Raw genomic sequence first — 288358 nt, forward strand, 5'->3', positions numbered from 1 at the left:
CAATCAAGAGATAATTGCAATAATCCAGGCAAGAGGACAATGACTTGTACCAGAATGGTAATAGTACAGGTGGTGAGAAGTGGAGAGATTAGACAGATTCTGGATGTAACTGAAAATACAGCCAGGCAATGGGATTTCCTAACAGATCAGAAGTGAGGTGTGATTAAAAAAAGAGAGGCATTAAACATTACTCCAAAGTTTGAGCCTGAGCAACAGGATGAATGAAGTTTCCATTAACTGACGTGAGGATGTTTGAGGGTTTACTGTTACACATGTTAATTTTGAGATGGCTATTAAACCTACAACTGAAGATGTTGAGGAGGAAGTGTTATCAACAAGACTGGAATTCAGGATAGAGGTTCCAGCTAGAGCTATAAATCTGGGAATCATCAGCATATGGTATTTAAAACCATAAGACTGGATTAAATCACTAAAAGATTGAGTATAGATAGAAAAAACAAGGGGTCTACAGACTAAGTATTAGGTATTCTAAACTGTAGAGGTTGGTAGGGAAAGGGCATTTATATAAAATGGTGTATTATTTGCACATAACCTAGGCACATCCTTTCATATACTTTAAATAATCTGTAGATCACTTATAATACATAATACAATGTAAATGCTACATAAATAGTTGTTATACTAAATTGGTTTTATTTGTATTATTTTCATTATTGTATTGTTATTTTTTATTTTTATTTTTAAAATACTTTTTTATTTTTCTTTTTTTAAGATGAAGACTTGTTCTGTTACCCAGGCTGGAGTGCAATGGCATGATCTCGGCTCACTGCAACCTCCACCTCCCGGGTTCTAGCGATTCTCCTGCCTCAGCCTCCTGAGTAGCTGGGACTACAGGTGTGCGCTACCGTGCCCGGCTAATTTTTGTATTTTTAGTAGAGATGCGGTTTCACCATGTTGGTGAGGCTGGTTTTGAACTCTTGACCTCAAGTGATCCACACAATTCGTGCCTCCCAAAGTGCTGGGATTACAGGCGTGGGCCACCACACCTAGCCTATTTTTTAAATATTTCTGATCTGGGCTTCATTGAATCCCAGATGTATTAGATGTAGAACCCGTGGATATGGAAGGTCAACTGTAAAGAAAGCATTTTAAGGAGGAGAATGTATCTGACTGTCAAATTCCATACAGTTCAAGGAAGATGAGGTTTGAGAGCTATTAGATTTACTAATACAAATTGCACTGATGGTCTTGGTAAGAGCAGTTTTGCAAAACAGTGGTGGTGAAAGCCTAATGGATTAAGATAGAGAATGAGCGCTCTCTTGAGTAGAGAAAGTAGAGCCTGTCACTACAGAGAATTCAAGGCTTTTGTATTGAAGGGAAGAAGCAAAATGAAATGAAATTGGCACAGTAAAACTTTTCTTTTTTTTTTTTTTAAGGTGAGAGAAATGACATTAGGCTGACGGGAATGATCCAAAAGAGAATGATTCTGGTCGAAGAGAATGTTGAGAATTGCTAGAGTCATGCTTTAGTGGGTGTAAAGGGATGCCTTTATAGTGCATCAATGAGGGGTTGGTCTTAGCTAACAGTATGAACAGTTCAAGCTAATTCTTCATAGCAGGAAAGAAGGTAGAGTGAATGGACACAGATGTAGGAGTTAAGTAGATGAGGTGGGAGAGTTTATGGAAGTTCTTCCTAAAGACTTCCATTCTGACAGTCAAATAGGTATCAAGGTCATTAGCTAACAGTGATTATGGTAAAAGAGGTGTTGGAGGTTTGCAAAGAGGTTGAAAAAGTACGAAGTATCAACTAGGAGAGCATGGATTGGGGATATATAACATCATTGCAGCACAGTACTAAGGACATTGGAGGACAGTGGTCATGAGTGCAAGTGGAAGCAGTCAGCCTCATTGTGTGCTGCATAACATGCAGCTGTGTGGATGCAGGAGCCACAGAGAGTTGGATTTAACCAGGTTGTGTTTGGATAATTGATCACAGCAGCATACTCCACTCTCCTCATCCCCCTCACATTCTCATGGAAATATCTGCTTTCTCTTCCTAACAGAGGAATGTTGTTCAGAGATCTTGGTGATTCTGACTCAGCTTTCAATATTTTGCCTAAGGATGTCTTGCAAATGTTTTGTCTGTTGTCGTTCACTTTTCCTTTCCCATCCCACAGTTCATATGTTTTTCTATTTTCCATGTTATGCAATATAGTTGTACCCTGACTAATTTTCCAAAAGGGGGCAAAGACAATCATGGAAAGAGAGGTATAATTAGAGCTTCAACAGTATCTCAATAATGTTCAATATCATTTACTGAGCATTTATGTCCTGGGTATTTAACATACATTTCTAATCCTTTTAACAAGTTTTCCCACCTTAAAGGAAGGAAACCCTACAAGGTAAAATGAGTTGCTCAGCTAGTATAGGCACAAGCTAAGATCCAAACCCTTTTCTACTTGTCCCCACAGAATTGACTCTGGCCACAGCTCCACACTCTCTAGCCCTTATTTGCCAAGACCAAAATCAAGCTTTCATTGTCCCAGCTCTAACTGTTGCATATTCAAATGCTGTTATGTGGGCTTGCCCAAATATCCTTAGTCCAAGGTGTCATTTCCAGTCTTGCTTTCCAACCACTAGACCTCATCTGCTCCTGATCTTGGGACAAAAACTTTTGTTTTCATGTTCCAATCTTAACCCATTCTGCAACACTGAACTTTTACTGATGTCCTCTTGTTCAGTTTTAAACCTCTGAACACCTTTGCCTATATTTATAATATCCTGGCACTATGACATTTTGGGCCAGATAATTTTTTTTTAATAGTGGAAGCATGTCTTGTGCATTGTAGGCTGTTTAGCAGCATCCCAGACCTCCCCCTACTAGATGCCAGTGGCACCCTTACCCTAATTGTGACAAACAGAAGTAGCTCCAGACATTGCCAAATGTCCTCTGGGAGGCAAATTCTTTCCCGATTGAGAAACACTGGATATGAAGTAAAAAATTAGAGTTAATTTTAGTTTTTTGAAAATGTTTCTGTAATTTTATATTGCCACTTTATCCACAATTAAAGATAAGTTGCAGTCTAAATTCATTATAACAGTCCCTATGTTCCCATTATACTTTGAAATAAATAAATCTATAATAACATTTATCACATTTAATTATAGTGCTTTAAGAAACACAAATATAGCATACATATTTTTGGCTATAAAACTAGCATCTCTTTGGTGACAGAGATCATGTAATTTGCATCTCCAGTGCTTGCAAATATCCTAATACATAATATGTGCTCATCTTCTACTTTTAAACTGTGTTGGGAGGAATTCCACGTGTTGGCTTTTTAAATTATCTAAGAGTACAGAATACCCATGTATTGTTTTGTAACCTTTATTCACATCACGGCCCTGCCATCTAGTGGCTAATTACCCAAACTACAGGTACAATATCTAGGATGAAATAAGCTAACAAGCCGTATTTCTCAAATACAAAAATGCAAAATTACATTCACTGTCATAAGATAAAGAAACTTCAGAACTCCTTTCATATATGTGCAAATATATTTTTCAACTGCTGAAATATTCCAATTTTTGACTCTTTGCTTAGTGAAATTAATTCACCTGTATCAGGCTTTTACCTCCCATATATAATTTTTTTTTTTTTTGCAAATGAGTGAATATATACCGATGTAATGTCTAAATTATCCCCCTTTGATTTTATACAATATCCTTTCCTAATCAAGCTCAGCCTTTCCTGCTTTTTCCCTCAGTTACCTCTCTCCCTGAAGAATCTAAACCATTCAACAAAACACCTGCCAAGACACAGAACTCAGAGAAATAAGAAGACCTAAAGAAAAGCTCCCCAGAGAGCAGGATTCATTGTTGGATTCAGCCCAAAGTTGTTCCACTATTTGGATTGAAATAGGCAGTTTTGTGCAGCAGGCTATTAGTGTGGTTACAGCATTGACTGAACTGATACATCAGTTGGATAGGGGTCCAACAGAATAGAAGGAAGGTGCGAGATAAGGTTGGCAATTCAATTTCAACTTTACTATTTAGCGTTTGAGAGGTCATAAATTAATTCATATTTATGAGTTACAAAATGTATTTGCTTTAGCAGGAAGGCATAACCAAATGTCTCTAAAATATGCTGAATTGTTCTTTCACTTACCTATTTTGTTGAGATCATTAACACAGTTTGAAGTCAAATGCAGCAGATGCATAAACACTCAGATAGTTCTCTTTCTTCCTAATATTAGCTCCTGATACATTGATTTGAAAGATGAATATTTATTTTTAATACTGCAAACTTACCAGTGGCATAACCTCACTTTTTCAATGTCAGATCCTTAACATGTCTAAAGAAGTTTAGGAAATTTAGATCAGTTCCTCATTGCATAGATTAAGCAACTGGGATTTTGAAGGGTTTAGCACTTTCTCTAAGGTAATGTATCTAATTATGGCAAATTATGTAGAACTCTCCACTGTTGAGAGAGTAACTATTAGCCCAGAGGCTGCACCATAATTTAATGCCTTAGGCTGCACACACCACTAAGAGGATGACAAGATGAGACTACCAGGTTCAAGCCAATCATGCTTCACATCCCTGTGTAGCTCACTAATCTGCAGAAGTTCCAGCCTCTCTAAGTCCTTCTTTTTCTCATAAAATCATAATCCACAAACTGTTATTCTCTCCACTTCTCCCCCTCCCTAAATAAACCCTTCTAGTGTTTCATGTGACTCTCATCTGTGTTCAGCAGTCCAGTCCCCTTTCCCTCATTTTCCCATCATCTCCTTGCCTTACCTTAGTTGAAACCTATCTGGTCCCTGAGAGAATGTCAGGGCCAGGATTGGAGGTAGGTGCATTCCTTGCTCTCTCCCATTGCTACTTTCAAATTATTTCACCCCTTCCCTCCTGCAAAAATCACCGTTCTTTTGATGTTTATGTCATCTGGATATACCACCCTTTCTTAGACCTTCTCACTATCTTCTGCCAACATCCTAGTCAAATCTCTTCATTTACTGAAGTCTTCCATTCCTGGCAAAAGGTCTTCCATTCTAACCCAGTTCCTTCCTTTATCCTTGGTGATTTCCATACCTGACTGGATGATGCAAAAACTCTCAGCTTCTCAGTTTCTTTACTTCCATATTCCAATGACATTTTCATTTTTTCCACTCCAGTCATCCATTCTGTGTCACACCTTGGATCTTTTCATCTCTTAAAAAGCAGCAACCCTTTCAAAAAATTCAAATAATAACATCTAACTTTCCTTCTACAACTTCCTATGCATTCAGGTCATTGATGCAAGTACTCCATACAACCACATAGTTTCTCAATGATGTGGGGACATTCAACTCTTTCATCTCACCACTTTCTTATCCATCAGTCCCCTCCTGCCATTACTTCCCATCTTGTTCAACCCAGATCCCATAATCAATATAGTTCCCCCTTTGAAATACTTTCAACTCCCAGTCCTTTCTTTGCTTCACTTGAGCTGATCTTACAAAAAACCCAATCCATGGATGAACTCACTCTGCTTCAGACCTCTCTTTTTGCTATGTACGGAGATATTTAACTTTTTGTCTGTAGCTATATATGTAGAAACAAAAGGAAGGGCAGTTTCTTACATGACTCAGTGTTCAGCTTAATTTTTTTCTTTTGGCATAGTGAGTTGGAGTCCCGAGTATTTATTTTCCTTTCACGTTTCTCCCCCTCCTTTTTTTCTTTTTTTTTTTTAAAGTCTTTTGGAGAAAGCATTTTAGAATAAAATTAGTCTCTTGTCTCAAGTTCTGTCTGATCTCTTGTGGCTAGGGAAATTTATTCCTAGATAAATAGGTCTCATGTTATGAAAGCTCATTTTTACCATGTTGTAGTCTCACTACCACAAGAAAAAATAGGGGGAGGAAGAGAGAAACAAAACAAAGGAAAAAAAGGAGAAAATAACAAAAAAACAACAAAGGGAAAACAATCCTGGAAAAGTAATAAATAACATATTACTCTGAAGTCTATACATAAGATTGCAGGTATGAAAATGGTTTATAAATAGGTTGCTGTTATTTTCTTCCAAAATTTAACTTGCCTAGCTTCCATATTTCTAATCAGAAAAAAAGGGGCGGGGGGAGGAAAAGAAGGAAGAAAAAAATTGAAAACATGATTTTGGAGACTTTTGATCAGGAAAGATTTTAGAATTCAGTCCAAATTGTAGAAAAATAATAAAAATTAAGTAACACTAGACAAGGCTAAAATCTAATAACAAGTGTACTATAGTTTATTCTGAAACATGATTTTTTTCTCTCTAATTCCCTAATTTTGTTAAACACAAAATCATAATAGGACAAACTTATCTGTAAAATAAGTTTTAGTCGTATTATACTTGGCTTGATTATTTGCATAAGGTGCAGCAAGAATAATCATTTACTATACTGGCTCCCTCTTTTTTGAAATTGGCTTTGCTGGAAGCTTTTCCATAAGGAATCTAAGATTAGACCTTTTTAAAAGCCTCACGCCCAGCCAACAATTTATCTGTGCCTGCAGATACCTGTTTGAATTGGGTGAATTCCTCTCTTTTTGAGGTCCCAAGAAAACTTGGGGTTCCTGGGCCTATCATAAAGAGACATTCTTTACTTAAGACAAGTCAGGACCTTGTAAAGGACAATGTATGAGGTCAGTTTTTCCAAAGGGCTTTTATCAACTCTATAGGTCAGCCTGCTCTAGATTGGATCAACAATCCTCATTAATACATCAGCTCTCCATGAGAGTCCTGGAAGTTTTCTCTCTATTCCAATGGCACAATTTCTAAAGTTACCAGAAACTTATATTTAAGAGTACTTCTCAGAGTATTATTGCTGATTATAAATCACCCCATAGAAGGATCAAAGTAAAACAACAATTGTGGATGACAAAGGTCTTAGCACAGTCATGGTTAAAGACAGAATTGACAAGGAAATTGGGTTACTTTTGTGGCATACAACAATTTTACATAATAATCATAATCGCTACTGATAACATATATTAAGACATAACAGAATCACAGGAATCTCATACAATTTTGGAACACATACTAATAACCCATTTATATAAACATAATCCAAATAAGGTTAAACACCATTTTGAATTTGACAATGCTTTCTGTATGATGTTTATTATACCAAATAAGCTGAACATGTCTCTTTTGGGCTTCAGAAGACCTAATATCAAAAATTAATGAAGTCAACAGAACTGAATTTAAAATTTGATATTAGAAAGTTTGTCAAATATAAAAAGCTTAAAACACTTCATATCACATAGTAGAATCACAGGTTATTGTAAAATAAGTCATTCATTTAGCCAAAATTATAACTCAAAGATTTCCAAGAAAAGGCAAAAATCTTTATTGAGAGAGGAGGCCTTAATTTCCCAAACAACAAGCCCTTGAAAAGACAGCATGAGGCCAACTAAATCTGTCTCTCAAATCTTACAAACAAATGTATTAAATTTTAAATATCTTGACTAAAAGATATAATTTTCATATACCTTTTTATAACCTCCTATAATTTTTTATTAAATAGTTGGTTAGTGCTTCAAGAAAACCTTGTTAATCTGACACAGGGGCCTAGATGCTGGTTTGCATTAGTGTGCTTTTGATATTAATGTTTAATTTACAGAGAAACTCTGAACAAATTTTGTCTCTCAAAATTGGCCCTTACAACCTCAAATGTCCACCTGTTCTGCAATAGTCCCTGGGTCCAGAGGTATTGAATAGTTTTAATTTCTGGCTCTGTGTCTCATGAACATGGTGTATTTTGATTGTCATTTTCTCCCAGGTCTGAAAATGAGGCTTTAATTGTTGTCAGTGTTGAGATTTAGCAGGACTTAGTGTCCTTTTTAGACCCATGCATCAAAGCCCTGTAACTTGACAGCACAAGGACTTTTAAAGCAATACAGAAAGTTACATGGATGAGATAACCTTAATTTTTAAAATGTTTAAATCTCAGTTTTCCTAAGCAAATCAAAATTTAGTAACAATGACCTAGGAATTATTTTGATAAAATGTAAAATCCATTAGGCCATTTACCAAAAGGCAAAAAACAAAACAAAACAATAAAAACCAATCTTCTGCAGTGGGACTACTTTTCCCTATAAGGAGTCCACTTAGATAACCTGCAAGTCAAAACTAATGAAAATGGTACTTGAATTAGATATAGGAAGAGTATGAAGCCAAGAGCACAGAATGTTATACTGGAAGAAAATATGTCCTTTAGGCCTTTAAGGTAAAACATTTTTAGCTTTAGGCCACAAGAGTAGTTAGAAGCTGAGTGAAAAAATTACAGGAGCTGACAAAAAAGTTGAAGGAGAATGGTATTATCTCAGTCCTTCTTGAAGGAGAGAGAGAGCTGAAAACAGTGAGACATGATAAAAGTTGAACTTTTGGGTTAAAAAATTAAAATCTTGTAATTTTATTAAGCATAAATAAATACCTTAAGAAAATCTTGTTGTTCTAACCAATTCTTTAGCATATTAGTTTATTTTTAATATCAAAGCCCAATCTCTAAAAGACTATTATAAATAATTTCCTTTTAATTATAGCCAACTTAATCACAGTTTTTTTCCATAAATTCTCCTTTTACAAACCTTATTGCAACTTATACAAACCATTTCCAACATGCTTGGACTTGCTGTTTTGTCCTAAACATCCCTCATTCCTAAATAACCAGTGAGTTTACTTTAGGACAAAAATTTACCATATAAGATTCTTTCTCATATAAAATTATTCCTTTTAACCTGTCTTATCAAAAATATCTCTTTATATCTATTACTTTCTTTACTAGTTCTTTTTACTTTGTTTCAAAAATAACCTTTAAATAACTTTTGAATTAGACAAAAATTATTTTCCTTCAAATAAGATTTTTAGAAAATTCTTATAATTTAAAAAAATTGGAAATGACCTAGCTATTTAATGAGTATCTAGTATTTAATTTAATGTAAGTTTACCTTCCAAATTATATGACGTTTATTCCATTTACCTAATTTTTTTATAGTTTACCGAGATTACTTATGAAAACATTTAAAGTTATTTCCCTGTTAATCATTTTAGAGCTTGTGAATTTCCTGTGTTTACCTAAGAAAGAACCTTAAGGTTAAATAGACGTTTTGTTTGTTTGTTTTTGCCAACAATGCAGGATTTTAGCTATTTTCATTAAACCAACAATATTTAATGCCTTCTTGATTAAAAAAATTACACAAACAAAGATAATTCTCTTTTGGGATGTATTTATAGCTTTATAATCCTCATGACAAATTTTGACACCTTATAATATCTAGCAGAAATAAATATAACACTATTTGACCAATAAATCTAAACAATAATGTATGTTGACAAATCTGAAGACACATCTAATTTTATTTTACCAATAATTTAAAAACCAGCTTATCTATTAGAGGTTTACTTAAGTCATGTGAACTTGAAAAAGTGTTTGGGCTTAAGGTTTCTATTTTTCTGATAAAGTATTTGATACAAAATTTTTTTTCTTTAAGCCAATTAATTAGAGCTCTTTTATATACTTTGGTAGTGAAGCATACACAAGACACGTAAATATGCAGACGTTTTAGATACACAGGTAGTATTAGATCTTATAGATCCATAAGACCCCTTTTTCCTCCTATTTTAGACATCCAATTTCTTGATAATCTGTTTCATTACCCTAGGCAATTGTCAGACAGCCCTAAATTTGCATACTAAAGGAAAAACTCAGGTAAAAATCAGATAGTGAAATTTATGTCTCAAAGTACATATATGCACACACAAACACACACGCACACAGAGATTGAGAGAGAGAGAGAGAGACTGGTTTGTTAGAGGGAGTTAAAAATGAATGCCAAGTCACACATAAAATTCTAGAAATCTACCATAGGATTTTATAAGGAGGCCAATATTATTTAAATAGGTAGTTTTAAATTTAGTCTCTGTCTTTTAACTGGACCTTTGAGCTCTGGGCAGAGCCTACAATGAAGCCTGGGTCTCCAAAAACAGAGACATATCATGAAACTAGGCCAGGTAACGCTTTTACAGTGCACTTTGTTGCAAGGACATTTCTCTAAGTGTCTAAACCATGTCACTTCTTATCTTAAACACCCAAGAATAGCCCCTGTTGTATGTAGTAACTATTTTAGTAAAAAAAAAAAAAAAAAAAAAATCAGGTAACATAATACAAAAGCAAGCAGCTTAAGGTCTGAGAGGAACTTGACTGTTTGTAGTCTTGGAATTCCATAATGAAAAACAGAGATTTCTTGCCAGAATGGAGTCTGGGGCCTTCACTGTTTTCTTTAAGACATTCCAGGCTGTTAGAAATTATTTTAGGTCCCTTAGGTAGCAGAGGGGTAGCAAGAGGAAGGAGAGATAGACAGAAGTAAATGGAGAAAACAGAATTCAGTTGACTGAGAAGAAAAAAAACCTTTTTCCCAAAAAAACAAGATAATGGGAGAGAACAAAAGTATAAAGGCCTTTTAAATACATATATTAAACACTGCATATGTATGTACATATATATTCAGTATTATGCATATGTATACACATATACATCTTAATTAGCTTTTAATTAAGCTGACTTTTAATCATTGAGCTCTTTAAAATATCATTTAAAATCTCTTATTACCATATTTTATCTGGGACAAACTGATTTTTCAAAGGTAACACAAATACCAATCCAGAAAGGATTTGATTTACAAACCAAACTCAGGCTGCCATGGTGAAAGGGCAGAACCTTAGCTACTGAACTACAGCATGGAGTGACCACCATTGTTGCTCTTTTAGTTTGGCTTTGCTAGCAAAAGGTGGCCTTTTTACATAAATAAAGCCCTTCAGGTAGTCAAAATCTTTCTTTTTTCCTTTTCTTGGCCATTTTTTTTCCTTTTCCTTTTTTTGTACACAGCTTTGGGAATTTAGGCAATTCAAAGGCTGTGTTCCCCATAATTTGGAACTTTCCTTCAGATTTAACCAAGTCAAGCAGAGTTGGTCAAACCCAATGGGAGAAAGACTGAAATAAAACAACAAGAACAGAAACAAATAAACAAAAAACCAAGCAAAACAAATAAATGATCACACAACTTATATGATTACGGAGTGCTCTAATAGTAAAGAGAAATTAAGAACACCTGGTTGTTAATCTTAATTTTTAGTCATTAAGGAGAACTTCCAAGACAAAACCACAATTCAGCTACTTACCCAGAAATGCGGCCCAGGTTGAAACTGCTCTCTACCACCTTAGAAGCAGGGAAAAAACTCTCAACCTTGCCTTCCCTGTTGGAAGTGAGCTAAAGCTCCAGAAAGGAATTGCCTGCCTCTAACGTCATGGAAGCAGGAAAACTCTCATTCCTTGTTGTTAGTGAGTAAAGCTCCAGAAAAGGAGTTGTACAGCAAAATAAACCTCAGATCTCAACCAAATTTGGGAGATCAGAGATTCTCTGGAGTGGGGAGCTCCTATGCCTCAGAAAATTTTCCTACTGGTTTGAGCAATAAAGATAGCTCAAGCTGGTCCCAAGCACTGATGGGAAAGTTACCAAAGGTCAGGGCCACCGCTACTTAGAGTCCCTTCTGATGATCACCAATTTGTAGACCAAAAAGTACCTGAGAGAGTTCCCAGTCAGTTTAGAAGTTTATTTTTCCAAGTTTAAGGACATGTCCAGGAGAGAAGTCTGTGTCTTTCTCCAGAGATGATTTTCAGGGCTTCAATATTTAAAGGGAAAAAGCAGTCTTAGAGGAAAGAGGGAGGGTATGGTCATATTACCGAATCCACATGTTGCAAGAGGAAAGGAGCAGGTAGGAGATAGTCAATTATATATTCATCTCACACTCACTAAATTGGCACTTTACATAAGATAAGGGGAACATAGAGTAGCTACCTGTGGAGACATTTAACTTTTTGTCTGTAGTCATTTGCTTAGGAACAAAAAGAAAGGCACTTTCTTGCATGATTCAATCCATGAAAATAGGACATCATCCCATTTATTTATGTCTTTTTGAATTTGTTTTATCTTAATCCCTAAGTATTTTAGTTTTTGTTGGTGATGTAAATGGAATTGTTTTCTTTCAACCTTTCAGATCATTATTGATTTATAGAAATATCACTAATTTTTGTATGTTAATTTTGTATTCTGCAACCTTGCTGAAATATGTTTTAGTTTTAACAGTTTTCCTTGTGGAGTCTTTGGGGTTTTCTATGATTATGTCATCTGCAAACATAATTTTCTCTTCTGATTTGTATGCCTTTTATTTCTTTTTCTTGCCTGACTGCTCTGGCTAGGACTTGAAGTATTATGTTGAATACAAATGTTAACAGTGGACTTCCTTGCCCTATTCTGGATCTTAGAAGAAAAGCTTTCAGTGTTTCTCCATTGATTATGATGTTGAGGGTTTTGTTTTTTGTTTTTTGTTTTTTTTTTGAGACGGAGTCTCACTCTGTAGCCCAGGCTGGACTGCAACGGCATGGTCTCAGCTCACTGCAACCTCCGCCTCCCCAGCTCAAGTAATTCTCCTGTCTCAGCCTCCCTAGTAGCTGAGATTACAGGTGTGCACCACCATGCCTGGCTAATTTTTGTATTTTTAGTAGAGGCGGGCTTTCTCCATGTTGGTCAGGCTGGTCGCAAACTCCTGAACAAAAGTGATCCCCACGCCTTTGCCTCCCAAAGTGCTGGGATTACAGGCATGACCCACCGCACCCAGCCGATTGTGGGTTTTTATATATACCCTTATTGTGTTGAGGTTCATTTCTTCTATACTCATTTTGTTGAGAGTTTTTTAAATCATGATAGAATGTTGAATTTTGTCAAATGCTTATTCTGCATCTATTGAGATGACCATGTGGTTTTTTCTTTCATCCTGTTAATGTGTATCATATTGATGGATTTTTTGTATGTTAAACAATTCTTGTATGCCAGGGATAAATCCCACTTGATTATGGTTTATGATCCTTTTAATGTGCTGCTGAATTCTGCTTGCTAGTATTTTATTGAGGATTTTGGCATCTATGTTCATCAAGGATATTGGCCTGTAGTTTCCTCCTCTTGTGATGTGTTAGGCTCTAAAATTAGGGTGATACTAGCTGATAAAATGAGTTTGGGATTGTTCTCTCTTCTAGTTTTTAGAAGAGTTTAAGAAGAATTGGCATTAGTAAAATGAGCAAATCACAGAAGAACAAATACTATATGATTCCACTTACGTGAGGTATCTAAAATAGTCAAACTCATAGTGAATAGTCAAACTCATAGAAAATGGTGGTTGCCAGGGCTAGGCAATGGGAAAAATGGAGAGTTGTTTGATGAGTATAAAATTTCAGTTATGCAAGATGAATAAGTTCTAGAAATTTGCTGTACAATATAATGCCTCTAATTAAACATACTGTATTGTGCGCTTCAAAATTTGTTTGCAGTAGATTTCATGTTCAGTATTCTTACTACACACTCACAAAAAACAAACAAAGGAAAAACCACCACCCGGAAACTTTTGAAGTGACAGATATGTCTATTACCTTGATTGTAGTGATGATGTCACAGGTGTATGCATATTTCCAAATTCATCAAATTGTATACATTAATGATGTATAGTTTGTTGTATATCAATTATACCTCAAGAAAAATAAAGTAAGGTAGAATAAATTTTCCAACCTGGTTTTTTTTTTTTTTAGATTGTCAGCTATCTAACATCTTTTGCACTTCTATATAACTCCATTTTAGAATTTGTGTGTCAATTCCTATAAAAAATCTGCTGTGACTTTCAAATGAATTACACTGAATCTACAGATTAATTTAGGGTTTACCGATATCTTAACAATATGGAATCTTCCAGTACATTACTATACTATTCCATTTGTTTTGGTCTTCTTTGGTTTCTCTCTGCAATGTTTTGTAGTTTTAAATTTAGAGGTCTTGCATATATTTTGTTAAATTTTTCCTAGGTATTTGAAGGGTTTTGTGGCTACTGTCATTGGTATTGCTTTTTTGTTTGTTTGTTGGTTCTGGGTTTCCGTTTTAAATAAACTTTGTAATTTGGAAACATTTTAGATTTACAGAAATGTTAGAATGATAGTACAGAGTTCTGGTATACTCCTGACCCAGTTACTCTCATTGTTAGTATCTTACATTTCTGATTTATTTTTGTCAAACTAAGAAAATTTTATTGGTGTATTACTAAAAATGGTAGCTGAATTGCTTTTAAATTTTATTTTGAAATTTTTGTTGATATTATATAAAAATAAAATTGATTTTTGTATATTAAAACTTGTGTTCAGTGCTAAATGCATTTATTAGTTCTGGTAGTTTATGGTTTTCTTTGAATTTTCTACATACACAGTCATGAAACTGTTGACCAATGATATTTTTACTCCTTTATTTACAATCATTATGTTTTTTATTTCTTTATTCTGCCTTATAACACTAACTAGGAACTCCAGGCCAGGTGTGTTGCTCACGTCTGTAATCCCAGCACTTCAGGAGGCCAAGGTGGGCAGATCAGTTGAGGTCACGAGTTCGAGACCAGCCTCGCCAACATGGAGAAACCCGGTCTCTACTTAAGATACAAAAATTAGCTGGGTGCGGTGGCGTGCTCCTGTAATCCCACCCATTCAAGAGGATGAGGCAAGAGAATCACTTAACCTGGGAGGCGGATGTTGCAGTCAACCAAGATCCTGACACTGCACTACAGCCTGGGCAACAGAGTGAAGCTCTGTTTCAAAAATAGAAAAAAAAAAAAGAAGAAAGAAAGGAAAGAAAATCCTACTAGGAACTCCAGCACAGCAGACATCATGTCAGTAGGTATCTCTGCCTTGTTAGCAACCTTAGGTAGAAAATGTTCCTTTATTCTGTTTATGTGGTAAATTAGGTTGCCTGATTTTCAAATGTTAAATTAGACTTGCATTTCTGGAATAAACCCTACTTGGTCTTCTACAGAAATTTTAACACTTGTACTCTTTAATCGATCCTCTCTTGTGGGACCTTTGTTATTTTAAGGATTCTGGTATTTTATTTTATTTCTTTTTTTTTTTTTTTTTAGATGGAGTTTCGCTCTTTTGCCCAGGCTGGAGTGCAGTGGTGCAATCTCCGCCTTCCGGTTTCAAGTGATTCTCCTGCCTCAGTCTCCCGAGTAGCTGGGATTACAGGCGTGCACCACCACGCCTGGCTAATTTTTGTATTGTTAGTACAGACAGGGTTTCACCATGTTGACCAAGCTGGTCTCAATCTCCTGACCTTGTGATCCTCCCGCTGCGCCCTCCCAAATTGTTGAGATTACAGGAGTGAGCCACCGCACCCAGCTGTATTCTGGTATTTTTAAGTAGGATTGTAGTAATTATCCCTGCAGCTAAATCATTACATACTTTCATAATAATTTCTACATGAGCAATCCCTAAAAATGGAACTGCTGGGACAAGGCTTTCAATATTTGTTATAAAATTTTCCCCTAGAAATTTTGAATAAACATATCCTCTATTTCTACCAAAAGCACCTCCTCTACAGATGCTCCTCTGCTTATCATAAAGTTATGTCCCAATAAACCCATGTTACAGTTGAAAAATTGTAAGTTGAACCATTTTAAGTTGGGGACTCTTTTATAGCATTAATATATATAGTAATCAACTCTGGATGCTATCATGGTTTAAATTGCCAATTTTATAAGCAAAGATGTATCATTTTAATTTATATTCATTTATTCATTAATGAAGTTAAACTTTTTTGCAAATAGTTCTTGGGCATTTCTCTTTTTTTAGTGTAAAATGCTTATTCATACCCTTTGTCTATTTTGCCAATTAGAGTGTTAAATTTTCTCTTAATGATTTGTAAAAAAAGGTTATATTTATCTTAAGCTTTTGTATCAACTACATGATATGATAATAATAGAGTTATTAGGAACAAGTTAGAATACAGATTAGAATCTCAGAGATTAAGGCACTGACCTTAAGTGGTAAATTAAGGATGATGCCAGATTTTAAAGGATGGTGAACACTGTCTTCTGTAGAAAATAGAAAGGCTTTAATAGGGAGATACATGATCTAATTTACATTGTAGAGCAGAGGTCAGCAAACTATGGCCTTTGGGCCACATCTGGTGCATTGACATTTTTGTAAATAAACTTCTATTGGAATATATCTACAACCATTCATTTATGTATTGCCTATGAAAACTAACATGTGAAGGGGGCACTAGCTTGATCTGCCACATTATATTTCTTTTTTAAAAAGCTGCCAGTAGAAGGCACTGAGAGAAAGGTGTAAATTGTCAGGAGAAAAATTAAGAAAAGACAGGTCCTGGACATCAGGAAAGGGAGAAGGTATGTTCTCAAAAGAAGAGCATAGAACACACTATCCAACTTTGCAGACAAGTCAAGTAAAATAATGATTAAGAAGCTGTCTATTATCAGTCAGAAACCTTTAAGACAGTTTCAGCAGAATAATGGGGGTGGGAGCCAGATGGTGGGGGGTGGAGAGGAGATACTTGGCACTGAAGGAGTGGAGGCAGCAAATGGCTCGTTCAAAAAGGCTGGCAATGAAGAAGGAAAGAGAAGAGAAAGATATACAGTAGTTTAAATGAGAAATATTTAATTTATGTGATGCTTCAATTTCAGGCCAGGTAGGTACTCAAATAACTCATCTTTTTTTTCCTTTGCAAAACTTCAAGTTCTCATAGCAGCAAAATAAATATATTTTTTCATTAAGGGATTATCTCCCTATCTCATGTTAATATGACACAAAAATAACATTAAGAGCTTGGTTCATATCACATAACATTAACAGTAGTCTTGCAAAAGTTGAGAAAACCCAAGTCATGAGACGTAGGGATTTTCTAGGTGTACTGCTCACCCAGATGTAGCCCCACAAAGTGGTATGTATCTTGATGCAGCCAACCAGTCCAGGATCTGTCCTTTTAGCCTTTCAGACTTAGAAACTTAATTTCATCAATGTGAACATATTTAGCATATTCGGGAAGGTGATTCATACTAACAAAGCTCATCAGGGTCTGATATTTAAGCCATTTTATTTATTTACAATAAGGAGTTTGATTGCCAAGCAGTCTAGACATAGTGAGCCCTGACCAGTGAGCCCAATTATCCCTAGGGTATTTGGGAAGCAAGGAAGCAGGATAAGGAGTTACTTATTGGAATGTGTAATGACATCTGGCTTTGATGTGACAGTCTTTGAAATAGTTATATTCCTGTCGAGTGGATTCTTGAATCGGCCTAACAGAGCATTCTCTCTTCAGGTGAAGGCATGCTCTTACAAATTTGCTTCTTCTGCACCTTTATTTCTAAATTTCCTTTTGAAGTACATATCCATACCTTACCACTGTTAATACCTTTCTGCCTAGGAACAGACACATCTCTTTAAAATGTTCTGCTTTTCTCTGCACTGAATGCATTACGGATGTTATTGCTTAGCTTTCAAGGTTCTTTGAGAACATCTACGATCACTCCATATAGATGACAACATTTCATTTGTAATGATGACTTTTACCATTTCTGAGGACAACTATAATTTCATTGTTTATTCTACTTTTCTTCAGGTAAACTTATTTCTTTGCCTATATTTTTTAAAAGACATATTACTACCATCAATTGCCAACCCAGTTTATTTGACAAAAGTAAAAAAACCAAAAAGATAGGCACAATAAGGATGTTATATTCTTTATATTCTTTAATATACTTAAAAATAATATTCTTTAATAATTCATTTGTTTCACTACTACCTCTACACTGATATGCCATCATTTATTATCACAACTGCCCAAACATGATATTATTTTGTATTTTTTCATGCAAAGTCTGTTACAGTTCTGCAGTCCTATCCTGTTGCTGATGATTGCAAAAGTATTACCTTGTAATAACATCAGCACTGCTCTGACTTATCAAATCCTGATGTGACTGTCAGCTCAACCTTTAAAAGAAACTTAAAGAAAATATGAGTTGTTTATATGAAATGTTCCTTAGGATAGTATCATTTAAATGAGACCAACTTCCATGGAAATTATCTAGTATGTCTTTCACAAAATTCTATAAAAGGGCTCTGATGGTGCACTTAAAAGGCTATCATTAAACCATTTATTGCTGTGTAGGTGCTGATTTTAAAACTTTTTCTCAGACATAAAAGATATAGTTCTTTTGGACCTACAACATATTGTTATTTTGCACAATTCATTCTATTCAATTTGTATAATACTCTTAAGACATTGTAAATGTCTGAAAGTAACTATGAGGAAGAAAAAATAAAGAATTATGGGATTTGTTGAAAAAGGGACAAAGGGTATATTTTCAGAGGCTATTTGAGAATATATAGGGGAGCTGATTAAGTACAGACAATCCTGGAGGAAAGCCTAAGAAAAGTTTCTCTATCCTTTTAGTTAGCAGTGATTGTGGATAATGCTCTTTGTCCAGAAAGTTTGTGAGCAGAGCTTCCAGAAAGTAAATATTGTATTCTCAACCATAAGATTTTTAGGACTTTTCACTAAAAGATAGCAATTGTACCTGTCATATAGCATTAAATCTTTATTTCCAAACTTAGGTTTAGGATGATATAGAAAACCTCAACCAAATTTTAAATAAAATAATAAACATCTTAGTAATAGTTTAGGTACCATAAATATTATATATAGGAAATACAACTAAACTGATGAGCTACATACACATCTTAATCTCAGAGCTTTTTTGCATTAGTTTCAAACACATCTTAGAAAATAGTAGATATTTGTTGGCTGTTACCTCAGCATCCATTTCCATTTTTTTTTTCCAACCAAAACAAACCTGATTTCCTTAGGAGTACTTACCCAACCTCAGTATAAAGTGACCATATGGATGGAGTAGACAGACCTCATCCCCAGGTTGAGTCCTGTAGAGCGTCTTGCACTTGACCACAGTGACTGATCCAGAAATGGAGATGTATCACATTTTGGCCAATAAAACTTTACAGATGTGCTAAGGACTCCTACAAGCGAAGTTTTCTTGCTGCTGTGGGAGTTCCAGGAACTTTCCATGAATAGTGTGAGAAGAATGTGAAGTTCCTTAATGCTGCCACGAGGGGATCTAGTATGAAAACTAGTCCAGCATCTGCAGGAAGACAGAGCTACAAGAATCAGAATGGACTCAGTGTCCAGATGGCAACACAAACTGATGAATTAAGTCTCCCTTTTATAAAGCCTAAAATTAGAGCGGTGTGTACACAATTCAATTACATGAACTCATACTCTCCAAGTTTTTTCTTTCATAATCCACTTTGGTTCAGGTTTTTTGTCACTTCCAAAAGCCTCCCAGCCAATGTAGGAAGGTAATTTGGAACACTGGAGGAAGTATTGTGGTCAGGAGGTCTGAGTTCTGGTTTAGTTTTGCCATTATTTGTGTGGTCTTAGGCAAGTTCTTTATAACCACACCCTTTAACCACTGTATCCTTTTTACAAGAATATTCATTCTAGATGATTTCTATTAATACAACATAGAACAAATTGGCTAGATGTCCACCAATTCCACACATCTTTCTGAGTGTACAGGTGGACTGTATTTATTGGCCTCTCATTAGTTCAGTTGGGGAATTGTGATTCAGTACTAAAAGATGGGATGTAGACCAAAGTGACGAAAACCACACCAAGGCCTTTTACTTCATATGATTCCAAAATCCTCTCTTCCTTCTGTTCAATGACTATGGAGGCCAAATACTGAGGATCGCAGAATCAGGGATCTCTGATTTTTACTAGGATTCAATAACCTCTTCCTCCAAGTTTTCAACCTAACTTTCACAAAATATTTATAAAACATTCTGAAAACTTTCCAGTGTATTTCTGTTCTTCCAGGAAAACTTCTCCTGGATAAAATATTTGTTAATTGCACTCATGAAACTGCCTCAGAATTACTTCACTAATAAACTTAAACAGAAATTATGTATGATATACAACCTTCACCCAAATTTAAACCTCATTTACAAAATGAAAAAAAAAATCTTAGTGTAGAGTTAAACCCAAATTTGTTGTTATACAACATTTATTTCTTATTCACCTGGAGCCCAATGTGGGTAGAGTAGCTCTCCTAGAATTTTGAACAAATGGCGTAGACTAGGGAGTTATGATTCAGGATGAAATAATCGAGGCATCCTGTGCATGGACTTGAACCTGCCCCTCAGCAGATGAGAATCCACTGCAGAGCCTTGAGTGGAGGGTATGGCATATTAGGGGAGCCAGTCAAGAAGTGAAATGACCAAGAGACATCAATAAACTCTCTAAATCAATATTGGCAAGTTATTCCACTATCTCAGGCAGGAGGAGACATTAATTGATTCAACTGATTTTTAAACCAATCTAGAAATTTTGTATCAGCCTTCTAAATTGGATTTGTCTCTCCTAATTAGTCCCAGAGAGACCTTTGTCCATCACTCTACTTATTGGATACAAGGAATAATTCACTAATGCTAAAACAGGATCCTTCCAATTCTCATTTTCATCTAAGATTTTGTGCCCATTGAACGTTGAGCCAATTGTGCATAACTCCATTTCCTTGCCTGCCAACCCAAACTCAATACAGGGAGAACCACCTCAGCTAATTCTATTCATTTTAGAAAAGATATCATTACAACCTAAACTCCTCAAAAGCAGGAACAGTATCTTATTTAGCTTCAGAGAGCCAATGACTGTCTCAGTATCTGGCACTTTGCTCCACCGTTTGTAGAATTGACAATGGTCAGGAAATAAGGCTCTCTGTCTAGTAGTGACCTCTGGATACCCAATTATCTTGGGAACTGAAAGGGGCAAGAGACACCACCCACAGAGAAACTGAAAAGTTTCTGTGCAAAGAGAGATACTGTTCCCAGCAGTATCTGTGTGGCAATACATACCACTGCATATTTTCTTTCTGCTTTCCTATGGTGGTTAATGTTATATACATACAAACAGACATGTATACACACACACACATTCCATGAAAAAGGTAAAAGTCTTAAGAAAATGTGTCTTACTCGTTTCTAATATTCTCTGTGAAAATAATTGTTCTTTTTTTTTTAACATGTCAAACTTTCATTAAAGATTTCTGAATGAGTGAGTAGAAAAGGTTAAAGCCCAGTGCAACATCTAACGTTAGTGAGGTTTTCTGTGTAAGTTTCTTTGGAGAGGCATGCTGGGGGAGGAAAATTTAAGGTAAAGTTGTGTCGACTGCTGCAAATAGACTGGTAATGTCTAATGTGTTTATAGTCATCTATTTGTATGGAATGAAAAGAGACTACAAAGAAGATCTTTTTCTTCACTCAGGGTCTTCTGGTCTTCCGTCTAAACTCTGGGGAAGGCAAAGAAGGGCCAGCTACAACAGAAGCAAGAAGAGCTATTTTCACAAAGATTCTCTGAGATAAGAAATGAAAACACACTTTTAATTAATTTATTTACTTTGGAGACAGGGATTCACTCTCGCCCAGGCTAGAGTGCAATAGTGTGATCACAGCTCACTATAGCCTCGAATTTCTGCACTCAAGTGATCTCTCATCTCAGTCTACCAAGTAGCTGAGATCACAGGCTCACAGCACGATGCTCTGTGGAAACATACTTTTTAATTTTTTTTTTTTTTTTTTTTTTTTTTTTTTTTTTTTTTTTACCAAATTGGTAAGAGTGAAATTCCATAAACACCAGGCCCTTGCAAGTTCACCAGCCCATGCCCAATTACTCCGGGGAAAAGGCCTGGGTAGCTTATACCTTCATCTCCATGACTAACTAACATCTCCACACTGCGAGTTTGGCTCAGGCTTCTTGAAAGCCACAACTAGATCACTGTGGTGTTGGGAAGGAAGGTGAGATCAAATTTGTCAAATGTTTGCTTGAAGAGCCCAATATGCTTGCAGGATGTTCAGGTTTATTTGGTGGTGACCACCTATGCCAGTCCACAGAGAGAGGTTGTTATTGCTGGAGGACAGGTGAGAATGGCATCTCACATTCACCTAACAGCGCTCTCACCTTGGCTTGCTTTGAACCAGTAAGCAAGCAAGGCAAATGATATACATGAGATTAGAATATAGATTCGTGGCTGCAACAAGCGGGAGGTTCTCTCAGAGTCTGGGGATCTCAACCTCCCAGAGGAATGAATCAGTAGGTCAGAGCAGCTCTGAAATGTGGGCTCACTCTACTCTTTACATTTCCAGCTTGATGAGGTTAAGTGGCAACCCACAGTCAACAGTCGGTCCTAACACCATGAAATAAATGTTAGCTGTGCCACAATCAGATAACTAAGTTACTTCTTTGTATCATTTCTTGCTACATAAGTGGCCCAAGTTGAAGTCTGGTGCAGCAGACAGTCTATGGTCTACTAAAGACAGGAATTTTGTTTTTGAGTAAACAATCCACTTTAGACCAACTTTGGTGGTAGGAAAGACTACCCACTCAGGAATATTTAGGGAGGCTTGTGCAGATGTGTGAAGATGGGGAGAAACCCTACCCTGTCCTTTGCTTCACATAAAAGAGAATCAGGTGAAGTCAAATGATGACAAGGACTGGGGCTAGACTCCTGCTCCTAACTCAAGATAGAGACCTTTTTAAAGGAAGAGTACTTTTGATCTCTATCTTAGTTTGAGTTCTCCCAAAAGCAGATCCTGGGGCAAGAATTTAAGTGCAAGTAGATTATTTAGGGAAAACCAGTAAGGGAGTGGAGAAGGGTTATAAGGAAAGGAAGTGAGTCAATAAAATGTGCACAGTTAAGCCACTACTGTTGAATGAGCAGAGATACAGCACCTGGATTATCCCACCTTGTTGATGAAGAGGCTGTTATTTATAAACTCAGTCACTGACTGAAGACTGCTCCCTGAGGGAGTGTTAATTCCCCAGAATTCCTAGCCTGCCACACATGGAGAGGGGTGCAGAAAACGCCTTCAAACGCGGAGATGCACATATCAAAAACTGAAAGTACACTGGAGCACAGTGAAGTCATTTTGAGAGAAATGGGAAATGGATATTATTATATACTAATATACCTATACGAGACATAAAACTTGCCTAGGTAAGGAGTAGTCAGGGCTTTGCACCAGCAGCATCCCCGGAAAGAATGTGCAGTGATTTTTCAGGGCTCATGGTAGACTGACTCTCCAACAGCACTCACAGGATGCAGGGTAACATATTTATTTAAATAGAAAAATAAAGTCAGCTAATGGGTTTGATAAGGATATGGGCTCTACCATAAATATGACTTAAATTTGCAGCTACAATTTTAATGAAAATATATTTAAAGCACATAAACAAAACACTATGTGCTAGAAGTTCCATTCTTTGCAATTAATAAATTTAGTATATAAAAATTTAGCATTTTAAAGTAAACATGCATAAAAGGGTCTTGGTTTAATTTTTTTTAGTTAAAATTTAGAAGCCATATGAGCAAAAATAGCTCATAATTGTCTTACAATTATGTGAGCTACTCAATATCCTTTTAAAAAGCAGAATAATATGCAGAGGTTAGGTAGCTGGGTGGCAGGTCCCAAATGCACAGCAAAGCTGGGTCAGCCAGGACCCTTTGAACACCACTGTCAAACAATCAAACTGAAGCTTCTGACCCAATACACAGTGGCACTGCTCACTGTGCCCTGGATGTCACCACAGGCATCAATGTCATGCTCCTTTATGAATTTGCTCTTGCTACAACTGGTATGACCATCAGAGTCGTTTCTCTACAGGATTTGCTGCTTTGCAGCACCCGCCCTCAATTCAATATCTGTGGTAGTCATAAGCAGAGCCTAGGCCTCTTTCACTGCAAGAAACATCAGAAAAAAGTGGCTGATATATTGAGCTCCATCACCAAAACTTGTAAAATAGGGAACTCTCAAGAAATAAAAAGACAGTACGGAGGTTAAGCAGCCAAAAAGCAATGACTAATGTCCCCAACAAACAGCTGTCTTTAATAAGAATTATCTTTTTGTTTTCAAAAAATCTCTCTGCTGAGATTTTGTTTCAATTCACTGCATTATTTTGACAAGTTGGTGATTTTCAATTTAGTTTCTGGTGCATATGTTAAAATGCAGATCATTATTTTTGATCATGCCACATGCATGAAAAATTCCATTATGTGAGTAATTATCACATGGGGTAAAGACTTGGAAAAGTTCCTGCATATTCTTTTTGTTGTTATTTTTCATTTCTTTTCCTGCATATTCTTGACAGAAATTCTAAAAACAATAGGTAGTAGGGTAGGTAGGGAGGAAACAATACAGACTTTCTCTGAAGTCCTCTGAGGTTTTGTTATGTCTGTTTATTCTCAGTGCAAGAGGTCAAGTTCAGAAAAATGGAAGAATCATATCTCAAAGCTAGTCAAAAATGGGCATTATGAGAATACATGAGGCCGGTCAGAATGATGAATTGGTAATATAAAAGCTCTGGAAATCTCATTTGTTGACATTAGAAAACAGCGGTCTGCAAACTTTCTGTAAAGAGCCCGATAATAAATATTTTAGGTCTTGTGGGCGTCTGTTGCAATTACTCAACTCTGCTGTTGTAGCCTCAAAGCAGCCATAGATGATATACAAATTAATGATTGTGGTTGTGTGCCAATAACATTTACTAACAGAATGATTTCCCCAAGGTTTGTAGTTTGCCAACCCCTGTTAGAGAAAATAGTAATGATACAGATACTTAATATTGAAGAAATGGAAAAAATGCCACAGAGGCAGAAAAGTGTTGAATCTGTCTCTTCCTCTTTGTAAAGAGTTAGGCCCAGGAATCTGAGGAAACAGTCACAACTACTCAAATCTGAATAACCTTAAGTGATCCTCTGTCTATATATGTTGGTTATTTCTTGACACTACTGTGAATTTTTCCTGGGCAACAATCTCAATGGCAGTGCAGCACATTGGAGCTTGACTGTCTAGGTTTAAAGACTGGCTCTGTTAATTACCAACAAAATGAGTTCGGGCAAGAAACAAAACCTAGAGAAAAAAAGAGCAGAAACCACTGGAGTAACAGAGGTGTGGAACACAGTAGGTACTTGACGAAGATGACTTAAGATTTATGTAAAGACTGAACATGTACCACTACTTGTCATGACAGTGGAGCATCCACTTTATAAGAATGACAGTATAATGAGAAAAACACACAAATATATTAAATAATACTTTGAAGAAACTCACCTTTTACTTAATGTCACCACAGAGGAAATTCTGGGTAGAAGTTTAGAATTTACAAAGACTTTGTGCCACAGAAAAAGATGGCCATGAGCAATAGTACTTAAGTTGCTTAGAATGAATAAAAAATGTTCAAAACCTCCTATGTACAGTATAGACACTTTACTTTTATCCAGGAAGACAATAAATTAAGAGGTTGCATATCTGTATCACTTTGTATTCCTTCCATAACAAATCGCCACAAACTTAGTGGCTTAAAACAACAAAACTTTATTAACTTACAGTTCTGTAAGTCTGATATGGGTCTGACTGGACTTAAATCAAGGTGTTAGTAGAATGTATGCCTCCAGAAGGAGGCTGTAGGGAAGAATCCATTTCCTGCTCACTTAGATTTTGGCAGAATTCAGTTTCTTGCTGTTGTAGGACCAAGGTCCCTGTTTTCTTGCTGGCTATAAACTAAGAGCTGTTCTCAGCTTCTAAAGATAACCACATTTCTTGGCTCATGGCCCTCTTCCTCCAACTTCAAAGCCCATCAACAGCAGGACAAGTCTTTTCATGTCACATCTCTCAGACCCACTCTTCTGATTCCCTCTTCCGCATTTAAGGACTCATGATTAGAGGGGGCCAGCTGAGTAATCCAGAATAACCTCACCATCTCGAGGTCCTTACCTTCAATCACATTTGAAAAGTGCTGTTTGACATGTAAAGTAACAATCACAGTTCCCAGGGATTAGGATGTGGACATCTTTGGGGGTTGGGGGGGTAGGAGAGATTATTCTACCTTCCACAATATCTTAGTTGCCTTTCCTATTCTTCCCATTGGTAGTGACATCTGAAAAATGTCAACCTGCCTTTGAGTATTTGGACTCAAAGGTATACATATTCCTTCTGATTTCCGAAAAAGTCTACATACAATAGCAATGACGTATCCATGGATATGCGCTGATCATATGTACATATAAACTCAAAATTTTGTCCTTCAAGTAGAACAGTTACTTTTATTATTAACTATTGTAAGAAGCACTGAACTAGAATCCAGGAGGCCTTGATTGTAGGTTCTACTATGTAACCCTAAAAGAGTCAATGAACTTATTTGGGATTCAGTTTCCTAATCCACATGACACAGAATGTAAATTTGAAAATTCTTAGGTTCCCTTTTAGCTCTAAATATCTGTGATCCATAGTCTGAAAGAAAAAGGGTGGAAGTGGGAGAGTCATTCTGATTTGTTACAAAAATGAAACAAAACTTATATAATGAGAATTTATCAAAAATAAGGGAAAGCCTTGATTTTTTTCTGCCCCATATGTTTTTAATTTAAAATTTTTTTTTAATATTTAGGGGGTACAAGTGCAGCTTTCTTACATGCATATATGAAATCTGGGCTTTTAGTGCACCCATCACCTGAGTAGTGAGCATTGTACCCAATAAGTAATTTTCAACCCTTATTTGCTCCCCATGTGTTTTAATGTAATTTCAGGCATTTGCTTTCTATTGGTCACTCAAGGTTATTTATGTTTAGCTTTTGTCAATGTAATTCTTATACTTCACTCTCACTATTCCATTTACATTTCTATATACCTTCTTACATTATTCATCTCTCATTGCCTAACCTCAGTATTTTTCTCCAAAAAAAAAAAATCAATAAATTAGCATTGCTCTACCTTGCCATACAATGTCTGCAACAAGTCCAAATCAATCTGTTCCTTCTGTGTGGATTATAACATTAAGGAATGAATTCAGACTGAAGATCCTAGTGACCTAAGTAATTTCTGATATCAATATTATTTTCCAATTTTGGCATGCAAAAAATTCAATGGAAATGACAGTATAATTTTACCTGTATTGCAATCCAAGCTGCTAAAGACAATTTTTAAAAGCCAAGCAAAACAATAAAAAAGAAAGCAAATGTACTCAGCTTAAAATAAAGTTCCCTAATCTGGTTCACTATAGTGATAACACATACATGGTAATTTATTTTTTAAAAAAAGATATTGAAAAATGATCAGGTATGGGTGCTCCATTTGGATTAGTCATATGCTGTATGTGCTATTTAAATAAAGCTGCCCAAGTTATACGAATTCAAGTACCCTTCTAGGGCAAAGTCAGAGGTGGAAGAACTGCCTACCTAAAGAATTACTTGGTGCTAAAGGACAGTATGAACCACAGAAGGAGATAAGTAAAACAGGGGCAGGATGACATTATTTAAACTCCAGATTCTCAGTGGAATACTAACATAGTCTGTTATGTTACAGTATTGTCTTTTTTATTTTTTATTTTTGAGACAGGGTCTAGCTCTATCACCCAGGCTGGAGTGCAGTGAGAAGATCTTGGCTTACTGCAATCTTTGCCTCCTGGTCTCAAGGAATCCTCCCACTTCAGCCTCCTGAGTAGCTGGGACTACAGGTGCGCATCATCACGCCTGGCTAATTTTTTGTAGTGACAGGATTTCACCACATTGCCCAGGCTGGTCTGGAACTCCTGAGCTCAAGTAATCTGCCTGCCTTGGCCTTCCAAAGTGCTGGGGTTAAAGGCATGAGCCACTACACCCAGCCGAGTACTGTTTTTTATAGTACACATGAGGTCACATGAGATTGTTAAACAGGAGAGTAATGTTAGAATAATAGGGAAAGTGGGTTGGTTCATACATAATTTTTCATAGCACTTTAATGCTTTGTAGTACAAAGACACAATAGCTGAAGTACAATTATTGCACTTAGTTTTGTGATTGAACCAGGCCTGGGGGAGTATAGCACTCAAATGATGACCTTTCACGGTGTGGGACCCCATTCTTCCCTGGGCTTGGTTCAGCCATATGCTCCATTTTGATAGTGCTTATTTTGCAGCTCCCTCACATCTTTGGGCAAAAGCGACATCAGACAACGAGTCAGAGCCATCCATCTCTGGCAACTCCACATTTCCTGCAAAGTTTGCAACTGCTTCTCCATCTGCTACTTCTGATGATCTCCCGCCCTTGTTTCCATCACTCATCAGTGTCTACCCTTCTGTAAACTGTCATTCTTTAAGCAACCTTCAACTTTTTTAAAAAGGTAAAACTCTTTAAGTTAATATAACATTGCTTTATTTGTTAGGAGTTTTACACGTCCTTCTAAATGAACTACTATTTTCATTTCGGTTGTTATTGTCTGTTAATACTACAGTTCAGTGGTTGCCAGACTTTGTTGTTTATTAGTTAACTACGGATGTTTTAGAATACTGAGGCCCAGCTGAACCTCATTCTATTTAACTCAGAATGTCTTGAGTGTGGGAGCCAGCTATCAGTTTTTAAAGATCATATCAGTAAGTAGCAAAGTTTGGGAACCACCGCTCAGTTGTTCAGAGTTTGAGAGGGCTTTCCCAGACTTATTTTTTCCTTAGGCTCTTATTTTAAGTGAGCCATTTTCTTAAAATGTGAAGATTTTCAGGAATGTATTATACACAGCATATTATAGCCAGAATGTTTTGTCATTTTTTGGCTTCTGCTGTGGTCTGGATACTGGTGTCCTCCAAAATTCATATGTTGGAACCTAATATCCAATATGATAGCATTAAGAGATGGGGTCTTTTGGGAAGTAAGTCATAAGGACTCTGCCCTCATGAACAGGATTAGTGCCCTTACTGAAGAGGTTGAACGGAGCAGCCTTGCCCCCTTCTGCCATGTGAGGATGCAGCAAGAAAGTGTCATCTATAAGGAACAGGCCCTCATCAGACACAGAGTCTACTGTTGCTTTGATCTTGGATTTCTCAGCCTCCAGAACTGTAAAAAATAAATTTTTGTTGTTTATAAATTACCAAGTCTAATGTATTTTGTTATAGCAGCCCAGTTTCCAAAATAAAAATAATGTAAAGGGAGAGCAGGATTTGGGGAGTAAAAAATGGCTGGTAAAAAAAAAAAAATTTTTTTTCTTTTTTTTTTTTTGAGACCAGTCTCAGTCTGTCGCCCAGACTGGAGTGCAGTAGCATGATCACGGCTCACTGGGCTTAAGTGATCCTCCCACTGCAGACTTCCAAGTAGCTGTGAATACAGGTGTGGGCCACCATGCACAGCTAATTTTTGTATTTTTAGTAGAGATGGGTTTTTCCCCATGTTTCCCAGGTTGGTCTTAACCTCCTGGGCTCAAGCAATCTGCCCACCTTGGCCTCCCAAAGTGCTGGGAATACAGGTGTGAGCCACTGCACCTGGTCTAAAAATTTTAATAATAAAAATCAATTTTAAAAATACCATAAAGAATGCATAAAAGCATACGTAAGTATTTTATTAATATATATTGCCCCTTATGAGGTGAAACAGAGGGCCTCCTGAGATATACCGGTTCTCCAGATCTTTAAGGTAAAGTATATGCCCGTGTAAGTATCACCAGTATGTTCCGTGGCCTTGCCATTGGCTAGTGAGCAAAGTGTATCATGTTTACACAGTTCTACAGATTGGCCCCATCTACTTTGTTAACAAGCAGTCTTGCCTTTTCCTGTGTCTCCCTAATCTTGCTAACCTCTGATTCACCAACCACCATTACTATGCCACCTAGGATTTGCTGTCTGCCTCATTTCTTTTCTTTTCCATTTTTAGATAGGGTTTCACTCTATTGCTCAAGCTGGAGGGCAGTAGCTCCAACATGGCTCTCTGCAGCCTCAACCTCCCTGGCTCAAGCTATCCTCCTGCCTCAGCCTCCCAAGTAGCTGGCACTACATGTGCATGACACCATGCTCAGCTAATTTTTTTTTTTTTTGGTGGAGATGGGGTTTTGCCATTTTGCCCAGGCTAGCCTCAAACTCCTGGACTCAAGCAATCTTCCTACCTCAGGCTCCCATAGTGCTGAAATTACACGTGAGCCACTGGGTCTGGCCTCATCACCTTTCTTAAGCTCTGTCTTCAAATCACTTTTTTTCTGCCTCTCCATTCTTTTATTACTTATTAACCTCTGTGAGCACAGAATATGCCTCTCCATTCTTACTGCTACAAATCAGAAACGCATATCTGAACTCCTGCTGGCCTTTTTATCTTCAGTTTTTACCTCCGCTAAATATTAATGTCAGGACCAAGCGTGATGATTCACGCCTGTAATCCCAGCACTTTGGGAGGCCGACGTGGGCGGATCACCTGAGGTTGGGATTTTGAGACCAGCCTGGCCAACATGGTGAAACCCCGTCTCTACTAAAAATACAAAAATTAGCCAAACGTGGTGGTGCATGTCTGTAATCCCAGCTACTCGGGAGTCTGAGGCAGGAGAATCGCTTGAACCCGGGAGGCAGAGGTTGCAGTGAGCCTAGATCGCACCACTGCACTCCAGCCTGGGTAACAAAACGAGACTCCATCTCAAAAAAAAAAAAAAAAAATTAATGTCAGGTCATTTTCCTAAAGTGTATTTGCACTTCTTCTCAAGCACTGATTTAAGTCTTACCTGTTTTGTAAAACCTCCCAAGATTTGAACTCATATCCATCTTTCCCTTCCTTAAGCACTTAAAATGTGCACAGCTGAATCTATCCAATCATAAAAAATGGCCATGAACAAAACACCGTATTGGAATAAGCTTTGGGACTTTAAAAAAAAAAAAAAGGTTATTTATGGTATAGTCTATGTCCTTGAATAACAATGAGTACTCATTATATATCAGGCTCTTCAAGTATTACTTTTAGTTCCTCAACAATTAGATGTAGTTTTGTGTAGTTTTCCTCATTTTACAGATGGGGAAACAGGCACAGAAGGTTAAGTATGCTCAAAGTCAAACAAATAAAAATTCAGGCAGTTCATGAGTCAGTGTTCTTAATAATGATCCTAAACTGCTTCTCAATTAACAAATCACTTATATTTGATCTTTTCCATCCCTTAAGTAATGGAGTTAAATCTACCTGTCTTTATTACCCTAAATGAAAAAAGTAAGTAAAGCACTTTGTAATTTATAGTGTTAAATGAAGACTATCAATTACCTTTATTTGTAATTTGGAATATTCATTTTTTTCATGCAATAATTATTTCATTTTTATAAGTAAAGGTCTGTAACTATTCAGGAATTTCCTTGTAAGTAGAGACGCATGATCTACTTATGTCCTTTTCTGCCTAGGAGAACTCTAGTTAGATCTATTCAATATATATTACTGATTGGTTAACACCTTTGCAACTTGTAGGGAAGTAAAGCATAAACGCGTAAAAGGAAATAAAAGTTCTCATCACATAAGGTTAAAAATATTATTTTATTTTAAAAAACTGCTATTGTGATAGTTTTCCATAAACTATTCAGAGAAGCGCAAATTCAGTTTCCTAGGATTCTACTAGAAGTCTGATCCTTTAGGTTAAGGTTTTCTGCTCAAGATTTAGATTCAGAAGTAATGGAATAAAATTATCTATTACAAGCATACTTTGGTTGATACTTTATCAGTGATATAATGTCATTTAAATGAGCATTACTTTGAGAGGTTTCGACTTAAGGGGCAAGTTTCACTGTTAACTCTTAATTTTTTAGTAGTCAGATGTTTATGTGTATCAGTTTTCCCTTATTGGAGCTTTAATGTAATTCTTCTTTATGAGATGCTAAGGTTTCTACATTCATGTACTCCCAAGGGTACATGGCTAATATAGATAAATCACATATGTAATGTTTGCATCCAGATGTAATTCATTTTGTCTTAGTAAACCGACTTTTATTTATCCATAGGTTTTCTCGCTACATCTGTGATCCTTACAGACTACAGAAAATATAGCGATTTTAAGACACATGTAAAAAAGTTTCCAGCCAAAGAGATTTTGTGATGCTCCATAAACACTGTTCATCTGTTATTTATCTGGCATATTAATTTAATGACAACTACACAGGGCAATAGACTTACAAAAGCACACTCTAAGGGATGAAAAGCCATAGGGAGTATTCATTTTTTTTTTTTTTTTTTGAGATGGAGTATCGCTCTGTCGCCCAGGCTGGAATGCAGTGGCACAATCTTCGCTCACCGCAAACTTCACCTCCCAGGTTCTAGTGGTTCTCCTGCCTCTGCCTCCCTGGTATATGGGACTACAGGTGCCCGCCACCATGCTGGCTAATCTTTGTATTTTAGTAGAGAGGGGGTTTCACCACGTTGGCCAGGATGGTGTTGATCTCTTGACCTTGTGATCCACCCGCTTTGGCCTCCCAAAGTGCTGGGATTACAGATGTTAGCAACTGCACCCGGCCTCATTTTTATAAGATCACACAGAGGTTTTTTTGTTTGTTTGTTTTTGAAATGGAGTTTCGCTTTTGTCGCCCAGGCTGGAGTGGAATGGCGTGATCTCAGCTCACTGTAACCTCCGCCTCCCGGGTTGAAGCAATTCTCCTGCCTCACCCTCCAGAGTAGCTGGGGTTACAGGAACCCACCAACATGCCCAGCAATTTCTTTTTTTAACAAAACTCCTAACACCTCGTTAATCATTAATTAGTCTTTGGGTTTTGGTTCAACACCTAACATTTGCAAATCACACAATTATCTTTGTTCTTTCATTAGCGGAAGACACTTTCATTTGTTACCCTGAGAATATGAGACATTCACAATCTAATTCCTGACTACATTTGATTTCAAACAGATAGGAATAAGTTCCAGAATATAAAATATTAACTATTTGGGAGTATCTTGTGGGTATGCTCTAATTAAGAAATGCTTCCTTTTCCGAGGAAAACTGCTGACATTGCAAGAGTTATTACAAAGCCACAAATCTTAAGAAAATACATGTTTAACTGAAATTATAAAGATATTTTGCAAAAAAGGGAAATCGCTCCTGCTGGTGTTTTGTGTATAAATCTCTTTCTAACTTCAAGCTCTCTCAAGTTAGGGCAACAGTAAATGAAGTGGGAACAGTATCGCATTGGGAAATATCTGAAATGATACCTATGGGACTATCTAACGAAACTGAGGCCCAGAAGAATTGAAGTGACCTGTGCAATGACACCAATTTGTTAGCAGAGCCAAGATTAGAACCAAGTTTGGTGCCTTCCTGCATCCTTCCTGCATCGGTCCTTTCTCGGTGCTGCAGCAGCCTTTTACTTACTAATTTCACCCTGAAGAAAGGTAGACCATCCTGGCGTGGCAGAAGCGTGGACATTCGTTTTCTAAGGGATGGTCACACACCTTTGCCTATTTGCATTTAGTTTCTTTAAAAAGTAAAAACACCTCCATTTTGGAACACTTTTAGAGACAAAAGCAGAACATACGAAAGTGTATTTCACTGCTGAGTTCTTAAGAGGCGTACACCGTGTGGTTATAACGTGCGCAACTCTGTCCCGGGCAACTGAACTTATTTTTAGCGTTATTTTCGGCTTCTGCTGCAGAAAACTAGGGATTCAACTACCCGCACCTACGTTTCACACAACAGCACTCGTCTCTCTCCTTCACTCCTAATAAAAACACCTTACTTCGTTTATTCCTGCCTGCTCTACCTCGTCTCAACATTTTCTCTTGTTAACTTCCACCACACTGCCTTTTACTCGGATTGGAAACCCACTCTCCCCCAACTTCTGTCTCATACCCCCAACTTCTGTCTCATACCCCCAACTTCAGGAAGCGTCTTCCTTTTTTCCGCCTCTCGTTCGCTTTTGTCTTACGAGGCTTCCGGAACACGGCCCAGAATTACAGAGAAAACACACTGCGCACGCGCACTCTCTCGTCACCGCTGTGCGGCTTCTGTTTGGTTGGCCAGTTCGTCCCAATTTCCGACTCACAGGGCTGCGGAGCAGCAACTCTCACGATATTTGCTGCGACCCGCAGGCGCTATCCGCTGCCGGGTTCTGGCGCGCCCTTTCAGTTCTGCTTGCTGTCGGCACCGCTGCGTTACCCGGAACCGCCGGGCCGAACAGCATGACGTCCGCTTTGGAGAACTACATCAACCGTATCCTCAAGCTGGCCGCCGCGGGCGTGAGCCGGGGTCGCGGAGAGGCCGCGGTCGGGGATCGGTGGGAGGTTGGGAGGCCTGGCCTCGGCGGGATCCTGGGGGCGGGCGAGGAGATGAGGGCCCCGGAACGACCCAGAGTTCGCCGGCGGCGCCTCGAGCCTTCCCGCTGCTGCGGGCCCAGGGGTCCTTTCCATTTTGCCTGCAAAACCCAAATAAAAACCCAGTGTGATTATTCCGAACTTTTCTGTCTTAAAAAAAATGTACGCTCTTGATTCTTACTTACTATTTCCCTATGGCATAAGTGTTAAAGTTTGTGAATAAGATGAACAGTCGTCCTGGCGGCGACAACAGTTTTGCAAATCTTTGTACTTGTTTTATTCACATAATTTGCTCGTTCGAGGATAGCAAAAAGTTTAACGATGGTTCACAGACTGTTTCTGTCCCTTTACCACTTGAAGTCCCAACTTGTTGGTAGAATGAAAAAAAATGGTTGCTGTTGTAATGGATTATAGTGAGGAGCAAGTAACAACCCCATGGGAAGTCTTAAAATAGACTTTACAAGTGTTACCGTTTTAAAGTCTTAGGACAAAAACACTACGTTAAGCTCAGGTACAAACTGGGTGACAAAAATTAAATACCGAATGCTTTTAATGATGCGTTATTGGTACCCTGTGACACTGCTTATATAGTTTCTTTACTTTTGAATTACAGAAGCCTGTCCTGGAAGACAGTTTTTTAACATGCTGGAAAATCGTCCAACATCGATTAATTTAGTACTCATCCACTTTTCATTTTAGAAATAAACAGGCCTAAGAAACGAAATATCCTGCCTGAAATAATAGATTGGTAACCTTCCTAGTAGAAAAGTGTCAAAAATCCAGGATATTTTGAGATAAGATACACCGATCACATACAGAAAGAGGTTTTCTTTTTCTATTTTTTCCCTTTTTTAATCATGTAATTATCACAAAGACAAAAACAGAAGCTTTTTTTAAGTTTTTTTTTTTTTTTCTTTTTTTGAGTCGAGGGTCTCACTCTGTTGCCCAGGCTGGAGTGCAGTGGCTTGATCATGGCTCAATGCAACCTTGAACTCCTGAGCCCAAGCAATCCTCCTGCCTCTGCCTCTGCCTCCTGAGTAGCTGGGACTATAGGTCACCAGGCCAGGGTAATAGAGATGGGGGTATCGCTGTGTTGCCCAAGCTGGTCTCACCTCAAGTGATCCTCCTGCCTTGGCGTCTAAGAAACTTTTAACGTTTTTATGTAGTGAACTTAGTGGCTGTGTTGAATACTTATACCTAGTTGTCATATTTATTCTAAAAATTCAAATCATTCCCTTGCCAGAGTCTGTTTTCAATTTGCATTCCCTAAGAAACACTTTCTTTGATTCAGTTATCAGGAACTGTTGCCGTTATTACATCAGATGGGAGAATGATTGTGGTAAGTCTTTGGAATTTTCATTCTCTGCTTTCCTGTAGGTTTATTGGTTGCAAGTTTTATGTGAAACCTCTAATCTCTAATGCCTAGACAGCACATTACACCCGTAGTGCAATTTTATTATAATTCAGCTCTTTATCACTTTGCTGTCAATCCATGTTTTCCTCACTAATAAACATTGTGTGTTACCTACAAGGTTTCTCGGAGCTAGAATAATAGATTCTGCCCTCAGAGAGCTCCTAGTCTGTAGACCTTTATTAAACTTACTTTTCTTCTTCCATTTTTATTTCCTTCCCCATTCAGCACCACATGAATCAGAATTTTTTTGAAATTTTGCATATGCTTAGTAACTTTTTAATGATTTAGATACTATTAATATCTAGATAACATTTAAGGCTTGTATACAATCTTAATATTCTTTGTTTTTAGGTTGTGTGACATGTCTTCTGTAGGACACATTATGATGATTGACTCTCTATATATACACATATATATGTAAAATTGGCTTGTTCCTTGAAGTTGTTTCTCCCTTGCTAATTTATGTCATATAACTAAGATAAAACGTTCCTATAGTGATACTTGTATTTGGAATTTGATCTGAGGAATTCATCTCAAGATTTTTGGGTACTTGGTTATTTCTTCACTTACAATTCATACTTTGAATGCTTTCAAAAGAATTTTAAGGCTACTGAACTTTCTCTATTTTCTAACCTTACCTAGTTTCTTTAAATAATTTGATCCCTTATTTTTCCATTCTTCAGTTTTGCTTTTGTTCATTTTCTTTTTAAGCCTTGTGATTTTTTTTCACTGGGTCCTTAGTGACTATTATTAGTCAAAGTTCTAGCTTTGTCCTTTACTAAATTTATATCATGTGCCAGGTGCATATATGTTACATTATTTAATGTACAGTAAAAACTTATGAAGAATAAGTACCCCTGTATTCTAGATTAGGAAACAAGTTCAGAGAAGGTGACTCACTTTCTCAGAGTCACAAGGGTAGCAAGTGACAGAACCAAACTGGGATTTAAATTTGGTTTGACATCAAAGCCAAGGCCAGTTGCCTGGCTTCTTTCTTAAGGAAGCAATGATGTTTGCTTAGGCACCTCACATTGTATTTTTTCAAATATGGACAGTTTGACATATTTTAATTTCAACACTTCAGGAAGCCTATTGCTGTTAATAGATATTTGCATTTTTTTTTAATTTGGTGAAAACCTTAAGTTTAAATTTTCTTATTTTTGTTGACAGGGTAGATAATAAACTGAGAAATTATTTTTAATTTTAAAGAAGAATGAAAGTGATATAAAAAGCATCTTAAGTTCTAAAGTTCAGTAGTTCTGTATTTCTTTGACACATAATTTATTTGATGGGATAATGTGTAAAATGAAGTCAAGAAGTTATGAATGGATGTTTATGATAACAACCATTTGCTAACTAGTTCAATAAATACTCCATATTTTGTTTCTCTTCCAAGTTACAGATTTCATTCTCATTTTATTTCATTCTCTTTTTTATTTCATTCTCATTTTATATATTTTGACTTTCAGAAGATAAAACAGTTTAAGAACTTGAGAGGTTTAACCATCAAAACCAATGTTAGTTGATATTTCTTCAGAAACTTGAATACCATGTGAGTTACTCTGTTATGCTAGACCCATGTCTTCTTTTATTCAATACTAAGCTTTCATAAAACTCTCCCTGATTATTTCCTTCAAGTTCTGGTTTTAATTAGTATAGTCACATTTGTATCTACCTTACTGGGAGAATTAAACAATAAATCCATATGATACACATTAAACAATACATGTGAGACACACAGAACACTGGTAACTAGTATGTACTCATTAGGTGTTACATGTAACTACTAGTTAAATTTTTAGTATATTTATGGGACTGATTTGAATCTGAAAAATGGCAAATTATATTTACTTGTGTATAATAGTATAGAATGTTATGGTTTAGTGGTCTGGCTCAGGAGCTAGCCTTTTGTGGTTCATCTCCTGGCTCTGCCACTTACTACCCATGTGATCATAAGACACACCATTCTGTGCCTCAGTTTCTTCTTTGAAATGGGGCTAATTATAGTACTAAATCAAAGGGTAGAGATGAGTTGAGAAAATGTGTACAGTGTGTTTAGCACACTGCCTAGTGCTGGCATATAGCATATAGTGATACTATTACATTGCTGTAGTTGGTATGTATGGTTCTTCCTTATTTATGTATATTTGGCTATCATTTTCCCTTAAATATCCTTTGTCTTAGTTTATACCTTTAGCTGCTGGTCTACATAAGCTTTTATGCTACTTACTTGGAGATAGTCACATTAGTACATAGGTGTCCTTTGCAACTGCTGTCAACTCTACATATGAGTGAGATGTGTGGTGCAGGTCCCCCCACCCCAGCCAAATAACCAAGAGGTAAATTGTGTACCCTCGAATACTGTTGGTTATAAAAAAGGCATTTTATTTGCCGTCGTATAGGTACTTGTATTGGAATACCTGGCAACTAAAATGACTGTGAGGTTAAATTTACACTTTCAGGTAAACCAGAATATTTCTCTTTTTCTCCTGAATATTTTCTTTACAGGGAACACTGAAAGGTTTTGACCAGACCATTAATTTGATTTTGGATGAAAGCCATGAACGAGTATTCAGCTCTTCACAGGGGGTAGAACAAGTGGTACTAGGATTATACATTGTAAGAGGTGACAACGTGTAAGTAAAATATATCTGTTAAAATTATAAATGATACTGCCTTACTTTATGGAGAAGAGGCTTTCCCCAAAATACCCTACTGTATTGTCCATACATAGTTAATAGAATCTTGCATTCATTTCTTTCGTAAATATACCTTTTCTTATGTTTGTGTAAAATAAGGCATATGTATACATTTTATGTCAGCACTTCTTTAGGTTTCAACCAAAGCTGTCTCTCTACAAATTAAACTTTTACCTGAGATTTGCCCATTTTTCTACTAGTTAAGTAGCCTGGGTAGAGTCCAGAAAGGGCTCTGCCTTATATTAAATACTTCATTAGAGAGACTTCTTAAAACGTTCTTTCAAATACCCAGAATTTTAGAGGAACATATTTCTAGAGTCCAAGGCCAAAGTTTGAAAAATGTTTTGAAATCTCTGATTTGAACAATATTAATTCATGCTCAATAACATAGGTGTATTTATAAATAAGTACTTACTCGTTATTCATTTTCTTTTAATTTTTTAGTATCATTGACACACTTAAGATGTCCCTGTGGCCTCAGTTTACTTGGGACAGACAGATATAAAAGTTCAAGAGTAATTGGCCAGGCATGGTGCCTGTAATCCCAGCACTTTGGGAGTCTGAGGCAAGTGGATCAGGTCAGGAGTTCAAGACCGGCCTCGCCAACATGGCAAAACACTGTCTCTACTAAAAATACAAAAATTAGCCAGGCTTGGTGGCGTGCGCCTGTAGTTCCAGCTACTTGGGAGGCTGAGGTGGGAGAATCACTTGAACCCAGGAGGTAGAGGTTGCAGTGAGCCGAGATCACCCTACTGCACTCCAGCCTGGGTGACAGATTGAGACACCAATTCAAAAAAAAAAAGGCCGGGCACAGTGGTTCAAGCATGTAATCCCAGCACTTTGGGAGGTGGAGGCGGGTGGATCACTTGAGGTCAGGAGTTCGAGACCAACTTGGCCAATGTGGTGAAACCGCGTCTTTACTAAAAATATAAAAATTAGCCAGGCGTGGTGGCGCAAGCCTGTAATCCCAGCTACTCGGGAGGCTGAGTCAGGAGAATTCGCCTGGGAGGTGGAAGTTGCAGTGAGCCGAGATCGCAGCACTGCATTCCAGCCTGGGCAACAAGAGCAAAACTCCGTGTCAAAAAATAAAAAAGAAAAGTGGCTAATGTGGTTCACGTGCCGTGGCTCATGCCTATAATCTCAGCACTTTGAGAGGCCAAGGTGGGTGGATCACCTGAGCCCAGGAGTTCAAGACCAGCCTGGCCAGCATAGTGAAACCCCGTCTCTCCTTAAAATAGAAAAATTAGCCTGGTGTGGTGGTGCATGCCTGTAATCCCAGCTACTTGGGAGGCTGAGGCAGAAGAATTTCTTGAACCTGGTAGATGGAGGTTGCAGTGAGCCAAGGTTGCGCCTTTGCACTCCAGCCTGGGCAAAAAGAGTGAAACTCCATCTTGAAAAAAAAAAGAAAAGTGGCTGATGTGACAGAGGAACTGAATTTTAAATTTTATTTAATTGTAATTAATTTTAATAGTTACATGTGGCCAGTATTAGTATAGTTATAGAGGCTAGAAGAATGCCAAATCAGTTTTCTAGTGAGTACTACACTGAATCAAAATATAGTTGGAAAGAAGCAAAAGATACATTAGCAATTTTAAGCTAGAACATTTAACAAATTCTAGGGGACTAACTGTCCCCTGGAATAACTTAAAAAGTGCAGGAATAATTTACTCATTTAAGTTGTTTATGTTAGCATCACCTTTAGATGAATAAATAATTTGATCTGTAATCAAAAATCAAGAGTTTATAAAATATTTTAGAGATGACTTTTAGGTGGAGTTACAAGGTGAGCTGTAAGTAATGAGAGAGAGACAGAGCAGATAGGGCCCAGGTCTCTGGATCAGAACAACACTGTTTATATTGGAGCTGTGCATAGTAATTGATTTTAAGGTTTCTCCTACTTAAAACAATTTTTTTTTCTTGAACTTCAGTGAAAAAAGTCTTGTGCTAGAGCCAGCTTCTACTGGCCCATGAAAGCATATTGTTATATTTTAAGGAATTTTACAAGCTGGTTAATTGATGTCTTGTTAGTAGCTTGAAATTGGCCGTGGTGGGAGTGTTTGCACAATGGATATTAGTAAATGCAGCAAATCAGTCTCCCGCTTTTTTTCCAGAGAGCTGGTTTTTAAAAATGTATCAGCATTTCCCTGCTTACCATAGGGATTTTAAATGATACTGAATATTATCATTTAAAATTTAAGAATATTTAAGAGTGGAATTGAGGCCTTTAGTTTGAGAAAACTTAATTCATTCTGCCAGAGTTTCATATTTTTCATTTATTAGATGATTTAAGACTTTATATACTTTAAAGCAAAATTTGGCAAATCCCTTATTACTAGTATTCGTCTTTAGAATTTGGCCGGGCACAGTGGCTCACACCTGTAGTCCCAGCACTTTGGGAGGCTGAGGCTGGCGAATTACCAGAGGTCAGAGGTTCGAGACCTGCCTAGCCAACGTGGTGAAACCCTGTCTCTACTAAAAATACAAAAATTAGCCGGGTGTGGTGGCATGCGCCTGTAATCCCAGCTACTCGGGAGGCTGAAGCATGAGAATCGCTTGAACCTGGTAAGTAGAGGTTGGAGTGAGTCAAGATCGTGCCACTGCACTCCAGCCTGTGCAACAAGAGCGAAACTCTATCTCAAAAAAAAAAAAAAAGAATTTACTCTCATTAAAACCAAACAAATGTAAACCCAACCAATACTTTTTAAAAATAATATTTCATAGACATCTTGTGGTCTGAGTGATAACATTGAATATTTCCAGTTAGAGGGCTATGGGTTGGTTATCTAGCGTGGTATTAATGAATTTAAAGTTATAGATACTATGTTAGTGTTGAACAAGAAAAAATTTTCTAGCTTTTAACCTGAGCCAATCACGTCAAAAATGATTTGTTAGATACCAAAGTACTTGTTCCTACTATTATTTTTGTATATGAAGAACTGGCTTTGGATTTAACTGAAAACTTAGGAAAACAATCTAATCGCTGTTGTCTATATCATTGATTTAATTCATCAAAGTTACTCAAATGATTGATATTTTTACTTGCTAATTATTTTAGGAGTGATTTTGTGAAATTTATTTTTAATACAGTCCTAGAATTGAATTGAAATATGGTTTGGAAGTTTGAGGGTTTTTTACTGTGTCTATCCTTGTGTGTCTGTTTCCTTTAAAGATTCATGATACAATCACTGTGTACAATGTGTCCTTTAATATTGGTTCCTGTAATAATGTGCCTTCAAATTATTTCTTGAGTTTTGTGACTTAAATATGCAGTTCACTGACTCACGCCAATGTTGTTTGCTTTTTACCTTAATTCTTTTTACTGTGCTCTCTCAGTTTTATTTTTTGGAAGAATGGTACTCAGTGCTTTGATTTGATTAGTAAGATTTTTGAAACACATGTAATTTATTTCAGAAATGTGATTGTTTTAACTCTGACTTTTTTAGTGCAGTCATTGGAGAAATCGATGAAGAAACAGATTCTGCGCTTGATTTGGGGAATATTCGAGCAGAACCTTTAAATTCTGTAGCACACTGAGGAAAAACTACATACTTGGACATCTGTAAATCTTTGTACAGAAACTGATTATTCTGAGGATGATATATGGAGTTTTTATGAGTGTGTCACTGGATTTTGACTCCTTATTGATTCATTGTAATATGTAAATTAAAATATTTCTACATTTTATTGAAAAAAAAACCTTTTTTTTTGCCTAAATATAAGTTTGGTAGCTTGGTTTCTTTTTTTTATTAAATAGTGTGAAAATATAATGGGCATTTTGAAAACTTTTAGAAAAAAGTAGTACTTTTTGATACTTTAGTATTTATGGAAACTAGTGGAAAAGAGAAATTAGTGTGCTATATAAATCAGGCATTCAAGTAACAGTAATACAGGATATATGTGTTTTCTTTCCCTGATGTTTAGGAAAATCACAGGAGGGTAAATCTTTGCTGGAGTTATCTGAATCATTGGCATTTATCCGATTCCACTGGTGGTAGTTTGCTAGTGCTTCTAAAAGTTGCTCCCTAGCACTGAGAGGTGTGGGTAGGTAAAAATGTGTTTGCTTGAGAAAAGCAAAAATGCTAACAAGGTTTTGATAGATTGGCCCAAAATTCTAACTTGAATATTAAGAATGACTAGGAATGGTAGAATTGACAGAGATGATTAGTAAAGTCTCTTGATGCCCAATTGGTTAGGTATGAAAGTAATATGAACACATTAATGTTGAATTTTACAGACAGTATATTTGAAAAAAATTGATTCCATGTAGTCTTCAATTTTTAATTTTTAAGAATTGGAGAATTTCTAATGTTAAAGTTAGTTTATAAATGTGAGTAAATAAACTCTAAGTTTGTATTGAAGTAGTGCTAGCTATTATTGTCAGCAATTTTCCATGATTCATTATCCATAAACCTGATTTCAGAAGACGTCAACTCAGTTTTTTAAATAATTGAAAGAAACAATGTAAGTAGTGTTTAGATATTCAGGCTAGTCCATAAAATTTCTGATCAACTCATGTATAGGCCCAAGTGTGTGTCTTTGTGATGAGAAGAACATAGAAAAATATTTACATCCTTGTAATTGAAACAAATTTAAATAGTTTATTTGTTTTGTTTTTATGAAAGTGCTTAAAAATAGTAGTTGGCAAGCTTTTTCTATGAAGATCCAGATAGTCTTTTAGGCTTTGAAGGCCATGTGGTCTGTCACAGCTACTCACCTCTGCTATTGTGGCCTACAAATAACCATAGATAATACATAAATGAATAGTGGCTGTCTTCCAGTAAAACTTCATTTATAAAAATGGAGGTGGGGGTTGGATTGGGCTTGAAGGCATAGTTGCTGACCCTTGGCTTAATACAAGTTCAATAAGAAAAAATGAACAATTTGTATAAATTCTGGAATAGATCCTTATAGAGAGTTTAGAGGTGGGTTTCATTCATATTTTAAAATATTTTAAACTTCATACTTATTAAACATAATAGCTTTTTGGGGGAGGAAAATATCTTCACTCAAATCAGCCTTATAAGGGGAGAAGCACTATTCTCTAGAATTATTTGGTTGATGTTAAGGGCTGTCTCTGGGAGAATTAGAGAAGTTAGCTAGTATTGGCTATTCATAAGTACTTGACTTGTAGTATAATGTTTTATAATCAATTTATTAATAAAATGATGGAAAGTGGGTAAGGCAAACAGGCAAATTTAGGGACTGTGAATGAAATATTGTAGTATATGGCATTTTGAATTGGTAAAGTAATTCCAAAAATTAAATAAGAATACACATTGTTCAGTTGCTAAGAAAAATGCATTCTAACAGTACAAATGAAGTCCAGAGTCAGATCTTTTCTCAAAATACTTGGCATATCAACACATTACACATAAACAAATAAAAACCAGTCCTGTCCCTCATGATAATGGGTTTCTAATGTGATGTATTCTTGCAATCTGAAACACCTTATAAAGCTGTATTTTCCTGATTGATGTTGGAAAAAGCATTCCCAAAATGTGAATTATTGTTTTTATGAATAGTTACAGAGGATGTGATGACAATATGCCAGATAATCTATGTAATTCTTTATTCCTGGATACAAGCACATGGTGGACTGTTTTCTCACAACCGATTAAAATTGGATTTATTTTTGCATGAGAATTGTAAGGGAGCCACAACCATGAGTAGTAACATAATTAATATACAGTGTCAATATTTTATATTTAATGAGACATTTATTCTATAATCAGTTCTTATTTATAAAGAGGCGCAAATCAATTTCAACCTGTAATTACCTCTGTGCTTTGTGACTCAGGCACAATCTAAACCCAGCTTAATGAATCAAAGAGATGTTTCTTGGCAAGATATTTTCATTAAAGTTATTTGGAAAGGGCAATTAACTGCAAAAGGGACTTTTTTTTTTTTAACTGACAAGATACTATCTAAACTAATAGTTTAAAATAACATTGCTTTTATGTCAAAGCACTTTGGTAACTTGGCCTCACATGCTGACAGTTTTGGCTAAATATTACAAATCTTGATCCCAGAAGAGCAAGAGAGAAAGTTTTACTAATATTTGCTTAAACATCCTGTTTAACAACTTTATAACATCCTTCGGAATTTTTAAGGTAATAATGTGAGATATAAGTATGATAAAAACAACTTTTAAATGGTATTTAATGCAAATACAGAATAACGATGTCAACATTTTCCTCAGCCGTGTAACCTGAGATTCATCATGGGAATGAGAAAGTAAAGGCCCTTTGTAATGGCATGTGAACCAGACAATTTAGTAGCCAGGGTTGTAAGGCAACTCTTAACTGACAATATAGTTAGTATATTCTGGGCCTTCATCTTCAAAATTAGTAGGTAGTATTTATTGAGTGCATATCATGTGCCAGGCCTGGTGCTGAGTGCTTACAATGATCATTTTATATATGGGAAAATTGAGGCTCAGCAGGGTCAAGTGACTTGTAAGAGGTAGCACTAGTAAGTAACAGTGCTCAAATTCAACTAGGTCTTTCAGCTTTTTATACAATACTGCCTGTTATCAGAAAGTATAGTCTTAAAATCTGCTATCAAGCATCTATCAGAAGCCTGATGAGAAATATTCAGATGATCTAACGCAGTTCCCAAACCTGCATTGTGGGCCGTTTTCATTACAATTACCTAAGGTGCTTTAAAAATTTTCTTGGGCCCTACTCGTTGTGGTTCAGCAGCTGTGTAATGGAGCAAAAAGGAATAGTCACTAAACAGCGAAGGAAAGTGGTGGAATTATTAAAAGACCTAGCACTTACCTGCTGGGATGAGTCTCTAACCCCACAGAATTGATTTCAAACACAGGATCTTATTCAAGATAAGGATAATAACAGCTATCTTCTTGGGTTGTAAAAAGTAGCATTAGACTGCATTTTAAACATTTGGTATGATTTTGAGGACATAACCGTAAACAGCTATTTAATACTATTCCAGGTAGTCAAAGGCCAATGTATAAAAGTTAAAAATATAGGTCTTGTCAGCTTTTTAAGCGTCTGTCCCACTGACTACCATATCTCTACAAGAGAATAGATGAGGAATTGAGGTTATGTGGGAAGTACGTGTAAGTTTACAGTATTAAGAAATGTACAATAAAATTTGTTTCTATGTCAGCGAATATTCTTGACTCAAGGAGTTTGAAAGTGTAAACTCAAAGGTCTTTCACATGTAAAGAGGAACCTCTCCATTCTGTACTTGTATAGTCATTACCTCATATAGATTTAATTTTATTAAATTAAATTTTACTTATTTTGGGTTTAAAAAAACTTGGGCTGTGAATCTCAGTTTTAAGTCATGGGCAAATTTGATAAAAATTCCTTTCTGTCTACATGTAATACTGAAAAAAATGTTGATAAGGTAAAGCTATCTCCATTTAGATTGATACCCATTAAATAGCATAGTGCTCCCATTAAACTAGCGACAAATTCATTTAATTGTGAGATATCTAGTACTTATGCTCCATCCTGTTTATAGGGATTATTGATGTGAGATTTGGTCAGATGCTTTGATGTGATCTTCATTCCTCTGTATAGTGGGAAACCATGAGACGTGCTTAGTCTTCATAAATCGATGCTGCCTCCTAGTGGCCATTGCTTTCTTTTCTACCTGTCCACAAACTTCAAAAAAATAGATTTTGGAATTTTGTCAGGGACACTTATCAAGCCATTAATACATGCCAGGCAGTATGCTCAAAGCTGTGGATAGGCCAGGGAACAGTATTCTTGTGCTTGTGAAGCTTCTATCTGTCTGTATCTACCTCAACCAAATCATCTTGACTCAGATTTACTGTCGAAGGTCGTGTTATTTCATCAGATTCTTTCAGTATTCTGGGATATAATTTATGGGTTCTGGATTCATTCAAAACAACTAGAAACAGTCTTTTTAAAATAAATATAATTCAAGTCAATTATTTTCCCCATCTATTTTTTTTCTTTTAAGATTGCTAAGTCTGTAGGTTGCATAATTCTAAGGATAAAGGCGAAATAGGACTTCACCAGGAGAATTTCTTTCATTAGTTAACAGTATGCCATCTCCTACTTACTGGCATCATCTGGGGAATGAAGGAGCTGAGAATTGTTCTTCCAGATACCTTTCCGACCTCTTCTTGGTTTTGGCATTAAGTTTTTTTTTAACTCAATTTTTGTGTTAGTTTTTTGTTATGCCTTTTCATTTCCTTCTTTTTTTAATGTTTCTTTTTTTTTAAGTCCTTTAATTTTTATTTATTTATTTATTTATTTATTTATTTATTTATTTATTTATTTTTGAGACACTTCTTGCTCTTTCGCCAGGCTGGAGTGCAGTGGTGCAATCTTGGCTCACTACAACCTCCGCATCCTGGGTTCAAGCGATTCCCCTGCCTTAGCCTCCCGAGTAGCTGGGACTACAGGCACGCGCCACCACACCTGGCTAATTTTTTTGTTTTAGTAGAGACGGGGTTTCACCATGTTGGCCAGGATGGTCTTGATCTCCTGACCTCGTGATCTGCCCACTTCGGCGTCCCAAAGTGCTGGAATTACAGGCATGAACCACCACGCCCAGCCTAAGTCCTTTTATTTTACAGAGTATTACTTGTTAGAAATGGCACAGATCAAGCATTGCTACAACTGGTATCAAATTCCCATCAATGTCCCTACAAGGATATGATACGCTTTCTCTCTTCTCTTTAGGGTAATGTTCAATTACACTGCATATATTTTGCTATTATGTAGGTTTTTTTTTTTTTTCCACATATACTGGCTTTACAAATGCCATATAATTAGTATGGTACCAAATTGTTATTACATTTGAAATACGTTAAAAAGAATCCAGGAGTCAGGGTGGGTGGGGAGACAACTCCAGGGACACAATACATTGTGTCTTGTATTAAAAACTAGTGTGTGTTGGGGTGGGGAACAGGCAGGAAACTAATATGTTTCTGTTTGATATATGAAAATATGCACAAGCTATCATGTTTCATCTCATATCAACAAAATGATTATAATAAATCATACTCTAGAAAACTCATTAACTGATACAAGTTGCCAGAAAATGCTGCACTATGGCTTATTTCACATTTTAAAATAAATGCCCTGAAAGTGATCACAATGATAGTTAAAAGTTAAATTTTTTATTTTAAAATTTAAATTTTTATTTTAAAAAATAGCTCTCTGAATCTGACTTGGATAAGCTTTATTTTAATTGTGATTCTGCTAATTACAGAGACACTTCAATTCACACTCATAGGAGGTATGATTTTTAAAAGGAAATTGTTGATTAGGGTCTTGGGCTAGTCCAGTGTAGCATGGCAGTGAAAGGCACAGACTCTGGAGTCATACTTAGTTTGCAGAGCTTAGCATATTAATCTTACCATGTCTTAGTTGCTATGAAAATGAGTACCTGCTTCCTTGTACTGTCAAGATTAAGATAAGCAGTTAGCACTCCCTAGAACATACTAATTTGTCAATATTAATGATAGCTAACAATTATCCTGATATTGAATGATGGACTCCAAATTATTTATTGTGGCCTAGGAAAAGTACTAAGAAGTAATTGATAGCATTCCCTGATAATTTTGGTGAAAAGAAAAACTATGAAAATTCTGGACAGGACTGGAAATTTATTGTAAATGAAAGTATGCTTCCCTGGTGCAAAGGTAATGTGATGTTTTTAATCACATATTTTAAAATTAAAAATTTGATCAAATTTTTAAAAGTAACACGAGGCAGAGAAAGTACAGAAAGGAGCAACCAGAGTCAAAGTGATTAAGTTATAAAAAGGTTAGATTTCTTTGGTGTGAAAAGATAAATGAGAAATGAGAATATGCCAGAGATCTGAAATGAAGAATGGATAAGAGCTTGCATATTTAATTTTGTATATTAAAACCAAATATTCTATGAAGATTGGAAGGATAATTTTAGGTCAAATGAAATTCTACATTAAAGAAAGAAGAATAAACCTTAACAACTCATTAGTAATCCTTCATTTCCTGAGTATTTACTGCATGACAGTAACAGAGATGACATGCCCGGTAAACTGGTGTTTGAAGGCAATATATAAAAGCTTCCCATGCATGGCAAAGATGCATTTTCCTCTATGCATAGCAATATGGGAGAGATTGGAGGAGAATCTTCATGGAAATGGATGACTTGTGCTTGACCCTAAGGATAGTAAGGATTTCCATAGATGGTTAGGAAAACTTCAAATTGGCAGACAGGAAGGCAAGAAGGAGTAAGATGTGGTTGAGTAATAAGGAGTAGACTGACCTCTCTGTACAGTAAAGGCTCAAATCCTTTTTATTGCAAAGAAAGGACCTGTCCTTCACCAGTTCCTGGAAGAAAATCTCTTGAGTCCTTGGGATGTCTTACCTGTTAAGAGTGCTTTTGTATGCCTGAGACCATAGGCCTTGCTGTTACAGTTTAAGCTCTGGGAAACGAGATTCAGGAGCTAAGGTCAGTTATGAGGGAACTGAATATTTATGTGACTGAACCCTCATAAAAACCCTGAACACCAAGGCTCAAGAGAGCTTATTAGCAATACTTTGCATGTGTTGGTAAACACCGTTGCTGAACTAGGTGCTGTCTGTGCAGCTCCACTGGGAGAGGACATCTTGAAGTTTGTGCCTGGTTTCTCCTGATTTTCACCCTGCACACCTTTTCCATTTACTGATTTTAATCTATATCCTCTCACTATAATCTGCAACTGGGAGCATAGCAGCTTTTCTGAGTCCTATGATTCCAAGTGTATCAATGAACCTCAGTATGATCTTGGGGACCCCCAACTCACTATCTAAATAAAATTTTCATTGAAAATTAGTGAGAAGGGAAGAGATGGCCTTCAATACTAGTGCAAAGTTAATACTTTATTCTTAGAGCAGCAAGTTGATTTTAGGGGATTAAAAATCTAAGACGTTTAAGGGAACATGAATTTGGATGCATTGAACAGAATTGGTAACCTGAAGGAGAAACTGGAGGCAAATTGTTTCAAGTTAGGAAGCTATTGCAGTAATTAAACTGAGCTGACACATTTTCATGTCAGATTTTCAGATATGATAAAGGCTGGAAGTACAGAGTTTCAAAAGATGTACATAAATTTATGGAAAGGAAATTTTGGAATGGTGATTCTAACCTTTAAGGTTGGTGCCATGGAAGGAAAACAAGTAACTTTGCAACAATCTGTTCAACAATGAGAGTTACCAAATGCCAGACACTGCTAAGTGCTGGGAACTTAGATGTAACCAAAGACTTAAAAGATACTAGTCTTTAAGACAGGCTTTGAGAAATTCAAGTGTAGGGTAAGGCCACCTCCCCAGCAAGTAAATACTGACATGGTGAAGATATGTATTGGGTGATATGAGAGCCCATAGGAGAGACATCTAAAGTTTAATAGCAACACTAGGCTGGACTGAGTGGTGAATACGTTGATATAGCAATTTAATAAATGTGTTATTGTCAATGTAGGCATTTTGCTCATAGCTTAGGGCAAGTGATAAAAAACAGAGCTTAACAAAGGACTGGATGTTTTAGTTTGACAGCAGTGTCTAAATTACAGATTAGAGAACTAATGACTAGCCATACCGAAGACATTTATCTGGAAATGCCTTCCCTAAGTGCCAACAGAGAATGAAAATATAGTCAATAGCTTTAAGTGACCCCATGCATCTTAATGCCTTTCAAGCAACATGTTTTTCTGACTTCCAAATATAAACAACCTAAGCATTGTGCAGTAGCCATGAGGGACTAGGTATCCAAGTGCACATTATATTGGCTTTGTAGAGCCATTGGAGGGAGTAATAGTTTCAGAGTCATGAAACAAATCATAAGTAGCTGCTCTGGTGCTCTCTAGAGGCAGAACTTGCTGAATTTGAAGACTATTAATGATGCAGCTCTCACTGGTACAAGTGAAAAACCTCTCAGCCCTACACAGCATCTTTAAGAAAGCTTTAATTTTGGTTTTTCAGAGCAATATTCACATGACATCTTTCGGATCTGGAATCTTAATTACCATTAGGTTGGAACTCTACCTGAACTAAAAATAAGTGGTCTCTATCACGTTGAAATTACTTTAATATTTTCATTTATGTTTATACTATTTATTTAAATGCGGAGAACATGGCTAACCATTCAGGACCATTTAATTATCAAATTATTAATGATTCTTCCATAATAAACAAGCAAACTGTCATACTTGTTGACTTATATTTCATTCCATGGAATTCAAATTTAATTAATTGATAAATCACATTGTACTTTATAAGAGTTTATTCCTTAAGTGTTTGAATTTACACTTTTTTCTCCTGTGACAGCATCTATTCCCAAGGCAATCAACATTTTAATGGAACGAACTGAGGTTTGCAATTGCTAATGTTATTCTCCCATCCCAGTTTCTACTTGTTTCTTGTAAAAAAGGAGGTTTCTAAATCTTGACTGTTGATTGACAATTAATGGGCTAAATTTCCCATTAGCAAACACTTTTCACATATACACTAATATTAGTATCTAAATTATATTAAAATCTAATTTGGTAGCAATTGACTTGAAATTTGTGATACTTCAACTTGTGCTAGGTTGTAGTTTTGCTTGTATCACTCATAGTTACTAAAAATGCAAAAGGCAAATTTGAAATAACTATAAAAATAAACCTTTAATGAACTTTTTAATATGCAATACTCAATTGTAAATAACCATTATCTTTACTGAATCAGATGTTTCATTAACTGTTAGCAGTTATTTCGAGTTATTTATATATCACAGAATTTTGAACTAAAGATCATCTAGCTGAATTTCCTTTATATTAAAGAAGAGGAGAAAATCTTAATACTAAGTATGTGTGAGCCTGGAGCTGCCATGGAGCATGTAGAGAGAGTCTCCTAGTTGATACCAACTCAGGAAAGCAGAATCAAGCAATAAAGAGACATTTTGGGCCTGATGACATCATTTCAGCACCTGGATCCAGCGATGCCTAAAGATGTGACTCCTAGACTTTTCACTTACATGAGCCAAAACGGTTCCTTTGCATCAATAAATCGCTCTGTGATGCATTTTATAATGTACAACCAAGAATCTCAATATTTATTATTTTGCATTAAATATCAGTAAGTTTGATATAAAAAGCTCAGTAAAATTCATTAATTTGAGAATGTGTCTATATCATAGTAAAGTTTTAAACCTACATAATTTTCAATATTTATACCTTTTACTGCAAAAATAAAAATGAGTTTATCCTTGCCCTAAAGCTGTAAAATTAAACTCTGTACAATTCTAGTTATTTGAAATATAAAATAAAATTATTGGTCATTTCATGTATACATTTGTGGTAACACTTTAACTTTTTCCCTGTAAGGCCATCTTTTGTATGTTTCTGTTTCCATCAAGCAGGCTTTTAATGCAACTTTATCTTCTGGGTTTCCCTAGTCATAATTAAGGGTTTGGCCCTAGTTCACAAGTAATCTTCCAGCACAAATTTTATAAACAAATGCCCTGTGAATCTGCATGGCATAAATCAAGTCTCTAGATCCTGATCACTTCTATGTGAATTTGTAATATTCTGCTTTTGGACTTGTAAGACCAAGAGCAGACTCCCTAAACACAGAGGAGGCAGTAATTTAGGACAGCTTAAACATTCTGGCTGACTGCCTCATCAATGCTATTTAATAACAGAATTCTGGGGATGTCTTGAAATAGATACATTGGCAGTTTTTTTGTTTTTGTTTTTGCTTGTGTCACACATAATGCTGATGAAGAAACCATGAAGTGTCATATGAAAGGAAGTTACGATTATTATTGGTGAGTACATCAGTTAGAATGGTATTTGGCTATAAGCACTGGAAACTCTGACTGCCAGTGGCTTTAACAGGCAGGAGGAGTTCATTTATCTCGAGAGAAAAGAACAGAAAAGTGAAAAGCAAGGCAGTTCAGACTGGGGCACCTACTCAAAGAAGTGACCCAGTACCCAGGCCACTATTTTCTCTTTGCCATCCTTTTGTTCTAATAATTTGCCTGTCATCTCGTGACTCATATTTTCCATCTAATTAGAATAAAGAAAGATGAAATAGGAAAGTGAGATTATCATATGGGAAAAATAAATGCTTTCCCAACTATAACCAGCAGACTATACTGGCAAAATATACTGCTTGAATGCCATTGGCCAGATCTTTGTCATATGGTTACCCTAACTACAAGGGAGGCTAGGAAGGTGAGGGATTTTTTTCCTTTTATAGTGACATTTTGCCACTCCAAATAAAAAAAGGGTTGCTGTTAGGAAAAAGAGAAGAATGGGGATGGGGTGAACAACCAACAATGCTGCCATTGTGCTAGTATAGAAGCAAGTATCTCAGAGGCAGGTGAAAACAACTTCTATGCCCAAACAGAATTCTTTTTTATCTCTGATATAAAATGCAGAATATGAATTTTAATAAATTCCCCAGGTGAGTCATATGCACATTAAAGTTTGAGAAGCACTGATCTATACTGTCTTTCTACACACTTTTTTACCTTACTTTATCCTTCAGGATTCTGGCGTCAAGTCCCTCCCTATCAGTCTTTAAAAACTGTAGCCTTAAATCAGTAGGGATATAGAAGACATGAACAATACTTTCATCCATCTTGACCTAACTGCCATTTATAGAACGTTCTATCCCAAGACATCAGAATATATATTCTTTTTAAACATTTAATGAAAGGATTTAACTCCCAAACTCCAAAGCAAGATGTTCTAAGAAGACTCATTTAAAAAATTAATCTCAAAAAACAGATTTTAAATTGTACAGGAGAAATGCTTATATGAGAACAGAATTATGGGGCACTCTGAATACTAATTTAAGAAAGAAATATAAACCCCTTTTAAAACTCACATAATTTTCCCATTTCCCTTGAAGAAGATACTAATATTTCTGATATCATATAGGAGTAAAAATTGCGGGGAGGTCCTAATATCCAATATTAATAGAGCTGTGATTATTCAAGCTGTAGACTTAAATTTTTTAAATAGAGTAATGGTTGTTTAGTAGAGATTAATATCTAAATAAGGAAAATGAAGAAAGGGACTAAAAATCAAGTAAATAGGATAATTGAGTTTCAATGGGCAAGAATTTTTATATCATGATTTTACCACTCTGAATATCAAAGTCAGTGATGTCTCCAAAAGGCAAAGGGAAGTGTACCAATTTTTGGAGCACTATAAAAAGTGAAAAGTCATCTGCCAGATCTAACATGGTATACTCTAATGGAAAAATCATCAAGATTCTCTTCCTTTTTATGATTCTATAGTAACAGTTTAGTTGAGAAAATAAATCATAATTTGTGATTTCAAACATTTAATATGTGCACATGTATATTATAATATACTCATCCTTTATATTTATCATGCTTTTTTGAATAAATTTGCCACCTTATTGCATATGAAGAATATCTCCATATTCTTACAGCTGTTTTTCTTGGTTGCTTTCTAATTCCTTTCCTCCCTTATTGGTTACCTATGAATTGCTCAGTTCTAACAATGATTTGTAAATTTTAATACTATAGATATATTGCTGTTAATTATTACACCTAAAAATAAATTATTTTACAGAGGCTACTAAGAATGTCCATGTTTTTTTCTGAGATTCTTGCCATATTTTAAGGGTGATATGTAATTATGGGGATAACGGATGGTATGTAAAAATAGCAAGGACACACTTTTTTAAAAAAGAAAAGTTTACATTTGAAGGAAGCCCTGGACTTTGATGATTTAAGAAGAATTTTAATTATTGTCCTCAAGCAAGATTCAATTTTCTGGTTTGATGGGGCTATATTTTTCATTTACTACAGTAAAAAATAAAGCATATGAAACTATAAACAAGACACCTGCATGTGTATGCTTATCATTGCACGATTCACAGTAGCAAAGTCATAGAACCAACCTAAGTGTCCATGAGTGGTTGATTTGATAAAGGAAATATTTCATATATACATATACATATACACACACATACACACATATGTAACATTTTTGTATATATACACAATAACATTTACTGTTTACACATTGTATATAGTGTATATATAGAGTGTATATATAATGTGTGTGTATATATATACACACATTCCATGATATATAATATATAAAATATTTAAATATATATAATATATAATATTATATATATATATAATGGAATACTATGAAGCCATAAAAAAGAATTAAATCATGTCCTTTGCAGCAACATGGATGGAGCTACAGCCCATTATCCTAAGTGAACTAACTTGGAAAGAGAAAATCAACTATCACATTTTCTCACTTATCAGTGGGAGCTAAACAATGTGTACACATGGACACAAAAATGGAAATAATAGACACCTGGGACTACAATGGGGGGAGTATAAGAGGAGGCTCAGGGTTGAAAAATTACCTATTGGGTAATGTTCACTCTATGAGTGATGGGTACACTAGAAACCCCATCTCCACCTTTACACAATATACCCATGTAATAAACATGCACATGTATCCCCTGAATCTAAAATTTAAAAAAAAGGATACAAAATTTAAATTTCAAATTATTACAGAACTCAACTGACAGATTTAAAATACTTTATTTTCCTATACAGCTGAACAGTAGTTATTCATTTGTTAAACTTAGTTTTGGTATGTTCTGGAAAAATATTAAGAATAATGAGTATCAAATTGGGCCAAATAACAATAATATTCATCTATGCTATGTGATCTAATTCAAAGAGTACAGGTTTGGGGTCAGACATATTTGAGATCAATTCCACATTCTGTATATTACTAACTCATTTTTATAAGGCTAGGGTGTGGATTAAATGAGATTAAATGTACATAATCTACAAAAGATTACATTCCTTCCCCCTATTTTATGACTATACATAGAATAGGGTATTCATTAGGTTACCATATAGAGTAGTATTGACAAATATTAGTTTTTGGAAATGAATCTAATTCATTATATATTGAAATGCCAGTTTCATGCCATCCAAATGATCTTTTGTGGAAAGAATTAGTTAAACGTAATTATTAGTAGCAGGTCATTTAGATAAGTGAAATTATAAACGGTACAGGTTGCTTTGGTTTGTTTAAAAAACTAAAGAAAAATGATTGTGTAAGTTCAGGTCCTTCCGAGAAAAAGAAAAAAAAAAAATAGCACACACACACACTGTGGGGGCAATGGGAGAGTGTCTGCACTTACACATAGCTACTAAGTAGAAAGCTGTAAATAAATACAGTGACAATGGAGATGAAAAAAAGGAGATGAACTGAAAGAGTTAGACATTGAATAAATGGATTCTGTAAGGTGGACATTTTGCTTGTAATAATTATCAAAGAAAAAGAAGAGAGAGAGAAAGAGGAGCAAGAGAAGTGAGTGAAAAAGAGGAAGGAAGGAGTGGTAGAGACAGAGGTGTGACAGGACAAACCAATTAGGTATGAGCTTAAGCCAAGGAAGTAAGAGAAAAAGATAAGAATAGTAAAGTCTATGAAAAGACATATCAGAAACTTTTTTCATAGACATTTATAATTAAATTTGTGTATATTATTTTACAATTATTTATAAACACTTACTGTAATAAATATTAATAGCTTAATTTTATAACTATAAATTGTCATGCAGTTTAATATGCTTATTACTACTACCTGACAGCTGTAGATTACTGGACAGAGGAAGAGAGAGAGGTGCAAAAATAGATAAATTAATAAAATCTGATACTTCTCTCTATATACGGTTTGAAATATATATTTAATGATACATGGGCATGGGTTAAAAAATGAGAAATTATGGTCTAAAATTCCCTGTATAAGCTTACAATTAGAAGATATCAGAGAACATACTGTGTTCTTCTTTTTTATTTATAGTTCTTTAACATAACTCAATTGAACTTACACATCATAAACATCAATAGGGACTATAAATGTATGCCATACATTTAGAAATTCAAAAATACTAATTGCTAGGCATATTATGCTGATTGCATTATTGTAACATTGCATTTTAATGCCTTTTATGTGCTAGACATTATTCTAGGTGCTCCAGGAAATCTACAAATATGACTCCTGATCTCAAACAGCTTATAATACTGCAGGAGATATAAAATGTGTATAAGGATAAAAATAAAACAAAAATTCCTGAGGTTGGGAAGCTCTAGATTGTGGTTATCAAGAGCTACTGCTTCTGGAATTATTTTAGGAGAGCATGCATTCTGGGATTTGGATGAAAAATTTTTACCACACTCTTAATGAATATATTTAGGAAGTATAGCGAAATCCCTTTGTAATATTGGTCTGGGGTAGATAATTTAAATTCGTCTTACAAGATAACCAATATTTCTAAGATTTTGTTCATTCGAAGTATAGAACCAGTAATGAAGATAGAGAAAAAGTTATCTCTCTTTAGATACACAGAGTTCTTTCTATATATATGTATAATTACTAATATATATTAGCTTTATATATATTACACATGTTTATATATAATATTACATATATTATATATAATTTTTAGGTTATATATTATTACATATTATATATATATATATATATATATATATATATATATATATATATATATATATATATATATATAAGCTTTGGAGCTGAGAGGTACCAGGGAGAATTCATGATTACTGCTGTAATTAATTAATTCAAGAAAATAACATTTTATTAGGCATAACTGATATAAAAGGCTACAATTAATTTGATTTAAATTCACAGTAAGACTTCTTACCCTCGACTTATTTTCCCAAGTAGAGAAACCAATTAGAAACACTCTCTAAATAGATGCTGAATCTAATTAGTATAACATAGTCCATATGCATAGCATATTTGCATTGTACATTGTGTTGCAAAATATGTATTGTAAAGTAATTTCTAGAAGAACAGACCTGCCAGAGTAGGTACTGCTTATGTCAATTTCATGAAGATAAAGAAGCCAATCAACTCATCTATGGTCCTGGGGCCATGGTTAACTGAGATCTGCCTTCAAACACTTGATGAGGAAAACAAGTATTATTACTTCAACTAGAAGAAACTCTAGGCCTAATGAGTCTTCTCAAAAATAAATTTCAACTGGAGTGAAAACACAACTAAATCTGACTTCTTCAAGTGGATCTTATTGGATCCCATATTTTGATAGTATTGCTGTAAAAACACTATGGGGAGAGGAAAGAGAATGCGTTTGGGAGCCTGGCAGGCTTGGAGTTAAATTATGGTTTAACCACTTTTTTTAACTGTAGGATCCTGGGCCAATTAATCTCTCTGAACCATAGTTTTGTGATTAGTAAAAACAAGAAAATGACAGCATGGCAACCTTGCAGAGTCATTATAATTATGCAGAGAAGATATGCTCAGCACATAATATGGTGTCTAACCCAGAGTAAAACACTGAATAAATATTAGTTCCATCTCTCCCAACTCTCTTATTTAAAAGATAATAAAAGAATCATAAAATTCTACCAGCGTAAAGACTATTCTTCAGAATTCTCATCCATTACTAAAAAGTATAAGGAATTCAATTAAACAATAAACAAATATATAATAACATTGAAAATATAATGTTCTGAGGCTTTGCTACAAAGTACCCCTTTGGAACATAATTGAACAATATCCAGAATGAATATTCATTATACTCTTGGTAGGCAATTAATGCATTAAAATATCTCACGTGGCACATCATCATATGCAAGGGAGAATGTGATTTATGAAAATTTGATACCTAAAAGTGAATTACAGTTATCATAATCCTAACTTGACCCTATCAAACTAACAGAAAATATCATCATGAACAGAATTGGTGTCACACTTGGAGAATGACAAATTTAAATAGCATGATGTTTCTGAGTTTATTCCAGTAGGGTCAGAGAGCATACTTATTTTGCTCTTTAATTCTTTAGTCCAATGAGGGAATATTGGTAGACACCATTGAGTATAGCACAAAGCATCCATTGTAAGGCCTAGAGGCACTGTATTTTGCAAGATAGCAGATGATAGAAAACAGGTAAGAGATAACGACCCTTGCAAAAATTTTCAAGCTGCCAGGGGAGATATGTGCAAGAGAGACCAATGTACTTACTTATTCTCCCTATTCTTCTTCTCAGGAAGATGCTAATAAATTCGTTTAGCCCTAGCCATTTTATCTATCCTTTGACTGAATCCTGCAAACGTGGCCATTTCTGTTCTCTTGGAAAGAATAAATGAAAAAGTTCCATGTTAAGAATTCATCTATTCTAAACGACTTGGAGGTTATACTCCGTGAATTAAGTTGAAAAGGAACCACTGAGAAAGTGGAGGCATGTGCCAGAGTGGTACCATCTGGAGATGCAACTCATATCAACATGTTCAAGCTTCCAGAGTGTGTCATCAGTTGTCCCTTTCTCCAGTGGGATAAAAGTTTGTTCATCTCATGTAAGCAAAACTGTCTCTCTCTTTTTTTTTTTTTTTTTTTTGAGATGGAGTCCTGCTCTTGTCGCCCAGGCTGGAGTGCAATGGCGAGATCTCAGCTCACTGAAACCTCTGCCTCCAGGGTTCAAGCGATTCTCCTGCCTCAGCCTCCCGAGTAGCTGGGATTACAGACATGCACCACCATGCCCAGCTAATTTTTGCATTTTTAGTAGAGATGGGGCTTTGTCATGTTGGCCAGACTGGTCTCAAACTCCTGACCTCAGGTCATCCGCCTGCCTTGGCCTCCCAAACTGCTGGGATTACAGGTGTGAGCCACCACACCCAGCCCTGAACTCTATTTCTAATAAAGTGTTTGTGATTCTTGTTTTAAGTGGTGATCTCCTGGGATTCTCTCTTCTAGGTGGCAGAGAAGCTGTCTGGACTACTTCTTATAGCATGATGGTTCAAAGAGTTAGCATCATAGGATGTCACTTTTCTAACCCTTTCCATAATCATGCTTTATCAAGCATTATGACAAGACCTATGCCAAAAAACAAACAAACAAACTCGAATGGCTACAATCCATTAAATTGGCATTTAATTTTTTAAACTATTTAAAAAGCTATTTGCTGATTAGTCTATTATGGTATATTGTAACAAAACTTAGCTGCCTTGAAAATTGAATATAATTAAAGATTTAAGTAAGGGACCATAGATACCACCCTCAAAGTAGAAGCATATGTAACATATAAAGTAATTTTAAAAGTATATTTAGGTAAGAAAATATGTTTTATTTCCCAATATTAGGGCATACCCTAGTACCCCTGAAAGATACTCAATAATTACTTGTTGAATGAATAAGTGAATGAAATTAATATTTTCCTTAGAAAAGATTTTTGAAAAACCATTAAAACTAACTGTTCTGTATGCGTACCTTGAAGATCAGAACTACACCTATTTCATGTTTGCATTTCTGGCATCTAGCAAAATGCCTGACTCATAGAAGTTTCACTAAATGTAGACTAAACTCATGGTGGCCTCATGCAGTTGTTCAGGTCATGCACTACAAAAGTCACCACATCTAAAGGGAAACAATTTTCACTGTACTATTATATTTTTGTTTTTGTGATGCATTTTTGTACATCTATTAAAACTTTGAGTAGAGTCCAGCGATGGTCTCTTCGTATGTTTATTACACAAATGCAAATCTTCTGGCTAATGCCAATAAAGTATCTTTGTTGTAACAAAATTAGTAAATCATGACAATTAGCCAACAGATGAAATAAAAGTATTTTGTTCTAATGGGAGTCAACATATATCATTCCTTTCAACTTATGAAAGGGAAAGGATATTGGTAGACTGTTAATACAACCATGTGTAAAATAACTTGTGATTTTCAGTAAAAAAATGCTTTTAATTTCTATAAGAATCCACAAGAGTAAACTGAAAATATAATTTGGTATTAGTGTACACTGTCTAAACCTGACATGTCTTTTTTTTTTAAATCTGACATTTCTTATTGTAGTTTATATTGTCTTCTGTTTGTTTACAGTCCTAGTTTAAATAGACAAGCATTTTTATTATGAATAAATCATTATATCATATTTAATGGTTATTAGTAATAATTCAATTGTAAAAGCAGTAGATCCATTTTGTAACAAATCCAATGTTATAAGTATAGAGAAACAAATAATATACTTAATTATTTTAAAGTATATATGTACTTAAAATAATTTACTTAATTTAAGTAAAAACAAATATTATACTTAATTTGCTTTTTACTTATATAACGGTACTGTATGGGCTTCTTGAACATAGTGAACTTTAGAACTTAAAACTTTCTCCTAAATGTGGTATATATACACAACGGAATACTATCCAGGCTTCAAAAAGCAGGAAACAACACTGGAAATTAATTTTTACAACTATTTAGAAATATAAATATAATTTATAAATATAAATATAATTTTAAACTATTTATAAATATAACAAATAGTTTAAAAAATTAAATGTCATTTGCAACAACCTAGAGGGCATTTGCTAAGTGAGATAAGCTAGGCACAAAGGGACAAATATTGTATGATCTCACATATAAGTGGCATGTAAAAAATTGGAACTCACAGAAGTAGAGGGTGAATAGTGCTTACCAAATGCTCATGGTGGTTGGGAGGTAGAGAGAAAAAGGGGAGATGTTGGTCAGTGTATAAAGTTCCAGTTGGACAGGAGGAATAAATTCTGGTAATCTTTTACACAGTATGATGACCATAGTTAATAATAATGTATTTTATACTTCAAAATGGCTAAAAGAAGATTTTAAATGTTCTCACCAGAAATAAATGATAATATTTGTGGTGGCAGATATGTTAATTACTCTGATTTGAGCATTCCACATAAATACATGCATCAAAACATCACACTGTACCCCATAAATATATGTAATTATAATGTTAATTGAAAACTAAAAAATACCCTCAAAAAGCACAAAAGTTGTACCATCTTCCAAGCATACTCACTTCAACCATTACAAAAGAAAGTCTGGCTTCAGATATTATTTCATAATTTGACAAATCACTTCTTAAATAATCCAAAATTCTTGAATTTTCAGATAAACTAATAAATTTACATAATGATTTTTAAAATGCTCTTTCATTGTCAAAACTTTCATAATCTTACTTTCCTCTTTAACAGGACTACCAAAAGAAAATCTATCAGAAGTTTTAACCGGATTGCTGTATCTGAGAAAAAGAACATTTGGGTCTCTTATTTTTCCTGAGAAATTACTTGGTGATTGCTAAGTAAACAAAAAGTGTGATAAGTAACATTACTATTTTAATACTGATATTAATATAAAGTAGCAACCATATTACATAATACTCATTTCTGACCGTAGAAGAGATAGCAGCTCATAACTATATTAATAATTATATAAAATTAGTATATATCTATCCACTTCAAATTTCTGAGCTGTATGAGTTTTATATTAGTATGTAATTGAAAAATTATGGCTGAGTAATCCTAAATTGAGGTTGGTACAACTCTTTAACTGGAGGTGGCATGATGTGATGGAAAGAGTCCTGAAGTCAAAAGAGTTTAGTAGTTCTTGCCCTGGCTGTTACACGTAGCTGTATTTTCTTGGTTAAGTACTTTCTCTTAGGCTCAATGTCTTCCATCAGGTGTGGATCTTATCTGTCCTTCTTAACTTACAACAGTTGTTGCAAGGATTTAACGAGGTAACATTTACTACTATTTTGTGAGATAGTGAAGTAACAGAAGAATTTGCTCTTGAGCTTTATTACTGAAACTATTCTAGAATCCCAAATAAAACCCATTGTCTATTTTAACATAGGTTTTATCATTTCAAAGTTCTGCAGTTTTCACAAAATGTTGTAAATCCTAACATTGCTTATTAGGTAGTCTATTGTTTGTGGTTTATAATTTCATGCACACAGGTTTCTATAGCAGCCTTATTCACAATTGCCAAAACTTGGAAGCAACCAAAATGTGCATTGACACGAGTGTATACTTAAGCTGTGGCACATCCAGATAATGAAATATTATTGACTACTAAAAAGAAATGAGCTCTCAAGCCATGAAAACATGGCTAGTGATACAGTTTGGATATTTGTCCCTGCCCAAATCTCATGTCGAATTGTAATCCCCAGTACTGGAGGGGGGGCCTGCTGGGAGGTTATTAGATCATGAGGGTGGATTTCTCGTGAAAGGTTTAGCACCATCCTCTTGGTGCTATCCTGGTGACAGTGAGTGAGTTCTCATGAGACCTGGTTGTTTAAAAGTGGGTGGCACCTCCCTTCTCTCTCTCTCTTGCTCCTGCTTTTGCCATGTGATATGCCTACTCCCCCTTTGCCTTCTGCCGTGACTGGAAGCTTCCTGAGGCCTCCCCAGAAGCAGACGCTGGTATGCTCCCTGTAAATCCTGTAGAACTGTGAGCCAATTAAACCCCTTTTCTTAAAATAACCTAGTCTCAGGTATTTCTTCATAGCAGTGCAAGAACGGCCTAATACAGACATGGAGAAAACTTCAATGCATATTACTAAGTGAAAGAAGCCAGTTTGAAAGGTTCCATAATGTATGATTCCAACTGCAGTATATGACATTCGGGAAAAGGCAAAGGCCTGGAGACAGTACGATCAGTGGTTGCCAGTGGCTGGAGAGGGAGAGATTAAAGGGCAAAGTAGAGAGAATTTTTAGGGCAGTGAAACTATTCTATATGACACTATAATAATGGGGGACTCATCATTACACATTTGTCCAAACCCATAGAATGTACAAGACCAAGAGGAACCCTAATGTAAACTATGGGCTTTCGGGTGATAGTGATGTCTCAATGTAGGTTAATCAACTAACAAATGTACAACTCTGCTGGGGTGATAATAGGGTAGGCTATGCATGTGTGAGACCAAGCAGGATATGCAAAATCTTTGTATCTTCTTTTCAATTTTGCTGTGAATTTAAAACTGCTTTAAAAATTGTCTATTGGCTGGGCACGGTGGCTCACGCCTGCAATCCCAGCACTTTGGGAGGCCGAGGCGGGCGGATCACGAGGTCAGGAGATCGAGACCATCCTGGCCAACATGGTGAAACCCCATCTCTATTTAAAATACAAAAATTAATTGGGTGTGATGGGGCTTACATGTAATCCCAGCTACTCGGGAGGCTGAGGCACTCGAACGTCAGCCTTGAACCCAGGAGTTGGAGGTTGCAGTGAGACGAGATCGCACCACTGCACCCCAGCCTGGCGACAGAGTGAGGCTCAGTCTCAAAACAAACAAAAAAACAAAAAAGTATGTTGACTTCATCAAAAATATTCTTAATTCATAAGTGAATATGTTATGGGAGTTTTTTCTCTTATTACATACTTTTCTACAATATGCTAATATTTGATCATCAGAAATGTGTCTACTAAAATGGAAATGATGGTGTATATACTTTATTTCTATTGGTATTTATATTTAATGAAACCACTTTAAAGTTGTCAATCAAGTGGCCTATAATGGTGAGTTGTGAAAAGACAAGGATCCAGATAAAGGTGTGTTGTCCCCCGAACCCCCTGTTCCCCACCCGCCCCCAATCCCTTGTGCTGTTTTAAAAGATTTGATTCATGAAAGACTGACAGGCACACTTGGCCTGGACTCTGTGTGCAGTTACTGTTTTAGGTGCTTCGGTGTCCCTGACTGAAGGAGCCTTAGAAGGACAGAACAGGCCTCTCAGAACTTGAGGACTTGACCAGCTCCGCAGCGATGGAGTCGAGGTCGGAGTGCGCCTCTCCTAGAATCCGTCCTGGGCTCAGCTCCACGGGGCCTGTCTGCGCCGTCCTGTTACCTGTCCTTTTTGACTCCTAGGTTGAGCCCATAGATCCTCATCAAAACACTGTGCTGCACTTTCGCCACGTTTCCCACGCGGCACCCCGGTGGATTTTCCCGAGCTCTGTCATGGGGCACGGTTCCCATCCCTCGTCTCTAGCCAGCGCCCTGAGAGGCCTCTCCTCTAGCCCCAGAGGAGCCGGGGGCCACTGTCCCTTTATTCTACGGGAGAACAAACCATTTCATCTCTCTGGGGAGAGGGTTCAGGATACCGCGGACAAGTCCAGACGCACAACTCTCTTCTCTGCTTTTCGCAGGAACCCTTACACTAGCGCTGGGTCAAAGAAGCAGGTCTCGCCGTGGCCCCGCCGCAGCAAAGCCCTGCTGCTTACAAATCATGACTTCTGAGGCGGGCAAGGACGCCACGCCCAACTCCGTAAATGGCAGGTTTGCCCATGCGCGCGTCCTTTTGGTGGGCGCAGACCCAGCGCGCATGCGCAGACCAAGCACGCCGGCTCTAGCGGTGGTGGTCTTTGCTAGGTCTGGAGGTAGAGCAGATGCTGAGGCGTTCAAAGGAAGGCGGTGCCTGTGGACAAGCAGGCTTGCACAGGATCTGGCCCGTGCCGACCAGGGCGCCAGGACCCTGAAAGTCTCGTCCCAGTAAGCTTCCCCTGGCATCTTGCACTTAACAATTGTTTTTTTAAGAGTCTCCTTATCCCACTTTAATAGCAGCTACCTCAGTTCCGGAGCATATTCTCTTCCCACTTCCCTCTGGGCTCTTCCGCATATGTTTCTTGAAGGTAAAGGGGATGATTAATGATTGAGAGCCCATTCAGCAACCCATGTCCCAGCTGTGTTTTCAGAGAGTGTGGCAGCACATCTCCAAGGGAAACTTATAAGAAAGAAGAAAAGTACGCAGTCTAGATGTAAAGAAAAAAAGGTATTCAGCAGAATCACTCCTCCTGTCCTCTTCTGGCTCTGTCTCATTCCATAAAACCTTACCTTTAAATTTTAACCCTAATGTCAAATGAGTGTCATGAATTCAATCATAGAGATACACTTAAAAGATTTGAAGGAATCAAATGTGTAGCCAATGAGTGCAATTTATATCAAAGATACATGGTTCCAAGGATTCTGAAGTAGTATACACATAGGGTAAAGGAGAAAAGGTTCTCCTTTATGAGGTCGGTCCTGGGAAGTGACCAGTACATCATCTTTATATTACATCGAACGAAATGGAGCTATGGTTAATGTCTTAGTCTGTTTGTGCTGCTATGACAAAATTCCTTGAGACTGGATAATTTATAAACAATAGAAATTTATTTCTTACAGTTCTAGAGGCTGGGAATTCCAAGATCAAGGTGCCAGCAGTTTTGGTGTCTGCTGAGAGCCCAGTGTCTGCTTTCAAGATGATGTCTTAAACACTGTGTCCTCTAGAGGGGACAAATACTGTATCCTCACATGACAGACAGAAAGAAAGAGTTAAAAGGGCCAAGATAGTTATCTCCAGACCTTCTATAAGGCAGTAATCTCATCCATGAGGGCAGAGCCTTCATAGCCTAATCACCTCCAAAAGGCCCCTCTTAATACTGCTGGGTTGGGAAGTGAGTTTCAACATAAACTTTGGAGGAGATGCATTCAAACCCTAGCAGTTAAGAAGCTTGAAAATTATTATGCTTCTAAGTGGCTAAGTAGGAATTTGAATCTACTATATCATTTTCATTCTGTTACTAAGATTATCAATGGAAATAGTAAATATATTAAGGAGGCATACAATATGGAGAATTTTTCTCTTATAATGTTTGTACATGACAGAAAAAATAATTTAAAAACTTTAATAATAACTCATTAAATAGACACATTTTCTGAAGATTTAAAACTTAAAAATCAGGAGGCAAAGATATAATAATAGAATATGTGTCAGAGAGTGAATGTACAAATAGACAATGGCCAGACCATGTATGAAAGTAGAACTCTGACCCACAGCCTCTGCAGCCATCAGCCCAGAATGGTCAGTGACTGCCAGTATTTTGCCTCACTCCAACCAGAACCAACCAGAGAAAACCAAATAGATCCTCAAACCAATCACATAAGTTGCCCCATTTCTAGTCAGCCAACAACCCCCAATCAGAGCAAACCAGAAGCCTTTTCTTTTTTTCACCATTAAAGTTTTTTCATTTTCCTTTTTGCCTTTGAGTCTCTGTCAGATGCAAGTAATGATGGCTGACTCCCTTGCTATGCAAACTCTGAAAAAATAGGTTCTGGTTATTCTCATTTGGGTTATCTTTATGTGAACAGGTTCCCTAGACCAACAGCAAGATTTGGTCTATACCGCCTATTACTGCAGACCCCATCTTTCAACCAGTGGTTCCCGTGGAGACTCCTTGCACCTTGCTTTTCATGGCTTGTTGGGTCTTTGCTGATGTGACTAAGTCAGCACAAGTCTGCATTATGCTTTATGTGTGTGTGTTCAGTTCCTCTACTATTTTTTCTTCGATTTTCTTGGTTTCTTAATTTGGTATCTGGATTTTGCTACTGAGTCTCATTTGTTTGGCATCTTTGGTGAAATCAGGCCATTCTCTTTTGTCCCTTCTTGCTCTATTTTTGGGCTTTCATTTTGCATTGTGCTATCTAAAGTGTTGTTTGTCATGAGAAGGAGAATCACAAGATAAAACATATCCAGTGTTTTATAAGCCTGGTATTTAAGCTGGTCTCACAGACCAGTGAATGTACCAGGCTGGCATCCTGTTTGGACAGACTTTGTTTTTGGTCACCAAAAAAACTGGATGAGGTGTCAATTTTTTTGTCCTGAGATCTTGAATTTGAGTTCTGTTTCTGATTTTCCACCTGGCAGGGGATTGGGAGTGGGGCACATTGTAGAATCTGTGTTTGGAGCAGGTCAACCATCAGATCGGGTACCTGAGGTACAAAGTGTCCAAGCATCACTTTTGTCAACATGAGAATCACAAATGTATAAATTAAGAAAGGAGACTTTATTTTTTATAAAAGGTTGCAGCCTATAAGGTGGCCGGCCATTCTGACAGGCTGGGAAGCCTAGCCTTTAGCAAAGACTGTTAGCAGGCACTTTGAAGGAGGAAGTGTTGGGGCAGGAACTTTATGTTGCACGGGTTGGCTAAAGATTACATATTTAACAGGTTATAGGAAGAGCTGTGAATAATCATAAAAGAGGTCACATGAATGATGAGCATACATGCATGCTACATGCATTCCATATTCACTTTGCATTTAAATGCATTACAGTTAGGCCCATAAGTCAAAAGGTGAAGCAGGGATATAAAGGCACTCAAGCACAGAGCCTCTGTAAACTGGCCAGAGCCAGTCTATGGTCAGTGATCTCTTATCAGAAGAAAGTTACTGAAATCAGTCTCTTGTCCAATCAAAGCAGAGGTTATGGCTTGTGGAACAGAGGGGTCAGTTATTCAGTGTCTGTTGGCTGGTGAAATGCAATTGTTTGAATATTGCTTGTCTTGAGGTCAGTGCTTGTTTAGCTGCTAGAGGAAAAAAAAACCTCATGACAGAACAGAGTTATTCTTTAGGTGTAGGGGTGTGTCACTTAACCCTTGCCTGGCATGACTCTGTAGCAATAAGATACCCAATTAAAAACAGGACATAAATATCTTATTGCTTAGGTGTCTTATCCAATTTGATATCTTATTGCTACAAAGAACCCATTATGTCATTCTTATGATCTCTATTTTGACATTAATGCTGATCAGTTATTGTGTCTGCACCACAAAAGGGAGGCGGTATAATGAGGCATGTTGAGCCTCCTGTACTGTCATGGCTGGGAGCCCAGTTTTTAAGGTTTTTCTGGGGTCCCCTTGGGTCCATTCAGTCAGTTGTGGAGATTAGGATTTCATTTTTAGTCCTCACTTTAGACTGACTGCTGCCAACTGTTATGGATGGAATAATCTAAATCAAAATTCTCTCCTCCTCCAGGAAAAGCTGCTGCTTCTTACATGTACACTTTTAAACCACGGAGGAGAAAACACTCATGGTACAAAACTGAAGCTAAAATGTGTCCCAGGCAGAGAGAATAACATGTGTGAGACCCCTGAGATCACAAATGGTTTGTGGCATGAGCACAAATGAGCAAGGGAGAATGGTTTAAAGATATACTCAGAACATAGATCATGTAGAAGCTTAAATATACTTGCTAAGAATTTTTCATTTTTCTCCATGAAGAAACAATGTAGAGTTTTAAGCAAGGAGAGTGACACAATTTGATTCATGTTTTGAAAGAAGTATCTATTTAATAATTATCTAGAAGGTTTCTTCTCTCAGTTAGGCACAGCCTGGTCCTATAAGATAAGCAGACATCAAGAGCTCAATAAATTATCTGAAAAATATTCCAAACCAGCTCTATCTCTTCTGTGTTATTTCAAGGCCGTGTGTTACAGGGCTTGGCGCAATTGCTCTATGTTACATCAGGCTAATGTTTATATTTTGAGTTGTAGGAAGTGAAGATCTATTGGAAAGTTTTCACCAAAGTTTTTAATAAAGTTATTGCTGACAGCAGTGTGGAGGATGGGCAAGAGTAGTCATAAAAGTTGCGGCTCAGTGATCATTTAGATGTCTCTTGCAATAGTTTAAGGAACAAAGAAGAGCCTAGACTAAGGCAACAGGAATGGGAGACAAGGGGAAAAGGGAAAAGATAAAAAAACAGCTCATTAGTGATAGAAGGCAATAACCCTTCTATATGTCTGTGTACCTCTCACATAAATGTAGATCTCCTGGGCTCTAGGTTCTGATGGGCGGTCCTATAGGATAGAGGTGTTATCTTCCCAAAGAGAAGGAACAGACATCTGGTGGAAGCAGGTTTGAGAAAGAATGCGAGGAGAAAAACTAGAAAAATCATTCCACACAACTCCATTAAGGAATTTTTGTGCTAAGAGAAAATGAGATCTAGGCAGCAGCTGTGCGTCTGTGTGTGTGTGTGTGTGTGTGCGCGTGTGTGCATAAGCACACTATAAAGCACTGAGAAATTATAGTATCTGTTGAATAAAGGAAAAAGAAAACATCGTATTGAAATCAGAAAAGGGAGAATTAGTGGAGCAATATCCTTCAGAACTTAAGAGGTGATGACCTGTTTCCCAAGGGTTGGCCTACTTAGGAGCAGGAGCATTTCATCCACAGTAAGAGGAAAAAAGGAACAATGGGCAAGGTGCAGGCAAGAGGGTCAGTGTGGTCCAGGAAGCCTGTGTAAGTTGCCTTCTGCTGGCTTTTTGCGTCAGTGAAATACAAAGTCATCAGAGTAGGAGATAGGTAGATAGAGAAGATAAGAAATAGTGATCCGCAAGGATGGAAGTGTCAGTGGATCAAGGAACTATCATTATAGCCAAGTGACATTTAAACTCAGTAGAGGAAAAATTTCACAAAATATACACACATCAGATATTTTCAACGACTCACCTAGAATTTAATTATATTGTAAATGGAGCTTTGAAAGATTGACTAGTACAATAGCCTTTATTCAGAAATGCTCTACTTTGAAGAGAAACAGAGAAACCTTCAATTGGCATTTAGTACTAATATTTTCACATTTTTCAATCACACTGACCAGAAGTAGATAAAAATTGTTTATAGCTGGATGGTCCTGAGAAATGGGGGTAAATGTCACAGTAGGGCTCAATTCACCTCTGAGGTATGTATGAATGAAAGAATTAATGGATAAAGGCCCTTGGGGGACTATTTTTAAGGAAAATTCAGAAAGAAAGGTAATAATTTTGGTGTAGAAATATCTCACAATTTTGCTATTTTTAATTTTCAATTTTCTTAAGTAGGACTCAATTTTAATCTTCGCAAAATCTACAGGGTATACTAAAAACACATTCTTTAATTTGAAAAAGGAATTATACATTTTCAAGTAATTCAAAAAAGCTACTAATATTATAACAAAAGAGATATAATCTTTAGGTGTATGAGATTTCTGTTCCTGTACTTCCCAAGAACAGTTTCTTTATACTAAACTTTCAGGAAAATTTTGTATATGAGTATTAATGTTAATTATAGAAGTAGGAAAATTGATGGAAAAAAGACAAAAATAGTAACCATAAACAAATGTGAAAAACAGCCATTTATGACTGTAAACACACATACCTCATTGCCACTTTTATTCAGTATCTATTTTTTTCATAATTCTTGCTTGGATACTCTAACAGTTGATATTGAAATTAAGCCCTGATTTGTAGTTCTTACCAATTTTCTTGTTTTTTTTTTTTTTTTGAGACTGAGTCTTGTTCTGTCGCCCAGGCTGGAGTGCAGTGGCATGATCTCGGCTCACTGCAAGCTCCGCCTCCCGGTTCACGCCATTCTCCTGCCTCAGCCTCCCAAGTAGCTGGGATTACAGGCACCCGCCACCACACCTGGCTAATTTTTTTCTATTTTTAGTAGAGATGGGGTTTCACCATGTTAGCCAGGATAGTCTCCATCTCCTGACCTCGTGATCTGCCCACCTTGGCCTCCCAAAGTGCTGGGATGACAGGTGTGAGCCACCGTGCCTGGCTGCCAGTTTTCGTTATGTAAATACTCCCATTTCTGAGTGTAAGCTTCCAAAAGTTCTTGTATATTTAGCAATCTGACCCTGGGTGTGCTATGAGTCACCTCCAGCCCACCACTGTTTGAATGGTATTTAAAGTGAAGGTACAGAAGCTATTTAAAAGGTCACAGAAGTAACCTAGGCAAGTGATAAAGAGACTAAATTAAGGTAGCAGAAATAGGAGAGACTATTTCCAAATAGAATAGATGGAAGGGAGCTCCTGAGGGAAATAATCCTTCCATATGTCTTTATATACCTCATATGGATGTTGGACTGCTGTGTTCTGATGACTTGTTCTGTCAGGCAGAGGGTATATTGCCCTAAACATAGTGGATTTTTAAAAAGCAATTATCCAAATAAAAGACTTATCCTGGAAGAGGAAATGAAGGATTGAATTATAAGCACTGTGCACTTAGGTTACACTAAATTTATAGAAAAACATTTTTCTTTCTTCAGTAATAAATTGACCTTAGCATACTGTCATTTTTTTTACTTTATAAACTTAAGTTTTTTGACATTTTGACTGTTTTGTAATAACACTTAGCTTAAAATATACATTGTACAGCCGAACAAAAATATTTTCTTTTTTTACATCCTCATTCTACAAGCTTTTTTCTATTTTTATTTTTTTTAAACTTTCTTGTTAATGTGCACATTAGCCCAGGCCTACAGAGGGTCAGGATCATCAAGACATCCAAGACATCAGCAGGCCACAGAAATTTTTCAGCTCCATTACAATCATATGGGCCTGTAATTGTATATGCAGTCCCTTGTTGACTGAAATGTCATGAGGCACGTGATTGTATTTTTTTGATTTACATACTAAATATATGAGTTCGTGTGTCGGTACACTAACATATCATGTCTATTCTAGAGCATATAAAATTATTTTCAAGGGAAGATGTAAAAATAGGTATGAAGAAGTTCTGGTACTTTTTTCCCCACCCAGCAGATCACTGTTTTTTTTTTTTTTGTTTTTTTTTTTTTTTTTATCACTTGAGTGTTATGCACTGCTCTTTAAAGATTCCTGCTCTCAGGAGCACCTAAGGGTAGAATAGGAACTGGCACGCTCCCATGGCCAGGACGCTGCCTTCTGGAGGTGCTTATGGAGATGGACTGGAGTCTGGGGTCTTGGAAAGTAGGCATGTTTGATGGGCCAGTTTTACATTAAGTTCTGTAGTCTCATTGCATCTGGCACCCTCAAATTTCTTATTAAATACTACAGCCTGGTTTTTAGCTTTGTTCCATAGTAGGAAAAGTTTGAGCATAGGAAAAGTTCTGTGCCCAAAATTGCATCCAAGAATTCAAAAGGCAAATAGAAACAGAGGTTATTTTTCATATACTTATCCGTTCATTTGACATACATTTACTGAGCACTTAATGTGCCAAGCCCTGTTCTGCGAGTTGAGAAGTAGCCTGGAGTAAAGCATACAAAAATGGCTGCCTTCTCAGAGCTTATATTATTGTGTCAGGACCAGCATTCCAGGAAAGGGGAGCAATAAGGTCAGGGTCCCTGAGACAGGAACATCCCTAGTGTGCTGGGAAATAAATAAATCACTGTGGCTGAAGCAATTTGAGTTTGGGTAAGAAGAACTTGAGGTCAGAAAAGTAAAAGTGGAGGCAGGGCATATGGGATTGGGGTCGCAGATTGCATAGTGCCATGTGGATCAGTATAAGAAATTTAGCTCTTACTGTTAGGAATTTGAGAAATGATTGGAGAGTTTTTTGCAAATAAGTAACTTCATCAGACAGTATGTTAACTGGATAATTCAGGTGGCTAGGTTGAGAATAGACCAGGGCAAGGGCAGTGTATGAGGGCAGAAGCATGAAGATCAGTCAGGATTCTAGTGTAAAATATTAAAGAAAGGTAATGCAAATGAGACAGATGATGTTGGTCTGGGATACATTGACAGGAGTGGTCAAATTCTGTTTATATTTTGGAAATAGTGCAGTCAGGGTTTGCTAACTGATTAGATGTGGCCTTTGAGAAAGAGAAGAGTCAAGGATGACATCAAAGCTTTTGCCTTGATCAACTGGAAGAATAGGGTTACTCGATCTCAAGTAGGAAAGACAGTAAGAGAGTGGAATGTGAGGAGACCAGTTTAGACATGTTAAGGGTGAGATGTTTATTGAGTCTATAATATAAACAACCCAAATTCAGGTATTGAATAGGCAAGTGGACATACCAGTTGGGAGTTCAGGAGAGGAACCAGACTAGAACTCTCAATTTGAGTGTCAGTAGCATATAGATGCCATTTAAAGTCATAAGACTGTGATAACCCAGCAGGGAATACAGATACGATAAAAAAATTCTGAATATATTTTGTATTTACAATTGACAGGATTTGCTGGCTGTCAAAATGTAGGTATAAAAGATAAAATTTGAGAATGCCTCCAAGGATTTATAAAGAATAAAAAAAGCTGTTGGTGGATTGATTCTGGGGCTCTCCAATAATTGAAGATAAAGAGGAGCCAACAAATTGGATTGAAAAAAATGTTTAAAGAGGTAGGAATCAAACGAGACAAGTGTGGTATCTTGGAAGCCAAACCAAAAAAATAAAAAGTGTTTCAAGGAGTTAGCAATGGTCAGCTGTGTCAAATGCTGCTGTATTTACATGAAAACTCAGAAATGACCATTAGCTTTCATGTGATAGACATCATCATCAATCTGGCTTAAAAGTAGTGTCATTTGAGTGATGGGAGCAAAAAGGTGATGATGGGAACTGCTTTAAGTGAGAACAGAGGGAGAAAAATTGTAGCAGAGATTATAACATTTTAGACAATCCTACTGAGGAATTTTGCCACAAAAGAGAGCAATTGCGGTGATGGTTTCAGGGGGAGATGTGGTCAATCTTCCTGTTTGTTTTCTTAGTAGGAGGCAAATACTAGTATGTATTTAAGCTAGTAAGAATTGGTTAACAGAGAGGGAAACTTTAAAGATACATATGAAAGCAGGGAAGAAGGATTTACTGAATAATGTTTTTGGATAGGCTAGAGAGGATGGGGTCTAGTACATGCAAGAATGGTGCTGGCCTTTGCTAGGAACATGAACATATCATCTACATGAACAAGAGAAAGGTAAAGTTTTTTTTTTTTTTTTTTTTCAAGGTGCAGGTAAGTGGGTAGATATCGTGGGAGCTGGTACAGTTTCTCTTTTGATTGGATCTTTTTCTCAATGGATCAGGAAAAAGGGCCATGAGCCAAGGAGGTGTGAAGAGAGAGGAAGAATAACAGACCTTTTGAGGTGGATTTTCCTGAACTGGAAATGAAAGATGATGGCAGGACTGTGTTTTTTCCTTTGGTCACATTTTGTGGCTTAGGGCAGAGCAAAGAGTTTAGATTTAATGAGGGTTTTGGTTTAGGCACAGATAGGTAAGAAAAGGAATGGGGAAAAACTTAGTGAAGGTATCTGCATGGGAGTGATTATGACGATTGACCGTGGAATTTAGTTAAGTAGTGAAGTGAGGACACAGGGTGTGGGGGTCCAGGCCAGGGAAAGGATATGAGACTAATGGACTGTAGGTGCAGTGAGTTAGATTTTCAAAGGACTTTTGGAGTTTTGTGACCAGACAAAGTGAGCTGGAATATGAGAAGTGGTGTTAAAAAGTGTGTATGAAATTGAGATTATTGAGGAATTGCAGTTATTATAAAGACAATTTGTCGCATGTGGCCAGGGAGGTGAGAGGCTGGGAGTAGGTTGGAGGGAAGATCACTGGAAGAGATCCACCCCTCCCCATCCCCATCACAAGGAAGGTAGGCATTAGTTTGCAAGAGTTCAAGCCCTTAGATCTGCTTTTGAAGGAGAAGAGGCTATTTGTAAGAAAGCTGGTAAGTTTCTATTCCAAGGTTCATGATCTAATAGGAAGACTGCAGGTGTGGCCGTCAGGCCCAAGTCCTAGGTGAGAATGCAGGTCTGCGAGCCCCTAGGACCGGACCATAACGACCTTAACAGCCATAACGGCCGTAACTGCCATAACGGCCGGCTGCGCGAGGCCCTTCCAGCATTTCCACTTTCGTCAGGTACTGGAGAGGGCTGCCGGCCGGATGCCAGGGCAGAGGGGCAGGGCGGACGGCTAGGAGTTCAAGAAACATCCTGGTCTGAGGGAAAGGCTGCAGCCTGCACCGCCATGAATAAGCTTTTCAGCTTCTGGAAGAGGAAGAATGAGACCCGCAGCCAGGGCTACAACCTTCGAGAAAAGGATTTAAAGAAACTTCACAGAGCTGCTTCAGTCGGGGATTTGAAGAAGCTGAAGGAATACCTTCAGATCAAGAAATATGATGTAAATATGCAGGACAAAAAATACAGGTGACCAGACTGAAGAGCCAGCGCGGGAGGACGGGTTGGGGCCTGGGTCGTTCAACCAGAAATAAGACAAGTGGGGGCTGTTTGACACTGATTGTCACTCCGGGTTTCCCAAAGAAGAGAGATTGTCTGGTAACCATTGGCAGAGGGTCCCACTCCAACTTTCGGCTTTTTATTTAATTTAAAAAAAAAATGCTGGGCCGGGCGTGGTTGCTCACGTCTGTAATCCTAGCACTCTGGGAGGCCGAGGCGGGTGGGTCTCCTGAGGTCAGGAGTTTGAGACCAGCCTGGCCAACATGGCGAAACCCCGTCTCTAACCAAAAATGCAAAAATTAGTGGGGCGTGGTGGCGGACGCCTGTAATCCCAGCTACTCAGGAGGCTGAGGTAGGAGAATCACTTGAACCCGGAAGGCGGAGGTTGCAGTGAGCCGAGATCGGGCCACTGCATTCCAGCCTGAGTAACAGAGCAAGACTCATCTCAAAAAAAAAAAAAAAAATTGCTTGCTTGAATATTTTCTACCCTTCCTGAATCCATCCTCTCCTCTGACTGGCTTAGTCTCCACTGGCAGTCCATCTTTTCCCCACCTTACTGTTTTGCTTCTTGGTAATAGATCGTCCCCAGGCACTAAGATGTACAATTTTGCTAATGGGAGAATAGGAAAAGAGTAGAGACGACCCCCTGGAACATTGGTTAGTTAGATTTTAACACTTGGAAACATCAAAACAAGTAACTTTTAAATTTTTTGAAGAAGAAGCTTGCTGAGTTTATTGATACTTAACAAACTTATTTGGACAGAGGATGATTTTTTTTCTCCCTTCATTGCTACCCATTACTTATCACCAATTTTCTTAAATCTGATTCCATTTTCTCACCAAATATATGCTGCAAATATGTGTAACAACTGTATAAACGTGTCAGATTCTGGGATAATATGATGAATAAGCCGTACTATTCATTAACCACACTCATTACCATTGAACTTGTCAAGTCACAAAGGTCCCTTGTAGCCCCCTGGGGCCTTGATGCAGCACAATCAGCTATATGAACTCTGTTAAACCACTGTCCTTACTTTGGTTACAATTTAAAAGAGACTTTGAGAATCTCCAAACTCAGAGTTGCTGTTGAGCTGGGGTTAACAAGCAGAGGGACTCCCCAGATAGCTTCATACCCAGTTTAGCTTTATAACAAGTGTAGTTTTAGGCTCTGTCTTGGCATACTTGAGAGCACAATGGCTGCTTCAAAACAGGCATTTGAACTCGCTGTTTAATCAAATTCTTCTTTAATCTAAAGTGAGTTTCTCATAGAGAGCATATACACTTAACCCTTGAACAATGTAGGGGTTGGGGTGGGGAGTCAACCCCCTGTGAAGTAAAAATTTGCTAATAACTTTTGACTCCCCCAGAACTTAACTATAAATAGCCTACTATTGATTGGAAGTGTTACCAACAGCATAAACAGTTAACATATATTTTGTATGTAATATGTGTTATCCACTATATTCTTACAATAAAGTTAGCAAAAGAAAAAAATGTTATTAGGAAAATTATAAGGAAGAGAAAATATATTTACTGTTAAGTTGAAGTGGATCATCATAAAGTTCTTCATCCTGTTTTCTTCACATTGAGTAGATGGAGGAGGAGGAAGAAGAGGGGTTGATCACAGTGTCTCTGGTATTTTTTGGTAGTAAATGATAAAATAGACTGATATCTACATATATTTTATGCATTCATGGCATACGTAACCTTTTCTTAATTTTTCAATATTTTTAGGCTACATGTTTCATCTGCTAGTTTTTTCAAATTGTTGCAAATTTCCAAAATTTTTCTTATATAGCTATTGAAAAAAATCTATGTATAAGTGAACCTACACAGTTCAAACACCTGCTGTTCAAGAGTCAACTGTAGTTGCATCTTGTGTTTTATCTATTCAGCCACTGTTTGATTACAGAGCTTAATCTATTTACACTTAAAGTATTTATAGATAGGGAAAGTTTTACTATTGCTATTTTGTTAGCTTTCATGTTACTCTTATAGTTCCTTTGTCTTTTTCTTTCTTACTGTCTTCCTTTGTATTTTCTTGATTTTGTGCTTTGATACTGATGTGCTTTGGTTCCTTTCTTTCTTTTTTGTGTAACTTCTACAGATTTTTTTTTGTGGTTACTTTGGGACTTACATAAAATAGCTCATAGCAGTTTATTTTAAGTTGCTAACAATTGAAGTTCAATAGCATATAAAAATTCTAAATTTTATCTCCCCCCAAACTTTGTTGTTGTCATAATTAACATGTATTCATATTGTTTATGGGGAAGCTGGGGTGCTGGCAAGCCACCTCCTTTGCTCTCTTGGGTAAAGCTGGGAGGTAGTGGGTCTCTTTCTTATCATATGGCACTGTGTTGGAGGCAGAATCTTCAGCAAGAGGGTGTTCTGAATCTCTCTATTAGTTCTAGTGCCTCTGGTTTTGTATTCGCTCAGGGTGCAGGAGACTTCCAATTAGTTTCTGAGTTTTCACAAAGGGAGTTTGTCCTTACGCTGTTGCTGAATTGGTGTGTTTGTTGTGAGGAAGGGTACTTCGGGGTTTCCTACTCTGTCATATTGCTGACATCACTCTGGTTAATCTTTTTAATGTGGATCACTTATGAAAAATTTCCTCAATTACATAATATCTTCAAACAAACCCATTAACAACCACTTGCTGCGAAAATTAATACATATTAAGAAACAAAGTTAGGTGTTTGGCATTAGTAACAGTAAATATGTACTATCAGTGGCTGCCTTAAAATATTTTTGGGAGTTTTCAAGTCATAGGGTATGAAAAGCATCATCTTTCATCACAGGTGGGTAAGTGAAAACTATACAGTTAGGAAAAGGATTTGTATTTAGCTTATTGATAGTATTATGTCTTTTTTTTTTTTTTAACAAAAACAGTGTTGTCCAATCTTCTAGATGGCTTTTATCCTACACCACTCCGCTGAATGACTTTATAAGGTAATCGATAACTTCAATGTGACTTCATTCAGGGGTCAGTTTTTAGTCTTACCTTGCTGGCCTGTCAGCAAAGTATTTTATTTGCCATATCAGTGGTATTTGAAATATTGTCTTTCAGAACACTGGGGCCATCTGGCATTTCTCCTAATTCTGTGGACACTTCTTTTGAGACTCTTTTGCTGGTTTCTCTTCATCTTCCTGACTTGTAAACACGTAAGGAATTCCACCAGAAATGATTCTCTCTCTACTTTTATCTTCACTCTCCTGGTGAAGAGAGATTAGCTTTAAATATATATATTCCAGTGCCTTCCAACTTTTAATCTCCAGCCAACCAGACCTCTTGCTGCCTATATTTATACTTAGATATATAATATTCACTGGTGTGCTAATACATGTTTAATAACAGGCCCTTAATGGGTAGGGGAGGGAAAGAGGGAAAACCCTGATTCATACAGTTTATAAATTGTGGCCAATTTTAAGCTACCAATGGGATATCAACTGGCTTGCAAAATTCCTGAAAATTTAACAGTTAGCTTGTAAGAACCACTAGCTCCATCACATCACTACTTAGCTTTCTCAAACTGAGGTCTCAAACATTCCCAAACTAAGATCCTGTTATTCTACTTCTGACCTGCCTTTTCTTTTTCGATAAATGCCAAATGTTGTCTTTCAATTGCTTAAGGCTGAAATTCTAGAATATTTTTGATTCCTCTAATTCCTTCACATCCATTTGATTAAACAGCAAATCTTGTTGGCTCCTCCTTCAAAATAAATCTAACATCCAAGCATTTCTTGCCACCTTTATAAGTACTACCATAGTCAAAGCCACCATTATGTCTTACCTAGAATTACTACAGTGGCCACTTAACTACACTTTTCCCTTTTCAGCTTATTCTCAACACAGCAGTCAGAATGATCCTGTGTAATGTATGTCAAATGGTATTATTCCTTGTTTTCGTAACTTCCAATCACTTTCCATCTTACTAGGGGTAAAAGCCGGATCCATCCAGTGTCTCATACCACCCTATATGATCTTCATCTTCACCCTGTTACTTGTCTGATCTTACCTCCTACAACTCTTCCTTTCATTCATTTACATCCAGCTACACTGGCCTTCTTACTGTTCCACAGAAATGCAAGACATGCATTTAGGGTTTTTGGACTAGCTGGTCCCTCTGCCTGGGGTGCTTTTCCCTCAGATAGTCATATGACTTGCTCTTTCACTTCCTTTAGGTGTTATTCAACTGTTACCTTACTAGTGAGGGCTTCCCTGGCTACTCTTTACCTACAGTTGTACCCTTTCTCCTCACTGACATTTCCTACCCTTCTTCCCTGCTTTTCTCTTTAGAACTTAATATTGTCTTATGTACTTTTTATCTTTTAAATTGTTTGTTGTTTACCTCTTCTACTAACATGTATGATTTATAAAAGCAGGTATTCACATATGTTTTGTTTGCTGATATATCCTCATCACCTAGAACCCTGCCTAGCCATAGTGAGCGCTTAATATTTTTAAAATAAATGAATGAAAGGATGAATACATACATATATACACATATAAATGGGAGAACTTAAGGATACTATTCAGCAATAAATGCAATGAATTATGGATATATGCAAAAATATGGGTGAATCTTGAAAGTGTCATGCTAACTGAAAGAAACCAGACACAAATGACTCCATTTACATGAAATTCTAGGAAAGGTAAAAGCACTGTAGCATACAGGAAGCAACAAAAAAAGAAAACTACAGTCCAATATTCCTATGAACATAGACACAGAAATCATCAACAAAATACTAGCAAACCAAATCCAGTAGTACATCAAAACGATAATTCAACACAATCAAGTGGGTTTTACTCCAGGTGTACAAGGATGGTTCAACATATGCAAATCAATAAATGTGATTCACCACATAAACAGAATTAAAAGCAAAAACCAGATGATCATCTCAATAGTTGTAGGAAAAACATTGATAAAATCCAACATCCCTTCATGATAAAAACCCTCAACAAACTAGGCATCGAAGGAACGTACCTCAAAATAATAAGGGACATCTATGACAAACACACAGCCAACATCATACTGAATGTGGAAAAGTTGAAAGCATTCCTCCTAAGAACTGAAATAAGACAAAGATGTCTGCTCTCACCACTCCTATCCAACATAGTACTGGAAATCCTAGCCAGAAAAATCAGTCAAAAGAAATAAAAGGCATCCAAATTGACAAAGAGGATATGAAATTATCTCTATCACATGGACATAAAGGTGGAAATAATAGACACTAGGGACTCCAAATGGGGGAATGGTGGGATGGGCATGAGAGTTGAAAAACTACCTATTAGATGCTATGTTCACTATTTGGGTAATGAGTTCAGCAGAAGCACAGCATTATGCAAGATACCCATGTAACAAACCTGCATATGTACACCCCGAATCTAAAAAAAAAGGATAGTGACATAATGTAAATTAATAGTTACCAGTGGTTTTAGATATGGGGGGAGGGGAAAGAATTGACTGCAAAGAATTGACTATAAATTGACTAGTCAAAATTCATAAAGTTGTACACTTTAATTTTATTATAAATTACAACTTGATAAAGCTGAATGAAAAAAATCTCAAATTGTATATTTCTGTTTGAACGTGTGTGTGTGTGTGTGTAGAGAGAGAGAGAGAGAGATACTGAAAATGAGAAAGATAAAATATTAAAGGACATATACTTAAATTGCTATTTCCAAGAGAGATGAAATGTGGGCAGAGGAAAGTAGATAGAGTGAGATGGTCATTGGGAACTATTTGTTTTGTTTGAATTTTTAATAAGGTAAATTACAATGTTTTATCAAATGTTTCACAGAATCATTTTGGAAGCATTGTGCTTAAGGTCTCTGAAACCTCATGTAAGCATATGTGCATATTAATGGCCTAATGGAAGTGATATTTTTAGATATGTTTTCTAGTAAAAAAAATGATACTGAAAATTGGAATTTCTGGTAAAAAAGAAAAAAAGGGACAGAGGAAATAGCATAAGCAGATTGTTCAGGAAGCCACAGTGGCCTAGCAGGAAAAACATTGTTCTGAGAGTCAAGATCTGAGTTTGAGGCCTTCTCTACATCTGTATCATGCAGAGATACCTTCAGTCTCATCTTTCAAACTAGAGCTACTACTCGATTAGTGTTTTTTAAACAAAGATCTGCAAAGCTCTGTTGCAGGCATCTTATTAAATCGGAATAGCTCCCTGTTAATGTGCTCTGTGTAGTTAGCTTCTATTTTTGTTTTTATTTCAAGAGCAGTGTGCCTAATAAGTTTGAAAATGAATTGGAGATGTTTAATGTCTCTCCTGCTATAAAATCACTTTTATGGTTTTTAATAAAAAAGCCCTTAAGATCTATACATAACTTGGTGAGTGGAGGCCCAATTCTAAATTAATACCTTCAACCATACTACTCAAATCTAGATTACATCGAAAGTGCCCAGCCTAGAGATGAAAATAAATGACCTAGTGTGAGTTAGCTTCCTTGGTTACTTCTCCTTCACTCACCCTGAACTCTAAGTTATCAGGAGCCCAAGAATGTCACTTAAAAAGGGCATTCTCATCATGAGATTCAATTGAAGGCTACAGCTATGCCCTGGCCCTGTACTCTGTCTAGCAGATAACACTTTTCACTTCAGCTTTCAAAGTAATCTTTCAGCCTTGACGCTCATCTCAGTCATCCCTTTTGCTAAAGTTCAATTTGAAATTTCTGGTATCTGATCATTCATCACCTGTCCACAGTCTATGCTGACAATTTTTCCATCGATATATGAGAGAGTGAGAGTCTGGGAGAAAATAGAACTTGAATGAAACAAAATGACATCGGTTAGCCTGAAAACCTAGAAACCAGTACTAAGCTTCACAGGAATTTAGATTTCTGGTTAGATTAAGTACCATGAGTTAAGAAGTAACAATATAAACTAAAGTCTTAAATTGGGAGTATAATGTATTCATGAAAGTTAAGGATTTTTGACAAATGGAATAATATTGATTTTAAAATGTTTCTCTAAGATATCTGTAAATATACTTTTTGCATTCAACTCTTTCAAAAAATAGAATGGCCTCTGTTTTTGACATTAAGTGGAAAAGCATTCCTATTGGCCTCGAAGCATTTACATTATATGTGTAAACATATAGATAAGTGGCCACAACAAATTTTTTTTTTGTTTGTTTGTTTGTTTTGCTGCTTGCTCCAATTGTGAGCTCTAAAATTTAAGGACACTTAAATCTAAAATTTAAAATAAAATGAATGTAAATGTTAAATCTGTATGTTTTTTAAAACATTTTGGTTTTTTTTTAAACTAAGATGACTGCTTTAAAAGGATGACAAATATTCTAAGTGAAAATCTTTGCAAGATTGACGGTTTGAGTGAATATTGTGAACTTTTCAGTGTTTTGTGCATGCTCAAAGCTAGATTAGTTCTTGTTTTCAGATTTTGTACAAATGACCCCAGGCTGTATTGTTCAACACCTCCTTTGAAAGTGGAATCTTTCATGGCTATTTTATTTTATTGAATTTGTGGCTGATTTCCTAAGTTCTTGGAGCTTAATATGAGCCATGAAATTTTTTTATGAGATTTGTTACTGAAGGTTTTAGATTCAGTTGGTGGAAGAGCGAGGTATACAGCAGGGTGCAGCAGCCATTTGTGGAGGACCTATTGGGAATCCATTTACTTTCTCTTAGTAAGAGCAGTGTGTTTGTGTGTGTGTGTGTGTGTGTGTGTGTAATTTTATGCGTTTATTTTAAATTAGGTAAAAAATTGGAGTTGGAGGGAGAGGCAGATCTAAAAATTGGGTGGAAACCACCAAAGTTCCTTGGAACTAAATTCTCAAGATATGTGTAATAGCAGATGAGGGAGACACATCAAAATGTTTGCCAGGATTTGCTATCTACTGCAAGGGATTATCTTTGGTGGGCTTAAAGCTATTTAGCCCTGTGTTATGTTTGGATTGAGGGCTCTGAAAACTCCTATTACATAAGGAATTTCATCCTTAAGCCAAACTGTAAATGTGAACAGAAAGCTTAATTAGTGCTTCATTGTATCAGGATTACTGAGAAATTAGTCATCAGAAATTTGCTTGGTAAGGATGGAATCACAGTAAAGTAAAGGTGGATAGTTTTGAGGGAAACATAATTTAGACCATGTTGTTTGATGAATCATTTTTGTCCTACAACAAAGTACTTCTTTGTTCGTTCCTTAAATTCAGATTGTCTTTTCCATGTAGTATGTTAATTAATTATGGATAACTTCTGGTTTTATTCTGTTATGTTAGCTGACTGTCTTCTTCCTGACTGTGCTCTCTCTTTAGCTAAATAATAATATAATTGGTTAAAATTTGGCTTTTTATATTGTAGTTGTATTACAGTCTTGCCTTCCAGAGATTACATTCAGGTAAACTTAATTAGAATTTTAGCTTTCTCCAATTTTTTGAACTGTTTTTATATTTTCTTGGTTTATTGCCATAGATGGTAAGTTATTGTGTATAGGTTTTGTTTGTTTATCTTTTTGAAAATTGCCTTATTTTTAAGTAGTTATCTTATTTTTGAGGTTCACCTTTTTGCTACTCCTGTGTGTCAATAGCAGGTTTATTTAGGTACCCATAGAGTACTTCTGAGGAGCTAAAGTGAAACAAGGAAAATATATTTAAGTTTCTTGTTTGGAACATGGATTATTTATATGTGGCCTTGGTATTATAAAATTATCTAAAAACAAGGCTATAATGATATCACCTTAGAAGTAGATAAATGTTTATTGAGGGCCAGTCCAGGCTAAAAACTGCAAAATTTAAATGGATCTAATTAGTCTTCTGTCATAATTCATGAATGTGTGTCTGGTTTCCGGTAGGCTACCTAGAATAGGGTTCTTTAGAAGTAGAAATTAGTGTAATAACTTAAAATAGGGTTAAGATCTACAACTTAGAGAGTACTTAGGCATTCACCTTTTACTTCTCAGAAACAAATGCCAACTTTAATCACTGAGTAAATAAAGAAAAACACACAATTAGGTACAGCATGTCATTGATTAAGTAATATCCTTTCCTCCTGTTACCTATTAGATGTATTTCAGGTTTTAAATATAATTTCTAAATTTTATGGTGATACCTAACTTTATTATCTTTTCCAAGGCCCAGACATCATTTTGGTATTTTTTAAAAAATCTATTTTCATCTCATTATAGTTAAATTTTCCTTGAAGTGAAATCAGTTAAATATTTAATCTTCAACACACTTGCGCAGCCCTGAAAGTTCAATAAAATGTAATTGTAATTAATGTACATTTGTTTAAATAGAAATATGTGCATGAAGCAAGTACCTTACCAATGTACAATCTGGCTTGTTTTTGGGTAAAACAAGTAACTTCTCAAACGAAGACTTATCTCTAACTTTGTGTTTTGTTTTATTGACATAGAACACCTTTGCACCTAGCCTGTGCTAATGGACATACAGATGTTGTACTTTTCCTAATTGAGCAACAATGCAAAATAAATGTCCGGGATAGTGAAAACAAATCCCCATTGATTAAGGTATGCCATAGTTTTTCTTTTTCAATTGGAATGTGTTTGAGTTCTCCTAGTTAATTTTTGTTGATTTTTCATGTTTTAAAACATAGTATCAAACATTAATTTATCATATCCCAAGTAGTAAATTGGTTACTCATCTACTCTTGTTGCATTAACAGGCAGTACAGTGTCAAAATGAGGATTGTGCTACTATTCTTCTAAACTTTGGTGCAGACCCAGATCTGAGGGATATTCGTTATAATACTGTTCTTCACTATGCTGTTTGTGGTCAAAGTTTGTCATTAGTTGAAAAACTGCTTGAATACGAAGCTGATCTTGAAGCGAAAAATAAGGTAGTTTTCTATTAAAGAAAAAAATCCTGTATTTTAGAAAGCAACTGAAGAGCATATTTCAGATAATTCATCTATGTTGAAATATATGTTATATAAAGCATGAATTTTCCAAACTAAAATTGGGGAGAAAGAGAAGAGATTATCAAAAACTGATAAAATATTTCTTCTCTTGAACTCTTTCTATATTTTATTGCAGATTGTAATCCTGACCTCCAAAGAAACACTATATTTAACAACTATAATTGTTTAACAGGCCATAACAAATGAGGAATATTTAATTCTCTTATAACTGGGTATTGATAAAAATCATAAAACCCACCTTTTTTCTATTTTATTGATATACTCATGAATAATAATAACAGGGTTGAAATAGCAAATGACACAATATTAAAATTAATCTAACTCTTCTATTGAGGCATTATGAATAGCCGATGAATTTTTTTAAAAAGTGTATTGAGCCGGGCATGGTGGCTCACGCCTGTAATCCCAGCACTTTGGGAGGCCGAGGTGGGTGGATCACGAGGTCAGGAGATCGAGACCATCCTGGCTAACGTGGTGAAACCCCGTCTCTACTAAAAATACAAAAAATTAGCTGGTCGTCGTGGTAGGCGCCTGTAGTCCCAGCTGCTCGGGAGGCTGAGGCAGGAGAATGGCGTGAACCCGGGAGGCGGGGCTTGCAGTGAGCCAAGATTGCGCCACTGCACTCCAGCCTGGGCAACAGAGCAAGACTCTGTCTCAAAAAAAAAAAAAAAAAAAAAAGCGTATTGATACTTTACTGATATTTTGTCCACAGCCAAAATAAGTGCCAGCCTTGGAAGTTTAAGTGAAACCCAGTGGAAATCTGAATGTGACAATATTATGAAATGTGAATTGACAGTATGCAATGCTTACATTAAATGCTAAGTGCTCATCACTTACTTATTCTAGGCTGCTCTTACCTACAATTTGAATTAAGCCTAAAACAGGAACTTAAATTTTTTTGTCTGGCTCAACCCTGATTTGTTTTCTTGGTCTTTGAAATCACATTTTTTTATGTATTAAAATCTTTTAAGAGTTAAAGTGTATATTCAGAAGTTCTTATGCACACATATTTTAAGTTGAACTTAAATCTAAAGAGCATGAAAATTTGCTACAATATTTTAATCATTTTTAAATATTTTTTTCAGGATGGGTATACTCCACTATTAGTTGCCGTTATTAACAATAATCCAAAAATGGTAAAATTTCTTCTGGAGAAAGGGGCTGATGTGAATGCTTCAGATAATTATCAAAGGTATAATTAATAAATAAGATAGCACATAACTAAAGCTACCTGATAGGATTGTGTGTGTGCGTATGTGTGTGTGTGTGTGTGTGTGTGTGTGTCCACAAAACACAATATATATGATATTGGGAAAATATAGAACCATAAGACCCGTAGGATGTATGCTCACATGCTTTTGGACAGATTACCTAAACTTTTAGGATTTATTTTTCCCTTTGTAAAATCAAACAGTTGGGCCAGGTATTAACTGGTTATTATTATTATTTATCATTTATTATTAGAATTTAACATTAGACTCTTACATAGATGACCAACTGTTGTAGTTAAATGGGGTCAGGGGACCCAAAGTCCCAAGACACATTCCTTCATGGAATTTTGAGACATATTTTTGAAAACACTAGGCTTCCAGGAAGAAGAGATTGAAAATGATTGAGCTAGCTGCTTCCTAGGTACTGTTCATGTTTAGACTCCATGATATGATCTGTGACTGGCACACTTTTTTGAGCAGATCTGCTGTATTTTTTACATTGTTGCTTTGACTCTTTCTGATAGAGGCCCTACATTTGAGTAGTAAATTGAGAAGACTGAATTTTTAAAATTAGGCATGTTTAAGATCTTTACATGGGCATTCATTTCTATCTCTTGCTCCAGAACAGCCCTTATTCTTGCTGTCAGTGGTGAACCACCATGTTTAGTAAAGCTTCTTCTTCAGCAAGGTGTGGAATTATGTTACGAAGGTATTGTGGATTCACAGCTGAGGAATATGTTTATTTCCATGGTTTTACTGCGTAAGTGATACTGCATGTCTTTTAACAACTGTATGGGGTTTGATTATAAGGATCAAAGCCTAAGCCCCAAAGTACAAGGCTGGAATAGGCTCAACAGTAGGGGTAACCACATACAAATCTGTGCAGGGATTCTTGATTTTCTCTGTTTGTGGGTTCAATCAATATAAGGGCTACAGATGGGCTGAATATGCAAATAAACTACCAGAGGCAGGAGCATTGGAAGTGTGCCAGGGTAGGGATTTAGACACTTGTAACATAGCCATTAATAAAACATATAGGTGATAGAGTTGGACAAAAGATGATTCATTCACACAAAGCCTTTCATTGCCTTTAGATATTATTAATATATGGATTGTATTCATGTTTTGAATATTATTGTTAACATTTCATTAGCTAACCTTAGTTTGGTAAGTGTTCAGAATTCTAAAGTACACTCTATTTACACCCAAAAGAAAAACTATTTTCATGTATGAATACAAAGTTCTGATTTTTAATAGTTAATGAGAAAATTAGATACGATGTACAAAAATTTAATTTATAGCTTATGAATTTAACTTATAGATAATTTGTAGCTAACTTAATTTACAGCTTAATGAAGTTAAATAACATACAAGGTATTTTCTCTATAATTTTATTTTAAGAGCAATTTAAAATTATAAGTAGGTATTTTTTCAGTTTTTATTATTCTTCTTCCACTGCTTTATTCACATTTTAGGAATACTTTTTAATCATTAATTCCATATGAAAAGCATAGGTGGGAGGGAAGAAAAATAATCACATATACATACAGATGTTTAGTCTTAATTTAACTTTAGACACAAAAGAATTTTTATTCTATTAAATGCATGAACCATAATTGAGTAAATATAATATTTTCATCTTCGTAATACAGAACGTGTACTTTGTTTTACTTTGGTTTAAGCAGACCATATGCATAAAATCTTAATGAAATAAACATGTAAATTATTGGTGAATATCCAAACTATAAAAGGATTCTTCACTCTACAAAAGTGATCCCTAATGTTTCTTTTATGTATGATTTTTTTCCATCACTTAAAAAGCTTAGGTATATGAAACTAGAAGACACATGTATCTGTTTAGTAATGTATCTATTGGTCAAAAACAGAACTTGTATATTTAAAATACTTATTTACATATATGTAAGCAAGTCTCATGAAGGCATTATTGGATAGTTTGATGAGAAGGAAATCTTACAATCTTCCTTTATCTCCCCCAAATGGCTTTTAGAACAGAAAATTCTTTTTGTAGATTGCTCCATCATTAATTTTAAAATACAAACATATTGACCATGAAGTTTTTGTCCTCTTAATAGATTCATATTTTCAATGTCGAAAATTGTAAGAGAATTACATTTTTTTTTCTTTTTTTTCAAAGAGGTGAGAGGGAAGAAAAGCAACTTCCTAATGATTAAGCAATTACCTCTGGGATGTGGAAATGATCAACATTTAATAACAATTGCAAGTGACTCTTCAAAACTACAATCTTGTCCTTTCACAGTATTTGCCCCTCTTTGCAGTGGGAACTAAGCTTTCTGTAATTGTGACTTTTGTTGCTCAAGTAGCTGTTGCCTATGTAACGTACTTAAGAATGTGCTGCTTCATAACATCATTTGTTGGCTCTCTATGTAGATTCTATGGCTTAGTAAAGTGGAAGCATAGACAATATTCCTCATAGTTTTAAAAAATTAGTGAAACACTTCCAAATGAAGGAATTATATTTAAGTATTTATTTTATGGTTAGCCATAACCCATGCATTTCTTCATTTCTCTCATTAAAATTCAGAAGCCATATGGCTCTTTTCTGTCATGGAGCAAAAGTATATTCATCACTGGGTGTGTTTCAGTCCCTGACTGAGTTAATTGTCTTCACTTTGTTAATTTACTATTAAACCTGAGAGCTGTGGGCTGAATTTCCCCCTAAAATTCACACGTGAAAGCCGTGGCCTAGTACCTGTGAATGTGACCATTTTTGGAGATAGAGCCTTTAAAGGGGTGATTAAGTTAAAGTGAGGCCAATAGGGTTGGCCCTAATTTAATTTCTAACCTGGGTCCTTATAAAAAGGGGAGGTTAGAACATGCAGAGAGACACAGGGGTGCTCATGCTCAGAGGGATGACTTATATGAAAAGGCCAGTCATCTAAAGGGCAGTCACCTAAAGCAGGTGTCCTTAACCCCTGGGCCATGGCCCAGACCTGGTCCTTGGCCTGTTAGGAATGGGGCAGCACAGCAGGAGGTGAGCTGCAGGCCAGCAAGCAATGCCGCCTGAGCTCCGCCTCCTGTCAGATAAGCAGAGGCTTTGGGTTCTCATAGGAGCACAAACCCTCTTGTGAACCGCTTTGCAAAGGATCTAGTTTGTGGTCTCCTTATGAGAATCTAACTAGTGCTTGATGATATCAGGTGGAACAGTTTCATCCTGAAACACCCCTGTCCCCCTACTTCTGTGGAAAAATTGCCTTCCACAATGTCAGTCCCTGGTGCCAAAAAGGTTGGGGATCTCTAATCTAAAGAACAGTTATCTAAAAGGCAAATAAATGCCTGGGACAGATTTTCCCTTAAGGACCTCAGAGAAAGCCTACCCCACTGGCACCTCAATAAATGTGCAGCCGACAGAACCATGAGAAAATTAGTTTCTGTTTAAGCTGCCCCATTTGTGGTGTTTTGTTATGGCACCTCTAGCAAATGAATACACCAACTATAAATTAAAGCCATTTTTACTATCTTGATAGTGGCTTTTAAAAAAATCATATTTGTGATAGCAGGAAGAAAAGAGGTGCCAGAGAATGGGAGTACATGAAATAAAAGTGGTGTCTGTTGACAGAGTTGGCTCAAGAGGAAGCTTGTCCTCAAGTGTGTTACATTCTTGGGGCAGCATTGGCTGGTACCTAAGGTTTTGATTTGATACTTATATGTTAGGAATTAAATTTCTATGCATGCTGGCATTCACACGTAATTTCCTTTATAGATAGATACCCACAATTCACTGCGAGCCATGGAAAGAAGAAACATGCTAAATAGACACCTTATTCTTGGCACTACATGTGACTAAAGGAAGGTAAGATTGCTAACTGGATTAGTGTTTTTTTCTTGTTGCTTTTTATTTGTTAATTTTTTAGGAAAGGAAACAACTTTCTTAAGTAACATTTAATTTTAAAATGGAAATTTTGTATTATTTTGAAATGTCAAATATTTTTAAGAACTATTCTTTTTTATTTATTTATTTATTTATTTATTATACTTTAAGTTTTAGGGTACATGTGCACATTGTGCAGGTTAGTTACATATGTATACATGTGCCATGCTGGTGCACTGCACCCACTAACTCGTCATCTAGCATTAGGTATATCTCCCAGTGCTATCCTTCCCCCCTCCCCCCACCTCACAACAGTCCCCAGAGTGTGATATTCCCCTTCCTGTGTCCATGTGATCTCATTGTTCAATTCCCACCTATGAGTGAGAATATGCGGTGTTTGGTTTTTTGTTCTTGCGATAGTTTACTGAGAATGATGTTTTCCAATTTCATCCATCTCCCTACAAAGGACATGAACTCATCATTTTTTATGGCTGCATAGTATTCCATGGTGAATATTTGTGATTAAAATATTCTGACACTGTGTTGGCTGAAAATGTAAAGATGTAATGTAAAAATATGCTTAATGATTAAGATCATTTTTTAACCCATTGTCTCATGTCTAGCTATAAAAAACAAAATTTTTGCACATATATATTTTAATAGATGAAAAACTATCATAAAAATTTTAATTTTATTGTAAAAATACATTAAGCACTGTTGATAGTAGTTAATATAAGATATACGAATTAATTATATAAAATTTTAAAGAAAGTAACAATATTTGTAAAGAATTGAATTTACTGTGCATCAACTAAAATAAAATTTTGTTATTCATTTTCAAGAATATATAGTTATTGGCCGGGCGCGGTGGCTCACGCCTGTAATCCCAGCACTTTGGGAAGCCGAGGCGGGTGGATCATGAGGTCAGGAGATCGAGACCATCCTGGCTAACAAGGTGAAACCCCGTCTCTACTAAAAATACAAAAAATTAGCCGGGCGCGGTGGCGGGCGCCTGTAGTCCCAGCTACTCGGGAGGCTGAGGCAGGAGAATGGCGTGAACCCGGGAGGCGGAGCTTGCAGTGAGCCGAGATTGCGCCACTGCAGTCCGCAGTCCGGCCTGGGCGACAGAGCGAGACTCCGTCTCAAAAAAAAAAAAAAAAAAAAAAAAAAGAATATATAGTTATTTAGGTCTGTAAAAATTAGCTTTTATTGACAAGTATGTTTTACACTGACTTTTGTTGGATGAGAGAAAAACTTTTAGAACTCTCCTCTGTATTCACTAGCAAGCAGACTCCTCCACTACAATTCACCCCCAGTGTAAAATGGAAGAAAATAAAAAGGACATAGAAGGAGTGTGGAGGCAATAGAAGATCATATAAATTCTCAACTATTCAAGCCCTCTCCATCCCCCATCCCCACAAATCTATAGTGATAATGCTTACAACAATGTTTGGTCCTATCAATTCCAGGTGAATAAACTTAGGGGAGAATTTCTCTGAATTACCTTTTTTTTTTTTTTTTTTTTTTTTTTTTCTGTTTTTGAGGTGGAGTCTCACTCTGTCACCCAGGCCAGAGTGCAGTGATGCAATCTCAGCTCACTCCAATTTCTGCCTCCCGGGTTCAAGCGATTTTCCTGCCTCAGCCTCCCAAGTAGTTGGGATTACAGGCTCCACCACCATGCCCGACTAATTTTTGTATTTTTAGTAGAGATGGGGTTTCACCATGTTTGCCAGGCTGGTCTCGAACTCCTGACCTCAGGTGATCCGCCAGCCTCGGCCTCCCAAAGTGCTATAATTACATGCGTGAGCCACTGTGTCTGGCCCTCTGAATTACTCTTAATGTATACTCTTATTTCCTCTTCTCCTGCACCTCTCTCTCTCTTTTAAATGTCTGTGCAGCTCTAAGAAGTGAAGAATTTCTGTGATTTACACTTCGTTTCTTAAGGGAACTAAAGCAGTAGAAACTACAGAAAAATCATTGCTACATTTTGAGTGCCTCTTGAGGGTAGACATTTAAAACCAGGCTCACTCATTTTATTTTGGCAAGTTTGTTCACAGTTCATAGTGAAATGTTAATCTTAATTAATGTTTTAAAGCGTAGATTTATTGTGTCAAGAAAATTACCAAAAGATGTTGCAAAAATGGTGAACATAAAAAGTTATATTTCTGTCAAATTCAAAAGAGACTACTTAATTATTTAAAAATTACTATTAGATATAGAAATGCTAAATTATAATTGTGTTGTAGCTGAGGCATATAATTTAAGAAATACATGTAGAAATGGAAATATTTGGACGTAAGTGAAGACATTATAAATATCATTTGTTTCCTAGATATGGAACCCATTTCTACAATTTCTTTGCCGCTTCCTTGAATTGGAAAAATGTACTTTGAAAGAACCGTTAAGTGAACTATTATAATATTTTTGCTGACTACCCAGTTGAAGAAAAGTTTGTTAATTGGATGGGATTTTTTTTTTTTCACGTTAGAAGACATGAAGAAATTTTAAAAGATAAACATCTATATTGTGAACCATCAGCTGAAAAGATAAATTTGTGTTCAATATATAGGCAGAAAAAAATTTGTGTCAAAATGTTGAATGGAATAATAATGAGGAAACTGTGTTAGGCATGTATTAAAACATTTAAATAAAATAAAAATACATTTCAGCTACAAAGTGAAGGAAAACATTATAAATAATCCTGTATAAATCAAAATTATGTTTTATTTACAAGTATTTTCACTGGTAAAACCTTTTTGATTTTTTAGAAACACTACAGTACTATAATATATATTCGGAAAACTTGGGTATTATAGAAAAGAAAAAAGAAAATGCATCACTCAAAGTCTCATTACCCAAACAAAACATTTGTTAAATTTTTGGCATGTTTTGTAGTATTTTAAAATTTGCTTAGTTTTTTTTTCCTCAAAGAGAATTTCCAGTTTTACATTTTTCTTCTTGAAAACACAATACATTGTCCACAGTTTTCACTGTGCTCTTTGCTATAGCTTAAACACATCAAGTGTGGTCTGGCTTCAGAACAGTTCCCTATAAGACCCTTTTTCCTTTAGTTATTGCCTAGGACAACTCCTCATGGGACCTCAGTCACTGCTCTGTCATTCTGTCACTTACAAGGCACTACTCTCTTCTTGCATTTTGGAATTAAAACTCCATGAGGGCTTGAACTTTTTGTTCCCTACTACTTGTAAAATGCCTGATGTATAGTAGATATTCAATTTGCTGAATAATAAGTGATACTTGTCAGGCCCTGTTCCAGTAACTTTACATGTCTTACCTCATGATCTTTGCACAGTTTTGTTGAGGTAGGAAGTATTTATATCCTCATTTTAAGATGAGAACATTGAGGTGCAACATGGTTCAATGACTTGCTTGAGGTTACTGAGCTAGAACACTGGGAGCTGGTGTATAAACCCATGCTCTCTGGATTTGAACCTAGCCAGTCCCATGCCAGAATTTGTACCATAAACCAATATGCCATGTCATTTCTCTCATGAATGAATGTATATCATCCTTGTAAGCTCTACTTTTAATGGCTCAGAAGGAAGATTTTCTTTGAAATTGAAACTTGTTTAAACCACTCTTTTATTTAAGTATGTTTGTTTCACTTATTTCTAGCACTAGGTGATATTGAAGAGCTAAAATGGAGGGGGAAAAAAACCAGACAATTCCTGACTTCAAGTCAACAAACATTTAATTTCTGCTATGGTTTCAATCAGTGATTCTTAACTGGGAGCAATTTTGACCCCAGGGGATATTTGGCAATGTCTGCTGAGATTTTTGATTGTCAAGACTGAGAATCAATACTGCTAAATATCCTGTCATGCATGGGACTGTCCCCACAACAAGTAATTGTCTGGCCCCAAATGTCAACAGTTTCACGGCTGAGAACTCTGATCTAGATTCTATATTATATGCTGGGGACCAAAGATGAAAAAGATGTTTTTATATACTCTGCCTTAAATGAGCTCACAAATGTTTAGTTTCCCCACTCCCAGTCTTTATGAGAGTTAGAACATGTGTAATGTACCTTTGCCATTAGCAGAAAAGGAGGGAGTGGTAAACCTAGCGTAGATTAGGGAGGGTCAGGGGTGATTTCAGCTAAAAAGGAACTTTTTGGCTGGGCTCATAGAATAAGTAGGGTTTCTCTAGGTCTCCCAATCAAAACTTAGTAAACCATAATAAAAAGTTCATAATAGAGGCAGAAGCTAAACACCCAAGAATCAGAGGAGAGAGGAAGTTACCACAAGGTTAACATTGGTGGGGTAGATGAGATTTTAACCATGTTCTGAAGGGTAGGTGGAATTTTGACATAGTACTTCTAATAAGAAATTAGGCTTGGCACGTTGGCTCACACCTGTAATCCCAACACTTTGAGTGGCTGAGGTGGGAGGATCACTGGAGCCCAGGAGTTTGAGACCAGCATGGGCAACATAATGACATCCCATCTCTACAAAAAATTTAAAAATTAGCCAAGCATGGTGGCACATGCTGGTAGTCTCACGTACTTAGGAGACTCCTGCTGAAGTGGGACGATTGCTTGAGCCTAGGAGGTTGAGGCCTCAATCAGTTGTGATTTTGCCACTGTACTCCAGCCTGACCTTGTCACAAAATAGAAAAAAAATAAATTAGGTGGAATGAAGAACTTTGCGTATTTTATAATAGAATTTGTGTTGACTACTCTTTGGGGAAAATGTGTACTCTAAAATGGTATGCTGTAGTGCAGATGTAGTGCACAGATATTTGATCTGATTTTGCCAGCTCTGCTTCTCCATTACTGTTACATCTCTAGGAACAATTTTGTGAATTCTCTCAAGTATTTCAATTCTTAGAATATTGTCAACTTGTGAATTACTTTTTAGTGTGCCTGGTAATATCTAAAACAGAACAAATTTACTTTTCCTTTAAGAAGTTTAACAACAGAAAACAACTATTTAATACATACCCAACTTTAGGTAAACATGTACACTTCCTTTAAGCAACCATATAAGTAGACTACTTTTCTCACTCATGTGGACAGCTAGGAGAAATACATTTCTTCATGAATGATCTCTTCCCCTAACCAACTTAGAGTTATGGCATAAAGTTGTGCAGATTTAGAGCACCCTCGTGGAGGGAGTGATGCTGACTAAACCATGTGCTTTGACACAAGTCTGTCAAAGAAAGGGCACATTTTTCTAATTTTTCAAAGGTAAGTGGAAGTGACACGTTGCCTTTTTTTTTCTTATCAGAAGCCCATCACCCTCTTGCACTCTTGCCATCCTCCCCAAGGAGAGCATGTTAGATAGCAGCTACTTCTCCAGCCTTGGTCTCCCAATGAGACACACATGGGGCATGTCTGAATTAAGCCCAGCTGAAAAGAGGAACCCTGCCGGGCTCAGCAGAGCCACAGCCAGTACTCAAAAGAAAGAAATAAATGTTTGGCATTTAAACCACTGATACTGTGAGACTGTTTATTGTCCCCAGCAAAAAGATGACTGATAACAGAAATCATGGGGTCAGCTTGTCAGATCAACAGTGTGCATCTCACTTGTGGTGTGCTTACCCACTTTCATTCTCTAGAAATAAAGCCTCTCCCCACAAAAGATTCTTTTACTAGCTGCAAGGAAAACCATTTCATGTGTTACATAGATGATGCTTTTATTCTGCAGTCTTTACTGAGATTTAATGAATCATACGTTTACATAATCACTTTTTTGCTTTGAAAGAAATACCTGACATTTCTTTCCTAAGGAGTTCTATTAGTTTGCTATTGTTGCTGTAACAAACTACCACAAATGCAGTGACTTGAAACAACACAAATGGATTATCTTACAGTTTTGGAGGTCAGAAGTAAAAAGTGGATCTAGGGGGGTAACCACAAGATGTTGGCAGGATGTGTTCCTTTCTGGAGGCTTTGGGGGAGAGTTTGTTTCCTTGCCTTTTGTAGCATCTAAATGCTGCCCACAATCCTTGGCTCCTGATCCCCAGCAATTATATCACTCTGACCTCTGCTTCTGTCCTCAAATCTTCTCTGACTTTCCTGCCTCCTCCTTTCACTTATAAAGATGCTTGTGATTACATTCAGTCCACTTGGAAAATCCGTGATAGCCTGCCTCCCATCTTGAAACTCTTAATCTAATCACATCTTTACATCATTTTTGCCTTTTAAAATAACATATTCCCAGGTTCTGGGCATTAGGATATGGATATCTTTGACAGGCCATTATTCTGCTACCCACAGGTGCAGTGGAGTGGATTGGAGATTACTTACTGATTTTATTTTAAATTTTGAAACAATCTCAAACTTAGAGAAAAATTATCTTCTCAGTACAATTTTTTTTTCTGAACCATTGTGTGAGTTGCTGACCTTATGTTGTATCACCCCTAAGACTTTTGTCTGTATTTTCCTCGAACAAGAAGATTCTTCTGCATAATCACAATATAACCATCTAAATTGGGGATGGTTATAAACTCTTAATCTAATCACATCTTTCCATCATTTTTGCCTTTTAAAATAACATATTCCCAGGTTCTGGGCATTAGGATATGGATATCTTTGACAGGCCATTATTCTGCTACCCACAGGTGCAGTGGAGTGGATTGGAGATTACTTACTGATTTTATTTTAAATTTTGAAACAATCTTAAACTTAGAGAAAAATTGTCTTCTCAGTACAATTTTTTTTTTCTGAACCATTGTGTGAGTTGCCGACCTTATGTTGTATCACCCCTAAGACTTTTGTGTGTATTTTCCTCGAACAAGAACATTCTTCTGCATAATCACAATATAACCATCTAAATTGGGGAATGGTTAATATTGATACAATACTAACATACACTTCTCAGATTTCATTCATATTTTCCCAAATGATCCAATAATGTTCTTTATAGCAAAATAATCAAATATTGCCTCTATCATGTCTCTTGATTCTCCTTAATTTTTCAATAAATATTTGGTATTTCATTCATTTTTATGACCTTGACACTTTAGGAATTATAAGCCAGTTGTTTGATAGGATGTTCTGATTTTGAGTTTGGTAATTCTTTATGATTGGATCCATGTTATGGGTGTTTCGTAAAATTATCTCAGAAGTGTTGTTACATCCTCTCTTGTGCCACACCATTTCAATTTGCAGTTTACTTTGATCACTGGATTAAGGTGGTATTGTCAGCCAGCCTTCTGCAATGTAAAGTTGCTCTTTTTTTTTTCTGTTTGTAATAATATGTATCTTGTGGAGAGGTATTTTGAAACAATGTAAAGATCCTGACCCTCATTACATTTTCCATTCGTTTATATGAACTTGAATTCGTAGTTTCGTATTTCAGTGGATTGTGTAACTTAATTTGATGCTCAAATTTTCTCAGAGTTGCATGTCTAATTTTTTTTTTGGTGAAAGACTGGACATTCTAGAGAATATATTTAGCAATTCTGGCTTCTGTTTTATTTTTCTGAGGGACTTTTTTTCCTGAGAGATTTCTTAAAGCCTAGTTCACATTAGTTATTTTTCCTGATCCTCTCCCTCCCATTATCCACCATCTGATAGGCCCCAGTGTGTGTTGTTTCCCTCTATGTGTCCATGCATTCTCATAATTTAGCTCTTGCTTATAAGTGAGGGCATGCAGTATTTGGTTTTCTGTTCCTGGGTTAGTTTGCTAAAGATTATGGCCTCCAGCTCCATCCATGTCACTGCAAAGGACATGATCTTGTTCTTTTTTATGGCTACGTAGTATTCCATGGTGTATATATACCACATTTTCTTTATCCAGTCTGTCATTGATGGGCATTTGGATTGATTCCATGTCTCCTATTGTGAATAGCACTGCAATGAACATATGCATGCATGTGTCTTTATAGTAGAATGATTTATATTCCTTTGGGTATATAACCAGCAATGGGATTGTGGGGTTGAACAGTATTTCTGTCTTTAGGTCTTTGAGGAGTCACCACACTGTCTCCCACAATGGTTGAACTAATTTATACTCTCAACACCAGTGTAAAAGAATTCCTTTTTCTCCACAACCTTGTCAGCATCTGTTATTTTTTGACTTTTTAATAATAATCACTCTGACTGGTGTGAGATGCTATCTCACTGTGGTTTTGATTGAGCTTTTTTCATGTGATTGTTGGCTGCATGTATATCTTCTTTTGAGAAGTATGTATTCATGTCCTTTGCCTACTTTTTAATGTGGTTGTTTTTTTTCTCTTATAAAATTGTTTAAGTTTTTTATAAATGCTAGATATTGGGTTTTTGTCAGACACATGGTTTGCAAAAATTTTATCCTGTTCTGTAAATTGTCTGTTTACTCTTGATAGGTTTTTTTTTGTGGGGGCGGGGGAGGTGCTGTGCAGAAACTCTTTAGTTTAATTAGATCCCATTTGTCAGTTTTTGCTTTTGTTGCAATTACTTTTGGCATCTTCGTCATGAAATTTTTGTCCATGCCTATGTCCTAAATGGTATTGCCTAGGTTTTCTTCTATGGTTTTTATAGTTTTGGGTTTTGCATTGAAGTCTTTAATCCATCTTGAGTTGATTTTTGTATATGATGTAAGGAAGGGGTCCAGTTTCAATTTTCTGCATACGGCTAGCCAGTTATCCCAGCACCATTTATTAAATAGGGAATCTTTTCCTCATTGCTTTTTGTCAGGTTTGTCAAAGATCAGATAGTTGTAGGTGTGTGGTATTATTTCTGGGTTCTCCATTCTGTTCCATTGGTCAATGTGTCTGTTTTTGTACCAGTACCATGCTTTTTCAGTTATTAGTATAAAGTCAGGTAGTGTGATGCCTCCAGCTTCATTCTTTTTGCCTGGGATTGCCTTGGCTATTTGGGCTCTTTTTTGATTCCATATACATTTTAAAATAGTTTTTTTCCAATTCTGTGAAGAATGCCAATGGTAGTTTAATGGGAATAGCATTGAATCTATAAATTACTTTGGACAGTATGGCCATGTTCATGATGTTGATTCTTCCTATCCATGAGCATAGAATGTTTTTCCATTTGTTTATGTCATCCTTGATTTCTTCAAGCAGTGGTTTGTAGTTCTCTTTGTAGATGTCGTTCACTTCCCTTGTTAGCTATATTCCCAGGTATTTTTTTCTTTTGGGGGCAATTGTGAATGGGAGTTAATTCATGATTTGGCTGTCAGCTTGTTGAATTGTTTAAAGTTTAGACCATGCCAATGTATTTTTAATGTGGACTTAAATAAAACTTACACTAAAAAAGAGACTATATCTTCTAAAAATGCCTAAAATTCTAAAATGTTATTGAGAAGAGACTTAGGGGCTCAAAAATCTGGCTGAGATTTTACTCCCCCATCCTCACATACATGAAATATTTTGAAACATAGACATTTCACAGGATGAAAACAATGTTCACTCTAACTTGGTACCTTAATTAGCAGTATTATAGGGCTATGCTGCTATAAAAATAAAGAGATTAAATGGAAACGACTGGATCCATATGATATAAGATGCACAATAATCCTTTTTTTTGTAATGAGACTATAACCATTGTTAACAAAAAACAGCTGTCAGTTCTATTCATTTGAAAGTCACATATGGATTGTTCATTGTGGCAGGCAGTATGTGGGAGCAGTGGACATAGAGGTCAGAGGATCTCTTATAACCTGAGTCAAATATTTTCCCCACATTAGTGTATCTAATCAGTAAACACATAAACTCTTGCTGTAAAGCTTGCCTAAGAAGCTAGCAACACTGTTTGCCTCAGAACTCACTACATTTTTGAACATGATAACTTTTAATATTTGATATAACATCTCAAAAATAATTCTAAGGACATTTTTGTGGAAGAATCTATTTTTGGAAATATGAACTCTTTTGTGTTGGATAACTCAAGACTATTGTAAATCAGCAACTGTACTGTTAAAAGGATATCATTGCCAGTGGACCTGGCCATTCCACATCTTGGAATATATTCTAAGAAAATGACTAGAAAATAAGGCAAATATTTATATACACTGGTGTACATCACAGATTTATTTAAATATTAGCAAAAGTTTAGATTAACACATTTGTGTTCAATCATAGAGGATGCCTTGGACTTCTAGGGTGAGATGATCTCCTAATGCTAAATATGATAAATAAGTTTCTTGCCCTCTTGCTTGCTGGCCAGTATCCTATCTTGATTCTGCTGATTCTTTGCTGTTCTTTACTGCATTTATTTTGTCATTTTCTTTTGATGCATTAGAAAATACAAACTTGGGATCAGTTTATATACTTATTAAGACAATAAATTTGACTTACCCATCAACCTTGCCTGTGCCTCTCTTCTCATCTGGCAGTACTGGGTATTAGCAATCTTCAGAGTCTACCAGTTGGATACTAGTGGTGGGGGAACATCTTCATGTTTATTAGCCATTTGATTTCCTTTTGGGACAATAGTATAAAATGCATGGCCTATCCTTTCCTGTTTCCTGTTTTTTCTTAATTACCTTCATTAATACTTAAAATATGAAGACTACAAATACACATTCATATGCATTTATTGCGTATGACATACTTTGTAGTTGATTTAACTTTGGTTCAACAAATTTTTTCAGTGATTTCTTATAGCAATCAGCTCCACCCCCAATAATATATTTATCCTTCAGTGAACTACCACATATTTGAATAGGTCCTCTTCATATGATTATTTCTCTTCTAGACATAGTTATTATTAATAAGTGATTACAGTCTTTTACAATCTAGACTGTTTTACTCACAGAGTTGCTTATGGCACATTTTTATCTTATTTACACCTATTTGACTGAAAAATAATTGTGCACCTTTTATTTAATCCCTATAGTTAAGAAAGATTTCCTTTATATAACATTTCATTTCTTGTCTTTTTTCTCTTTTTGGCCGTGTTTTTGATTCATAAGCAATGATAAGGTAATAGGAATATCGAAGGATTTTATTCTGGATAAGATTAAGATTTAAGGTGCTTTTAGAATATTTTATTTGGCATTTGCTTCATTTGTTAAAAAACCCTGCCTTTTCTTTATCACAAAATCTATAATTCTATGAAGTATTTGTTCTATTGGGTATTTCCCTGTGTAACTATTTGCCATCTAGTGGACAATCTAAATGCTGCTCAGTTTTACAAAATAAAGTTTCCAATTTGATCTTTTCACAATATCTTGTAGGGAGAAAACTTTTTTTCCAAGTTTTCAAGTTTTAAGCTATTTTAGTACACAGGGATTTATAAATCAGTTCTGATTTATATATAAAAGAATTGTTATCTTGAATGAACTTGTATCCTCTCCCATATCTACTACATTTCTTAGCACCTAGTAGGCACGTATTAAAATTAAATATTTGTTGAATGGAATATTTGTTGAATGAATGAATAAAATGTTTAGTGAACTATACGTGTCTTTCAGTGGTTGAAGCATTTACAATTTTTATACTTCATTATTTTTATTTAGTAGAGTTAGCAAAAAGAGTGGCTAGAAGTCAGAGGACTTGTTCACATATTACCAAAGAATGTCTATGTTACATGACCAATTTATGCATCTAGACTACATGTGAATGTGTGTTGACTGATTTGCTACTTTTGCATTTTTTCATATTCAGGGTTTTCATAATTCACGGACATAGTGAGTGAAGCTATGCTGCTTTTACTAGGAACTATTTCCTTTGGGATTTTGCTGGTGTATTCAACTAGAGGGAACTTCAAGTGGAATCTAGGACACCTGATTGCCTTGAACAATTAAGGCAATTGAAGGTGCTGGAGAGTAAGGTTAATCAATGCATGCTTTAGAAGTCTGTATTCACAAAGGGAAGTCAAGTGTTCCATTCAACAAATACTGAGTTTCTGTTACATGTCAGGCATGTATTATGCATGGCAGTACTAAGATAAACAATATCTTATGGTCTATAAGATTTTTTTAGCTAACTGGAGAGATAACACATTGAAAATCTCTTACCTTACCTTCTTCTTTGAGAAATTATGCTTTAGCTTTTATGGTTCCCCATGCCCTGTGTGATAGGCAGAATTGTAAAATGACCACCTGTGACCTATGCCATTATGTATTCTTCTTTGGAGTGTGTTTGGAAATTGTGAATATGATGAAGTGTCACTCCTGTAATTATGTTACTTAAATGGCAAAAGGGAGATAAACCTGTTTTGGCCTGATCTAATCACATGGGCCCTTTAAATCTAGGTCCAGAGTTCAGACACAAAAGTCAGAGATCCAAGTATAAGAAAGATCTGAGGTGAGGGAAACTCTCTTGCTGGCTTTGAGTATGAAGGGGGCCATGTGGCGAGATCTGAGAGTAGTTTCTAGGAACTGAGAGCATCCCATGAGCAATAGCTAGCAAGAAAATGGGGACCTCAAACCTGCAGATACAAATTATTGAATTTTTTTCTGCACCTATATGAGCTTGGAAGAGAACTCTGAGCAATAGCTGAGAAAGCAGCTTGTGGACACCTTGATTTGAGACCCTGAGCAGACAGTCCACCACCCTGTGCCAGGACTCTGACATATAAAACTTTGAGTTTATCAATGTTTTATAGCTTTTAGTAAGCCTTTCACCTCCCTAGCTAAGTTTGTTCTTTTTGGTGTTATAAAAGGAATTGTTTTCCTAATTTATTTTTCAGGTAGCTGGTTGTTGGTAAACAGAAGTGTAGTTGCTTTTCGTATATTGATTTCACATCCTGCACCTTCACTGAATTTATTAATTCAAAGTTTCTTTGCAGTCTTTAGAGTTTTCTATTTAGAAGATTATGTCATCTGCAAACAAATAATTTTACTTTCTCCTTTCTGATTTGGATGACTTTTCTTTCTTTCTTATTGTATAATTCCTCTGTCAAGGACTTCAGTACTTGATTGAATAGAAGTGCTGAAAATGGGAATCCTTTCCTTGATCCTGATCTTACAGGAATAGCTTTCAGTTTTTCACCAGTGGGAATGATGTAAGCTATAGGCTTTTCAAATATGGCCTTTATTATATTTAGGTAATTTCCTTATATTTCTAGTTTGTTGAGAGTTTTCATCATGAAATGGTGTTGAATTTTGTCAAAAGCCTTTTTCTGTACCTATTATGAGGGTCATGGGAGTTTTACTCTTAGTTCTGTTAATGGGCATGGTTATACTGACTGATTTTTGGATATGGAACCACCCTTGCATCCTAGAAATAAATCCCACTTGATATGATATATGATCTTTTAATGTGCTGCTGAATTAAATTTACTAGTATTTTGTGGAGAATTTTTGCCTCTATGTTAATCAGACATGTTGACCTGTAGTTTTCTTTTCTTGTGTTGTTTGTCTTTGATATCAGGGAATGCTGGCTTAATGAGTTTGCAAGTGCTCCTTTGTCTTCACTTTGGGGAAGAATTTGAGAAAGGCTGACACTAACTCTTGTTTAAATGTTTAGTAGAATTCACTAGTGAAGCCATCTGGCTCTGGGCTTTTCTTTGTTGAGACGCTTTTTGATTACTGATCCAATCTCCACATTAAAATAGGTCTGCCTTTATCCTTGAAATAACCTGCTCAATTGTCAACAAGAAGTGTATCTGGAGACAGTTTGCATTCCTTTTTGTTTGTTTAATGTTGATTATGTCCCTGATAATTCAGGCATAAATAAAAAATAAGGTAAAAATTATATGTATAAAAATCTATGTAGTCGATGTAACTAAAATATTTGAGGAATTAATGCTGGATTTTGAGAAGAATGTATACATAATGGAGATTCTGGAGAAAATGCAACTGAGCCATCCACATCAAGTGTAATTTTTCTTCTTATTAGAAGCACATGAGATTAATAGACTACAGTGATTATCTATTATTTACAAGTATGATACTGTAAGAATTCTTTCCTGCTTTCTGGAGATTGACCATTCAGAGACAATAAGGAAGGGGAACATGTGTTTTATGAATCATCCTTGTGTATTTTCTTTTTTTTTTTTTTTTTTTTTTTTTGAGACGGAGTCTCGCTCTGTCGCCCAGGCTGGAGTGCAGTGGCGGGATCTCGGCTCACTGCAAGCTCCGCCTCCCGGGTTCACGCCATTCTCCTGCCTCAGCCTCCCAAGTAGCTGGGACTACAGGCGCCCGCCACTACGCCCGGCTAATTTTTTGTATTTTTAGTAGAGACGGGGTTTCACCGTTTTAGCCAGGATGGTCTCGATCTCCTGACCTCGTGATCCGCCCGCCTCGGCCTCCCAAAGTGCTGGGATTACAGGCATCCTTGTGTATTTTCATGTTTCTTAAAAGTTAGTAAGAAGCTTCTCCTTTCTATTTAAGTAAGATAAATTTAAGATGTGATAGAATGTCACGATGGATTTCTGATTTCTGCTTCAGGTTTAGATATCTGTACCCTACCCTTCTTTTAGTCACATACGCACACACTTGGTAGAAGGATCATCCAACTTTATTCAAAAGACTTGGCTGTACACTGAAAGCCTTCATAGTCAAGTGAACCACACCTACTCTGGGACTCAAAACTATTGGGATTGTTGAAGAATCCAAATGCCAGCAGAAGCCCTGAAGCCTTATGGGAAATGTTGGTCTTCTGATGCCCTGAATAGAATATTTCTATTATTATAATTTTTATAAATATTTATAAATATATAAAAATTATATATTTATACATATATAATATTATATATGTATAAATATATAATATATATGTATAAATATATAAAATTATATATTTATAAATATATAAAATATATGTATAAATATATAAATAATATATTTATAAATATATATTTATAATTTATAATTTATATATAATTTATAAACTATATATAAATTACATATATATTTTAATATATGTATAAATTATAAATTTATAAATTATAAATATAAATATATAAATATGTAATTTATAAATACATAATTATAAGTATTATAATATTTCTATTATTATAGTTAAAGAATCAAAGTATTATCTTAAGGAAGACAAAGTATAAGAATAGGAACTTGGAAGGTGGGAGTTAAGCGGGCCACTGGAATTTTATCAGTTAATTGCTCCCATATATAATGGGATATCAAGAATTCCTGAGAAAAAAACAACAGTTTGGGTAATACACCAGAAAAGGAAAATAGTAACACTTTCCTTTGGCCTCTCTCTTAATAGTGATTCTATCTATACATTAAAGAGCCTGAATTGTTATGGTAATAGAAGGCATAGAATTATAAGGAAATTGCAGCTGGTATATAGTATAGATACACATTCACTTTTCAAATTTTGTGAACGTTTCCTCCTTTGAGTCAGGCGTAGAAGCTCCCTAAGTGCTGATAGATAGAATAAGATAAAAAAATACGTTGTGATATTCAGTTAACTGAATCTGTCTCAGTCTTGTTTACATTGTTCCCAAATCTCAGACGCTGCAAGTGAAAGAGCCTTTTAATAGTAATACTGTCAATGATTACATATAAAAACATACCAAACCTCACAGAATTGACCAATCTATATTAAATACCTGTGAGAAGACCCAGACTTGAAAATTTGAGTTTTTGTCTACATGTAATATGTCTAACTGTAGTAGAATGCAGTATGTTTCAGAAATATCTTGCCATGTCCTTGATGTGAAGTTTGGTATGATCACTTGCTGTGACCAGGATCTTGGAGTGTAGATGACACAGAGCAGAGCTTCAGTCAACCTGCGGTGGACATCTAGCATGGACATAAATAAATCTTTGTTGTTTTAAGCCACTGAAGTTTCTTTAGCCATAGCAAAATACAATCTATCTTGACTTATACACTATCCTGAGCTTTGTATGTGTGATATCAAAAGTATGGATCAGAAGAATAAATGTATTTGTTCTTCCTTAATTTTAGAGGTATAGTCAGTGAGAAAATAAAGCTTAATTCCACCAAAGGAATCCGTTTCTATCACTTTAAAGCAACTTGTTTGACATTTAAAGAAATATCTTAAAAAACAGGCAGGAAGCACAGTGATTCTTTATGTTGTCACACAGAGAAATATTAAAAATAATGGCATATTTTCTTTACAGGAGTAAAACGAATTCATCACCTTTGTGAACATGATATTTATGTACATTTTATGTGGTAAATTATTTACTTCAAATGGATTTGTGTATCAGAAATGACAGGAATGTCAAAACTATTTATGAATGGTTATAATTAAGAATACTTGACTTTTGTGAAAATTTAGAGATCAAAAATATTTTTTCAACTTGGTTTATATGTGTAGCAGAAGGCAGCCTAAAAAAAAAGAAAGTTAACTTAGAGAGTAACCAAGGAAGAAATTACAACAGAGTTCTTTTTAGAAACTATGCAATCCAGAAGACAATAGAGGGCATCATCTTAATAATACAGCTTGAAAGAAAAAAAGTAAACCCTAGAATTATATACCCAGTGAAAATATCCCTAAAAAAGGAAGGTGAAAGTCTTTTTTTACACAGCAAAAAGCAGAAATAACTCCTTTCCAGCAGACATGAAATGTTAAAAGAAGTTCTTTAGACAGGAGTATAACAAGAGATAGAAAGTTAGATATGAACAAAGAAAGGATTGTAGAGGCCAGGTGCGGTGGCTCATGTCTGTAATCCCAGCACTTTGGGAGGCGGAGGTGGGCGAATCACCTGAGGTCGGGAGTTCCAGACCAGCCTGACCAACATGGAGAAACTCCGTCTCTACTATAAATACAAAATTAGCCGGGCGATGTGGTCCATGCCTGTAATCCCAGCTACTTGGGAGGCTGAGGCAGGAGAATCACTTGAACCTGGAAGGTGGAAGGTGGAGGTTGCGGTGAGCCAAGATCGTGCCATTGCACTCCGGCCTGGGCAACAAGAGTGAAACTCTGTCTCAAAAAAAAAAAAAAAATTAAAACAAATAAATAAATAGAAAGGATTGTAGAAATGGGAAATGTGAGAGTAAATAAGAAGTTTACCTTTTAAAAGTTTATAACATATGTAAATATAGAGATGTAACATGCATAAAAATAAAGGACAATGCAGGAAAGAAAATATGTGGAAGTATATTGTTTGAAGATTCTTATGCTACATGTGAAGAAACATATAAACTAAATAGACTTCTACATACTAAAGAAATGTAGATAAATATTTTTCACAAAGAGAACTCGAGATTCAGATGGCTTCACGTAGTCAACATGGTCATATAATTTCTAGACAGCATAATAAAGGCATGAAAAGAAAATAAAAGGCATAAAGATTGTGAAGAAAAAAATAAAATTGTTCTGATTTGTAGATGACATAATTGTCTACATATGAAATCTGAAGGAACCTAAACCAACAAACAAAAGCCAGCTACTAGAATTAATAAGTGAGTTCGTCAAAGTCGCAAGATACAAACTAAACATACAAAATTAATTGTATTTCTGTATACTAGCAATGAACCTGTGGGCATAAAAATTAAAAATACTTTTTCATAAAGAAAACACTTCTATGAAATAGTTGTAAATGAAAACATGTACAGGACTTATATGCTGAAAACTACAAAATGCTGATGAGAGGAACACAGCATCTCAATAAATGGAGAGACATAATGTGTTTGTAGATTGGAAGACTCAGCATGGTGAAGATGACAATTCTTTTCAAGTAGATATGTAGGTTTAATGCAATCTCATCAATATCCCAGCAAGATATTTTGTAGATATAGACAAGATTATTCTAAAATTTATATGGAAAGGCAAAAGAACTAGAATAGCTAAAACAATTTTGAAAAAAGAATAAAGTGGAAGGAATCATTCTACCTGATTCAAAGACATTATATGGCTCTAGTAAGCAAGTCTGTGTAGTAGTATTCGTGGAGGGATAGATACATAAATTAATGAAACAGAAGAGAGAACCCAGAAATAGACCTATGCAAATATGCTTGAATTTTGACGAAGACAGAAAAGCAATTCAATAGAGGACAGATTACAAACAGAGAGCTGGAGCTATCATACATCCATAGGCCAAAAAATGAACTTTGAGCTAAGTCTCACTTTGTATGCAAATAAACTAGAAATGGATCATGGAATTAAATATAAAGCATAAAAATGTAAAACTTTTAGAAAAAAAAATCATAGAGAAAATCTTTAGGTTTGGGCTAAGCCAGAGGTCTTAGACCTGACACCAGAGGCCTGGTCCATTAAAGGAAAATTCAGTGAATTAGACTGCATTAAATTTGGAAATTTTTGCTATGTGAAAGACGTCGTTATAGGGAATAAAAATTCAAGCCACAATCTATTATAGGAGAAAATATTTGCAAATTACATATCTGATAAAAGACTAGTATGTAAATTATATTGAGGACACTCAAAACTTAAAGAACAATCAATTAGTAAAAGGACAAAATCAATGAAAAGACACATCACCAAGGAGGATATATATATGGCAAATAAGCAGATGAAAAGATGTTCAACATCATTAGCCATTAGGGAAATGGAAATTAAAACTGTACACCAATGTTCATAGCAGCTTTATTTGTAATATCCACAATCTAGAAACAACCTAAATGTCCTTAAAGGGGAGGAGCAGTATTGTATGATATGGATGTGCCACAGTTTAACTGTGATCCTTTCCTAAGTTTGTTTAACTGTGGTACATCCATATCATACAATACTACTACACCCCTTTATGGACATCTAGGTTGTCAGATGACCTAGATGGATGTGGTACATCCATATCATACAATACTACTTAGCAATAAAGCAGAACAAACTGTTGGTACATACCATGACCTGTGTAAATTTCCAGAGACTTACACTTAATGAAAAAAGCAAGACCCAAAGGTTCTTATATTGTATGATTCCATCTATAGAACATTCTTGAAATGACAAAATTATAGAAATGGAGAACAGATTAGTGGTTGCAAAGGGTTAAGGAAGTAGTGCAGGGCAGGAAGGATGTAGGGATGGCTACAAAAAGGCAACATATGGGATCCTTGTGATTACAAAAATGTTCTATATCTTGACTATGTCAATGATGATATTTTAGTCATTTTGCATGGGTGAAACCAGGGTAAAGAGTAAATGGGATTTCTCTGTATTTTTTTATAACTGAATGCAAATTAACAATAATTTAATGTAAAAAATTTTAATTAAAAATTATATACATATGAAAAAAGTTACTAGGCTAAAACCTGCTCCTCTGAAGATATGGGTACTTAAGGATAGTTTATTTCTTCCAACCTAAGATAAATTTAGGGGCACTTTACTTTATATGCGTATGGCCTTGAAAATTAACTATTCTATATGGTTGGAGAGCCCAGACTTTTTATGGGTACAATATTCATATTTTTCCAGAGACATGTAAGTTAGCAAAAATAGAACTCAAAAAAAGTTGTGTTTATTTTTCCAAACAATAGGTGGCATCTGAGTTTCACAAACTGATAATTCATGCTCATATCAGGAAATACAGTTGTATTTTTCAAATTAATTTAAAATTTAGTTTACATAGTACTCATCATGGTTTATATTTATAAGTATTGATTAATTAAAAGAATACACAATTTTTTCTAAAATTAACACTGGGAATTTTGCTAGTTTTGAGGGAAAATATGAAAATATGCCATAGATTTCATAACGTAATGTTACATCTTTTTGAATATGTTATAATTTATACATTGTATAAGAATACACTTTTACTCTCGAATCTGTACTGGAAGTTTTAACTAAAATTTAGTGAATTCTAATGCATGTAAAATGTTAATTTTTCTAATTTTCTTTCACATTATTCAGCTGTGTAGAAAAATCTAATATAAGTATTCAGTATATGAATGATACATAACTTCATTTTCTAATAAAACTTACATTATTTGGAAATACCAACCTTCTTGACTCTGTCAACTTTGACTACTGTTTTAAACCTCAGGCACCAAATGTTTTCTTGTTTCCCTCCCTTTCACAGTTTGGAGCTTATTCTTGGGGACTATTCTAAGCCTGAGGAACCAACAACCCAAGGTGAGACTAATCATTTCCTATTGTTTTCGGGTATTGAATACCTCTATATCAGTTTTAAAAAAAGAAAAGTCTGGAGCCTTTTGTGTTATTTTTCCTAGCTGTAAGACTATAAACTCTCGTACATATTCAAAGCTGTTGAGTTTATTCTTTCCTAAGAACCGCTAGGTTATACTGGCTCTGAATATCTTTGTATTTTGTTCTCATCCTTTTATGGGGCCTGCCAGCACACAACCCTATGGCGAAAGCCACCTGCCTGCTTTGCCGTAACTACCTGGGTCTGGCTCTCAGGCTTCATCTCCCTAGCTCAATAGGATAAAAGCCCGAACTCTGCACAAATGAGTGGTGGAAACAATGCCAGGTTTTCTCTTTAAAAAATGGATTTGGATTCATCCCCTGCCATTTTTGAACTCTAAAGCTATGGTTAAGTTTTCAAACCTATCTGAGGCTCATTTTTATCGACGACATAATCTGTTGTGAGAATTAATTTAGGTTAAATATTACATTTGTAATCCATTCTGTAATGGGGCCTTATTTATTTTTTGTTGTTCATTAGAAAATAAAAATTTAAAAATGAAATCAATATATAAATTCAAGCTATTGTCAAAAGAGTAATAAATATAAATTTTGAGTAATACCTAGCTGGCATAGCTGGCAGTTGTATGTAAGCTACAGGAAATTTTTAAAAACAGAAAAAAACATTTTTTTTTTACTTCAAAAGTTAGTGTTCAGAGTAGACAGAGTAGAAATGCCCTTCCTTCCTTCCTTCCTCCCTTTTCCTCCCCTCCCTCCCTCCCTCCTTCTCTCCCTCCCTTCCTCCCTTCCTTCCTTGTTTCCTTCCTTTCTCTTTCTTTCTCTTTCTTTTTCTTTCTTTCTTTCTTTCTTTCTTTCTTTCTTTCTTTCTTTCTTTCTTTTCTTTCTCTCTCTCTCTCTCTCTCTCTTTCTTTCTTTCTTTCTCTCTCTCTCTCTCTCTCTGTTTCTTTCTTTCTCAGAGTCTCACTCTGTTGCGTAGGTTGGAGTGCAGTGGCACAATCTTGGCTCACTGCAACCTCCACCTCACGGGTTCAAGCGATTCTCCTGCCTCAGCCTCCTGAATAGATGGGATTACAGGCATGTGCCACCACTCCTGGCTAATTTTTGTATTTTTAGTAGAGACGGCGTTTCGCCATGTTTATCAGGCTGGTCTCAAACTCCTGACCTCAGGTGATCTGCCTGTCTTGGCCTCCCCAAAGTGCTGAGATTACAGACGTGAGCCACCGTGCCTGGCCGAAATGTTCTTTATGTAAAGGTATTACCTGTTTGATCAAAATATTACTATAAAATCTTCAAGGTGGGAGTTTGGAAAAACAGAAGCAGTCACAAAGAGGGTTTATTTTCACTAGACAGAAAGTAAAGACAGACTTCAGGAGAGATGAACAATGTTGGAAGGGCTTTGGTACTCTGGGAAGTGTGTGTGTTTGTGTATTGTGTTGTTGCTATTAATACTAAGTCCCTACCTGAGCCATACGGATAAACAATAGAGGAGATGTGGTTCCACAAAAGAAAACAGAGGGACTGCTCCACATTTGTATAATGAGGATAGTATCTCTTAAATCATAGTACTGAGGTGAGGATTAAATGGAATAAAGTATATATTGCCTGATGGATGCAATGAGTGGCCCAAAATAAGTGCTCAACAAATGGTGGTACTAGGAGTAATAATAATTTTTATTTTTGTTTGTAAATAGGATGATTTTTATTGTTGTTAAAGTAGTAATTTTCTAAAACAGTTTTAGGGTCATATTTGTTATCTTAATTATTTTATCAGCCTACAAATGAAGGATAATTATTTGAATATAATCTTTGCAGAGCCATTATGTAAAGGTGGCACTTCCTCCAATTATATCCTTAATTTGTTTATTATCTCCATGCCTAATCAAGGTCCTCTGAATTACCACAATAAAATTTTCTGTATCTTAAAAAAAAAAATACTGAGTCAAGAATTTGAATGCATGGTTGAAAACCTAAACTAAGACATCATCTTACAGCAATGTACTATCATATCATAGTCATATACTACCAAATATTTAATAACTTTATGAGAGTATATCTTCTCTCTGTAAGGACAGCTTTTTGAATGGTAATGCTTTATATTTTTGTGTCCCTAAGAGTATCTAGCACTATTAATCAGATTAATATGTAATCTGACTACATAGTAGATGCTCAATGAGTATCTTGAGCTGGAAAGTTAGGCTTTCCAGCTCTAAAAATAAATTCTTAAAGTCTACATCTAGATTACCAAATTTTTTTTTGTTTGTTTTTAAGACAGAGTCTCGCTCTGTCACCCAGGCTGGAGTGCACTGGCGCAATCTCAGCTTACTGCAAGCTCTGCCTCCTGGGTTCACGCCATTCTCCTGCCTCAGCCTCCCGAGTAGCTGAGACTACAGGTGCCTGCCACCACGCTTGGCTGATTTTTTGTATGTTTAGTAGAGATGCAGTTTCACCGTGTTAACCAGGATGATCTCGATCTCCTGACCTTATGATCCGCCTGCCTCAGCCTCCCAAAGTTCTGGGATTACAGGTGTGAGCCACCATGCCCAGCCACAAAATGGTTTTTATTAATTCTGAAGTACACATCAATGCATATATTTTATTTTAGCTTTTCCTTTTAGTCTCTTCAAGGATTTACTGTAGCCAAATCCATTTAATAAAGAGTTATTTATTTTACATAAATTCAGTGCATTGTAATAGAGAGTAGGGAGGACACCAGCTGTATTTCCACTTGATGACTGGTATCTTTTAAATATATTTGTGTATGCCAAGTCTAGGTAGTGAGGAAAATGTTTTGCCTAAGATTTGCATCTAATTAACACATAAGGGAAAAATTCCTATATCAATGGAAGTAACATAATCACTTATTCAAACAGTCTTTCAGAATTTACTATGAATTTGACTTATGTAGGGAATACGGGTAAATGTTAGGTGCCTTAATCATGCCTCAACTTTTTTTCCTTTTACCTCTAAGTTTATACTGTCTGTGAATTATCGAAGCATTTACAAGTGATTTAATAATGTATCCAGATATTTTTTATATAAGCAAGCTATACTAAATTATTTTAAATTTGAATTCCATACCAAAGGTGTTTGGCAACTCTTCTGGTGCACTAAGATTTTAACTAAACTCTTCGCTGGGGAGAACATGGTTGGAAATTACGTAGTACATAAGTTCCTTGTACTGTGGTATTTTTCTTAGTTGATTTACTTTTGCAATCATTATATTTATTATTAACTAGCCAAATCAAATTAAACCTGCTGTATTTAGAGGAAACATGGCCTTTGTGTTCTGTGCTGAAACATTTTATCCAAAAACTGACCATCAGCAAATTTCATCAATATTGAGTTCCATTGTCCAGTGTGAAGCAGAACCTTCCCCCACTGCACATACACTCATGGGTAGAGGACTCAAAGAGGAGGGCAATAACATGGTCTGTTGCTTTTTATTTATGAAAACATGGTTCTCATTTTGTCTGCTCTGGATAGGAATAAAGTAGCACATTGCGAACACTTTTACTGTTCACTTATCTGTAGAAAATGGTTTCCATGAACAAATTTAAATAAGGGAGAAATATGCTTAGATTTTTTTTTGTGTGTGTAGAACAAATGCTGCCATCGTATAATATTTCTTTTTGCTTGGCAACACTGCTGAGATCAGCAGAACTTGTCGGCGCTGTAAACTGTCTAATAAATTTCCTGTCCTACTATATATTAAAAATAACGCAGTGATCTGACAGACATATCATCAGTAGAAATGACTGTTCATGCAAAATGATCTAGTGCTGAGATTAGTTTAATTTTATTGGTGTTAGTGAATGTTTTATATTGTAGAAAGTCATAAGAGATCTTGTTATTCATGTCCCCTATTAATCTTGATAATATGGAAGTTAATCTTTTAATTACTGAATTGTAGCTACTGTAATATATTTGGTGGTGGCTGGCGGTAAGTTGCCTCCCTGACTGGTCCTCTTCTGATAGGTGCTTTTTGTGGAGAATTTCATCTACTATTGCAGCTTGAAGAAACTAAGTTATTACATGAATAGAGTGGTAAAACACATGTAAATATGTGTAACATATAGAGTATTCATTATAACAATCAAAGTCCCAGAAAGAAACTATCAAACTTAGATAACACGAGACATAAAGGAAGATAGAATTTAGAGACTTATGTCAGGATTAAGGAAACCAGCAAGGAAGTTGGATAATTTAGAGACTAGCAATATTGAGATGCCATTAGTAGTCCAATGACAGCTGGAGTCCTTGGACAACGGGTGCAGGACAGGAACCGCTGTAACAGAGGGATAAAAGCACTGTCAGAAAACACATCTTAGATAGAGAGTGAGGAATACACAGACATCGTTCTCTCCTTACCCTCTGATCACTGCCACCTCCCACTGGCTGAGTACAAATGGGAGCCAGTTGGCAAGATGGAGTCTGTAGGGTTCAGACTCTTGAAGAATAGAGAAAGGGTACAGAGAAAGGCTGAAAATGTATCTGGGGCATGGTAGGTGGACAATATGTGAATAACCAGCAAACTCTAGCAACAATAAGCTTATTAAGATAGCCTGTGTGATGGTTATTTCTACTACGAATTTTTCTACTTTAGGCACCAGTTCGAGCCTTACTTGTAAGGCATGGACATTTAACAATACTTGGAGAGGTTTTTTAAATCAGAACTTACCGTGATGTGGCTCGGTGGCTTCTGGTGTGAAGATTTATAGTGGGGGCTAGATGCCTCTAGTAAGTGGGCTTGGGTGGTGCCTCAAACTCAAATATCCATTTGCATCTCCTCATGTACATAGAGGTCAGGAAGCCCAGGAAAAAAGTCTTTGATCTCTGTTCACCAACAGAGTTCAATATAATGGTTAAAGAGACGGCTCCAACAAATGGTAGTCTGCAAAAATAAAGGGAAAATGGTCTGTCAATCCAGCAATGGAGCCTGGGTTAGCAGAGAAGTGTAGGTTACAACTATATGACTGATTCTCAGCAGTTCTACTACTTCTCACCTTATTGCCTGGGAAATTTTTGCTGGAACAGTGTTGTGGTGCTGGTGGTGGTGATGGAACCAGAGGAAGCAGTCTGCCACACAGATGACTTTCTGTCTTCCTTACAAGGAAGGCACACTAACATCTTCTGTGTACATGACTCAACCCCCTGTTGTGTCAGCCTGGGAAGCCTAAAAATTAAAGTGAAGCTGGAAAGGTTTATTGCTGTCTCTGTCACCACAGTTTTAATGTGTAGGTTGTTATGTATATTACCACTCTTATCAATTGTTTTATTGTTGATATTTTATGCATTAAATAGGCTTTGTGATTTGACTGATTTTCTGCCTCCAGAACAGAGTTTCTCAATTGCAACATTATTGGCACTTCAGGATGGATAATTCTTTGTTTTGGGAAACTGTCCTGTGCATTGTAGGATGTCTAGCAGCATTCTTATTCTCTACCCACTGTATGCCTGTAAGCATCCCTTTCTCCCGGTCGTGACAACCAAAAATGTCTCTAGATTGTGCCAAATGTTTGCTTGGGGCACAACGTCACCTCTGGTTGAGAACTACCTTTCTGGAAGAACTTGATGTGATAACTCTTAGTAAAATTTCTTTTTTCATATATTCTTAATATGTACAACACATATTAAAAGTTTCATATTCTGAATTTTCTTTTTCTTGTTTCTGTGAGGAGCCATTCAGCATTGTAAAAATGCATTGGTGATGTTTTGTGTTATAGCAATTTCTCTTAGCTCTACAGATACAAATGTTGGGGGAGGCTCTCTTAAGAGGGCAACCTTCACATTAAGCAAAAATGCTACAAATGTAGCTTATTTGTAGATATATTCTATTTGAATATGTTCATCTATAAATGTTCTATTACATATGAGAATAGAAATTCAAATGAATTAGAGGAGCTTAGCTTAAAGAATAAGGCTGGAGAAATGGAAAAATTGCATTAGTTTTTCAGCACACATACACCCAAAATATAACATTGTAGTAAAATTCAAAATGTCAGCATTTTGAAGTAGTTTGTTTTAGATACAGGGAAAACAGATTTCCTCAAAACGTAATATTTTAAAAGATGTGTCCAAACAGAATTTTCCTGTGTTCAAAGATAATAAACTTTATATCCAACACATTTAATTTGCTAATAAAAACTATTCATTCTTAAGAAATTTCTAAAAGGCATACAATAAACGAGTACTTCGTTATTTCCCAAAAGGCTTAATTCCAAAAACAAGCAAACTCAAATTTAAACCTGTTTTACAACTGTGTTAAGTATATCAATTACATTACTTTTTGCTATAAAACCTCTTCTGATAGAAAGCAGCAAAAATTACGTCTGTGTTCTGCATGCCAAATCTTCACAGTGTTTCCCAGCTGCATTGGTGTTCCAAGCCAGGCTCTTTCTCTTTAGAGTCAGTGTAATGAGCTATAATTGATGGTAGCCATGATGATGGTGAAGCCTGAAGTGAGTATTTCTCATGTAAGCTCATTCAAAGGAGTTTTGAGCAATCATTTCTGTGTCAGAGTCAAGTTTTTGTGGTGAATGAAAAAAACTATACATACATATATATGTATGTATATATACACATACATATATACATACATATACATATGTATATATATACATACATATACATATGTATATATATACATACATATACACATATATATACATACATATACATATGTATATATATACATACATATATACATATATACAGATATGGTATATGTATGGTATATGTATGTATGGTATATACATATATACACATATATACATATGTATGTATATACATACATATACATATGTATATATATACATACATATACATATGTATATATATACATACATATATATGTATATATATACACACACACACACACACATATATATATATATGTAAACATTCATTTTGGACCTGATAACATTTTTTTTTTCCTTTTACCAGCCAATAAATCTTAGAGTTTTTTTCTTGTTGTGGAGATTTATAGGTGGATTCATTTTCCAGAGCTTAAGCTTCCTCCATTCTATCAATGATATTTTCCTCAAAGTGCCTTTGATAGCTTAAATAGCCTTGAGAAGAAAGTTTATAAATTAAGTATAAGATTAATAAGTATATTTACTTCGTTCTTTTGGGGCTGATGCAATTTCACTGCAGATTTTTAAAGCAGTGTGCAGCATTTCATATCATTAGGAAGTGGAATGGGTATATAACATTAAATTCAATAATGTCCTGGTAAGTAGTGCTTATATTCGAATACTTAAAGCATGCATATTGTTAACTAGAGTTTCATATTTATTTTAAGGTAATATTTGTATACAATGAAATGCCCATATCTTAAGAAAAATAAATGTAGAGACCCTATATAAAAATGTAAGAAATTCACTTAGGACTCACTGACATGTCCAAACATGAAATCCTAGAGTTGAAAGAGATTATTAGAAGTCCACAAGGTCAAATATTGTAACTCACAACAAAAATCTTTCCCATGGGCATGGTGTTCCCTGGAATGGCATTTTATAAGAAACACTGAGGAATGATGAGGAATCTGTAGTTATCAAAGGGCTAGTATTCTCTCCTAGGTAAATATCTTTACAACTCTGTTGCTCAAGTGTTAGTATCTTCATTTTATAGAATAGAAAACCACAGCTGAGGAAGGCAAAGTAACTTGCATATAAAATTACAGATGGAAGGTAGTTGAGTTGGCACTGAAACCTAAGTTCTTCTAAATTTATGACCAAATCCCCATCACCTTTAAAATGTCATACTGAAACATTTTAAAATCACGTAAAAATCACATTTTCTGTAAGTGCCTTTTTTATCTCATTATTTTTGAAAAAAATTTTCAAACATTAAGAAAATTTGAATGAATTTATATTTACCCTCTACCTAGGCTTTTCTATTCTATATATTGCATTATCACATACTTACCCATCTATACAGCCCTATATCCACCCATCAGTCCTTTCTATTAATGCATTTCAAAGTAAGTTACAAACATCAGTATTTCCTCTCAACTAATTTCTCTCAAATATTTAAGAGCACATATTAACTAGACTTTTATATTTACGTTTATATATTTTAAGGTGAGATTTATATAAAACGAAATGTCCAAATCTTAAGTATACTATGAGATGAGTACGCACAAATACATGTAACTGTGTAACTCAAAACCCTATCAAGATACAGAACTTTGCTCAGAAGGATTCCTTCATTTGCTTTCCCATTCAATCCCCCTTCTCCACCAATTTTTTTTTTTTTTTTCTGGCTGGAGTAGTTTTGCCTTTTCTAGGATTTTACATAAATTGAATTGTGGTATTTACTGTTTTGGGTAAAGCTACTTTCACTCCACATACTGCTTTGAGATTCATCAATGTTGTATGTGTTAATACTTATTTTCTTTGTCTTGTTGAATAGTATTGCACTATAGAATTTACCACATTTTATCTGTTCTCCGATTAAGATCTGAGAAGTTTCTAGTTTTCAGGTATAATGAATAAACTGCTATGATCGTATCTGTTCAAGGCTGTTTTGATTTTTAAATAAGAAACTGTGTGTTTTTACCTTTTTATATTCCTACCAACCATGTATGAAAATTTCAGTTGCTCCACATCCTCACCATCAGTTAGTATTGTCTATATTTTTAATTTTAGCCGTTCTTGTGTTTTTTTTCGTGTAGAGGTTTGTTCTTGTAGAGGCTTCCAATAGTGGTTCTACTTGTATTTCCCTGATGACTAATGGTAGTGATCACTTTTTCATCCACTCATTGGCCATTTATATGTTTTCTTTTGTGAGCTATTTATATATTTTATGTTTTTATGTATTTACTTTCATTATTGTGCTATGAGAATTCTTTATATATCCTATATATTAGCCCTTTGTCATATTTTCATTTTGCAAATAAATTCTTCTAATCTGGAGTTTAACTATGTATTTATTTATTTACTTTGCTTCAACTTTTATTTTAATTTCCAGGGTACAGGCGCAGGATATGCAGGTTTGTTACCTAGGTAAACGTGTGCCATGGTGGTTTGCTGCACAGATCAACCCATCACCTAGATATTAAGCCCAGCCTCCATTAGATATTCTTCCTGATGTTCTCCCTTTCCCTGCAGCCCCCAACAGGCCCCAGTGTGTGTTGTTTCCTACCATGTGTCCATGTATTCTCATTGTTCAGCTCCCACTTATAAGTGAGAACATTTAGTGTTTGGTTTTCCATTCCTGTGCTAGTTTGCTGAGGATAATGGCCTCCGGCTCCACCCATGTCCCTGCAAAGGACATGATCTCATTCCTTTTTATGAATGCATAATATTGATGGTGTATACTTACCACATTTTCTTTATCTGGTCTGTCACTGATGGACATTTGGGTTGATTTCATGTCTTTGCTATTGTGAAGAGTGCTGCAATGAACATACATATACATGTATCTTTATAATAGAATGATTTATGTTCCTTTGGGTATATACCCAGTAATGGGATTGCTGGGTCAAATATATTTCTGCTTCTAGATCTTTGATGAATCGCCACTCCATCTTCCACGATGGTTGAACTAATTTATATTCCCACCAACAGTGCAAAAGTGTACCTTTTTCTATACATCCTTGCCAGCATTTGTTGTTTCTTGATTTTTTACTAATCACCATTCTGACTGGTATGAGATGGTATCTCATTGTGGTTTTGATTTACATTTCTCCGATGATCAGTGATGTTGAGCTGTTTTCCATATGATTATTGGCCGTGTGAATGTCTTCTCTTGAGAAGTGTCTGTTCATGTCCTTTGCCCACTTTTTAATGATTTTTTTTTCTTGTAAATTTATTTAAGTTCCTTGTAGACTCTGGATATTAGACCTTTTTTAGATGGATAGGTTGCAAAAGTTTTCTTCCATTTTGTAAATTGTCTGTTCACTTTGATGATAACTTCTTTTGAGATGCAGAAACTCTTTAGTTTAATTAGATTCCATTTGTCAATTTTAGCTTTTGTTGCCATTGCTTTTGGCGTTTTCGTTGTGAAGTCTTTGTCCATGCCTACGTCCTGAATGGTATTGCCTAGGTTTTCTTCTAGGGTTTTTATAATTTTGGGTTTTACATATAAGTCTTTAATCAATCTTGAGTTAATTTTTGTATCAGGTGTAAGGAAGGGGTCCAGTTTCAACTTTTTGCATATGGCTAGCCAGTTTTCCCAACACCATTTATTAAATAGGAAATCCTTTTCCCATTGCTTGTTTTTGTCAGGTTTGTCAAAGATCAGATGGTTGCAGCTGTGTGCTCTTATTTTTGGGTTCTCTATTCTGTTCCATTGGTCAATGTGTTTTTGTACTGATACCATGCTGCTTTGGTTACTGTAGCCTTGTAGTATAATGTGAAGTCAGGTAGTGTGATGCCTGCAGCTTTGTTCTTTTTGCTTTGGATTCTCTTGGCTATATGAGCTCTTTTTTGGTTCTATATGAATTTTAAAATACTTTTTTTCCAGTTCAGAAGAATGTCAATAGTAGTTTAATGGTAATAGCATTGAATCTATAAATTACTTTGGGCAGTATGGCCATTTTCACGATATTGATTCTTCCTATCCATGAGCATGGAATGCTTTTCCATTTGATTGTGTCTGTCTTCTTTGAATTTTTTCAGCAGTGGTTTCTAGTTCTTCTTGAAGAGGTCTTTCACTTTTTTGTTAGCTCTATTACTAGGTATTTTATTCTCTTTGTAGCAGTTGTGAATGGGAGTTTGTTCATGATTTGCCTCTCTGCTTATCTGTTGCTGGTGTATAGGAATACTAACAAATTTTGCACATTGATCTTGTATCCTAAAACTTTGCTGAAGTTGCTTATCAGCTTAAGTAGCTTTTGGGTGGAGGCATAGTAGCCTTGAATAATCTTTTACATTTCTGTGGTGTCAGTTGTAATATCTCCCGTTTCATTTGTAATTGAGCTTATTTGGATTTTCTCTTCTTTTCTTGGTTAATCTTGCTATTGGTCCATCAATTTTATTTATCTTTTCAAAGAACAAAAAGCTTTTTGTTTCATTTATCTTTTGTATTTTCTTTTTGGTTTCAATTTTATTTAGTTCTGCTCCAATCTTGGTTAGTTCCTTTCTTCTGCTAGGTTTGGGTTTGGTTTGTTCTTGTTTCTCTCGTTCCTTGAGTTATGACGTTAGATTGTCTATATGTGCTTCCTCAGACTTTTTGGTGTAGGTATTTACCGCTATGAACTTTCCTCTTAGCATCGCCTTTGCTGTATTCCAGAGGTTTAGATAGGTTGTTCACTATAGTCGTTCAGTTCAAAGAATTTTTCAATTTCCATCTTGATTTCATTGTTGACCAAATGGTCATTCAGGAGCAGGTTATTTAATTTCCATATATTTGCATGGTTTTGAAGATTCCTTTTGGAATTGATTTCCAGTTTTATTTCAATGTGGTCTGAGAGAGTACTTGATATAATTTCAATTTTCTTAAATTTATTGAGACTTGTCTTGTGGCCTATCATTGGTCTATCTTTGAGAACATTCCATGTGCTAATGAATACAATGTATATCCTGCAGTTGTTGGGTAGAATGTTTTGTAAACATCTGTTAAGTTCATTTGTTCTGGGATGTAGTTTATACCCATTGTTTCTTTGTTGAATTTCTGTCTTGATGATCTGCCTAGTGCTATCAGTGGAGTATTGAAGTTCCCCACTATTACTCTGTTGCTATCTCATTAGGTTTGAGTAATTGTTTTATAAATTGGGGAGCTCCAGTGTTAGGCGCATATATACTAAAAATTGGAATATTTTCCTGTTGGACAGGCCCTTTGTCATTATATAATGTCCCTCTTTGTCTTTTTTAACTGCTGTTGCTTTAAAATTTGTTTTGTCTGATATAAGAATAGCTGTTCCTCCTGGCCTTTGGTGTCCATTTACATGGAATATCTTTTTCTGCCCCTTTACCTGAAGTTTATGTGAGTCCTTATGTGTTAGGTGAGTCTCTTGAAGGCAGCAGATAGTTTTTTGGTGAATTCTTATCCATTCTGCAATTCTATATCTTTTAAGCGCAGCATTTAGGTCATTTACTTTCAATGTTAGTATTAAGATGTGAGGTACTACTCCATTCATGGTGATTATTTTTTGCCTGTATATCTTGTTTTTTTTTTTTGATTGTATTTTTGTTTTATAGGTCCTGTGAGATTTATGCTTTAAAGAGGTTCTGTTTTGATGTGTTTCTAGGATTTGTTTCAAGATTTAAAGCTCCTTTTAGCAGTTCTTGTAGTGGTGGCTTGGTAGTGGCAAATTCTCTCAACATTTGTTTGTCTGAAAAAAGACTGTATCTTTCCTTCATATATGATGCTTAGTTTCACAGGATACAACATTCTTGGCTGATAATGTTTTGTTTGAGGAGGCTGATGATAGGGCCCTAATCCCTTCTAGTTGTAGGATTTCTGTTGAGAAATCTGCTGTTAATTGGATAGATTTTCCTTTGTAGGTTACCTGGTGCTTTTGTCTCACAGCTCTTAAGATTCTTTTCTTTGTCTTAACTTTAGATAACCTGATGACAATGTGCCTAGGCAATGATCTTTTTGCAGTTAATTTCCCAGGTGTTCTTTGTGCTTCTTGTATTTGGATGTCTAGGTCTCTAGCAAGGTTGGGGAAGTTTTCCTTGATTATTCTCCCAAATATGTTTTCCAAACTTAGATTTCTCTTCTTCCTCAGGAACACCAATTATTCTTAGGTTTGGTCGTTTAGCATAATCCCAGACTTCTTGGAAGTTTTGTTCGTATTTTCTTATTCTTTTTTCTTTGTCTTTGTTGGATTGGGTTAATTCAAAGACCTAGTCTTCGAGCTCTGAATTTCTTTCTTCTACTTGTTCAATTCTATTGCTGAGACTTTCCAGAGTATTTTGCATTTCTGTAAGTGTGTCCAATGTTTCCTGAAGTTTTGATGTTTTTTTATTTATCCTATGTATTTCATTGAATATTTCTCCCTTCACTTCTTGTATCTTTTTTGAATTTCCTTGCATTGGCTTTGCCTTTCTCTGGTGCCTCCCTGATTAGCTTAATATCTAACTTCCTGAATTGTTTTTCAGACAAATCAGGGATTTCTTCTTCTTTTGGATCAATTGATGGTGAGCTAGTGTGATTTTTGGTGGGTGTTAAAGAGCCTTGTTTTGTCATATTACCAGAGTTGGTTTTCTGGTTCCTTCTCATTTGGGTAGGCTCTGTCAGAGGGAAAGTCTAGGGGTGAAGGCTGTTGTTCAGATTCTTTTGTCCCACGGGGTGTTCCCTTGATATAGTACTATCCCCTTTTTCCTAAAGGACGTGGCTTCCTGAGAGCTGAGCTGTAGTGATTGTTGTCTCTCTTCTGGGTCTAGCTATTCAGCAAGTCTACCAGGCTCCAGGCTGGTACTGGGGGTTGTCTGCACAGAGTCTTGTGATGTGAACCATCTATGGGTCTCTCAGCCGTGGATACCACACAGTATTTGGGGTGTGTCCTGGGTCCTGCAGGAGCAATCTGCTTCCTTCAGAGTGTTTGTAGGTCCTCTTGGGTTTGCTGATTTATTCCTGAAGTTGTTCTAGAGCTAAAATTCACTATGTGAGCCTCCAAACACTGCTCTGTCTGTCCAAGTTGTAGCTGCAACGTAGTCCTTCCCCTTAAAATTTTTTACAGCCTTTGATTTATAGTCTGTTTTATTTGATGTAGGTATAGCTGTTCTTGCCTTTTTTTTTTTTTTTTTTTTTTTTTTTTTGGTTTTCAGTTGCATGGAATGTCTTTTTTCATCCCTGAATTTTTAGTCTATGTGTGTTTACAGGTGAAGTGAGTTTTCTGAAAGCAGCATATGGTTGGGTTTATTTACTCATTCAGCCACTCTATGCCTTTTAATTGGAGAATTGAGACCATCTACATTTAGTGTTATTATTGATAAGAAAGAGCTTATTATTGTCATTTTTGTGGTTTGTTTTCTCATTGTTTTGAAGCTCCTCTCTTCTTTTTCTTTCTTTCTTACTGTCTTCCTTTGTGATTAAGTGATTATCTCTGGTAGTATGTTGCTTTTTATTTTTAGGGGATCTGCCATAGGTTTTTATACTTTGGTTACCATGAGGCTTACAAAATACATATCATAGATATAACAAGTTATTTTGCAGAGGGGATGACTTATCTTAGATCACAAATAAAAGAATAGAAATAAATATAAGAAAAACACACATAAAAATTCTACACTTTAACTCCATCCCCCAGCATTTTGACTTTTAGTTGTCTCAATTTAATATTTTATATTACCTATTTCTTAATGGGTTGCTGTGGCTATTATAGTTTTTGATAGATTTGTCTTTGGGACTTCGTATTAGAGTTATGCATGTATTGCAAACCACAAATTTAATAATAGGTTATTCTGGATTTGTCCATACACTTAATTTTACTAGTAGGTTTTATACCTTGAAAAGTTTTCTTTGGCACTTTTATGTTATTTTTTTTTTTCAGATCGAAGAACTCCCTTTAGTATTTTTTGCAAGGTGGGACTGGTGTTGAATTTTCTCAGCTTTTATTTGTCTGAGGAAGACTTTATCTTTCATTCAAATCTGAATGACAATTATGCTAGATACACTATTCTTGGGTTACAATTTTGTTCTTTGAGCACTTTGAAAATGTTGTATCACTCCCTCCTGGCCTGTATGATTTCTGTTGAGAAGTGTGTTGCCAGTTGAATTCGAACTCCTTTATATGTTATTTGCTTATCTCTCACTGCTTTTAGTATCTTCTCTTTGTCCTTGACCTCTGAGAGTTTGATTATTATATTCCTTGGGGTAGTTTTATTTGGGTTAAATCTGTTTTGTTTTCTTAGACTTTCCTGTACTTGGATGTTTATATCTTTCTCAACTTTTGGAAACCATGTTTTGGAAGACTCAGTTATTTATTTGAATAAGATTTCCATCTCTTGCTTTTGCTTGATCCCCTTTGAACACCGATAATTCAAGAGGGAACCTTGCTGGCTAGCTGCATACAATGCTCTATGATCCTCAATTCTCTCTCTCAACTCTTACCACTATGAAGTGTGGTAATAGAGATTCCTTGTCTATGTTTAATAAAATTTCTTTATGATTTCTAAGATTTTGATTCATCTCTATCCTGATTATACCCTTGCATTTTTCTAAATTTCACAAGGTCTTCTTTATGTAAACAAGTTTTGGTCAGGCATGGCAGCTCATACCTGTAATCCCAGCACTTTGGGAGGCTGAGGCAGGTGGATTCCTTGAGCTCAGGAATTCAAGATCAGCCTGGACAACATGGAGAAACCTCATCTCTACAAAAAATACATAAATTAGCTGGACATAGTGGCATATGCCTGTAATCCCAGCTGCTCAGGAGACAGAGGTGGGAGGATTGCTTGAGCCCAGGAGATTGAGACTGCAGTGAGCCATGATTGCACCACTGCACCCCAGCCTGGATGACAGAGTGAGACCTGTTCTCCCAGCCCCCACAAAAATACAAACATATTATTTTGTTGAATATTTCTGATTTTAGAAAGCCCTTTTTGGGGGAGTGAGTACTAGGAAATGTTATAATATTTACTGCTCTAATTCTACCTTATATTCCTGGTAGTCTGGTCTGGGAAAAAAAAGTCCCCTACTTCCTATTCTTAATACCTTCAAAAATATTGATTAAGAGCATGTTATTTGGAGTAGAGCACAGTTTATGCTATTCCTTGCAATTTAATTAATCAATTAAAGTTTACACATGTGGATACTTTTCTATTTATTTTTAGGTTAGAAATACCAATATGTTTCCTTCAAACTTCCTTATAGAAATAATGAACTTCATCATTAAGAGATTAGTTACTTCAGTATGGGAATATAATTTCATAACCAGAATAATTAAACATGTTTGTACCTAAAAAGGCATTAGTAATCTTTTCATCAGTGAGACAACCAGAGTTGTAACTTAACATGCATTTCTTTGGCACATAAGAGAAATTTAAACAGCATTGATCTCTTTAGTACTAGTTGTCTGTACCAGTAGAAATGAAAAAGAGCATAATAATTATTTCGCTTATAATCTTCTATTGCTTACAGCCTATTTTTCTTAATTTAAAATGTGTTAGTAACTCACAGAAATATATGGTGAAATATTTCCCGTTTAGAAAGTGTCTGAAACTATTTCTGCACATATTGACTGTCCATTAGAATGTAGCTTCTGCCTAATCTTTTCTCGCCTTGGAGGGCTAAGAGTGACGCCCCACATTTTGTCACGTTAAGTACTGTCCAGTTAAATCATGCTTCTTCCCAAATTACCAAGCTATGTGTTAGCATCCCTAAGACATGATAACCATTCTCCAGTATTGCACACAAGAAGTAAATATATGGTATTCCATCGTTAGACTATTGGGTTCATATTGCTAAGGGTAAATAATTATCACTTATCTTCTGTGCTACTTTTCAATTAACACCCTCTACCTTTTTCTAAATAAAAAGTTTGGCCATATGGAACTTTACTTCCTGATTCAAAAGAAGGACAGGTAGGAAGAGCCCTTATTTATTCTCTGAATTAGTTGATAATTTAGTGGAAAGAAATAACATAAATAAAAATCATTGAATTTGGGAATATGCACAAGGGAAATAACAATGAAGTCAGATGAAACAAGCTGAATAAGGGAAGTTAGTATAAGATACAAAGCTATAAATCTGTTGATGGAAGGCCAAAGACTTAAAAAATAATGATTTATGTGGATACCATCCTAAATTGGCCAAATAGTAATATTGTTTCTAATGTGAATTTTATATAATCATGATAATTATGAGCATTTGTTTTTCAATTGGAATGACTTTTGGTAATTAAGCATAATTGCAATTGCAAGGACATTTTATTTAATTAAAAATGCACAAATTGTTTAATTCAGGGGACTCCAACCCCCAGGCCTGGTCTTTTACTGGTCTGTGGCCTGTTAGGAACCTGGCCACACAGCAGGAAGTGAGTGACAGGCAAGCCAACATTAAGGCCTGAGCTCTGCCTCCTGTCAGATTAGCAGTGGCATTAGATTCTCATAGGAGCACGAACCCTATTGTGAACTGCACATGCATGTGAGTGATCTAGGTTGCGAGCTCCTTATAAGAATCTAATGATATGAGGTGAAACAGTTTCATCCATTTCCCCCGCAACCCCCACCTCCTCTGTGGAAAAATTGCCTTCCCCAGAACCTGGTGCCAAAAAGGTTGGGTACTGCTGGTTTAGCTGGTAAAGAGAGCATTGCATCCTCTCTTGGAATTTACTACCATGCAGACACAATGAAGATTGCCTAATGCCTGTAAGTAATATCACAGTTAATTTCATTTTAACTTTTATTATTTTACTCTTTTAAAAAAAAATATATACAGTAGTATTCGCTGCTTTTGGCACAGAGTTCTTCAAGTTTTAATGTATGCATAGATTTTTGTTACCCTTATCTCACCTGGATACAGAACAATTGCAACATGCCAAAGAACTCCCTCATGTGGACGCTTTTAAGCAGACCCTTTCCCCTACTCTTAACTACTGGCAACAACTGATTTATTCTCTGTTCCAGTCTTTTTGTTTGTTTGTTTGTTTGTGTTCTTCTGGAATATCGTATTATGGAATCATATGGTATGTAACCTTTTGGGACTTACTTCTTTTATGCAGGAAAATGCCTTTGAGGTTCAGGCTGTGTTCTAGAATTCATTCATTTTTATTATTGAGTAGAATGCCTTTACATAGATGTACCCATTTACTCATTAACCAACTAAAGCATATTTGGGGTATTTCCAGTTAGGGGCAATTATAAATAGTGCTGATTTAAACATTCATCTACATGTAGAAATTAAAAACATGTTCTGAATTTCTAAACAGAAATTAACTGTTCTGGAAAGAACAGTTAAAAGAATGCAAAGATAAGTTGCAGACTAGGAAAAATACTTGCAAATCATCATGTATCCAGAATATAGAAAGTTGATTCTTGAATTATAGTAGAAAGTGTTTGCCTGAAACAAAAAAGAGAATGTTAGGGAAACCGAATGGTAATTTTCTGAAGCCAGACAGGATTACATTTTGTTTTGAAATGAAACAATAATTAGAACACTATAACATGGCTAGAACAATAATGTAAAATAATATGAAAGCTGAAAAGATGCCTAAATATGGGCCAGCTAGATTGTATTCATGAAAAAATAGGAGTAAGATATTTGATGTAAAATTTTAGCAGGGGAAGAAAGAGGTCATTGCCTTTATAGGGCTACTGCACACATTTGAAATATAAGAGCATCTGAGCATGAGCCCTGGCATTTGGAGAGCTTTAGATGTGGAAAACCAGGTCACAGAAGTGATCAACCAAAATGCCATTATTCATAAAATATATGGAAAAGAGGGAGACGTTATTTCCTGGTTGTCTAAAGGCTGAACGTATTAATATGACCAGAGAAGGGAATGGGAATTGGAAAAAGAATTAAATCATAAATCACTTTGAACTCATATGGGTAGTTGATGTTAAAGGATCTGGGAAACAAGCATAAAATAATCTGTAGAGAGGGCAGTGAATGAGAAGGCATTTATGAAGGTGGTGGGAAAAAAGGACAACCAGGTGGTAAAAAAGAAATATGCACAAGTGGCAGATTGTGGCTATGAGTGTTTCGAGAGATGGCAATACCATTTCTGAGTGCTGTCCCAAGGACAAAGATATATACCATACTTAAAGGATAGCAGCAGCTGCACACATAGAAATAAAGAAACTTACATAGCTTTCAGAAGGAACTGTCTTTGAGAAATTTAATGCTGGTTATCACATTTATTTTCCAGATGTTTTCTGAAATTAAACTGTGTTCAGCCCCTGCACTTTTTACTCCGATATTCTTTGGGAAACCATAATGTGAAGCAGACATTTCTAAAGAGAAGAGCATTTCTCCTTGTGGAATTGTGTTATAATTAGTGATATCAAATAACTTATGAAAAACAATATGTTATAAAATAAAAAATAATGAGAGGTGATAGACAATGAAATGTGATAAACAACTATTATATTCTATTATGTGACTTAGTGCTTTGTAAACTCCAGAGATCATTTCAACAGTAAAATATGTCCTATATGCTAGGGCTCGAAGGAAACAATTATCTGCAATATTCTGTTGCAGATAATCAACTGAACTTACAGGTCACTTAACTTAAAAAAATATGAGTAACAAGCTAATTTTTATCTTCTTACCTGTATGTCCATATCCCTATAATTTTATGTATATATATATATATGTACTTAAAACAGCAAATAAAAAAGAAAAAGACCTTGAGTTAAAAGCTGTTAGGGTAAAAAGGAGGCTGGTGGAATAAAACATTTGTAGTTTGGAAAACATCAGGTAGACTTGTGTTTGAATCTACACTTTATCACTTGGGCAAGTAACATTACCTGACAGAGACTATTTTTCATCTGAAAAATCGGGGTAAAATATCTATTTCCTAACTTGTTTGGGGAAGTTCAATAAAATATAGTGTACAGATTCTAGCAGAATGCCTTACACATAGAAGTTTCTTGAAAAATTACAGATGATATTCTCCCTCTTTGATTGGTGTAGTATCACTCTTGCTAAACAATTGAAGCCCCACTTCTTGATCTTATAAACAAAATATTCTAACATTATAGTTTAAGTCATTGAACCATCTTATAATTTATATGATATCATAGTTTTAAACTTAAATTGGAGTCTTTGGAAGATGTGTTTCCTCAAACTATTAATCCTCCACAAATTATGTGACACTCTCTTGCAGGAGAAGTGCCCACTAAAGACCTCCCACACCCATCCCACTGAAAAGAGACACAAAAGATTTGGAACCAGCAAAGGGCATTAGTGTCCAGCAAACATGTCATGGTCACGCATACCTCTGAGGCTTTAGTATTTGTGTTGAGTTCACTGAGAAAGTCTCCCCTTTCTTCTTTTATTGAGTGCCTCATAAAAATTTAGAGGTACTTAATCACAGGATCCTGCAAGTGCAGGGTCACATTTCTTTTTTGTTCTTCAGATTCAATAGTCTTTATCAATCTGTCTTCAGGGTTCACTAATTCTTGCCTCTGTCATCAATATTCTGCTCTTAATCCCATCCAATGAATTGCTTATTTCATATGTGTGTTATCAATTCTAAAAGATCCATTTGGTTCTTTTTTACATTTTCTATGTTTCTCCTGAAATTTTCTACCTTTTCAAAAATTATGATTTTAGTTTCCTTTGGGATACTAAGCCTACTTGTAATAACTGCTTTAAAATCCTTGTCTGCTAATTACAACATGGTTTATCACTGAATGCTATCTGTTGATTAGGGCTGGAACTTGCATGAGGCAAACAAGACACCTGGAACACAAATTTTAAGGATATCCTTACTCTCAGGTGCTGACCCACACTTGCAGGACCCTGTAAGTAAGTGCCTCTAAATTTTATGTTCTAGCTTGCCCAAGCCTAGTCCAGGCACCTGCTGTAAAGAGTCTCATTTTCTTGTTTCTCCATATATTGAGAAATTTTGGCATATATTCAAGGTATTTTGAATGTGGTATCACAGATGCTCTAGTTCTATTATGTTCTTCTAAAGTCTGTTGATTTTTTTCAAAGCAAGCAATTAACTTGGATGTACTCAAACTGTAAACTTTGTATTTTTGGCATCAGTTCAAAGTTCAAATCTCAGATTAGTTCTCTTTATCTAGCCTACTCTGAATTTGTCCTACTCATGTATGGTTAAGATTCAGCAAGAGATTTCAGTAGTCAAACAGTTTACTCAGACTTTCAGCTCACTCTCTTGCTTTCTCTTTTCTTGGGTTATCGCTCACTTTATACCAGCTTTTTTGTTTTGTCTTTTTCTCCAAACTCTGCCTTCTGGTTCTTTGAGTCAGAAAGAATATGCATTTATCGCCAGCTGCCAATGGTTGTTTGTCTTTAGTCTGGCAGTTACAGCAATAGAAAATTCACCCTGTGAACTTCCTTCTATGTGCTGACTCTCTGTGAATGTTCTCTGTGCAGTGCCTTCAAGTATTCCCCTCTCTGATGTTTATAGCTATCTGCAGGAAAGCTGATCAAATAGAAGCTTATTAAGAAATATAAATGCTACACCAGCAGTTCCTGAAAGGGATATTTTCTCTAAATTGATGAAGGAAACAAGTAGGAGATTTGGCAAAATTAGTGTCTTCCCTTTATCTCATTGCTTTAGAGTTAATAAAACTTCATTACTTGAGATATGCTACAACTTGGCAAGAAGAGAAAAGGTAGGTAGGAAAAGGGCGTAGTTAAGGTTGGAGAAGGTTTTTAATCTTATATTATAGCTCCCTACAGAATAGTCAGAAATCTAAATCGTTGCATCCAAGCATGAGTTGCAATCTGTGTTCAGGATTGGCTGATGGTCTCATAGTGGGACTGATTTAAGGCTGTATGGTGGTTAAGAAGCATCTTAGGAAAAGGTGGTGGCTATAGTTAGCTATATGATGATGTTTCAAACCTGGAATTTATGTGAGTTATGATAAGATTATAGCGAGCAGAGGTTGGAATCTAAGCCTGTGGAGCTGACAGGAAGTAAGTAAGTATTAGTCAAATGGACTGGGGTTCAGACAGTCTCACCAGAGTTTGTTGTTTGCTTTGTTTTACAGGGGAAATTGGAGTATAGTCAAATTTGTTAAGACAAAATTATCTTAAGAAAAACGGTGAAAAAATCACACTGGTATGAAGGAGAAAACTAAGGCTGCTGAGATACATACCATGTGTTGGATAATTTTTATATAGTAGCTTATTTTAACTTTTTGAATAAAATTGTTTTGGGGTTGTCCTTAAGCACACCAGGCTTGGAGCAAGAAAATAAGTTTTAAACTTCATTAAGAGAATGAGTCTTTCTTAGATTTTGTGGCACCTTGTGAAGGAGCATCAGTTTAAGGCCCTGGGTAGACCTACATTTATTGGTTGTTGGTCTTAAATCCCCACAGCTGGATGGAGCTTGAATGGCAGATTGCACATTTCCTAAGCTCAATGTTCCCTAGTTGTGTCACAGATTCTTTATGTGTGCATTAGTCAGTCACCTGGGTCTGCCTCTTCATTGCCCTGTGAAGCTGGTGGGGGCACAGCAAGCAGCATGAGCAAACATAAAGCTCATGCTGCTTGCTGTGCCATAAGTAATAAACTATTTACATCCACTTGGATTCAGGGCTGTTTTGGGGCTTGCTGCGGGACTGATGTTGGCAAGCCTGCCATGGGAACGGAGATAGGCAAGTCTCCTAGCATGATCCTGGCTGGGAAGAACTATTCTTCAATCATAGATGAGAGGGGCTGGGGCTGAGATTCAGGGCTGTTTTGAGATCTGCTGTGGGTCTAAGTTTGTATACTTGGTGTATACAATTTTTATGTATTGATTGAAAAAAAATCGTTTTGGAGTGGTGATCTCCTTACTGGCCAAATTTATGGAAGTATTCCAAGCCAGCCTAGCAGAAGTCCTTGTGCTGCTGCTTAGGAATTGCTTGACTGCTTGACAGGCCAAAGGAAAACTGCAAAATATCACTGTTATGCCCTGTTCTGTCTCCCCTAAGTCTACTGTTGTATTAAGAGTTCTTTGACAAATCATGGGAAATTGCATAGTATAAATGTTCCAAGAAGTATTCAAATATAAGGAAATTGTTAATTGTCACTTATTATCCATATTTAGACAACTAGGTTGATTCATTAGCCTTAAATTTGGCATACTTATAAACGAATGTTTTTCTGTTCTTGGCCATCTCCTACCCCATTGCCAAACAAAATTGGTTTTTGTTATTTAAAGCATATTCTTAAAGTAGATATAGACTTCCCAGATCTGAGCTTCACATATTTAGAGAGGAAAATGTATTGTCATACATTTGACAACTTTTCTAATTTCATATGATTTGTTATGATGTGCTACATTTTATTAGATGAGGTAGCACATAAGAAATGAAACTGCCATATTGACATATCCCCAAAGAAGACTATTTAGGAAATTGAAAAAAAATTCTCATGCTTCTAGAAATCATGCTCTCTGGTTGAAATAACTCAATTTCTGATGAAGGATTTTAAATGAGTTGGATTTGTCTTTGAAAGGTTAGAAAAGATATGGAACACACTTATTGATTTTCCTAACAGAGCTTTAATAGGGACAGAAATAGTTTCAAATCAATTCCCTTGCTAAAGATTTTAATACAGATAAAATATAGTATAAAAATTACTATGTCGACAGAAATAGCAAAATTAATATTCAAATTCAAACAACAGTTCACGTAAAGTAAATCATACCAAGTAACTCAGTTTCTTTGAATATATGAGAACTATGATGGCATGCTTTATTGTGAGTATTTTGCCAGTGTTCAATGGAGAAAGCTATATAGATTTGACATGGTTTGGCTGTGTTGCCACCCAAATCTCATCTTGAATTGTAGCTCCCATAATTCCCACATGTCGTGGGAGGTACCTGGTGGGAGCTAATTGAAAGATGGGGGCAGACCTTTCGCATGCTATTCTTGTGATAGTGAATACGTCTCGTGAGAGTTGATGGTTTTGTAAGGGGGTTTTCCCCTGGACATGCTCTCTTGCCTGCTGCCGTGTAAGACGTGATTTTGCTCCTCATTCACCTTCCACCATGATTGTGAGGCCTCCCCAGCCATATAGAACTGTGAGTCAATTAAACCTTTTTCCTTTATAAATTACCCAGTCTTGGGTATGTCTTTATTAGCAGTGTGAGAACAGACTAAAACAGTATTAAAATTTAAAATAAAAATAGCACATGAGGTAAATATAGACAACTAATAACTGAATATAATTATATGTGCATTGGATAAGAAGGAAGACTAAATGGAGATTCATTATAAAATAACATACATTAGGAAAAATAGAAATAAGGAAAATCATTATTCATGGTGAATAGCTGCCAAAATAACATGAACATAGAGAGTATCTGTCAAAGTCAAGTGTTACCAGCTTGTAGAGCCTTCTCTATATTATTTGATAGGTAAGTGATATAACTCTACCAATTGGAGTAAATATAAGTTGTACTAAATTTCTTTAGGGAAGAGAGTGAGCAATTATCTTCACATTTGAAGAAAAACTTCAGTTCAAGTGAATTAATGGTAATTTTGTTTATTGCTGCATGTTTAATATACTGGGGACCTCACGAGACAGCGAGGTGGCTGAAAAGACTAGGATAATAATACAACAAAATCTGTATTGGATACATACCTCACAGATACTTCTATTCCACATTACCTTAGTGTTTTAGTCTCTTGATCCTTCTTGTCAATATAAAAAAGTGTTTCTTTTTGAAAACTTTAGCTGCTCTCTTTTTAATTTGAACCCAAGTAAGCATTCAACTCACTGTATGCCTATTTAGAGATCTCAAAATCTTCAGTAGCTTTATTACTTATTCCTTGGGAACAAGATAGTTTATATTGTTAATGAGAACATTTTCCCTTCTGCAGCCAATATATTTATTTTATAAATACAGGCATGCCCTAAAATATTTCTGAGTAAATATTCCATTATTTAAATTTTACTCATGAGGTCTTTAATGCCCTTCTTAGCCCCATTAAGCAGGCCACTCTTAAGGGCCATGATTTCTCTGAGGATTGACACAACCAGACTTAAGAATTGCCCAATCTAGGATTTTCCATGGAAAATAGACTTTCTTTCTTAACAATGTTATAGAGATTCTAAAGTAAATATTTTTATATATTTAATAAAAACAAGCTCATGGCTACATTCCTTATAAGTAGTGACCAACATGTTGTAACAGAAGCTTTCTTAATTTAGTGAATAAATTAGAGTCATCCAAATCTTTCTCCACCAATTTTCCTAGGGGCATAATTGCAGGAACCCTTGCTTCTCTTTAAAAAAGATAAAAATACCATTTGACCCAGCCATCCCATTACTGGGTGTATACCCAAAGGATTATAACTCATGCTGCTATAAAGACACATGCACACGTATGTTTATTGTGGCACTACTAACAATAGCAAAGTCTTGGAACCAACCCAAATGTCCAACAATGATAGACTGGATTAAGAAAATGTGGCATATATACACCATGGAATACTATGCAGCCATAAAAAATGATGAGTTCATGTCCTTTGTAGGGACATGGATGAAGCTGGAAACCATCATTCTCAGCAAACTAACACAGGAACAGAAAACCAAACACCTCATGCTCTCACTCATAGGTGGGAATTGAACAATGAGAACACTTGTACACAGGAAGGGGAACATCACACACCGGGGCCTGTTGTGGGGTTGGGGGAGGGGGGAGGGATAGCATTAGGAGATACACCTAATGTAAATGACGAGTTAATGGGTGCAGCACACCATCATGGCACATGTATACATATGTAACAAGCCTGCACGTTGTGCACATGTACCCTAAAACTTAAAGTATAATTTTAAAAAAAAAGATAAAGCAGACATCTCTTATATCAAGAACATTTTATATCTATATTTAAAATATATAGGCTAGACACAGTGGTGCACACCTGTAATCTCTGCAGTTTGGGAATCCATAGCAGGAGGATTACTTCAAACCAAGAGTTCAAGACTATCCTGGGAAACATGTAGAGACCCTGTGTCTACAAAAATAAAAATAAAAATTAGCTGGTGTGGTGGCATATGCCTGTAGTCCCAGCTACTCAGGAGATGGAGGTGGGAGGATTGCTTGAGCTCAGAAGTTTGTGGTTACAGTGAGCTATTATCATGACACTGCATTCCAGCCTGGGTGACTGAGTGAGACCCTGTCTCTAAATATAAATAAATATGTAAATAAAATATACAGCCAATTCATCACCAAAAATTTGATTCATACCATCATATATCCATCAGGAAGTAATTCTGATGAGATTTAAAAGTAAAAATAAAATGAGGCAGAGGGAAGGAAGCAAGAACTTTAAAAGTATTTTTTCAACTAAATTTCATGGTATTACAATAGGAAGAGAGAGTTGGAGGTAGACATTCAGTCTTCACACCATTCTGGGACCCTTCGCAGGAGGTACTCTGTGCCCCACTGGAAACACTGAGGATACTGGCAGGCTAGACAAGCTGTTATTGGTTAGAAACAAGAAACACGGGTGGGGCTGTCAGTTGCCAGTGAAAGGATCTTGGTGTCGGCTCTGCACTTCAGCCAACAGAGGTTCCCCACCAGAGAAGCCAGCCAACAGCATTGCTCTGCAGGAAGCACAATCAACAGGTCTTCCAGGCTTGAGTTCCCCATCAGCTTTTCCACCCAGCCTCAGTGCCCTCCTTGAGCCTTACCCAGACCAGGAAGCAGGAGCATGCCAGTGATTATCCACGGAAGCAGCATCTGGCTCTCCGCAGGCTTAGCAGCCAAGCAGTGAGCTAGTCACATCCCAGTGGTCTCCTTAAACCTTCCCCAGGTCAGAAGTCAAGGGCAGGTTGATGATTATCTGCAGAGGGAGCATCTGGCCCCATCTAGGCCTTGCAGCTGAGCAGTGACTCAGTCAAGCTCCAGTTCTCTCTTTCAGCCCTCCCCAGGCTTGGAGGCAAGAGTAGGTCAGCAAATATCTGTGGAAGGGAACATTTGATTTTGCCCAATTCAAGTGGCCAAGCAGTGACCCCACTCAGCCTCAGTACTCTGCTTGTCCTCACTAGGCTGGGAGGCAAGCCCATTTTAATAAATAACTGTGGAGCATAGCCTCTGTCCCTGTTCACCCTGAGTGGTTGAGCCACGACTCCAGAGACCTCACCCAGCCTCTGAGCCCATCAAATGGCTATGCCTGACTATCTAGCCAGGGAAGACATTCTGCACACTACATGATCAGAGGTAATTGCAGAACCTATCCAGCCCCTCTGCCTGACTCCAGAGTCTAGTTAGTGGTCTCACTGGACTTCACGGCACAGCCAACAGTTCCACTTGATCCCAGAGCACAGGTAGCAGCCCAGCACAACCAGAGAGCCTGATAGCAAGGTCTGCCTAGCCAAGGTTACTACCAGCTGGCACACCCAGAGTCCAAGGCTAGACTAGATAGTGAGGGTTTATCACTGCCATGAAACTACCTGCAAAGGCCAGAATGTGTGGGTGTTTCCTCAAATGCACAGGCAACAACGCAAAGACAAAAAGATTATTTAGAAATGAGGAAAATATGACATAACCCAAAGCAACTAATTAAGTTCTAATAATGGACCCTGAAGAAAAGACCTATTTAAGGACTGATGAGAATTTAGAATAATCCTCTAAACGAGATTTAGGAGAGAAAAGGAAAATATGAATAGAAAATTAAATAGAATTTGGAAAACAGTTCCTAAACAATATGAGAAATTTGACAAGTAGATAGAAATAATTAAAAAAATAGAAATCCTAGAGACAAAGTATACAATACCTGACTAAAAATCTCAACAGAGATCTTCAACAGCAGATTTGAATAAGCAGAAGAAATAATCAGTGAACTCATGGATAGAACATTTGGAATTATCCATTCAGAGAAGAAGAAGAAAAAAGAATGAGAGAGTAAAGAAAGCCTATAGGAATTATGGGATACCATCAAGAGAACTAGTTCCATAAAATAATAGTTCTGAAAGAGAAGAGAGAGAGGGAAAAACACCTAGAAAGCATAATTAAAGAAATAATGGTTGAAAATTTCCTAAATTTTGGGAAAGATGACAATATCCAGAAATAGGAAGTGCAGAGATTTCCAGCTGAATGCACTCAAAAGAGGAGTGCACATCATAATCAGATTAACAAAAATCAAAGGAAAAGAAAAAAATACAGAAAGCAGCAAGAGATAAGAAACATTACATTCAAGGGGATCCCATTATGGCTACCAGCAGATTTCTCAGTAGGACCTACAAAGCAAGAGAGAGTGAGATAATATATTCAAAATGTAGAAGGAAGTATACCTGCCAAGCAAAAATACTTTCCCCAACCAAGATGTTCTTTAGAAATGAGGGAGAAATAATCATTTTCTTAGACAAACAAAAACCATGAGAGTTCATCCTCACTAGGCTTGCTGTACAGGTATTGCTAAACAGAGTTCTGTAAGCAGAAACAAGAGGCTCCTAATTAATAACATAAAACATATGAAAGTAAACACATCAATAGTATAATAATAAGTAGTCATATTTAGAATACTCTAGTACCATAAGGGTAGTGTGTACAGCATTTTTATCTAAACTATGAGGGTTAAAGGACAAAACAATTATATCTATAATTAATTGCTCAGGGATACAAATTACACAAAAAGGTAAAAACGTAGGGGGATGGAATGAAAGTGTAGTGTTTTTGTTTGTGAGTTAAGTTGTTATTAGCTTAAAATAGCCTGTTTTTAAGCATAAAATGTTTATGTAAGCCTCATGGTAATCACAAAGCAAAAACTTATAGTAGTTGCACAAAATATAAAAAAACCCCACAGGATTCAAATCATACCACAACAGGAAGCCATTAAACCACAAAGGAAGACCACAAAGGAAGACAGAAGAGAGGAAGAAAGAAACCAAGACTCTAAAAAACAACCAGAACACCAATTACTAAATGACAGTTGCAAGTCCTTACTTATTAATACTTTCATTAAATGTTCATGGATAAATTCTCCAATCAAAAAACATAGAGTGGCTTAATAGATAAAAATACACTATCCAACCATGTGCTGCCTAATAGAGACTCATCTTATCAGTAAGGACACATATAGACTGGAAGTGAAGGGACAGAAAAAGGAATTCCACACCAATGGAAACTAAAAGAGAGTAGGGGTAGCCATATCTATGTCAGACAAAATTGACTTAAAGTTAAATAATATTAAAAAAGACAAAGTAGGTTATTATATAATGAAAAATTGATCGATTTATTAAGGGGATATAGTAATTGTGTATGTATTTACCATTAGAACACCTAAATTCATATAGCAGTTATTAAGTAATTTAAAGGGTGAGTAAAGTGCAATACAATAACAGTAAAGGACCTCACTACCCCATTTTCAACAATGGACAATTCATTTAGACAGAAAATCCGTAAGAAAACATTGAACTTGAATTAAACTTTAAATCAAATGGACATAACAGACATATACAAAACATTCCATTCATCAGCCACAACTGGTATATTGCTCTCAAGTGTACATAGGACATTCTCCAAGATAGAGCATATGTTAGGCCACAAAAAGTCTTTAAAAATTTAAGAAGATTGGAATCATATCATGTATCTTTTCTTATCACAGTGGCCTGAAATTAGAAATCAATAATCAGAGAAATCTTTGAACATTTTGAAACATATGAAAATAAAACAACATGTTCTTGAACAACCAATGGATGAGAGAAGAAATAAAAAGGGAAATTAAAAAAATGCCTTGAGATAAATGAAAATGAAAATCCAACATAACAAAACCTAAGAGATGGAGCAAAAGCAGTCCAAAGAGTAAATTTTCAACTTTATGCTTATATCAAAAAAGCTTATCTCAAAAAATGCCTACCTCAAAAAGAAGAGATATTTCTAATATAGAATCTAATATTATACCTCAAGGAACTAAAAAAAGAACAAAATAAGCCCACAGTTATTAGAGGAAAGGAAATAACAAAGATTACACCATAAATAAATAAAATTGATATGATTTGCCTGTGTCCCCAACTGAATCTCATCTTGAATTGCAATCCCCATAATCCCCACATGTTGTGGGAGGGACCCATTGAGAGGTAATTGAATCATGGGGGCAGTTTCCCCCCATGCTGTTCTTGTGATAGTGAGTGAGTTCTCACAAGACCTGGTGGTTTTATAAGTGTCTGGCATTTCCCCTGCTTGTACTCATTCTCTCTCCTGTTGCCCTGTGATGCCTTCTGCCATGATTATAAGTTTCTTGAGGCCTCACCAGCCATGTGAAACTGTGAGTCAATTAAACCTCTTTTGCTTATGAATTACCCTGTCTTGGGTATTTTTTCATAGCAATGTGAGTACAGACTAATACAGTAAATTGGTAGTGAGGGAGTGGGGAACTGCTATGAAGATACCTGAAAATGTCTGGGCATGGTGGCTCATGCCTGTAATCCCAGCACTTCGGGAGGCCGAGGTGGGCAGATCATGAGGTCAGGAATTCAAGACCAGCCTGGCTAACATGGTGAAACTCCATCTCTACCAAAAATACAAAAAAATTAGCTGAGCGCAGTGGCATGTGCCTGTAATCCCAGCTACTCAGGAGGCTGAGGCAGGAGAATCATTGAATCCGGGAGGCAGTGGTTGAAATGAGCCAAGATCCAGCCACTTTACTCCAGCCTGGGTGAAAAAGCAAGACTCTGTCTTGAGAAAAAAAAGATTCCCAAAAATGTGGCGGCAACTTTGGAACTGGGTAACAGGCAGAGGTTGGAACTTCTTAGGTACTTAGAGGGCTCAGAAGACAGGAAGATGTGGGAAAGTTTGGAACTTCCTGGAGACTTGTCGAATGGCTTTGACTAAAATGCTAATAGTGATATGGATAATGAAGTCCAGGTTGAAGTGGTTTCAGATGGAGATGAGGAACTTGTTGGGAACTGGAGTAAAGGTCACTCTTGCTATGCTTTGACAAAGAGACTGGTGGCATTTTTGCCCCTGCACTAGAGATCCGTGGAACACTGAACTTGAGAGAGATGATTTGGAGTACCTGGCAGGAGAAATTTCTAAGCAGCAAAGCATTCAAGAGAAATTAGAGCATAAAAGAGTGGAAAATTCGCAGACTGATGATGAGATAGAAAAGGAAAACCCATTTTCTGGGGAAAAATTCAAGCCTGCTGCAGAAATCTGCATAAGTAATGAGGATCCAAATGTTAATTACCAAGAAAATAGGGAACAAGTCTCCAGGGCATGTCAGAGACTTGACAGCGTCCCCTCCTGTCACAGGCCTGGAGGCCTAGGAGGGGAAAAGTGGTTTTGTGGACCAGGCCTAGGACCCCCCTGCTCTATGCAGCCTCGGGACATGGTGACCTGCTTCCCAGCTGCTTCAGCTCTAACAGTAGCTAAAAGGGCCCAAGGTACAGCTCAAGCTGTTGCTTCAGAGGGTGCAAGCCCTAAGCCTTGGCAACTTCCACGTGTTGTTGTTCCTGTGGTTGCTCAGAAGACAAGAATTGAGGTTTGGGAACCTCTGCCTAGATTTCAGAGGATGTATGGAAATACCTGGATATCCAGGCAGAAGTCTGCTGCAGGGGTGGAGCTCTCAGAGAGAACCTCTGCTAGTGCAGTTAGGATGGGAAATGTGGGGTTGGAGCCCTCAAACAGAGTTCCCCACTGGGGGACTGCCTAGTGGAGCTGTGAGAAGAGGGCTGCTTGTCCTCCAGACCCCAGAATAGTAGATCCACCAACAGCTTGTACCATACATCTGGAAAAGCTGCAGACATTCAACACCAGCTCATGAAAGCAGCTGGGAGGGGGCCTCTTCCCTGAAAATCCACAGGGGTGGAGCTGCCCAAGACCATGGGAACCTACCTCTTGCATCAGCATGACCTGGATATGAGACATGGTGTCAAAGGAGATCATTTCAGAGCTTTAAGATTTGACTGGCCTGCTGGATTTCAGAGCTTTAAGATTTGACTGCCTTGCTGCCTGTAGCCCCTTTGTTTTGGCCAATTTCTCCCATTTGGTATGGGTGTATTTACCGAATGCCTGTACCCCCATTGTATCTAGGAAGTAAGTAACTTGCTTTTGATTTTACAGGATCATAGGCAGTAGGGACTTGCCTTATCTCAGATGAGACTTTGGACTTGGACTTCTGGGTTGATGCTGGAATGAGTTAAGACTTTAGAGGACTGTTGGGAAGACATGATTGTGTTCTGAAATGTGAGAACATGAGATTTGGGAGGGGCTGGGACAAAATGTCATTGTTTGGCTGTGTCCCCACCCAAATCTCATCTTGAATTGTAATCTCCATAATCCCCGCGTGGGAGGGACTCAGTGGGAGGTAACTGAATCATGGGGGTTGTTCCTCCATGCTATTCTCATGATAGTGAGTGAGTTCTCATGAGTTGTGATTTTATAAGCGTCTCACATTTCCCCTGCTTGCACTCATTCCCTCTCCTGCTGCCCTATGAAGAGGTGCCTTGTGCCATCATTGTAAATTTCCTGAGGCCTCTCCAGCCATGTGGAACTGTGAGTCAATTAAACTTCTTTTCTTTATAAATTACCCAATCTTGGGTATTTCTTTATAACAGCATGAGAATGTACTAATACATAAATAAAAACTACAGAAAGAATAAGAGAATCAACAACACTAATATTTGATTTTTTAGAAGATAAAATTGTCAAACCTTTAGCTAGACTAAGAAAACAATGATTCACAAATGAAATGAAAAAGAAGTGAGAAAAAGAGACATGAAAATGTTAAAACAGAAATACAAGTGGTCATAAAATAATATTTTGAACAACTAAATGCCCCCAAATTTCATAACCGAGAGGAAATGGCTAAATTTCTAGACACATACAACCTGCCAAGACTGAATAATGAAGGCATGGAAAATCTGAGCAGATCAATAAGAAGTGAGGAGATTAAATCAGTAATCAAAAATTTCCCAACAAAGAAAATCCCTGGACCTAAAGGCCTCACTGCTAAATTCTACCAACATTAAAAAAACTAATACCAATCCTTCCCAAACTCTTTCAAAAAACTAAAGTTGAAGGAATACTTCAAAACTCATTTTGCAAGGCCAGCATTGGTCTGATACCAAAACCAGACCATGACACTACAAGAAAAGAAAATTATAGTCCAATATACCTGATGAACCTAGATGCAAAAATATTCAACAAAATGAATAGTTGAGTGGTTGCTGGTCAAGAGGTACAATGTTTTTTTTTTTAGGCACGGGCATTAAGCTTTGAGATCTATTGGAGAGCAAGGTGACTATAGTGAATAATCATATATTGTGTATTTCAAAATGGCTGAGTAAATTTCAAATATCTCCCCACAAAATATGATAAGTGAGGTGAAGGATATATTAATTAGCTTGATTTAGTCATGTCGCATTGCATACATATATCAAAACATAACATTGTACACCTTAAACATACACAATTATGATCTGCCAAATAAATAATACTAATAAAAACAATATACTCAATAGAGATTTTATCACTATCTGTTACTATATTGGCTTTTACTTCCCTGGATAATAATTTTTCTTGGATGAACACATACAGTATGTTTGGAATTCTGAGGATTTACAAAGTCAATAGCCTTATTCACAAAAATTATATCTCTAGGTAGAAAATTCACACATTATGAATGCCTCCTTGTTTTAATGTAATTTGTCTAATTTTATCATCACAATAGCTCTAAAATGGGTATTGTTTTCATACCCAAAAGAGAACAAAACCCAGACTCAGAGTAGAGAAGTGAAGGTACTTTTAGCAAGCTAGTGGCAGAGACTGGATTCAAGGTCACACATTCTAATTTTAAATACAATGCTCTTTTTATGATTTCAAAGTATTCCAAAATAAATTGGGGGAAATAAATTGCTGTGGTTGTTGCAAGCTACCCATCTTTAGAGGAACAGTGATTAAATACTTCAGGAACAAGAGTGCATCTTCTTTGATTGTGTTTGAGAGAATAAAACTATAAGGAAAAATTTTCTTGTACAGCCAAATAAATATTTTATATGAGAAATTGTTTTCAGGTTGTGCACTGTGAATCAAGGCCAAATAGGGCCAAATGAGGCTCCTGAGAACAGAATGAAAGAGAATGCAGTAAAATATGACAAGGTAAAATGCCAGACCTTCAGATGACCATGGATTGTGTCATCAGCCGGGAAGGTGAGATGTTGAGCTATTCTAGCTAATTGTATTACAAAATAAGCATCTTTTCCTAACCACGATAGTCACCCTGACACACCCGACTAGAGTCCCCCATCTTGGGGGATACTTACTATGTGGAAATGACAGATTTGCACTTTTTTTCCTCTATAAATTTGCAACAGAACCAGATCCAGATATCTCAGTGAATTCGAGGGAATATGGTTTTCTATCAAGTGAACTTTGTGACATAATCCCACAACATATCTCAGAAATGAATAAAAATCATTGCAGATGCACCTACAAGTCTCCGAGCTTATGAGAAAATAGGACTTTTGGGGCCATTGGGTGGTGTATAAATTACACACATGAAGTTCCTTGAGTTCTGTAGTTCAGGGACCTTCCTCTTACTTTCTAGGCAACAGGCGCAATCTGTGTCAAGCAGGATCCCACTTGAATCCTCTCTGCTTACATAGGTTTATGGCTCTAAGGGATCTGTCAATTCCCTTCTGGAAAGGAACTGAAAACCTGGTGAAAGCTGGTATCACTTTCAATCTTTTAAATGGCTTTTAGGTCAATGCTAATAAATTTTGAATCTGTAGTTCATAATTTTTAGTTCAACCACATAATTATTCTTATTTTGTTTGTCATGTTAAAGCCTTAGCATAAAATGCTACTCTCATCATTCTAGACCCTTAAGAAAAATCACCTGTCAGCTTGAATTAATTATAATTTCCTTTTTAAATATTATAAGAAGAATCTTGTTCTTGGGAAGTACTAAACAAGCCCCAAATCTTTTCTTCAAATATTTTTAAGATGTATGCAGAAGGGTAAAAAGCAAGCAATAGAGTTATATGTGTAAACCTATTTCTTGGCTGGGCATGGTGCCTGTAAACCCGTTGCTTTGAGCCCAGGAGTTAGAGACCAACATGGCAAGAACTTACCGCTACAAAGTGAAACAAACAAACAAAAAATTTAATTGAATGTTGTGGGCGCTCTGCCTGTGATCCCAGCTACTTAGGAGGCTGAGGTGGGAAGATCACTTGAGTCCAGGAGGTCAGCGTTGCAGTGAGTTGTGTTGTGCCACTGCCCTACAGCCTGGATGATAACAGTGAGACCCTGTCTCAAAAAATAAATAAATACATAAAAAGTAGACTTATTTTTTACTCTAATTCTATGCTACTCTATGGATAATTTTATTTGTTACAAATTATGCTATAGATAGAGGTCATGAAAAACATACAGGAAGCATGGTGAAGTGAAAAATGTGGCACAGTAGATTTAGATAATTCTAGACTCATTTCTGTTTCTTCTTGACTATGTAACCTTGAGTAAGCCCTTCAATCTGTGTCTCATCTGTAAATGGGGATAATATTATTTGCCTCCAACACATTATTGACTGACTCAGTTATACTTCCCATGTTTTCAAAAACAATATGTTGGGGACCTTTTGCACTAATATAACTCCTTGTGTTGATCACTACCAGGTAATATGATGATTTATATTATTAGTGAGAGGTATTTTAGTTAGAGTTGAAAATATACTCAATATGTCAGGGTTTTTTTGTGATCTCCACAATAGAAGTTGAATATCGTTGGTGAAGACTGGAACAGAGCTTCTCAACTTCATCCTGGAAAGAACTCTCCAGGGTATTGTGTTCTGTTCTGGAAAACTCACCTCAGGAGGTTCTTTAATTAAATTGAAGAGTGCATATGGCTAGGCATTGAGTGTGTTTTTGGGCCACTGTCTGGGGACAGCCATGATAGAATTGAAGATATTTTACTTGGAGAATGAATGAATTGGGGACTTGCTATCTGTGATTATTTGCAAGAAGGTAATGTGTGGCAAGGTTTGGACTAGTTTTGTGAAGCTCTGGAGGACAGGAGTAGGATGAATAGGTGGATGATAACAAAAAATAATTTCAAACAGTTATAACTGATTTCAAAATGGATTGAGGTTATAGATATCTCAACACTGTAGGTGTTTAGTTAGAGTCTAGACAGACACTTTGGAGAGTTTTAATAACAAATTAGCTTAGGCTGGGCATGGCGGCTCGCACTTGTAATTCCAGCAATTTGGGAGGCTGAGGCAGGTGGATCAAGGCCAGCCTAGACAACATGGCAAAACCCTGTCTCTACAAAAAATACAAAAATCACCAGGGCATGGTGGCACATGCCTGTAGTCCCAGCTACTTAGGAGGCTGAGGTGGGTGGACTGATTGAGCCCGGGAGGTCTAGGCTGCATTGAGCTGTGATCATGCCATTGCACTCCAGCCGGGGTGACAATAAGACCCTGTCTCAAAAACAAAAAACAAAAAACAGAAACAAAAACAAAAACAAATTGGGTTAAATTATGTCTTAACAGCCAAGGTCACTTTTTACATAAATATTTTATAAATTTATCATTTTAATTACCATTTTTATTGGTAGATTAATAAATCATTACAATAAAGTATTTTAAATGTTTGTCTATTTCTTTATAAGTATATTTAGAGAAAACTTCAGCTGAACATCAAGTACATTCATATCACTATATTGTTCTAATTCATCACATTTCTTCAGGCCCATATTCTTGAGATACATATGACTTACTGATACATGAACTTGTATTTTTTGCTTTACTTTTCCATGGTTTCTGTGAGTTAGAAGAACATTATTTCATCTTTGATATTATCTTATTTTGAAATCATTTAAAGAACAAGGAATTGGAGGTATCTTAAATATTTCCTAGGCTGATAATTCATGATGTTCTTATTCCCCCTTCTAACATTTTTGACTAGTGGCTGTCTGTTACCACTTCCAAATGTAGGAACTCCCTAGTTCTTAAGACATCTCCAGCATCTTTAAATAGGTCTTAGTTTTAGAAAATCTTTTCTTTATGTTGTTCTGAATTCTTTCTTCCCGTCACTTGTGTCAGTTCTCCCCATTGGCACCACCAATGTGAAGCTAACCCTTGCTCCCCATAAATGGATCTTTGTACATTTAAAGACGGTCACCCTGTGCCTCACCTGGAGTCATGTTTTTTTGGGATTCCTGCTGCAAAATGAGTGTCATTGTCACTTTGGCAACTTTCCTCTGGGTAATCTGCCTTTTTACATCCACTCTAAAGTATGCTGTTTAGAACTGGACATAAACCTAATATAGCTGTGGTCTGGCTATAGAGAGCAGAACAGGACTGTCTCCTCCCTTGTTCTATTGTTTGTATTTCTATTAATGCAGCCTAAGCTTTTAATGGCTTTTTGTAGTAGCTGGAACTTGTACCTGACTCCTTCATTCAAGCAATATTTATTGAATGCCTGCTATGTACTAGAGTCTCTTCTATGCAAATGAAATCATGAGCCAAACAAAAGTATTTACATATTAGGGAATTGTATATAATGAAAGCCCTTTACTCTTTTCATAAGGTCTGTCATTAAATCATAGTCTCCAACTTGTAATAATGCATTAACATTTATCCAAGTGTAGGATTTTACATTTTTCTAATTAAATTTTATCTTGAAAATATATGGTATATTATTTTAACATTCTGAGATTTTATGGAATCATGATCCCATTCTCTAATGCATTTACAATGACTTGGCTATGTGAACAAAAGTAATAAAGTTTGTAATGTTATTCTCAGTAGGAATTACCACATTGAATGGGGAAAGACTGAAGACTGAGCTATGTGACATGTGACTAGAAAACTCCAGATTGACACATAGCACATTGTTCAGTACCTTTGGGTATGAATACTTAACTATATATTTGTCCACTTGATTGTTCCTGCATATAACTTATATCTCTGCCTTTTTTGTATGTGTGATAATGCCAGAAAAGGCTTTGTCAAATGCCTCGCTGAGACTTGTTTGCCAAATTTTGAGATCGTGTGAGGCATGATCGATCCTCTGTGCTTTTTGCAGCTCAGAGTTGGTGGATAGAAAGAAAAAAGGAGAGGAAATGGCTTTGTTTCTTGTCTTTAGAGCTGAACATAAGCAGTCCTGACTATAATGGTTGACTTCTCCACAGAACAAGGCCAGACATCCCTATTGTTCAAGGTACTAACAGGCTCAGTTTTAATGCAGCTACAACTGGTATCTCATATTAAATTTGGTGGGTAGACCACAGTGAGTGAGCTGAAAGTCAAGCAGTGGTCAGTTCTTGGGAGCCAGGGGAATGGGCAGTGGGCTCTCTGATTCTCTCTGTAGCTCTCTAACCTGGGAGGAGGGATAGTGTGAATGAAAAATATAAGTGGGGCTTGTGTTCTCTAGGTTGATATTTAAGTCAGGATTATGATCTTATAGGGGAGCCACAGAAGGTAACTAGTCAAAACTAAGGAGTTATGCCACCTGGAGAAGCACAATCTTACAGTGTAGCCCAAATCAGGGAGAAAATAAGAAATTTAAATTGGAGAGTTTCCCTTCAGTGAGGTCGAGAGGGCTGATATAAGGAGACTCAGGAAACAATGTGACTTGGATCTTTGAATCCAAAGCTTCAAGGTGTAGGGCTAAGGATTTCAGTTTGATTCAACAATCCTTACAGCCAAGAAAAATGAATGATGACAACCACCCTAGGTCCACTGGGGAAGACTTGAATGTAAACAAAATGTTAAAATATGATATATATGCTGTAAATATTATGTAGAGAACACCTCTTACTATTTATATGAGATTAGGAATCAAGAGGAGAGATGACACTGATGTCAAAAGGTGATGATTGGATAATAGCTTTTTGGTAGATGGAGACAGGAAAAACATTTGGAGGAAGCAAGATGGACCATTTTTGGCTGAGCAGAAAAATTTATTTAGCATCAACCATATGCCAGGCACTATACTGGGCCATGGAAAAACAATAATGAATGAGACTATGTCCCTTTGCTTAGAGAGCTTATTATCAAGCAAAACGGGAATCTGGAAATGTTATGGCCAGGAGGAATGATGCATGGGAAAAATGTGGAGTTAGGCCATGCAGGAATATAGTGTGTGCTTCTGAAAATCTGGGTTTTCAACTGTAGATAATAGAGAGCTATCAGAGGATTTTAAGTAGGAATACAATGGGGGCAAAATTTGTATTGTAAAAAAAAAAAAACTGCTGACAGCGTGGAAGATAAAGTGGAGGAAAAAGAGACTTGAAGCATTTTAAAATTTATGTCCCTAAATATTTTTATTCTCAACAACTTGAGATTTACAAGTGATTTGGGAGAAAGAGTAGACATACAAAAGAGCTAGTCTTGGATTTATTTGTAGGGTTCATAAACATGATTCATAAGAAATAAAAACTTAATAGCTTAAACAAAAAAATCTTCTCTCACACAGTCTCTGAGGGGCAGGAACCTGGGAGGGGTTTAGTTGGGGTAGTCTGGCTCAGGATCTTTCATGAGGTTTCAGGCCAAATGTTGGCTAGGCATTCAGTCAGCTGAATGCTTGTCTGGGGCTTGAGATTCTGGTTGGAGGCCTCAGTTCCTCATTGGTTGAGAAAGAATGAATTAGTTGGCTTGGGCTATGGCAACAAGGTACCACAGACTGACTGGCTTACAAAACAGAAATGTATTTCCTGACAGTTTTGGAGTCTCAGATTGAGGTGCCAGTCTGTTAGATTCCTGGTGAGGCCTCTTCCTGGCTTGTAGACCTGCTTGCTATGTCCTCATGGCCTTTCTTGGTTTGTGAGTGTGAGGGAACATAGCGAGCAAGCTCTCTGGTGTCTCTTCTTTTAAGGACACTAATCCTATTGGATCAGAGCACCACGCATATGACTTCATTTAACTTTAATTTCTTCCTTAAGAGGCCCCATTTCCAAATATAGCCACATTGATGGTTAGGGCTTGAACATATGCATTTGGGGGAGACACGAACATTCAGTCCATAACCAAAAGAGGAGAGAGAGAGAGAAAGAGAGAGACAGAACAGAACCACACTGTCTTAAATTAGTGTAAACAAATAAGTATGGCTTTATTCTGATAACACTTGATTTAAACAAAAATCAGCAGCCAGCTGAATTTTGCCTGTGGAGTGTAGTTTATCAAACTCGTCGGCATGTATCCCAGTTTTTTGACTTGCTAGTCTAGTGCTCTATCAAAGAATGAATTAAAGTAAAATCTACACAATCTACAATTTATTCTAAGTGACCACAGGCTGGGGCTTGATGATTTTGTATTCCTTTTGAAAACATTTACACACCTTGCTTTCAATGATCTAGGCTAGCATTTTGCATGTCATCGATTTTGAGCTCACGGCTCAGCAGAATCCATCTTTGACTCTGGACAATTGAAAGAACATTTTCCCAGATTTCCTCTTTGGGTATTTGTATGTTTTTAAGAATTGGTGTCGACAATATGGCATTTTGATGATAAATTCTTTTAGCACTCTGAATTATGGTGTCCCTCTCCCTGGGAATTTGAGGTCATTTAGATCACCTGGATTCTCTCTTCTAATCACCTTGCTCATCATGGACCTCAAACCTTTCTTTTCAGTATTCTATTCTTCTCTCTTTCAAGTTACATGCAAAGATGGGGTAGAAAAACCTTGTTTTCTTTTTCTCATGCATTAGTATAATACTACCGCTAGCACAAACAGAGCTCAGGCCACACATCTTCCACCATTTACTATCCTTTCCTCTGCTCTTTAGCATAGTCCAACTTGTTTTAAGAGGCATTTTTATACCCTGGCTGCACTTTCCCATCTTCTTCTCAAGCCTGGGGAGGGAAATAGAAATACAAATTCAGGAAGCCCAGAGAACAAATAGGATGACTCCAAAGAGATTCATACTGTCACACATTATAATTAAATTGTCAAAAGTTAAAGACTAACAGACATACATAGAACATTCCATCCAGCAGCAACAGAACACAAGTTCTTCTCAAGCACAATGTTCTCCACTATAGCTCATATGTTAGGCCAAAAAACAAGTCTTAACAAATTTAAGAAGATTGAAATCATATCAAATATCTTTTTCTTTATTTTTTAACATACTTCTACTTGGATTTCTTTCACACCTATCAACTAGAGTAGTACTCAATTAACTAAAACTGCTCCGATGAATAAAAATCAAGTACATTTTTAAAGAATATTTATTTGGATGATTGCCTGTCCAAAAGTCTTACTACTCTAGGCGTAGACCTGTCTTCAATAAACACCTCACTTAAACCATAATCCTGATCTAATTTCTCTCCTTGGTTCTCCCTTTCTGTTATTGTGGACAGAGGAATGTCAGCATCTTATATTCATAAGTACAATATTTTTATGGGATAGATTATAAAAACATGACTCAGAAATAATTCCACAGTTGGAACCAAGTCTTTTCTACTCCAGACCCAAGAATAGCTCTTTGTACTGGCCTTTCCCCTTTCAATTCTGGTATTAGATGAAAGTTGAATATTAAAAAAATTCAATGTCTTGTTTTATATATAGAAGTTATAAATATATATAACTAAGAACAACATATCATTTTATTTGAGCATTAAATTTAAAAACATTAAAATTTAAAATACTGCCACTTTTGTCTGTTAAAAAAGAGGCAAAAAATGCTAGTTCAGTTTGCAAAATTCTGAGACAGAGGTGGTAGAACATTTTGAAATGCATTTTTATAAACAGCTGCTCTGCCTGTTGTGATTAGATAAAGAAGCTATTTATTCTGCTTTGGTGATATTTCAAATCTTACAAGCACCTCACAATAAAAACTGTGGGAGCCAATTTACCAAATGGCCAGTTTGCCAGATGACCTTGCTTCTTTTAGGTACATTAATTTTGGTTAACCAGTTTTTATTTTGTCTTTATGATTGCAAATGTTAAAACTTCTACACATCAAATGGTACATTGAAATTATATTTACTAGAATAATAGAAATATTTAATAGAAAATCTTTTATTTACATATTTTATTGATGTCATTTATTTATTTTAGGTGCAAATGCTGAATTCATTTTTAAAATAGATATTTCTATTTTTTCTGCTACTGTGAAATTACATTTTACAATTTATCATCTTGATTTGAAAATTGAGATGTGTTATAAAACATTTTAATGCATATGTTTTTAAAAGATGGTGTATAGGCTGGACACAGTGGCTCACACTTCTAATCTCAGCCTTTTGGGAGGCCAAGACAGGAGTTTGAGACCAGCCTGGCCAACATAATGGAACCCCATCTCTAAAAAACAACCAAAAATCTGGTCATGGTTTTGTGTGTCTGTATTCCCAGCTACTTAGGAGGCTGAGGTGGGAGGACCACTTTAGCCTGGGAGGTTGATGCTGCAGTGAGCTATGATCACCCCACTGCACTCCAACCTGGGTCACAGCGTTAGACTCTTTCTCAAAAAAAAAAAAAAAAAGAGAAATGAAAAGATAGTAAATACTTTATATAAATTTAAAATTTGCTTTTGAAATATGAGTCCCGGAATGTTAGAGAAATACAACTGATTATTATAAAATTAGAGAACTCAGAAAACATGTCATCATTGATGTAACTTAAGCATATAAGGATCAGCTTTGGGGAAGGATTCTTCTGCACCACAAAGATTCCCATTAAGGCAATTATATTTATCAGATTGTCAGAGATGAGAGAATGAAGGTGGATATGTCCACTCCAAAAACTATAATAGGATGTTATAATGAAGAATCAGCAGGATTTTTGCTTAAAAACCAAATGAGACATTAAGGCTGGGTGTGATGACTCATGCCTGTAATCCCAGCATTATGGGAGTCTGAGGCGACAGGATCACTTGAGCCCAGGAGTTTGAGACCAGCATTTCTACTTAAAAAAAAAATAAGAAAATAAATGGGCCATTAAAAAGCAAAATTTCAGCAAACAGAATAGAAAATTATGAGGAACTTTTTTTTCTAATTTTTATCAATAAGCTTATTAAAAATAGTAAAATGACCCACATATACAAACATAGGCCAAAAGCTGAGAAATAAAAATTAAATAACAATTTATTTCTATGAGTAAAATAGTTTTGAGGCCTAAATAAAAGTGTGGAATTTGCTATAGTGCATTTGTTTTTGGTTAAATATTTTGATAAGAAATAAAAGTGGACAAATTTTATTTATTTATTTATTTTTTCTTTTTTCTTTCTTTTTTTTAATTATACTTTAAGTTCTAGGGTACATGTGCACAATGTGCAGGTTTGTTACATATGTATACATGTGCCATGTTGGTGTGCTGCACCCGTTAACTCGACATTTACATTAGGTATATCTCCTAATGCTATCCCTCCCCCCTCCCCCACACCCCACCACAGGCACTGTTGTGTGATGTTCCCCACTCTGTGTCTAAGTGTTCTCATTGTTCAATTCCCACCTATGAGTGAGAACATGCAGTGTTTGGTTTTCTGTCCTTGTGATAGTTTGCTGAGAATGATGGTTTCCAGCTTCATCCGTGTCCCTACAAAGGACGTGAACTCATCCTTTCTTATGGCTGCATAGTATTCCACAGTGTATATGTGCCACTTTTTCTTAATCCAGTCTAACATTGATGGACATTTGGGTTGGTTCTAAGTCTTTGCTATTGTGAATAGTGCTGCAATAACCGTATGTGTGCATGTGTCTTTATAGCAGCATGATTTATAATCCTTTGGGTATATACCCAGTAATGGGATGGCTGGGTCAAATGGTATTTCTAGTTCTAGATCCTTGAGGAATCGCCACACTGTCTTCCATAATGGTTGAACTAGTTTACAGTCCCACCAACAGTGTAAAAGTGTTCCTATTTCTCCACATCCTCTCTAGCACCTGTTGTTTCCTGACTTTTTAATGCTCGCCATTCTAACTGGTGTGAGATGGTATCTCATTGTGGTTTTGATTTGCATTTCTCTGATGGCTAATGATGATGAGCATTTTTTCATGTATCTGTTGGCTGCATAAATGTCTTCTTTTGAGAAGTGTCTGTTCATATCCTTCGCTCACGTTTTGATGGGGTTGTTTGATTTTTTTCTTGTAAATTTGTTTAAGTTCTTTGTAGATTCTGGATATTAGCCCTTTGTCAGATGGGTAGATTGTAAAAATTTTCTCCCATTCTGTAGGTTGCCTGTTCACTCTGATGATAGCTTCTTTTGCTGTGCAGAAGCTCTTTAGTTTAATTAGATCCCATTTGTCAATTTTGGCTTTTGTTGCCATTGCTTTTGGTGTTTTAGTCATGAAGTCCTTGCCCATGCCTATGTCCTGAATGGTATTGCCTAGGTTTTCTTCTAGGGTTTTTATGGTTTTAGGTCTAACATGTAAGTCTTTAATCCATCTTGAATTAATTTTTGTATAATGTTGTAAGGAAAGGATCCAGTTTCAGCTTTCTACATATGACTAGCCAGTTTTCCCAGCAACATTTATTAAATAGGGGAATCCTTTCCCCATTTCTTGTTTTTGTCAGGCTTGTCAAAGATCAGATGAATGCCAAAAGCAAACAAATGTTAGTTCTGTTAACAAAGATCTACATGCCAAATGGTTGGATCCTGTCACCCTCAAAGAAAATAGGTTAAGTGTAATATAATTTCTCTGGGGACTTTGGAGGTATTAGGCTATTTGTGATGCAAAACTTTGCTTCTCCATTCAGCTAAAACTGGGTTCTTGTCACACAATCAGGAAAGATTAGGCATGCGGACACCTTGAAGATTGAGTAGAGAAGAATTTATTGGGTGAAAAGGAAAAAAGGAACAAAAAACTGTCAGCAAAATGAGAGGGGATCCTGCAAGCAGGCTGCCATCTCACATACTGAATTCCAAGCCACCACTCTTGAGCTAAAGAGGCCAGGCTCCTCCCCACTGCACAAGGCATGAACTTCCCTTAGCTCCACCCCATTCTCCCAGTGTGCTGGTGGGTTGAGGATGCTCCACGGACTCTCCTTTTTATCTGCTTCTTGCATCTATCATTTGGATAGAAGGTTATTTATTGTGATTCTCTCTGTAAATCTGTTCTCAATGAACAGAAAAAAAAAACTAGGTGATAAGATAATAACTGGGTGGAGAGAGAAAGATGTCAAGAATAAACGGATCTCAAATGAGGATTATATCAAAACATGCTCTAATAGGGGCCAGATGAGAAGACCATTATCTACATAAACGAAGCATAACCTGGCTCCCACCAATTTCTATTAAAAGTTTGGCTGATGTCACTTTAGAAGAGCCAGGCTTATGTAGAAATGAGCTCTAGGTCAATAAGCCAAAAGTCAGTTCATCAAGTGGCCAATTGGCCAAATGACCTTGTTTCTTTTAACTATATTAATTTTAGTTAACTGGTTTTCATTTTGTCTTCATGATAGCTTTTAAAATAATGATCCATTTGCTTCTCCCCCAGTTTACTAAATAATGTTCTTTTTGTTTCTACTGCAGCTGAAGACCAAGGGCCAGAGGGAGGGAAAGACTGACAGGCATAAAGACATGTTTTTGATTATAAAAAATTCTTAACAATATATTATTCATGAATATATTCTATATATGGATATATTCTTCATGAATGTATTCATTTAAATTTATATATATATATAAACAGAATTTATCTTTAGGAGACTAGATTGTTATGAATATATTTTTCTTAAGAATAGGAATATATAACTCATAAATATTTTAGAATATTAGGAATTTCAAGTTTAATTTTGATTTTATTCTTGAATCGAATCTGTCTCTCCTTTCTCTCTTCATACCTCAAATCCTCCTCTTTTTTCTCCCCCATTGCTAGCTCTTGAGCATGGTGTCATGAAGACAAAATAAGAACCAGTCAATATAGTCAGAAAAAATAAATAAATTAGGTAAATTAGTGAGTTATCTGACCTCTGTGGGGATGCAAACTTGGTGTGGTTGAGGGAAAGTTAATTTGTAATATTTTCTAAAGGAAATATAAGGATGATACTTTGCTTATAAGAAGAGCAGGATAAATTATATCACATAGCTATTAGCACAAATGCTTGGAATGAACATTTTACAACTGTTTTGGATCATTCCTATAATGGCTGCACCTTTGTAAAGATTTATGATTTTAATGCAAGATTGATTTAGAGTCTACATGACTATTATGCAAGATTTGTAGTCCTGCATTGGATTTGTCACTTCACCCTTCATCAAATGGAGGGTAAAAAAGGCCTTACATGCGCTGAGTTAAAAGAGAAGAAAAGGTAAATAAATTATATGAAGATATTTATATTTGATGTATGTCATAAGTTTGCAGATAATGCTATTAAATAAGCAAATCCTGCTGAATTTAAGGAATAGGGGAATTGTCTTTTAGTTATCTTATTTGAGAGATTTAAATAAGCCCACAGTAAAAAGCATACACAGAAAGCAATGTGTTTCCCAATACTTTAATAGAAAGCCTGGTCAGAGCTTCCTGCCTATCTGTTGATTCACTGTACAACACTGTGCTGTGAACGGGTCAGTTACATCCTTTTCCAGTTACCCTGTTTTGCTGTATGAATGCAATTCTTTTCTATGTGTGCTGCATTGTAAGCAAGGTGGAAAGTACTGGCTAGACAATGCTAATATTAAAAACAATTTTTATTTTAGCCTTTAAGAATTGTGTGATTGCCACTTTACACTGATACCCTCTGGCAAAAAGACTAACAACAGCAAAAAAAGTCAATGAACCTTTTTTTTTTCTTTGCCTTCTTAAAGAATTGACTAAAAAATTGCTCCTGACCAACAGTTTTAAAATTCAGTCAACTTCACAGGGAAAGCAAGTGACTGAACACTGTTAGGGAATGACTCCTCCACTCCAATGCCATCAAATTAGATGTAATGAGTAGGTGACCTGAATACCATGTATGAAATCTGTTATTCTGAGAAACTCATTTGATTACTGAATCAGGGATTTAAAGGGTGACTTCCATAATAATTAAACCAGAAATAAAATAGTCCTAGAAAGATAAGTAAGTGACAGTCTCTTGCTTTGATTTCTAGATCTCCATTATCTGAAAATTCATCTGAAAGGCAGTAGGCAAGAGTTGAAACAACAGGGTGCCATTTCTTTAGAAAAAAAAGATATCTCAAAACTGAAAATATTAATAGAACCTTACTTACTAACGTGGATAATTGATAGAACATTGATCTGAATGAATGAAAACACTGAATTGCAAAATTTATTCAAAGAAAGTTAGTTCATTCTAAATTTATAGTTATACAAATAAGCTTAATAAAATATGTTGTTATTAAATGTCCTTTATATCAAGTGGAAATAATTCATGATTGGTTAGCTTCCTAGGACTTCTGTAACGAAGTACCACAAACTGTGTGGCTTAAAACAACAGAAATGTATTCTCTCATGGTTCTAGAGACTAGAAGTCTGAAATCAAGAGCTGGCAGGTTGGTTCCTTCTGAAGACCTTGAGAGAGAATCTGTTTCATGACTCTCAGCTGCTGGTATTTGCCAGCAATCTTCGGTGTTCTGTCGTCTAGATGTATCACTCTAATCTCTGCTTCTGTTTTCACATGACATTCTCTCCATGTATCTCCCTGTGTTCAAATTTCTCTCTTCTGTATAAGGACATGACTCATTGGCTTAGGGCCCACCCTAGTCCAGTATGACCTCATCTTAACTAATTACATCTGTGAAGACCCTATTTACAAATAAGGTCACATTCTGAGGTTCTGAATGGATCTGAATTTTGGGGAACACTATTCAACCCAGTATAATTAATACAGTAAACCACCAGCCCAGACAATTAGCTACACCTGGCACAGACACTAATGAGTTGTTTGCAATACATCTGCAAGGCTTTAAATTGTTTTTTAAGAAACAAAATTTGGCCTGTAATTCCAGCACTTTGGGAGACCAAGGTGGGTGGGTCACTTGAGCCCAGGAGTTTGAGACTAACCTGGGCAACATGGTGAAACCTTGTCTCTACAAAAAATACAACAGTTAGCTGGACATGGTGGTGTGTGCCTATAGTTCCAGGTACTCAGGAGGCAAAGATGAGAGGATTGATTAAGCCTGAGAGGTTGAGGCTGCAGTGAGCTATGATTTTGCCACTGCACTCCAGCATCGGTGACAGAGGGAGACCCAGTCTCAAAACAAACAAACAAAAGAAATAAAATTTGCTATATCTATATTTTTATTACCAATTTCTTGGTGACTCTTTAATATTGATATGATAAACTTAGCTCATTTCTTCTTTTAATTACCACATATTCTAAATGTATTAAATTAGAACAAATGATTTTATCATAATTATACTTGGAATTCATTAGTATAACCATCATCTACGGAATAACACCCATTTTTTGGAGGACAATTAATGTGATGAAGGGAATGCAGCGAAAGTATATTATCTAAAGTGATATTTTTTTCAATTAAATGGCTCATGAATCTAATTTGTTCATACCAATATGTAATGGCTGCTGGAGAAATAAACTGTAAACTATGTTTGAATGGTATCAGGCTGGATTACCCTGCTACCTCCCTGTCCTCTAGTTTTCTTGGGCTGACTTTATTTTAAAATCCAAAAAGAGTATAGTGACATCCATACTACCTACCTGGAGGAGCCCACTGGTGCTCTCGTTAATATGTTTGCTAATTCCTGGGTAATGGGGAGAAGAGGTTACCTTCTGTATTAGTCCATTCCCACACTGCTAATGAAGACATACCCAAGACTGGATAATTTATAAAGGAAAGAGGTTTAATTGACTTACAGTTCAGCATGGCTGGGAGGCCTCAGGAAACTTACAATCACGATGGAAGGTGAAGGGGAAGCAAGGCACCTTCTTCATAAGGTGGCAGAAAGGAGAAGTGCCAAGTGAAGGGGGAAGAGCCCCTTATAAAACCATCAGATTTTGTGAGAACTCACTCACTATCATGAGAAAAGCACGGGGGACACCACCCATATGATTCAATTACCTCCACTTCGTCTCTCCCTTGACACATGGGAATTATGGGGATTCCAATTCAAGATGAGATTTGGGTAGGGACACAAAGCCTAACCATATCATTCTGCTCTGGCCCCTTCAAAATCTCATGTCCCTTTCATATTTTAAAATCAGCCATGCCTCCCAACAGTCCCCCAAAGTCTTAACTCATTCCAGCATTAACCCAAAAGTCCAAGTCCAAAGTCTTATGTGAGACAAGGCAAGTCCCTTCTGCCTATGATCCTGTAAAATCGAAAGTAAGTTAGTTACTTCCTAGATACAATGGTGGTACAGGCGTTTGGTAAATACATGCATTCCAAATGGGTGAAATTGGCCAAAACAAAGGGGCTACAGGACCCATGCAAGTCTGAAATCCAGCAGGACAGTCAAATCTTAAAGCTCTGAAATGATCTCCTTTGACTCCATGTCTCACATCCAGGTCATGCTGATGCAAAATGTGGGCTCCCATGGCCTTGGGCAGTTCCACCTCTATGGCTTTTCAGGATACAACCCCTTTCCTGGCTGCTTTCATGAGCTGGCGTTGAGTATCTGCATCTTTTCCAGGCACACAGTGCAAGCTGTTGGTGGATCTACCATTCTGGGGTCTAGAGGATGGTGGCCATCTTCTCACAGCTCCACTAGGCAGTGCACCAGTGTGGATTCTGTGTGGGGGCTTTGATCTCACATTTCCTTCTGTACTGCCCTAGCAGAGGTTCTCCATGAGGGCTCCACCCCTGCAGAAAACTTCTGCCTCAATATTCAGGCATTTCCTTACATCCTCCGAAATCTAGGTGAAGTTCCCAAATCTTATTTCTTGACTTCTGTGTACCTGCAGGCTCAACACCATGTGGAAATGTCAAGGGTTAGGGTTTGCACCTTCTGAAACCTGACCTGTATCTTGGCCCCTTTTAGCCACAGCTGGGATGCATGACGCCAAGTCTCAAAACTGCACAAAGCAGCAAGGCCCTGGCCACAGCCCATGAAACTATTTTTTCCTCCTGAACCTCTGGTCCTGTGATGGGAGGACCTGCTATGAAGTTTTCTGACATGCCTTGGAGCCATTTTCCCCATTGTCTTGGAAATTAACATTTGACTCCTCATTACTTATGCAAATTTCTGCAGCTAGCTTGAATTTCTCCTCAGAAAATTGGTTTTTCTTTTCTATTGCATTGTCTGGCTGCAAATTTTCTAAACTTTTATGTTCTGCTTCCCCCTTAAACATAAGTTCCAATTCAAAATCATATTTTTGTTAATACATAAAACTGAATGCTTTTAAGAGCACCTAAGTCACATCTTGAATGCTTTGTTGCTTAGAAATTTCTTCTGCCATATACCCTAAATCATCTCCCTCCAGTTCAAAGCTCCACAGATCTCTAGGGCAGGGGCAAAATGACGCTTTGCTAATTCCTGGGTAATGGGGAGAAGAGGTTACCTTTGCTAAAGCATAGCAAGAATCACCTTTATTCCAGTTCCCAACAAGTTCTTTATCTCCATTGAGATCGCTTCAGCCTGAACTTTATTGTCCATATCACTATCAGCATTTTGGTCAAAGCCATTCAACAAGTCTCTAGGAAGTTCCAAACTTTCCCACATCTTCCTGTCTTCTGAGCTCTCCAAGTCTCTAGGAAGTACAAACCTCTGCCTGTTACCCATTTCAAAGTCACTTCCACATTTTCTGTATCTTTACAGCAGGACAAAGCCTAATCGTATCACCTCCTGTCTATTTCAGTCAATGCCAATTCTCTTGTCTTAGCTGTTACTCTGAGAATTTGCTGCTGCTGTCTTTTTTTCTTGCTTGGCTTCATCTCATGCTGGACTACATCTCTCTTCCTTCACTTTTCTATAGTTCCACTACGTGATTGTTGCATCTGGCAATCTTTCATTGAAGTTTTGGTGACTGCAGAGAGCCTAGAAAAAAACTAAAATATTAATCACTGTTCAACTTAAATATTGTCACTGTTCTTAGAAACTTCCTACCATCAATTAATGCATGGCTTTCTCACTTGCCATGTCCCTTTGGATGCCCACATCCTCCCATGATATTGTGGGGCCTTGTTTTGTTTTCCTATGATCCCGTTTCTCTTGTACTATTCTTAAAAATGTCACATTTTTCTTTCTTAGTTATATAGAACATTTTAGGTTTTTCTTTGTTTTATCCTCTCTTTCCAAACCACAATCTGGGAAGTATTAGAGTTATAAATAAAGTAGTTATCTTTCAAGCTCAAAGAGGTCCATCAAAGTAGATAAGAGAAAGCATCACCTCATATTAGTATTGACATTTTCCTAAAAACTTTTAAAGCCACTGTAGTAACTGAACCTTGAACTTATCTTCAGACTCTACTGTACATTTTGCTGACAACAACGCCTTTTTGACAACCTAGGAACTGGTAAGTGTTCTTCTGAGCATTTACCCTAAGGGAATGTTCTGAGCTGTCTCCCTGTGCTTTATGATCTGCATGGGTGAAGGAAGAAAATTTACATTAAAGAATCAGAATAAAATGGAACTCTAATATTAACACAAGGCATTTGGGAAGTAGAGATAAGCTACGTACAGGACCACACGAGACTTACAAAGAGTTGGTTTTGAATGTTTTGAAGTTTATGGCTTATGAGCAACTCTCTTTAATTGTCCTGCCTTCTTACTTGAGGAACAATTTATGCATAATCTGTATGCAGTAGAAAATCAATGTCTGGTTAAAAAAAATTAGAATTTTTTGCCCATTGTGAATGTGAGGTGTCATTGTTCACATTTTACAATTAAATAAACAAGAATGCTAAGTAGTGAAATGACTCTCATCCATGTATCTTATGAGTTGAAAAATAAGGTCAGTCAACTCTGGTTTCTGATTCACTCTTTTTATCTCTAGGAAAGTTCATTCTCTCAAGAATGGAGAAAACATAAGGGGCTATTTTTATAACAGCAAAGAATTACATAGTATGTTCATAGCCAACCCATTGAACCTAAGTAGTAAAGAATGAAAGTCTTCTTCCTTCACAGGTGGGTTGTGTCATGTGGATCAGTTAACTGATGGGTGAACTTTCTCTGTATTTATATATCTTCTGTTGTCCAAATCCTGGCAAACTGTACATTATTAACTAACTCCTTACTCTTGTTTCTGAAGTGTTTAGAAGCTATCGTTTCTTATCAGATAAATGTAAAATAGTCTTATTAGGTTAGGTTGAAATAACTTGTCATGGATTGAGATTAATGATATTACTTAGTTTTGCATCATCTTGCCAAAACCATAGGGAGTAACAGTTAAACAAAGCAAGAGAATAACTTGCAACTGAAACAGGAAATGAGTATGAGTTGTCTATTGCCAAATAAAGGTGTCTACAGTAATTATGACCTCCAGTCTCTCTTGCACCATAAACTGTTGCAAAATATTGCTTCCTAGATTCAGTGTAGTGAGAGAAAGGCTCCTCATAGTTGTAAGAACACTTAAATGGGATAACATATGTAAAGAACCTTGAACAGTTTCTGGCATTTAGTAGGGGAACAATAAGCTTGAATTTTCTTTTACCATTGCTTATAAGGTTTTTACATAGGTAATGAAAAAAAGTTTTTCATGAGGGCTGCAGAAAAAATAATAATGCTTATGCAAATTTGAATAAATTTTCAGGATATTTTCAGCCTTTGTAGTGAGTGTTTTTTGCTACATTAGTCGGTTTTACTATGTTTTTATATTACTCAGCTAAGACAACAGTAAGTTATCTATTAAGTTGGTATTTTTTCTTTTTTAGATACAGACATGAGTAAAATGTTAAATTTGTTATGAATTTACTTAAGAGAACCATGGACAAGAACTTTCTGAAAAGGCTGGGGCAGGAAATCGAAAGGCCAAGCTCTCTGAATGTTCTGCCTCAGGTGCTGCCAGTTGGGTTAAACAATCATCTCTAAATAAACATTACTCTTGTTAGTGTGTCTGACATTTTCTTCACCTTCCCATCTGCTTGAAATTGCTAGTAGAGTTGCTCCATGTACTCCTGTTCTTGGGGAGTTTACAAGACATTTGATCACTTTCCCTGATTTCCTTTCTGCTCATCTTCCTGGTAATAACCCAGTTCTTTCTGCTGACTTTCAGTTGTTGCATTTGATGGGGATTCGCTTGCTTTGTTTGTGATTCAAATTTACTCTGAAGCCATTGTCAGGGCCAAAAGAAAACTTGCCTTTTGCCCTTCGAAGGTTTGCTGAAAATCACTGACAAGAGGCAGATTAATAGGAGAAAATGCATATACATTTATTTGATCATAGTTTTACATGACACAGGAGCCTGCAGAATAAAGACCCAAAGATACAGGGGAAATTGTCCATTTTTATATATAGGTTTAACAAAGTATAGATAGCTGGGTAGAAATATGATTGAGCGAAAATGCTAATAGACTCTTTGGGGAAACCCAGCAAGATTCTTCTTGGCCTCCCTGAGCATGCATTTTTTCCTTCTGGGTGTGAGGTAGAACCCTCTCTGGAATGGGGTTCTTGTAACTATAGTAAAACAAGGCAGATCAGATAATTTTTCTATGGTCAGTTTGTACACATGAAGGTGGAAGGAAAGTTAGAATAATATTTTTAGCTTTTATCGCTGGCTTTGTGGAAAAGGGATCTGTGTTCTATGACCCACCTTGGGAAGAGGATTCTAGTTTCTATGGCTAGGCTTGGGGGAGCATGGGACTGAGAGGAGGACAGGGGAAGGTCAGAGAAAATTTTGCTTCTGAGGCCTTCATTTTGGGGCATTGTCTTCTGAGTCACAACAACATACTTGGTGGTTTCTAGGCTCTGAAATCTGGGTTTCCCCACTTAAAATTTCCATGTAGTCTTGTGGTCTTAACAGGCTGATGCATATGGTGAGTATTCAACAGTTGTAGATGTAATTTCCTGACACTTCAGGTCATTGATTCCTACTGTTTTTCTTTTTCTTTTATTTTTGTATGTTTTATTTTTATTATACTTTAAGTTCTGGGATACATGTGCAGGACATGCAAATTTGTTACGTAGGTACCCATGTGCCATGGCGGTTGCTCACACATCAACCCATCATATGCATTCAGTATTTCTCTTAATGCTATCCCTCCCCTTGCCCCTCAACCCCCTACAGGCCCTGGTGTGTGATGTTCCCCTCCCTGTGCCCATATGTTCGCATTGTTCAAATCCCACTTACGAGTGAGAAAATGCGGTGTTTGGTTTTCTGTTCCTGTGTTAGTTTGCTGAGAATGATGGTTTCCAGCTTCATCCATGTGCCTGCAAAGGACATGAACTCATCCTTTTTTATGGTTGCATAGTATTCCACGGTGTATATGTGCCACATTTTCTTTATCCAGTCTATCATTGATGGGCATTTGGGTTGGTTCTTAGTCTTTGCTATTGTGAACAGCTCTGCGATAAACACACATGTGCATGTGTCTTTATAGTTATAATCCTTTGGGTATATACCCAGTAATGGGATGGCTGGGTCAAGTGGTATTTCTAGTTCTAGATCCTTGAGGAATTGCCACACTGTCTTCCATAATGGTTGAACTAATTTACACTCTCACCAACAGTGTAAAAGTGTTCCTATTTCTCCACATCCTCTCCAGCATCTGCTGTTTCCTGACTTTTTAATGATCGCCATTCTAACTGGCATGAGATGGTATCTCATTGTGGTTTTGATTTGCATTTCTCTGATGATCAGTGATGATGAGCTTTTTTTCATATGTTTATTGGCCACATAAATGTCTTCTTTGGAGAAGTGTCTGTTCATATCTTCTGCCCACTTTTTGATGGGGTTGTTTTTTTCTTGTAAATTTGTTTAAGTTCCTTGTAGATTCTGGATATTAGCCCTTTGTAAGATGGATAGATTGCAAAGGTTTTCTCCTATTCTGTAAGTTGCCTGTTCACTCTGATGATAGTTTCTTTTGCTGTGCAGAAGCTCTTTAGTTTAATTAGATCTCATTTGTCTATTTTGGCTTTTGTTGCCATTGCTTTTGGTGTTTTAGTTATGAACTCTTTGCCCATGCCTATGTTCTGAATGGTATTGCCTATGTTTTCTTCTAGGGTTTTTATGGTTTTAGGTCTTACATTTAAATCTTTAATCTATCTTGAGTTAATTTTTGTATAAGTTGTAAGGAAGGGGTTCAGTTTGTTTTCTGCATATGGCTAGCCAGATTTCCCAACACCATTTATTAAATAGGGAATCCTTTCTCATTGCTTGTTTTTGTCAGGTTTGTCAAAGATCAGATGGTTGTAGATGTGTGGTGTTATTTCTGAGGGCTCTGTTCTGTTGCATTGGTCTATATATCTGTTTTGGAACCAGTACCAAGCTGTTTTGGTTACTGTAGGCTTGTAGTATAGTTTGAAGTCAGGTAGCATGATGTGTCCAGCTTGGTTCTTTTTCCTTAGGATTGTCTTGGCTACATGGGCTCTTTTTTGGTTTCATATGAAATTTAAAGTAGTTTTTTCTAATTCTGCGAAGAAAGTCAATGGTAGCTTGATGGGAATAGCATTGAATCTATAAATTACCTTGGGCAGTATGGCCATTTTCATGATACTGATTCTTCCTATCCATAAACATGGTATGTTTTTCCATTTGTTTATGTCATCTCTTATTTCCTTGAGCAGTGGTTTGTAATTCTCCTTGAAGAGGTCCTGCACATCACTTGTAAGTTGTATTCCTAGGTATTTTATTCTCTTTGTAGCAATTATGAATGGGAGTTCCCTCATGATTTGGCTCTCTATTTGTCTGTTATTGGTGTATAGGAATACATGTGATTTTTGCACATTGATTTTGTATCCTGAGACTTGCTGAAGTTGCTTATCAGCTTAAGCAGATTTTGGGTTGAGACGATAGGGTTTTCTTTTTTCTTTCTTTCTTTTTTTTTTTTTTGAGATGGAGTCTCTCTCTGTTGCCCAGGCTGGAGTGCAGTGGCGCAATCTTGGCTCACTGCAAGCTCCACCTCCCGGGTTCACGCCATTCTCCTGTCTCAGCCTCTGGAGTAGCTGGGACTGCAGGCACCCGCCACCACGCCCGACTAATTTTTTTTTATTTTTAGTAGAGATGGGGTTTCACCGTGTTAGGCAGGATGGTCTCGATCTCCTGACCTCGTGATCCGCCCACGTTGACCTCCCAAAGTGCTGGGATTTCAGGTGTGAGCCACCACGCCCAGCCATGATGGGGTTTTCTAAATACGCAATCATGTCATCTGCAAACAGAGACAATTTGATTTCCTCTCTTAACTATGTGAATACCCTTTATTTCTTTCTCTTGCCTGATTGCCCTGACCAGAACTTCCACTACTATGTTGAACAGGAGTGGTGAGAGAGGGCACCTTGTCTTGTGCCATTTGTCAAAGGGAATGCTTCCAGTTTTTGCCCATTCAGTATGATATTGGCTGTGGGTTTTTCATAAACAGCTCTTATTATTTTGAGATATGTTCCATCAATGCATAGTTTATTGAGAATTTTTAGCATGAGAAAGGCTGTTGAATTTTGTCGAAGGCTTTTTCTGCATCTATTGAGATAATCATGTGGCCTTTGTCATTGATTCTGTTTATCTGATGGATTACGTTTATTGATTTGCATGTGTTGAACCAGCCTTGCATCTCAGGGATGAAGCCGACTTGGTCGTTGTGGATAAGACTTTTGATGTGCTCCTGGATTCGGTTTGCCAGTATTTTATTGAGGATTTTCGCATTGATGTTCATCCAGGATATTGGCCTGAAATTTTCCTTTTTTGTTGTGTCTCTGCCAGATTTTGGTATCAGGATGATGCTGTCCTCATAAAATGTCCCAGAGATTCTGGTACATTGTGTCTTTGTTCTCACTTGTTTCAAAGAACATCTTTATTTCTGCCTGCTTTTCGTTATTTACCCAGTAGTCATTCAGGAGGAGGTTGTTCAGTTTCCATGTAGTTGTGTGGTTTTGAGTGAGTTTCTTAATCTTGAGTTCTAATTTGATTGTAGTGTGGTCTGAGAGACTGTTTGTTATGATTTCTGTTCCTTTACATTTGCTGAGGACTACTTTACTTCCAATTATGTGGTCAATTTCAGAATAAGTATGATGTGCTGAGAAGAATGTATATTCTGTTGATTTGGGGTGGAGAGTTCTGTAGATGTCTATTATGTCTGCTTGGTCCAGAGCTGAGTTCAAGTCCTGGATATCCTTGTTAATTTTCTGTCTCATTGATCTGTCTAATATTGACAGTGGGGTGTTAAAGTCTCCCACTACTATTGTTTGTGGGAGTCTAAGTCTCTTTGTAGGTCTCTAAAAACTTGCTTTATGAATGTGGGTGCTCCTGTACTGGGTGCAGATGTATTTAGGATAGTTAGCTTTTCTTGTTGCATTGATCCCTTTACCATTATGTAATGCCCTTCTTTGTCTCTTTTGATCTTTGTTGGTTTAAAGTCTGTTTTATCAGAGACTAGGATTGCAATCCCTGCTTTCTTGTGCTTTCTATTTGTTTGGTAAATATTCCTCCATCCCTTTATTTGGAGCCCATGCATGTCTTTGCACATGAGATGGGTCTCCTGAATGCAGTGCACTGTTGGGTCTTGACTCTTCATCCAGTTTGCCAGTCTGTGTCTTTCCATTCTCCCCGTCACTTTCAGGTACACCTATCAAATGTAGATTTGGTCTCTTCACATAGTCCCATATTTCTTGGAGGCTTTGTTCATTCCTTTTCATTTTTCTCCTCTAATCTTGTCTTCATGCTTTATTTCATTAAATTTATCTTCAATCTCTGATATCCTTTCTTCCGCTTGATAAATTCAGCTATTGATACTTGTGTATGCTTCATGAAGTTCTCGTGCTGTGTTTTTCAGCTCCATCAGGTCATTTATGTTCTTCTCTAAACTGGTTATTCTAGTTAGCAGTTCCTGTAACCTTTTATCAAGGTTCTTAGCTTCTTTGTGTTGGGTTAGAATTTACTCCTTTAGCTTGGAGGAGTTTGTTATTACCCATCTTCTGAAGTCTACTTCTGTCAATTTGTCAAACTCATTGTCCAGTTTTGTTCCCTTGCTGGCAAGGAGTTGTGATCCTTTGGAGGAGAAGAGGCATTCTGGTTTTTGGAATTTTCAGCCTTTTTTCACTGTTTTTTCCTCATCTTCATGGATTTGTCTACCTTTGGTCTTTGATGTTGGTGACTTTTGGATGTGGTTTTTGCATGGTCATCCTTTTTGTTGATGTTGATGCTATTGCTTTCTGTTTGTTAGTTCTCCTTCTAATAGTCAAGCCCCTCTTCTGCAGGTCTTCTGGAGTTTGCTGGAGGTCCACTCCAGACCCTGTTTGCCTGGGTATCACCAGTGGAGGCTGCAGAACAGCAAAGATTGCTGCCTGCTCCTTCCTCTGGAAGCTTCGTCCCAGAAGGGCACCCACCAGATGCCAGCTGGAACTCTCCTGTATGAGGTGTCTGTCAACCCCTGCTGGGAGGTGTCTCCCCATCAGGAGGCACAGGGGTCAGGAACCCACTTGAGCAGGCAGTCTGTCCCTTAGCAGAGCTTGAGCACTGTGCTGGGAGATCCACTGCTCTCTTCAGAGCCAGCAGGCAGAAACGTTTAAGTCTGTTGAAGCTGTGCTCACAGCTGCCCCCTCCCCAAGACGCTCTGTCCCAGGGAGATGGGAGTTTTATCTATAAGCCCCTGACTGGGGCTGCTGCCTTTTTTTCAGAGATGCCCTGCCCAGAGAGGAGGAGATTCCTATTGTTTTTCTACTGCTGCTTCTAGGATTTGACAGGTTGTATTTCTGTAAAGAGTAATAAACACACAGAAAGAAGACAGGAATATTTTACCTAGTGCTTCACTGAAATCAGATTCAGTATATTTATCAATAATTATTCACTGAGGCTATCCTGTCCTTGATTTGGAGCTAGTGAACATGTTGTATATGTGACATAGAATAATATTTTAACTAAAAAATAAAAATCATAGCCCATCAACTGGATTTTTTGTCACAGAAACCTGATATATCTAGGGAATTATCAATATGTGGATACTTTGGTGTCAAGCATTAAACATAACCTATGTTGTTAACCACGTGAAAACATTAAACTAGTACACATTTTATTTGGCATGTTATCATCCAGTGACAAAAAATATTAAAGAATCTTAGTGGAAGGAGTTATATATAACAAACAGGAATAGTAATTTAAGACAAACAATAAAGATAGATATACGTTAGAAAATCTCTCTTAGTCCACTTGAGCTACTATATAAGAAAATACCTTAGGCTATGTAATTTATAAGGAACAGAAAATTATTGCTCACAGTCCTAGAGGCAGGGAAGTCCAAGATTAAGGTTCCAGCAGATTTCGTGTTTGATGAGCGTTTGCTGTCTGCCTCATAAGATGGCGCCTTCTAACTGTGACTTCACACGGTGGAAGGGGCAAGGGAGATAACTTGAGCCTCTTTTATTGGAGTACCAAAAATTTATGAGAGTGGGGCCCTCATAACTTAATCACATCCCAAATGCCCCACCTCTTAATACTATTGCATTGGGTTTTAGGTTGCATCCTATGAATTTGTGGAAACACCAACATTCAGACCATAGAACTATCTAAAATAACACAATTGTGGTAATTACCTTTTTGGCCAAAATATACTTTTAAAGTAATGAGAAACCAGTTCGTACTTAGGTCAAATTATATTTCCAAAAGTTAATAGCTTAGATGATTTTTATTGTGTCATATAAAAAAGTTAAAAAAATTATATTTAGTTACTTAAGGCTGATGCTTTAAAAAACAAAACTATGTGAAAAGAATCCACTCTTGAGAATGCATTCTTGTGTTGCTAATGAAAACTTTGCTGTCATAAATAAAAGGAAACAAATATATGTATAAAAGAGAGCTTTTCTTCACAAGTTTTATTTGACCTTTAATAGAGTCAGGAGATGCTATTAACATCTAAGTAGTTTTAGAATTTCAAGAATGAAGGGATACTCTCTGACTGAAGCATTTTTGTATTTTTAATTCCAAGGCCTGTGTTATGGTGTTCACATACTGATTAAAGAATTAGTTTTTCCATTTTTCTGCCAATCTCGTAAGCAACAACTTGAATAATCAAACAGATGGTAAATATAAATATCTAATATGCAGAATTTTATGTAATCATTTGTGTTAATATTTATCTAGCACTTTAAGTTTCCAACTCCCTTTCATGTTAGTCATTTCCCCAGCATCCTGGTGCCCATGAGTTTAGGAGCTTTGTTTCTTGCTGGGGAGGCAGGCACCAGCATTGAGAAAATGGACTGGGGTGTTGGGCATCTGAACTTTCTTCTTTTCTCTTTGGTCTGGAAATATGATAAAAGACATATCTAATATCTTTTGCTTATTTGAAAGAATTATCTAATCCCTATGCTAGATTTATGTTATGTTGATTGGGGGAAGGGGGAGGAAATGCATGATATTTAGACTAATGGCATGTCAGTTAAGGGCTGGGCTATCTGAAGGAGAAGTGTGAAAGTTTAACATAGCCTTAGCACTTATGATGTGTTAGGCTATAAAACCCAAAGTTAATAACACTGCCTTCTGCTGTTGGTTCTATTCAGCTGTCATCTTACCCTTCTGTGACTGGAAAGGGGTCTGGATGCAGACCCTAAGGGAGGGTTCTTGGATCTTGCATAATAAATAATTCAGGGTGAGTCCATAGAGTAAAGTGAAAGCAAGTTTATTAGAAAAGTAAAGGAATGAAAGAATGGCTACTCCATAGACAGAGACTCTGGTTGCCCATTTTTATGTTTATTTCTTGATTATATGATAAACAAGGGGTGGATTATTCATTCCTCCCCTTTTTAGATCATATAGGGTGACTTCCTGACATTGCCATGACATTTGTAAACTGTCATGGTGCTGGTGGGAGTGTATTAGTGAGGATGTCCAGAGCTAACTCTCATTGCCACCTTGGTTCTGGTGGGTTTTAGCCAGCTTCTTTACTACAACCTGTTTTATCAGCAAGGTCTTTATGGCCTGTATCTTGTGCCATCATCCTGCAACTTAGAATGTCTTAACCATCTGGGAATGTAGACCAGTAGGTTTTTAGCCTTATTTTACCCAGCACCTATTGAAGATGGAGTTGCTCTGGTTCAAACACCTGTGACACTTCCAGTCTTGCCTACTTCAAACTGTTCCCCATGCTGCTAACACATAGCTACTGAGCAGATCTCTCTTAATACAAATATATTATTTACTCCCCTATTAGAAATTTTGTTATAGGCTCTCTGTAGCCTACAAGAAAAAGATAAAACATCCAAACCACCCCTGATCCATCTAGGCCCCCAACCTCACTCAGCTCACCAGCTACCTCATAGTTCACGCTGTATTAATGAGACAGATACCTCTAGGACTACTTCATACCTCCACACTCTTGCTCCCTGTTCCTACTTCCCAGAATACCCTCTTCCCAGAAAACCTTTCCCATACCCCAGTTGATTCTAAGTACCCTTGTGACGAAAACCAGAATATTTTACCCCAAAATATACTTCTTTGGCCTGTTTTAATATGGCTATTCAGAGGGGCTGCAAAACATAAACATAGCCCTGAAAAGCTGCCTGGTTTGTGGGACATTTGCATCTGTAGAGGAAATCTATGTTAGTGAAATGAAGTAAACAACAGATGAAAACAGGCTTTCTCTGAGGTCCCCCTTGGATCTAGGAAAGGTTAACTCACAGAAAAAAGAGACTCAAAGTCTCATACTTCTAAAGGTCTGACAGAGAAGCCTTACAAAAGCTACCATCTATTCTTTTTGAGGGCAGCTCTGAGATTACCTGAAATATTTTCGTGTGTGTAACAAGACAGCCTTTGCTTGACATACTTTCTTCTCTTTACTCTCTCATAACCTGTGATACCACATTTCCCTGTCCCCAGGACCTCCAAGCTGCATTCTTTCTGTAACCTGAGGGTGTAATGAAAACTTCAGTTATTTGACCCCTCCCTTGAGCCTCATACCTTGTAGTATGGCTCCCATGTCCATAAGCCCGTTAATAAATTTGTAAACCTTTCCTTTCCACTAATCTGTCTTTTGTTACAGAGGTATCCCAGCTAAGAACTTATGAGAATTGAGAAAAGAAATTGCATATTTTTTTTCTCCCCTTCCATTGCCCTAGGCTTCCATAGACTTCTTACTCATTGGCAACAACAGCATGTTTGATAGTCCAGGCCTCAGACTGGGTTTGATTCTATAGTCTGTCCTTTACTTTCTGGATAACCTTAACTTCTTCAACCTCCCATTCCTTATCAGTAAAATAAGGTATTTATAATAATAGTACTTGTCTCATAGAGGATTCAGTGAGTTAATACTTGTAAATTGCTTTGACATTGTGCCTTGCACATTGTAAACGTAATAAATGTTTCAATTACAATGATGCCATTTTCTATTATCAGTAATTATGATTGCTACAGCGTCTTTTGCATTATGATTTCAACATTATCTTTTCCATGAGTTTGTTTTCCTACTAGATTATCTCCTCCTATAAGGCAGTATTCATTCCATACTTACGTCTGAATCCTCAGAGCTATGCATTGAGCCTCATTCATGATAGGAAGTCAATAGATGTTACATGCTTACGAGATTGCCAGCTTATTGTCTAAATTAATATTAAAACATCACACTCTGGACTTTGTAGAATGGCTAAGAAAAGTGTTTTTTCATAGGCTAGAGGTTCAGATTATACGTTTGTTACAAAACTGGCAAGTTTGTTTGCCCGCTCTGCAGAAACATATCAATATACTGAGACAGTGGAGATTGCAGCAAAGAAAGAGTTTAATAATAGCAAGACCAAAAAGCAAGGAGATGGGAGGAATCCTCAAGCCTCAAATCTGTCTCCTCAAGGGATGCTGCTCAAGGATCTTTAAGAGGATTGTGGAAGGTGAGGGGCTGGAAAGTTGAGGTTGTTGATTGGTCGAGGAAAGGGGGATAAAATCATCAGAATGTGGATATTGCATTCTTCGTGAGTCAGTTCCTTGCTGGGCCCTTCAGACAAGCAACTTTTATTAATATGCAAAATCTAAAGGGAAAATTTAAAGTTTATTATTTTATTTGTTTTAGATTTTACCTGTAAAACAAACAAACAAACAAACAAAAAAACACAATATCCTGTGACAAGGGGTACATAATAAACAGCAACTACCTATAAGAAAGTGCGCCAAAGAGCAAGCTGGCTTAATAATTACTGCTGATTTTACTGTAAGCCCAGCTAGATTTTTTGTTTTTCTTAATTGATTTTATATAGTTTTCTTGGGGGTGTTCTGTGTTCATGTACATTTCTAGTACTTTCAGTGTAGTCTCTGTTGAGTGCTCCTGGGATTTGTTTCTGACAGCCATTTTCTGTTTTCTCCATAGGTACTAGGCTCTTGGAGCCTTACATTCTTCACATTTAGAAGGTACTTAAATATTTAATTCCTGTTTTTGAATTTATAATTAAATAGTAAAACTATTTTATTGTATGTAGATATTGATGATGTTATTTATGTATTTGGTTTATGTTTTTGTTTGTTTATTTATTTATTTATTTATTTACTTTGAGGCAGAGTCTCACTCTGGTAACCCAGGCTGAGTGCAGAGGTACAATCATGGATCACTGCAGCCTTAACCTTCTAGGTTAAATCAATCCTCCCACCTCAGCATCCCAAGTAGCTGGGACTACAGGTGTGCGCCACGACATCTGGGTAAGTTTTAATTTCTTGTAAAGACAGAGTCTTGCCATGTTGCCCAGACTGGTCTCAAACTCCTGGACTCAAGTGATCTCCCTGCCTTGGCCTTCTAAAATGTTGGGATTATAGGTGTAAGCCAGAACACCCAGCCTATGCCTTTGTTGAAACTCTGAAAGCAGAATGGCAGAAAGTAGCTTTAAGTGAATCAAAAGAAATGATTTTTTCTTATTTTTTTTTTTAAGATCTCAAAGTTTGTAATTTTTTTCTTAACCAAATGCAATATTGTTAAATAGATGGTGTTTCTGAATATAACTTTTAGTAAGTTATCTTTAATATTTCTGTTTCCTTAGCAAGATGAGAGGTCTTCAATGACAAATAATTTTCTTTTAATCTTGGTAGGACTTGTCAGTTCTGCTGGCATAAACATAGGGTTTTAAATTGAAAACCAGGATTGTTTACTAGATATAGATAGAGATTTACTATAAAATTCTATTATCCAAGACTTCTAAAAGATTGACATATCTTTGGTTATTATTAATACTCCCATGTCTGCTCTTATAGTTTTCTTTTTTTATTGCTTAATGCTTCACTTTTCTTACTTTTCTCTGGAAAAGCATTCAGTATGTAGTATTAGAATGCATAACCTTGTGAGCATATTTATAGCATCTCATTTTTTAATACTGTGATGAATGATTAATCATAAAGGGTTCATCTTTTTTATCCTATGCAATATCTAATGTATCCATGATTTAATACTTTGAAGGTTTTTGGAGGGATGTTTATTTGAAAGTGGAAATGTTTATTTTTTTAAATCCTTATTCTAAGATTTAAAAAATCCTTTTGCTCATGCATACGAGCCCTCTCTTCTGTTTAAGACTCAAGAGGACTTCGAAAAGAAACGTAAGTGTTGAGGAGTTTTCCTCTACTCATCTTGGGTTCATTGACTAGGATTCTGAAAAGTAGACAGACAAAAGTCAAATTAACAAGAGAAAAACAACAACAAAAAAAGCTAATAAGAAGCTTATTAGCGGGCATTATGCAACTGGGGGTACTCAGTGGATGAGTAACCCAAAGAAGGGGTTAGGACTTGGGGAATATGAAGCATCTTAACAAAAGAAAAATACATTTGTAGAGGAATTACAAAGGAAAGAAAAATGCTTCTGGTTTTTAGGGACAGCAGCTGTGAAAAGGCAAGTATATGGTAGAAACCAATGAAAGAAGGTTATTTTAGCAAGGTTTGCTGCATAGATTCCACTGATGCTTTCTCTAGTCTAACGAGTTTAGAACTGTCTCCAGTGATTAAGAATACTCTTGCTTTTTCTGATAGAGAGGGGAGGAAAAGCAGATTTTCTTTGTTTCTACTCCTCAATTGCTCTCAACTCAAAGTAATGCTGAGAGAATGTGTCCATACTGAATAGTTTCAATAAATGGCATGTATTTGTAAATACTCACACAGAAACACACACACACACACACGTTTCTTTCTGTTTGCATGTGCATACAGGTGTAAAACACACAAATCAACCCTAATACTTTGAAGTCAAGAGGAGGATCCACAAAGAATTCAAATAACTTATTGAAATTGCAGGAGAAGGTGAGAAATTTCTTCCCTCTCTACATTGTCTCCACATAATTATAGTTAATGCTGTGGCACTAAAACTCAGCAAGGGGTTAGAGCAAGAACTTTGGAATTAGGCTGCTGAGAGTTCCAGTCCTCTTTCTTGCCATTTCCTGAGTGTCATCTTGGGCAAATTATTTCAATTTTTGTATCAGTGTACTAACCATATTGATGCAGGATATTTTTGGTGCCGCTTCACCAGCTGGAGACCTCTGTGGCCTGTGATATCCCTGCCCAAGCCCTGCTCAGCCCTTGACTTGCTGCTGGAGGTATCCCGCCCACTTGGCTATGCAGGCTGTGTGTAGCTTGTGCCCTGGCCTGGATCTCATGCTCAGCCTGCAGCTGGGCTCAGTGTTTCCCAGCCCTCCTCTGTTACAGCTCATTCAGTCCCACTGCCCCACTGTGGCCTGTGGCTCCAGGGCTGGTCCAGTGCCATCACTGCTTCCTGTTACATGGGTCAGCTACCCCATGCCAGCAGAGGGCAGAGGGTCACAGTGTTACAGACTTTTTTGTACTCATGTTTGGTGGGTTCCAAGTTCTTGTCCTGCCTCCAAGAGGAATGAGGTTACACTGACAACCGAAGGGTGAGAAGGGTGGAGAAAAGTTTTACTGAGCAATGGAACAGCTCTCAGTGTAGAGGGGACTCGAAGCAGTAGTCCTCCACTTGAAGGTGGGTAGTCCTCCCTACCCAAAGTCAGGCAGTCCCTCTCTCATTGTGGCTGGGTCTGGGGCTTTTGTGAGTTCAGAATGGGTGAATGCATGGTGATTGGTTTGTGAGTATACCAAAAAAAACCTAAAAGGCACCACTCAAATGTGGGCATGATAATGTTAAAAAACCAATTAGGGAAGGGGAGGTGTATACAAAATAGGTGAAGTGTAGGGATCATTCAGAGGAAAGCATGCCAAATGGGAAGAGAGGTTCTCAATCCAGTCCATACAAGTCTTTATCTGAGACTTGTAGCTTGGCTACAGGCTTTAAACTGTCCTTGGTTTGAAGGTGTGGTTTCACTGGGGACCTGCCCCATCTGCCTAGGGATTTTTCTGTCTCCTGCTACTATCAATATTAGATAGTTGTAAGTAATGTTTCAGAAGTTGTTGGTATATGGAGTCCCTGAAATTAGAAGCAAGATTTAAGAGTTCTGGGGAAGATCTTATTTTAATCAACTCTATCTCACTTAAATGGATTAATTTTAAAAAGGCAGGAGAAAGGTTTATTGAATGCTCTAGAGAGAGTGACTTGCACTAATCCTTTGCTTCATTCAATACAATTCTCATCCTTTATTAAAAGCAGAATAGCCTCATGGTCTGCTTGTCCTCCAGATAGGAGTGGCTTGTATATGATTGATGTTTCTTGGGATCATGAATATAGGGCTTGCTCCCGCTCTAGGGCTAAACATTAGAAGACCAAATGGCTTGGCTTGTGTGGTCTTAGGTTTCTTCCAAATAGGAAGAGTGTGCTAACAGCTCTAGTCTCAATTCACGACCAGGCTCCTACATTTAGGCTCCTTGCTCCCTTGGTGTTATGAATCTGAAAGATAATGCATCTCCCTCAAAGTTATGTGAGAAGTGAAACCTTTTACTGAATAATTTTTTTTCTTAAAGAAGAAGAGATCTGTTATTGACTTGGCTGTTTTATCTTACTTATGCAGTCTAGACTTAGTAATATTCTTAACTGACACTTTTTTTTTGGTGGAGCAGTATGGATTTATCTTTAGTTTCCTCTAGTAGTATCAAAAGCTAACATCTAAATGTAAAGATATTAAATATGACTCAATTTCTTTTTTTTCCAAGGAAAGATGTCACAGTATTATTTTGGAAATTCTCTATATCGTTTGTGAGAAAGCCTATAGAAATGTTTACCACATAACAATTCAATCAATACTATTTCTGTGTTCCTCATGACAAGTGTTCTTAATTCATAGTGAATTTCTCTCAGTTTCAAGGTCTAAGGTAAAGACCATGTCCTTGGAGAAAAAAACATGCTATAGTCAAACTATCACTATTAAAACAATTTGTTAGACCAGCTGAAAATTTTTATTAATTCACCTTTATAAGTATATATTAAGTCATTGTATTTTTGTCTTAATAATACTTGAAGTAAAGATAGTTGATTTCCTACATAACCTATTTAAGAAACAGATGGGTTCTATTATTAGTGGATTGTAATAATAAGAAAAAAACCCACTCATCACTTTGAAAACTAAAAATCAATCCTGAATATTGAACTAAAAATTAATAAAATGTGATATTCATTAGAAAATATTTTTTTACTTTGAAACTACAAATAGTCTATGTAAATTTCTTCTTACACATATGGAATATTGAAAAAACAAGCAAAACTTATGACTATATTCAGGAGCTTTCACTTGTGATTAATAACAAAACAGTATTTTAATAAATAAAATATTTATGTATTAAGGTAAAATAGACTTGAATATATAGATAATCCAGCTTCACTGGCACTAGTGTTATATTTTAAAGTAATATTAAAGATAAAACATTTATGTTTAAGCCAAATGCCAGAAAGCATCATATAAATTATTTTTTATTATAAACATTTTGACATCACAAGCTTAGAGTAGAAATTCTTTTTCTATTCATCATTTCCATTCCTTTCCTAGGATGAACACTTTATATTTTTCATTACATTTGTGTAAGAAATTCTCAGACTATTCATTCATAGCAGGTATAACCTAACAAGAAAAACGTCATGAATCAAATGCATGATGACCTCAGGCTGCAGCTTGTCTTGTGTTACTGTCTTCTGAGGGAGAACAAATCCAAGCATCTTAACTAGATTTATAGACTTCTGTTGACTCACCACGGGGATGTTTTAGAAGGTCTCAGAGTATGGTGGTTTTGTGATAACCAGCTAAAGAAGTTATGGCCTGTCACAATTTGTGCTTTAAGTAAACTCCAATTTGTTGTGTGTATATCAAGAGCAATACTTTAATACTTGATAGCAGTATGAAACATTGTAGGTACACTCACCACTTCTCTAATCTCTAGATTGGAGCATCATCTCTTTTCTAGTTTCTAGAACCATTGAATGAACACATCAAGAATCTCTGGTGTTTAAAACTCAGATGTTGTGGTGCATGCAAAGAATTGGACACTTGAACCGCTTATGGTCTACTTGAGGAAATGTGCTAGGTTATTTTGGTAGCTAGAAACAGACCCAGGTTATCTTGAATTGTAAAACTGTGGTTATATTGCATATGAGAATGAGGACAAGAATGTTGTACAGAAATAAACCAGAGATCATAGACCCTAGAAAGTAGTTGAGGCTCCAAGAAAATCTAAGAAGCTTTAGCGTTCATCAGTAGGAGAGCTTCCATTTCCTGCACTGAGGAATATACTCTTCCTCATTTCTGCTTCTACTACAATCATTTGCTTCACTCTCTATTATAAAAACATCTTTTATCTATTTCAGTTTTGGCTTAATTTTAACATACACATAATCATATTTTTACTTGTGGCCCACTATGATACTGATATTTCATGACCTCTCTTTCTGTGCATATTTTCAGCTCCTCTTATCAGCTCTTTAAGTTCTTCTATAGCTCATGCTTAGATTACCAAGAGAGGGAGAATCTGAATTACCATATAATCCAAGAATTTGACTTCTGGGTATATATGCAAAAAAACTGAAATAGAAATGTTGAAGACATCTCCATGTTCATTTCTGCATTATTCACAATAGCCAAGATATGGAAGAAATGTTAGTATCCATCAATGGATGACTGAATAAAGATGTTGTCTTACATACACACAGTGGGATACTATGCAACCTTAAAAAAGAAGGAAAGACTGTCATTTGCAGGAACATAGATGGAGCTGTAGGACACTCTCCTTAGTAATATTCTTAGTAAAATAAACTATGCATAGAAGAAATACTGTATTTTGTCACTTACACGTGTGATACAGTCTTTCTGCTCCTTAGCTCAGCTAGGTCCAAGTTCTTTTCTCATGAACAGGAAGAATTAGGCACACGGACACTGGAGAGTGAGTGGAGTAGAATTTATTAAGTTAAAGGAAAACTCTCAGCAGAGCGGGGATACAGGGGGTGGTTCCCCTACCCGAAGGCAGGAAGGCTTTTCCTGTGTGGCTGGGGCCTCTTATGGACTTAGAATGGGGAGTGTGTGCTGACTGGATTGTGAGTATGGAAAAAAGATTGAAGCGAAGACACTACTCAAAGGTGGGCATGGCAGTGTAGAAAACCAATTAGGAAAGGGTAGGTGTACGTAAAATAGGTGAAGGATGGGGAACAATCAGAGGAAAGCATGCCAAACGGGAAGAAAACTTCTCAATCTGGTCTGAGGATTTAACTTGTAGCTGGGCTTTCAGGCTTTAAACTGTCTTCAGCTTGGAGGTAGGGTTTCACTACAGACCCACCCCTATCTGCATAGGCGTTTGGCTGCTTCCTGTCTCTCTCATGTGGGATCCAAAAAGTCACTCATAGAATCAGATAATAAAGTGGAGGAATGAATCAGGGAGGGGTGAGGATGGCGGGATGTAGATCAAAGAGTACAAACTTTCAGTTAGACTGGAGGAATACATTTTACTAATCGATTGCACTGCATGTTAACCGAAAGTTAATAAAAATGTATTGTATATTTCAAAATTGCTAAAAGAATAGATTTTTAACATTTTCACCATAAAAAAATTTGGTTAGGTGATGGATATGTCAGTATGACAGAATGTTTCTACAATGTACACATAGATCAAAACATCACATTGTACTCCATAAGCATAAACTAATTTTATAAAAAGACAAACAAGAAATCAAGGATTATAACTTACAGCTCTGAAAAAAAGCAGCCAAAAATTGAAGAAACTACTGAAAAAATGCTAAGCACAGTGGATAAAAAAATGCAAATCTGAAGCTATTTTTCTTAAATTTCAGAGTTCTAAGGATGAATAGAAGACTATTGATTTTCTAGAAGGCCAAATTAGGCCACTACCAAAGAAATACATACTGGAATGGGATCAGATTTGTCATTAGCAACACTAGATGCTGAAGACAACTGAGAAAGTCTTTCAGAGTTTAGAGGGAAAATAATTTTTAACTTAGAATTTTAAGCCTAGCAAAACTGCAATCAAATGTGAACAAAGAACACAATTATACTCAGACATCTAAGTATTTGGAATACTTACACACCATACAGTCCTCCCCTTCTTTCTTTAAGTTACTGAGTATGAACTCTGGCAAACACAATTATAAATCAAAAAGTACCACAATCAGTTTTCCACTTGGGGATATAGAGAGATGAAAAAAGTGTTCCTACTATCTTTTTAATCATCACCACCATCATCTTCCAATGGACAAACAGTAAGTTTATGACTTAGGAGTGCTGAGATTACAGAGAAACCAACTGCCTGACAATTTAAAGAGATACTCCTGACTTCAGGGATGGAAAATTCATGAGCATTGGTTTACTGGGAAAGATATAGCCAGATATAGGAAAGAAGAGTTTAACTAGAAAGAGTGGTACAATGCTGGGGGCTAATCAAGGCTGTACTAATGAGAGAGGACATTTCATCCTATTGCATGTTTTTTTTTCACTCCATGAATCCTGCTGGGACTCAAAGCAAAGATTTGGACAACTTCAAAAAGTCTCCCTTATGGTAAAAATCTGGGTGGGGAAGAGTAGATACTGTGTAGAAGGGGCACTAAACTCTATCAGAGCACTTTTCTTCGAACTCTGTAGGACAGGAGGCTTAATCTATGGGGACAGGGAAAATAAAACACTTTTGCTATTAAGACACTTGTGAAAACAGAATGCAGTTGAGGAAGAGAACTAGAAAAACCTGTCTCTGGTGAAGGGGCAGGGAAATACTTAAATTACCAACAGGGCAAACATATTGAGGTAAGGGACATTGCATCTGGATAAAACAAGTTTAATTTTAACAAAAAAGACTACCTTGAACTCCTTACCACCAGGCTAAGAAGTGTTAAGTAGCAATTAGTTTGCATGATACACTCTGAGGTGAGCAGAGTGATGACTAATAGCTGAGGGTGAGCCAGACATTGAAAAACAAAACCAAACAAATTAGACGCTGTTTTTTTAAAGATATTTCTAGAAAAATTTAAAGACTGTGTGCAATGACGGTAACCATTGGAGAAACAAACCTCAAACAGTCCATCTCCTAATTATATTACCTGAAGCTCCGGCATTAAAGGCATAGCAGAGGAAAAAATATGCCCAGTTTCAGGGATAAAAAGTTGGTTACCTCAGTCTCTATTGTCCTGCATAAGATACCTGACAAATTTGCAAAGCATATGAAAAAACAAGAAAAAAATTGCATCAGAAGAAGGAAAACCACTGTAAAAATTGAACTCAGATGTGATACAGATATTTGGATTATTTTAAAGAAAATTTAAAATAACTATAATTAATATGTTAAACACTGTAATGATGGTGTTATATCAATTATCAGGTGATTAATTTCAGTAGAGAAATGAAAACTAGAAGAAATAATAGAAATGCTAGAAATGAAAAACAGTAAGGAGATGAAGAATGTCTTTTAAAGGTTCATTAGGAAAATCAAGACAGACAAGGAAAGAATCAGTGAACTTGAAATTAGGCCTATAAAAAGTTATTCAAACACAAACATAAAATGTGGAAAGAAGCAAAAAAACTAAACCCAAAACTCCAAACAGCATTCCTGTAAGTTCGGACAGTATCAAATGACCTACTATATACATGATTAGAATTTGAGAAGGAAAATAGAGAAAGAGAACAAGAAAAAATGATATTTGAAGAACTACTGGCTGGGTTTTAAAAAAAGCCTATTAATGATAGGCATCAAATGATACATCAAAAAGATTAGATTGTAGACAGAGAAATCTTCAACAAAATATTATCAGATAGAATCCAGCAATATAAAAAAGAGATACAACCAAGGGCAGTTCATCCAATAGATGCAAGACTGGTTCTGTATTTTAAAATCAAAGCATATACATGATGAGGCACACACATATAGATATATATGTGACAAAACCCAAACTGAGGAACTTTTTACAAAATACCTGACAGTTAAGCTTTAAGTAAGTCAAAGTTATAAAATACAAGGAAGCCTTAGGAGCTATAATAGGTTAAAAGAGAACTATGGAAGCTGAAAGCAATGCTGGATTCTGGATACTGGAACAGAAAAAGAATGTTAGTGGGAAAACTGGTGAAATCTAAATAAAATCCACAATTTAGTAAATACTGTTCATAATGGTTAATTTAAAAAAATAACTGTATGGGTACAGGAATCTTTGCTTCTGATATTTTAATGCATCCATCACCTGAGTAGTTTTATGCAGTTGTGATGGTTAAACTGGGCTAAGGAATGTTCAGATAGCTGGTAAAAACATTTCTGGGTTGAGTCAGTGTACCAAGTAAAGATCCACCATCATCGATGTGGGCAGTCATCTCTCAAACCATTGAAGGTCCAAATAAAACACAAAGGCAGAGAGGAAGGGTGAATCCTCTCTCTTTTTGAGCTGGGATATCCATGTTCTCCTGCCCATGGACAGCTGAACTGGTCCTTACGCCTTTGAACCCTGGGACCTGCATCAGCAGATTTATCAGACCTACTGCCTCGGACTGAGAGTTACACCATTGCCTCCCCTGGTTCTCAGGATTTTGGATTTAGACTGAATTATGCCACTGGCATTTCTGGTTCTCCAGCTTGCAGGTGGCATTTTGTAAGACTTGTTAGCATCCATAATAACGTGAGCCAATTCCCATAAGTCCCCTCTTACATAACTCTACATATCCTATTGGTTCTGCTTCTCTGGAGAACCCTGAGTAATACAGTATTGTACCAATGTCAATTTTAAAATTTTTATCCTTGCATGGGATTATGTAAAATGCTAACATTAGAGGATTATAGGTGAAGGATATATGGGAACTCTGCACTATATTTGCAACTCTTTTCTAAGTCTAAAATATTTAAATATAAAAATCTAATTGCATGTAAAATTGCATGTCAATTATACCTTAAAAGAGCTGTCAAAATTTTTAAAACTTGAAAAGGACTATAAGCTTTCTGGGAAATAACTAGATGAGTTAATACAAGTACCAGGAAACTCAGACCCAATTAGGAGATCAGAAGATCTGGGTAGAGAGTTCTCCAGGGATAAAAGGAGATTTAATAGAATATAGAATGATTGAGAGCTTAGAAAAAAATTCAGAGATGATAAAGACATAAGACAAGGATAGTCCATTTAAACTTCATGCTAAAACTTTCTCTTTTGTGGAGCACAAGTGTCATAGTCTTGGACCTATATAGTAGGAAATATAATTTTAGCACTTTTCTTTGATAGGGAGAAAATTTATGTACTTATCAGTCTCCACCTGACTGACCCTTGCTGGCAACATCAGCTTATCAAATGAGAAGTCAAGGGGTTGTGGTTTTCAGAATAAGAAATGTAGGTTTACATATCTTGTTTGAATTTGCATACTCAATTAATCAGAGCAGTGACAAAACAATATTAGCAGAAGAAGTAGATGAAAGAGTATGGGGAAGATCATCCTTATTTATCATATTAGAAACTCAATAGCAGAAACTCAATAGCCTATATATGAAAGCCAACTACACAATAAAATTTAGATACAAAACTGTTTAGGAAAGAGAAGTTAACCACCTAAAGAACTAGAAAAGATAAAGAAAAGTTTGAAAAAATGATGAAGAATGTGAATTGGATAATTAAGGAAAGGGGAAGTTTGAGACAGTAACTTGTAGTTCTTTCTATGATCTTTTCATGACCTTTAACCAAATAATATTTCCATGTTATTATGTTTTTTGAAATGTTCTGTCAATATAATTATAACCTATTAGAGCCATTAAAACAGGTGTGTGTGTGTGTATTCTCTTTTCTTTCATATATATGTGTAGGTATACATACACATATATGTATAAATGTACATATATATACACACACATATATATGAAATGGAATAATATACATTCCATATTATAAATTATCAAATATAAAGCTAATTCACCAGTAATTATTTCTAGCAATAGATTCAGGGATTCAAGTGATAGCTGTATTCAAGTTAATTATTTAAGAAATGACTTTTTTCCCCTAGACTCAAAGCAACACATTGGTAGCATATTTTCTTATATTGAAAATCACCCATCTTCTATGTCTAGTGCTTAATTGAACACAACTAAGCAAGTTCATTTAATTGAAAGTCCCTTGAAAATCACTTGTTTTATTGAACCCTCATAAGTTTATAATTGAAAAATAATGCAGATGAGTGATTCTTTTAGAAGTAGATTCTAGTGAACAAATGTTGGGATCATTTGACATCGAGGCTGAGAGTGTGATTATTTTGGTATACTATGCACTCATATCAACAAAAAAGTTAATTTACATTATAGTATTGAATAATTGATTAAGAAAGAAGTTTACATAATTTTTATCCTAAATAGTTTCAGGTCAAATACTGTTCACATTTTCTTGATCACTCAGCAAATGATATTTTTAGGAAAGAAGTCAATGATGTTCAGAACTGAATTTGGATGCTACTTGACAGGATTTCACTATGGACAGAAGATCTTGACAAATATTTTAGTTAACAGTAAGAAAGAAGAATTTGGAACTAAAAACACCCCTCATCTAAGTTCTTAAATTAATATGGCTACCAATGATGGAACATTAATGGATCTGCATAATTTACTGGTTGTGAGCCAATCTCTGAAGCCCAGCTGCTGCTGTCTCTGATGTTTATTCAGAGAGACCAGAGAGACTCCTGCCCAGCTGTCTACAGGTTGGAAACTTTTTTGGCTCTCCCTCAGACTGTCCACTAGATTTCTGGTGGGATCACTGTATTTCCTTGCCCTGAAGATCACTGCTTGGGTGATGAACTTCAGCAACATCTCTCAATAAAGGTCTAGTAAATCTCCCTCTGGCTTCACTCATCATGGCTTTGGGTCAGAGACCTTTCCCTTCCACCAGATTTCCAACTGGAAAGAGGAATGGCAACCATGAGGATGGGCTGGGAGCATTTGTAGATGTATTTGACTCCTTTCCACCATCCACACGCTCTGGCCTCACTTTTTCCATTTCTTTTCTTTCCAAGAGGAGTGATAGCTGGAGCCAGACATGTTCAAATCCCAACTCCATTGCTTACTAGGTATGTGTCTATAGAGAAGTGTTTGTCCTTTGCAGTGGTTACTTTCTTTATCTGTAGAGTGTGAATAATAATTGTATTTCTTCATAAGGTTCTTGTCATGAGTAAATGAGATTTTACATGTAATGTGCTTGGTTAGTATGGTGTTTGGTGTATAGCTGGCATTTTGTGAATGCTAGTTACTATGATTTTACTTTTTCGTTTTTCCTTCCACTGCCCAAAATACTTAGTGGGATGTAATGTGAGAGAAATAGACATGCAGATCTAAGAGGAAATATTGACAATATAAGCCTGAACAATGTGTCCAAAATGAAGCTCTGGGATTAAATAGGTTGCCGGCCTATTCTAAAATTAAAATAACAAAATGCTATACTTCTGTGGCTTACCTCTATACTAAAATATATGTTTCTAGATGCGTACTTACAAAATATTCATTATGATGTGGATTATAATTTTTATAGTTATCTGGCAAAATCTGTGAAGAGAAGGTGATCATATTACCTTGTACTTGAAAATAAAAGCAGAGGATTCTCAATTCTGTTTTGCTTCCTGAGACAGCCAAAATTCTCTTTTATATTTCTTGAGGAAGTCTTTCTCAATAAAGTTCAATCACTTATCTGTCATTGATCCAGAATAAACTGCTAACTAGCATTCATATAGTTAAATTGTTTTCTGAAATCTGTGACGATTTTGTTGAGGCACTATTTGGTAGTGTTATTTTTTTCCCTCCAAGTCGTTTTTGTCAAAATGTGCTTCAATATTCTCTTTGATTGCAACTAAAATGCTCTCTCAGTTTTCCTAAGATGCTGTCAATGTAATTTTGTAGTAAATAACATTATAATGTCAATGTATGACCAAGAAGGTGATACAATGTCAAGGATACACTCGGCATGGCTATATCATCAATTCAATGGAAAATGCATATTTATTCAGACCTTAAGATGTCAGAATTGAATCTTGCCCAAGTGTTACATTACAGAGAAAAACAAAAAGAAATCAAGCCAGAGAAAACTTGATTAAAATTCTACTGAATAAAGGAAATTTCAGGTTATAGCACTCAAGGTGCCTTCAGATTATAAAATGCTATCATATCTCCCATGACAACTGTGGAGGACTCCTCCAACCCAAATTACAATGCTTGATGTTCTGGGACCTGAGGAATTTTATGGAAGTAATTAAAGGATTCTCCCGCCATGATTTACTGATAGTACTAGAGAACTTCTAATTTCATGAAGGAGGCGAGGTAGTTACAGATGCTCTAATTCCAGGTTCTACCCACTGTGATGACCTTCTTCTTCCAGCCTGCTCTTCTATTTTGGTACTGGAAGGATGGAATTGAGATCTTGGACCTAACATAGGCCTCTCTATGTGGAGAAAAGGAGTGCCTGTGTGCTCTTCTGGTATATATTTAGTTGATTTCTGGATTTCTTTTGTTATAAATTCATTCCTTTGGGTTAAGCTTTTAAAATGTCATTTCTACTGGGAAGAGTAAAACATCAAACTTTGATGAAGTTGATTGAAGTGCTCTTCAAACTATGGTCAATGGATGCCATACATCTGAATTCCCTGAGTTGTTGGTAGAAAAACAAGATTCTTTTCTGACTCTTTCTCAGATGCCCAGAGTCAGAATATCTGGAGATTAATAGCTATTTCCTGCCTATAAGAGTGTCCTGAGAAGGCCCAGCCACCAAAAGGCATACCTTTTCTCTGGGCTAAGAAATACCTAGCTATTAATCATCCTGGCTCCAAGTCTGGTACTCATTGTTTTTTCTCTGCTTGGTGTATACAGTACTGTCTCTCTATCTTGAGCAGTGTCTGCTACTCAGTATTTTTCAAAGATCCTTTGAAAGGGCATTAAGTAGATAAAGATCTTTGTTGCTTCTTTGCACCAGCTCATTTAATTTCTTGCCCAGGCAGACAGAGAAGAAGCATCCTTACAGCTTCCATATATTTTGTATTTCATTCTTATGAAAAAGGAAGGTAACTATATAATTTATTGTTTCAATTGGGTTACTCTCAAGAAAGAAAGGGAGTGCTACTAATTGTTATGCTGGGAAATTGGAGAAAATTAAGACTCTCTCAGACAAGCCTAGATATATGGTCATCTTAATTCTACTTACTTAAAACAGTAATAACAATCAAACTTTACCAATGTATTGTAAGTTACCAATCACAGCCTTTTATCAGTTTTTTTGATGGAATATTAATGTAATGCCTTTTTAGGAGGGCAATTATAATTTTTCTGGTGTTATCCATTTCCTTCATCTTCCCCCTACTCACAGCTCACTTCCTTAAGCCTATGGGGTTTTCTACGTGAGGTCCTTGGGCAGAAGCATCAACAGTATCTGGGAACTTGTTGGAAATGAACATTCTTGGCTCCATCCCTGATGTGCTAATTCAGAAATTTGGGAATATAACCCAGTAATTAGTGCCTCCAAGTGATTTTGATGCACACTAAAGTTTGTGAACTACTATCTAGGACTTCCAGAATTCTTTTCGTTCTGTCCAATTCTCCCCTCACCTTTAATTCTCTCTCTTTTTCCCTTTTGTATAATTGAACTTGTGATATTATTAGTTCTGTTTTTCTTTTATTTTCTTTTTAATTTTTGTGAATATAGAGTAGGTGTATGCATTTGTGGGGTACATGAGATGTTTTGATACAGGCATGCAATGTGAAATAATCACATTATGGAAAATGGGGGATCCATCCCCATAAGCATTTATCCCTCATGTTACAATCTAATTACACTCCTTTAGTTATTTTAAAATGCACAATTAAGTTATAATTGACTATAGTCACCCTGTTTTGCTATCAAATAGTAGGTCTTATTCATTCTTTCTATTTGTTTTTGTACTCATAAACCCACCTCCCTCAGAGTCCCTCACTACCTTTCCCAGCCTATGGTAACCATCCTTCTACTTTCTGTGTCCGTGAGCTCAGTTGTTCTAATTTTTAGATCCCACAAATAAGTGAGAATATGCAATGTTTGTCTTTCTGTGACTGGATTATTTCACTCCACATAATGATCTCCAGTTCCATCTATGTTTTTGCAAATGACAGGATCTCATTCTTTTTTATGGCTGAATAGTAAACCATTGTGTATATGTACCACATTTTCTTTATCCATTTATCTGATGATGGACACTTAGGTTGCTTCCAAATCTTGGCTATTGTGAACAGTGCTGCAACAAATATGGGAGTGCAGATATCTCTTCAATATACTGCTTTCCTTTCTTTTGGGTATTGATATGGTTTGGCTATGCCCCCACCCAAATCTCAACTTGAATTGTCTCTCCCAGAATTCCCACGTGTTGTGGGAGGGATCCAGGTGGAGGTAATTGAATCATGGGAGCAGCTCTTTCCCATGCTGTTCTCCTGATGGTGAATAAGTCTCCCAAGATCTGAGGGGTTTCCACTTTTGCTTCTTCCTCATTTTCTCTTGCCACTGCCATGTAAGAAGTGTCTTTCACCTCCCACCATGATTCTGAGGTCTCTCTAGCCATGTGGAAATGTAAATCCAATTAAACCTCTTTTTCTTCCCAGTCTTACATATGTCTTTGTCAGCAGCATGAAAATGGACTAGTACAGTAAATTGGTACCAGTAGAGTGGGGAGTTGCTGAAAAGATACCCGAAAATGTGGAAGTGACTTTGGAACTGGGTAGTAGGCAGCAGTTGGAACAGTTTGGAGGGCTCAGAAGAAGACTGAAAAATGCGGGAAGTTTGGAACTTCCTAGAGACTTGTTGAATGGCTTTGACAAAAATGCTGATAGTGATATTAACAATAAGGTCCAGCCTGAAGTGTTCTCAGATGGAGATGAGAAACTTTTTGGGAACTGGAGCAAAGATGACTCCTGTTATGTTTAGCAAAAAGACTGGTGGCATTTTGCTCCTGCCCTAGAGATTTGTGTAACTTTGAACTTAAGAGAGATGATTTAGTGTATCTGGTGGGAAAGGTTCCTAAACAGCCAAGCATTCAAGATGTGACTTGGGTGTGTTAAAAGCATTTAGTTTTCAAAGGGAAACAGAGCAAAAAAGTTTGGAAAATTTGCAGTCTGACAATGTGATAGAAAAGAAAAACCCATTTTTTGGGGAGAAGTTCAAACTGGCTGCATAAATTTGCATAAGTAGCAAGGAGCCTAATGTTAATCCCCAAGACCTTGGGGAAAATGGCTCCAGGCCATGTCAGAGACCTTCACAGCAGCCCCTCCCATCAGAAGTCCAGAGGCCCAGGAGGAAAAAGTGGTTTCATGGGCTGGGCTCAGGGTCCTTGTGCTGTGTGCAGCTTAGGAACCCTGTGTTCCAGCCACTCCAGCCATGGCTGAAAGGGGCCAATATACAGCTTGGGCTGTGGCTTCAGAAGGTGGAAGCCCCAAGCCTTCACAGCTTCCATGTGGTGTTGAGCCTGCAGGTGCACAGAAGTCAAGAATTGAGGTTTGGGAACCTCCTCCTAGATTTCAGAAGATGTATGGAAATGCCTGGATGCCCAGGCAGAAATTTGCCGAGGAGGCGGGGTCCTCATGGAGAACCTCTGCTAGGGCAGTGAGAAAGGGAAATGTGGGATTGGAGCCTTTACACAGAGTCCCTCCTGGGGCACTGCCTAGTGGAGCTGTGAGAAGAAGACCACCATCCTCCAGACCCCAGAATGGTAGATCCATCGACAGCTTGCACCATGCACCTGGAAAAGCCACAGACACTGAATGCCAGCCTGTGAAAGCAGCTGGGAGGGAGACTGTACCCTGCAAAGCCACAGGGGTGGAGCTGCCCAAGACCATAGGAACCCACCTTTTGCATCAGCATGACCTGGATATGAGACATGGAGTCGAAGTAGGTCATTTTGGAGCTTTAAAATTTGACTGCTGTGCTGGATTTTGGACTTGCATGGGTCCTGTAAGCCCTTGGTTTTAGCCAGCTTCTCCCATTTGGAATGCCTGTATTTACCCAATACCTGTACCTCCATTGTATATAGGAAGTAAATAGCTTGCTTTTGATTTTCCAGGCTCATAGGCAGAAGGGACTTGCCTTGTCTCAGATGTGACTTTGGACAGTGGATTTTTGGGTTAATGCTGAAATGAGTTGAGACTTTGGGGGACTGTTGGGAAGGCATGATTTGTTTTGAAATTTGAGGACATGAGATTTGGAGGGGACAGGGGTGGAATGATATGGTTTGGCTGTGTCCCCACCTGAATCTCAAGTTGAATTGTATCTCCCAGAATTCCCATGTGTTGTGGGAGGGATTCAGGGGGAGGTAATTGAATCATGGGGGCCAGTCATTCCCATGCTATTCTCATGATAGTGAATAAGTCTCACAAGATCTGATGGGTTTATCAGGGGTTTCTACTTTTGCTTTTTCCTCATTTTTTTCTTGCTGCATCATGTAAGAAGTGCCTTTCACCTCCTGCCATGTTTCTGAGGCCTCCCCAGCCATGTGAAACTGTAAGTCCAATTAAACCTCTTTTTCTTCCCAGTCTCAGGTATGTCTTTGTCAGCAGTGTGAAAACAGAATAATATAGGTATATACCCAGCAGTGGGATTGCTACATCAACTAGTAGCTCTAGTTTTAGTTTTTTGAGGAACCTTCGAATTGTTCTCTATAGTGGTCGTACTAATTTACATTCCCACCAACTGTGTATGAGGATTCCTTTACCTCCACTTTCTTAACAGTATTTGTTATTGTCTTTTGGATATAAGCCATTTTAACTGGGGTGAGATGATATCTCATTGTAGTTTTTATTTGCATTTCTCTGATGATCTATGATGGTGAGCACCTTTTCATATGCCTATTTGCCACTTATATGTCTTTTTTGAGAAATGTCTATTCAAATTTTTGCCAATTTTTTTTATCAGATTATTAGATTTTTTTTCCAATAGAGTTGTTTGAGCTCCTTATATATTCTGGTTATTAGTCCTTTGTCAGATGGGAAGTTTGCAAATATTTTCTCCCATTCTGTGGGTTTTCTCTTCACTTTGTTTATTATTTTCTTTGCTCCGAAGAAACTCTTTAACTTGATGTGATCCTATTTGTCTTTTGCTTTGGTTGCCTGTGCTTGTGGGGTATTGATCACGATGCTTTTGCCCAGACCAATGTCCTGGAGATTCTCCCCAATGTTTTCCTCTTGTAGTTTCATAGTTTGAGGTCTTAGATTTATGTCTTTGATCCATTTCGATTTGATTTTTGTATATGTTGAGATATAGTGTACTAGTTTCATTCTTCGCAAATGGATATTGATATGGTTTGACTGTGTCCCCACCTAAATCTCATCTTGAATTGTAGTTCCTATAATCCCCATGTGCTATGGGTGGGGCCTGGTGGGAGGTAATTTAGTCATGGGGGGGTTACCCTCATGCTGTTCTTGTGATAGTGAGTGAGTTCTCATGAGATCTGATGGTTTTATAAGGGGCTTTTTCCCCTTTTGCTCTGCACTTCTCCTTCCTGCCACCATGTGAAGAAGGATGTGTTTGCTTCCCTTTCTGCCATGGTTATACGTTTCCTGAGGCCTCCCTAGCCATGTGAAACTGTGAGTCAATTAAACCTCTTTTCTTTATAAATTAACCAGTCTTGAGTATGTCTTTATTAGCAGTGTGAGCATGGACTTATACAGGTATCCAGTTTTCCCAGCACCATTTATTGAAGAGTTAGTTACTTCCTAGACACAATGGGTAGTTGACATCCTTTTTGTATGTCTGCAAGTTGTTATGAGCTCAAATTTGATATTCACTAAAGATTTTTTCATCTTCAGGTAGAGCCATAAAATATCATATTCTGTCTTTGAGTTGCTCCAATGAATATCAGAGCTCTAGCTATTGTTAAGACAATTTCATCTAGTAACAAATTCAGACTAATTTTGTCTTAAATTTGGAAACATTCTTTTTGTGCCATGAATCCTTCCATATTTAAGGCCAAATTCTTATTTTACACCTTTCCCTTTACCATTAAAAGGAAAGGTATACATTTTTGAAATTAAGCCATTACCAAAAGGCTAAAATTCAAAAGACTCACAATTATTGACAAGGATGTGGAGAATTGGGAAGGCGCATTCAATGCCCATCAAGACTAAAATATATAGATCCATGCATGTTCCTTTTTTTTTTTTTAGAATTTTCTTTTTTTTCTTTTTTCTTTTTTCTTTATTATTATTATTATTATTATTATTATACTTTAAGTTTTAGGGTACATGTGCACAATGTGCAGGTTAGTTACATATGTATACACGTGCCATGCTGGTGCGCTGCACCCACTAACTCGTCATCTAGCATTAGGTATCTCTCCCAATGCTATCCCTCCCCCCTCCCCCCACCCCACAACAGTCCCCAGAGTGTGATGTTCCCCTTCCTGTGTCCATGTGTTCTTATTGTTCAATTCCCACCTATGAGTGAGAATATGCGGTGTTTGGTTTTTTTGTCCTTGCGATAGTTTACTGAGAATGATGATTTCCAATTTCATCCATGTCCCTACAAAGGACATGAACTCATCATTTTTTATGGCTGCATAGTATTCCATGGTGTATATGTGCCACATTTTCTTAATCCAGTCTATCATTGTTGGACATTTGGGTTGGTTCCAAGTCTTTGCTATTGTGAATAATGCCACAATAAACATACGTATGCATGTGTCTTTATAACAGCATGATTTATAGTCCTTTCGGTATATACCCAGTAATGGGATGACTGGGTCAAATGGTATTTCTAGTTCTAGATCCCTGAGGAATCGCCACCCTGACTTCCACAATGGTTGAACTAGTTTACAGTCCCACCAATAGTGTAAAAGTGTTCCTATTTCTCCACATCCTCTCCAGCACCTGTTGTTTCCTGACTTTTTAATGATCGCCATTCTAACTAGTGTGAGATGGTATCTCATTGTGATTTTGATTTGCATTTCTCTGATGGCCAGTGATGGTGAGCATTTTTTCATGTGTTTTTTGGCTGCATAAATGTCTTCTTTTGAGAAGTGTCTGTTCATATCCTTCACCCACTTTTTGATGGGGTTGTTTGTTTTTTTCTTGTAAATTTGTTTGAGTTCATTGTAGATTCTGGATATTAGCTGTTTGTCAGATGAGCAGGTTGCGAAAATTTTCTCCCATTTTGTAGGATGCCTGTCCACTCTGATGGTAGTTTCTTTTGCTGTGCAGAAGCTCTTTAGTTTAATTAGATCCCATTTGTCAATTTTGGCTTTTGTTGCCATTGCTTTTGGTGTTTTAGACATGAAGTCCTTGACCATGCCTATGTCCTGAATGGTAATGCCTAGGTTTTCTTCTAGGGTTTTTATGGTTTTAGGTCAAACGTTTAAGTCTTTAATCCATCTTGAATTAATTTTTGTATAAGGTGTAAGGAAGGGATCCAGTTTCAGCTTTCTACATATGGCTAGCCAGTTTTCCCAGCACCATTTATTAAATAGGGAATCCTTTCCCCATTGCTTGTTTTTCTCAGGTTTGTCAAAGATCAGATAGTTGTAGATATGCGGCGTTATTTCTGAGGGCTCTGTTCTGTTCCATTGATCTATATCTCTGTTTTGGTACCAGTACCATGCTGTTTTGGTTACTGTAGCCTTGTAGTATAGTTTGAAGTCAGGTAGTGTGATGCCTCCAGCTTTGTTCTTTTGGCTTAGGATTGCCTTGGCGATGCGGGCTCTTTTTTGGTTCCATATGAACTTTAAAGTAGTTTTTTCCAATTCTGTGAAGAAAGTCATTGGTAGCTTGATGGGGATGGCATTGAATCTGTAAATTACCTTGGGCAGTATGGCCATTTTCACGATATTGATTCTTCCTACCCATGAGCATGGAATGTTCTTCCATTTGTTTGTATCCTCTTTTATTTCCTTGAGCAGTGGTTTCTAGTTCTCCTTGAAGAGGTCCTTCACATTCCTTGTAAGTTGGATTCCTAGGTATTATATTCTCTTTGAAGCAGTTGTGAATGGGAGTTCACTCATGATTTGGCTCTCTGTTTGTCTGTTATTGGTGTATAAGAATGCTTGTGATTTTTGTACATTGATTTTGTATCCTGAGACTTTGCTGAAGTTGCTTATCAGCTTAAGGAGATTTTGGGCTGAGACAATGGGGTTTTCTAGATATACAATCATGTTGTCTGCAAACAGGAACAATTTGACTTCCTCTTTTCCTAATTGAATACCCTTTATTTCCTTCTCCTGCCTGATTGCCCTGGCCAGAACTTCTAACACTATGTTGAATAGGAGTGGTGAGAGAGGGCATCCCTGTCTTGTGCCAGTTTTCAAAGGGAATGTTTCCAGTTTTTACCCATTCAGTATGATATTGGTTGTGTGTTTGTCATAAATAGCTCTTATTATTTTGAAATATGTCCCATCAATACCTAATTTATTGAGAGTTTTACATATATACAACTTAAATAGTAATATGAATTGTTTCAATTGCAAAATATTTTCCAGCTGCCATGTACAAATGTTGCAAATACTGCTGTAATTTGTGACTATCTCTAGAAACACAATTGTTTCCTGACAATGAGATAACCCAAACAATTTTCCGAAACAAAATGAGAAGCAAGAAAATGGACACTTGGCACTATTAGAAAATATCGCATGCAAGAATTCATTTCATTCATGCTTTTTGTGAGGAAGGATTTGACGTTAACAAATTTGTCTGTCCTCTTTCCTAAATGTTTCAACACTCAAATCTTCTCAACAATTCTAATCACCTGTGTTAGCAATAGTACAATTCTTAAACTTTTATGGCATTTAAACTCAGTTGTCTTTTGTTTTGAAGATACACGGTCAAGTGATAAGGAGAGTAATTTTCCTCAGAGTTGAACAGTGTTTGCCATGAGAGCAGAGTTATTGGCTTTTCTGAATCAGCCTGAGTCCTGTCCTGGAACCTGAGTGACTAAGAATTACAGATAATAACTGTCCAATTTTCACTCTAGTAAAAGAAGAATTTATACCCAATAATTTAAATAGCAGCTAAAATCCAATTATAAAAAGTTTCATGGTAATATCCAGAAACTTTCTTTATATGTAAGTTTTATTGTACTGTAGATTATCTTGAGCTTGCTTAAGAGAAATGGTCTGCAATCTGGGGCTATCAGTATTTAGGAAACAAAACTAAAAACCTAGGTAAAGTACCAAAGAGCATACAGAATTGAAGTTGCCACATAGGTGTTGCTCAAAATGTTTTATATTTGTTTACATTTGAAACTGCAATTTTTGTATAGTAGCACTTCTAATTTTGGTCTATGTTGAGTTAGCTCACTGTTCTGCAATGTTGAGGCAAGCAGATAATGATCCCAGAGTTTGAAGAATATAAAAGACAAACACAAAAACAAATTATCTACAGCATCCATAAGTGCTGCATTCTTAGCCCTTTTAAAAGTACAATCCATGGGATCATTTTTCAAATGGATTAGAACTTTCAATAGGTAAAAATTACTAAATTGTTTGCAAAATTATTTTTTTCAACATTATGCTGATATTTATCTATAAGGAAATGTGCCAAAGATTAGAGATCAGAATGCAGTTGGTGAAAATGTTTCTCATCAAAATTATTTAAAGATCTTCTGGCATAAATATGGTCTGATATTCTTACTGGTGGGGCAGAGATCAGACTACACTTGTGAAAGCAATCCTTCCTGAGTGATGAAGAGCTGATAGAATTGGTCAGAGTTTCGTTACTCTGCTGGGAAAGTTTGTTTTGACAGTGTTGATGGACACCATGGATTGTAGGTTTCCTAAAGGATAAAATGAGCCTGGGCTTGATTTTTAGCAAGCAGATTGAAAAAACCCACTGTGCTGCAGTCTCCACTTTCAAATTTGATTAGCTGTGGGATAATTACTATTTCAAATTCTTACAGTATTAACAGTTATCAGTTTCTATTTTGAGAGGGTTTTTCTGTCAAAATAATACTTCAAACACCGGGAAATTTAGATAGAATGACTGTATCTACTTGGCTATTAAATACAAAAATAACCTTAATGTTATTTAAAATTGCCTCATCACAGTTTCCTGGTTGACAAAGTGTGTATTAAAATAATAGTGCCTTCCCTATAGGTTTGTATGTGAATCAGGCAAGTCAGAATTGTGCCATACACCTAGCACACACTCAATAAATAATATTGTTTATTAAATTATTCAATTGTAAATAGTTTTGGACTTTTCAAGCAATGCTGTGTAATTTTTTTCTTTGTATAATATCCTTTTAAAATTTTGGAGGGGGCGTTTATGAGTTTTTTGGCATACAAAAACTGATTCACAGAAAATAGTCTCAGATATGAAGGAAGGCAGGATGATTAGACTAGATGGGATGAGATATGATATCCTGATTAGTAGGAAACCAAAAAATGGTTAGTTCTGTTTGAAAATTCATTTGTATGGCTGATTGGCATGTAGACATAAAAAAATGGTCATGAACTGACTTGTTCACTTTTCAACTAATTTAAGGATTATAAAAACTTAATGACCACATGCTGTTAAAATTCCATTTAGAAATTAGCAATTGATTATGTGGCACATTGCAATTCTTAAGCTCTCTTCATTAGTAGAGAGTGTAATCTAATCACATTTGCAGAGCTAAAACTATGCCTTTGGATAGATAGATAGTCTGGAACCAGGAGACTTGGTCCTCCCTGATTGTCAGGGTAAAATACTTACCTCTATTCAGCGTCTCGTAAAGGCCTTTCTTCTGTGATCTCAGAAACTCAGCTAGGCCAAGGTGTTAATGGCTTAATTATGCTTACCAGGACTGTTTTCATTTGAAAGGAAAAAAGCCTATAAACACAACAGTGATTGAATAAATAGCAGCTTAGGAAGAATTTCAGTAACCTAGAGAATAATTTTTTTTGGAGTTTGGATTATTAAATAGATAACTGCTTATTCGTTCTTTCTCTTTCTGTATATATGTACATAAAATGTTTACATATAGATATACATAATATATATACACACATACACACATATATATCATGAATATGTTCTATGATGAAATGTGTATTTATATATATGCATATACCTTCCCAGCCCCCAGCCTCTACATATTTATAGTCTTTGATCATTCTGGGGATCCCACTGAATGTTTGAATGTCTTGGAGAATGACTGAAAACTCTCCATACTGGGAAGTTGGAGATATAATGTGTGGAAATTGTTGAGTTTAAGACTCCTCTGTTTTTCTTTGCCCCACTTTGGGAGTTTAACTGTGTGTATGCCCTGTCATTACTCAGCAAATAATGAGGAGGATGCCTATGCAGATGTCTGGAGCTCTTTTTCTGCATAGCTCTCTTCTCCCTGGAAGTCTGCTGTGTGTATGTCAGCCAACTCCACCTCCCCAAATCCTATGGTATCTGGCATTTACTATCATTTTTCTGGGTTATGTAACCTCTAGCATCACTTACTGTTGTGTAAGTGATGTTTTTCTAAAAATTAAACTCTGCAAGGAAAACAAATATGCAGTTATTTTCCTCAGATAAATACTTTGTAAACTATACAATTGAGTACAGTCTCAGAATTTATACCAACTTTGTGGAAGAGAAAATTAGTAAAGTTTAATTATAATAATTTATTTTTATTAAAAAAAGAGTTGATGTATGTCCCAACAGAACCACATCACGCACATTTTTTTACTCCAAATTATATATAGTAGTAATTGTAAAGATTAAAGTTATAAAAATGGATTCTGTAAGTCATATTAAAATATCCATAGCCATAAAGTAATATTTCTTATATATATTATAGTTACACATCTCTCTCCTTTTATATGTCTCATGAAGTTGGCTAAATATATATTTTTTTCTAAATCTTTTAAATTAAGCCCACCCAAATTAAGTACTCAGTGGAGTATTAGAAGTTTTTCTTTCTTTTTTAAAATTCAAACACAGAGTTTAAATTGTTTTCAGTGTGATGTTGGTGTTTCTGATGGAGGAGAGTCATTTAGCATTAGAAAATTTGAAGGGTGCCAAGTTTCACTTCGCAATTTTATTTAGGGTAGGACTTAATATACATTTCAGCTCAATGCATAAAAACATGGGTTTGTTGTTGTTGTTGTTTTTCACTTCAACAACTACCTGAGGTGTTTGCCCAAGAAGAGGAAAAGCTTTGATGGGACAGGAGAAAAGCAAAGGATGGCTTTTGATTAAACTATTTTGCATTAAGTAGTAAATGATAGTTTGAGGCAATGACAAATTTGCATATGAAATTATTTATCTTAGTAATTCAGATAATAAATGCATCTGTCTCTGTCTGTCTCTCTAATCTTTTTTTGATATCATATCTAGAGCACATCTTTAATCAATTTTAATTACCCATTTTCCTTCTGAATTTAATATATATGGAGATGAAAATTCTAAATGTTTTTAAACTGTTCACCTTTCTGGCAACAAAATGTGTAAAACAAAGAGCTGATTTAAACAGTAGAAACATACCTACATTATGAATTATTACCATTATTAACATCTTTATATCAATGATTGAGCTCTTACTACCTATCACTGTCATAGTAAAGTTATAGTGGGATGTTCATCCTTAAGAGATTTTAAAGCCCTCTTGGAAACTGATTATTTCGTTCCATTCACAAATGTTGAATGCATTCTAAAAGGAGTTGAAAATTCCTATTAATCAATCTTTAACAATAAAAAAGTTCTGGTACATTGGATATATTATTTGGCTTGTCCAATGTAAAGATTGCATCTATAAATATTGCTAGCTATCTGGATTACTCATGCCCAACTGCACTTTTAATTAGTGTATTGACTTTTTAAATTTTTTTAAAGTGTTTTACATTCATGAAATTACATTCTATGCTCATTCAGAATGAAAATGTTCTTGTCATTTTCTCTCTGTCACTTGATGACCAGCATTTAAAACAGGCAAAGTATACCCAAATTTCAGTGATAATTTATATCAAAGAAGAATACTGTTTTTACTTTTATTTCTATCTCAGAATAAAATTTGTTAGAAACAATCATTTGAAGATGGGGGTTCAAGACACTTTCTAAAAGTTAAATGTGTGTTTATATTAACACGGTTTATTGGATTTTAATATTCTGTTGATCCAATAACTTGCTTTGAGCTCCTTTTTTTTTCTTATTGGAAAAACAAATTTTCTCCTTAGCATTCACATGTATATTAAAGAGTAAATTTTAAACTCATATAAAGATAGTAAATATCATAGAAGGTACAATTGCAAATAGCCTATGTCACTTAATAGAGTAAGGGGCTGAACTCTGCAAAGCCAGTGTCTTTATATTAAAATATGATTTATTAATTTAGAACATGTTTACTGATTATCTTCACAGTGTATAAGATATACTATGGTGTATAGGACAATTATGTAAAAGATATAAGGTGTACATACACATAACTATTAAATAAGATTGGGTTTTCCAAAAACAGATTCAGAGGGCAAGCCATCAGAGTAAGGGGCATGACAGTTCCTTTCTTGGTTTGCAGTGAAGGTAAAATTTGATCTTGACTTGAGCAGAATCTAGATGTGGCGATGATAGGAGGCATTACCAGCAAAGGAGACAATTATATCAAAGGTATGGAGCCTGCTATTTATGAGATATTTACTGGATGTGAGATTTTGATTAGAAGCCAAGCTGAATATAATGAAATAGCAGAAAGAAAGGCTAAAAGACAAGTGGGACAGATAAAAAAAGGATTTGAATAGCAGATTTAAAAGTTTGGTTTTTACCCACTAGGTGATGAAGAACGACTTTAATAATACTAATGAATGCTATTGCTTAACATCTACTGAATTATTACTCTATGTCACATCCTATTCTAAGTACCTCACATGTATTAGCTCATTTCTTTTTTTATTATAGTAAATGAATTTATTGTGTAGATATAAGGCATACAATATGGTATTATGGGATATATGTGGATAGTAAAAAGTTAGTGTAGTATAGCAAATCAACATACCCATCATCTCACATACTTACTCATCTTTTGTGTTTTTTTGTGGCAAGAGCAGCTAAATTTTCATTTAGTATGAATCTCATGTACAGTGAAATTATATTATCTATAGTCCTCATGTTGTACATTAGATCTCTAGACTTGTTTCTCCTACATATCTGCTACTTTGTATCCACTGAACTGTATCTCTCCATTTCCTGTTCCACCCCGGTAACCACTGCTTTATTATCTATCTCTGTATACTTGAATGCTTTTGTCTTTTTTTAGATTCTACATATAAGAGAGATCATGCAATATGTTTCTTTCTGTGTCTGGCTTATTTTATTTAGCATATCTTTCAGGCTTATTCATGTTGTGGCAATTGACAAGTCTAATTCTCAATTATTTTTTGAGGCTGAATAATACTTTATTGTATACATGCACTGCAGTTTCTTTATCAGTTCATCTGTTGACAGACACTTAAGTTGTTTCCATATTGTATTAGTCAATTTTCGTGCTGCTGATAAAGACACACCCAAGACTGGGAAGAAAAAGAGGTTAAATGAACTTGTAGTTCCACATGGCTGGGGGGCCTCACACTTATGGTGGAAGGCAAGGAGGAGCCAGTTAACGTCTTACATGGATGGTGGTAGGCAAAGAGAGATCTCGTGTAGGGAAACTCCCGTTTTTAAAACCATCAGATCTTGTGAGACTTATTCACTATCACAAGAACAGCATGGGAAAGACCCACACCCATGATTCAATTACCTCCCACCAGGTCCCTCCCACAACACATAGGATTCAAGTTGAGATTTTGGTGGGGACACAGCCAAATCATATCACATATCTTGGCTATTTTGAATAATTCTGCAGTGAAAATGGGAGTGCAGGTATCCTTGTGAGTCAGAAATTTCATTTCCTTTGAGTATGCACTCAGAAGAGGGATTGCTGAGTCATGTGGTAGTTCCATCTTCAATTTCTTTATGAACCTATGTACTATTTTCTGTAATGGCTGTACCAATCTACATTCTCACAAACAGTGTACCAAGTTTCTTTTTCTACACAATTAGCTCTGTGAGTTGATTCTATAATTATCCTTAGTGCATAGATAAGGAAACAGAGATCCTGAATAGTTTAGAATCTTGTCCTATGTCAAACAACTACTAAATGGTTGAACTCAGTCTTTCTCTGGAGCAACACTGTCCAGTAGAACTTTCTGTGATGATGGAAATGTTCTGTATCTGTGTTGTCTGTTATGGCAGCCACTAGCCCCATGTGGCTGCTGAGCACTTGAAATGTCACTAGTGACTATTGATTATTTACATTTAAATAGCCACACCTTGCTTAGTAGTTGGCTTACTGAACAGCAAATTTCTGGAGTATACTCTCTTTGCCATTATATTTTTGAACAGAGAAGAGAAGTTCTTACAATGATGCTATATAGCAGCACTTTCCAAAGCATCTTCTATGGAACATTGTTACAAGAGATGATTTCACTTTAAAAAGTTTAAAATCCAAGTAAGAGAGGGAAAAACTGCATGGTATTTTCTCTTATTGAAAGCTCACTTTCACATTAGTATATTTTAGCCTCTTCCGTAAATATATAAATTTTAACTTTAAAAAAGTCTAGTTTTTCCATAACTTATTTGGCCAGAGACTTTTATTCACCTAACACAGTGAACTAGTATTTTGCTTAAGATACTTTGAGGCAACGCTGCTCTAGGATGATCAAAATGGCAGTAGGAATTAGAAGGCGATGCAGTGAGGAGACACCAAAGTCTTCATAGCCATGTGGCTGATTACTGACTGTGGCTAGGTGAAAATTAATCAATATTTTAACTGGGCATATGACAGCAAGAATGGAAAGTGGGGTGTGTGTGTGTGTGTGTGTGTGTGTCTGTGTGTCTGTGTGTCTGTGTGTCTGCTATGTCTTTGTATGTATGGTGTCTGAAGTGGGGGACATGTTTATGAAGTTTAATAGAATTTCAAGTTTTATTAGCTGAAAGGATGGCTTGATGTTATAATCAGGTTGAAGTGTTTGTAGAACAAGTACACTTAGCAGATATACTAGGTATATATACAGGCATATCTAGTAGGAAGTTTGAAAAATGTGGTTTGGGTCTAGAGCATAGAAGAGGGCATGTGGCTGTAGGTGGAGATTTTGGAGTCATCTACATAGAGGAGCTGTTTAAAATGTCGAGGATGAACAAAATTTCTAAGAGGAAGTGAGCAGACAGAAAAGAAGATGACCAAACATAGAACTTTATATTAAGAGCTTATTTGTAAATTAATGTAGCTTATGAATTGTATGTATGTTTTTGTATATGTACATTCTATTTAAAATATTCTGATGTAAGAAATAATATAGTTCAAACAAAACTTCCAGACCTAACTGTATATTAATTTTATTATTTATTAGAAAATTTTCATGTCCAAATATCTCTTTTATTAAGAAGTCAATAAATATACACTGAACACTTACTATATATCAGATATTGTTTTAGGTGTTGTGGGTACATCTTTGAACAAAAAGAAAAACCTTTTTACATTCATGAACAGTGATTACATTCACTGAAGATTTTCTAGTCCTTTGACTTATTCAATTTTAGCAATTCCTAATTAGTAATTTAGGCAACAATATTTTATCGAGTATACGTTTGTTATCATTTTATGAAATGTATGTATATTATTAGTAATTTAAAGGGAAAGCAGTGAAAAGCATCCAAAACTTTAAATGGAAAAATGATAAAATGCACTTCTGCATAACATCTCTATTGAATTAAAAATATGAAGAAATAGGCAAATTTGAGTATGTGGGACTGTGGAGCTTACAGCAATAATCTTTTTGATAAAAATCAGGCATAATAAATAAATAAATAAAACCATTAAAGATCTTCCACTGGAAAACATTTCCTTAAACAAGAACAGAAAATGCGGGTCTGGGAATGTCAGACCCTCAGCTCATGATTCTAATAGTTTTCCCTCCCATTCTACTTAATTACTTTTATAAATTACATAAGAGAGGTTTTCATGAAGCATGAATCCTTACTCATTTAATTAGGAAGTTAATATAACATGATATAATTTATATATGGCCCTATAAGTTCAGTATATATTCTTATTTACTAAATATAAACTATATTTATAACATATAAATATGTAAATACATGTTATATAATTATAATTAGTATTTATATAAATATATGTTACATAAATATATTAAAACTACAACATTTCATGATATAAGTTGAGGCAAAGTACTAAAAAGTAAAAAGAAAAAATAATAGCTTGGTATAGAAATATTTAATCTTCATAATTACTGTTTAAGAAACATTACCATTAAAGGAAAAATCTGTATGCTTCTCGCCCCTCTCTTTATCATTTTAGTAAATATGAACTACCTATTAAGTTAAGGGACTTCCTCGAAATTTACACATCTTCAGGATCATTATACTAGCCAGGAGATGGCACTAATGCACTTTGTTCTATCTTCCAGAAAGTAACTCTATAAGCCAAAGGTTACCTTAGCAATGCATTATGTAATATTGTGTAAATTAAGCATTTTGTTTCATTCCACTTTCTACCCTTCAGTTATTTATGCTGCATGTTAAGATTAGTGTCTATATTAAAAGCTCAATTTGTTTTAAGTCAGGAGCATAATATATGCTTTAACCAAATGAGCTGTTTCATTTTGCAATTTAATAAATGGTCTAGTCTAGAAAAGAAGTAAAGGAAAAATATTTATGTATGAAAAGTTCAGAGGTTACTAGGTTTGTAAATAATAATAAACTGCATGGATACCAATGGAGATCAAAAAACTCTATCTAATTTAGGTTGGGGATAATGATAATGTGAGAACTGCTGTGGCGTTTAATTTCCTTCATCACTTGTAATTCCCATAGTGTTAGTGGATCCCTTTTTTTTTCTTGTGAAGAAATTTGACTTTTCACATCTAGTAAGTATGAACTAAAAGTATCTGATACAAGCCTCAATCAATTTATGAAGCTTATTTTGCCGAGGTTAAGGATGCATCCATGACACAGCCTCAGGAGGGCCTGATGACATATGCCCAAGGTGGCTGGGATACAGGTTGCTTTTATACATTGTAGAGAGACATGAGACATCAATCAATATGTGTAAGATGTACATTGGTTCAGTCTGGAAAGGCGGGACAACTCGAAGTGGGGGCAAGTGTTGGGGGGTGCTTCAAGGTGATAGGTAGATAAAAGACAAATGGTTGCATTCTTTTCAGTCTTTGATCAGCCTTTCACTGAATACACGATTTATATGTGAGAAGGGGGTAAGGTAATAGTCTCTTATGGCTTAGTCTAGCTTAGTGAATCTGCATTTCTACATAAACAATAAGGCAGAAGAATCAATCAGGTATGCATTTGTCTCTGGTGAGCAGAAGAATGACTATGAGTTCTGTCCTTTGTCCTGCACTTGTGAAGATAAGCTATCAATTTACATTGCCAGTGTGAAATTCAGCAGAACTATTTTAGGGTAAAGATCTTGAGGCCCACAAGGAATTTCCTTGCTTTCCTGTCTTGCCACTAAACCTAATATATCAAAATAACCTGCTTTGGGCCATACTCTGAGCCTGCATTCTTTCTATAACTTTCTATAACTTCAAAATAGTATATAAGTTTCTGTACCTTACTGGTGGGTTGGGTCATCATCTTGAAGGCTCTCATGTATACATGTTAAATAAATTTGTGTGCCTTTCCTCCTACTAATCAATATGCCTCATGTCAGTGATTTTTCAGCAAAACTTTAGGGGGCAAGCCCCCATAGTTTGCTTTCTTATTATTGAGTTTTGATTTTTTTAATACATATGCTCTAGGTAGATATACTTTATGGGTTATATAATTTATAAATATTTTCCCATTCTGAGGTTTACCTTTTCATGTTCCTTAGAGTGTGTTTTAAAGAGCAGAAGTTTTTATTTTTGAAGTTTATATTATTAATTTTTTCTTTTATGTATTGTGCTTTTGGTGTAATGGCTAAGAAATCTTGGCCTAATCCAAAGAAAAAATAATTTGTTCTATGTTTTCATATAGAAATTGTAGAATTTTAGGTTTTATATTTGTATATTTGTCATTTAGGTATATATGACACATTTTGAGTTACTTTTTTATATGGTTTAAATTTTGGATCCCAGTTCATATGTTTTTGCATGGGTAACCAATTGTTTCTGCACCATTTGTTGGTAAAATTCTTCTTTCTTCACTGAATCCCCTTTGCACCTTTGTATAAATTTACTTGCTTATATATTTGGAAGCTATATCTGGACCCTTCTTCTGTTGATCTGTTTGTCTATCTTGATGTCGATGTTACACTGTGTTAATTACTGTATTTTTGTAATGTCTTGAAATGACATAGTATATTTTTCCAACTTTATCTTTTTCTAAGTTATTTTGTATATTCCAAATCATTGGCATTTCTATACCAATTTCAGAATCAGCTTCTTAATATCTACCAAGAAAAACCTGAACAAGACAAAAAACAAATCCTGCTGGATCTTTGATTGTGATTGCATTCTTACTGTGGGAGATGAGCCCGTGATTTTGAAGTTTTTCTTCTTTTCTCACTAAATATCTCACTAGATATTTAATGTTGTGCATTTTCTTTTAATTTCTACTTTAGTGACATCCCATAAATTGTTATATATTTTATTTTCATTTTCATTAAGATCAAAATACTTCTTAATTTTTCATTTAATTTCTTCTTTGACCCATGCGTTACTTAGAATTGTGTTTTTTGTTTTCAGATGTTTGGAGATTTTCATGATATATTCTTCTTATTTATTTCTAATTTAATTCCACTGTGTTCAGAAATTATACATTGTATGACTTAAATCCTTTTCAATTATTGTGACTTGTTTTATGGACAAGAATATGTTTCTGCATATACTTGTGAAGAATGTGTAGTCTGCTTCTGTTGGATAGAGTATTTTATAAACATAAATTAGATAAAATTGATCGTTAGAATTGTTCGTATTATTTATATTCTTACTGAGTTACCATTGTTCTATCAGTTATTGACATGGGTTATTGAAATCTCTGACTATACTGGATGATTTGTCTGTTTTTTCCTTGCAGCCTGTCAGTTTGTGCTGTATGTATTTTGAAGCTCTGTTATGAGATATATAAATGTCTAGAATTATTATGTCATTTTAATAACCTGCTTGTCATTAAGACATGAACCTCTTAATATTTTTGTTATAAAATTTACTTTCTCTAATATTAATATAGCCATTTAGCCAGTCCAGATTTGTAGTTATTGGTAGCAGAGTACATATTTTTTATACTCTTATTTTTAGCCATTTTTATATTTAAATTGGGTTTCTTATAAGCAACATATAGTTGGTATTTTTTTTGCTTTTTTTTTTGTCCAACATGACAATCTCTGCCTTTTAATTGGGGTATTTAGGCCAATTACATTTAATGTGATTATAGATAGGGTCAGTTCCATTAAAGGATATATCATGTTTAACGTACATATCCACAAAATAGATCTTTGGACTTTCTTCCTTTAATCTTTTTTTAAGCTGGATGTGGTTGGCATATTACTTAGTTGCATAATTATCCCTGCACCTCAGCTCATAAATTGGATGACCATATGACCTATCATCCAACCCAGCACTCTTTTGAGAAAGAAAGGTGTTTTCTTAATTATATTTTTGGGGTAATTGGTAAAAACGTTAGAAAATTCTGGTCAAACAAGGTAATACATTCACCTTTTTATAACTTTATACATATTTCCTTGTGTGCCTGCTTATACAGACCTTTTGAGTGAACATGAAGTTTGAGAGGGCAGGCCTAGTCATCATAGACTTATCATCTCATATTTACTGCTACTAGTGTCAATATTGAGGTTATATGGAACAACATAAAGAGCAAGATTATCAGACACCTGCAATTTCAGCAGTACATGTTTGTCAAGAGTCACTGAAGAATATAAAAAGACAAAGTACAAATTTACAAGAAAAAAACAAACAACCCCATCAAAAAGTGGGCAAAGGATATGAACAGACACTTCTCAAAAGAAGACATTTATGCAGCCAAAAGACACATGAAAAAATGCTCATCATCACTGACCATCAGAGAAATGCAAATCAAAACCACAATGAGATACCATCTCACACCAGTTAGAATGGCGATCATTAAAAAGTCAGGAAACAACAGGTGCTGGAGAGGATGTGGAGAAATAGGAACACTTACACTATTGGTGGGACTGTAAACTAGTTCAACCATTGTGGAAGTCAGGGTGGCTATTCCTCAGGGATCTAGAACTAGAAATACCATTTGACCCAGCCATCCCATTACTGGGTATATACCCAGATAAATCATGCTGCTATAAAGACACATGCACATGTATGTTTATAGCGGCACTATTCACAATAGCAAAGACTTGGAACCAACCCAAATGTCCAACAATGATAGACCGGATTAAGAAAATGTGGCACATATACACCATGGAATACTATGCAGCCATAAAAAATGATGAGTTCATGTCCTTTGTAGGGACATGGATGAGGCTGGAAACCATAATTCTCAGCAAACCATCGCAAGGACAAAAAACCAAACACCGCATGTTCTCACTCATAGGTGGGAATTGAACAATGAGAACACTTGGACACAGGAAGGGGAACATCACACACTGGGGCCTGTTGTGGGGTGGGGGGAGTGGGAGGGATAGCATTAGGAGATATACCTAATGTAAATGACGAGTTACTGGGTGCAGCACACCAACATGGCACATGTATACATATGTAACAAACCTGCACATTGTGCACATGCACCCTAAAACTTACAGTATAATTAAAAAAGAAAAAGTAATGGTTCGTTTATCCCATGTTAATAAGAAAAGTTATGGAATTTTGGAAAATCTTAAAGATATATTTTAATTAAAAAAGAAATCAAACCAATCTTTCTTGAGTTATTAAAATAAAATATCTAATTCAATAAATTTCATACTTTGTAAGCATTATTTTAACATTGTATACATATTTTTAATGTGATTATATGTATGAGCTTATAAAAGTATACATATAAATAAGTGAAAACAATAAATACGTTATCTTAAAACTTGCAAAATTCTCAATCATATATTTTATGATACATAGGTATCTAGAGACAACTGACTATAAATAAGATCAGTTTTTGTTTGTTCCCTTCAGTTTTATCTTACTCTCATTAAACTGACACACCATACAAACAAATTTAAGAATATTCCATTAAAAATTGGTTTAATATGACCATTTATCTGTTAAAATTTTTTACATAAAACATTTCCTGATTATAATATTTTTATAATCCTGTTTTAGAAATTTTCTAAAAGTCTTCTTTTCATTGGTATAAAACAGACCTCAAAGGAGATTAAATTTTCTCAGTGGCAATAACTACGTTATTTTTACATCCATTAAAAATATTTCTTTTCAAACCCTGAAACATTAAAATAATAATTTCTGATTATCTTTATTCTTTCTGTATATATCATTTTCACTGGTGATTAACAGTGACAAATTTCTATAAAAAGGACTTCATTGAAAGTAGTGCAAGTTGTGTGTGAATAGCAGCTGCCTGAGTACAAAGCTTAATCAGTACATATAGTTAGCGAAGACAGGTTTGTATTCATAAGCGCATAAACATTAATGACAAGGTGAAATAATTTTTGACAAGCAATTTTTTTTCATTGTGAAACCAAATTTTTAACTATTATTCAAGTCTTTTCAGGCATAACTTTGATATTTTTCAAGTTGGTTAAAATATCATTGAACTTATATGTTCTATTACATGTTTTTGAAACAAATTTTTGGTTCTGGAAACCATAACGTGAGACTGTTTTTTTACAAGGTATTTTATTCTCTGCTTAGAGACCACCCTCTTCTATCCTCACCCTTTGCCTAGCCAGTTTCTCATCCATCAAATACCAACTTAAACTTCAGTTCCAGGAATGCCCAAAGAAAGTCTTCCTCAATTCGTAGATTAGATCATATGCCCATTCTTATTGTAACAATGGTCTTTTATAGCAGTTATAACAACTGTGATTAAAACAGCTAATTATTTAATTATTATCTGCACTGGGGGCTATGATGTACATGCTCTGCTGGTAGGAATTATGTCTTGCCACTGAGTCCTAGCACCTAACATACCACCAAGTACAAAGTATGTTCTCAATGACTATTAGAATTGATTTTGATCATGTATGACTAAAAAGAGAAAGTTAATTGGATGTTTAGGTTTTGATGTTGTATAGGAAAGCATAATTAGACAAGAGGGTCTAAAATCCTCTAAGAGCATATAAAATTAGAGGTGTGAAAGCATTTAATAATGTTAAGAGTATAATTTAAATACTTAAGGTACTTATTTTCTTACAGCAGATTTATTTACAATTTAATTGATATTTAGGTGCTTTAGTGAGGTTAATCTGCTTTATTGGTTAGGACCTGAGCCATATGAGTTTGAAGTTGGACATTCTACCTCTTGTCCATTTCAATGGGGAGTGGGAGGAATTGTTTCTATGGACTTAGACTATAAATAACCCCAACTTGTTTTATACATTGTCCTGATATTGGCACCCGTCAAAAGAGTGAGTGTCTTTGAACAACTGCACATAGTGTTTAACTTCTCTGTGTCAAGGATAAGGAAAAACTTCCCCCTCACACTGTAAAGTTTTGCTGAAAACAAACACTGACAAGAGGCAGATTAATAGTAGAAAAGGTATATAAATTTATGTAATCATAGTTTCATGTGATATGGAAGCCTTTAGCATGGAGGACTGAAGATATCAGGAAAATTGTCCATTTTCTTCTTAGGTTCACCCAAGAACAGACAGCTATGTAGAAATATAATTGCACAAAAAGGCTATGATTTAATGCTGATAGACGGAATGGGGAAACCCAGCAAGGCCTATCTGTCTAGATTTTTCTTGGCCTCTCTGAGAATGCATTCCTTCTTACTGGGTATGGCCAGTTTTTACATAGAAAGGCAGAGGAACAGTTAAGAGTCATATTTTTAGGTTTTATGGCTGGCTTTGGGAAAAAGGGGTCCGATTTCTATGACCCAAGTTGGGGAAGAGGATTCTAGTTTCTATGGCTAGACTCAGGAGAGAATGGGACTGAGAGACAGAAGGGCAGGGGAAGGTCAGAACTACACTTTTGCTTCTGAGGCTGCTTTTGGGGCCTTCGCTTTGGTGCATTGTCTTCTGACAACTGACAATTCTAGTCAACCAACATTTATTGAGCACCTGAGGTTACTGAGAAGACAACTGCACTGAGGAGCACAATGTCTGGCAGGAAAGCCAATACTGAGTGTATTGAAACAATTATGACTATTTCATAGGTGAAGCTTATGATCTTTTTCATGCAAATTAGTTCACACATTCTGTCATGCTTAAAAATTGTAATTTCTGTCAATAGAGTTTATAAGATTCTCACTTAAGAAAACTTTAGCTGCAGATTTTGAGTTTATTCATGTCTCCAAGTTTATGATCATTTGAGGGTAACTTTTTTTTTTTCAAATGAAGCTGAATTTATATAGACAAATAACCTGTTTTGAAAACTTTCCTCACAAACCATAAAGTAATAAAGCAGATATGTGGGAAAAACTCATTAAATAATTTTTCATTGACTTTGATAGAAATATTTGAAATATAGCCAATTGCTTCAAGTCAGTATTTTGTAAATTAGTTACACATGGAAATTGATGATGAACCTATATTTTCTTGCAATCTAGCTACTCATTACTTGTAGACTAGTAGTACTTTATTTACTGTATCTCAGCTTTGCATTAGCATTAGTTTTATACTACAACTTGTACTGTGTTATAGGCATCATAAAGCCAATAATTTGTCAGATACTTTAAATGTAAATTGGTAGATATTAAGTTACAGAGACAAATTACTATACCAGTAACTTGATGAAATCTTTTCCACACAAAACTCAGAGGGAAAGTGAGGACATTTTATTGAGTCAAGCTCAAGAAAGAAAAACTTTGTGTATGTTGCCACAATTTGAATGTCATTCAATCAGGGAGCCAGGCCAAGCAAAGTCAAGGAGAAAAGAGGTCAAATCAATTGGACTTTCTTCCTATTTAACAGAAATATTTTGAAACCCTTAAGTAGTTTTTCTACTAACATGTTTTTGTCTAACTATTTGGAAAAACAGCCTCAAGCTGCCATTTCTGTCACAAGGTTGATTAGATCCAGAAACAAAGAAAGTCATATTACTAGGATGCATAAGATAATCAAACAAGTTATTTAAGTTAATTAACTATTATCTAATTTTGTAAAAATAAGTTCTGTGTAGAATCGATCCAAATTATTGCAAGAATATTGTAGCCAGTATGTTTTCAATTTCTCCATTTAATTCTAATATTGTCTCCAGACTTGTATGTTTGAAATTAGTATGTGATCATGTAAACATTGAGTGCTCTTTATTACCAGGGCAAAAGTCTTCAAACTTTAAAAAAAGTCACTAATATTTACTTGGTTATTGGAAATGTGTCTTTTAAAGACATTTATTCAGCTTTATCAATTATTTAATGTAGTTACAGGTAAATATTACTGGCTGCTAGGAGACAGGGCCTAGTATAATCCCTTTTCTATATTTTTTTATGCATGGAAATACTGGGATAACTTGTTCAAATGTATAACTAGACGGAAATGGAAGAAGTATTTTGTTTCTATTTTCTGAGCAATATCATTCAATTGTGGGCCACATAGAGTACTAAAGTCACATTCCAAAAATCACATGGCAATCTACTATCAAATATGTTGTTAATCTATCACATGACAGCTTGTTGTGCTAAACCCCTATCAACTCCAAAGGGGATGGCACCAGATTCAAGAGGCAGACCAAGATACCCAGAGCCAGCAAATGAGCCATGGAGATATATTGAGGGCTTACATACAGGGAAGGAAGAAAGCCCAGTGGCAGTGGGCTGGATAGGAGACTTGCTGGCCCAGTGGTGGCAAGACAGGCAGAACTGCAACTGCTTGTAAAAGGCATGCAGTTCATATGACATTTTCACTTAACACCCTCCCTGTAACAACCTTTACCTGGCAACCTTCATTTAACCCAAAACAAAGGGGCTGATCTCCTCTGTGGCCCAAGTTCTTTGGGAAGGGCCAGGGGCTCAGATGTTCCTCATTGATAAGGAATGAATCTCAGATTGACCACTCCCGGATTCCTTAGCAAAGAAGTTCTGGACACACATTCAGGCGAATCTTCCACATAGGGTCATTCTCAGGGTATGTGCAAGTCAAGTTATTGCTGTCAGGTGCGTCTACCATACACCACTCAACTAGATTCTCTAAATCCAGGAAATGAAAAGCATATAATTTGTTAGCAGTTTTGTTATACAGCTATTAGAATTACTAGTCATTTTCTCAACATTGAAAGAATTATATCAATCGTCATCTTTGATTCAGGGAAAGATCTAGGTAGTTGTCTTTCTTTTTTAAAAAAGGAAGAGAGCAAGAAAACTAGCATGGGTTCTGTGATGGTTAATATTGAGTGTTAAATTGATTGGATTTAAAGATGCAAAGTATTGTTCCTGGGTGTGTCTGTGAGGGTGTTGCCAAAGGAGACTAACATTTGAGTTAGTGGACTGGGAAAGGTAGACCCACCCTCAATCTGTGTGGGCACAATCTAATCAGCTGCCAGTGCGGCCAGAATAAAAGCAAGCAAAAGAACATGGAAAGACTAGACTGGTTTAGTTTCCCATCTTTCTCCCGTGCTGGGTGCTTCCTGCCCTTGAACATTGGACTCCAAGTTCTTCAGCTTTGGGGCTTGGACTGGCTTCCTTTCTCCTCAGCTTGCAGACGGACTGCCGTGATACCTTACCTTGTGATCGTGTGAGTCAATAATCCTTAATAAACTCCCATTTACATATACATCTATCTTATTAGTTCTGACCCTCTAGAGAACCCTGACTAATACAGGTTCTTTCTCAGCTCAGTTTTAGAAAAGTGTAAATATGGCTTTGACTATATTGCCTGGGTGTCCTTTGAAAGTCTTTGTCTACTCCAGCCGATAAAATATCCAATGTCAAAACCAATAGTTCAGACTATAGGAGTAAGTTTAGGCTCCTTAACCTGGCATAGATTCTTTCTGGTTGTGGCAATTATCTACCTTCCCAGCTCTATCCTCCAGCACAGCCCACTCCAGATGCCAAGGGATGAGATCTCACTGACCTAGTTGCTAATTCCTAAACATGAAAAGCTATTTTCACTCTCTGTGCTCTTGAAAATATTGTTTCCCTCTTCAGTTAAAGAAACCACTTGTCCTTCTAGATTCTGGCAGTTCTACCTCCACAATAAAGCCCTCTCTGATTTTAGGAAGCAGAATTTCTCACATCTGTGTTGGTCATTCTGATCTAATGACACCATTCACATTGCATTGATATTGTTTGTTAACATTTTAATTAGACTTATAGAGATCTTGGAATGTCTATTTTTTAATACTTATTTGTATTTTTAATACTTATTTGTATTATCTAGATTGGAGGTATTCAATAAACATTGGATTAATACATATATTTGACTAAGGTAAACATTTTAAGAATATGCGTTAGCAATGTGATATATTCCAATTGCTATATAAATTGTATTTTATAAACTCTGACAATATTTCCCTTTGTAACTCAATTTCCTTTTTATTATTTTCCATAATTGCTCTGTATTATATGAATAAATTATGTTTAGTACATTCATGGACTATATATTTAAATACTATATATCATAGTATTTTACCTTGCCTGTCATACTCTTTCCTTGGTTCATTTGGGGTGTTATTGCTTATTTGAGTTTATAAAATACAGTAAAATTCAAATTCATAAATGGACATTGTTTCAAGAGTTCATTATTAAATCAGTTGTTTTGATTTTAGAATTTATAGTCCCAAAGAGATAAGGCTGTAAATGGTGATTAAATTGCAAGGTGGCCAAGCAGAGCCTATTTAACCTATCCTAACATGAAATATGGTATAATGGTATGATTTCAAATGTATTTAAAATAAAATAACACTAGAAGGAAGGACTATTAATTTTCCCTAATAAACTGCATTTTGATTTCTAACTGAATAATGTTAGAAATGCATTTTTAGGGCTTTTGAAACTCACTTGAGATGAAGAAAAGCTAAAGAAAAGAGGGAGGGAAATGTGTTTTACTTCTTGCTACTGAAAGCATGGCCCATGGAGCGGCAGCATCACCGTCTCCTGGGAGCTCATTCGGCACACTTTCACACTCAGCCCAGCCTACTGAGTCAGAATCTGCAGTTTAACTGGATACCTAGGTGACTCATGTTTACACTAAACTTTGAGATGCACTATGCACTGGAGATCAACGGTGGCTTTTTATCCTTTTTTTTTTTTTTTTTTTTTTTGAGACGGAGTGTCGCTCTGGCGCCCAGGCTGGAGTGCAGTGGCGTGATCTCGGCTCACTGCAAGCTCCGCCTCCCGGGTTCACGCCGTTCTCCTGCCTCAGCCTCCTGAGTAGCTGGGACTACAGGCGCCCGCCGCCAAGCCCGGCTAATTTCTTGTATTTTTAGTAGAGACGGGGTTTCACGGTGTTAGCCAGGATGGTCTCGAACTCCTGACCTCGTGATCCGCCCGCCTCGGCCTCCCTAAGTGCTGGGATTACAGACGTGAGCCACCGCGCCCGGCCTTTTTATCTTTTTATATATGCATTCGAAGAGGGATATCTCTGCTGTTAAACGTCTGCATAAACGGAAGCACTTCTTGAGAGCACCAATTTCTGGGAATTATTAATTTGAGAAAAAGAAATATCTCTCCCACAGGGATCTATGAAAGAATCCAGGACTTGTTCTATGCTGCTCTCTATTGAATTATATTGCTATTTTGTAAGAAGGAAAAGTAAGTGCTTGGGATAATCTAAAATTCATTAGATTAAACATGATTACAAATTAGCGACTTCAGTTTAAAAGGTAACATCAATGGTGATACACATTAAATGTGTTTGTAATTTTTAAAATCACTTGACAAGATACTTTAGATTTAGAGAATTTCTTGAAATAATTTAAAATAGTTAACAATGCTTGTTCATCAACAATGTAGGATAAATACTTGGCAAGACATGATAAAGTTTTATACAGGCTTTACTAATAACACACCGTATGTATACATGAATATATGCACACTGATTAGTTCAGAATAGAATATTAAGGCATATAAAAATAAATAAGGCACCGCAAAATAAATATCCCCAAATGGCTAAATAAAAAAAATAAAAACCACAATGAAAACTTCAAATGTATTAATATGATGGACATCTAAAATTCAAAAATTATATTGGGTTGTTTTTGACACTTTAAAAATAATATAAATGAAAATGTATTAAATATATAGAAATAAGTTATATTCATTGTACGCCAACTAAGATAATGCCTGGATGAAAAATATCCTTATATATCTACTTTCATTGTTTTCTGGATGTCACATTTGAAGTTCAGTTTCAGAACTACTAATAGAACAAAACAGCGTTGGTAAATGGTATCTGTAAATTTAGTTGTTTAATCCAAACTTCTTCTCTAGTGCCTAATTATTATTAGCATCAGCTGGCATTATTGATAATGCAGTTTTGGAGAATGTCTCCTCTGAGCTGTACTAATGTTAACTATGTACACTAACTGCTAGTAAATATAGTCAATGTGTAGTATAGTGTTTACCCATAGTTTCCACTGAATACATTTCCATGTGCTATCTTTAAAATAAATATATTATGTATTGCCACAAATGTCTTTTGAGAGCATGAACATGTTTTTATAATGGAAGAAATTATAATAAATATAATAAATACTAAGATATCATTGTCTTCTCTCTTTCTAGACCTAATTTATTGAATTTCTATTAAAAAATGTAAAATATCTATTCGATGCAACTAAACAAGCTAATATTAAGTCTCTTCTTACTTCTGGGAGATACCATGATGTAGTAGAAACAATGTTGTATTAGGGAAAAGGAAACAACCTCAAATTTTCCTGTGTACTTTCTAGCTTCGTGGCTCTGAAACAGTCACTTGTCTCCTGGCCTGAAAGCCAATTCCAAACTAAGATAATGTCCTAAAGGTCCTTCTAGTCTTAAATCTATAATTAGAGAGCAGTGTTTTAAAATTTCTATACACACACACACACACACACACACACACACACACACTATATATATATATATATATATATGTATGTTGATGTTTATTTTTTCCTAATACAGACCAAATTTTATTCAGTACCTATACCTCAAAAAATAGTTTGTAAAGAAGTCTATTTTCCCATATATAGACATAAATTTGAGTTGCATGCCAAATGTAGTACTAAACTGTAAGTCAGTGACTTTATAACATATGGCAATTCATTTAAAGTTGATTCATGTAGTATTACTAGGCAAAGCATAATATGAAAGAATCTTTAAAGTAATTGCAAAATAATTGCTTAAAACATTGCTCTTTGATTTTTTTAAACAGATGCCGTATGATTTGTTTGTGGATGGGAGGTTATGAGTAGAGTGTAGTGACGTTGATGTCTTCTGTGGAACTTGCTATTTGTTAGTTGTTGACTACATGTACTAGTTGTTAGTACATTAAATATGTACTAGCAATTAGCGTATATAATCAACAATATTTTCACAGATACTTTGTGCTTTCGCTAGCACCGTTTTTGAGGTTAGTTCACATTTAGTTTATTTTTGTATTGTCTTCACCTTTCTTAAAGTAGAAGCCTGTTGAAATCACATGGGCAGATCTTAATTTGCAGGTTTTTTTCACTTGTTACCAAAGAAACCTTCCTTATAATCGTACTTTTGTATTCATCCCCTTTTTCTTCTATGTCATTTTCTCTTCTGTATGTCTCGTATATGTATTTGTGTTGAGATCTCTGTGGTGCTAGAGGCTTTATGTTTCGTATCATGTAATCTGGTGGAAAGGGACTATCCTCCCATTGTAGCATGTGAGTGGTATAGATTATAAAACTTACTGAAATATGGTTACATGCGTGGGACTGTGAGGATGAATTCCCTGGGGCTTAGGGGTAAAGGTTAAGAATGAGTTTATTCATGGTTTAAAGTATCATTTTCGTATGCTTGAGAAATTAAAACTATTGTTAGTGCTTTAAGCATTCAAATAATAAAACATTTATTGCCTTCACATAGACATTTTTCTGAGTTTTTATTTCATTAGAAGAGATTCTTTGAAGGGAAATTACTAGGACAATGGATTTGAACAATTTAATCCTCTTGGTATATATCGCCCAAGTGCATCACTGAAAATTACCAGTCTTGTCATATTTTGACGTTTGAAAGCTCTCCTATTTATTATTTTAATTTGTTTCTGAAGTTGAGAAATTTTAAGAGTATTAAACATTTGTATTTTGTATTCTAAAGATTTACCATTTTTTCTGTAACTGAGAGCACTCAGAGATCAGCTGCCACTCTTACCCTTCCTTCACATCTTTTTCCTATAATGAGGCTCTTTCTTGTACCTTAGAATTTTATTTACTTTTTAAAAGCAGCATATTATGTAAAATGTTCTGTAAAAAAATCTGTGCTTTGTCCTCATTTTTCTGCTTTTTATGTCTCTTACATATCCTTTTAATGTCTCAATTCTCTAAGTTATCATTTTATACTCACCCCTCTGTAGTTTTTAAAAATTTTGCTGATAGTTATTCTCGAATTCAAAATCTTTCAGAATCTCCTTCCTGTGATTAGGTAGAAACTCCTCTGCTTTATAATAAAAGCCTTCAACAAAGAGTATTTGTCTTCCATTTTTCCAGTTTACTTCCATTCATTTAGGCTACATTCTAGCCAGCTTGAATTATCTGTATCCATCTTCCTCTGAATTTCTCAAACGTATTCTCACATTTGAATCTTTGTTAATTTTGGTTCCACTTTCTTGACAGCTTTGTCCTGTTATCTCTAACTGAAACTCTACAAGGCACATTTAGAATTTTACAACTCTTCATGAGAGCTAATTTAATCCTCAGTGACAGTTTATTGGAATCATCATTTATGGATTTACCATGCTATGTTGAATAGAAGTTGTCTTAAGTTACCCTATAGTAATGATGTCAGCACATCAAGGGTTGGTTCTGCCTGCTCTTTCTCATGGCACTGTGGGTCTTTATACATAATAAAGTATACATACACAGTTATTTAATTGAATTAAACCTAAGTGGTAGTTGGTTAAATCCAGATTTATTAAAAAGCTTAAATTAAGTCCTACAGGAAAGGTCTCAAAAGTTATCATGGATTTTCATATTTGATTTATACACTGAGCCAGAAGCTTTGGAATTATTACTACTCTGGCTTAGAGAACATATTTATAAATATTCTTTTGGGGAAATAACCTTTCCTGTCTTTAAAATAAGGTAGGCCCACTGCAAATAATTCCATAAGTAACCTTTCCTATGCCACCCATGGGCATTGGGCAGTAGAGCCTCAAAATCCAGTTAATATTTAAAGAGGACAGTCTGAATATAGGGAATCATGAAACTATCTCTCTATGCTTGGAGAGATTTTTAATTTGACAATGTAAATAGGAAGTAATATTTAGAGAGATACTTTAACAAAGAGATAACAGAAAATCTACAAGTTCCATCTTAATGAGAAATTGGTATTTCTAAAGACGTGAGAAGACATCTGCTTCTGATCAAGATGAACTAACAGGGGCTGCATTTACCGGGTCACCAAAAATAACAAACAAAATATAAAATGGGTGGGCACAGTGATTCACACCTGTAATCCCAGCACTCTGGAAGGCCGAGGTGGGATGATTGCCTGAGCCCAGGAGTTCCAGACCAGCCTGGGCAACATAGTGAGACCCTCGTTTCTATAAAAAAAAATTAGCTGGGTGTGGTGGCTTGTACCTGTAGTCCCAGCTACTAGGCAGGCTGAGGCAGGAGGATGGTCTGAGCCCAGGAGGTGGAGGCTTCAGTGAGCCGTCATTGTGCCACTGTACTATCATACACACACACAAGGACAGTGATCCTAGAGTAACAGCAGCAATCAAGATGAATCATAATTACCCAAGCTTATGGCCTGGAGGGAGTTTTCAAGCTGTAGTAAAGCAAGGGGCAACCCCGGCAAAGCCTGGCAGACACCAGTTGAGGAGATGGAGCAGACAGTGTGGGGAGGCCAAGGTGGATAAAGTTTGGAAGACAGAGTACCAGAGAGGGGAATACTGAGCAGATAATTCCAGAGCTGTTCTAGGCCCCACTCAAAACTGATACTTCTTTTTGTCATCTAACATATGGTCCCAAAACTATTCTTAGGTATGGAATGAATGTGTTCCCTCCAAAACCCAAAGAACCAGACACTATGAATCCTTCTTTGTACTAAAGTATGCAAAATGCACCAATCTGTCCCTTACTTTGGAGAACCAATGTCTCAGTGCCCATGACCACTGGACCCCTTTAAAGAAGAGGCAGTTCCCTGAATCTTCAAAACTTTCATTTTCCAGTCTCTGTAGCATGTGTGTTTCATCACATCTTCCAGGGTTCTAGCCAACAGTTGCTCACCATACCCAATCATTTTATGTTGAAATAATCAGTGTGATATTACATGGGATGTTCAGATGGCCCAGCTCTCTTGAGATTAGATTATGATGAAATGTAGGAGAGTTAGCCTAGTCCTGAACCAAAACAGTATGTGTGTATTGTTATCTGTTGCATGTGAATTTGGTTCCTGGTCCTCTTTTCTGACTGGATAGGAAAGAACAAAATTTGCAAAATCAATGCCTACATTTCAAATACCTGAATCAAAATTAATCCGTTCTAGTGGAACTTCACACCTGGCAAGACAGCTATGATAAGGATGCTATTTGAACTCGAGATAGCCTACAGACATTCTCGAGGATCCGTCTAGCTATTGTGGGGGCTGTATTGGTGAATTAAATGGTATATTGTATGAACCACCACTTATACATTTGATAAACTTTTAAAAGTGGCACTAGTCTCCATAATTCATCCCAGAATATAATACTGATTTTGATTTCTTATCTTTGCAGAGAGTTGGAGCCTTTATCATAGGCTTCCACTTGGCTGTCCCCACTATCTTTTTCCCCAATAACTGGTTATTCAGGTACATGAGACCCAATATGCAGAGGTGAAAGCTTTTAGCAGACCTATCAAGCTTCTCTATACATGGTCTCTTTTCTTAAATTTATTTTTTTAATTACCATATTGCAGTTGTACATACTTATGGGGAATAGTTTGATACATATATATATATATTCAAAAACATACACATAATGTCCCCACTGTAATTGCTCTTACTTCGTAGATCAAGTACCTAGTGCTGGGGTTTCTTTAATTGACAAGTATGTCAATCTCAACTATACATTTAGGGGCTAAGGGTATTGCCATTGGGTGAGTGTACAGACCTGGTTAATATAAGGTAAGCCAGACTTAGCTTAGGACTCCATTTGTTACCTTTTTCTCACATGCTCCCACTCTAATGTGGAGGTTACGATGACACTTCATGTCTTCAGGTATCAACATCATGAACCCTGCGTTTTCAAAACATCTGGGCAGTTCCAGGTGCACAGTTCCTTGGGTAAACAGCCACAGGTCTGTTTGAGGGAGATAGAGGATCATTACACTGTGTATTTGTCATCACGTGGCAGGATCTTCCTCTGGAGATGTGTTCATGTCTTTAGTGAATCTATTGACCTTTTAGTCAATAGGTTCTGGTCCTGAAACCTGACTCAGACAAAGAAACTGGCAAGTGATTATGACATTTTATTGAGGTGACCACTTTTAGCCTTTTGCTCATTCATTCTTGCTCACTTGTTTTTATGTTACTCATTGTAGCAAAATATAAATAACATAAAATTTACTATTTTAATCATTTTTAAGTGTACAATTCTCTGGCATTAAGTACATTCACACTGTTTTTGCAACCAACATCATATCCATCTCCAGAACTTTTTTGTCATCTCATACTGAAACTCTGTACCCATGAAACAATAACTCCTCATTCCCTTTCCTCCTTATAGCCACTGGTAATCACTATTCTACTTTCTGTCTTGCTCACTTTTGATATTATGTTAAGCAGCACCTTGATGACTGCCTGCCTATTTTGTCCTTGGAGGTGCCATATTCTATTTACCGTCTTCATAATGCTCTATGGCCCTCTGATTTTGTTGCTTGTTAAAATAATTATAAAACCCTGACTTCTGCTAGTTCAGCCACACCACCTTGCTTTTGTTGCTTCCTACCTTTGCTATCAGCAAGTGAGTTTCTGTGATAGCCTCTACCATCAGCCTTGGCCTATACAACAGAGCCATCCCTGACCATTTTAGTGATGCTAATGATGCTCAGGCCTGCACATTTGTTATAATCCTGGTAAACAGTATGTCTTCTAGGCCTTCTCAAGAAAGATTTTGTTTTTTGGAGAATCTTGTGGCCTCACATAACATTTTCATGCTGCTGATAAAGCCATACCCGAGACTGGGTTATTTACAAAAGAAAGATATTTTTGGACTTACAGTTCCACATGGCTGGGAAGGCCTCACAATCATGGCAGAAGGCAAGGAGGAGCAAGTCATGTCTTATGTGCGTGGGATGGCAGCAGGCAAAAAGAGAGCTTGTGCAGGGGAACTCCCATTTTTAAAACCATCAGATCTCGTGAGACCCATTCACTGTCACGAGAACAGCATGGGAAAGACCTGCTCCCATAATTCAATCATCTCCCACCGGGTCCTTTCCACAACACGTGGGAATTATGGGAGCTACAAGATGAGATTTGGGTGGGGACACAGAGCCAAACCATATCAATAACTACTCAAGGGGTCCTAAATCCCTGAGCTGTTTAATCCCTTCATTTAGCATCCACCACAGCAACTCAGGCACTTCAATCTCACTCACCCGGGGTCATGACTTTTTCCAGGCTTCTAATAGACATCCAAGCAACAAATTTGTATTAATATCATCTCCTTTTTTGTGTGAGGATGTTCAATCCTATATTTAGTGAGGGTGTCTCCAAGTCAATAAATTCCTCCTTATTCAGTTTACAGTCACACCTCTTTGAGTACATTCAGGATCCAGTTTCACAAGCACTTCCTGGGCTCCTCTGTATTTGTCTGCTGCATGCCTTATCTCCTTTGTGGGTATAGTTTATGTCCTCCTTCATTAGCCCCCCACACTTCTTAGATGCATTAACCTTGGCTATGGGTCTGATGGCCAGGTGAGGAGACTGGGGAAGCTCCTGAGAAAATATGTTGTTTTGTGTGGAAGGATGGGAGAAATTTCTGTATAGTCTTTACACATAGGATGAGTGCTAGTTCTTAGTGGAGAAGAGTGAGACCATTCTGTACGTTGAGAGGATTCAAAGGATGGTGGGGAGTCAGTATCAACTGGGTTCCCCTTGTCCCTCTACCACGCGACAGTATCCCAGTATTACTTGACTATGGACCTGACTTTGGCATGAGAGCCCTGCCTTGAACATTTAACTGCCTTTGAAGTTTAGCATCTCTGACTACTAAATACTGGTCTTGAGCTTCATTTTTTTCTGCTTGCCCATTTTATGAGAAGTGAGCTTCTTGTTAGCTATCAAACAAACTCTCTTGCTCTCACACTTAGCTTGTAATTATTTGTTAATTTCTCTCAGCCTTTTATATCCATCTTTAGGGAAGCAATGAACTTAGTAAAAATAATTTAATTCCATTATGGTTCTATTTACCAATTCCCCTTTACAGTTCAAATGCCTGAATCCTCACTGTATTCAGGGAACAGCCCTCCCCCACCATAGTCTCCCAGGTGGCCACTGGTGAACGTTTTAACAATTGGTTGTCCATGCTCCACTTGCCACTCAGGATGAAGTCTACATTGCTAGCTGAGGAGTGAGTAACAGTCCCATATCCCATCTTAATGCCTGTCTTCTCGGGCCATTCCTGGTAAAATTGTGCCCCCTAAGTTATCTGGAAATCAGATACTGCAACAAAGTTGGTAATGCAAAAAGTATCCCGGAGAGTAAACTCATGAAAGAAAAAGGAAGTAAGAAAGAGGCAAGCAAAGTAGTACCCAACACTAAGAATGTCTCTGCCAGCCTGGTAGGGATCTCTGGAGGAAAGATTTATGTTAGAGAAAAGCTGAGTTGGTTACAGTCCATTTTACTTAGCTTTAATCAGTCTTTGGCTGGGAGCCAATGTAAGTGATTAAACTTGGCTCAGGAGCTAAGTCAGACCTTGAAGGAACTAACAGCTGAGGTTATCAGCTAACCACACTCTCCACAGCTGAGCAGTGAGTCTCTTCTAAAAAGAGGATCTGTAGGCAACATCATCATTTCTGCCAAAGCTCTTATAAAGTATTACTCTTTATGTTGATTTTTGAATCTGTTTCTGCTTGTGACAGTAAATCTAGAACTGGAAGCTTCAAATGTTGCCCTTGCTGAAAGTGCTCTTCACCTCTTCTAGGTAAAAATAGACACATATGGCAGTTACCTGGCAATGCTACACTGCAAGAGAAAGGGCCTTAAAAGAAAATACATTCCCATTTGTACTGATTAAGTCATTATCTTACTGATTTTAGTTCTATGTGTTCTCCTCTAGCCTCTTATTTGCCTTTCCATGCATTTAATCCTTGATTTCAGGGAGAACGCAGAGTTTCAAATAAAAGGATTGAATGATGTTAACACATCTTACATAGGAGATATTAATTAAGCATTTTAAGTATTTTTAAATAAAAACACAATAGACATTTCAAATGAGAAATACATTACTTATTTGAGGAAGTCTCCATGGAGAAATCCTCATAATTAGACACCTAGAATATGTTTTTCTGTCCAGATCACTGTAGTTCAGGCAAGGTGGTAATTTAGGACTGGACTGTTAAATTTCACTTTTTAATTTACCCTTTATGAAAAAATAGATTTACCCCCTTTGGCTCAGTGTACTTATTCAAATCTCATCTCAAATTGTAATCCTCACGTGTCAGGAGAGGGGCTTGGTGGGAGGCAATTGAATTATGGGGTGGACTTTTCCTTTGCTGTTCTCATGATAGTGAGTGAGTTCTCACAAGATCTGGTTGTTTGAAAGTGTGTATACTTCCTCCTATGCTCTCTCTCTCTCTCCTGCAATGCCATGGTAAGATATGCTTGCTTCCTCTGTGCCTTCCTCCATGACCGTAAGTTTCCTGAGGCCTTCCAGCCATGCTTACTGTACAGCATGCTTACTGTACAGAAGTGTGAGTCAATTAAGCCGTTTTTCTTCATAAATTACCCAGTCTTAGATAGTTCGTTATAGCAGTATGCGAACAGACTAATACAAATATTGCAGAAAATCTAACTCTTAAAGGCTTCTAGAAGCACAGCATTTAATTATATCACTTCCATTTACTTCAACATTTATTATCCTTGTTAATTAAAGCATTTTCCCTAAGACTTCTGTTTGCCAACCATGTGTTCCTCTGGCTGAAAGTGCCCTATATTCTTGAAGATAAAAATATTTAATAAAAATATTGTATAGAACAGTCATGTTACTACCAATTTGCTCCCCCCACCAGGTGTGCAACATATACTTGAAAATATTTTCACTTAAAAGTTATGTAAATAATATATTTTACCAATCCACATTGGTCTTTTTCAATGCACTATGACTTTATTTGTGTGTTTGAAACTCTCAAGGTTGACCTAGCATAAACAAAAAGACAACTTTATTATGGAAGTGATGGTGGAAAAAATTGCTATTTAAAATAACCATTGTCTAAAAGATGAGCACTGTTAAATTAATTTCTTTTCTACAGAGTTCTTTGATGGATTTGAAAATGCAAATCTGGGCTTCGAGCTGAATTTCAAAGCACTGTTCTGAGGATAATTTATAGTTCTTTTGGAAAGAAGATGAAAGAGGGAGATGGGATAGAGGAAGATAAGGAGTCAGCAGTATGGGGGAAGGTGCAATTCTAAGTGGGGGCCACAGGGTCAGTGAAAAAATCCTGGAATGGGGTTACCAGAAGTTTAATGATAAAAATTATGTAGTTTCTATTTCTTTATTGTAAATCCTATTGTGACTCCTTTAAATCTTCAGTAGAATCTATTATACACACAAATAACTAGTTTTGGAGTCAGAGTATTTTCTTATAGTTGTGAAGTTTACTTAATTGTTTGAAATAATTATGGAAAGAGATTGAAGCTGAATTCCATGATTGGACTGATACAAATCAGAGAAGGACATCATTAGTTAGAAATATTGGCCGGGTGCGGTGGCTTACGCCTGTAATCCCAGCAATTTGGGAGGCCAAGGCGGGCAGATCACGAGGTCAGGAGATCAAGACCAACCTGGCCAACATGGTGAAACCCCATCTCTACTAAAATACAAGAAAATAGCCTGGTGTGGTGACGCATGCCTGTAGTCCCAGCTACCCAGAGGCTGAGGCAGGGGAATTGCTTGAACCTGGGAGGAGGAGGTTGCAGTGAGCCAAGATTGCGCCACTGCACTCCAGCCTGGTGACAGAATGAGACTTCATCTCAAAAAAAAAAAAAAAAAAAAAAAAAAAAAAAAAAAATATATATATATATATATATATATATAAAAAATAAAAATAAAATAGAATTATCAACAGAATTAAGGCACCAGAGATGAATGTGAAAATAAGTTGAAGCCACTCTGATGGCCTGCCCTCCATGTGTTGAACCTTGAGTGATTAACGGAAATCTTGGGAGGTTTTTTGAATTGTTCACAAATAGTGGAATTAGGGTTTAAGTCCATTAGCTAGATATCTTTAAAAATTTCTAGCCATTAGGTCTTAAGTGGTGGATGATCCCGTTAAAATGTCAGTTGCACAATACTGAAATCCAAGGCCTCAGTAATAGTGGAACGAGAAACTCCAAATTCTAGAAGAGTTTCCTCAATGGCTCACTCCTCTCAGTTTCTGTGGGTACATTAGTTTTTACTCATCTTATTGAAGACGTGCTTTCTTCACAATTTAGAAAACGCAGCTTCTAACAGCTACCTGAAAGTAATGATTAAACTTGCTGAATTCCTAATCACAAAATACTAGGTAAAGGCAGGCTTATGCTTGACCCAGATCACTTCAAATGACCTCCTCTCCACCAGCCAACTGTGCCATTGTATGCTTTGCATTATAGATTAGTGTAAGGATTTTTATTTTAATTAATTAATTAATTTTTGAGAAGGTCTTACTCTATCATCAAGGCTAGAGTGCAGTGGTGTGATCATGGCTCATTGCAGCCTTGACCCCCTGGGCCCAAGTGATCCTCCCACCTCAGCATTTGTGAGTAGCTGGGATTATAGGTGTGTGCCACCACACCCAGCTAATTTTATTATTATTTTTTAGAGATGAGGTCCCACTATGTTGTCCAGGCTGATCCTGAACTCCTGGGCTCAAGCAGTTTTCCTGCTTCAGTATCCCAAAGTGCTGGGATTTGCAGCTGTGAGCCACCATGCCTGATGAAGGATTTTATTTTTAAAGCATCAGCATTTTTAGATATATTATTTCTCCTTTCTTACGGTCATTCATTTATTCTTTTGATATATGGAGTTGGGGACACTGCATGCCCCCAAAGGCAATAGGTGTTTTAATCTACTGGCTATAGAATATTATAAACTGCCTTTTTCAATCACAAATCATGTCAACTTTGAAAAATAACACCTACTAAAATAATTTGGGGACATGGCAGCAAATAATTAATAAAACAATTGAGACGGGAAGAATGCACTTATTGTAGTCAGGATTAGTTGATTGATGACAGAGCAAATTTTTTTTTCATGAAAAATTAATGTAGACTCCCAAAAGACCATCTGGAAAGTGTTCTCTGGATGTTTACCTGTGTATTTTGAGTTTAATAACAATTCTCAATATCTTTTAATTAATCCCATCTGTCAAATGATGTTGAAGATAGGCAAATAAATGGAATCTCTTCAAGGACAGTTTGGCTTTAGTGACTAACTAAGGATTTCATTTACTTAGAAAAAGAGGCTTGCAAATGTGGTATATAATAATTTTCAATAGTTCTTTCTTAAATCCAACAGAATATAGACTACTTAGGATATGTTTGAATATATGTATAATTGTGAGAATGCGTATGTATGTAAATATCCTTTATAGGTGTTATTTCCGACCTTCATCACCAATGTTGTGTTCATAGGCCATGTAAACAAAACAGTATCTGCTTGTTCTTCTTTCTTAGCTATGTTTCTATTGGAGAGGGATGAATAAGGACAATAACTCTTTTTTCTTTGCATTATTCTTATAATTATTTCATTATTTTTGCAGTGTTGTTACCATATGTTGAAGTAAGTAATTAATTCTAAAATCTTAGTGGCTTAACTTAACAAGTTCTTTTTTTTGGCCCATGAAACATATACAGTGCAAATTAGTAGCTGGAATTTTGTGGGGATTTGGATCCTCAGTCAGGGACCCTCGCTGACAGAGGCTCCATCACCTTCTATGTGAACTGTCTGGAAGATGTGGCCTTTCCCATTCATGCAATAGGTGAAGAGACACAAGACAGTCTTGCACTGGTAATTAAGTACTTTGCTCTGGAAGTATTTAATAACCAGTCTTCTGGAGAAGACATGTGTGATTTCATTGGCCAGAACTAGTCACATGACCTCACCTAAATGCAAAAAGATTTGGAAGTATAAGAGAGCAAATGAAATAATCAGTGGGCTGACTCATTGCCATACTATATTCCAGAATTATATATTTGTTGAGCAAGAGAAAATTTTAAACAATTTATTATTACACTTTAAGTTCTGGGGTGCATGTGCACAACGTGCAAGTTTGTTACATAGGTATACATGTGCCGTGTTGGTTTGCTGCACTCATCAACTCCTATTTTTCCTAATGCTATCCCTACCCCAGCCCCCCACCCCCTGACAGGCCCCAGCGTGTGATGTTCCCCTCCCTGTGTCCATGTGTTCTCGTTGTTCAACTCCCACTTATGAATGAGAACATGTGGTGTTTGGCTTTTTTCTTCTTGTGTTACTTGAGCAAGAGAAATTTTAATGAAACCAAGTGAAACATTAAATAAACTCTGCCCTTTTCTTTTTACTCCAAGGACACAGCACGTGTAATATGTAAGATGATATCATATTTAGACTCTTAATTCAATGTCTGCCTGATTTTTATTCTGCACATACTGCTCTTCTTCCCTTTAACAGTCTTCAGCTTGTAAGTTATATGTGGATTACTCAATGTGCCAAAGACAATTGATTCAATGTGCTGAGAGCTCTAAGGTAACTCTTCCTAGAGAAAAATAAATATATTAAAACCCACATGAAACAAAACACAAGTCATTGTTTTTGTAATGTAAAGTTAACTTCTGATTGAGAACTTATTGTGTAGGGTAAAAAACAAACCACAGTTTCTGTACCTTTTTGACTCCTCCAGCACTTTACTGTAAACTACCTCTCTTTAGTCAACTTTGCCCCAAGTGACCCATATTAGAGCTGAGACGGATTAAAAACCAAATGAGATGTTGGTGAACTACAACAGTAATCAGAGATAACAAGTAGCATTAACATTGTGGAAAACATCCAGTATTCTTTTGAAAATTGATTAATTAACATAATACCTAAGTTTATTCTTTTCATTTAGTAACAATTTAAGGAGTGCTCTGAAAAGGATATGCCAATTTTAGCAGGTACAAAATGTCTAGCTATGTAATAAAATATCACAAACGGGTCCTGAATTAGATTCAGTAGCAATTGAGATTGCATGCAGGGACAGACATATTCTTTGGTGGGGACTCCTGCAGAGAGTCTCATTTATGATAGATCAGAATTATTTTTGCTTCATTCACATACAAATGCATACTTATATGACAGTCTAGGAAAGGACTTTGTGGAACAAGGTCTGGATGCATTTCTCCTGGTGCCTGTTTTTTACAAGTTTATTTTAAACATCTAACTCACTGTTGTGGGCTCTTAGAGATGAACCATCTGTCACAAACCAGAATCAACATTTATTGTAACTTATTAAGAAAGGAAAAGTTGCTGGCAAAAAACCATTTAAAGTGTAAAGTTGGATATTGAAGACTTTATTTCCCACAGAGCCTTTTAAAAATCAGATTAGATGTTCATCTGAGAAAATGGTTCTGACTTTTGCGAATAGGTAATGATCTCATATGGCAGAATCACTGACAAGGTGAGGAATGCATGGGGAAGGAAGGAAGACAGAGGAGCACAGCACATTCTCTCTCTCTCTCTGTGTGTGTGTGTGTGAGAGAGAGAGAGAGAGAGAGACAGAGAGAGAGAGACAAAGAGAGAGAAAGATACAGAAAGGAAGGAAGGAAGGAAGGAAGGAAGGAAGGAAGGAAGGAAGGAAGGAAGGAAGGGGGCTGCATCTCCTGGGGGTTGTGCCAGTACAGGGAGGATGCAGTTTCTTCAGATGGCAGCAGAGTGTGGTATTGAAACCAATGAGATGGCAGAGGGCTCTATAGTCTGGAACCTAATTTCCCTGTGAAACATTCATACTTCAGTGAAATTACCAAATTAACTGATTCTTTTTTTTTTCTTTCTGAGACAGGGTTTTGCTCTGTCACTCAGGCTAGAGTGCTGTGGTACAAACATGTCTCATTGCAGCCTCGACCTCCTGGGCTCAAGCAATTCTTCAGCCTCAGCCCCCTGAGTAGATGGAACCACAGGTGCACCATCATGCCTGGCTATTTTTAAAATTTTTTGTAGAGATGGGGGGTCTCACCATGTTGCCCAGGCTTGTATTGAATTCCTGGGCTCAAGCAATCCTCCTTCCTCAGCCTCCCTAACTGTTGAGATTACAGGTGTGAGCCTGGGCCCAGGTGGATTCATATGACCAACTCTTTTAATGAAATCAGCAAAAGGGTTAACATGGTGCCTTTCAAGGAGATGAATCAAGATCTTAATTTAAACACAAGAGCAGAGACAAGGCAGATAGACAATCTTAAAACTTGCTAGAAGTTAGTATGGAGATTGGTAGAACTTGTTCAGAGAGTGCCAGATTTGCTCACGGTAATATATCTGTAGTCTTAAATTACATTTTCTTAAGTTTCCATATGGAAGGTAAGTCTCAAACTGATCTGGGTTACACAGACATTAAATATTGCATCACGCTTTATTGCTTAAGGTAAGCACCAGGTAAAGTGACTAATCATATAACATATTCTTAGGAATTAGGGGATTCCTACAGTTTTTGAGAATAGATGAGGGCCTTTAAATGGTGGCAGGAAAAAAACCAGGATTTTGGACCAGTCACTAAGATGCTAAAAAACACAATTTAATAAGGTGTCTTACATTTATTTTCAAATCCCCACATTTCCAAAATTCTCAAGTTATAGGTTTTTACTTTTAAATACATCCTCTTCTTTTAAATATTTTTCTTTCGATTCACTTTAATCATGAGTTAACTATACTCAACTGTCATCCTCAAATCCCACATCTACAAGGCATGTATTACCAATTACTCTATTGTTGTAGATGAATACATGTGACTAAAGTATTCTGAAATTTATATGCACCCACAATATATCACTTAAAAATTAATGCCAATTCACATAAAATCCAATCTCATTTTAGTTGTTAAGAAAATCTTGAAAACTTGGTACATTTAAAGAAAAACTTGAGGAAATTTAACGTCTGAGAGACTGTGTAGTCTTTTCTAATGTGTTATTTTAAATATTATCTTGACCTTTTAATTATTCTCTAGTATATCAGGCCTACTTAGAGCATCATAAGATTTACTTGTTGATTTTAGTCAGTGTTGATCAGATCAGTCGTTTACATTTAAGCCATGTCTGCTTTTGATAAACATGAAAACCTAATTTCTTTCATAATTTAGTTTTGAATACATTCTTCTCAGTGACATCTCTGATATTTTCCCACCCCAAGAATCTCTAAAAGGTAGAAACTAGTCTACCTTTGGTCTCTACTACCATAAAATAAAATGTCTTTGAGCTTTACTTCCTGTAGTTTACATTATATATTTTTAAAAGTTTCATTTTCCAAATACATAAACAGGTGGTTGGTGAGGAAGAATCTGAGAAGGATGAGCTATTGTGTCCCTGATCTCTTTTATGAAGCTCCAGTGTCAGTTATCATCCATTGCTTCTGGGGAAAAACAATGCATGTATGAGTTTTTTGTTCGTATGTTTTCTTCGAAATGATACAGCTTTACTGTGGGGAGACCAGAGGATATAATGACATATTCCCTCCCTTAATTAGATTACACTATGTGGCCAGAGTAATGGGATAGTAATTTCCCTGACTACATTGTATTATATAAGACTTGTTCTAAAGTTAGAAATTCCACATGAGAGAAACATTCTCTTGCTGCTGCAAAGAAGCAAACAGCTGTATCCTGAAAGGGGTCATGTGGCAAGAAGATGTGAGTGACCTCTAGGAGTGGACAGGAGCCCCTGGTGACATCCAGCAGGTGAAGTCTTCAATCCTACAATTCAAGGAACTAAATTCTGCCAACAACCAATGAGATAGGAAGAGGACCCCAAATCTCAGATGATGTTACAGCCCTGACCTGCCTGCATCTTGATTGTAGCTTAGTGGGATGCTGAGCAGAAGATTTTATTAAAATATACCAGACTCTTGACCCACAGAATCATGGCATTAATTTGAAATAATAAATGTGTGTTGCGAGTACTAATTTGTTATGCAGAAACAGAAAACTAAGATCAGTGAAAACATTTGTCCACACAAAACCTATATGTGAATGTTAATATTGCTTTGAATCAAAATAGCCAGAACTTAGAAGTAACCCAAATATCTATTGGCTGGTGAATAGACAAACAATATATGGTGCATCTTGATAGTGGAACGCTAGTAAGTAATATAAAGGAACACCCTTCCCACATATTCAAAAACATAAGTAAATCTCAAAGCCTAAATAAAGAAAAAGTAAAGTAGCTAAGTAAAAAAGGACAGCCATAAATGGCTTCATACTGTGTAAATGCACTTATATAACATTCTTATAAAAGTAATTCCATCGGGACAGAAAAAACATCAATACTTGAAAGAAGCTAAAGGTATGGTTGAGTTGATTGCCTACAAAATGGAAAGAGGAAACTTTTTAGGATGATGAAAACATACTTTATCTTGTTTGTGATGAGTTAGATGTCTATCTGTCATCCATCTATCTATTTTTAAACTCACTATATATATATATTTATACATATATAATAGTATGCACAGCAGAAAGAACAGTTAGCCAATCATAAATTTTGTTTTCTTCATTTCCATTGCTAATATTTATGTTGCAGAAAGAGATTCTGCCTTGATTGGCCGAAAGTCAATGGACTTTATTTGCAATTTCTACGTATATTTAATTCATCAAATATTGTGTTTCATGCTTAAATGTTTGGTTAATCACATGTATTCATTTAACAAACTTTGTAGATGTCAAGAACATTTTGATTATGAAATGTACACAAAAATAATTTTAATAAGCTTAAAAATTCCAGCTACACATTAACCAAAATTTTCCAATAATCCTATGGATATTTAACACATAGATTTTTAAAAATCCTCATATTAAGGATTTCTGGCATATCAATAAACACTTTAGAGTGAGTAGACAATTTATAATACTTTGTTGTAAATAACATAAAATGTGGTTACTAGAAGTCTCAATAGCTCCAGTAGTAAATAACAATCTCTTCTTTCAGATTTATAATATATTTAAAAGTTAATATTCTACAAGACTGAAATTCATTTATATTTTTTTAAAACAAAGACCCCTTAAAGAGATTTTAAGATATTTTACAGTTCTCAATCAGGATTTGTTTTCACTTGAATGAAATATTTGTGTGTTGTATACAGAGCTAAAATATATGCAGTTCTTTATCTTTTAAAATTGTCTTAATATGGATGACAAGTGTTAATGAAACTTTGGTGTCTTTGAGATTAGGTTTTAATAATATGGATTCAATTTATTTGCTTTCCAAATAAATTTTCTAGTTGTGGTATTTTCTCCTTAGCATGTAGTCTTTATATTAAATTTATTTCTAGATGACTAAATCTCATAGTGAACTGTATTTAATAACCAGTTCAGACAGAATCTATTAAAATGCAATATATATTTAAATATTTAGGTACTGAAGATAAAAATATGCACATTTTAGAGGTGGACACTAATACAAATTTGTATTTTTAATTGCAAAACAAACAGATTTTCATTTTTTTGGTTTCAGGAATGTAAAAGGAAAGTTCATCTTTTCACCTGTAAGACTTCTATGGGCTTGCCTGTAAATATACACCACTTGTCATTTGAATTGCTGAGAAAAGAAATTCATTCTACAAGCTTCAACAATGGGAGCTTTTCCCCTAATTAGTAGAATGATGTATCATGATCATTTCAGGTGTTGTATTTGTTAGGCTTTTAAATTTGTCAGCTAAATATTCTCTGTATCTAGTTTACACAGCTGAATTTTATAAATTATTTGTGCAAATGTTTAGGTTTTTAACAGAAAATTAAAAGGCATTTGGATGTATTTAATTCACTTTCCCAGAAAATATAACATTTTATTTACATCATACAGAGTAACAATAAATATCACTTATGTATATGTATATATGCATGCTCATTTATCCATTGATTGATCTGTCAAGCTATTGATCCATGAATCCATCCCTTTTGTCTTTTGTATGAAGTGTAAGAGAGGAAGTCTTCCAGGGTGATGTATAGAAAAGCATAATGAGAATCAGGGAATACAAGAGTATAGATAAACAACAAGATAATTTCCTTGCAGACTATATGATATGGTTTGGTTCTGTGTCCCCACCCAAATCTCATTTCAAATTGTAATCCCCACGTGTCGAGGGAGGGACCTGGTGGGAGGCAACTGGATCATGAGAGTGGTTCCCCCATGCTGTTCTTGTGCTAGTGAGGGAATTCTCACGAGATCTGATGGTTTTTAAAGTGGCTGTTTCCCCTGTGCTCTCTCTCTCTCCTGCTGCCTTGTGAAGAAGGTACCTGCTTACCCTTCACCTTCTGCTATGATTGTAAGTTTCCTGAGGACTTCCCAGCCATGTGGAACTGTGAGTCAGTTAAACCTCTTTTTTTAAATGAATTACCCAGTCTCAGGTAGTATCTTTATAGGAGTGTGAAAATGGACTAATACACTATATATTATCCTAAATAATCTCTGGATAATACTGTGGAATATTTTATTTTAACACCGTCTTTATCCACATTTATTTTCCCTTTGCCCTCTTACTAAAGCTAGTGGGCATATTATGCAAGGATTTAGCTATGGTCGTGTAAAGAGCTGAAACACAATATTTACTCCAGATGATGGAAGGTCTTGGAAAACTTTTGTGGTTAAGAATTGTCAAAGAGTTTCTGAGATCTTCTGAAAAGTTATATTTTAAAATAGAGTGCAAATGTTGAAAAATATAAACCCATCATCAGATATGTTTTTTTCTTAGGCTCCAATAATTGACTCTTTTGGTTTACCAGTTGGGAATGGGTACCTGCATTAAAAACATGAAATTTCCTTTAAAGACAGCTTACAAATAAGAATGTACATTACAAACTGGTGTGCTTTTAAACAAAGTTGTCATAACTTAGTTAATGTGAGTATTATGACATAATTTTTCACAGTTAAAAATGTCCACCTTGTGAACAAAACAGTCATCATAGTTAATCTTCAGCCCTCCTCATGAGAAAATACTGATTTACAACATGACAGTCATCTAATAAGCATCAACTAAAAACTCTGGTCACTGGAATAACTGAGTTGATGAATATATATATATATATATATATATATATATATATATGTATTTCATCTACCTCAACTCTCTAGGTTTTATTCAAAGGCTTATCAACTTTTCTAATTAAAACATGCAAATAAATAATGTGTAGTGATTATGTCAACCTGTATAAAACTCTTTGCTGCCTTGATTGTTCTACTTATTTGTCCTGTAAAATATATGATAAAGTGATATTCTCATACAATACATAGATATTAAGGTCTCTAATTAAAGAACAAATCAGTGCTTAATTAAATTCACCTGAAACTTCAATGATTGTTAAATTCCGATGGCATATATAATAGTGGCATATATAATAATGTCATAGGTGCCTCAGAATGCTAAGTCACATGGTAGTGGCTACCTGTGAGGCCTATTTTTAGTAAGTGTGCATTCTTTAAATATTAAAAAGAAGAAGTGCTTCTGATAAATGATATTAGGGAAAAAAATTGAGATCATTGTAGATACTTGGCATGCCCCCAAAACTTCTGAACATGATTGCTATTTCCATTTTATCTTGAGTATGTTTAATCCATAATAAATTTCAGAGGGTGTTATGCAAAGAATCTTGATTGCTGAATACTCTGAGCCAAAGGGATTTATTTAAAGTGAGGGCACACATGAGTTGGTCTTTTAGTAAAATCATTCAGCATATAGTGTCAAGTTAAGACAAGATATCAATAGCATATAAGCCACTTTTGTGGTGGAGGGCAGGATTACCATTTGCAGGTTGTCTTTCTAATTATTCTGTTCTTTAATAAACAAAATGCTTTACAAATAAACTATTTCATTTTGATTTCTATTCATGCTAACAGATAATAATTTTTTTGAAAGAGACATTTATTATGAAAACAAATAGGAGAAAAAAAAGATACCTAAAAGACAGAGGGTACAAACAAATATAATGACCACTTTATTAGTTGAATTATACTAAAGTAAGTTTTCTTAAAAATATATGACATTGTAGGCCTAGGAAACTCATCTTATGCTAATATTATGTTGACTGTTGAGTTTTATGGAGGCAGCCAGTAACTTTTGTAGTTTATCTAATGGGTATATTTAATTATAGATTCATAACATACCTATGTGTGAATGCAGAGAAAATCTGACAGGATAGTAATTTTTAGTTCAAAGGATCTTTATAGTTAAACATGATACATTTCTAAAGATCTGAATTGTAAAGCATACATGATAGCTTGCTAAAATACAAATACCCAGGCTTAGGAAATGAAGATATAATTTTACAGAATTTATGTTTCTGAAATTGTTATAACATTAGATGGTACACTAAAATAAATTTTCCACATGACTGTAATTTTCCTTTGTATTTCAAACACTTTTAGTGCGTTTTTCTATTACAATAAAAATATGTCTGAAGTAGACAGATACTCCCTTGTTCCCTTAAATAAAGTAGATGATGTATTTTTGTGCATTAGTACTTCCATTGTGAGTGTCATTTATTGACTGGGGCTGTGAAACAAGAATGCCCCTGGTGACCCCTAGGGCCTTATAGCCATGATAATGGGCCCCACTTTTATGGTTCTTTTGGAATGCAGTCATTATTTTTTCAACTTCTCTCCATCTCATACCTTTGCTACATTTAGTGCATTTGTGGCTTTTAATCTGCTGCATCATTTTACATGTGCTTGTCAAGTATATAGTTTAAGCTTTCCCTGCTTTACCTCAGAGGCTGTGTTCCAAGCAGTCAAACTGAAAAGAAAAAAAAAAAACAAACCCTGAACAGTAGAGTAAGGAAGAAATTGCAGGCACTCACTGAGAGGATCATAAATGACATCCTACAAATCAGTTTTTACTCTTTTAATGATACAGATGTAAGATGTGCTTCTCCAGCATTTTAATTTTTGATAAACTAGAGTTTAATGTCTTATATTATTTGCAAAAAATTCTTATTCAAAAGTTTTGTAATTAAAATATTTCCACAAGAAAGTTTGCAATATATGCGGTTTCTCTGTCTCCTGAATTGAAACACTTATAGAGAAATTTTTATGTGGTATATTTTCCCTCTGATTAGTGTTCTGCTAGTATTTAATACTGACCGATCCTTGAACTCTGGGTGGCTATGGCCAGTGCAACTAGTTCATGTATTACGATTTTTAAAAATGACATTTATATTCTCTAAATGGTGCTATTGATTAAAACTGATCATTTATCAGGATGTATATTAGGTCTCAGACTTGGGGTGAACCTGCAGGGCTTCTTTGCTGAATTTAGACTGTCACTGACAGCTTTTTCTTCTTTAAACATAGCTGATGTTTGCAGCAGAATGTTGTGCTTCCAAATATATACAATAAAAATAATTAATAAATCAAAATCTAAAAGATTAAAAATTGTTAATTATAATTTTATTATGCAAATGCGGCCCCTACCAAGATTCAGTCTCTTGTTATTGTCTATTTTCTTGTTTGTCTTCTCCTCAATACGTTTTAATATCTTTGTGGGTAGAGTTTTAATCATCATCATATTCTCAGTGACTGGCCTAGAGCTCAGTTCATAAAAGCCCTCAGTATTTAAAAATAACATCTGGTGTAAACTCCAGATGATCAGATATTGTTTATAGTTTTGGCAAGACATAATCCTGTCTCTGAATAAGCTCACATTTAGGAAGGAATGAAAAATACTCCAATGAGTGGGTATAGTAAAGATAGACTATATGCAGTAGTTACAGATTTTTGAGATAGCAAATAATTAATGTTTAAAGTGTCTAGGGACCTGTTGAGGAAAGGATATTCCTTTCTACTCTTTCTCTATGTCCTGTCAAAAACAAATCTAAGTGCATATGAGATAGAACAAAATCCAGAGCTCAAGTGTGCACATATTAAAAATAATCTAAGCGGTTGCTTTGCTTAATGCTGGAAAATGCCATTTTTATAAAATTGATCCTATATGGGCAAAATGACTATGAAGCCAATGTTATTTTATTATTATACAAGCTATGTAATGAAAGTAAAATTTATGTTTAGAGGAATTAACACAAAATAGAACTCAGTTCTATTGTCTCTATTCAAACATTTTTATTGCATTTTACTGTTACAACAGAAATATATCTGAAGTAGACTGACACTCCCTTGTTCCCTTAAACAAGGTAGATGATGCATTTTTATGCATTAGTACTTCCATTATAAGTGTCATTTATTGACTGGGGCTGTGAAACAAAAATGCCCTTGGTGACCCCTAGGGCCTTATAGCCATGATAATGGGCTCCACTTTAAGGGGAAGCATCAGAGCTCTAATCCTATTTTGTTTTTATTATCAAATAAAAACAAGTCCTTGACATTCCATTCATCAGACTGAAAATTGTTTGGTAAAATGTGGTGGAAGTTTTAGATGAGTTAGCAGAGAAGACTCTCTATATAAGAAGCATTTTTATACTGCTTTAAAAATGTCTAAGATTGAATTTAATGAAATAACTGAAAGTTATAAGAGATTATTATTTTGGCAACAGCTGGTAGATTTATCTAGCTATCAAGAAATTTGGTTAGGAATATTCAGGGAAAAAATTTGGTTATGGCAAAAGCAATAGAAGGCTTTGAAATTTGCAGAAGGGATATTGTGCATGTCACAGTACACAAATAAATCTGCCCAGGAAGACTTTTTTGTCATAAAATTACTGACATTAATAAAAAACAAAATGAAAAATAAATTCACACATAATTAAACTGCTACCCCAAAATGAATTGCTTTCTTTTCATATAATCCTTATCAATATGTATATACAATTTGTGGTTACAAACCCTGTACTTTTGTACAGTTTGCTTTTCTTTTAGGATTATATCCAATATTCTATCCTACTATTCAGTCTTAATTATTATCACTTAAATTTTAATTACCACTTTTATCTGTTAGGTATTTCCTTAAGTGAACATTTTCACAATTTCCTCAGCTATTTTCCTATTAGTAGATAGTCTCTAATATGCTTCTAAATTTATACTATAATAAAAATACCCTAATGATAATTTTATGCTTATAAATATTTTAGATTTATGCAGTTATTTGTTTCCTTGGAAGAAAATCCCAGAAATGATACTACAAGTCAATTTTTTTCCCGTATTTACTTTTTAAAGGAGTTTCATCAGCTTAAAGTGCCATCAGGAATGTTTGAATATACCATTTTCACCATAAGCTTTTTAGAATTTCACAGTATAATTATATAATTTTGCTTGTTTGGTAGGTAGATAATATTATCTTCCTGTTTCAGTTTTTATTTCTGGTGCAGGAAAAACATTTTTCATGTTTGTTTGTTCATTGTCTTTCCTTTTACGTACATTATCTTTTCATGTCACTGGCTTATTTACCTATTGAAGTCAATGTATTTTTTAACCTGCTTAAATAATATAGGTTGTAATCACTTTGCTACAAATACTCATTCCTATTTTTTGATTCTTTGAGTTTTTATTATCAGTAATTTCATTAATAGTTTTCCATTATATTTTGTGGAATTTTAGGACCATTTGATAGTAATTTTCTATATTTCCTATTATAAAATCACTTGCACTTAGGTGGTGTTGGTTTAAATAATTGTTTTTCACTATTTTTTGTTTCTAATTAGAACAAAAAAGAGACATTTCTTAATACAAGTATATGCTAAGACCGACTTTAAATATCTAAAGATATTATGTTAATAAGAATATTAGTCATCTTTTTGAGTATCTACCGGGTCTACGATGACTATTTTCCTCTAAAATCTGAACCACCTCCCTAATGCTCTACTGTCAGCTACCTATAAACCATACAATCTACCTGCTGCCAGTGATTGGACTCAGCTGTGTTCTAGAACCTAAATGATGCCAGTGAAGCTGAAAAGTGGCCATCTTCTGCTAAGAGCATGTAGAAGTAAAACAAATGAAGCAGTTATGCAGAGAGAAGCATGGAGGGACAGAGGAAGCTCTCAACCTCTTTAGGACTTTCCAGTTTCTGGATCCTGTCTGTCCTGAGAACTTGTCACATTTCTTGGGCACAGGTCCTGTGAATAATCTTTTACCCCTACATCAAATTCCACCACTTAAAAAAGTTTATTCGTGTGTAATTCTACTATTTTTTTGCATAAAGAGATTTTGACAAAAGTGTTAAGAAATATGCCTGTATGGTGGCTCATGCCTGTATTCCCAGCTACTTGGGAGGCTGAGGCAGGAGGATCATTTGAGCCTGGGATGCAGAGGTTGCAGTGAGCAAAAATTTTACCATTGAACTCCAGCCTTGGTGACAGAGCAAGACTCGGTCTCAAAAAAGAAAAAAAATATGCCTGTATTCCCAGCTACTTGGGAGGGTGAGGCAGGAGGATCACTAGGGCCCAGGAGTTCGAGTCCAGCCTGGGCAACATATGAGATGGTACCACTTAAGAAAAAAAAAAAAAAAAATCAAAACAAGGGCCAGACTTTTTGTTGAAGAATTACGACATTCTTGTCACAGCCTCCCAACTAAAATAACATCTTACAGATTTTTGTGTATTGTGTTTTGCTTCATTCGGATAATTTGATCAGACACATGCAACTAACTTCTGTGTTTTCTTATCTTCTGAACATTGCCTTTGGTTCTGGGCTAATTGAGTGGGCAAGTGGCTTCTATTTCAAGATACCTTTTCTGGAAATAATTATTTAACTTACAGATATGGGCTAGAGTCAGTAAAAATGTATTTTCATAAAATAGGTTGATATTCATCTCTACCTGAAATAAAAAAACTAATAGAACTTGTTTTAATGTGAAAATGCAAAACGTTGCAAACCTTACCAATAAGCAAAGCAACTTCTGGGTAGGTACCAAAAAGACTGTCTGTCACAAGCTTTTATTTTCCTGTATACAGTAAGTGTTCCATATATTTTTACTGACTGAATGTGTGAATAAGTAAATGCAGTTATAGAAAGTATAACCTAACAAAAAGAGAAACATTGATTTGACTCTTGGAAAAATAAAGATTATATGTTTTTATAAAGTTACAGATCTGAGGTTCCTTATATTGAACTACTGGCACTTTATATCATATTTGCTTTTGACTATGTTTCCTTTTGAACTAGTGAGCTTTTATACTCCTCTAACATTGTAGTATAACAAGTTTTTATCTTACTTTTTCACTATGCTGTAAACCCCTGAAGACAAGGATTACCTTATTTTTCTTATTCACTGTGTGTGAATATTATTGATTTTGTTTCTTTTGGAGTCTTAAAATATTATGCTATTATGAATTGTAAGTTTACTTTAAAAAACCCTTAATAGTTAATTGAATATGGCCTTTACCCAGAAACTTGAGAATATAATGACAAGCTTGATGCTAGTGCCATGCTTCCCAGTATTTGTAATTAAAACAGTCAGAATTACCATAAGAGATCCTGACTAGAGATGTACTTGATTACTTACTGTTTGAAAAGAAATTTTTTAAAATGACATAAAGCTATCTTGCTCTATTTTTACTTCACCTTAGATAAAAAAGATTTGATGCCATTGGGAAAATATAATACAGGATCAACCATTATTCAGAATTTTAAATTTCAGGTCATTGTTAAATTATAGAAGAGTGGCGCCTGATTCAAATTGTAATTTTGATGGTTTCTTACATGACAGTTTCCTGAATTTGTTTTTAGGGAGTTTTTACAATAAAGAGGTTTTACAATAAAGATATAAAAATGTGCCTATTGAATATATCAATTTTGATGTTCTTTTTATTTTTTAATTTTTTTTGAGACGGAGTCTTGCTGTGTCACCCAGGATGGAGTGCAGTGGTGTGATCTCACCTCACTGCAACCTCCACCCCCGGGTTCAAGCGATTCTCTTGCTTCAGCCTCCTGAGTAGCTGGGATTACAGGCGCATGCCACCACACCTTGCTAATTCTTTTTTGTATTTTCATTAGAGGGGGGGTTTCACCATGTTAGTCAGGCTGGCCTTGAACTCCTCACCTCAAGTGATCCACCCACCTCGGCCTCCCAAATTGCTGGGATTACAGGCATGAGGCACTGCGCCCGGCCTGATGTTTATAATGGTCCAGGAAAAGTCCCGAACTGGTGAAACTGCATCACACCATGGTCTCAGAGATTAAAGGAGCAGCTTGTATTGTAAATGTTGTTCATAAAACATACAGCTATCAGGCTGTTTCCAAAAGGTCAGTAGATAGTGTGACCACCTATCACATACTAAAATATTTTCATGTTTAGACCTACTAACTGGAGTGTTATCCACTGCCCTACTTAGAAATTCAAGGTTGTGGTAGGAGGAATCTAAAGAAGCATGGAGTACAGTCAAGACCATGTCTTTTTCAAGAGCATTATTATTCAGGGATCACAGCATATACATTCTATAAAAATAAGGTATATATTCTGGAAGGTCTGTATAGTCCCTTCTTACTTCTTACTGTTCCTTATAAAAATTTTATTTCAGAAATGACTCCTTTAAAGGAAAAAAAAAAGAAACAATGATTTCTCTGAGACTTACTTTGACTTTTTAATGAACTTCCTACATTTAGACATTCAGATATTTAGACATTTAGAATCAACCCAAATGTCCATCAGTGATAGATTATATAAAGAAAATGTGGTACATATATACTATGGAATACTATGGAGCCATAAAAAGGAATGAGATCATGTTATTTTCAGGGACATAGACGGAGCTGGAAGGCATTACCGTCAGCAAACTATTGCAGGAACAGAAAACCAAACACTGAATGTTCTCACTTATAATTGGAGCTGAATGATGCAAATGCATGTGACATATGGTGGGGAACAACACATGCTAGGGCCTGTCAGGGCAAGGCAGGGGCAGGGGCAGGGGCAGGGGCAGGGGCAGGGGCAGGGGCAGGGGCAAGGAGAATATCAGGGAGAATAGCTAATAGATGCTCTGCGTAATACCTAGGTGATGGGTTGATCTGTACAGCAGACCACCATGGCACACGTTTAACTATGTAACAAACCTGCACATGTACCTCAGAACTTAAAATAAGTTGAAGAAAAAAATATAAAAAATATTATTATTTATTATAATTCATTTTCAGATTTTTTTCTTTACTTCTCCTAAAAGTACTCTCATTTGCATAAAGTGCAGTTTTAAAACTAGAGTAAATATCTCACAGATCTGGAATGCCTTCAAATATGTCTTTGAAAATAATACTGAAACAGGAAAAGTTCCCTTGTCTCTTTTTTGGTTCCATATGAACTTTAAAGTAGTTTTTTCCAATTCTGTGAAGAAAGTCATTGGTAGCTTCATGGGGATGGCATTGAATCTATAAATTACCTTGGGAAGTATGGCCATTTTCACGATATTGATTCCTCCTACCCATGAGCATGGAATGTTCTTCCATTTGTTTGTATCCTCTTTTATTTCATTGAGCAGTGGTTTGTAGTTCTCCTTAAAAAAGAGCCCACATTGCCAAGTCAATCCTAAGCCAAAAGAACAAAGCTGGAGGCATCATGCTACCTGACTTCAAACTATACTACAAGCCTACAGTAACCAAAAGAGCATGGTACTGGTACCAAAACAGAGATATAGACCAATGGAACAGAACAGAGCCCTCAGAAATAATGCCGCATATCTACAACTATCTGATATTTGACAAACCTGACAAAACAAGCAATGGGGAAAGGATTCCCTATTTAATAAATGGAGCTGGGAAAACTGGCTAGCCATATGCAGAAAGCTGAAACTGGATCCCTTCCTTACACCTTATACAAAAATTAATGCAAGATGGATTAAAGACTTACATGTTAGACCTAAAACCATAAAAACCCTAGAAGAAAACCTAGGCAATACCATTCAGGACACGGGCATGGGTAAGGACTTCATGTCTAAAATACCAAAAGCAACGGCAACAAAAGCCAAAATTGACAAATGGGATCTAATTAAACTAAAGAGCTTCTGCACAGCAAAAGAAACCACCATCAGAGTGAACAGGCAACCTACAGAATGGGAGAAAATTTTTGCAATGTACTCATCTGACAAAGGGCTAATATCCAGAATCTACAATGAACTCAAACAAATTTACAAGAAACAAACAAACAACCCCATCAAAAAGTGGGCAAAGGATATGAACAGACACTTCTCAAAAGAAGACATTTATGGAGCCAAAAGACACAAGAAAAAATGCTCATCATCACTGGCCATCAGAGAAATGCAAATCAAAATCACAATGAGATACCATCTCACACCAGTTAGAATGGCGATCATTAAAAAGTCAGGAAACAACAGGTGCTGGAGAGGATGTGGAGAAATAGGAACACTTTTACACTGTTGTGGGACTGTAAACTAGTTCAACCATTGTAGAAGTCAGTGTGGCAATTTCTCAGGGATCTAGAACTGGAAATACCATTTGACCCAGCCATCCCATTACTGGGTAGATACCCAAAAGAATATAAATCATGCTGCTATAAAGACACATGCACACGTATGTTTATTGTGGCACTATTCACAATAGCAAAGACTTGGAACCAACCCAAATGTCCAACAGTGATGGACTGGATTAAGAAAATGTGGCACATATACACCATGGAATACTATGCAGCCATAAAAAATGATGAGTTCATGTCCTTTGTAGGGACATGGATGAAGCTGGAAACCATCATTCTCAGCAAACTATCGCAAGGGCAAAAAACCAAACACCGCATGTCCTCACTTACAGGTGGGAATTGAACAATGAGAACACATGGACACAGGAAGGGGAACATCACACACTGGGGCCTGTTGTGGGGTGTGGGGAGGAGGGAGGGATAGCATTAGGAGATATACCTAATGCTAAATGACGAGTTACTGGGTGCAGCACACCAACATGGCACATGTATACATATGTAACAAACCTGCACATTGTGCACATGTACCCTAAAACTTCAAGTATAATTAAAAAAAAGTTCCCTTGTCCCCCTCGCAGGATGTGCGATGGGGGTGTGGCTTGCTTCTTCAGTGTCCCGCTTCTCAGACCTCTAGCAGAACATGCAAATGGGCAGGCTGTGGGGCTCCGACCCCATGGCAGTGTCTAGGGGTGAATGTTTACATCTCCTGAAGCCCCAGTGGGCATATGCTACCGTGTTCTCTTTTAGTTTTGCCGTCTATAGGTGGCTTTTGTTAACCAGCTCAATTAGACCATCTGCCTTGTCACAAGAACAGAGGGCTTTCTGTATCCCAGGTTCTTGCCTTGGTGTACCAGAAGAATCAGTTCACACCTGGGCTTGGAGAATGAGTGCAAGGTTTTAGTGAATGGAGGTAGCTCTCAGCAGACGGGAGAAGCCAGAAGGGGATGGAGTAGGAAGGTTTTCCCCTGGAGTTGGGCCTCTCAGCGGCCCAGGGTCTCCTCTGCCCCAGTCAAACTCTGTGTTGGTCTGCCAGTCGATGGCCTGCCAGCGTGCAGGTGTTCTCCTATGCTGGTGTGCTCCTCTGGACGTATAGCTGCTTGTGTGTTCCTCTTGACGTCCAGCAGCTTGTGTGTCGGCCTGCAAGGGTCTTGGGGATTTTATAGGCACAGGATAGGGGCACAGCAGGCCAGAGGAGGTCTTGGGAAATACAACATTTGGGCAGGAAAACAAAAACCCTTGTCCTCACCTAGGTCCATGGGCACAGGCCCCGGGTGTGGAGCCCTAGCCAGGGACCACGCCCTCCTCTACTCCACACTTCCCTTTCTCCCTTCTGTAGCATTTAAAAGGAACATGCCCTTCCCTTCCCAGCACTTCCCTTCTGTATCAATACTATTGAAACTAGTTTTTAAAAAATCTAGCTGGGTGATGCTATTGCACTAAAACACCACTACTACACCAGGGACAAGCACTAGCTACATTTTTTTTTTAATTGTAGAGATATTTCTCTCATAATTTAGTTTTGTTTATTTTACAGTTTCAAAAGCATAAACTCTAATTGGTAGGATAAAAACTTCTTTCTCTTTGATTGAGTACCTTGTAAATTATGACCAGTTTTTACATAAAAACCTCAAGGTCATTCTGTAGGGGAAAGATTGAGGACATATTTAGCAGCATGCATCCATTGATTTACTGGATTTCTCAAACCTGGCACACATCAACCATCTGGAGTGTAGAAGAAAACTCCATGAATTTGTTAAAAGTTTGCTGTGTTTCTCTCATGAAACATAAAGTCATAAAGAAATAGTTGCTGGTGGATAGTAAGAAAGGGAGTTGGGGTGAGCAAACCCAATATATAGTGATGACCAGCTTGCAAGTAGCCAAGTAGTTACTAGAAATTTGTGCTAGCATTAGTCCTACACCATTAATTTTATCCCTGTACACACTGGGAAATAAAGAAATGTAGAGCCATTGAATCCAGGGGTTCGTAGTAAACCCAAAATTGACCACCAGCTTCTGTCTGTTCAGTACATCATCTGTGCTGGCAATATGTGTCCCACAAAAAGCAAGATCAGAAAAGACCAGTGAAGATTCTGCACATATAGATTAGGGTGTTTCTTCTTCTTACTTAATACATAATAATCACATTTTTCAATAATACAAAAAAATGCTCCCACAGATCACAATTCCTAAGCATTTTCTTTCTATACTCTTTTTTTTTGGTGGGAAATTTTGTTGTCAGTCACTCATGTAACTACTTGATATTTATGCACAAGGACATGATCTGCATATTAGATTTATGTATCAGGTTTGCCAATTTGGCTGCCTGTATTATATAATACAGGATCAACCATTTATCCCTGCCAATTCATCCTAGTGTCTTAAAAATGGGATGGGTATTGAAAGGTAAAATAATCTATCAGAGCTTCCATTTATATTCATTTAAAAGAACTTAAGAAGTAAACTAAATCCCACTACTATAAAATGTATGAAGGAACACTGTCAAGCCCACTGCATGCATAATTACAGGTGAATACGTATCTCACACTGTGAGGTAAGTTGAAATAAGAGGGCAGAAACTCCCCAGCCTGGAGACAGGGGTAAAACCCACATTTGTTCACTTGATTTCAATATCTTGCATATATTACAGTTTACAGATGTTCTAGTAGATGGATTTATACATATATAAAATCAACAAATGATTTCAAAGATTTCATATAAAAAGACCTCACACTGAGGGTAGTACTAATAATGCAAAAACAAATAAATAAAAATAAAAGGGCAGATGGCACACTTCTCTTCCAAGCAATGTTTTTCATTAGCCAGGGTGTAGTCTAAAAATACTAACAATCAATTTTTTAGTTATGTATTTATTTTGAGACAGAGTCTCACTCTGTCACCCAGGCTGGAGTGCAGTGGCGCGATCTCGGCTCACTGCAACCTCCGTCTCCTGAGTTCAAGTGATTTTTCTCGTACCTCAGCCTCCTGGGTAGCTGGGATTACAGGCGTGTGCCACCACGCCCGGCTGATTTTTGTATGTTTAGTAGAGACAGGGGTTATGCCATGTTTGCCAGGCTGGTTTCGAACTCCTGGCCTCAAGCCAGTCACCCTAAAGTGCTGGGGTTACAGGCATGAGCCACTGCAACCGGCCCTAATCAATTTTACAACAACCGTTCAACATAAGTGGTTAAGATGCTTTGAAATATAGAGATTTATACCTATTATCATGATACATTTTTCTTTCCACAAATATATCTTGCATATTGTATCTGTTGTATATTTTTAACTTATATTTCTCAGATATAATAGTCATTAAATTAAGTGTAGAAATAACCTGAATTTAGAATCATACTTTTCAATGGCTGCATCACAATTTTAAACAAGTAATTTTAAAAGTTCTGAATATTTACTTACATTTAGCACACATATTATCCTATAAGTATAAATGCATATAATGCAAATATTTAAATATAATTATTCATTATTTTAGTGAAAGCAAAATATTTTAGTCCCATTAAAATTAACTATTTAAAATATTAAAATATTATTTATTATCTTATCTTTATCTCATTCTTTTCCATTTCTACTTAGTGCATATTTTTATAATGTACAAAATATTATAATAACATATATATCTAATTTATGAGAAATCTTCAGAAACCAGTCATTTATGCTAAAAAATTACGCTGATTGTGGTACATGGTCAAAAATTTTGGTGACAACCCTTATAACCTAACTCATTTACTTGAAGCGAATGCTGGATGTGTTCCATGCTGCAAGGGACCACTGAAGATCTCCTTCAGGTATAGTCAGTAGAACAGTGCTTCTCAAAGCATTCAAATTACTTGAGATATTGGTAAAATGAAGATTCAGTAGGTCTTGGGGGGTCTGAAGTTCTTCATTTATAGTAAGATTCCAAGTAACACTTATGCTACTGGTGTCCAGAGCCCACTTTGAGTGTCATGGCTGTAGAGTACATAGAGAAATATGGAGTGACTATTTCCCTCTCTGACATCTCACTGCACAGACAATCTGTGGCAGCCATGATTCCAGGCCTTGCTAATAGTTAAACATCCTTTAGTTTAGGTAATATGGAGTTTGATTGAATACGAGTTGGAGAAACACGAATTTACAGTCATGATAACAAATTACTTCCTCTAAGTAGTCAGTGGTTTTTCATTTAGTGACATTGGCATGACCTCAGCTGAAGGATTTAGGATCCTATGTGGAAGCAGCAGAGCACAGTTACAAGAGAAGAGAGCAAGGGTTGACCTGCTGGTAGGGTTTCCAGGTTGTTATTAGAAGAGACTGCTGTGGGACAGTATGCAGCAAGATCTCATTCAGGATATTTTAGCAGTGGAAAAGATTATTCCTTTTTGAGAAGACCATACTAGATGTGTATTTGATATAGTCAAGTGTATCAGGATACATTGAATCAGAAGGCAGCATAATAAGGTAGTCAAGATATTAGGCTCTGAAGCCGGATCTCCCGGTATGCAGCTTGATATTTGGCAAGTTACTGAGTTTCTCAATCCATAATAATTATAGCAATACCTACCTCGCAGGGTTGTTGTGACAATTAATGAGCAAATATATATGAAACACTTAGAAGAGGGCCTGACAAATAATCAGTAACTAATAAATATTAGCAGTTATTCTCTATATATTAGAAAAATGTCAGCTGGGCACAGTGGCTCACGCCTGTAATCCCAGCAATTTGGGAGGCCAAGGTGGGCAGATCACTTGAGGTCAGGAGTTTGAGACTAGCCTGGCCAACATGGTGAAACCCTGTCTATACTAAAAATACAATAATTAGCTGGGCATGGTGGCACGTGCCTGTAATCCCAGCTACTCGGGAGGCTGAGGCAGGAGAATCACTTGAACCTGGGAGGCAGTGAGCCGAGTTAGCACCACTGGACTCCAGCCTTGGTGACAGAGCAAGACTCCATTTAAAAAGAGAAATGAAAGAAAAAAAAGAAAAATGTATCCATGAATATATCTAGTTACTATTCTTCAAGAAAATAGAGAAATGATGTGGCCTCAGGTGACCAAAACATTGGGAGTATTTTATGAGTGGAGAACACTAACTAAACTCAAGGTCACATTACTGAGGCATAATATATTTTAGATTTGAGGATTTGTGATATATTTTATTAAATAATTAAGCAACCATGCTAACTGAGCAGCTAACATATGCACATCCACGTGTTAGAGCTTGAAGGAGCACAAAAACATATAAGAAATGGTAACTGTCCTTGAGGTATCAGACCTCAAACAGAATATATTCATGTATAACATAGTATTATATGTGAATTAAATGCCTGCCTTGGTTTGTGCCATTAAAATAAAATACTGGAGACTGAGTAATTTATAAAGAATGGAAATTTATTTCTGACAGTTATGAAGGCTGGGAAGTTCAATATCAAGGTGCCAGCAGGTTTAGTGTTTGTTGTTTGGTGAGGGCCCCATCTCTGCTCTAAGATGGCACCTGAGTGCTGCACCCTCCAGAGGGAGCAAACAGCATGTCTTCACATGGTGAAAGAAATGGAAGGGCATAAGAGCCAGTTAGTTCCCTCAGCCCTTGTATAACGACTTTAATCCATCTATGAGGCCAGAACCCTTATGGCCTAATCACTTCCTGAAGGTCCCACTTCTTAATACTGTTGCATTGAGAATTACGTTTCAACAGGAATTTTGGAGGGGACACAAACATTCAAACCATAGCAGTCTAAAATGGGTGATTATGCAGTATCTGTTCCAATTAATGAGCATTAATTGCATTAACTAATGCAATTAAAAATCTGGTCTTGAACCAGTCTCATTACTCCTATCCTTACAGCAAGAAAAAAGCTAAAAAAAAAAAAAAAACAAAAAAAACCTGAAAACCAACAACTTTTCTTGATTCACGAGAGAATTGAGGTTACCAAACAAAACAATTCCCTGCAAACTGGAGCAAGAGAAGGTTATTGAAAATCTTGGTGGACAACATGCAAGAACAAACAGTTAATGTAAGCAGAGAGATGGAAACTCTATGAAGAATCAAAGAAAATGCTAGAAATCAAAAACATTGTAACAAAAATGAGGAATGCCTTTGCTGGGCTCAGCACTGGACTGCATACAGCCAAGAAAAGAATAAGTGAGCTTGAGGATATGTCAATAGAAACTTCCTAAACTAAAACGCAAAGAGAAAAAATATTAGAGAAAACACCCACTAAACAGATCATTTTAAGAACTGGGTGGATGTGACAATTAGAAAGATGTAACATAGGGAAGAAAATGAGGAAGGAACAGAAGAAATATTTGAGGTTTTAATGGCTAAGAATTTTCCAAAATTAATGAAAGACACTAAACAACAGATCCAGGAAGCTTAGAGATAATCAAGTAATAAATATAAAACAAAATCTAGGCCGGGTGTGGTGGCTCACGCCCGTAATCCCAGCACTTTGGGAGGCCGAGGTGGGTGGATCATGAGGTCAGGAGATCAAGACCATCCTGGCTAACACGGTGAAACCCCATCTCTACTAAAAATACAAAAAATTAGCTGGGCGTGGTGGTGGGCGCCTGTAGTCCCAGCTACTCGGGAGGCTGAGGCAGGAGAATGGTGTGAACCCAGGAGGCAGAGCTTGCAGTGAGCCGAGATCACGCCACTGCACTCCAGCCTGGGTGACAGAGCGAGACTCCGTCTCAAAAACAAACAAACAAAAAAACCCCCAAAAAACAACAAAAAAAACCCTCCAAAATCTATACCTGAGCATATCCTATTCAAAAACAAACAAACAAAAAAAAGGGGCAGAGAGAAAATTTTGAAAGAAAGCAGAGGGGATAGGGAAAACAGCTTACCTATAAAGTGACAGGGATAAAAATTATGTTGGGCTGTTTTTTGTTTTGTTTTGTTTTGTTTTAGGGAATAAAGAGAGTTTCTAAAATATAATACAAACTGCACTTGTGAAAAATTAAAAGAGATAGAATAAGGAAGTCATGAGGTATTATTGTGCTAGTCTAGACATCAGTTTTGTTAAACCTCAAACGGTGAAAGAAAATGTTCAAATTTTACAAAGAGGGATATATAAATGTTGATAAATATTTTTTAATTTTATATATCTCTAAGGGTAGCCTCAGGAAGTCTCAGAAACAAATAGTGGATTCCGAAAAATCTAATATACAATATGTTCCCCAACCATTTGTCCCATTCTTCCTTTTTCCATCTTATTACTTCTATATCTGCAAAGCACATTTTGTTGCTTTTAGCATTTTTCAAAATTACCAATTTGGTCTTTAGACTTCTTGAGTCTACTTTAGATTAAAATTGCAGGCAGAACTGCACAACATCTATTTTTCTTTTTTCCCTCTCTCTTAAATAGATCATTCTTCACACTTGAAGGGGTAGAGTGTGCATGTAGGGCAGGGGTGACAATATGAGGGCAACTGCCTGTTTTTAAGTAGAATCAAAGTCCCAGATGAAGCCAAAATATTTTTCTAGTGCTGAAACCTTGCTGAAGCTGCATCTCTATAAACAGTCAGGGATCAAAGAAAATGGGAGAGGAATTCTCCTTCCTTGTGAATGATGGTTTAGTTGTTTGTTCAAGTAGAAGCCTTGAAAAGTCTTGTATGTGGTTATACATATTTGAGTTAGTCCTGTTTGAGACCCCTAAATAGGAGGCAAACACAAGGAGGATGCTAAGAGGTGTTTTTTGAGTTAAAATGGTGGCAGGGAAATCACCATTTAGAAAACTCTTCCTAACAATATGTACCATGTACTTCATTATCCCTGGCCTATGTCTATTTTCTGAATGGCTTGATGCAACATTCTATTTCATCTTGTTGACATTTCTGATGTTGCCAAATAAAGAGTTGTCTTTCCTCATACTAGCTTTCTCATCATTTAAAAATATTTTCCTCTTTTTATGCATATTATCTGGAATTCAGCATTTATAGTGTGATATGTTGTGAATATCAATTATCATCACTTTTTCACATTAATCTTTTCAGATTTCTTAAATAATCTACTCAATAATTATACACACTTTGATATACCTGGGATCCAATTATAACATAGAATTCCATTCTTTGCAATAAATTTATCTTGAATAGAATCTTCTAGATTTCCTCACATTACTACTGCTTTTATACTAGTATTTTTAGAATATTGAATTTTGTAAGAAAAATTAGTATTTCACTGCCCATTAAATATTATAAATTTTTAAATTACTTTCAAAGATATTAATTGACTTAAAAATCACTGTTTCTGGTCATAGTTAAGTGTTATGTTGGTGCAAAAGTAATTGCGGGTTTGCCATAAAACCACAATTACTTTTGCACCAACCTAATAAATTCTGCAGACAGAATTATAAGTATGTTAAGAATCCATCTGGGACTTGCAGCTGTTGAAACAGTTTACTTGGTAACAACTCCAAATCTGGGGTGGCCACAGATTTTGTTTACTGATTTTTTTTAACTTTTATTTTAAGTTCAGGGGTATATGTATAGCTTTGTTACATAGGTAAATGTGTCATGGGGGTTTGTTGTACAGATTATTTCATCACCTAGGTGTTAAGCCTAGTGCCCATTAATTATTTATCCTGATTCTCTCCCTCCCACCTTCCACCCTCCTGTAGGCCCCAGAGTGTGTTGTTCCCCTCTAGGTGTTCGTGTGTTCTCATCATTTTGCTGTCGTTCATGTGTTCTCATCATTTTGCTCCCACTTGTAAATGAGAGCATGCTGTATTTGTTTTTCTGTTTGGCTGCTTCTAAAGGCAGATAGTCCCAATCTTCTCTATTGGAAGAAAAATATATTTACCAAAATATAGTCTTACTTGTGAATGATCAAATTGCCTTAGGCCAATTTACAATATTATTAGCAACATAAAAGTGTATTTCCAATATAAAATTTGCAGATAGATTTTAATAAGATAGCAAAATAATATAGCATGTTTGAGATAATTCATTTATATGTATTCATTCCTAAATCATTAAAATTCAGTTAAAAAATAATGCCAGAATATTTTGAGAGTATTTAAATGCTTTGATGTGAAAATTTTATGGTCCCAGAATGCAATTATATTAACCTCACCTTGGCATATATAGGAAAGGGGTTTGTATTAGGGGAAAAACAAAAACAAATCTTCCTCTTTCAGTACCAAACATGTAAAAACCCCAAAACAACTCAGATAGTTACCACAATCTGATGTATTGACAATAAAAATAATTTTAAAAATATTTATTTAGAACAAAGTATCATAATTTCTTGGGACATATAACCGATATTATAAATAGCATCTTGTTTGAGCCTATTTTTTGTTTCCTTGTGGACATGGTCATGTGTCTTCCGGGTTCACCCTCCAGGGAAGACTTGCCCCAGCTGCTGTGAGTGCTGTCAGTAGACAGCATTTGACTGTCTGGTTCTTCAGGGATTGCTCCACTGTCGAGAGCTGCTTCAGCCAAGATCACCTTCTCAGAGCAACCCACCTCCAGTGACTGAACGGAGGTTAGAATAGCCTAGCCATTTGGCTCAACAAGGACAATTCTGACAAGCAGCTTCAGCTTAGGAACTGTCTTTAGGGTTGTCTGGCATGCCTCATAGCACATAACTTACCATTTGACCAACCCTGCTTCCTTTCCCTCTCTTCCATAGGTATGGATCTCAAGGGGATTCTTTAATACACATTTGGCCCACTAAATACCATTTCAGAGGCTACTTCCCAGAAAATCCCTTGTGCCACTGTTTTTTTTTAATTAAATTTAATTTTTTATAATGACATAAATTGTATATATTTACAGTGTACAACATGATGTTTTGAAGTACGTATACATTGTGAAATAACTAAATCTAGCATATTCACATATGCATTACCTCACATATCATTTTTATGGTGAGAACACTTTACACCCACTTTCTTAGCATTTTTAAGAATACAATACATCATATACTACAGTTACCATGTTGTACAATAGGTCTCTTGAACTTATTCTTCCTGTCTAACTGAATTTTTGTATCCTTTGTCCAACCTCTCCCCAGAACAAGCCTTTGGTAACTACCATTCTTCTCTCTACTTCTATGAGATCAACACTTTTTTTTTTGTTTGTTTCCACATATGAGTGAGATCATGCAGTATTTGCTTGGCTTATTTCACTTAATATAATGTTCTCCATGTCATCCATGTTGCACAAATGACAGGGTTTCATTCTTTTCATGGCTGAATAGTATTCCTTTGTGTATATATACTATGTTTTCTTTACCCATTCATGTTTTCATGGGCACTTAGGTTTATCCCATGTCTTGGCTATTGTGAATAATGAATGCTGCATTGAATGTTGGAGTGTTGTTTGAGTTTGCTTGATTGGATCCCTTTTATGTCACATAATGTTCTCTGTATTTCCTGCAAATTGGTAGTTAGATTTAAAATTTAGTTTCAGGGTTGATTTATTTTTTTCAATACTACTTTATTAGTAGTGTTATACCATCATCTTTCAACATTAGAAACCATTGATAATCGTACCTTTATCCAGCATGTCATTATTATTGCTATTATAATTGTTTAGTACATTTCAAGGATATAATATGCTAAATACCACGTCCTTCTACTCATAAGACAAATGTAAAGCAGGGGAAATTTGATTTTGGTTGTTCTCCATCTTCTTTTCCATTAGACCATTAGGCACCCAGTGGCTTTTTGCCATGTGGAGTTTCACGCTTTGGTCCTATGCTGTCATGCCCTTTTATCGCACCTTAACTATTAAGGGTGATAGTAATTAATATTGTGCCCATTTATGGACTGGGTACTAGTAAAAAATAATGGCTCATGATTTTTTCTCCCAGAAGAAAATATCTAAATTGCTGACAGCCACATTTTGGGTCTTATTTCAAACTAGTAACACAAAGCTTTTTTTAAACAAATTTTTAAAGTCCTTTTTATATGGTCTTTTCTCAAGAAAATAAACACAATCTGGAACATTAATAAGTTACAGCATGTCTTCAAATAACATACTTTCATTTGTTTTGTTATAATATTGGTGAGAAAAAAATTGACAGTGGCTGATATGGTTTGGCTCTGTATCCCCAGCCAAATCTCATCTTGAATTGTAATCCCCACGGTCGAGGGAGACAAGTGATTGGATCATGGGGGGCGGTTTCCCCCACGCTGTTCTCGTGATAGTAAGTGAGTTCTCATGAGGTCTGATGGCTTTATAAATGGCAGTTTCCCCTACCCTCTTCTCACTTCCCTCCTGCCACCTTGTGAAGAAGGTGCCTGCTTCCCCTTTGCCTTCTGCCATGATTGTAAGTTTCCTGAGGCCTCCCCAGCTATATGGAATGGTGACTCAATTAAACCCCTTTCCTTTATAAGTCACCCAGTCTTGGGTATTTCTTTCTTTCTCTCTCTCTCTCTCTCTCAGTATTTATCCTTTGTGTTACAAACAATCCAATCATGCTATTTTAGTTATTTTAAAATGTACAATTAAATTGTGACTATAGTCACCCTGTTGTGATATCAAATACTAGGTCTTATTCATTCTTTGTATATTTTTTGTACCCATTAACCATGCCCACCTCCTCCCCACCTTCCTATTACCCTCCCAGTCTCTGGTAACCATTCTTCTACTCTATATCTCCATTGAGTTTGATTGTTTTGATTTTTATATCTATTTTTCTAAATTATGTCTTAGAGACTTATCTATGTTTTTTGACTGTAGCAAAATTAATTCCCTCTCATTGCAGTAAAGTATTCGTTGTATGCAAATATGACAACATTCTATAGTTGATGAATATTTGGGCTCTCCAGTTGGTAACTATTCCAAAAAGGCACTGCTAAGAACAATTCTGTTCACATTTTTAGTACATAGTAGACATCAAAAGAATTTTCCAAAGCTGCAGAAATTTACCCTCCCACCAACAATACATGATAGTTGCACATAAATACTGACAATGCTTGGTTTTATCAGTATTTTTAATATAGGTGTTTTTTCTGAATTTGTAATTGAAGGTTATACATAATTTTAACTTGCATTTTGCTAAAGACTACTGAAGATTTGCACGTTTTCATTCCTGTCTATTATGCATAGAGCATCCTCTTTTATAAAGTGCCCATTCCAGTCCTTTGATCATTTTAAAAATTGTATTCTTTGTCTTTTTCTTACTGATTTGTAAGAATCCTTTACATATATAGGATATGAATCCTTAGTCAGATATAGTTAAAGCAAATTTCTTTTTCCACTTGTGGCTTGTCTTTTACTCTTTGAATGGTTATAATAAACAGAAGTCTTTAATTTTAGCAAAATCCAATTTATGGGTTATTTATTTTATAATTATTGCTTTTTATGTACTAGGAAGTCTTTGCATATCACAAACTCATGAGGATATTTAACCATGAAAGTTTCCAGAAGCTTTTTAAATCCTTCCCATTGAGTTCTGTAATTTATCTGGAATAGATATTTGTATATACTGTATGGTAGGGGTTTAGATTATTGTTTTCAGCATAGCTGTAGTACAATTGTTAATGCTTACAAAAAGCTTTTTTCTGCTATTTTATTTGGCTTTCATACTTATTCCTAATGGAAGAAAATATCTGGAAGCCGTGCCATAGGCTTAAGGCGTGCCATAGGCTTAAGTCATGACATAGGCTTAAGTGGAATTCCCATTGTAAACTGCTTGTATTTCTCTTTAAATGATGTAATGATCAGGCTGAATCTATTATTAAAACAGAATGATTTGTCTAGCTATGTACCATTTTTGTATATTTCTATATAATTACTTTTCTCAATCTCTTAAAAATACGATAGTTCTTTTAAAAGTTGATATTTTACTGATAAAATATCTCTTTCAGATGCACATTTCTGATATACACAAAGGACTTAAAATGAAAAGTATACTTCTATGTTAACATGATTATGTTAATATTATCTTGGTCCATGAATTAAAATTGAATCTCAGGAGAGGCAATACATTCTCCCACACTTCTAAAAAATAAAAACGTACTCTCATTTTTCTTAAAAATTTTCAGCCACTTTATCAGTAAAGAAAAAATTCATTTTGGATTTCAGCTGTAGGAAATTGGTTATATGGGGCAGCAATAGGCAAAATATTCTGTAAAATTAATTGTCATGCTGATAATAACTGTCAAAATATTGTTATAGACTGTCTATAGTACAGTCAACAGAAACACCACCATTGTAGAAATAATTGTAATCTCTCTATATTTTTGAGGAAATATAGTTAATTATTTTAAAGCTGGATATAGACAGAAAATGTACATTGTTTTTACATTCTCCTAACTTATTTAAAAGAAAATAACATTTATTTAGTTTGTATAACATACATTTAGTAATACCTCAATAGATATTTTGTATATAATACTTAGAAATTCTCCTGTTATACTTCTCATTTATTTTAGGTTAATAGCAGGTTATTAGGATTTTAACTTGGGTTTTGAAATATGACACATTTTAAGCATTTTATAATGGAAGAAACTCATTTACATAAATATATTTATATAGCTTGGTGGCCATGAAAATATGCTACTCAGATCTCTTACTGCTAGAGGCATAATGGACTGATGGCCTCTGTTGTTGGCACTCTTGTTCCTTCACTGTGCTCCTGCTAAAGCCAAGCACTCTGTGAGCTGCTCTCATTCCATGTCTGAGCACAACAGGGGTATTAAGGCATTTGCTATAAATTGTTTTCAGAAAAAGATAAAATCATGACTTCTATACGGATATAAAATAAAGTTAAAGATTTTATTAAACTTATCATGACAGAACCAGTTATTCCACTTACTGAAGTTTCTAAAGTATCAAATTCATAGAAGCAGAGAATAGAATTGTGGTTGTCAGGGGCTGAGGGGAAGGAGTGTATTGGTCCATTTTTACACTGCTAATAAAGGCATTCCCGAGACTGGGTAATTTATAAAGAAAAAGAGGTCTAATGGACTCACAGTTCCACACAGCTGGGGAGGCATCACAATCATGGTGGAAGATGAAGGAGAAGTAAAGGCACGTCTCACATGGCAGGAGGGAAGAGAGTATGTACAGGGGAACTGCCCTTTATAAAACCATCAGATCTGGTAAGACTTATTCACTATCATGAGAACAGCATGGGAAAACCCACCTTCATGATGTAATTACCTCCCACTGGGTCTCTCCCAAGACATGTGGAGATTATGGGAGCTACGATTCAAAATGAGATTTGGGTGGGGACATAGCCAAACCATATCAAGGGGAAATGGGGAATCATTGCTTAATGGGTATAAAGTTTTAGTTATACAAAATGAATAAAATCTAGATATCTGTTGTACAACATAGTACCTATAATTAACAATACAGTTAGCCCTCCCCATTTGTGGGTTCTGCATCCACAGACTCAATCAACTATGGATTTAAATTTTTTTAATTAAAATAATACAAAAATTAAAAATAATATAATAAAAATAATACAGTATAACAATTATTTACACAGTGTTTATATTGTGTTTGGTATTGTAAGGAATCTAGACATGATTTAAAGTACTGTCAGCCCCTGTATCCATGTGTTCTACATCCGTTGTTTCAACCAACCTCTGACAGAAAATATTTTAAAAAATTACATCTATGCTGAGCATGTGCAAACATTTTTCTTGTTATTATTCCCTGAAAATTACAGTACATCAACTATCTACATAGCATTTACACGGAATGAGGTATTACAAGTAATCTAGAGGTGATTTGAAATGCAGCCATGCATTGCTTAATGATAAGGATACATTCTGAGAAATGCATTGATAGGTGATTTCATCACTGTGAAAACACAGTGTGGTTACACAAACCTAGATGGTATAGTCTACTACATTCCTAGACTAGATAGTATAGCCTATTGCTACTAGGCTACAAACCTGTGCAGCATGTTAATGTAGTGAATACTGTAGGCACAATGGTATTTGTGTATCTAAACATATTTAAACATAGAAGAGTTATAATAAAAATACAGTATTATAATCTTATGGGACCACTGTATGTGGTCAGTAGAAATGTCATTGTGTGACATATGACTGTGTACAGGAGAATGTGCATAAGTTATATGCAAATATGATGCTTGTTTATATAAAGGGCTTAAGCACTCTTATATTTTGGTGTCTATGGTGGTCCTGGAATCAATCCCCTCAGGATACCGTGGGATGGCTGTATTGTATTTAGCACTTTAAAATATGTTGAGGATAGATTTCATGTCAAGTTTTCCCATCACAAGCAAAACAAAACACAAATGAATATAAGGAAATCTTGGCGATTATGGATATGTTTAGAGTCTTCATTGTGGTGGTGGATGTATGCATGAATATAAATGCAACAAAATGTATACATTAAATATGTGCAAATTTTTGTATAACAACTATACATCAACAAAGTTTAAAAAAGAAAAAAACTGCTTAACCAGATTTCACCTGCAGTACCTATCAATTTAGGCAAATTCCTGTCTTCTTGAGGTTGCTGAAATAATCCAAAGTCTCTGACCTGCTAGAAAGTGACCTTCCTTTGCTATCTGTAATGCCAGATCTTGTAAGACAGGTGCCAGGCCAGTTTTCCAGGGACAGTGTTATACACTTTCACTTCATAAAATTAATCTTAGTCCCTTAAAAGTGGTTGATGATCTGATAAACTAAGCACCATTCTCAAATACACCATCCAGGCAAGGCTTTGATTGCTTCACCAATTTTTCCAATTACCACAAAAAAGAAGAAATGTTTTTATTCAATATTTGTAAATTGCCATGAAAAGGAAAAATACTAAATTATAATTTCTGAATTCTGGGAAGCAGAAGAATCAGTGTGGTTAGGTAGGCAGAATGAGATATCATTTGCAAATATTTAATTTCAGTTTACAAAATCAAAGTATTCTAAATTGTTGTGAGTTATAGACAGCTTAAGACTGAAGAGAAAGGGCTTTCTTATATATCTAGAAAATAGATTGTTATAATAATACCAATAACATTCCAAACAAAACTGTGGTTGTTATCAGTTCATCAGGTCCTCTGTAATTTATTCTTTTTCCACTAGATCTCTGGTTAGCATGCTCATGAACCCTTCTGCTTTTTGACTAATAATTCATCACACCTGCAAGTCCTCTTTGCCATAGAAGGCCATAGAAGGTAACATTTGCAGGGTCTGGGGATTCAGATTTGGATACCTTTTGGGGGGTCATTTTTGAGCTTATGAGAACAAGAAAATAAGTCCATGAAAATTGAGTAAAATTTGCTATTGTCTTACAACATTTCGTAAATTCATATTCAGATATTGTAACCAAAGCAAATGAAATTCCTTCTGTTTTGGCTTTTATTGTCCTATCTTCTGGAACAAACTTACGTTTTTTGGACAGGTTGTAGGAAGTTGGCTGTATCAGAACTAATTTCATAATATTACTAGGATATTTTTTAACATGCAATGTATTCATTGTTGCTATCATCAAATAAATCAAATACACATTTAGAAATTATCAGTTTCAATATCAATTGTAAGATAATTATAATGCATCAAAAATGCACTTGAAGCCGGATGTGGTGGCTCACGCCTGTAATCCCAGCACTTTGGGAGGTGGAGGTGGGCAGATCACTTGAGCACAGGAGTTTGAGACCAGCCCAGGCAACATGGCAAAACGTTGTCTCTATAAAAAATACAAAAATATTAGCTTGGCATGGTGGCGTGCACCTGTAGTCCCAGCTACTGTGGGGGCTGAGGTGGGAGGATCGCTTTCTTAAGCCCTGGAGGTTGAGGCTGCAGAGACTATGATCACACCATTGTACTCCAACCTGGGTAACAGAGCAAGACCCTGTGCCTATCTCAATAAAAAAACAAAAAAAAAGAAAAAAAAAGAAAAAAGGAAAAAGAATAAAAAGAAAAGGCTTTGCACCTATTTCAAAATATTGGCTAATTGATGATATATACTTCTCTTTTCTTATTGATTGCTATTTCTTGAGATATTCTAACACCAGAAATTTGGACAACTTCTCAAATAATTGACAAAGGAAAAATGTGTTTTTGCCTTATAAAATTCTTTAGCTTATTTGCTAATTTATTATTCATTACTATTAAAAGTGCATGGTATAGTATGGTGGAAAAAACACACAAATTGAGGAGAGAAAACATTAGATCTAAGTTAATATCTTTGAAAACACCAACTTATTCTCAAAAGATATATGACTCTCCTTTATACATACAAGTTAAATGGGGACATGGTTTGTGAATTACTGAATCAAAAGAAAGTAGAAATTACTATAATTTTTCTTATAAGGTTTCAGTAAGAGAAAATTATTTTGAGGAGAAATTTTAGAATGATGGAAATATAAGGAAATTAGAAGACATGGTGATATAGATTCAAGATTAGACTTGGCCACCATGTTAGCTGTGTGACATGCAACAAGTCAACTAATTTTTTCAAGTCCGTGTGTGTGTGTGTGTGTGTGTGTGTGTGTGTGTTGTGTATGTGTTGTATACGTGTTTAAATCTACTTAATTAGTGGGGGCAGGGAGGGATCAACATGAAATCAAATGTGTCAGGAAGTGGCGATTCGTAGGAATTTAGGTTGCTCTAATAATTTTAAAAGGTTACAAAATAAAGTTACACTTCTTATGCAATCTCCCTTAATATTAAAGATGAGTATACTAAAACAGTGAGAATTTGTCTTTGTGTGCATACAGTCTTCCAGTCAGGATTCAAAACTGAAATTGTTTAGGTTTAAATTAATTGTTAAAATTTCCTCATTATAAATTATTTACATTTATCTTTTTAAGTTCTTCACAGTATTACATCTTTCCATCAGACAAGTGCTCAGAAGAATTACATAAACAGAAGTTTGAACCATTCTTAAAGACTTTGGATGGTTGACTCCTCAAGGCGGAGCCTAATTATTTTGCAAATGTGAAGACAAAATGAAAAGTTAGCATCTTTAATGGAGATATAAATTTGATGATGGTGGAGGAATCTTTTGCTATATTTCTGTAGTGTTGAAATGGTAATTATATAGTCTTGCCTTTAACAAAAATTGGCCTTTTTAGAACTTTAAGAGGCTTGACCTATTAACTATCTAGTTTTAATATGGAATAGAAAATATAACCCACAGAATCACTACTATGTTCCCATTAAATTAATTAACTTTTTAACCACTTTAGAACTTTAGAAGTTAAAATTTTGAAACCTTGGGCTTATTTCTTTGAGAGAACAAAAGGAACAGATGTGTGATTAAAAATTATTTTAAAAGTAATAATGGCAAAAATAATTGTCCTTAATGTAAAGCATCAGAGGGAATGTGACTGTAAAAACAGGCTTCATCTGGAACATGAAGGGGCAAAGCTCCATTTTTCCTTCCTGTCTGTGAACTCAATAGGTGTGATTTGCTTGGCCCTGCTATAGTGGCAAAGCCTCTATTTAAAAAAGTTCCAGGAACATTATGTTGGTCATCAAAATAAGCCTGGGTCTGGGCCTGGGCCTGGGGATTTAGCAAGCATGAACAGTTAATCCAAGTACCAGGAATAACAGTGAATTTAGAAGCATTCTTATTTTATGCAGGCTACCATAATTTCCTCCCTCCCTCCCTTCCTTTTTCCTTCATCTTTCTTTCTTCTTCCCTTTCTTCCCTTCAATGACCAAAAAGAGCCTAAGGATTGTGTGTGTGTGTGTGTGTGTGTGTGTGTGTGTATATCGTTGTCGTCGTCGTTTTCTTAAATAACAATCTTGGTTTTATATCAAAGTCAATTCAATAAAACAATGACAAAACACACAAGATGCAGCTCTGTAAAAGGTACAGACATCTTGCCAGAGCGTAGAAGGGGGGGAAGTTGAATGAAGGTATTGGTGTTAAACATGGTTCCTGTGTCATGTTAGGTAAAAACATTTTAATTTGTCCACTCCAGCATTATGTATGCCCTCACTGTATCTAAATGGGTCAGAGTCCTAAATTAGCTAAACATCTAGTGGCCCGTCTACATCTTTATTTATTTATTTATTTATTTATATTATACTTTAAGTTTTAGGGTACATGTGCACAACGTGCAGATTAGTTACATATGTATACGTGTGCCATGTTGGTGTGCTGCACCCATTAACTTGTCATTTAACATTAGGTATATCTCCAAATGCTATCCCTCCCCCCTCCCCCCTCCCCCCACCCCACAACAGGCCCCGGTGTGTGATGTTCCCCTTTCTGTGTCCATGTGTTCCCATTGTTCAATTTCCACCTATGAGTGAGAACGTGTGGTGTTTGGTTTTTTGTCCTTGCGATGGTTTGCTGAGAATGGTGGTTTCCAGCTTCATCCATGTCCCTGCAAAGGACATGAACTCATCATTTTTTATGGCTGCATAGTATTCCATGGTGTATATGTGCCACATTTTCTTAATCTAGTCCATCATTGTTGGACATTTGGGTTGGTTCCAAGTCTTTGCTATTGTGAATAGTGCCACAATAAACATACGTGTGCATGTGTCTTTATAGCAGCATGATTTATAAGCCTTTGGGTATATACCCAGTAATGGGATGGCTGGGTCAAATGGTATTTCTAGTTCTAGATCCCTGAGGAATGGCCACACTGACTTCCACAATGGTTGAACTAGTTTACAGTCCCACCAACAGTGTAAAAGTGTTCCTATTTCTCCACATCCTCTCCAGCACCTGTTGTTTCCTGACTTTTTAATGCTCGCCATTCTAACTGGTGTGAGATGGTATCTCATTGTGGTTTTGATTTGCATTTCTCTGATGGCCAGTGATGATGAGCATTTTTTCTTGTGTCTTTTGGCTCCATAAATGTCTTCTTTTGAGAAGTGTCTGTTCATATCCTTTGCCCACTTTTTGATGGGGTTGTTTGTTTGTTTCTTGTAAATTTGTTTGAGTTCATTGTAGATTCTGGATATTAGCCCTTTGTCAGATAAGTAGATTGCAAAAATTTTCTCCCATTCTGTAGGTTGCCTGTTCACTCTGATGGTAGTTTCTTTTGCTGTGCAGAATCTCTTTAGCTTAATTAGATCCCATTTGTCAATTTTGGCTTTTGTTGCCATTGCTTGTTTTTTCTTTCTTTTTTTTTTTTTTTTTTTTTTTTTGGTAACGGAGTCTTACTCTGTAACTCTTTCGCTCTGTCGCCCAGGCTGAAGTGCAGTTGTGCGATCTCAACTCACTGCAACCTCTGCCTCCTGGGTTCAAGCGATTCTCCTGCCTCAGTTTCCTGGTTGTATATTGCATAATAATTTATTTTGATGAGTTGGAAATTATGGATTTGTTACATATACACTACTGTTTATTAATAATTAGTAAACTGTAAAAACTTTGTTTACATTTGTGTTCTTAAAATATCTTTGTGGTTTATTGGAATGTGAATAAATTAAAAGATATCTTTGTGGTAGCTGACCACAGACCATTATAATTTACTTGGTATTTTTGTTTATTGTATTATATAGAAATGTATTTATTTGTTTATTGTATCTATACCACCTAGATATCAATTTGTAGAAATGTTAATCACAAATGTTAATCTTGACTAGTATAGTCAAGAGGAAAGAGGAACCAAATGCTAAAACTACTGGGGGCCGGAGAATTATTCCAATGGATTCCTTACACACTTAATCAGATATAAATCCACAACTTTATTTTTAAAAATGCAACAGATTAAATCAGTAAAATGTACTCTTTGAATTTAGAAATTTTCTTTGACAGAGAATCATCACCCAGTCATTCAGCTCTTTCATATAAATCTCCAGCTCTAAAGCGAATATTCTAACTGAAAATTCAACAGATTACTTGATTTTGCAGTAGAACCCTTTTCTGCTTCTTCTTATTTATTTATTTGAGGTAAAGTCTCACTCTGTCACCTGGCCTGGAATACAGTGGCGCAATCATGGCTCACTGCAACCTCGAACTCCAGGGCTCAGATGATCTCCCCACCTCAGCCTCCCGAGTAGCTGGGACTACAGGCACCTGCCACCAAACCTAGATAATTTTTGTGTTTTTGTAGAGATGGGATTTCATCATGTGGATCCAGGCTGGTCTCGAACTCCTGAGCTCAATCGATCTGCCCGCTTCCGCCCTCCAATGTGGTGGAATTACAGACGTGAGCCACTGTACCCAGCTCTGATTATTTAACTTTTAATTTCTGTTTTCTAGTTCTAAATTTGATTATAGAAAAGAGAGGAATAAATATATAAAGAATTATGTGATCAGAATTTTAGGCCTAATTATGTCATTGTCTCTTTGACATTGAGGAAATGGAGAGATTCGTATCTCTTTCCTTACTGAGGTTGGGTGACAAATACATAAGACATTATACTTGTGGGCTCTTTGAAGCCTGTAAAGCACTATAATAATGCCAGAAATTATTATTAAGAAAAAATACAGCATAATGGCTTTTATGTACTTAAAAAAATCACAAACAATATTATCTAGCTGTATTAAATTGAAAAGTATGAGTAATATTATAATGTCTCTAAATAACAGCAACAAAATTGCTTGTGACTTCTCAAACCCACACTAATATTCTGAATTGTGTAAATGATGACCATATTTTGCTTTATTCTGATCTGTAAACATTGATGCTAATTGCATTATTGGAATCTATTTATTCATTATACAAATATGCATAAAGTAGTAGTAAAGCAACATGCAAAAAGGCAATACTGCTTCATAATTAAGAATAAAAACATACATTTAGATGCATATATGTATATATAGATATGCATAAAACACACGTGTGTGTATATATAGTATATATGTATATATAAGGGAGAGTGAAATATGAATAATAAAGTGATAAAAATATGACAGAAAATACAGCATTGGTGTTTAAAGGAAAAGATAATTACTGTGATTGTCAATATTATTGGAATCCCAAGGCTGGTTTTCTAAGTTAAATAAAATTCAGAAAAATTATGTATAAATAAGCCATTTTAGTACTCGGCCAAATAAGAGATTCTGCAATTTGATCCCCTAAAGGGAGGAAATTAGTGATTTTAAATTTAACATAATTATTGACCTATTAATGTTTATGACTATTGCAATTTATTTTATATATTATTAAGTTTGCTGTTTCCTTTTCTATCATTTATTTCATCTTTGGACTAAATACCTTTTGGTATTTACTTATCTTCTATTGGTTTGTTAGTGATTAATTCTTTTCTATTTTTTAGTCATTATCCTAGTGCTCAATAGGCACAAATGACTAGTGTCTACCGTATTGGACAGGACAAAATAGAATATTTACATAATGCTGACAATTCTATTGAAAGTCACTGTGTCAGGTGCGGTGGCTCACGTCTGTAATCCTAGCACTTTGGGAGGCCGAGGCAGGTGGATCACGAGGTCAGGAGTTCGAGACCAGCCTGACCAACATGGTGAAATCCTGTCTCTACTAAAAATACAAAAATTAGCCAGGTGTGGTGGTGTGGCGTGTGCCTGTAATATCAGCTACTCAGGAGGCTAAGGCAGGAGAATCGCTTGAACCCAGGAGGCGGAAGTTGCAGCGAGCCAAGATTGCACCACTGTACTCCAGCCTGGGCTACAGAGTGAGACTGTGTCTCAAAAAAAGAAAAAAAAAAAAAAGAAAGTCACTGTGTCAGAGCCTTTTTAATGCTTTTTCCTACTTTCCCAAATTTTGTATTATTATTGTCTTGCATATTTGATTTACATATATTTAAACTCTACTAGATTTGATATTATTGCTTTTGTATAGTCAATGTTTATTTACATTTACCTACATATATGACTTTCCTATTGTCCTTTCTTCTTTTCTTTCTACATTGCCATAATTTATTTATAATACTTTTATTTTAACCTGAAGAATGCTCTTTAGTGTTAGTTTACTTCAGGAAAAAAAAGTAATGCATTATTTCATTGTTGATTGCCTGAAAATTTTTTTATTTCATCTTAAACTAGAAGAATATTTTGAAATAAATAGGGATGTATGTCCAGTGTTTTATTTCAATATTTTGAAAATGTTATTCCATTTTCCTGAGGCTTCTATATCTTATAAAATCAGTCACAACTCTGCTATTCCCTTAAGGGTAATATGCTTTCTTTGGCCGCTTGCGTTTTCTCTCTTGTCTATGTGCCTTAGTTTTACTCTGAAGTGCAAAAGGAAGAGAGTACATTTTTTCTGCCTGAGTTCCAAGCAAGATAAATCTGTTTTATCTGTGGTTCATATCTTATTTCAGTTTTGAAAATTGCAGCCTGATAGTTGCTCAAACTTTTTCGTTCTGTCCCTAACCCCTCTGAGGTACATTTGCGTGCATGCGCGCACACACACTCACACACACGCGTGCGCGATTTTATCACATATATCAATTATATTTTACAATCTTTCCTGCATATTTCATTCTCTTAGCATTCCATGATTCTGATTGGGCATTTTCTATTTATCTACCTTCTTCTAATTCTCTAATCTTCTTTTTTGCTCTGCCTATTGTGCCCGTTAAATCCACCTATTGACATCTTAATTTCAATATTTGCAATTTGCAATTTTAAATTCTAGAATTTCTTTTTGATTCCTTTTTAGAGGTTTCAATTCTCTAGTAAAATTGTCCATCTTTCTCTCTATTTATTTGAATATAGAAATCACAGGTATTCTAAAGGTCAACTGTGATATGCCCAGTAATTCGGTCATCTATGGTTCTTCTATTGTCTGAAAGACAGCTTCCAAGCACAATTGAACTCCCCATGTGCCTAGGGCTCTCAGAAATTCTAAACAGTCACATTAGCCCACACTTATTTTTAAAGAATATATTTTAATTTTACCTATTTTCCTCTTACCTACTTTTATGGCTCTCACCTCTTCTTGTGCAATGCCAAAGGTGAAATAGTTCACGTGCCTACTCACTCCTTGAAGGGGTTTACTGCCTTTGGAATTCATTTCATCTGGTTGACCCCTGACCTCATATCCCTGATGGGCTCAAGAAAAGTTATAGTTTTGTAGATTATTTTGATGTCGGCATATGAATGATATTCTCTCGTGACTTTCTAAATCTTTATTTTAACTTAAGGAAAATAATAGCATGTTAGCTGAATTTCTGTATTTCATCCCCAATTATATTATCTACTTATCAATGGCTATTGAAATAAAATCCACTAAATAATAACATTATTAATCATTACCAAAAAGCACAACAAATCAATGCCAATTATTAAAACATTAAATCTACATGTAAGAATATATAAAGAGAAATTGATGAAAACAACAGAGACCTGATACCAGTTAGCTTAGTGACCCTTTATGAATCACTTATCATTTCTTAATCTGTTTTTCAAATGTCAGTGTAAAAAATGTTAAGTCCAGAACCTAAGTTTCTCATCTCTTTATTTATTCTGCCACCTCCCTCCTTCCTCCCCAATGCATACACACGTAACCTGAACTCTAGTCTTACCAAACTACTATTTCCAGTTTTTATTTGTAAAACACTGTGATACATAAATATAATATGTATTTTGTTTGACGTTTTAAAATTGAATTGTATATTTTGTTTTATTCTTACTAGACACTGAAATACCTGGCCTGGGGGCTTTTACTTTTTCCTTGGGAACTTGATATTCTCAATGAGACAGTAAAATGAAAAGTTTGTTTGTAAACAAAATCTGCTTGCAAACTTGCTCACAGATGAGTACCTAAAATGCCTTACAAATCCCTCTGGATATTAGAGATGTACTAGTTAAAACTTGTGGGTCTCCATACTGACATATTTGAGAAGATATTTAAGTTGTTCTGCATTTATAATGGTGATTTCATGCATCCTAATCTCTTTACATAGGCAATATTTTATTCTCTTTCTCATTTTACAAATCTGCTCACATTAACATTCAGGTATTTCAAACTGTTTCATTTTTTGGATTTCCAATATACCTCTAGGGGTAAAGTAAATTAGAAGACCAAAGGTTAAGTACTTACATAGCAGCCAGAGAGGCCCAATGACTGTCTTCAAATGCTTTGCCTGAGGCATCTAATATTGTTATAAAAATGAATTCTTACATGAAAGAAAAAAACCCAAGGAAAACAGTATAAATTTTGCATTTCCTTGGCAGTTTTGGTAATGGATTTGATAATTTTGTCATCAAGTCATAAAGCTCCAATTATGACCAAGGTAGTAGAGCTGTTTTAAGATAACAAATAAAAGCTTCATTCACTCAGTGTGAAATCACTCAGTGTCCGCCCTCTTATGTCAATAACTAATTTAACACTAAAGATGGCAAGTAGGGGCAATTTATATAACTCAACACTGTGTAGACATCTAGCATGGAATTTTCATTGTAGCAATATCACTTGATAATGAAATGTATCAATGGAGTGCTCTTGTTATTAATTATATTTATGACATTTTTATAGAAGCAAAATGTAATCAGCAAACTCTGCAGGCTTGCAGCCTAACAAATGTTATGGTAATGTTCGGTGGATTAATTTGTTTTCATTCCAAATAGCAATAATAGAAATATCAATATTAACATATAAATTAAAATGACCTAAGTAATATTAATTCATACTACTAATTCACTCTAGCTAAATTCAGTGATAAAATTGGAATAATAATTATATGAAAATGAATTTAATGATATTCAACAGGTCACTTTAGTTATTATGCATAACTGTCTCACATATTACATTATTTTTATATATACAAATGCTAGGAGACTAAATATTTAATAATTACTGAAACTCACATCTGGATTAGAGCTAGAGATGAATTTTTTTAATATATGATTACAACATAAAGTTGTTTTTTTCCCCCTAATTTGCATGCCCTTTATTACTGAAATCCTGAAAGAAAACTTTCTGAGAAAAATGTAATGCAAAGAGAAAATCATCATCTATGTCTTTATCTGGAAATGTGGTTGCATTTATTCTAAGGAAATTCTAAAGAAATTTGAGTGTTTTATGCTTGATAAAATGATCTCATTTTGACCTTTTCTTTGATGAAGGAGCATTAGACTACCATGAGTGGTAAGATACATGTGGAAATAAAAACCTAGATAATCTTTGCCAAGTAGATTTAGTTTACATTAAATTTTATATCAAAGTAGTCTAGCAAATATTCATGAAAACATCTTGGTCATTGGATAAGGACACACACACACACACATACACACACACACACCGCTTACCTGAGTCAATCACTATCACTTATTGCTTTACTGTGTTCCCTGTATTCCGGTGCCCTGGCCCCCACATAAGCTGCAAACTCCTTTAATCCCTGTTGCAACAATGCAATTACAAGAATCTTTCATAAACTTTTTGGGGATGAAAGTACAAATTAGTGTTATATCCATAATAGCCAAGTAAATTGGCCATATTCTAATAATGACTTCTGTTCTTAAGAGTATTTATTCAGGATTTAATGAAAGTGTTAGTAAATGAAAATGTTTGCTAAGGGATATAGGGATGAAATCTTTATTCCAATTAACAACTTTATGATAAACACGAACTTGACTTGCAGTAACAGAAAACCTTTCAAATGCTTACGACTCTGAACATTTTATTTTTAACCAGGAATTTGTCATAGGGTGAGAACCAAAATCAAACAATAACAACTTTATATATGTAATAAACTTATTTATATATGTGTGCATATACTTATATATACATATAATTATATATATTTGATATGTTTGTACATACACATATATATAATTATGTATCATATACAATTTTGAATTTTTATAGCTTTTTGACTACTGAAAAATTAGAAAAGATCATGAGATAATTCCTGTAGAAAAAAATGTGTATTTAACAGACAGATGGGTGAAACTATCATAGATATGCGTGGGTGCACCACCCTTAGTATAAATTAAAATAGTCTGAGCCATAGCTAGAAATTGTCCATAGGAAGAATAATAATTTTGGATGAATAAACATTGTATTTTATTTTCAATGCAGATCATTATAAGAAAAGAACTTCTGCCTTCATTAGGATTATTTATTAATCTTGCTGAGATGTGTCACAAAATGTTGAAATCATTGAAATCGATCACTTAAAACATCAAAGAGTACTTTTAGTAACATTGTGAGAGAGTTTAGAAGGAAAGCATGGCAATGAAGCAAAACAATTAACGTTCAGTTTTGTATGTTTGTGTTTGTGTTTACAATCCCCGGCCTGGGTCTTTTATGAGGATGCTCTGGAAATAATTTGAACACTCTCCTCCGCTATTATTTCAATTAGAGTTTCTCACGGTCTAAGCGCTTGATTTTTGACAATTTATTTTTTGGATGACATGTATACCTGTGCTTACTATGAAAGCCTAGGGCTGCTGGTTTTAGCTCTTTAGGTATTGTGGTATTTCCTTACCCTAGGTGTACTCTTTTAAATATCATGTGGATTTAAGTATCATAGCAAATGGGACAAAGGAGGGAAATTTTACCTACAAGTTTCTCTCTTACTTCCTTTTTTTTAACTCATCAAGATTCACCCCGCAGGAAGGTAATTCTCTTGTACTTAGAGGTCCATCATCTGGCCTTTTTGTGGTCACTGAGAAAGCAGCATCCTATGCCATAGAGTGAAGTATTTAATGTGGATCTGGAAGAGGGAAGACCTGTAGCTAAGCAATGAAGAAAGCAAACAGCAGGCGTGTCTGTAGTTGTGGATCCCAGTGGTTGAATGGTAAAAGCTTCTTTGTGTAAATTCTCAATAGCCATTGGTTTATCAGACAGTAAGAATAAAACAGTAGAAGGAATTTGAAGTCATCTAGATGCATGCCTAATATACTACCAGATGGATGAAATATTGTGACTTGCTGTTGATTTAACTTGATTAATAGTGAGTTTAAATATTTTTCATGTATCTGTTGGGTGTTTGCACATTCTCTTCTGTTAATTTCTTCTTCAAAACTTTTGCCCATTTTGTCTTGAATTTTATTTTTAAAATATTTGTCATAAATAAATTCTAGATACTAAATTATTGCCTATTACATACATTACAATATATTCTCCTGTTTTTTGCTTACATTTTAACTTCCCTTAAGGTAGTTTTTATTGTACAAAAGTCATAAATATTAATGTAGGTAAACCTGTCTTTCTATCCGTCCATTCATCCATGTTTCTTTTGGAAATTTATTTTGAAAAGATCTTTCCAATTCTAACCTTCTAGACAAATCCTTCTCTATTATAGTGCTTCTGTTTTGGCAATAAAACTTTTTTTCATTTTACATGACAGTATAAATTATATATCTTTCCAATTTTAGTTTTTCCAAATAGTTCATCAAATAGTGTCTGCATGATGTATTGAATAGACTGTCCTTCCTCACTTATTTAAAATGGCATATGTATCACCTGTTGATGATCTATACATGTATAAATGTTTATTTGTTCTTTTTTGCTAAGTCTTTGGCTGTCCTTTTATATTTACTCTTTCACATGAATTTTAGAATTTCTGTTCTAAAATTTGTAATGTCTTTTACAATCCTATGGAAAATCTTGGTGGGGTTTTATTCAGAAATGCACTGAACTCATAGATTAATTTGAGAAATTAAGAATTGCTTTTATGTATGAATCTTACTTGGAATCTCAACTGTAAGACAGATACATTTGAAACAATATTAACTGAAGGAACTAAGTTACAAAAATTCATAGAGAATTCATGAATCATAGCTGGGAATTTCTAAAGCTAGTTATAAAAGGAGATGGCAAAACATATTTAATCTTTTATGTTTTGCTAACTGCAATTACTTAATTGACTTTTGCAAGGAGAGAAAGCAATGGAAAACTCAACTTGGAAAGAGATGAATCACTCTTTAGGCTTTAACTCCTGGATATACGGGTCTGGTCATTTGCTGACTGGATATCAAGATCCTCAAGGCAGAAAGTTTCTCAGCATCTTCTTTTTACTTCAAGAATAAGGTCTTTATTTCTGAGAAATGTGATACTTTTATTTTTTAGTTATTTAATTGTATTTATAGCATTTTAAGAGCCATACCTGTTAAAAGTCATTGAACTATGATTAAAATAACTGCAACTATGTGCATTGTAATTACCTTCAGAAGCATTTGACAATCTTACAAGCTGAAATTACAAACCGCATGAGACACCTCATTTATTTGCTGAGTGGCTATAGCCCCAGGACTCTAGACTTTCTGGGGATGTTAAAAATACTCTCTTGGGATAATAGAAATACTAGCGCACTGGGTCAGAGAAAAATATTGGTTTTATCTTTGATGTCTGGGTGCAAAACAAAAGGTGAACAATAGCAGATAAAGGGGTATAACCTGGTTTTATCAATATTGTTGCAAACTTTCTTCCTCATTTTTATTTTCTAGTTTGATTCCTGATCTCTAAAAGTCTATTTTCCGTCATAGGTGTAAATGTTACTTAATTCCTCCTCTCAGTGTAAATAATGCCTAATATTTGAGCAATCAAAGTGAGCTGCAAAAATGCATTATGTAGAAAATGGAAGGTGTTTATGCTTTAATCTTCCTTTAAAATATTTTTTTCTAGGACAACATAGTATGAGATTATGAGTAGGTGTTTAAGAACTGAGATAAAATTCATTACTTGTAATCCCCAATCTAACATTGAATGTGATGCATAGATTTTATCTAGAAAAATAAACCCTTACAAACATGCTGCATTTTTCGATATCACTGTTTTAAAGCAGGAGTTTCTAATTTGTCTAAGTATGAGGAAACATACTGAAAATGCATAAAAATGTGGTTTTACTTTTTAGCATTTTCATACCGTGAAAATATATCATGAAAAAGAACAAATGGAAGCATTGCAATATGTTAAAAATAACTTGCACATTATTAGTAAAAACATACATACACTTAACATTTATACATATATGTAAAATGTTATACCAGTGTACAGACAATGCTTGATAATCACTTGTATTAACAGGCCAGTTGAAATAAGCTCATGGCTCCCTCGGCATCTGAACCCCACACGTTGGGAACCATTGTTATAGGGGAGTTCTTTTTGTTTCCCTTCTGTCTTTCTCCTCCTCCCAGTAACCTTCTTTTAATTAGCTTTCCTTCATGATTATCAATAATTATTTTTTGGCATAGATTATAATACTTTTAAGAGGGTGTAATTTTTGTCCAAATAATTTTATAAAAAGTAATGAAGTCATTGAGCTGAAACACAACATATGAATTGTTAACATAGAACAATCATACCTGCTGAGGTAGTTATCCAAAGTCATTTGACAACCATCTCTTGTCTAAAAATGGTGTACAAATTAAAATATCAATTAAGTATTCACTAGGAATTATGAAAACAAAATCATCCATCTAAAGCTTTTCTATAAAACAAACATATGCTAATTATAAGTGTGTTCTGCAGAAGACAGTTAAATAATTTTACTTTCTGAATAATTGATGCCTTAGTGGAAACAGAACAAAACATGTTAAAGTTTTAATCAGCCACAGGTTTACTGTGCTTGTAATCTCAAGTTTCTAGTAGCAATGTGTTGTTTAAGCTAAGTGATGTAAGACATGTGCGTAATCATACTATGTGGTCATTTTTTCCCCCATTGAACAAGGTTTTTTTATTGTATGTTTGTGTTGCATTCAGAAGCTAATGAACTAGTCGGGATGATCAGTCACATGTAGGTACAACCATAACAAAGGTTATAAAATGATGAATTTAAAAATGGATGCACAGACACATTTCCACTCCTAAAAAAAGCAATCCTCATCAACTTCAGCCATTACAGATCATTTTTAAGAGTGGAGTATTAGGTAAAAATTGCTGCTTCAATAAACAAAGCTAAAAATATATTAAGTCTGAGTAAATTATTGAGAGAATACTGTGTGCCAGATACTCTACTAAATACAAGTGAAACCACCATAACTAAGAAATAAACTTTGCCCTCAAAAAGGTGCTAGGGTGAAAAGGTATATATGAAATAAAATCTTTACAAGAATTTTTGTTAATAGATATAATAGAGGTAGAGGCAAATTTAAATGGGATTTAGAAAGTGGAGAGAATAATGTTGTCAATGGAAGAGATGGTTAGAATGCCCCGTGGAAGTGTTAGCATGTGTCTTGAGGAGTGAGTGGAGTCTGCGAGTCAGATATAAATATAATTTATATTCCTGGAATGGAGTGCTTGACTGTGGGACTAGACAATTCTTGGAATAGTCTTTGAGACTCTGGATTGTTAGCTAAACATTCTTTATAATATAAACTATAAAGATTCAAAATTACTAACAATTATTTTATACCCCCAGATCATTTATCATTCTGGTTCTTACCTCTGTTTCTCTTCATGCACAGACACAAACAAAATAATTCACACAAGAGTAACTAAACAAAGTAAAACATGATTATTCCCAATTTGGTGAAGTTAATAAAAACTGGTCTGATATTAAGGCAAGAGTTAGCTTTTAAGGATGAAAATCCTTACCAATTAATTGTCTTCTTTGAATAAGAATTGGAGAGAGGATTTGTATCTGATGTCCCATATATGTCCATTATCCTTGTTTGTATCTTGCATTTCTCCATTTCTGAATTATCCACTTAAAAGAAAACTATCTCCAACACTATGAAAGGAAAGTCTTTTTTTGACCCTTTTACTCAAGTTTCACAAAAAAAATTGAGAGCAGGCCAGGGAACTTCACTTTTGGTTTCCTTCCACCTCTTCCTTCTAATTTCCAAGATATTGCAAGAAATAGTTCTTGTTTTATTAATACGGTTATTGTGAAGATTGAGATTAATCGTGATGCATTATTATGTAGAAAGCATACCCTGAAGATTAACTATTGTTGTGACACTTATCTTGAGTGGAGGGAAAAAAGTTTAGAAACCTAAAGTTCATGGCTTCATCATCCTTTCCCTGTGCATCCCTTTACATCAATTAAAGATAAACGATTGACCAGCTTTAGTGATATAATAGTATGTTATCAAGGAAACATTTCACTAGATAATTATTGTGTACATAAAAATGGAGTAGAGAAAATGGGAGAAATATGGAAAATGAGGGTATTAGGATGAGAAGCAGCAAAATACTTTGGAGATCTAGTCTAGTAGAAATATTTGTTGTGGTAGAGTGTATGTCAAATACAGAGAGAATAAATGAAAGAACTGTTGGCAAAAGACAGTTTATTTTGAAAATTTAACCTGAGTTTCTTCTCCAAAAGTGAGCAGTTTCAAGTGTGGATTATTATCAGAATATGCAGCCCAACTTTACATGGATTCATTCAAAAGTAATCTTTAAGCTATGCTGTTACTCAAATGCACTAAGTTAATAATGCAGTTAATTGAACAACATATATGGAGCGTTGCCTACACTTCAGGCATAGCTTAATCATTAGATACAGAAATATGAAAAAAGACAATATGTTTGCCCACATGGCACCAATAATAGTGTATATGATGCAGTTTAGGTAACAAAATAGTCATAATTAAGTGGGACAACTTATTTAAAATATTGTACAAGATACCATATGTTCCTATGAGAAGATGCAACTATTTTCACAGGAGTGGAACCTGGAAAGTTTAAAAGAGAAGTGATAAAAAATATAATCTTTTTTTGAGAAAATTAATTTTTTGAGAAAATTAAGATTAGTTCCTCAATTTAACTCTCCTTCAGAATTTTAAACGACTAACACTCTTTAGACTCATTTAAATGATTTTTTTTTAAGAGAGAGGAAAAAGGAATTTGTGTTTTTTTAAGGAATAAAATCATCTGATGAGGTTTTAAATTAAGTACACAAACTGATTAAGATTTAAATTATTTTAAACTAATATTTCTTCTATAATAATGATAAAGTATAATTCTTAATCAAACTTCCAGAAGTTTCTTATGATTTACTGGAAACAAAAGAAAACCAGACAAAATAAAGATGTCTCAAAATATTGTGCTGGTAAATTGCAAACTAGAGTTGGCACTAAATACTTTAGATTAATTTGTTTTCCTTGTTTATTCTGTAGCAATTCTGTTACTTTGGACAACAGTTGTTTTCTACATAACATTTTCCTATTTGAATGAGTTGTGAAAAATACATTTCCTAGTTGAAGAATCCTTGATGTGGGAAGAATTATTTCAAAAAATGAATGTTTATATTTAGCTCAGAAGATAGTGAATTGCTGAAAACTTTTATATTCCTTATATAAGATGCATAGAAGACAGAAAGAGTTGCAAATGTATTTATATTTAAAGTATATAAGCCTTCTTGATACACTAAACTTCAAGTGCCAAATGTTTCAAGTATGCTATTATAAATTCTTCCTTGATATATACATATATATAGCTTCACCAAGAATCAAGGAAGAATTTATAATATAATATATATTTATAATATATAACAATATATATTTATATATTATAATTATATTACATATATATTTTATAATATATATTACACATATATAATAAATATTATATTATAAATATATTGTGTTACAAATATTATAATATATTACATATATGATGTATATTATAAATATGTATTTTTTTATATATATATATTTTTAAGATGGAGTCTCATTCTGTCACCAGGCTGGAGTGCAGAGGTGCGATCTCGGCTCATTGTAACCTCCGCCTTCTGGGTTCAAGAGATTCTTCTGCCTCAGCCTCCCAAGAAGCTAGGACTACAGGTGCGTGCCACAATGACCAGCTAATTTTTTTTTATTTTTAGTGGAGACAGGGTTTCACCGTGTTGGCCAGGATGGTATCAATTTCTTGACCTCGTGATCCTCCCACCTCAGCCTCCCAAAGTGCTGGGATTATAGGCATGATCCACCATGCCCGGCCGGTAAAGCTATATTTTATAGGCAATCATGCTTGTATTATTTTGGTGGCTTTTCTTCTTCCTCTTTGTCCTCCTTATTCCTGCTCTTCATCTTCCTCTTCCTTCCCATCTTCTTTTATTTAAACAGAAAATGAGTTTACTTACTCTGCATCTAATAGCAATGAAATAGAACATACGTATGTGATCTCTCTATATACTAATAAATTACTAAAGACTCATAAGATATAGCAGAGTTGGCTCAATCATTCACATATTAAAGGAAATTTGGGTTCTCTTCAGTATTTGATTATTACAAATAAGGCTTATATGGACATAGTTTTCCTTTTTTGTAGCATAAATATTAAAAGGTGCCATTGCTGAGTCACAAAGGATATGTTTAGTTCTAAGAATTTTTTAAAAGGTTGATATTATTTTTATTGTTATTAGCTTCTTGCAATCATAAAATTGATCTGTTTTAGTTTCCTTTTGCTGTTGTAACAAATTATCACAAATTTAATGGCTTAAAACAATAACAATATATTATGTTACAGTCTGAAGTCTGAAATGGGTCTCAAGAAGCTAAAATCAAGATGTTAGTAGAGTTGTGTTCCTTCTGAAAACCCTAGGTGAGATTCAATTTCCTTCCTTTTCTGTCTTCTAGAAGGCTGCTCACTCATAGATCTCTTCTGTCTTCAACACGAGCTATCACATCACTTTGACCTCTGCTTCTGTCATTATATCTCTTTCCTTGACGCTGATGCTCCTGCCTCCCTTTTACGTGGATATAAATGCTTGTGATTCCATTGAGTCCCTCCTGGATATTCCATCATAGCCTTCCTATCTCAAGATCCTTGACTTAATTTCATCCATAGTCTAATCTACAAATATGTCCATCACAGATACAAATTGATAAATCACATCTTTTGCCGTGGAAGTTAACATACTCAGATTCTGGGAATTGGGACATGGACATCTTTGAGGCAGCATTATTCTACCTACTACATACCTATTAGTCAGTAATAATCTTACATTCAGAATTGAAATCCAAATATATTGATGTAATAGTTCTTTTCAAAAATTATATTTAAACTAATGAATTAGTTGTTGCAATTTTAATAAACATATAGAGTTAAATACAATATAATTTCTTTAAAGGGATAGAAATCATGAAGAGATAAGTTTACCTAAAGCAACATAAATACTTTCAAATTCTCTCTCCAAATCAAAGTATAAGAGAAATAATGTTCAGCAATGTTGTGTTTTACCCACATTTTTGAATACTTTCAGTATGGCATTAAGAAATTCAGATAGATTATATTACAACAATTTCTCTGCTTGTGAAACAAAGGCTATGCCTTGGTGATAAATTTTTCCTCATTTTTTGCACACACCATATCCCCTATTGATGAACATGGATTGGCATACCCAATTAAGACTATAATCAACTAAATATTACACAGAACAAAATTTTCCTCTTCATTTGCTTTAATTTATTCTAGTTGTAAATGCCATTGCCTTTCTTAACCACAGAATAAATCTCACTCTAGGCTCAATTACTACAGCTTAGAATTAGATGTGAGTTGTTTTATAATTATATCAATTTTGGAGTACCATTTTAATTATCATAACTTTTGTGAAGACATTGGATCTCAGAAAATGACATACGTGACTACATTTACATCCTCTCTGTAAAACTTAAAATTATATAAAACATTTTTTCATATTTCATTGATTTTACAATTTCAAAAAGTAAACACCTAAACAGATGTTTACTACATTTAATATAAAATCTATGCTGTGACATTAAACGTTTTCTTCCTTCAATAAAACTTATCTTTAAGAATTGTAGAATGCTCTAAATTATTTTCTTTTACTTTGCATAAGACTAAAAAATTTGATAACTTCTTGTCATTAATTTTTTCTGAAATATTCTTACTCTATACTGTTTTTTGAAGATATAGTAATTGTCTTTCCCTCAGTGTTCCTGGTGAGGAGTAAGTGAGATCATGTCTATAAAGGATTTAGCACTGCCTCTGGCATGTAGAAAACCATTGGTAACTCTTAGTGTGTGGCCTGCCTTTGATTAGATGATAAACTCTTGGGAGGCCGGCACCACAATTGTATTTTCCACAGTCATGTTGGAATGATGCAGAAACTAAATGAATCTGCAGCTACTTACTCATCCTGCCTCTGGGCAGGGTCATCTTAAAATTGTTCTTGCTGCCAAGCTTCCTATGTTCAAAGAGCCCTTGGGGAAGCAAGCTCCACGGCCCCCATTGATAATGCATTCCTCAAAGTTTTTCATAAACCCCCATCGTTGCTATTAAAATTCTATATGCCACTTACACATGTAGAAAATGATCCTCAAGTCCACTACCACATAGGTAATCACTGTGACACTGCAAGGGTATCTCATCTGGCGTTTTGCTGTGTGTGTGTGTGTGTTTTACAAAATCTGGGTCCTACTACATGTATGGTTTCTGTCCAGCTCTTTTCAGTGAAGAGATGAACTTCTGTATCATTAAATATTTTTGAGAACATGAAAAAAAGAGAAGTCTTATAAAAAGGAATCCAGGTTTAAAGAGGCTTGCATGTATCGTTTCAGTTAACATTATTATGAATTTACAAGTAAGTGTTACTTGATGTTATAGTTGGAAGTATAGTCACTCTACTTAATACTACATTAATCATACCAATGGATCAACTATGACTGTTATTAGTTCAGTTGTGCGTCCCCAAGTTTATATATTGAAGGCCTAACTCCCAGTATCATAGAATATGACCTTATTTGGAGGTAGAGTCTTTACAGAGGTAGTGAAATTAAAACGAAGTCATTAGGGTGTGCCCCAATCCAATATGACATGTGTTCTTATTAAAAGGAGAAATTTTGAAGCCAATCATGCACATAAGAAGAATGCCAGATGAAATTAAAGAAGCACTTAGGAAAATGCTTTTGCAAGCCAAGGAATTCCCAGGAGTGCTAGCAGACCACCAGCAGTTAGTGGGGAGGCATGAAACAGATTCTTCCTCCCAGCTCTCAGAAAGAACCAACCCTCTTGATACCTTGATCTTGCAGTTTCAATCTCCAGTATTGTGAGACAATGCATTTATTTGTTTAGGCCATTCAGTTTATGGTACTTTGCTATGATAGCCCAGGAAAACTAATACAAGAACTTTGTCTTTAAATATTGTATTCCATTGATATGTTGAACTATATTATGAAGTCTGAAGGAATATTTCTCTTTAGCATCAGTTTTAAGTGTACAATATATTGCATTTGAATAATTTACATTTTTGGTTTCAGAAAATGTCATTGAACAAGATTTTAACAAAAATTTATAGGCTGGGCAGAGTAACTGATTGAAAGGTAGACTTTTTAAACTTTAGTTTTAGGGGTGCATGCGCAAGTTTGTTATATAGGTAATTTGCATATCACAGAGGTTTGCTGTACAAATTATTTCATCACTCAGGAAATAAGCACAGTACCCAATAGGTAGGTTTTTAATCCCTACCTTCCTCTCACCTTCTACCCTCAAGTAGGCTGTGGTGTCTATTTTTCTCTTCCTGTTTTTGTGGGTATTCAAGATTAAGGTCCCACTTATCAGTGAGAACATGTGGTATTTGGTTTTCTGTTCCTGCATTAGTTCATTAGGATAATGACCTCCAGCTCCATCCATGTTGCTGCAAAGGACATGTTCTTATTATATTTTATGGTTGAGTAGTATTCCATGGTTTATATGTACACATTTTCTTTATCCAGTCTATTGTTGATGGGCATCCAGGTTGATTCCATGTCTTTCCTATTGTGAATAGTGCTGTGATGAACATTCATGTGCATGTGTCTTTATGATATAACAATTTACATTCCTTTGGGTAAATCCTCAATAATGGAATTGCTGGTTAAATGGTACTTCCATTTTAAGTTCTTTGAGAAAACTCCAGACTACTTTCCACAGTCACTGAATTAGTTTACATTTCCACCAGCAGCGTGTAAGCGTTCCCTTTTCTCTGCAACCTTGTAAACATCTGTTATATTTTGACTTTTTAATAATAGCCTTCCAACTGGCATAAGATGGTATCTCAGTGTAGCTTTATTTGTATTTCTTTAATGATTAGTGATATTGAACTTTTTTCATATACTTGTTGGCCACACGTAAGTCTTCTGAAAAGTGTCTGTTCATGTTCTTTGCCCACTTTTTAGTGGGATTGTTTGTTTGTTGTTTGTTAATTTAAGTTCCTTACAGATGATGGATATTAGGCCTTTGTCAGATGCATAGTTTGCAAATATTTTCTCCAATACTGTGGGTTGTCTGTTTACTCCATTGATAGTTTTTTTTGCTGTACAGAATCACTTTGATTTGATTAGGTCTCACTTGTCAATTTTTGTTTTTGCTGCAGTTGCTTTTGGTGTCTTCTCATGAAATCTTTGCCAAGGCCCATGTCCAGAATGGTGTTTCCTAGGTTATCTTTCAAGGTTTTTATAGTTTTAGGTTTCACACTTAAGTCTTGATATGGTTTGGATTTGCGTCCCCTCCCAAATCTCATGTCAAATTATAATCCCCAGTGTTGGAGAACAGGCCTGGTGGGAGGTGCTTGGCTAATGGGGGCAGATTTCCCCCTTGCTGTTCTCATGATTGTGAGTGAGTTCTCACAATATCTGGTTGTTTGGGAGTGTGCAGCACCTCCCACTTCATTATCTCTTCATCCTGTTCTAGCCATGTAGGATGTGCCTCCTTCTTCTTTGCCTTTTGGCATGATTGTAAGTTTCCTGAGGACTCCACAACCATGCTGCCTGTACAGCCTGCAGAACTGTAAGTCAATTAAACCTCTTTTCTTTATAAATTAACCAGTCTCAGCTAGTTTCTTATAGCAATGTGAGAATGGTGTGGAAGCAGCTTTGCAAGGGGCTAATGGGCAGAGGTTGGAACAGTTTGGAGAGCTCAGAAGATGACAGGAAGATGAGAGAAAGTTTTGAACTTTCTAGAGACTTGTTAAATTCTTGGGAACAAAATGCTGATAGTGATATGGATAATGAAGTCCAGGTTGAGGTGGTTTCAGATGGAGATGCGAAAACTTATTGGGAACTGGAGCAAAGGTCACTTTTGTTATGCGTTAGCAAAGAGTTTGGAGGCATTTTGCCTCTTCCCTGGAGATCTGTGGAAGTTTGAACTTGAAAGAGATGATTTAGAGTATTTGGCAGAAGGAATTTCTAAACAGCAAAGCACTCAAGATGTGGTCTGGCTGCTTCTAACACAGTAAGTTATATGCATGAGCAAAGAGATAATCTGAAACTGGAACTTTTTTTATATTTAAAAGGAAAGCAGAGCATAACAGTTAAGAAAATTTGCAGCCTGACAATGTAGTAGAAAAGAAAAACCCGTTTTCTGGGGATGAATTGAAGCTGGTTTCAGAAATTTGCATAAGTAATGAGGAGCTGAATGTCAGTAGCCAAAACAATGGGGAAAATGCCTCAAAGTCATTTCAGAGAACTTCATGGCAGCATCTCCCAGCACAGGCCTGGAGGCCTAGAATGGAAAGAATGGATTTGTGGGCAGAGGCGAGGGCCCTGCTTCCCTGCATGAGCTCAGGACACTGCTTCCTGCATCCCAGCTGCTCCAGCTCCAGCTGTAACTAAATGGGCCTCAGATATGTCTCAGGCCACTGCTCCAGAGGGTGTAAGCTGTATGCCTTGGTGGCTTCCATGTGGTGTTAAGCCTGTGGCTATGCAGAGGGCAAGAGTTGAGGCATGGGACCCTCTGTCGAGATTTCAGAAGATGTATGGCAATTCCTGAATATCTAAGCAGAAGTTTGCTGCTGAGGTGAAGCCCTAATGGAACCTCTACTAGGGCAGTGTGGAGAGGAAATATGGGGTTGAAACTCCCACACAGAGTTCCCTCTGGGGAATTGCCTAGAGGAGCTGTGAGAAGAGGGCCACCATCCTCCAGACCCCAGAATGGTAGATCCACCAGCAGCTTGCACTGTGTTCCTGGAAAAGCCACATGCACTCAACACCAGCCCATGAAAACAGCCGAGGGGGCTGTACCTGCAGAGTCACAGGTGTGGAGCTGCCCAATGCCTTGAAAGCCTGCCCCTTGAATCAGTGTGGACTGGATATGAGACATGGAGTCAAAGGGGATTATTTTGGAGCTTTAAGGTTTAATGATTGCCCTGCTGGGTTTTGGACTTGCATGGGGTCTTTAGCCCCTTTGTTTTGGCTGATTTCTCCCTTTTGGGACAGGGATATTGACACAGTGACTGTACCCTCATTGTATCTTGGAAGTAACTAACTTTTTTTTTTTTATTTTACAGGCTCATAGGCAGAAGGAACTTGCCTTGTTTAAGATGAGACTTTGGACTCTGGACTTTTGAGTTAATTCTGAAATGAGTTAAGACTTGGGGGACTGTTGAGAAGGGATAGTTGTATTTTGCAATGTGAGAAGGACATGAGATTGGGAGGGGCCAAGGGTAGAATGATATGGTTTGGATTTGTGTCCCTGCCCAAATATCATGTCAAATTTTAATACCCAGTGTTGGAGGAAGGGCCTGGTGGGAAGTGATTGGATCATTGGGGTGGACTTCTCCCTTGCTGTTCTTGTGATAGTGAGTTCTCATGAGATCTGGTTGTTTGAAAGTGTGTGGCATCTCCCCCTTTACTCACTCTTCCTCTTGCTCCAGCCATGTAGGACATGCCTTCTTCCTCTTCTTCTTCCACCATGGTTGTAAGTTTCTTGAGGCCTCCACAGCCATGCTTCCTGTACAGCCTGTGGAACTGTGAGTCAATTAAACCTCTTTTTTTATTATAAGTTTCCAAGTCTCAGATAGTTCTTTATAGCAATGTGAAAATGGACTAATAGAAGTCTTTAATCCATCTCGAGTTGATTTTTGTATATGGCATAAGAAAGGGGTCCTGTTTCAATCTTTTGCATATGGCTAGCGAGTTTTCCCTGCATCATTTATTGAATCCTTTTCCCATTGCTTGTTATTGTAATCTTTGTCAAAGATCAGATGGTTGTAGATGTATAGCTTTATTTCTAGGTTCTATAACCTGTTCTATTGGTTTATGTGTCTATTTTGTACCAGTACCATGCTCTTTTGGACACTAATATTGTAGCCTTGTAGTTTGAAGTTGGGTAAGGTGATGCTTCCAGCTTTGTTCTTTTTGCTCAGAATTGCCTTGGCTATTTGGCCTCCTTTTTGTTCCATCTGAATTTTAGAATAGTTTTTTTTTTTTCTAATTCTGTGAAGAATGTCATTGGTAGTTTGGGAAGAATAGCACTGAATGTGTAATTTGCTTGGAACCATATGGCCATTTTGACAATATTGATTATTCTTATCCATGAACATGGAATACTTCTCCATTTGTCTGTGTCATCTCTGATTTCTTTCAGCAGTATTTTGTATTTCGTGTAGAGATCTTTCTCCTCCCTGGTTAGCTGTATTCCTAGATATTTTATTTTTGTGTGGCTATTGCAAGTGGGGTTGCATTACTGATTTGGCACCCAACTGGGATGTTGTTGGTGTATAAAATTTTACTGATTTTCATACATTGATATCCTGAAACTTTGCTGAACTTTTTTTTATCAGACCTGGGAGCTTTTCAGCAGAGACTATGGGGGTTTCTAGACATAGAATGATATCATCTGCAAAGAGATAGTTTTACTTCATCTCTTTTTTATTTAGATGCCTTTCATTTTTTTCTCTCCCCTGATTGCTATGGCTAGAACTTTCAATACTATGTTGAATAGGAGTGGTAAAAGTGACCACCATTGTCTTGTTCTGGTTCTCAAGGGAAATGCTTCCAGCTTTTGCCCATTCAGTTTGATGTTGCCTGTGGGTTTGTCATAGAATGCTCTTATTATTTTGAGGTATGTTCTAAAGAGTAGAACATAATCATACTAATTACATAGTCATATTAATCTGACATCAATCCCAAAGATAAACTGGCATGGGTAGCAGTCATACACCTCCTGGGTATAAGACTAGAGCTCCCGGGTCAGGGGCGGATGACCATCTTTGCTGATTCACAGCCTCAGCCATTGTGGCCTTAGGGCTCTAGGGAGTCCAAGGCAACTAGATCCTGGAGTGGCACAGCTGCTGCATACTGCAGCAGCCCTATGGAAAAGTGTTAAGTCTGTTACATGGGTGCCTGTTTCCATACCTCCTCAAATGGGCAGGTCCTCTTGTCCTGGATCTCCAGCAACTCCCTGCTGGGAATATCGAGCCAGTAGCAGCTCTGCAACTCCTTGGACAGAGCTCTCAATGGGAGGGATAGGTTGGCATCTTTGCTGTCTTGCTGCCTTCACCTTTCCTGTCTCCAGGCTTGGGAGAGTCTGTGTGGACCGAGGGCTGGTCTGGACCCCCAGCACAGAGGAACTACCTCACAGAAAAGTGGCCAGACTGTTCTCCATGGCCAGACTGTTCTCCATGCAGATCCTGGTCCTCACCTCTCCTAACTGGGTAGGGCTGCTCAACCTGGAACTCTAGCACAACCATTCTTACCCCACACGATCACTGCAATCAGAGACAGCCCAGCATTTCTCCAAGGAGGAAACCCCAAAGTCAACCCACAACACCTCTGCCCCTACAGTGGTGCGGCCCTACAGCCCTAACAGCCCAGAGAAGGAACAAAGAGCCTAGTTATTACACTGGCACTTTCAGCACGCTGCAGCCACCATACGGAGAGGAGTCCAGCCCCTCTTCCCTGGGAACCCTCACCCTCACTTTTCACCAGGCAAGGCCCCTGGCTCATGAATGCAGAACAGTTGCCCCATCCATGGCTAAGCATACCCACTGGTAGTGGACTGGAGTTTCCCTGGGGAGAGACTCCTAGATACTTACAACAGCCCCTCTGCCACTGCCACAGTAATAGTTCTATTTCTGCTGCCCTTGGTTTGAGGAAGAAACAAAGAGCCTGAGAGCTACACTCAAGCTTACAGCATGCCACAGCCACCATACAGAGAAGAGGCCAATCTCTTTTGCTTATGAGCCTTCAACACCCTGTTCCCTAACAACTGTAACCCCAAGGTCATGCCAGGAGTACAGCCACCCCAGCCCACTGGCTGAACACCCTCACTAACAGCAGCTCCACATTTCTTGGAGGTGGAGCCCCCAAGGGTAACTAAAAGCCTCTGCCACTCCTTCTGCAGTGGAACTGCCCTTGTCACTATCAGACTAGTGAATGAACAAAGACCCTAAGTGCCTTATCTGCACCTCCAACAAACTGCAGTCAACCCAAGGAGAGGAGAGGTTTGTCTCCCATAGGTGCCCCTCACTCTGTGCTTGTCACCAGACAGGAAATCCTGGACTTTGGCTCACAGAATAAACGCTCATCCTGGGCTGATTGTGAAGTGGCATCGTTGTCTGGGGTCTACTCAAGATTTGTTGTCTCTGAGCTATAGAAAACTAGGATACAGACACAAGAGTGATGTTCAGAGTGGAAGTCTAATAGGTGAGAAAAGGAGAGAAGCTCTCGCTACAGAGAAGGGTCCTAGAGAAATGGGTTGCCACTTCTGTGATGAAATGCAGCGGGTTTGATAGATGAGCCTGAGGAGCTGGTGTCTGATTTACATAGAATATGCAAAATTGGTTGGACCAGGTGTGCTATTTGCATAGGGTGTGAAAATCTGGCCGCTCCCACCTAATCTTTTATTATGCAGATGGGTTCTCTGCCTTGCTGGCATCATGTTGCCTGTTTCTTTACTGTACACGTGGTGAAAAAGAGAAGGGAAGATGGAGCCTCCATGTTGAACATACCTGGCCCCCAGGTAGCCATCTTCTATTGGCACAGCTGCTGGCATTCACCTGTGCAATCTTCCAGCTTGCTTATCTATGTTTGCAACTCGATTTTTCAGGCTGCTCTTTGTTAGAAAAGAAATGATTTTTTAAGCTGCTTTTTGTTAAAAGGGAAATTCTGCTGAGACTCTTTTACCTTCACTATCTGCCTAAATAATTTCTTTCTATCTCCTGTATCAATTGCATTGAGCAAGTGCTGACCTGCATCTCCTTGTGGTGGAGCCCCCAGTAGACAAGCAAAAGACTTTTGGCCACAACCACTACTAAGGTCCCTTCCTTTGCTGCCTTCAAGTTGGGGAAGGAAAATACACCTTGAGATCACCCCAGAGTTGAAGTGGGCAGCCCAGGAGTGCCAAGCTGTGATCTACAGCTAGCACTACAGTGGGAGAGGAACCCATACTTTCAGAGCATTGAGAGGGACCAAAGTTGCAACTCTGAGGAAATCTAGGGGAGCCACATGACCAAGCAAGATCAACTGACCAGTACACCTAAGCGCCACCTACTGTATCACATCCCAAAGCTGTAACACCAAAAATACCTTGCTAACATGAAACCAAAGACAAGAAGTTAGCTTCAAATAAAGACCCTGCACAAAGCCTTGCCCTATGAAAACATCTAGAAAATAAGTCTATTTACTGTACTCAGTGTGCGCTGCAGTTAAAGGAACACCCACATGCAGAGATGAGAAAAAAACCAATGCAAGAACTCCAATAACTCAAATGACCACAGTGTCGCATGTCCTCCAAATGATCGCAGCAGTTCTTCAACAGGGTTCTTAACCAGGCTGACCTGACTGAAATGACAGAGATAGAATTCAGAATATGGATGTAAATGAAGATCATCAAAATTCAGGAGAATGGTAAAAAGTGATCCAAGAAAACTAAGAATCACAATTAAATAATACAGGAGCCGAAAGATAAAACAGCTGTTATAAAAAAGAACCGAACATATCTGACAGAGCTGAAAAACACACTGCAAGAATTTCACAATGCAATCACAAGTATTAACAGCAGAATAGACGAAGCAGAGGAAAGAATTTCAGAACTTGAAGATTGGCTTTTTGTAATAAGACATTCAGACAAAAATAAAGAAAATGAATGAAAAGGAAGGAACAAAACCTTGAGAAATATGGGGTTATGTGAAGAGGCCAAAATCTACAAATCACTGGCATCCCTCAAAGGGATGGGGAGAAAACAAACAACTTGGAATACCTATTTAAAGATATTTTCATGAAAAATTCCCCAACCTTGCTACAGAAGCCAACAGTCAAATTCAGAAAATACAGAGAACCCCTACCAGGTTCTACACAAGCTCATTATCCTCAAGACACGTAATCATTGGATTTTCCAAGCTTGAAATGAATGAAAGAAGTTAAAGGCAGCTAGAGAGAAAGGGCAGGTCACCTATAAGGGGAACCCCATCAGGCTAATAGCAGACCTCTCAGCTCAAACCCTGCAAGTCAGAAGAAATTGGCGGTCTCTATTCAACATTTTAAAGAAAAAAGTCTTCAACCAACAATTTCATATCCAACCAAACTAAGATTTCCAAGTAAAAAAGAAGTAAGATCATTTTCAGATAAGCAAATGTTGAGGGAGTTAGTTACCTCCAGACTTTCCTTATAAGAGATCTTGAAAGGAGCACTAAATAAAGGAAAAACTGTTACCAGCTAATACAACACACTTAAATACACAGACCAGTGACACTGTAAAGCAATCACACAAACAAGCCAGCTTA

The 288358-nt window shown here is 36.1% G+C and overlaps 2 protein-coding genes and 4 long non-coding RNA genes across 8 annotated transcripts in view, besides 3 other annotated features; 5 read left to right on the top strand and 1 right to left on the bottom strand.

Moving 5' to 3' along the window:
- Positions 1-972: 972 nt before the first annotated feature.
- LOC105375470 (uncharacterized) lies at positions 973-33592 on the bottom strand. 2 transcript variants are annotated; one of them, XR_927904.3, is made up of 4 exons: positions 33539-33592; positions 18739-19018; positions 5056-5192; positions 973-2943 (listed from the first exon to the last, which is right to left on the bottom strand). It is a non-coding gene; the product is annotated as an uncharacterized LOC105375470 (long non-coding RNA). The 2 variants fall into 2 exon arrangements; XR_927903.3 differs by lacking the exon at positions 973-2943 and having other exon boundaries at positions 3333-5192.
- A 195-nt stretch (positions 33593-33787) lies between these two features.
- Positions 33788-53659, top strand: LSM8 (LSM8 homolog, U6 small nuclear RNA associated). Its single transcript, NM_016200.5, has 4 exons — positions 33788-33878; positions 35278-35318; positions 37902-38029; positions 41536-53659. Exons 1-4 carry the CDS (start codon positions 33848-33850, stop codon positions 41624-41626), a joined length of 291 nt encoding a protein of 96 aa, NP_057284.1. The 5' UTR covers positions 33788-33847; the 3' UTR covers positions 41627-53659.
- Positions 40482-40697: a silencer, noted in NCBI's record as "fragment chr7:117830912-117831127 (GRCh37/hg19 assembly coordinates)". NCBI's record gives its function as "represses an EF-1alpha promoter that drives an FKBP-Casp9 reporter gene in an ReSE screen in K562 erythroleukemia cells {active_cell/tissue: K562}" and the evidence as "EXISTENCE:reporter gene assay evidence [ECO:0000049][PMID:32094911]".
- Positions 45652-45711: an enhancer, noted in NCBI's record as "active region_26548". NCBI's record gives its function as "activates an Ori minimal core promoter by ATAC-STARR-seq in GM12878 lymphoblastoid cells {active_cell/tissue: GM12878}" and the evidence as "EXISTENCE:reporter gene assay evidence [ECO:0000049][PMID:35858748]".
- A 20668-nt stretch (positions 53660-74327) lies between the features above and the next one.
- Positions 74328-92356, top strand: ANKRD7 (ankyrin repeat domain 7). Its single transcript, NM_019644.4, has 7 exons — positions 74328-74633; positions 84055-84169; positions 84325-84498; positions 85665-85771; positions 86414-86550; positions 89533-89622; positions 91973-92356. The coding sequence occupies exons 1-6, from the start codon at positions 74455-74457 to the stop codon at positions 89583-89585; spliced, it is 765 nt and encodes a 254-aa protein (NP_062618.2). The 5' UTR covers positions 74328-74454; the 3' UTR covers positions 89586-89622; positions 91973-92356.
- Positions 102699-103207: an enhancer, noted in NCBI's record as "NANOG hESC enhancer chr7:117893129-117893637 (GRCh37/hg19 assembly coordinates)". NCBI's record gives its function as "activates a minimal SCP1, AML or CMV promoter by ChIP-STARR-seq in primed H9 embryonic stem cells {active_cell/tissue: H9 hESC(primed)}" and the evidence as "EXISTENCE:reporter gene assay evidence [ECO:0000049][PMID:30033119]".
- Positions 109459-172514, top strand: LOC102724495 (uncharacterized). Its single transcript, XR_428238.2, has 3 exons — positions 109459-109513; positions 172295-172335; positions 172483-172514. It is a non-coding gene; the product is annotated as an uncharacterized LOC102724495 (long non-coding RNA).
- Positions 172515-172682: 168 nt separating this feature from the next.
- Positions 172683-232730, top strand: LOC124901815 (uncharacterized). The gene is made up of 2 exons (XR_007060646.1): positions 172683-174199; positions 232352-232730. It is a non-coding gene; the product is annotated as an uncharacterized LOC124901815 (long non-coding RNA).
- A 43933-nt stretch (positions 232731-276663) lies between these two features.
- The window catches only part of LOC105375471 (uncharacterized), a 17048-nt gene continuing 5353 nt past the window's right edge, over positions 276664-288358 (top strand). The window contains exons 1-3 of one of the 2 annotated variants that reach the window (XR_927906.2): positions 276664-276698; positions 277384-277458; positions 281548-281636. This is a non-coding gene — a long non-coding RNA (uncharacterized LOC105375471). Of the gene's footprint in view, positions 276699-277383; positions 277459-281547; positions 281637-288358 lie in introns of those variants that run through there. The other variant, XR_927905.2, reaches the window with a different exon arrangement.

Source organism: Homo sapiens, chromosome 7 (genome assembly GCF_000001405.40).
Source record: "Homo sapiens chromosome 7, GRCh38.p14 Primary Assembly".
NCBI lineage: Eukaryota > Metazoa > Chordata > Mammalia > Primates > Hominidae > Homo > Homo sapiens.

Coding starts and splice junctions, on each gene's coding strand:
- LSM8 (NM_016200.5), top strand. CDS start 33,848: ATGACGTCCGCTTTGGAGAACTACATCAACC. Junction 33,879..35,277: donor TTTGGAGAACTACATCAACC/GTATCCTCAAGC, acceptor TTCAGTTATCAG/GAACTGTTGCCGTTATTACA. Junction 38,030..41,535: donor ATTGTAAGAGGTGACAACGT/GTAAGTAAAATA, acceptor TGACTTTTTTAG/TGCAGTCATTGGAGAAATCG.
- ANKRD7 (NM_019644.4), top strand. CDS start 74,455: ATGAATAAGCTTTTCAGCTTCTGGAAGAGGAAGAATGAGACCCGCAGC. Junction 84,499..85,664: donor ATCTTGAAGCGAAAAATAAG/GTAGTTTTCTAT, acceptor TATTTTTTTCAG/GATGGGTATACTCCACTATT. Junction 85,772..86,413: donor GCTTCAGATAATTATCAAAG/GTATAATTAATA, acceptor CTCTTGCTCCAG/AACAGCCCTTATTCTTGCTG.